Source organism: Oncorhynchus kisutch, linkage group LG3 (genome assembly GCF_002021735.2).
Source record: "Oncorhynchus kisutch isolate 150728-3 linkage group LG3, Okis_V2, whole genome shotgun sequence".
Lineage (NCBI taxonomy): Eukaryota > Metazoa > Chordata > Actinopteri > Salmoniformes > Salmonidae > Oncorhynchus > Oncorhynchus kisutch.
Window position 1 is genome coordinate 35,449,984 of NC_034176.2, and position 243,793 is coordinate 35,693,776.

At 43.3% G+C, this 243,793-nt stretch overlaps 7 protein-coding genes across 22 annotated transcripts in view; 5 read left to right on the plus strand and 2 right to left on the minus strand.

Moving 5' to 3' along the window:
- LOC109881677 (fibrosin-like 1) overlaps nucleotides 1-17,194 on the plus strand; it is a 395,301-nt gene extending 378,107 nt beyond the window's left edge. For 2 of the 10 annotated variants that reach the window (XM_031804982.1, XM_031804994.1), the window contains 12 exons: nucleotides 1-164; nucleotides 1,312-1,571; nucleotides 5,028-5,078; nucleotides 5,269-5,364; nucleotides 6,594-6,665; nucleotides 6,816-6,845; nucleotides 7,511-7,582; nucleotides 8,517-8,649; nucleotides 9,846-9,929; nucleotides 13,222-13,305; nucleotides 14,137-14,419; nucleotides 14,595-17,194. The exon at nucleotides 1-164 is cut by the window's left edge and continues 90 nt beyond it. In XM_031804982.1, the coding sequence (XP_031660842.1) occupies nucleotides 1-164; nucleotides 1,312-1,571; nucleotides 5,028-5,078; nucleotides 5,269-5,364; nucleotides 6,594-6,665; nucleotides 6,816-6,845; nucleotides 7,511-7,582; nucleotides 8,517-8,649; nucleotides 9,846-9,929; nucleotides 13,222-13,305; nucleotides 14,137-14,419; nucleotides 14,595-15,951 (2,686 nt within the window). In that variant the 3' untranslated portion in view covers nucleotides 15,952-17,194. Of the gene's footprint in view, nucleotides 165-1,046; nucleotides 1,208-1,311; nucleotides 1,572-5,027; nucleotides 5,079-5,268; nucleotides 5,365-6,593; nucleotides 6,666-6,815; nucleotides 6,846-7,510; nucleotides 7,583-8,516; nucleotides 8,650-9,845; nucleotides 9,930-13,221; nucleotides 13,306-14,136; nucleotides 14,420-14,594 lie in introns of all 10 variants that reach the window. The other 8 variants (XM_031805011.1, XM_031805016.1, XM_031805020.1 and 5 more) reach the window with 8 other exon arrangements.
- A 34,126-nt stretch (nucleotides 17,195-51,320) lies between these two features.
- On the plus strand, nucleotides 51,321-64,424 carry LOC109881699 (E3 ubiquitin-protein ligase CHFR). Of its 2 annotated transcripts, none has more exons than XM_020473811.2 (18): nucleotides 51,321-51,443; nucleotides 51,900-52,035; nucleotides 53,053-53,152; nucleotides 53,913-54,022; nucleotides 54,526-54,585; nucleotides 54,708-54,920; nucleotides 55,212-55,382; nucleotides 55,465-55,654; nucleotides 55,868-56,022; nucleotides 56,259-56,421; nucleotides 56,570-56,748; nucleotides 57,026-57,127; nucleotides 57,226-57,309; nucleotides 58,412-58,482; nucleotides 58,706-58,793; nucleotides 59,022-59,129; nucleotides 59,249-59,321; nucleotides 60,549-64,424. In XM_020473811.2, exons 2-18 carry the CDS (start codon nucleotides 51,930-51,932, stop codon nucleotides 60,589-60,591), a joined length of 2,016 nt encoding a protein of 671 aa, XP_020329400.1. In that variant the 5' UTR covers nucleotides 51,321-51,443; nucleotides 51,900-51,929; the 3' UTR covers nucleotides 60,592-64,424. The 2 variants fall into 2 exon arrangements, with proteins under 2 accessions (XP_020329400.1, XP_020329407.1); XM_020473818.2 differs by having other exon boundaries at nucleotides 55,248-55,382.
- A 5,196-nt stretch (nucleotides 64,425-69,620) lies between these two features.
- On the minus strand, nucleotides 69,621-101,799 carry LOC109881715 (uncharacterized). The gene is made up of 7 exons (XM_020473830.2): nucleotides 101,580-101,799; nucleotides 80,405-81,414; nucleotides 78,652-78,703; nucleotides 75,863-75,998; nucleotides 74,105-74,259; nucleotides 71,433-71,672; nucleotides 69,621-71,187 (listed from the first exon to the last, which is right to left on the minus strand). Exons 1-7 carry the CDS (start codon nucleotides 101,658-101,660, stop codon nucleotides 70,456-70,458), a joined length of 2,406 nt encoding a protein of 801 aa, XP_020329419.1. The 5' UTR covers nucleotides 101,661-101,799; the 3' UTR covers nucleotides 69,621-70,455.
- Nucleotides 101,800-103,560: 1,761 nt separating this feature from the next.
- Nucleotides 103,561-121,885, plus strand: LOC109881730 (golgin subfamily A member 3). 3 transcript variants are annotated; one of them, XM_020473850.2, is made up of 24 exons: nucleotides 103,561-103,809; nucleotides 104,632-104,956; nucleotides 105,856-106,149; nucleotides 107,218-107,330; nucleotides 107,668-108,425; nucleotides 108,716-108,824; nucleotides 108,989-109,295; nucleotides 109,465-109,667; nucleotides 109,798-109,935; nucleotides 110,096-110,257; nucleotides 110,475-110,843; nucleotides 110,963-111,040; nucleotides 111,129-111,392; nucleotides 111,554-111,648; nucleotides 113,302-113,518; nucleotides 113,694-113,837; nucleotides 114,091-114,288; nucleotides 114,443-114,559; nucleotides 114,738-114,877; nucleotides 115,115-115,247; nucleotides 115,454-115,576; nucleotides 117,623-117,787; nucleotides 119,193-119,341; nucleotides 119,541-121,885. In XM_020473850.2, the coding sequence occupies exons 2-24, from the start codon at nucleotides 104,782-104,784 to the stop codon at nucleotides 119,737-119,739; spliced, it is 4,650 nt and encodes a 1,549-aa protein (XP_020329439.1). In that variant the 5' UTR covers nucleotides 103,561-103,809; nucleotides 104,632-104,781; the 3' UTR covers nucleotides 119,740-121,885. The 3 variants fall into 3 exon arrangements, with proteins under 3 accessions (XP_020329439.1, XP_020329449.1, XP_020329443.1); XM_020473860.2 differs by having other exon boundaries at nucleotides 103,569-103,809; nucleotides 105,856-106,023; nucleotides 119,541-121,773; XM_020473854.2 differs by having other exon boundaries at nucleotides 103,569-103,809; nucleotides 104,755-104,956; nucleotides 119,541-121,773.
- A 689-nt stretch (nucleotides 121,886-122,574) lies between these two features.
- On the plus strand, nucleotides 122,575-134,369 carry LOC109881753 (ankyrin repeat and LEM domain-containing protein 2-like). Of its 3 annotated transcripts, none has more exons than XM_020473876.2 (13): nucleotides 122,575-122,723; nucleotides 124,358-124,896; nucleotides 127,379-127,573; nucleotides 127,786-127,979; nucleotides 128,178-128,366; nucleotides 130,048-130,170; nucleotides 130,274-130,337; nucleotides 130,427-130,608; nucleotides 130,751-130,857; nucleotides 131,031-131,221; nucleotides 131,423-132,299; nucleotides 132,413-132,544; nucleotides 132,728-134,369. In XM_020473876.2, the coding sequence occupies exons 2-13, from the start codon at nucleotides 124,374-124,376 to the stop codon at nucleotides 132,972-132,974; spliced, it is 3,024 nt and encodes a 1,007-aa protein (XP_020329465.1). In that variant the 5' UTR covers nucleotides 122,575-122,723; nucleotides 124,358-124,373; the 3' UTR covers nucleotides 132,975-134,369. The 3 variants fall into 3 exon arrangements, with proteins under 3 accessions (XP_020329465.1, XP_020329457.1, XP_031660946.1); XM_020473868.2 differs by lacking the exon at nucleotides 122,575-122,723 and adding an exon at nucleotides 123,494-123,648; XM_031805086.1 differs by lacking the exon at nucleotides 122,575-122,723 and adding an exon at nucleotides 123,904-124,027.
- A 221-nt stretch (nucleotides 134,370-134,590) lies between these two features.
- Nucleotides 134,591-140,883, minus strand: LOC109881769 (serine/threonine-protein phosphatase PGAM5, mitochondrial-like). 2 transcript variants are annotated; one of them, XM_020473885.2, is made up of 6 exons: nucleotides 140,288-140,883; nucleotides 139,912-140,087; nucleotides 139,592-139,717; nucleotides 135,770-135,858; nucleotides 135,465-135,661; nucleotides 134,591-135,227 (listed from the first exon to the last, which is right to left on the minus strand). In XM_020473885.2, the coding sequence occupies exons 1-6, from the start codon at nucleotides 140,518-140,520 to the stop codon at nucleotides 135,077-135,079; spliced, it is 972 nt and encodes a 323-aa protein (XP_020329474.1). In that variant the 5' UTR covers nucleotides 140,521-140,883; the 3' UTR covers nucleotides 134,591-135,076. The 2 variants fall into 2 exon arrangements, with proteins under 2 accessions (XP_020329474.1, XP_020329481.1); XM_020473892.2 differs by having other exon boundaries at nucleotides 135,465-135,598; nucleotides 140,288-140,874.
- An 8,590-nt stretch (nucleotides 140,884-149,473) lies between these two features.
- Nucleotides 149,474-238,351, plus strand: zdhhc8b (zinc finger DHHC-type palmitoyltransferase 8b). The gene is made up of 11 exons (XM_020473903.2): nucleotides 149,474-149,745; nucleotides 224,933-225,054; nucleotides 228,372-228,529; nucleotides 229,198-229,370; nucleotides 229,715-229,817; nucleotides 230,113-230,204; nucleotides 230,819-230,954; nucleotides 231,257-231,374; nucleotides 233,724-233,830; nucleotides 234,009-235,090; nucleotides 236,812-238,351. The coding sequence occupies exons 1-11, from the start codon at nucleotides 149,642-149,644 to the stop codon at nucleotides 236,966-236,968; spliced, it is 2,352 nt and encodes a 783-aa protein (XP_020329492.1). The 5' UTR covers nucleotides 149,474-149,641; the 3' UTR covers nucleotides 236,969-238,351.
- The last annotated feature ends 5,442 nt before the right edge of the window (nucleotides 238,352-243,793 follow it).

The following is a 243,793-nucleotide window of genomic DNA, read 5'->3' on the forward strand; positions in this document are numbered from 1 at the left end:
CCTGTCCATAGCCAACCTTTCTACCTCGCACTATTCCTCCCTGCGAAGCCCGGCCCATCGCCATCCGGCCATGTTCGCAACCCCCGCCACACTTCCGCCACCTCCGACCTTACCCACCAACAGCCTTGTGGTCCCTGGGCACCCCGCTGGCACCCCCTACCCAGGTAACACTGCCCTCCTGACCGCTCTGGCATCAAGGCTAGTCTGTCTCTAACATTAAGTAGCAATTCAGCCAATGTAACAATCTTATATTGTGATTTCCAAGTCAATTGTTGCAGAAATAAATGTAAACCCAACTGTACAGTACAAGCTTCCAAGTACAGAGGGAATAAATGAAGTGATTTATGTAACATTAAGTAGACGTTAACATGCCAGGTTACATGGTTCTGTAACAAGCGCTGTAACCATTCAATTCTAATTGGATGATGTGGTAAGTGAACTCATTTATTACAATTTCACATGCACCAACAGAGGGAATAATGGTTAGATAGAAGACTATTAAATAATCCCATTACAAATTATAAAGGCATCTGAAACATATTGATGCCCCTCCATGTTACTTCAACAGTGGTCGAGATTTCCAAACCCAAACAATATTAGCCTGCATTTGTCGACACGGCACCCCTTTGTTAGTTCTGTTTTAGTCGTCTGGGTTTGGAGGGAAATGCCAGAGGATCTTTTCACCCACCTCCACACTGCATGCTGTCAACTAACTGTTCTCTTATGCCAGGTCAGGGGGAGGTCACATTAGATAAGACTTTCATATTAAAGCTGCCCTTTTCTTCTTCTACTGTGTAAATGCTGTAATGTTTACATTGTGTTGAAATATGTCTTTATATGACTTTGTCTCTGTATAAGAGAAATGATTGTTTGTTGTCAATTATTCTTTCTTGATACTATTTCAATGTTTATTGTACTGTAATAGACGATTAAAGTAATAGCACTAGGAGTAGCTAGAATATGTAGCATTGACATCTAAGACAGAGTGGAGGGAGAGTCTGCTGTGTTTTCTGCTGAGGTGACTCTTGGTTCTCTCTTGTCTTTAGATACCAGCCTGTTGATATCATTCAACCAACCAATCATGTATTGCCAGCCTCATTCGGGGATTCTGATTGGCACATTGTCACAGGCAACTCTCTTACCGCCACCAATGAGTCCTCACGTAGAAAACCCTCACAGCATGAGCTGGAGAAACAGAGAATGCCAGGTGACTATTCTTTCTTCTCTTCTACCTGTTGTTAAAACTGACTGGCGTCCGTGCCTTTCTTGTGTCTCCCTTTCCCCCCCCTTTCTCGCTCTCCTTTTTTGCAGAGCATGATCTCCTGCGGCAGGAGCTGAATAACCGCTTCCTGGTTCAGAGTTCAGAGGGGCGGAGCCGGGGGCCGTCCTCCGCGGGGTCCCCGCTGGCCCCTGTGTCACTCCTGAGGGGAGCGTTTCACCAACACCAGCACATGCATCAGCACCAACACACCCACCAGCACACCTTCACGCCCTTCCCGCCCAGTCTGCCCCCGGCCGCCATCATTACTCCGCCCACCGCACCCCCCATGGTGCGAACCCCAGCCAGAAATGTGAGGATAAGTAAAGCTCCCATATACAGTACCTCAACCCCCCCCCCCCCCCAATTCCTTCCCCCAAATCTCCAAACGACTCCCCTGGTCGCCCTCCTCCAGTACCACCCCCCCCACCCCCCGACTGATAGGGCCAGAGCCTGCCCTCCTTCCCCACCCAACATGTTACAGTAACACTGTAACAGTGTGTTTTTACTGAGGGCTGAGAAATAGGAGGCAGGGGCATAATCCTCACTACAACCCCATAATGAGTAGTCTCCCCTCCAACAGTACACATGTTTGTAGTGGTTCATCCTCAATGCTGAAACCAGACCTAACTCACAGACTGCTGCTACATATAATACTAGACGTTATGCTTTGGGACCAGAGTTTTACATGTGGATTAGCCTGTATAGATGGCCCCAAGCTTCATTGCTTTACAATGCACAGAGGCTCACAATATGCCCCTTTTCCTTTCCACCACAAGGAAGCTTGCAGAAGCCATGCCGTTCAATGTACGTCAGTACAGTTGATTCAATTTATTCATCATTCTCTCTCTGAACATGACATACATTTTGCCTTTTCAATTTTTTTTGCCCTGGAACAAAGCAGACCGATTGAAGGGAGTGTTTTCATTGTTTTCATATGGATGTGTTTTAAATGTTTTTGAATGTTCTGATTTCCCTGCACCGCAACAGAAACAAAAAGGGCCTTCCAACAGATGTGTGGCGTGACTGCGGTATACTGGGGGCTTATGCTCAGCAATGACAAATTCAAAGCCTGTGGTTACACTCAATGACTTCATTCCAGATGAAAGGGAGTGACGTCATTCGGACTGTTTTGATAATGCATAATTGCTTCCGTGCCTTTTCAACCGCCATCAGGCAAGGCACCGGCATCGAGTCAGCCAAGGGCAAAACATTGGCAGCTCTAGATCGGAAAAATTTTCCCCGGAAAAGTTCTGAGTATTCATCCATCAATCATTTGGAATGCATATAGCAATCTGAGAAACCCATTCAGACAGGACTCGCATTTGTGCCCTTTCAACATTAGCCTAATAGATACAATCCATCATGTCATGACCCCTGATTAAGAGTCTAGGGCCCATTTAGAGCGCTGGGAGCTATTTGCTTTGTGGAATCTAACATGTCATAAACCCCAGGAAAAAGGCTTAGCTTATTTACAGTACATTACACAGCTATGTGATAAGCAGTCAGGGAGACTGTTTAGTTTAGATTGTGTCTCTTAGTCAAAAAGCATGTGTAGGCTGCTGTTATCCTCTTCTGTTTGCAGCTGAGCCCTCCATTCCTCTATATGTCAGCCGGACATTATCTATATGCATTGATATGCACTCTGTTTGAAGAGGAAAAGAACTGGAGTTATTTTGTCCGCTTGCTAATAGTGGTATTATGTGGTGTGTGTGTGTGGCTGTGTGCGTTCACATCTGTATGTTGTGGCCGATGCATTGTTGTCACAATGGAATTTAAGGCTGTTAATGTATTATGTTTCATTGAGACTGTTTTTACTTAACCCATGTTGTTCTCTCTCTCTCCCTTCCCTCCAGTAGCATCGCTATTTCACTTCCATTTGACTGTTTAGAGAGGCACGAGTCATGTTGATGTTGTGGTTGTGTTTAGTGTTGGTCATGAAGTGTGCAGTTGGATCGCATTGGCCCAGCTGTGCTCACTTTTGAGTGCTCCATGTCATTCCAGCTACGTAACAGCCCTTGGCTAATAGCTGTAATTAATGAAATTATGAATCCTCTGTATTTGTTTATTGTTCTACACCCTCAAGCAGGTGGCCTTGCCAAATGGCAACAGTGAGTGTCTATTTTCCCCTCTGTCTTCTTAGGGAAAAGGAACATCCTTAATTGTTTAAAGATGAATTATTGAGCTTTAATTATCCAAAGCTGTTTACAATAAACCTCTGACAGGGCCCCGTAAATTACAAAGAAGGAGTTTTATAGACAGCCATAAAGCCACCAGCGAGTGTTGCTCCCCCGGTGTAAAACATTAAACAGGCCCGTGCTTCAGAAGGGGGGGAGAAGGGGAGCTGACCGGTTGAATGTGCTCGGAAGCTGCATCAGCATTTCTACTCAATAGGGTGTCTGTGTTTGATTTGGGCCAATTATCGCCCGCAAACACAAACACGCTGCCCGCCGCTGTGTCCGTTCTCTGCGGCTGGATGTTGAATGGCCCCGCTTCACTGGGAGGCCCAGCCCAGTTAGAGAGAGGAGCTGTGCCGAGTGTGTTGAGCGAGAAAAAACCGCCTCCTTTCCCATTTGTGTCGCAGGAGGGAGGAACACACACACACACACACACATTTCACTGATTCATGTGCAACCCATTTTTATTTTTTATGTAAACCCAAACCAGCGGTGGCTTGCCAAGAAGGCTTTGTCAAAACACTTCCAAAAGTACATGCAAATGGTTTGTGTATTTACGGAATAGGAATAAGTTACTGTCCGTTGCAATTAGCCAGTTTCAAAAAAGAGGAGCAGTATTGGCTTACATGAAGGCATACATAATCTGATGCTGTATATGAGGCTATAGTCTTTCTGTTGAAATCCAAATGTCATTATTCTATTAGTCATAGGGTATGCTTCGGAAAAATGTTTCATTATATTCAACCATTTGAGGCTTCCAAAGTTATTTCAGTCTCATGCTGTACATGTCCAAAACGAGCTCTCTTGCATGGAAAACATAGTCTGCCCAATTCAATTTCCCCTACAAAAGACTTACTGTTCTTATACCCACAGTTATATGATCTTACGTGTAGAATATTGACATGTCTCTGCGATTTTCTTTCAAGTCTCTCTTTTGTCTCACACACTTAAATTGACAACCCCCCCCCCCCCCCCCCCCCCCCCACCCACCCATTAGTATATGTTTCTCTGTGTGCTCCGTTTCGATAACAGAGATCATTGTAAAAAAACCTACATCTGTCACAGCCAATTAGATTAACATTTCTCCAAATGTTCCACCCAATAAGAATCATTACTCAATCTTCTCGTTTTACACTGGGGCCTTTTTGTAAGGTAAGGAGAGCTCCCCCCACCCCAAGTATAGTACTGTATCTGCACCTAATTCGATGGCTATTTTTCTGTGGTGCAGATGAATTGGAAAATCATGTCTCCCTAATCGTGGTAGTCCAGTTGATTAGTCATATCGCTGATGATTTAACGCCATCTCCATCTGCCGTTCGCCCTGCTAAATGAATCAAACTCATTACCCCAGAATGCTCAGTGTTTTCTTTAAGCCAGCTGCTGTCAAACGTGGGCTTATGATCTGACTGCTGTTGTACTGAACTTCCTCTCTCCTGTGTTGTTGTATCACTGAATAGGTGTAATGAGTCCAAAATTGTGTTTCACTGTATTCCTTTGATGGTCTTTGGTTCATAGATGCAGAGTTCCTGTTATTGTCATTGGTCAGTTTGGCATCACTGACGTATTACTGTCTTTTCCTTCTTTTCTTGCAGTTCGACAAATACGCTCCAAAACTGGACAGTCCATTCATTAGACATTCAAATGTAAGTAACCCTATTTATTCCTCTCAACCTCCATCACCATGCCCTCAGTATGTTTTCTATCAAATATTTACTGTGGTTAGGTAGTTAGGTCATTTCTTCTTCTGCACGTGTTGAAGTATGTGTGGGGGTCGTCTCTATGTGTCTTGTTGTAATCTGTTTTAAGAGGTGGTTTTGTGTCTCCCCCATGTAGTTCTTCCCCTCCTACCCCCCCACAATGCCAGGCATGCCCCCGCTGCTCCCCCACTCAGGACCCTTCAGCTCACTGCAAGGAGCCTTCCAGCCCAAGGTTAGCCCCACAGACCTACACACACATGTATTGCAGACGCACACACATACAAAATACAGCACCTGCTTTTACTCATCCGCTCGCACAAAGCAAGTCCATTGTACGCACCCGGACATACACATGTATCCGAACTCGTTCCCTCACCCACACAGGACAAAAAACCCATACGCACAAATAAACGAGCACCCGGTTTTTCACAAACGCACCCGCACTGGCAACTTACCATTCTCTCGACGTCTCACCCAAGAAATGAGGATAGAATCAGGGGGTCTGAATAGCACCAAAGCCTTACTTTTCATTCTGTGTACAGGGCAGCAGACAGCTGCGTTTGAATTGAACCGGCCTGATAAATCTGCTCCTGCTTCTTTTTTTCCCAATAATGGACTATGCAAACAAGGCCTGTCTCTAAGCTGGCTGGGCCTGAGCCGCCAGCCACCGCGCCACGCTGCACTGTGCAGGGGGAGATAAGCAGCAGCCGTGTGGTGTGTGTGTGTGTGTGTGTGTGTGTGTGTGTGTGTGTGTGTGTGTGTGTCGATCAGGGCCTGGCAGGCGCCCAATAGGCTCTGACCCTGTTGTAAGCCACCAATCAAAGCTGGCCTAAATCCCCTGGTCTTATTCCCCACAGGCTCTATTATGGAGGCCTTTTGTTGGCTGCCTCCAGATGGTTAGAGTGCAATACAGTTAGCCCCCTCCATCCCTCCATTCACGACCTAAATCCCCCCCCCCCCCATCCGCTGGGCACCACTGAGCAGCAGGAGAGGGGTTGAAGGATAGAGGGGTTGGAGGGTGGTCTGGTGCTAGTGGTGGTCAGAGTACAGTACACCACCTTAATCCCCCCACTGAGGAGGTAGAAGGGTGACGGATGAAAGGTGTGGTGCTAGGGGTTACAGGGATCACCCAGTACTCTAGGATGGATTACGATGGCGGATCTAGGCATTCTGGTTCTTCTAGACCTCAAAGATATCCTTTGCAGTCTTTTTCTGACACTGCACCGGAGCCCTTAAAGGAGTGCTAGCCATTGACGTCACGTACAGTTTCTAGCTGCAGAGACTCTTTGCCGTGAATCAATGTAGAAGAGCCAATGTTTTTGAGTTGTGTACTGGTTTGCCTATGTTATGCTTCAGTCTGTGCAAAGTCCATATTTCCCACCATCTTTGTAACACTTTTGCTTTGCCTCTTTCTCTCCTCCATATCCCGCTCTCGTTCTATCTCTTTATCGTCTGTTTTAGTCCTCCAACCCCATAGACGTAGCCTCCCGCCCGGGGGCAGTACCTCACACACTCCTACAGAAGGACCCACGGGTTAGTAGACACAGACCCCGGTTGTCCCTCGAAAGCACCAAGCACACACTTTTCTGTCAACAATAGAGATTCTTTCAATTGATTTGGTTGTTGTTGATTGTTATGTCTGTGGGTTCATAATGGTTCAGTTTTTTTCTTATCTCGACGCAGGTATCAGATCCTTTCAGGACATCAGTCAGAGTAAGAGATGGTTTCATTTTCCTTTCATGCACTGTCAAATCAAGTACCATCGTGTCATAGCATTGAGTAAATTCTACAGTACCATCGTGTCATAGCATTGAGTAAATTCTACAGTACCATCGTGTCATAGCATTGAGTAAATTCTACAGTACCATCGTGTCATAGCATTGAGTAAATTCTACAGTACCATCGTGTCATAGCATTGAGTAAATTCTACAGTACCATCGTGTCATAGCATTGAGTAAATTCTACAGTACCATCGTGTTATAGCATTGAGTAAATTCTACAGTACCATCGTGTCATAACATTGAGTAAATTCTACAGTACCTTCGTGTCATAGCATTGACTAAATTCTACAGTACCTTCGTGTCATAACATTGAGTAAATTCTACAGTACCTTCGTGTCATAACATTGAGTAAATTCTACAGAACCATTGTGTCATAGCATTGAGTAAATTCTACAGTACCTTCGTGTCATAGCATTGAGTAAATTCTACAGTACCATCATGTCATAGCATTGAGTAAATTCTACAGTACCTTCGTGTCATAACATTGAGTAAATTCTACAGTACCTTCGTGTCATAACATTGAGTAAATTCTACAGTACCTTCGTGTCATAGTATTGAGGGTTTGGGTCTGACTTCGAGTCTTTTGCGTATTTTCAGAAACCTGGCAAGTGGTGTGCGGTGCACGTCCAGATCGCCTGGCAGATCTACCACCATCAGCAGAAGATGAAGGTGGGCCAGCTGTCTCTCTGTGTGTGTGTGTGTGTGTGTGTGTGTGTGTGTGTGTGTGTGTGTGTGTGTGTGTGTGTGTGTGTGTGTGTGTGTGTGTGTGTGTGTGTGTGTGTGCGTGTGCGTGTGCGTGTGCGAGTGTGTGGGTTTCTGTCTGCGTCTTGGGTGGCGTCGGGGGTGGGGGGGGGGGGGGGGGGGGGTGCTGTGTTTTCCTTTCCAGAGGATTCCTATTTTTCTGTATCTAGTTAAGCAGCGGACATTTTGGTTATGGCTTGGAAAACTCCTGTTGTCTCTGTCATGGTGTCACTGTCATAGGCACCCCGTCCTCATGGGGTTTAGTGGGCCTAATCAGCTTACCCTGATGTTGTTATGACACAGTATGTGTTGGGGATCTAGTGGCATTATATATGTTGTCACCCCTGTCTGATCTCACACAGTGATTATAGTACTGATTATAGCAGATTACAAGTCCCTCCTTGAGCTATGACAGTGCTGGCATCAATTATTGTTAATTACTTACACATGCAAACACTGACAGTTCCTCTGTTTCTTTTCTTCCTCCTCTTACCTTTTCTTTATCTTTTTTTATTTCACCTCCTTTGTGTTCTCTCTCTCTCGCTCTCTCTCTGCTCTCTCTCTCTCTCTCTCTCTCTCTCTCTCTCTCTCTCTCTCTCTCTCTCTCTCTCTCTCTCTCTCTCTCTCTCTCGCTCTCTCTCTCTTTCTCTTTCTCTTTCTCTCTCTCACTCTCTCGCTCTCTTTCTCTCTCTCGCTCTCTTTCTCTCTCTCGCTCTCTTTCTCTCTCTCGCTCTCTCTCTCTCTCTCTCTCTTTCTCTCTCTCGCTCTCTTTCTCTCTCTCGCTCTCTTTCTCTCTCTCGCTCCCTCTCTCTCTCTCTCTCTCTCCCCTCGGCCCCCCTACCCCCCTCCCTCTTGCTAACAGCAGATGCAGGTGGACCCTCACAAACTGGACATGAATGGAAAGCTGGACCTGTTCAGCCGTCCCCCCGCCCCGGGGGTGTTTCCTGGGTTCCCCTACACCCACGACCTGGCACGACCCATGTTCTCCTCCACAGGTCAGTATAGGGTTCATCGTCAGCCACCCAGCTCAGGGGTGCTGAGGATTTTTTTTGTGGACGGAGGGGGGACGGTACAGACCATTTTGTGGGGATCACGCTACAGACGTGCTGCGGCACCCTCAGCACCCCTACTTCCCGCGGCTATGGTTGTCTTCTATTCTCTTTTACCCACAGCTGACCCCTTGCTCTGGCCAAACGCTACACCACGCCCGCGACGTTCATTTTTTTCACATGGGTCAAGTGGCATTTTGAAACTTCGTCATTGGCTTGGTTACTCCGATTGGTTAGAGACGATCCGACCGCTGATGACTTTGTTTTGTGTTTTGTACAACACCCCTCATTTGAACGTCACCACAAACGACTTCAACGTCTCAGACTGAAGTATGTAGCGAGCATAGAGCAGCGGAATAACTTGCTTTGAGTCGTCAGGCAACAGCTGACTCTAGTTGAAGTGCTGTTGTTGTAAATGTTGTTCCAGACTGTGTCAGATGTGGACATGAATATGGATGTTTCTCTATGTGTGTCTCTCAAATAGCACCTTATTCCCTACATAGTGCACTGCTTTTGACCAGGGCTGGGTGCCATTTGGAACACAATCAGTGTGATAATTGACTGGTAGAACCTGCCTTGAAGGGCAACATGGAGGCGGGTGCCCTTTAGCTTGTAATTATGCAGTATTGTATCATCGTGTATGGGCTTGTAATTGGCTCGTTCATTAACCATTCATGATATATGGGTGAAGAGCGTTTTGTAAGAGAGGTCAACGTCTGTTCATAACAAAGCGCCCCCATCCACACACACACGCTCACGTGAAACTATTGAATGTTATGGTAATTTCTATCAAGCCTTTCTCAACCAGCCACAATGAAAAATCAGATATCCTTTACTGTATTTGTGGTGGTTTGAATGTTTATCTAATTAGCATTGCTACTGTAAAATATTGATTATTTTCCACATTTAAAAGATCAGTATTAGCCATTCTTCTTCAGTCTGGAGCATGTCAGAGGTCACAGGTTTAAAGGTCACCATAGAGCTGACTCAGGGTGGTTTGTTTGGGGGCGCTCTTCTCTCAGTCAGACCTACCTATGCAAGGATGCCTAGTTAGAGGTTGTGACAGATGGCTGCTGTCGCGCTACTAAATGAGTGGACACACTGAGGTAACATGGTCTCTCACCCTCTCTCTCCTCCCATAGGTTCTGGCCATCCGGCCGCCTCCCCGTACGGCCCCTCCCCCCACCACAGTGGCTTCCTGCCTCCCAGCCACTTGGCAGGTAAGTGTAAGTAGCACCACATTTTACAGTCACTTTTTTCCTATTTCCTCTCTCACATTGTTGCACTCGTTTTGAGAATACTTCTACAGTCACTAGGGCATAGGGTTGCGAAGGGAGGGTATATTACTGGTAACTTTCTAAGTTTACCATTAAACGACCAATGTTTTGGTTGCCTTTTTGGGTTCTGAAATTATCTCTGGCCCTTTGTGTGGCCTTATTGCATTTAGAAATATGTCAAATAATCAAATAAGATGAAAGAAAATGTATTAATAGAATGACAACGCTGTAAAACATTATCATAACTATAAATCATCAACTTACTACTGTTTAATATGAGACTCAGCATTTTTTAAACATTTTTTTTACACACTTTCATTTATTTTACTATGTCAATATGTCTTTGCTGTAAATCAGGGCTCAAAACTGCAACCAAAACACTTGTGTTTATGACCTAGTGCAACACCAATTTTCTATTGGTCTCTAAGGTGCAAGTCGCGTTAGATTTTGGTTCAAATTTCACCTTTATTTTTTTTAAAGATTTATTCAAATAGCAATGGGTATGCAACAATGGGTATGAATCTTTGTGATGTGCAATTCAGTCATCATACCCTGTTTGAATGAACTTTTCTAAAGGCTTTCCCAATTAAATGTTGACTGCAAAGTGAATGATATCCTGATGATTTTTATCAATCACGGGGCATTTGTTTTTGCAAACTCTGCCATCACATGTAGCCTACACTGTACGTTACAAAGACACTGTCTCTTGCTAGGCACGCAATTACATTTCAGTCATTTAGAAGAGACCCTTATCCAGAGCTAGTTTCAAGAGCAATTCGGGTTAAGTGCCTTGCTCAAGGGCACACTGACAGATTTTTCACCTAGTACGTTCTGGGACTCGAACCAGCGACCTTTCGGTTATTGGCCCAATGCTCTTAACTGCTAGGCTACCTGCCACCCTACAATTGATTTAAAGGGCAAGTACATTTTTTGGGGGTGCTGATCTCAAAAGTGATCTCCCTATATGGCCCTACAACTGTAGAGTGACTGTTCAAAATCACAAATAATAACAGCCTTTTTGAGATGTATTTTTCCCTCCAAACAAGCAATGTAAATATGATATTGTCAAGTTAAAATGTAATTATTTGTGTATGGACGGTAGGTCATTATAGGCTTTAGGCTATTTGCTCAGCCCCCAAATTAAAGATAACATTTAAATTATGCACGCATCATCCGCTTTCCAGTGCCAGTATTGTTTTCATTCGGGCCAGTAGCTTTCAGTTGGCACTGCAAGGGCATAATTTAAAAGATGGCCAGTTATTATTAGCCTGGTTCTGTATGAAATGCAGGTACATTACTGGACACAGGTCAGATCATTATCGCCGCTCAGTGGTAAAAAATGTATGCAACCAAATCCTGTGCTGGTGCCATCAACTGAAAAAGTTGGTGTAAAAAAAAGTGAGTCTAGAGCCCTGTAAATGTTTTGGCGCCAAACTGGTGCCAGTTGTAAAAAAAAAGTCAGTGGTTGGAAGTGTGCCATTGTTGATTAGATGCTTTTTTCATTAATTAGGCTATTTTCTCTTGAACCATATGGCCTATCCACTAGAGACTCTAGGGCAATATGGACACGGATAAAAAACAAATACTATATATTAATATATATATTTTTCAGTTATTGAAGTATAAATGACCAAAGTTACCATAGATTGCCATAGATTACCTGTTAATTACTAAAATTACTGAAAGTTCCAGTAACTTTGGTAAATAACCAGTAGTTTTGCAACCCTACTACGGCATCATTTGATAACATAGCCCTTTGTTGATTGGAAACGAAGTTCACTTGAAGGTTATAATCGGCATTTAGAGGTCCTTAGTTAGCTAGTGAGGTCATCCTGTTGCTCCATTTCTTGAATTTGACTTTAGGGCTGTGTATAGAGAGCCCTCCCCCTGTGATTCATTAAATACACCCTTGAATAACCCTCCTTCCTGTACTGATGTGGATGGAAGGCAACTCTGGGCTTGTTGAGGTAGTTTTTCTAATCCCCCAACTTTATTTTCCAGCCCCTTTGTTCAAGTGAAGGTTTTTCACTGCACAACACTGTCTTATTTCATACTGTCTTGGACAGAGGCAGATGGCCTCAGCAAATATGACATTTTACCTTGAGGCTTCTTTCTATAGCATCTTCAAGTTTTGCTCGTCTATTACACAGACAGAGTAATAGCGGTTTTTGTATTCTTCTGTTTCCTATCAAAGATGTTGTTTTGCTTCAGTGCAGCAAGGTGATTTCATGGGATAAGCTCTTGAGTCAATCCAATTTGAGTTTATAAACACCTGGTGCACAGGGGGGGGAAATGTTATTACACCCCTCAAAGATTTTGGGTGAAATTCCTGCCCAAAGAACGAACTCAAGTGTGACTCGGCAGGAATGATTTCCTAGCTGTTGTTTGCTGATAAATTGATAAACCGTTGCATTGCATTCACCACAGAGTGGAAGACTTTCAAAACTAGATTAAAGGATCATTCATCATTGATATATCCTCAGTAATTTTCCATTGTGTCTTCTTGACAGTCTTCCTCAATCTTGAAATCTTGATAATGTTGTCTCCTGATTCCTCCGGTAGGTATGCATACCTTTCCAATTTTAGTTCCATGTAAACTGGGTCCAGGTTTATCTAAGGCACTTAGTAAAAGAACATTTTTAAAAGCACTACGTAGAATGATGGAGGTTTATTCGGGTTGGAACCATTTTCTGAATCCAGGCGGAACCTTTTCATCCAACGAAGAACCCTTAAACAACCCTTGAACCGGGATTCAAAATGGGTTCTCCTACAGGTACAGCCGAAGATCCCCATCGTTTTAGGTAGAACATTTTTTTCTCAGAGTGTGCAGGTTAAAATGGAAGCATCAAACACTGAAGCCTCTGTGAAAACTAGTAGACAAATTTTCTCTTTTCAAGCAGCTATGTGCCTGACTGTCCAGACTCCAGACTAGCATGGCACATTGCACATATCAAATCCCCTTTCCATTTGTAGTCCAGCTCCAACCATAACCCCATCATACTCCCTAGCATCAGGATCAGAGATCAAAGGCTCTCCGCTCCATTACGGACAGTGTGGGAGTAAATCCAGTGTCCAGAGGCGTGAGTGGCCAGAGCAGGCAGCCAGCCTCGCTAGCTAGCTACATACAGTAGGATTAGAGGAAGTAGTACGACAGAGCTCCGCTTGTAAGAGAAAAGCCGAGTGGAACGAGTGGTCGGGCTCCTCCAGCCAGCTCAGCTAATCCCTGTTTGGCATTTTGCAGATCCTTTCAGTCGCTCCAGTACCTTTGGCGGCCTCGGCAACCTTTCAACCAGTGCCTTCGGAGGATTAGGCAACCCCTCGCTTGGTAAGCGCCGACCCCCCCCCCCCCCCCTCCCCCGCCCCCCACGGCCAGACACAGCGCAGCTCAGCTTTAGACCACAGGGAAGGGCCAGGAAGGAAAGAAATCAAGGCACTTAGCTCTGCATCAAATGCCAAAATAAAACTAGCACAGGGAGGAGCAAAAAGGCAGGCAGCACAGCAGCAGAACAGCACAGCTCTCTCTCTCTCTCTCTCCACCCCGCTCTCCCCAGTAGCTTGGCTTCAATCTGACAGCAACACTGCCAACGCACACAGCACTCACAGGCTTGCTGTTTGGTTGCTATTCATGTATTAATTATTCTACAAGCCCCCTCATCGCCACTGTGGAGGACTCTCTCCCTCTCACCCTCTCTCTCTCCCCCTTCCTCTCCATCTCTCTCATATTCTCCTCTGCCAAATCATTTCCCCTGTAGCGAAATGGATGTCAGTGAAATAGACACGCTATGGAATGCTAAGGTCTCCCTGGCTTTTCACAACCCTTACCCCCAGAGGGAAATTGATTACCCCCCCATCCACCCCCCTTTCCAGTAAAAAGGCCCTGAGAATGAGGAGTGAATTGGGGAGCAGAGCAGAGTAGGGCCCTTGGTCCAAGCAGCTAGAAGCGCAAAGGGGGAAGCCATTAACCCTGCCAGTCTTTGTAAAGCAGAGCTCTTTGCAGCAAGAGACCGCTCAGAACCCTCAGGACAAAGACAAAGTTGCTTTTGTGTAGATTTTCTTTATTTCCTCGTCTTCAGACTCTTCCTCTGATGTTCTGTGCCCAGGAGGGGTTTTAGTTTGTTCTGCTCACGCTCTTTTCTCCATGTCTCCTCTCCTTAAGGCGCCAACAGTATCTTTGGCCATAAAGAAGGCCCAGGGGGCCTGCCAGGCTTCGGCAGCCCCCACCACGATACCTGGAACAGGCTCCACCGGACACCACCCTCCTTCCCCACCCCGCCGCAGTGGCCCAAGTCTGCAGACGCGGAGCGCAGCAACTCAGTCAACAGCCACGAGCGAGAGAGAGAACGAGAACGAGAGAGGGAACGTGAGAGGGAGAGAGAACGAGAGAGGGAACGGGAGAAAAGGGATTCATCCATCAGCAAGGAGGAGAAGGATAAAGACAGGTGTGTATTCTATATGAGTACAACTCTGAATCATTTCCATTAGTTGTAAGTAACACAAATTGTTGTGTTATTTGAATACAAATTTTCATGCACACATATTTCCCCCCAAAAACTATTTCCAACCTTCTACCCTTCTGATAAACGCATATTTTTATTTTGTTTGTGTCCCTCACAGAGATTCGATTGACCGTAACCGTCACTCGAACCGTTCCTCCCCTGCGTCGGCCCAAACCAGCTACCAGATCAGCAGCCTGATCCGCTCTAACAGCCAGAACTCCAGTGACTCTGGTCGCCACCACAGCGCCAGTGTGGATCGGGTCCGAGAGGCCGAGAAGGAGCTCCTGGAGCGCCACCGAGAGGCAGCCATTCTGGGGGACGTCAAGGTGAAGGAGAGCCGCTCCCCTGGAGGAGGGAAGGAGGTGTCAGACAGAGACAGACGCTCGTCAGAGGACCCCATCAAACCAGCCCACCGCACGCCCTCTCCCTACCCCAAGGCTGTCCTATCTGAGACAGGAATGAAGATGGCTGGTGGTCCCCCACCCACTCTACTCAAGGACGGGGACAGGGACAGGAAGGAAGGTCCTCCGTCCTCTGGGGGGGACCTGCTGCTGCACAAGGTGAAGAACGACATGAAGATCAAGGAGGAGCGCAAAGAGGACCAGGAGGTGATGGTGGTGAGCTCCGAGCCTGCCACTCAGCCTGCTCCTCCTCCTCAGCCTCTACCTCCTCCACCTCCCCAGCCCGGTCACCACCACCACCACCACCACCACCCTCCTCTGTCCCAGCAGCCTCCTCCCCCCTCCCCACGCTGCAGTGACTTGCCCACCCACGGCTCCCTGCATGGGGTGCACATGGCTCACTCCCTGCCCCTCTCCATGAGCGCCATGCACCAGATGGGCAGTCTCAACGTGCTGGACCGGGCCCGCATGGCTCCCTTTATGGGGGTGAGCCCCCTGGCTGCTGCTGCAGGCAGGGACCGGATGCCCCACCAAGCCTTCCCTTGGGACCCACTGAGGGAGGCCTACCGCAACCTGGACCTGCAGCGCAGGATGGACTTTCAGCTGAGGGCTGAGCAGGCCCAGCGCTTCCCCAGCATGTACGAGCAGGAGCGGGCTTACCGGGAGAGAGAGGCCCACGACTACTCCCACCATGAGCACATGCTGGAGGTACGGCGGGAGCACGAGAGGATGAGGCAACAGGCAGAGGAAAGAGAGCGCCAGCACCTGAGGGAGGAGCTGGACCGAGCGCGGCTCCACCAGCTGCACCAGTCCCCCATGGAGGGACACCTGCCACACATGCCCCCCTTCATGCCCCACCTGGGCGGCATGCCCTACCCCAGACTCAGCCCCTCCACCGGACACAACGGCCTGCTAAACCGGACGCCCCCCACTGCTGCCCTTAGCGCTCCCCCCCCCCTAGTGCCCGCGGGCAGCACCAGAGCAGCCTCCCCCAGAAGGACTACCCCCCACACCACCCAGGACCCCCGAGATTACTCCCCCTCCCGCAACCCCAAAGAAGTGGAGGCACGGTAGCTTGACATAACAGACAAAGGACGCCTTAAAAAGGCGCACTCCCCAATTTAGAACCTTCTAGAGAGAACAAGATGCACTGCTTTTCAATGGAGAAAGGCATAAGTAAAAGAGAAAGCAGTATGATTGTACAAAGTAAAGATTTGTAAGGGTGAAGAAGCACATGCCATGCTTTTATTTTATATGGACAGGCTGATGAGAATGTTGGTTAGAAGAACACAAAAAGTATGTGTATGTTAGTTGCCGACTTAAAATTTGATATTAATATATTAATCCAATACCTTTTGTCGATTTTTCTGTGAAAAGTGAGATTCTGATTGAAAAGAGAGATTCTGATTGAAATTAGTTTGTACATTTCCTATCCTTGTTCCATGTATAGACATCATTTTTATGAATTTGTATTTTGTGCATTAGTCCATTTTTTTTCAATATTTATCCCAGTTCCATTGTGAGACATATCAAGGATGATGCTCCACAGTGGATGATGCTCCACAGTGGATGGGAGTGGATGATGCTCCACAGTGGATGATGCTCCACAGTTTTTACCCAGTAATTTAACCTCATGGTACCTGAAAATACTCATAAATGATCATGTACAAAGTTACATTAAAGATTTGTTGCATTTTATTTGTTTTGCCTTTGAGATATGCAGACAAATATATATTACGAGGTCTTTGTTCGGTCTCTGTAAAGATGAATTAGTGTAAAAAAAAATGACAATGTAAATTTATTAGGCTTTTTAAATGTTTCTAGAAAAACAAATGAAATCAAAACAGAACCACTTCCTGGTTGTAAACCATGGTAACAGACAAGCCTGTCCAGTGGGAGGGAAGGAGGGTGGGCATCAGAAGGGGGCCTGGAATGATCTTCTGCAATTTTTGCAAAGAGTCACTGAGCACCCCGATGGAGAGCCACCTGCAATGGAATGGACTGTTGGATAATGTTGATTCTGTGAGAGGAACTTGGATGAACTCAACATGTTTTTCTTTCCAATCATGGGACATGGAATTAAACCTACAGACTTCCTGGTTACAGATAAACTGTACCAGAAGCTTACATACAGCCCCAGTGACAGCAAAGGAAGACACGTTGGATTGGGCGGCAATAGGACTTTCTCTGTCGACCGTTGTGGTGTTGTGCAGTTGTTTTTCTTAGACTTGTATACAAAACAAGTAGAGTTTTAGGCGTGCAAAAAAATGAAAACGAACATTCATGTACGGAATAAAGTTTGGACCTAATACCTGCATTATATCGCTTTTTATTCACATTCAGGATCATTCTCTGAAACCAGGGATACTGGATGTTAACCCCTTCAAAATGTCAAATGGTGACATAACAATAATACACAAATCACTGAAGGAAATGTTTTTTCATAGATTTTCCAATACTGCCAGTATCTTAGCTTGCTCATTTCATTTAGCACTTTTCGAACATCCTACATGAAATACAGTGCAGTAGCCAAGTATCTAAAGCCAAGGGGGGGCTCTGTTCTTATGAACATTTGACAGTCATCTCACAGGGATTAGCTGCAGGGCTTTCACAGCTGTCCTGGGGGATCGATGGGTCTGGGGAGAGGAAAGGCAATAGAGGGTGTGACTAATAGAACATTGATTTTGTAAGAAAGCAGATTTTTAGTGTTTGTGTTGCAGCTAACCACTATTGACTGGAGGCCGAGCGGAGTATTGACCTGCGGCCTGGACTCATTAAGAGGAGCAATGCCAGGGAGGGTGGCAGTAGGCTATCGGATGTTAGAGGAGAGGAGGGCCGCTCTCCTCTGATAACTCTCCCCTTTCTCCCCCCTCCTTCTCTCACCTCCTATCCCCACACTCATCTGTTTCGCTAATGAAGCCGGAAGGTCCTCTGGAGTGGTCCGAGGAGAGGGACATACAGACGCCCCATCCCGTTATCGACGAAGGCCCTTCTCTCTCAATTCAATTAAATTCAAAGCAAGTGGAATAGATAATAATCAATAGTGAAATAAACAATACAAAATGAACAGTAAGCATTGCACACACAAACGTTTCAAAAGAATAGAGATTTAAAATGTTATATTAAGGCTATGTACAGTGTTGTAGCAATGTGCAAATAGTTGAAGTACGAAAGGGATAGATATAGATTGTTTTTATAATGGTGTTTGTGCTTCACTGGTTGCCCTTTTCTAGTGGCAACAGGTCACAAATCTTACTGTTGTGAAAGCACACTGGAATTTCACCTAATAGATATGGGAGTGTATAAAAAAATAAAAAAATTGTGGGTCTGTGTAATCTGAGGGAAAACCGTGTCTCTAATATGGTCATACGTTTGGTAGGAGGTTAGGAAGTGCAACTCACTTTCCACCTCATTTTGTGGGCAGATGGCACGTAGCCAGTCTTCTCTCGAGAGCCAGGTCTGCCTATGGCGTCCTCTCAATAGTAGCAGTACCCCCTGTATATAGTCTGGCTACTGTTATTTTATTGTTGTCTTTAATCATTTTTTAAAAATATATATGTTTGATTTATTTTTTCCTTTCTTCTTATAGACACCAAGGAACTTGGTGCTCTCAACCTGCTCCACTACAGCTCCGTGGATGAGAATGGGAAGTGCTCCGCCCTCCTTTTCCTGTAGTCCATGATCAACTCATTTGTCACGATCACGTTGAGGAAGAGGTTGTTATCCTGGCACCACACTACCAGCTCTCTGACCTCCTCCCTATAGTCTCATTGTTGTCAGTGATCAGGCCTACCACTGTTGTGTCGTCGGCAAACTTAATGATGGTGTTGCAGTCATGCTTGGCCACGCAGTCATGGATGAACAGGGAGTACAGGAGGGGACTGAGCACGCACCCTTGAGGGGCCCCCATGTTGAGGATCAGCGTGGCAGATGTGTCGTTACCTACCCTTACCACCTGGGGGCGGCCCGTCATGAAGTCCAGGATCCAATTGCAGATTTAGGTGTTTAGTCCCAGGGTCCTTAGCTTATTGATGAGCTTTGAGGGCACTATGGTGTTGAATGCTGAGCTGTAGTCAGTGAATCGCGTTCTCACGTAGGTGTTCCTTTTGTCCGAGTGGGACAGGGCAGTGTGGAGTGCAATAGAGATTATGTCATCTGTGGATCTATTGGGGCAGTATGCAACTTGGAGTGGGTCTAGGGTTTCTGGGATAATGGTGTTGATGTGAGCCATGACGAGCATTTCAAAGCACTTCATGGCTACAGACATGAGTGCTATGGGTCGGTAGTCATTTATGCAGGTTACCTTGGTGTTCTTGGGCACAGGAACTATGGTGGTCTGCTTGAAACATGCTAGTATTACAGACTCAGTCAGGGACAGTCAGGACCAACTTGCCAGTTGGTCAGCGCATGCTCGGAGTACACATCCTGGTAATCTGTCTGTGAATGCCTTGTGAATGTTGACCTGTTTAAAGGTCTTACTCACATCGGCTACGGAGAGCGTGATCACACAGTCGTCCGGAACAGCTGGTGTGCTCATACATTCTTCAGTGTTGCTTGCCTCGAAGTGAGCATAGAAGACATTTAGCTATTCTGGTAGGCTTGTGTCACTGGGCAGCTCACGGCTATGCTTCCCTTTGTAGTTCGTAATAGTTTGCAAGCCCTGCCACATCCAACGAGTGTCAGAGCCGGTGTAGTATGATTCAATCTTAGTCCTGTATTGACGCTTTGCCTGTTTGATGGTTCGTCCTAGGTCATAGTGGGATTTCTTATATGCGTCCGTGTTAGAGTCCCGCTCCTTGAAAGCGGCAGCTCTACCCTTTAGCTCAGTGCGAATGTTGCATGTAATCCATGGCTTCTGGTTGGGGTATGTACATACGGTCACTGTGGGGATAACGTCATCGATGCACTTATTGATGAAGCCAGTGACTGATGTGGTGTACTCCTCAATGTCATCGGAAGAATCCCAAAACATATTCCAGTCTGTGCTAGCAAAACAGTCCCTTAGCTTAGCTTAGCATCTGCATCATCTGACCACTTCCGTATTATCAAGTCACTGGTACTTTCTGCTTTTGTTTTTTCTTGTAAGCAGGAATCAGGAGGGTAGAGTTATGGTCAGATTTGCCAAAAGGAGGGCGAGGGAGAGCGTTCTGTGTGTGGAGTAAAGGTGGTCTAGAGTTTTTTTCCCTCTGGTTGCACATGTAACATGCTGGTAGAAATTAGGTCAAACGGATGTAACTTTCCCTGCATTGAAGTCTCCGGAGACTAAGAGCGCCGCCTCTGGATGAGCATTTTCTTGTTTGTTTATTGGCTTATACAGCTTATTGAATGTGGTCTTAGTGCCAGCATCGGTTTGTGGTAAATAAACAGCTATGAAAAATATAGATGAAAACACTCTTGGTAAATAGTGTGGTCTACAGCTTATCATGTGATACTCTACCTCAGGCGAGCCAAACTTTGAGTCTTCCTTAACATTAGATTTCCTGCACCAGCTGTCATTTACAAATAGACACAGACCGCACCCCTTATCGTACCGGAGGCAGCTGTTCTATCTTGCCGATGCACAGAAAACCCAGCCAGCTGTATGTTATCTATGTCGTCGTTCAACTCTGTGAAACATAAGATATTACAGTTTTTAATGTCCCGTTGGTAGGTTAGTCTTGATCGGAGCTCATCCATTTTATTATCCAATGATTGCATGTTGGTTAATAGGACTGATGGTAGAGGCGCCCCGTCTCTGATATCTCCATCTCTTCTTCATGTGAATGATGAGGATTTGGGCCTTGACCGGTGTCTGAAGTAAATCCTTCGAGTCTGACTCATTAAAGAAAAAATCTTCGTCCAGTACGAGGTGAGTAATCGCTGTCCTGATATCCAAAAGCTCTTTTTTTCGGTCATAAGAGATGGTGGTAGAAACATTATGTACAAAATGAATTACAAATAAAGCGAGAAAACACAATAGCACAATTGGTTCGGAGCCCGTAAAAATGCAGCCATCTCCTCCGGCGCCATTCAAACACTATTTAGGCTTTCTACTGCCAAGTTTAAACCTTCACTATTGCAGTAAAACGTTTTGTCCAGGAAGTCACCTGAAAGGGATTGAATTTGTTGTTGCCCAGTTAAACTAGTGTAGCCCACAGCTATATGGCATAGCCAGATCAGGGTCTAACATAAGGACGACTCCGAATTCTGTTCTGTCCTTAAATAGGCTACATTTTCTTCATATCATAATGTTTCTTTAGACCTGCTTGAAATAAACAATGCATTTATTGTGAAGGTGTAGGCTATATTAAATGGATTTATTAGACTTTTTAAAATGTAGATGTTCCAAAGGTCTGCATCAGTGACTTGTTAGACTATGCGTGGAAGCCCGGAGATGCTAAACGTGTTTATGTTAATTAACGGTTAATTACGGTTAGACCGGCAGTTACCGGCTGACAGAATTTCATGACAGCCACAGCCAAGCCCGGATCAAACCGTGGTGAGGTCATTAAGGGATGTTATTGAAAATCAATGCAGCTCTTTGTCTCACACACTCACCAGCAGGCAGGCCACTTTAAAAGGTCTCCTGGAAAAAAATGGGGCTTGCCAGAATGGGGCATGGTGTATTGGGAAGACTTAAATCACTATCACTTTCAATTTAGGCCGGCTGTATTCCACAATGGCCCGACGGGGAGCATCTGTTGGCTGTGTATTTCACTTTACTGCCATGTGCTTTTATTCCTAATCAGACAGTCAACAGCAGGTACTTAACCCCCCTACCTGTTAGGCTACAGCACAATGATTTTGGGAAAGGGGGGGGCTTTTATTTACTAGCTTTTGTGAAAAAACATCTTCCATTTTCTCTGCTTCCATCCGTCCCTTACTCCCTCCATCCCTTATCCAGCTTAGTTCAATTCATTTTGTGGTTGAGTGTTAAGGGGTTCTATGGGAGATGAAAGCCTCCATACATTTTACTCATTGTCTAGCAAGGTTCATTTATTTGGGAATCAATTGACACATTGCCTCACGGAATATCTAATGCAGCCAGGAGGATTATTTACAAGGTCTGCCATTTTACAGCAGTTCAGTTGAGCAATTCAGCGTTCCTGTTGGATGAAATCATGTTTCTTCATTGGTTAGTATTGCACATGATTTTCTCAATATTTCATGTTTAGAATGTAAAATAGAATTTCTTCCCTGAGGAACAATATCAGTTTTATGAAGAAAAATACCAGAACGTGTTTCTGATGTTTCAGCCTACAATATAAGCTACTTTCTAAGGCTCTGAAGAGTATACATATCTTTTTTTAAAGATTTTCCTCCACCGTTCCAATTAATAGGATAGAAGGAATGGTATATACGAGGCAGGACATTGTATTTTGTTCTGATAATCCCCTGCGTTTATCAGGGAGAAACCTGAATGCTGAAGGTTGGGATTGAATTTTCATGGTGTTCAAATACCTCCAAAAAGCTCCTGGCACAGAGTTCACCCCTGAGCCAGCGTACAGACGAGCAGGCCTGGGGGCTTTCTTCACTCACAATGGCAGCTAATAACGCTGTGCCAAACTAATAAGATGGGCAGCGAATGAATGGATCGGTCCAAGCCTCTTTTCTCCCTCTCTCTTCCCCCTGATAAAACATGTATGAAAACGTTTTGAGCAGCTATGCAGTGCTCTCCACAGCCTTCCCCCTAGCGAGGGCTAATGCATTAGTTCCCATTTGGAGGGTGTTTTGAAATGGAGATTGGTATTGAGACTTGGAGGCCCCATGATCGTGTTTGAATTGATGTGGGCCGGCCGGCTCCCAGACTCCGCTGAGCTTGGTGATTTGGTAGAGTTCAGGGTTAGGGTTTTGATAGTGTTCACAGCTAGACTATATCTGCATCCAAAATGGCACCTTATTCCCTACATAGCCCAGGTTCTGGTCAAAAGCAGGAAACAGCAGAGGGAACACCCCCCTATCCACATCGATGGAACAGTAGTGGAGAGGGTAGTAAGTTTTAAGTTCCTCGGCGTACACATCACAGACAAACTGAATTGGTCCACCCACACAGACAGCATCGTGAAGAAGGCGCAGCAACGCCTCTTCAACCTCAGGAGGCTGAAGAAATTTGGCTTGTCACCAAAAGCACTCACAAACTTCTACAGATGCACAATCGAGAGCATCCTGTCGGGCTGTATCACCACCTGGTACGGCAAATGCTCCGCCAACAACCGTAAGGCTCTCCAGAGGGTAGTGAGGTCTGCACAACGCATCACCGGGGGCAAACTACCTGCCCTCCAGGACACCTACACCACCCGATGTCACAGGAAGGCCATAAAGATCATCAAGGACAACAACCACCCTAGCCACTGCCTGTTCACCCCGCTGTCATCCAGAAGGCGAGGTCAGTACAGGTGCATCAAAGCTGGGACCGAGAGACTGAAAAACAGCTTCTATCTCAAGGCCATCAGACTGTTAAACAGCCACCACTAACATTGAGTGGCTGCTGCCAACACACTGACTCAACTCCAGCCACTTTAATAATGGGAATTGATGGGAAATGATGTAAAATATATCACTAGCCACTTTAAACAATGCTACCTAATATAATGTTTACATACCCTACATTATTCATCTCATATGTACACGTATATACTGTACTCTATATCATCTACTGCATCTTTATGTAATACATGTATCACTAGCCACTTTAACTATGCCACTTTGTTTACATACTCATCTCATATGTATATACTGTACTCAATACCATCTACAGTATCTTGCCTATGCCATTCTGTACCATCACTCATTCATATATCTTTATGTACATATTCTTTATCCCCTTACACTTGTGTCTATAAGGTAGTAGTTTTGGAATTGTTAGCTAGATTACTTGTTGGTTATTACTGCATTGTCGGAACTAGAAGCACAAGCATTTCGCTACACTCGCATTAACATCTGCTAACCATGTGTATGTGACAAATAAAATTAGATTTGATATAGGCAATAGGGTGCCATTTTGGAAGTACCCGTATCTGACCCAGGAAGAGGGGAAATGGAAGGTTGGCTTTACAGTGTACCATTAACACTAGTCACAGGGTGTCTGTGATGTTTTAGAACTGTAGATGTTTTTCACAACCTAAAAAGGCTACCTGCATGCATACATCATTCCATTTCATCTTTTTATAGCTCTAAGCATCAACAGATAGCCTGCTGACAGTATCCAGGACAGTCAGCACTGCAGTTGAGGACTCGACGGAGTCAGACTGAGCCAGACAGTGTTAATTCCAGGCCCCAGTGACAAAGTGCTGTCTAATGTCTTTGCACCTCTGGCCCAATGGCAAATATGCCTGCTATCTCACAGCGCTGTAAGGCTGTGCAAAGACCAGAACGGCCAAAGAGAGAGATGGAATATAAATCAGCACATTTCAAAACAGTAGAGGCTCAGAGAGTTGAGGTGTGGATGGAGACAGGGAAGAGGAGGAGGAAGGAGGGAGGCAGAGGGGGCTGTAGACAGGTCCAGCCACAAGGCAGCCAAAATAATTTTTCCACTTTCATTCATTTTTTAAGGATTTCTTCCACGGTTTAGTGGAACCTCATTCTCCCACACTGGCGGTATTATGTACACAAGCCGTAAAAACGAATAACATTTATGCAGCTGGGTGCATCTGGCTGGTTGGAGGTGGTCCTCTCTGGTTTGAGGGCCTGCAGGCTGGCATGGAGCCGCCACCCTGTTCTTTGTGTGGGCAGGAGAGGACCAGGGGAGGGAGCCTCTCTAAATACTTATGGATGAAATGAGGGTTCTTTAAAAAAAAAAGGAGGGGAATTCAAGACAGATCGTACTCATACAGGGCTCATGGCTGGTCCAATTTGGCATGCTGAACGCACATGATTAGCCGCTGAGACGTTCATCAAAAGTGGCTCAGTGTTTGAAGGGGGTAGCGAGAGAGAGAACTGCTGCCAGCTGGTGACAACAAGGCTTGTGTTCACAGGCCAAGAGCAAAGTTTATTTGAATGTGGATCTTGCCATGTTTTTCCAAGCTGCGGAATGAGAATTATGATTTACCCTCCATCCGTATCCCCCCTCGGGTGATGTTTGATATTCATAAGCATTTATTCTGTTTGACGTGCCTCACAGATACATTATATGTACAAAAGTATGTGGACACTTCTTCAAATGATTGGATTTGTCAATTTCAGCCACACCCGTTGCTGACAGGTGTATAAAATCAAGCACACAGCCATGCAATCCTCATAGATAAACATTGTATGGCCTTACTGAAGAGCTCAGTAACTTTCAACATGGCAACGTCATAGAATGCCACATTTCTAACAAGTTCATTTTCAAATGTTCTTCTGTCCTCCGTTGCAACACTCACCGCTGAGTTGCAAAATTCCTCTGGAAGCAATGTCAGCACAATAACTGTTAGTCTGGAGCTTCGTGAAATGGGTTTCCATGGCCTATGATCACCATGCGCAAGCTTTGGCTTGAATGGTGTAAAGCTCTCCACCATTGGACTCTGGAGCAGTGGAAACGCGTTCTCTGGAGTGATGAATCACCCTTCACCATCTGGCAGTCCGGTGGACAAATCAGGGTTTGGCGGATGCCAGGAGAACGCAACCTGCCCCAATGCATAGTGCCAACTGTAAAGTTTGGTGGAGGAGGAATAATGGTCTGGGCCTGTTTTTCATGGTTTGGGCTAGGCCCCTTAGTTCCAGTGAAGGGAAATCTTAACGTGTCCACATACTTCTGGTCATGTAGTGTATATGCCATACACCTCATGTTTTGGCTCCCATGTATGAGGGCTTCCATTCTAATAAGAAATTATTAAATCAACATGTTCATTTCACTCAATCTCAATCAATGCCCTTTAGATTGTGCTTTTGTTGCCTGAGAGAGCGATAACAAGCTATGGCATGTTAAAGACACACAAAAGGGAATGGTATCAATTGAACATTTCCCAGAGACCAGAGAGGAATGATTCAACCTGAAACCATACCAAGCTGAGACCATAGGCCCATTCGAATGACAACCTCCACAATCCACCCCAATGGAGATGTTAAATTGATACCATTCCACAATAGTCTTAGCTTAGTATGGTTTCAGGTTAGATCATTCCTCTCTGGTCTCAGCTTGGTATGGTTGGAGGTCGGACCATTCCAGTACAACCTGTATTTTAATTACAGTCAGCAAGCTGCATAGAAGATGCCAGCATTGTGACATGGTGGCAATGTGCATGCAGAGAGCATTGATTACATTTTGTCCCTCGTGTACAATGTGGTGTTTGAATTCCTCTTGCAGCCAGGCAACACATACCTCATAGGCCTACTATATAAACAGTCTCTAGAAGTAGAGTCCCCTTGCGTGTGAGTTATTATAGGTAAAAAAAGAAAATCTAATACTGTATGTTTACTGTGTACTCTGTCTATATAAATAATGTCATTAGAATATTGCTTTAGAATATACATGGATATATCAGGAATGGCTTTATTGTGCAATGACTATGTTATAAAACATAGTGTAAGATAATAATGTTTATTTGTCCGTACTTATATTAAATCGTGTTCACTATTATCATAGTCCAATGCATTTTCATTATTGTTGTTTTGTTATTCAATATTCAGTCCATTATATTGATTATGCTCAAACACATTGACACACAGTTGATCTGAATGTTCCAAATGGCTAATATCCTAGATCTATCCTGGTAATAGTTGACTTTGCTTTGTACAATCTGCTCTCGGTGTACAATCTGTGTGCATACAGCAACATAGAGATCCAGGGCAGATCCTTTACGAATCTGGCTTTAGCAAGAAGATGGGACATTCCACCCCTGGCCCTGAGAAACAAGCCTGTCTGGCTTCTGTAGAGGGCTAGCTGTCTCTGTCTGGCAGGCAATACACTTTGAAAAGTGCTTATCTGGTATCTGTGCGGGAGTTGCATGCACATGATAACAATCCCTATCTTATCGCTCTCTGTTCGTTAATGTCACAGCTTAAGGGCTGCTCTTCCCCTTGCAATGGGGCTTGCAGAGCGGATTGTTTGCAGATTAGCCAACACAGGCCTTTGTGGGCTTGGAGTGGGAAAAAAATGCTTGCCTTGTCCTGCAGACGTTCTTATGTGCACACGTAACCACATGCAATGGGTCTCTTCGCTTGCCTCCTATGTGCTTGTGTCAAATGACTGAAAAACAGCACTTTGGCTGGTGGGCTTAACAGAGACTATCATTGTTCTCGATGATACAGTACAATGCTTTTTATCTTCAGACTATTTTTGGGATACCAAAACTACTATAAAAATGATTGGAGATATAGAGTACTCATTCCAGGCATGAACCAAAGACTCATTTGTAAATAATGTTTTATCTGATGTTTATTAAACTAGGGATATATTCATCCTGAACTATTTAATGTGTGGTCCATGGCCAGCGACTCCAGCCTGCGTGGCCAAGTCCATAATTATCGCGGTGTGACACAAAGGGGCCCAGGCAAAGCTCCATTGACTTCAGCCATCTGGCTATCTCACACAACCCTTGGCTACACAGTGCCTCACTCAGCGATTTACTGTGGTGTTGAAGGCCAGCTATTTAACACATCGGAACAACAAGTACTGCTATCAAGCAGGCGCTCTCCAGGCCTCGTTTCTGTGCCACCCAAGAATGTCTCTTATCTCTTTCTCCGCTTGTTGGTTTAAACCAGGCAGCATATGCCCAGATTCTCCCTAGAAGACTGCATTGTGGGGGTAGAGCATGGGGGAGAGCCGTGCAGCCATGACAGAAACACGGCATGACCAAAAGTATATGTTCACCTGCTCGTCGAACATCTCATTCCAAAATCATGGGTATTAATATAGGAGTTGGTCCTTTCTTTGCTGCTATAGCCTCCACTCTTCTGGGAAGTCTTTCCACTTGATGTTGGAAAGCTGCTGCAGGGACTTGCTTCCATGCAGCCACAAGAGAATTAGGGAGGTCAGGCACTGATGTTAGGCGATTAGGCCTGGCTTGCAGTCTGAATTCCAATTCATCCCAAAGATGTTCGATGGGGTTGAGGTCAGGGCTCTGTCCAGGCCACTCAAATTATTTCACACTAATCTCGACAAACCATTCCTTTATCGACCTTGTTTTGTTCACGGAGTCATTCTCATGCTGAAACTGGAAAGGGCTTCCCCAAACTGTTGACACAAAGTTGGAAGCACAGAATCGTCTAGAATGTAATTGTATGCTGTAACGTTAAGATTTCCCTTCACTGGAACTAAGGGGCCTAGCCCAAACCATGAAAAACAGGCCCAGAACATTATTCCTCCTCCACCAAACTTTACAGTTGGCACTATGCATTGGGACCGGTAGTCTTCTCCAGGCATCCTCCAAACCCAGATTTGTTCGTCGGACTGCCAGATGGTGAAGCATTATTCATCACTCCAGAGAACACGTTTCCACTGCTCCAGAGCCCAATGGCAGTGAGCTTTACACCAGTCCAGCCGACACTTGGCATTGCACATGGTGATCTTAGGTTTGTGTACGGCTACTCAGCCATGGAAACCCATTTCATGAAGCTCCCAACGAACAGTTCTTGTGCTGAAGTTGCTTCCAGAGGCAACTTCAGCTCGGTAACACTCGGTAGTGAGTGTTGCAACCGAGGACAGATGATTTTTGCGTGCTTTGCGCTTCAGCACACGGCGGTCCTATTCTGTGAGCTTGTGTGGCCTACCACTTCATGGCATCTTATGATAGTGCCACGTTGAAGGTCACTGAGCTCTTCAGTATGGCCATTCTACTGTCAATGTTTGTCTATGGAGATTGCATGGCTGTGGGCTCAATTTTATACACCTGCCAGCAAGGGGTGTGGCTGAAATAGCTGTATCCACTAATTTGAAGGGGTATCCACATACTTTTCTATGTATAGTGTGTGTTGCATGTGAGAGATGTAGGGGAGAAATGAACCTTTACATGTGGCAGGCTATACAGGAGTCCTGAGATGTAGGGGGGAATGAACCCTTACATGTGGCAGGCTATACAGGAGTCCTGAGATGCAGGGGGAAATGAACCTTTACATGTGGCAGGCTATACAGGAGTCCTGAGATGTAGGGGGGAATGAACCCTTACATGTGGCAGGCTATACAGGAGTCCTGAGATGTAGGGGGGAATGAACCTTTACATGTGGCAGGCTATACAGGAGTCCTGAGATGTAGGGGGAAATGAACCTTTACATGTGGCAGGCTATACAGGAGTCCTGAGATGTAGGGGGGAATGAACCTTTACATGTGGCAGGCTATACAGGAGTCCTGAGATGTAGGGGGAATGAACCTTTACATGTGGCAGGCTATACAGGAGTCCTGAGATGTAGGGGGGAATGAACCTTTACATGTGGCAGGCTATACAGGAGTCCTGAGATGTAGGGGGAAATTAACCTTTACATGTGGCAGGCTATACAGGAGTCCTGAGATGGATGTTGGCCAGAAAATGGCTGCTGGAAAACAACATCTATTTATTAACTTTTTGCATTACATGACTATTGAATTTGATGCATTCATACTAATATCATTTCTGCACTACCCATGCAGCATAGGTAATAGATGGGTTAGCTGACAACGTCACCATAACGATGTGCACGCTTCAATAGGGCAGAAGTCTATGAGTTGCTGTGATTCTGGATGGCCAGATAGCTATCAGCCAATAGTGTGCAACTGCAACCCACAATTCAGGGCGTTCCTGCCTTAATGTCAATGCTAATATGGCTCAAATTCGATAGCTAGCCAACAATTGTAACAATGAATTTGAGAGACAACACGTGCTCATTATGGAAATGTATTTCTGTTTTCAATAAACAATGGAGACAAAATCTAGTGTACATGTTGTCAGCAATCTAAGCCAACACAGTTTGTTTGCCCCATAGTTGCACACACATCTGTTATGTTGCTAAACAACCAAACCGTCTATACAATACCTTTTTGTTTCTTTTCTAGTGTGATCTAAGCTACAATAGGAGAGACTGATCAAAATAGTAGGCCTACCTCCCATTTCACATTAATAAACCACACTCTCTCACCTGATTAGATTTTTGATTAGTACCTTCATTCTTGTCTCATTATTGTTATTTCTTTTTTTTTAAACAGGCCCCCATTCGTGCTCACCGAATAGAATGACTAACCTTCTCATTTCCCTTCCCTGATATTTCTTTGTTGTGGCAGAATGGTTTTAAATGAAAAGTATAAGTGCGGTGTAATTACAATTCTGGGGGTATTATGAAATCCAATATCACAATGAATGTAATTTTATTTGCTTGTAATCTTTCCCACCCAGACTAATAGGCATTATCAAAGGGCATGCTCTGGGCTTTAAATGGCGCGGCAGCATCTCTAAATGGAATGGCTGAGACTTCTCTCTGCTCTCTCTGTTCTTTTGTCTTTGATTTGCAGGCAGAGGGCTTGACAGTCGGAGAGGCACAGGAGATTTGTCAGCCTGTGATCTTCCAGGCTCTTTGACAAACGAGTGACTTTGGCAGAACCAATGGAGGTGGAGGTGCTATGGCTCTTCTTCTGCTGTGCTTCATGTCGAATCCTGATGAGTCTTGGGAGACATTCATTCATGATGAATGCAGAACCAAACAAAAACAAATGTAAAGCCGTCCCTTCCATTGAGTTAATATAATATAACATGGACCCGTTATACACATGATGACAATGCATTCAGGTATCACATGTGGTATTTCTGTACTCCACAAATTCTCTCATTGTTTATTATAACACATTTGGATAACATTTTAACAATTCATACCAAATGGTTCCTGCATGAGTAACAACATTGCAATGCATTTCACTGAAAATGTACTCTGATAAAATACTATCTGTCTGCAATTGCAAAGAACCCATGCTGTCTTGTTTTAGATACATTCCACTCACTTGTGGAATGATCGGGCTGCAATCAACATCTAGTCAATCTTTATTACAGTGGAGTCAACTGCTCCACCAAGCACACAATTGCTTGGCATTGATTGTGTGGATCATTTAAGACAGACAGTGTAATGCTGGAAGCAGACTATGATAGAAAAAAAGATCTATGTTAATGCCCTTGATATTAAAATACTTAAACCGAAAATTAGAAGCAGATCAATACATTTTAATGCCCATATGAATTCATGTTATTTTTATCCTTTCCGTGCACTACTAGCAATAGGAAATGGCTTGCTTGCATTGATTTGGGATGTTTCCTTTTTAATCAGGCATCTGAAATCACTGCATATACAGAACTCTACAGCCTGCTCCTTCTTGGTTCAGCTTTGTCTGTAGGATCAGGTACAATGATTCATGCATAGAACAAACACTACCCCTTGTGGCAGTGTTGGCCCAGTGCACAGTGTGTGTGATGGCTGCCACCTCCGGCTGCCTCTGTCTGTCTCCTACTGATAAGTTAACCTTGTGATAACATGCTAATGCCTGAATAACACTGCACTAATTAGAACAGCTTTTCACAGTTAGTTAAGAGGACATCCTCAGCAATTAGCCCGAGTCAGGGAGATAATTTCAGAGGGCAGAAAATAACAGTTTTTCCTGGGCTCCAGTCGGCTCCTCTCGGTCCCATTTGGCAACATTGAGAGTCTATTTCCCATTTATTCATTTAATTTGTTTAAAAAAAATGTTTTCTACAGCTGCCATGCGTAATGTTTGATCCAATTAGGAGATATTGATTATAATTGTGGGTGTTTTAAAGCTTTTTTATAATCACGCCCCCTGCTATCTGAAAACTTGCCAAAGATTCACAATCGTGTTAAGTGATTTCTTAATTGAAAAGACCATTTAGAAAAATGATGGTTTGCGTGCGTGTGCGCGCATGCGTGTGTGTGCGCGCATGCGTGTGTGTGCGCGCATGCGTGTGTGTGCATGGGCATGCGTGTGTGTGCATGGGCATGCCTGCACGAGTGCCCACGCACATGTAATATTCTACATTTGTGTTTGAGTGTGTGTCTCGTATGTGTTTCTCATGTGAATGTGTTTGTGTGTGAGTGACCTCCGCGCACCTTGCCATCCTCTCCAGACAGACAGCTAATAATGAGAAATGAATGCATTAGTGAGGAGAGGCCCCTGCACTCATCAGCCACTCTGCCCATTAATAATGCACTGCCTGCCAGGGAAGAGAAAAGGGGGAATTGCAGAGATTAGCCCTGTATTAAGGACTCATTTGCTATTTCTATTACACAGAGGCTTTGGTGTTTCTTAAACAGGAAAGATTAGTGCAATTGTAATTGAAGTTGATAAACATGCTATATCAAAGTATATATTTAGTAGTCCCCCCTGGACCAAGGGATCTGAGAGCTCTGTGACAGCACGGTTTCTGTTCACACTGAGTCAGTGAGTCACAAACACATATAATCAGAGCATGAGAGGGATGCTGTGGTGTTGTAGACTAGAGAGAGGCTAAAACTGAGGTCAGTTTTAGCAATGATTATAGAGTCAATTCAATACAGCTCCAAACACCACCATTTTAATTATAAATACAGTTCCTTTATAATAGAAGATAATAACCATATGTTAACCTTATGTGATGACAGGACTACATGTCATGTGTGTATTGACGCAGTAACTAACGTACCTATATAGTCTATGGTAGGAACATATTACTGTGAAGAAAGGTTCCCAAGGATTCCCACATATCTTTCTCATGCAATAATTCCTGGTGTTGATTGGTTGATTTGTGAGGGAATCAAAGAGACATCAGGTTGAAAGGGAATACTATCAGGCCCAAATATGAAACAAATGCAGATGCAATTTTAGTCACCTATCATCCGAGAATACCATTCTGCCTGCAGATGAATATGTCAGAGCAAACAGATATCCTCTGCCCATCTTTAGAATAACTATTTAACCTCAAGGTACTGTAAGGTGAATTTCAGTTCCAAGTCCATAAATCACATTTTAGAGGGATGCATTTGATTTGACAAGGTCTGCTATTCCACCAAACCACCAACACACACACACACCCTCCCACCTCTTTCTATAACCTGGTGTTTATCACTCAGCCTCATCCAAAGTGATGACACCCAGCCTTAGCAGCAGATAAACAAGAGAGCCAGGATAGGAGAGCAGCACAAACAGACAGGCAATAAGATTAAAGAGGTTGTCACTCTGTTATCAGGGCCAGACAGAGAACAGACATCCGTTGACCTGGCCCGGGACCCTCAGGGACCCTCCATCCAATCTTAGGGCCATCACAGTGAGGTGAGCTGGCTGCTGCTTTTTCAGCCTGGCCCGCTAACGCACGTCACTGCTGTCTGTAGGCCGAACGACAGGTTCCCCTAGTGACTGACTTGACCACCTGTCACGACTTCTGCCAAAGTTGGTGCCTCTCCTTGTTCGGGCGGCGTTCGGCGGTCGTCGTCACCTGCTTTCTAGCTGCCATGTTTCTTTTTCCATTTGTTATGTCTTGAGTGTACACAAGGTAAGGGTTACATTATGTTTTGTGCGTGATTATTCCTGGTTTGTGTTAGGGTTTGTTATCCCTGCGTGGATTATTTTGGCAGATTTATTTTTCAGAGTAAAGTACGTTATTTTACTCAGTTCTGTGTCCTGCGCTTGACCCCGTCCTCACCTCTGCACAACTGACATATGACACCACCTGACCCCAGTGAGGAGAAGATCTTTCTCTGTTGGGGTTGCAATACAGTTGGTGCAGTTGGTGTATGGAATGATTTGGGAAATAATAAATGGGCAATCTACTGTATGTTATTCAGGCTTGGTAAAGCTGTCATCAAGTCAAAGGGTGACTACTTTGAAGAAACTCAAATCTAAAATATATTTTGATTTGTTCAACACTTTCTTGGTTACTACATGATTAAAAAATGTGTTATTTCATAGTTTTGATGTCTTCACTATTATTCTATAATGTAGAAAATATTCCAAATAAAGAAAAACCTTTGAATGACTAGCTGTATATATATATATATATATATATATATATATATATATATATATATTTGTAATTGTTACTTTGATTGTACTTTCCTTCTGGGTCAAAGTGAGAGCCAGGTGGAGCCAAGCTCCAGTGTTGCACAAGAAAGAGCTCCAGTACTGTACAAGAAAGTAGGATACAAGCTGAGATAAGGTAAGGGTTGGGGTTGTGGTTGAGGCTAGGGTTAGAGATAAGGTAAGGGTTAGGGTTGAACTGGGATGTGGACCTGAAGCTAGGGAAAGGGTTAGGGTTGTGGTTGAGGGTTGAACTGGGATGTGGACATGAAGCAAAGGTTAGGTTTGAGGGTTAGGGTTGAACCGGGATGTGGACATGAAGCTAGGGTAAGGGTTAGGGTTGTGGTTGAGGCTAGGGTTAAACTGGGATGTGGACATGAAGCTAGGGTAAGGGTTAGGGTTGGAGTTGAGGCTAGGGTTAAACCGGGATGTGGACATGAAGCTAGGGTAGGGTTGAGGGTTAGGGTTCAACCGGGATGTGGACTTGAAGCTAGGGTAAGGGTTGAGGGTTAGGGTTCAACCGGGATGTGGACTTGAAGCTAGGGTAAGGGTTGAGGGTTAGGGTTCAACCGGGATGTGGACTTAAAGCTAGGGTTAGGGTTGAGGGCTAGGGTTGAACTGGGATGTGGACATGAAGCTATGTTTAGGATTACGATTGAGGCTTGAGTTGGGTTGGGTTGGGTGTGAACTGGGATGTGGACATGGAGCTAAGGTTATAGGGTTATGGAAAATATTTGTTTGCTCATTGTTTTATCTGTGGTTGTGATAGAGGGTTAGGGTTATTTATCTGTTTTTGTGATAGAGGCTCGGGTTAGGGTTTAATCGGGATGTGGAAATGAAGTTAGGGTTAGGTTTAGGAGTGGTACAATTTGTGATAGTATCAAATGGCAGAAATAAAATGTTTACTATTTTACCCTCCACTAAATGGTCTTTCACAACCAAACAACAACTGGGCTAAATTAAACACCTGAACGGTGTGTGTGTGTGTGTGTGTGCACGCCTGTGACTGAGTGTTGGACATGTTCACTTAAATCAGAGTCACAGTCGTGACAGTAGTATGGCTGTCCTGAGGTACAGGCTTGGTGGGTCCATCATTTATATTCTCAGCATTGCACCCGGACCTCCTTGGACTCCATGCACACTATGCAGAAGTTTTCCTCGTTGGAGGAGTATGAACCTTCTGGCTCAATGTGCTTTGTTTGGACTTTTTTCTTAGGCTGGACAGTTTTTTGTTGTTGTTCAGTATGGTTTGTCTTGGCTTGCATCTTTCCAGCAGTTTTTTTTTGACAGGGCAATTTGTCTTTTTTCCTTCTGAGTGCTTGACTTTTTATGCTCTTCAGTGGTCACAGTGGCATGAGTGGTGGCTGAAGAGGTGACCTGGGAGGCAGCTGGCAAGGCCAGTGTATCAGCTGGAGCAGGGCAATCAGTGACAAGGGAGGGTGCAAAGTCATATTTCTGAAGTATATTAGGGTTGTATGGCCAAATACCCGTGCACCTGAACCCAGCCTGTACACTGGTGGGTGTTGTGGCACCCGGAAGTGTTGTTTTGACAAGGCCTGGAATGTCATATATGGTCATGGTCTTTCTGGGGTTCATCCTCATCCAGGCATCAATGGCAGAGTTCACCATTTTCTTCAATGGCCCGTACACACTCCTGTCCAGGGGCTGGAGCTTGTGTGAACAGTGTGGGGGGAAAGAAAGCAAGACTATGCCAGACCGCCTACAGAAATCAATTGCCTTGATAGACAGGTGTGGTTGACAAGGAGAAGGACCACCTTCCTTTCCAGGCTGACCGTGGCATGTTTGGCGAAGTGTTCAAGGAAAATGAGGAAGTCATCCTCCTGCATCCAGCCAGGATCCATTTCCACTTCCAAAATTGGTCCATCCCGTACAAAGTGGTTGCGGTATATTTTGCGGTGGACAACAAAAGTTGGTGGGGGATAGAGTTTCCTACTGCATTTATAGCACATGCCATTGACACTAGTGTACCCCTTTCTGCTGAGGTGATCACTCCAACCTGTTTGGTGCCACGTTTCGCAACCACTCTATCAGGTGTTTGTACTGTGGTTATTCTCGTCAACATTCCATATGTCATTGCCATCAAAGCTGTATTTATTTATCATCACCTGTCCTAGTTTGCTGAACAACTCTGCCACATTTGTTCTGTTGAAACTTGTAGCCCGCGACAGACTAGTTGCTTCAGCACTCCTAATGGAGAGAGTAGGGTGCCGCTTTAGGTAAGACGAGAACCAGTCTGCTCCCACCATAGAGGTCTCATCCTATGACTTAGTATGCTTGCAACCATATTGTACAGCGAGTTGGCAGGCAATTTCCTGACTTGTAACAATATAATAAAATATGTTCAATACCTCTCCCAATTAAAACTTTACATTAATCATTTACATTAGTACTACCTCCCTTGACCTTAATTGCCACCAACATTAACTGCTGACTTTTCCCTGAATTACTCCTCACTAATTCCTATCAAGTGCTTACCTCATGGGGAGACAATCCATAATATAAATCAGCTGCCCTCAAGAGACGGACAACTTCTGCCCCTGTTCATCCATGAAGACCCTGTTTCCACTATGGTAGCCTGCATGGGGAAGCTCTCTCCAACCCCTTCTCCAGTAGCTTCTTTCTCTCTTTGCAGAATCTGTACAGCGTCACATGACATATGCCCTACAACTTTGCAACTGATCTGATTGACTTCCCCTGCTCTGCTACACCATTCTCTTTTCAAAACTGTGGAGAGGTACTCCCCTGTCTTTCTTTTTCATGATCTAGACATGCTGGAAGTAAAAGAAAACATTCAGTTTTACTCAAGGTTAGTTGTAACATTTTCTCACATGTTGTTACAACTAACCCTGACCCTTTCAGCCATCAGCTAGCTTCCATTTTAGCTAAATGTTAAAGCTTTAGCATTGCTAACTTGCATAAAATATCTTTACAAAGACTGGTTATAAACCTGATATAAGTTTGGTGAATGGAACTACAAAGCAGTTTGATGCCATCACAAAAACAAATTTGATCAAAACAATTACTTTCTTGCCTCAAAATCCAATTTCTCTCAATAGAATCTGCAGTTTATCACAGGGACTTGCTTTTTTATTGAGGGTTCAGGACTAAACTGAGCATGTGCACAGTGAAAGAAAGATGGCGCTGAAGAACATGGCTGACGTTTTATATTCTCCCAACCAATTGTGCTATCTTGTTCTTTTTTTGCGTTTTGTGTAACTTATTTTTTTACTTATTGAGTACATAATGTTGCTGCTACCGTCTCTTATGACCGAAAATAACTTCTGGACATCAGAAAAGCGATTATTCACAGCGGACTGGAAGGAACTTTTACCTTTAACGAGTCCAACGAGAAGGATATCCTGCTTTCACTGGAACAGGCCCAGATCCACACCTTTATATGAAGAAAAGATGCCGGAAAAGGGGCCTCAGATAGGGCACCCTTCTGAAAATCTGGAGGCGAGTGAGTAAACTCCCACTGCCTACCATTCTTCTCGCTAACGTGCAATCATTGGACAACAAAATGGACGACCTACAATTAAGATTATCCTACCAATGGGACATTAAAAACTGTAACATCTTATGTTTCACCGAGACGTGGCTGAACGAAGATAAGGACAATGTTTTTAATTTTTAATTTTACCTTTATTTATACAGGTTTTTCTCATTGAGATAACATCTCTTTTCCAAGAGAGACCTGGTCCAATAGCAGCAGGGGGAACAAGGTTTCAGACAAAACAACTTACATACTGTACACTAACACAACATTAAAGAAAACTATAAACACACATACAGTACAACAAAAACATTTTGCGTAAAAACACGACTAAAAACAGCTGTCCTAAAGACAATTACACTCTTCTATGATATATACATCGATCAAGTGTTTAAACTCCACCCACGAAACTTGATCATCATTTTTTAAATATATAGATAGAGCTAGCAGGATTTTTCATGCACCGGCAGAACAGAGACTCTGGTAAGACAAGGGGTGGGGGTGTGTGTCTTTTTGTCAATAACAGCTCGTGCGTGATCTAATATTAAAGAAGTCTCGAGGTATTGCTTGTACCTTATAATAAGCTGTAGAGCGCACAATCTACCAAGAGAGTTCTCAACTGTATTATTCGTAGCCGTCTATTTACAACCACAAAATGAAGCTGGCACTAAGACTGCTCTCAACCAACTCTATAAGGCCATAAGCGAAGAAGAAAATGCTCACCCAGAAGCGGTGCTCCTAGTGGCCTTGGACTTTAATGCACTTTAATGCAGGCAATCTTAAATCAGTTTTACCACATTTTTAACAGCATGTCACATGTGCAACCAGGGGGAAAAGAATCCTAGACCACATTTACTCCACACACAGAGATGCATACAAAGCTCTCCCCCGCCCTCCATTTGGCAAATCTGACCATAATTCTATCCTCCTGATTCCTGCTTACAAGCAAAAAATAAAGCAGGAATAACCAGTGAGCTGCCCAGTGACACGAGCCTACCAGACGAGCTAAATGCCTTTCATGCTCGCTTCGACGCAAGCAACACTGAAGCATGCACGAGAGCACCAGCTGTTCTGGATGACTGTGTGATAACTCTCTCGGTAACCTTTAAACAGGTCAACATTCACGAAGCTGCTGGACCAGAGGGATTACCAGGACGTGTACTCAAAGCATGCACGGACAAACTGTCAAGTGTTTTCACTGACATTTTCAACTTCTCCCTGACCGAGTCTGTAATACCTACAAGTTTCAAGCAGACCACCATAATTCCTGTGCCCTAAGAAGCGAAGGTAAACTGCTTAACTGATTACCGCCCCTTGGCACTCACATCATGAAGTGCTTTGAAAGGCTGGTCATGGCTCACATCAACAGCATCCTCCCGGACACCCTAGACCCAATTTGCATAACCCCCCAACAGATCCACAGATGACGCAATCTCAATCGCACTTCACACTGCCTTTTCTCACCTGGACAAAAGGAACACCTATGTGAGAATGCTGTTCATTGACTACAGCTCAGCATTCAATGCCATAGTTCCCACGAAGCTAATTACTAAGCTAAGGACTCTGGGACTAAACACCTCCCTCTGTAATTGGATCCTGGACTTCCTGATGGGCCGCCCCCCAGGTGGTAAGAGTAGACAACAACACATCTGCCACGCTGATCCTTAACACTGGGGCCCCTCAGGGGTGTGTACTTAGTCCCCTCCTGTATTCCCTGTTCACCCACGACTGCGTGGCCAAACACGACTCCAACACCATTATTAAGTTTGCTGACGCCACAACAGGCGTCAGCAAACTTAGTAGGCCTGATCACCGACAACGATGAGGAGGTCAGAGGACTAGCAGTGTGGTGCCAGGACAACAACCTCTCCCTCAATGTGAGCAAGAAAAAGGAGCTGATCGTGGACTACAGGAAAAGGTGGGCCGAACAGGCCCCCATTAACATCGACGGGGCTGTAGTGGAGCGGGTCGAGAGTTACAAGTTCCTTGGTATCCACATCACCAACAAACTATCATGGTCCAAACATACCAAGACAGTCATGAAGAGGGCACGACAAAACCTTTTCAGATCCTCGAAAGGTTCTACAGCTGCACCATCGAGAGCATCCTGACCTGTTGTATCACCGCCTGGTATGCAACTGCTCGTCATCTGACCGTAAGCGCTACAGAGGGTAATGCGTATGGCCCAATATATCACTGCCCCCCCCCCCCTTCCCTTTTGTACACTCGCTGTTTGTTTGTTACCTATGCATAGTCACTTCACCCCACCTACATGTACAGATTACCTCAATTAGCTTGTACCCACGCACACTGACTTGGTACATGTGCCCCCTGTATATAGCCTCGTTATTGTTATTCTTATTGTGTTACTTTTATTATTGCTTTTTATTTTAGTCTCCTTTGTAAATATTTTCTTCTTCTTGAACTGCAAGCCTGTTAAGGGCTTGTAAGTAAGTATTTCATGATAAAGTCTACACTTGTTGTATTCGGCACATGTGAAAAAAATAAGATTTGATTTGATTTGAATCACTTGATTCTACCTCGCTCATGATTGGAGGAATTGCAAGTGTTACAACTATCAGGTGTTCCAACAATTCTCGTTCTCCCCTTTGCAATAAAAAATGACAAAATCACAGATTTGGCACATCATTGTGCACATGTTAGGCTACATACACATCATTAAATATATTGAGACAAATTACAGACAGTAGCCTTCCTACAAGAAGCAAAATAAAACTCTATTGACTGAACATGAAATGTACAATATTTCAATAAGATTGAAAACAGCTATAGCATACTGTTAATATTTTAATGCAGTCATCTCAGTTTTCATTTGAAGAATCTTTTTTTACCTCATTTGTTTGTATTAATTGCAAATACATTGGCAACTTCGTATTAGTAGTCAACTTTTGTTCTACCAAAACCATCATTATTAACATTGCACTGGTAAACGCTCATAATGGAACTCCTGCCTCAGACCACTTGTAGAACAGCCCTCCTGCGTCACTTAATACACAGAAGAGCCCCGCTAAACATAGAATCACATGGTTGATCCATCTCTCTGATTCCACAAATAATGGGAAAGCTTGGATATTTAACGACGCTCATAACAATGAACTTATCCTTAAAATGCTTTTATAAAAACTGAACCCTGGTCTAGAGAAGCATCAGGCTGGGCCAAAAAATGGTTGAATCAACCTGTTTCCACCTCATTTCAACAAAAACAATTAAATGTGATGCCGTTGAATCAATTTGGAAAACTGATTGAATTTGCAAAAATTCATCAAAGTAATGGAATTCCATCTTTTTTTTTAACCCAACGTTGATCCATAATCCAATGTCACGGTGACATTTTTTGTTGATTAAACATTGAACTGATGTCTGTGCCCAGTGGGATGGGATGGTTGTTTGCCTGCAGGATCAATGGAGGAGAGAGCTCAGAGGGGTCACCTTTGATGGTTCAAGGAAGAAGACAAGGGCTAATGAGGTGCTGAGGGTAAGCAAAAAGAATAAATGTAATAACGCATGCAAAATGGGTCAATAAATGAATAAATAAGTACATAAGTAAATAATGAAAAACAACACCAACTGATCAAAAGGGATTAAGGTCGGCAAAAATAAGTGCTTAGTAAGGTGCGGAATATAAGAAGTCAAATAGATTAAAGACAAAAGACAAAACTAGAGACAAAACTAGAAACTAACTTCCTCCTCATGTTGGTGGCAAAGGCTGTATTTTTCCATTCAAACTATAACCCTAGCTCCATGTCCACATCCCGGTTCAAACCCACATCCCAGTTCAAAAGTACCTGGAGGAAAATGGGAGAGGGTCATGCCTTTTCAATTTCAGTCAAGGGGAGGGTTTAGTATTTTTTAAATCTAGTCCAGGGGAGGGTCATGTAATTTGTAATTGATGAAATGTAAATATTTCTCAATGTTTTAGAATTAGTTGCTTATTAGTCCATATATCGATGTGTGCCCGATGCCGCCCCTCATCTCTGACTCCATGCTGGGCGCACAATATCAAGTGTGCCTATAGGCTATTTAGTGTGGTCTCAATCAAATAATCCATAGGCTATAGGCTACGAAGTGCATGCTCTGAGAAGCACAGAGCAAAGTTATTATATTTCTAAGATGGTTGTTAGGGTGGTGTAAATAAAACTAAGCTGCATTACACACTGCAATGGATGTTCCAACCCTGAGCCCTGGCCTGCTCTGCTCTTTTTTGTGTGCTACTTAACCAATTGCTGTGCTGTGTAGGCCTATGGTGGCAGTTCAGGAGGATAGTCAAAGGCTTCTTCCGAAAATAATTTTGGATTCGGCCTAGTCCAAAAAATGCTTGCGGATTAGCATAGGTTCTATTCAGTTTGAAAAAATTAGATGGAGGACCAGAGGTCAATTTTGATAGCTTGCTACTGCTGTAATAGATTTGATTAAAAACAGCATGTCTCTTTCCCATGATGTATTTGTTGAACTATGAGTTATCGAACTCACAATAAACCAGATTTGAGTAATTTACATTGTGGTGCTGAAACTTTAAGCACCAGCCGCTGCACAATTATTCAGAAATGGACAGCTCATGGTGCTGAAAGTAGGCAAATTCGAGTAGGTATAATTCATTTCAACCATCTTCATTTTAATTTGACTTTACCAGTGGCGACCGTCATTCAGGGCAGGTGGGGCAGAGGCCTACCTGTTTTGAGGCCTACGTTTTTAGCAGTAGGGGGGGCTTGCCTGTTTTGCATGCTATTTTGGCATTAATACGTGTCTCATATCAGTTTGCAAACAATGTAAAAAATAATATATATCATTGAGTTAATAAAGTCGCATACAAACATGGTCTGTTTTTTGTTTTCTTGAGTAAGGCAGTTCCAAAATGCAGCTGTTTCATCCCAGCTCAGTGATTCTGTGGTGGTGGTGGTGGGGCAGCCAAAAGAAGATACGGACCGTTGCGCCGTGATTGGCTCAGTGTACTGTCACTCATGGGGACACTACGTTACCTCCAAGTCTAGACGTCGAAAGTTCTAGCCCCTTGGGTGCTGCCATAGAGTTACATTAGAAGTGCCCATCCAAGAAGGCTCAAGGTCATTGGCCACAGATAATATGATGTCAAATCATGTTATATGTACAGCAGCTTTGATTGGACTGATCATGTCAACATTATACTTTCAAAATCTTAGCTAGCAGTCATCATCATGAATCAAGTCGACAATCTACTGGCAAATCCCTTTTAATCCTTGTCATATGAAGAGAAATAATGAAAATAAATTATAGATGAAACGAATTGGTGCTCATCGGCCATTGGACATAAGCATTACACAACAAGTTGGAAATCAGAAATTCAACAATGAGTGGTTTGGAAGGAATCAGTGACAGTGGCCATGTGGCCGCAAATCTGGGATTAAAGGGCTCTTTTCCAAGTTTAAAATGATAAACATTCAACATTGGCCATGCTGTAGATGAAGCATTATTTGTGCCACACTCAAAACAATTGTTAACTCGGAACTGAGAAAACTTGACTTCAGTGAGTTCAAGACAACTGGAAAGTCGGGAATAAACGAGCTCCGACAGGGAGAATACATTTTGAATGATCATCCGTTCAAACTCAGAATTGTAAATCCGGACTCTTTCTAGAGCTACGACCTGAAGATCAATGACGTCATCATGATTCAACCTTGTTTTTTTCCAAGTTCCTAGTTGTTTTGAAAGCACCATAAATCCAGAGAATGACAGACTTTGCAGACAACATTTGCCCACGAAGGACCGGCGCGCCACCTTCCTGTTAAAGTGAGCACAGCACAACAAGGTGAGTCCAAAAATGTATTGTATGTTGCTGCATAAATGATGTAATATGCCAGGGAGATAAGTAAACTGTAGCTAAGAAAGTAATACTAAGTGTATGTTATGTAGTAAGATGTTAGTTTAGTTTAGTTTATTAATTCGACCATTTAAAAAACAAGCACACATAAAACTTAAAAGCCAAACATGCACATTAATCAAATCATCGAGGATAACACACAAAGTCTGGGACTTATTTCCATTGTGGTCCTCTTGAGACAAGATGGCTAGACAAGATCGAACACAGTATGGCAGTGAAATAATAAAACAACAACATAAAAGAAGAACCTCTATCTCATCATTCCAGTTACATCATAGGGGTTATTCATATGGGCACAGAGGACATCAAACATATTTTTACTTTATGTTTAAAGCTGTCCAAAGAGGACGTTGTTTTTATAGGCAGAGGCAACTCATTCCATTCTGAGGCTCCAGTGAAGAAGAAAGTACCTTTCCCAGCATTACTCCTGAACCTGTATAAGCACACATCAGCAACACCTGATCTGGTGCTGTGATTGTGTGCATCCCTAACACTTAAATATCTGAGCGCAGGACCATAAATACTCCTCTAAACCAAGCCTAGTCTAATCTGGGACACCCTAGCCTCAACAGGCAGACAGTTTAGTTCCTGAAAGCAGCTCCTGCCTATGTGAGTATGTGGACTCACCTTCAATACTACCCTGATCAACTTATTATGGGCTATCTGGAGCTTCCCCTTCATAAGTTTAGATAAGCCCCCAAACCAGGAAGTACTAGAATAGTCCAAATGGCATTGAATGAGGGCAGTAGCTAGCACTTTCATGGAGTCCTTATCAAGCAGCTTTGACTTTCTAGACAAAAACTAGGAAAAAAATTTGCCTTCCCAAGCACCTTATTGGCCTTGCTCACACCTCTCAAGCTTCCATCAAGGATACATCCCAAGTAGCTAACAGATGTTTTAGGAGTCAGAACCTCACCCCCTAACTTCACTCTGATTTCAGACAACCTACACAATTTAGGTCTGGATCCAAAAAATAATCAGTTTTCCCTAAGTGCAGAGATAGCTTATTATCTCCAAGCCATTTGCTAATGTTAGTAAGCTCTGTGCTAAGTATGCTCTCCAACATAGTTTTACTTTTGTGAGACACCAGAAGTGTAGAGTCATCTGCATAAAGAAAAATACGGCAAGAACAATCATCTTTCATATCATTAATAACAGCAGATGCCCAAGCACGCTCCCCTGCGGAATGCCACAGCTCATTGGTTTTGCCTGAGACAGTGAACCATTAACCTCTACTACTTGCTCCCTCCCTGATAAATAGGACTTTACCCAGCCTAGAGGGATACTGCTTAACCCCAGTGCCTCCAGTTTGGAGATTAGGAGACAGTGGTTAACTGTATCAAAGGCCTTCTGTAGATCAATCAGTACCATGTGCCTCACCCTAATCATTTGGTCTATTTAATTTTGCTTACTGTTCTGACTTGGTGGTGCACACGTAGCCTATAACCTGTTTTAGAGAAATGTAATCATCGAATATTGTAAGAGCTTTCATTGTCTGCTTATATGCCCCCTTTATTTATCAGACGATTCTGACTTGGTGTACAGGGAGAACACTGTAAGAACGGCCTATGTTCTGAATGATGTCGCTGTACATTTCAAAAATGCTAAACAAATAGTTATATTGACTACGTTTGTCCTAGCTCGCTCATTACGGATTGCCTATTATCCGCTTGTCGTCTCAATTGTCATTAGAAACCACATTTGTTTAAGCAAGTCAGCAATATCAGCTATGTTTTTTAAAAGACAGTAAATGAGGCTGAATTAAATGTTTCGCTCCGCTGATAGCCAGGTGTAGCAGTGGTAAAATGTTGGGACTGCTGTTGTGTAGGCCCTAACTGTATGTGAGCACTGTTTGTCAACGTTATAGTGCAATTAATGTATTGTTTAGTGTTGTGTAGTGGCTTTGCTGGCTTGCATCTGATAAAGGAATGTATATGTTTAAAGTAATGATTGAAGTATTCCACCCTGAAATCATATAATTGTATGAAATGTGTTAGAGTCATAATTTAATAATCTGTGTGACTAGACCATTGTGTTACTATTTCGCAATATGAGCTGGATAGAGTTGAGACATTCAAGGCCAACTGAACTGTCGACTTGTGATAACTTGTGAAAACTGACAACAGGAAAGAGGCCACATCCAAGGCCCCTCTAATCTAGGGAGGAGAGGAACGGCTAGAAATGGCTAGGCTTGCAGAAGAGAGAGAGTGTGTGTGTGTGCGTGTGCGTGTGCGTGTGCGCGTGTGCGTGTGTGTGCGTGTGCGTGTGCGTGTGTGTGTGTATGTGTGTATGTGTGTGTGTGTGTCTGTGTGGGTGTGGGAATTATAAAATGACTGTGTTCTCATTTTTGACTTCAGAGTACTCTCTGACTAAAGGATTGATCTATTGCAGACTGGGGGCTTTGTCTAATTCTTCATTAACCAGGGTCTTACAAACTTCTGGGAATTGGTCAAGGCTATAGTGACAGTTGAGTTCAACCATTGGGATTAAAATTCTCGTGACAGCATCCCACTTCTTTTATTTTTTTGCCCCACCAAGATTTACATGCTAAAATCGACACTGGACTTTACTAACATCAAGAGGGCTTTGTGTTGGAGCCTATTTCTCCTATTTAAGAAATAAGAGGTAGGCCTACCTATTTGACAGATGAAATGAGGCTATAGGCTGCTACTTTATGTCTATAGATTTGTCTGTCAATCCTTCCACCCACCATGCACTCGTTATAGGCTACCTCCGTGTCAGTGAAGGGCTGTGACGTTAAAACAAAGATTTGAATTGAGAGGGTATGCTATTGGCCTAAATTTCACTAAAGAAAATGGCAAAAAGCACAGGCCTACCCCTTGTTAGCTGAAAATGTTAAAGAAAAGAAAACGGTTCCGATTATATTAAGTGTGATATAATTTGTGTGGGCCGTTGGCCTGGCAGGCTGGAGCCCCTTCTCTCAAAACCCCCTGTAGTTCTTCTGCATTACAATCTCTGATACCCAAAAACTTCTCTGCTACTGCTACTACCAATTCAATCTTCTGGGATTCCCTTTCAATCTGTGCGGTACAATTAATGACCATAGCAATAAACGCCAAGAAGCCAACCTTACCAAAGCACATACTGTTCGGGTCACTCTGTACTGGCCTACTACTCACAGGGATCCTCTCAGGCTCACTCACCCTTTGCCTATCATTCTCTACTTTCTTCCCTGCCTCAGCATATGACACTTTCTGCACTGCTCTCACCCTGGCATCTTCAACCTGTCTCACTTGCACAATACATTTCTGATCCCCAGCAACATGGCCTCCCCCACAATTGAAACACATAACTTATTCCACCTAATCTATACACTTTTTGTCCCATGCCCTCCTGCACACTTCTCACACCTCGGAATCTCCCGCCTACATACTGCTGCAACATGACCATGAACTTGCCACCTAAAACATTGTAGTGGGTTCGGAACAAAAACTCTCACGGGATAACTTATATACCCTAGCATAACTTTATCCTGCAAACACTCTGCATCAAAACTCAGGACAGACAGGGTCTCCTCAGTCTCGCAATCCCCACCGGGTCTGTGTTGCACCAATCGACATGCATCACAGACACTGGGGATCTCCAACTTCAGTCAATCTACCTTAACACTTAACCCCACCCCAGTTTCTCGAAAAATTGCAGCGCCCCTCTCCCTCTGAGCAGCAGACACACAAAAAATCTATGCAAGTCCACCTCTGGATACTTTGACAGGATTGACAAAACCCAACTCCTTCTTCACCCAGCCTGATACCACAGACGGATCGGCCAAAAGGTATGGGTCCACTTTCTCCACCAATTGTACTCCCACTGGGCCAGAGTCATGTCTGGCATTTTCCTGATCATTGGGGAGAGGCTCTGAAGCCTTCACCTCACCTGACGACGCAGAATTTTCCTCCTCACTTTTGTCAGGATCAATTTCAAGTTCACTATCCGTCGATTGCTCAGGGTTTTCAATTGCGTAACATGCATTTTTCGCTCCTGTACTTGACTCAAAGGAGAAAATGGCACACCTGGCACCAATCATTATGCGCACCTGCACTTCATCATGAGGCAAACCTGGACTCCATTACCTCACTTATTACCTTCCCTATATCTGGTACTCCCTTTAGGTCCTTTCCCAAGTCAGTATTGTTTCTGTGTTTAAGTGAAGACGCCACTGCTATGTTATCTCATTCCATGTTTGTTGTTTTATTAAAGGTAGCACCTGCTTCTCGACTCTCAGCGTCTTCGTTACAGGCTTGTATTTCACAGTCGGTTTGGGTTTGCTCCTCGCGCCATTCTCACCATCTGTCCTCTTCCTCGCCCGGGCCTCCGACATGAATTCCATCTCGTGAGGGAATTCAGGAAACTCAGTATCAAGCCATCCGCTGCTGCCATACTCCCTCCACAGATCTACTCATGCCATCCTCCATGAACATCACTCCAATCCTTTCTTTTTTTTGCTAAAGTCCATACTTTTTAAAGGTGCAATATGCAGAAATCTGTCAACCATTTACTGGTTGCTAAAATTATAATAGTTTGCCTAATTTCAGTTTGTGACAAAACAAGCAATGTATAATGTACAGAATCATTGTACCATCTAAACCGCTGTGAAATATATTTTTCAATAACAAAAAATATTATGTTTTCAGCTTGCTTGAAGCTGGTGTACAAAACCGAAAGTAAAAGACGCAAAAATGGTTAGATGTAGTTATGTATTTCAAAAACGTACTTTTACTTTAATGTAGCTGTAAGCTAGGCATTAATAGCAACTGGCTCACTCATGAATTGCTAAGGTAATGTTAGCAGGCTTTTAAGGCTAATGTTAGCAGGCTGGTAGGGCTAACGTTAGCAGACTAGTAGGGCTAACGTTAGCAGACTAGTAGGGCTAACGTTATCAGGCTAGTTGGCTAGCAACCTTGTAAGCTGATTTGTAACAATAAATTTATAAAGTATTTGCTTGTAAGTTGGCTGAAAATTACATTGAAACCAGTAGTCATGAGTGCAAATTATGTGGTTTAATTTGAAGTTATAGATTTGAAGTTATTTCTGTTGGAGTTAACGTTATGGAATAGGCTGGCTTTCCGGTTCCTCCATATTACGTCACACCTCTCAAATGGTTTTTCCAGCATGACTTCAGCATTTTTCTGAATACTGATCAGTTTTATGTGATAACTTGAAAAATAGAAAGTGAGGCGTAACTTTGCATTGGGTCTTTTTGATGCGTATTCTAATGCAAATCCATTTGTTACATATGGTTAAATTTATGCTACCTACCCTTTAAGAAAACGAAGCATAGAAATAGCGCACATAGAACAGATCTACCACTTCTTAGACTTGCTTTCAATGAGACTGACATATCTATAACTCACATTTCTATGTGAATTTGGTCGGGTCGCCCAAAATGTTACTTATTTTATCTTTAATAAAACATTAATCAAATACAACCACTAACGGTTATCCTCATTGCTTTTGCTCTAAGATACATATGGTTAAATGTATGCTACCTACCCTTTAAGAAAACGAAGCATAGAAATAGCGCACATAGAACAGATCTACCACTTCTTAGACTTGCTTTCAATGGCAAACGCGCATGTGCCAATTGAATCTCAACATGGAATGTTGAACACAGACAGCGTTTAGCGTTCAACATGGAAACAGTCTGTGGTTCTATTTATTTAACGTTTTATTAAAAGTATGGATTTCAGCAAACAAAGAAAGGCAGAGGACAAACATAGGTACATGGTACCCTAACCCTAACTCTAGCTGCATGGAGTGATGTAAGTGATGTGAGTGATGTAAAGTACTGAAGTAAAAATACTTTAAACTACCACTTACGTAGTTTTTGTTGGGGTATCTGTACTTTACTTGAACATTTATATTTTTAACAACTTTTACTTTACTACATTATCTACATTCCTAAAGAAAATGAATAACTTTTTACTCCATACATTATCCCTGACACCCAAAACGACTCATTACATTTTGAATGCTAAGCAGCACAGGAAAATGGTCAAATTAATGCACTTATCAAGAGAACATAGATCCACAGAAGATGCAGAAGATGCAATCACCATCTGCCCTATCCCATCTGGACAAGAGGAATACCTATGTAAGAATGCTGTTTATTGATTATAGCTCAGCTTTCAACACCATAGTACCATCCAAGCTCATCATTAAGCTTGAGGCCCTGTGCAACTGGGTCCTGGACTTCCTGACAGGCCACCCCCAGGTGGTGAAGGTAGGAAACATCACCTCCACTCCGCTGATCCTCAACCCTGGGGCCCCACAAGGGTGCATGCTCAGCCCCCTCCTGTACTCCCTGTTCACCCATGACTGCGTGGCCAAGCATGCCTCCAACTCAAGTTTGCAGATGACACAACAGTAGTAGGCTTGATTACCAATGATGACGAGACAGCCTACAGGGAGGAGGTGAGGGCTCTGGGAGTGTGGTGCCTGGAAAATAACCTCTCACTTAATGTCAACAAAACAAAGGAGATGATCGTGGACTTCAGGAAACAGCAGAGATGCCCCCCCCCCCCATCTACATTGACAGGACCACAGAGAAGAAGGTGGAAAGCTTCAAGTTCCTTGGCGTACACATCACTGACAAACTGAAATGGACCACCCACACAGACAGGGTGGTGAAGAAGGCGCAACATAGCCTCTTCAACCTCAGGAGGCTAAAGAAATTTGTCTTGTCACCTAAAACCCTCACAATTCTTTACAGATGCACAATTGAAAGCATCCTGTCGGGCTGTATCACTGCCTGGAACGGCAACTGCACCGCCCGCAACTGCAAGGCTCTCCAGGGGGTGGTGCAGTCTGCCCAACGCATTACCAGGGGCAAACTACCCGCTCTCCAGGAAGCCTACAGCACCTGATGTCACAGGAAGGCCAAAAAGATTATCAAGGACATCAACCACCCGAGCCACTGCCTGTTCACCCCGCTATCATCCAGAAGGTGAGGTCAGTACAGGTGCATCAAAGTTGGGACCAAGAGGCTGAAAAACTTCTATCTCAAGGCCATCAGACTGTTAAACAGCCATCACTAGTACATTAGAGGCTGCTGCCTATAGGCATAGACTAGAAATCACTGGCCACTTTAAGAAATGGAACACTAGTCACTTTAATAATGTTTACATATCTGGCATTACTCATCTCATATGTACTGTATATACTGTATTCTATACTATTCTACGGTATCTTAGTCACTTAATATTTACATACCTGGCATTACTCATCTCATGTGTATATACTGTTTTCTATACTTTTTTACTGCATCTTAGTCCGTTCTGCTCTGACATTGCTTGTCCATATGTTTATAGTTTTAATTAATTCCTGCTTAGATTTGTGTGTATTGGGTATACTGTATGTTGTGTAATTTGGTAGATATGACTTGTTAGATATTACTGCACTGTCGGAGCTAGAAGCACAAGCATTTCGCTTCACCCGCAATAACATCTGCTAATCACGAGTATGTGACGAATAAAATTTGATTTGAACATTCCTCGTCATTCCTACTGCCTCTGATCTGACGGACTCACTAAACACACGTCTGAGTGTCCCTCTGACTATCCTTAAAATATATATGTATAATAAAGTCATGTCGTCTGGTTTGCATACTAAAAGGAACTTGAAATGATTTATACTTTTACTTTTGCTTTTGTTACTTAAGTATATTTGAGCAATTACATTTACTTTTGATACTTAAGTACATTTAAAACCAAATACTTTTAGACTTTCACTCAAGTAGTATTTTACTGTATGACTTTCACTTTTTCCTGAGTAATTTTCTATTAAGGTATCTTTACTTTTACTCAAGTATGACAATTGGGTACTTTTTCCACCACTGGCTGCATGTCAACATCCTAGTGCAACCCTAGCAGCTGCCTCAACCACAACCCTATCCCCCGCCCAAAAAAATGTTTTTGACCTCCCCTTTTCCAAATTCCCAATGAACCCCTGGTTGTATATGCAGAGTTTTGACATTAGCCTTACAGTATAATTCCACGCAGATGCGTTAGAAAATAAATAAATTAAAGCATTTTTGCAAAGAGTTATGTGATATTAATCTTGTTTTAACAGCTTTTTCCCCCCAGACTACTTTCTCCGCCCCTCCTCCATCAGCTGATGCTTGTAAATACGTTTAGTTGCCAGGAAGTAAACTAGTGTGCGTGCCAAGATGGAAAATGAAGGGACAAAACATCTTCAAGCTAAAATAATCGCGCTTTTGAGAGTATAGTAAATCTATTTTCAAGGTAGCTAAATCGTATTATTTCTAGTTTATAGCACCTGTTAAGCAGTTTGAAAGTTGTTAGCTAGCTAGCTACTAGTAGCCAGCTTTAGCAATGTTTATTTTGAACACGAAGTTTATTGTTGATGTATGTCCACCGTTAACTTGTTTTGATGTTTGATTGACTAGCTTCAAGGATGAAATACCCTGCTAATCAAACGTTTTAGCTACATTAGCTACTGTAGTTAGCTTAGCAAGCTAGGTACAGTAACATCTTTATGTTTCTTGTTCCAAACAGGGTGGTTAATTCATTGTATATCCTTCTAAGCTAAGCTAGTAGCTAATGTTAGCTACTTAGCTAGCAAGTGCTCCACATTTCTCAACTAGAATAGGGTTCGCTTCTTAGATGACATATTTGCTGCCACCGATTTAAGAAGTGTGTTTGCATTTCTATTGTTCATGATTTGATCTAAAAATATAGCTAGAAGACTGGAACGTATCAGCTTTGAACATGGATATTCATGAAAGAAGTCAACCATGGGGGAAGTTAGTAAAAGTGGACACTGAATCGGAAGTATTGCTTGTCAACAGGGAATGCACTGTCGGGCGAAGAAAAGGTACAATTAACATTCCACACTGACATTAACTCACTTAACCATATTGTAGGCTACTTTCTGAAATATATAGAAAGTTCTGTGGTAGGACACTAACTGTTATCTATAAATTATATAAATATTTAATGAGATACTAAAATACCTGTTCTAAATATGAATGATTATTGCTCCCACAATAATAGTAATGTGTCAAATATATATTCTATAAGGCATGACACTTTTTAAAAACGAAATATAATCTGTTTTGAGGATCTGGTTTATAAATGTCTTGATGTTTGTGACAAAAGACAACATGTCATAGACATGAGAGCCAGGCAGTGTCTGGGCTCTTTAATAAAATCAGTTAATTCAAGGCACAATGCCCAAGGTCACTAAACTTAGACGCCCCCCTCTGATGATATCAAATGTGTCTATTGAGGACATGTGTGCAGAATGGTATGTTTTCTTTGTATGGATTTTGCTCAAGGAAAGGTTTAGTCTCTATTATATTGAATTCCAGGAGTCTGCTTTCCAATACAAGTGGTCTGAGTTTAATGAGCTAGTATGCTATGCACCATCCAAAATATGGTATAAAGGAAGGGTGTAAATATATCGACAATAAATCATCATAATCGTACAATCTCAGTCTAGTAATTTGAGCCGCCTCGTGAAAATATCAACTGCCCATTGCCTAAAGACATGTTTTCCTGGTATTTTAAAATTGATCATGAATAAGTCTTAATTGGCCTTGTTTACAGTAACGTGACGTAAACAAAGTCATGCTTTTTACACACGGTATAGCACAACAGCTCCATAAGGGAAGGGGGGATACCTAGTCAGTTGTACAACTGAATACCTTCCACGGAAATGTCTTCCGCATTTAACCCAACCCCTCTGAATAGGAGATGTACCTTAATCGACATCATAAGTAGCCTACCATACGAGAACATCTAGCTTATTCAAATCATGCTTAAAATAGTCATCTTAGACAATGTTGTGATTTTCTGTGCATTTTTATGAACCATCATTTTCTTTCACCAGGCTGTGATCTTTCCTTTCCTGCTAGCAAACTGGTCTCGGGGGATCACTGTAAGATAGTCCAGGATGAGAGATCAGGGTTGGTGTGGCTAGAGGACATGAGGTATGAGGGGGGTCTCGTAACAATATTTTTGTTGTGTTTTTTTATTTTTTTCTCTTCGGTCCTGTATAGCTTATAGGCTCAATGTAGGCCCATTTTCAAGGCTCGTCTGATCAATTCTGTATGTTTAACAATGCGATAACACGGTAATGTGAAGCATTTTACCTGTTAGCCTAATCAGGCTAAATAGATTTTAACCTGCGTTTTATGTTAGGTTTTATTAGAGAAAAATATGTTATGCAGATTGTCCTGTTTGTTGTGACTGGTCAGTGTATTTAATGGTAGATTGAACAGATCTAGGCCTGCACATCACAGTGTAGTCTAATTGTCAGTGTAAAGCCACCAGCTTGGAGGTAATGAGGCAAATGACACTAACCAGTAATTAGAGGTTGTGTTTTACCATGCTCTGAGTCAGCAAAGTATTCTCTACACACATCACTCTAGTGTCTGCGCACACACCCACTGCATTAGGCTATGCATCATTGAGCACAGTGGTAACTCTGTTTTGCTTCTGAATATTGTGGAAACCTCTGCAATGGAAAGACGGAATGCGACAGTGTAGTTACTCAATAGTGTAGGATACAATTCCATCCCTTTACATCCCATGAAGAGAAGCTACTATTTAATCAATGCCCTGTTCATTGCTACTATAATAATAACTGCATCCCTAGTCTGGGATTTCTTCCAAGGCTGCTGATAAATCTACGACAGAAATGACTGACCAGTGTTGTTTTTTGTGTGTGTTTTTTCCCCACCCCTCTAGCACCAATGGTACAGTGATTAACATGTCAAAGCTGGTGAAAAAGCAGGTTCATATGCTGCAGAATGGAGACGTCATCTACTTTGTGTACAGGAAAAACGAGCCAGAGCTAAGTATGTTTTTTTTCTTCCCTTTATTGATTGGGGTGTTTCACTCTGTGGTCTCTTTGTTGCTAAACCATAATGTTGGTTTCGCTGTTTTACATCGGTTATATCTCCTTAAGATAATAACTTCAATTAATTAGTTAAACAAACAGGGAGCACAGTTTAAAAAAATGTTGCCGTGTGGTAGGCTGTATAAAGAATATAACGTTTTTCTTAAGTTTCTTCAGAAAGTGTATATAAATCAGTAGTTCATAGTGCATAAATGTCTTTTAGCCACTTGTTTTCCTGTGTATCTTCCGCTGCTGACACCTTGGTTATATAATACATACACAATTAACTTACATAATGTGTGTAAACTGAGTTGGACAAGTAGGTCAGCTAAACTCATTCTTGACCGATCAAAATAAGAGTAATATGTTCCCTTTTTGGGATATTTAATGAATTGTTCATGAAAGTTTGCCTCAACAACTGAGTAAAGTATAAGTATGGTGTGCAATCTTTTGCTCGTACAGATATTGCCTACATATATCAGTCCATAAAACCAGAGAGGACATTCTCACAAGACTCAATTTGTAAGTAGGTAATACCCAAATAAATGTGATGTTTGACTGCGACCTCTGCATCCTTTTCATGAAAAACATTTGTAGGCTCATTAGCTTGTTTGTTGCTTACCACCCTTTTCTCATCCTGTCAGGCGACGCCACCAAATGCTCAGATATGCAGCAGAAAGCCCAACCCTGCACTGTTCCAGCAGCAGTGTCTGTGGAGCCATTCCTGGTTGGACCTCCATGGGAACAGCAGGCCTTAGAGGAGCCCCAGCCCTCCACCTCCTCCCACCTCTTCCACACATTCTCCCCCTCCACAGCATGTTCCTCTGCAGCCTCCCTCCTGCACTCCTCTGCCTCAGGTAGGCTTTCCATCTGGCCTGTGCTTGCTCTATATTTTGGTTAATTGTGAAGTCAAATTTTTTAACCTATATAGCATGTCTCCCTTGAATTGTGCCAGCTTTGTTCACTGTCCTTTACCTCTTTCAAAATCCCCAAATTCAAGGGCGGCTCTGGACAACTGATAATATGATAGACTTTATCCGATTTGATCAGACTTATATGGCCACTACTACTCCTGCTATTCAAGGATAGGCACAGGTAACTGAATGTGCACCAATCTCATGGGCTTTTGATAATTCTTCATCTCTCAGGTTCCGAGGGTCCTAAATGTGCTGCATCCTCTGTAGGCAAGGCTGAGGAGCCCAACTCCAACCTCCTCTGCTCAACAGATGTGCAACAGACTGAAGCCCAGAGCAGAGTCCCAATGCTGGAAGAGGGGGACATGGAGCCAGAGAGAAAGAGGAGGAAAACTGACAGTGCTGGTCAGTGTCATTACCTTGTGGGGTCTTGATACTTGGTTGGTGACGCTTGATTGTAACAGTTTTCCCCCTTTTCCTTCCCTAGATAAGAACTATGATTTTGGACTGCCACATACTTCCAGTATTGAGGTGTTGGGCCCGGGCCCAGCTAAGGGAACTCTTATCACGGATCTATTGGGAAAAGCTGCCGTGACTGTGGAAGGAGCCACGACTGACAAAATGGAGGAGTCCCTCACCTGTATCATCTGTCAGGACCTACTTCATGACTGTGTCAGGTACAGCAAGACTCTACCTACTACTACTAAATTAGAAAATAGGCCCACTCCACATTTTCATTGCTTGTGGCTCCTCGCAGCAGATGAAAATAACTGTTTCAATAAATATAATATATAGTCATATAAACAACACACAACATTGTGTAATTCCATTCTGTAAGACAGAAAGCTGCATTGTTCATGTTATCATCTCCCCGTGCGTCTCCCAACTAGCCTGCAGCCCTGTATGCACACCTTCTGTGCTGCGTGTTACTCTGGCTGGATGGAGCGCTCGTCTCTCTGCCCCACCTGTCGCTGCCCCGTAGAGAGGATCCGCAAGAACCACATCCTCAACAACCTGGTGGAGGCCTACCTTATCCAGAACCCAGGTTTGTATCCAATCTGCCCTACTCTACCCTTGGACCCTCATTAACACTACTGGGGATGGTCCCCAGCTCTTCCCCCTGTTAAACACGGCATTTGTGCATCTTGTCTTATGTGTTTCTCCTTGTCCTGAATATCTGTACAGGGCTAGCCTAAAAAAAACATACGTGGGCCTTTTGTTTGTACCATCTCTTTTTGTGTTTGGAAAAAGCATTGCAATATTGACCCTGTGTGTCCACAGAGAAGTGTCGCAGTGAGGAGGACCTGAAGAGCATGGACGGCCACAACAAGATAACTCGGGACATGCTGCAGCCAAAGATTGAGCGTTCCTTCTCTGATGAAGAGGGCAGCTCTGATTATCTCTTTGAGCTCTCGGACAATGACAGCGACGCCTCCGATATCAGGTCAGACAAAGGAGTAGCTGTGTGTATGCGTGAGAGTGTTTGTGGTCTTGTGTGTACAGTATGTGATCGAGTGTGTGTTGTGTGACTGTGTTGTGTTTTTCTCCCACTGAAACCTTTTCTCCTTGTTCCTGTTGTTGTGTGTCCATAGCCAGCCCTTTGTGATGTGCAGACAGTGTCCAGGCTACAGGAAGGAGGTTAGCCAGGTTCTATGGGCCATAGGGCCAGCTCCTCTAGGACCAGCCCCACCAACTCCTGAGGACAGGGCTGGGAAACCCCTTGGAGAGAGGCCATCAACATCATCAACATGCTCTGACTTCCCCACTACAGGTTACTGAACTGTGCCGAACTGTTGATCACAATAATGGGTGACCTTTTTGTATAGTGATTTTATATCTGATATGTAATCGTTCTAAATTGTGTGATCAAATTGGCTATCAAAATGTTGCACTCGCCTGAACACAGAAATGTGTTGGTCAGATGCGCTACGAGCATTCCATCTGCAGATTCTACAACAGTACAGAGTGCACCTTTCAGGGCCTTGACCCAGATTATATGCGTATGTGTCCCACTGAAATGTTTCCCTCTGTGTCCTGTCCTCCTGCAGCTCCTCGAGAGTACACGTGTCCTCCTCAGGGCAGCCATGTCATCTGCACCTGCTGCCTGCAGCCCATGCCAGACCGCCGCACCGAACTCTCCTCTCAGCAATGTGAGTGACCCACAGGCCTGTCAGTCAATGTTAATGGACCAACGGCACGGTTGCCTTTGCTGAATGTGCTGATGGGTGTGGTTCTTTGTGTTGGGCAGGTGTGGCGTGCCAACGGCCCTTCTGCCACATGTACTGGGGTTGCCAGAGGATCGGCTGTCAAGGCTGCCTAGCACGTTTCAATGGTTTGTCTCTGCTCTAGTACTCCTAAGGGCTAGATTTACTAGGCACTGGTTCAGTTTGTCCCTGCTATTTTCCAAGGGTAAATAAAGAATACAAGGTTGAACAAAATGTTCATTTAAGGTTATAGTTCGTGATTTTGGCATTCCAATTAACTCATGGATACAATTTGTATGTCTCTGCGTCCAGTATGAAGGAAGTTAGAGGTAGTTTCGTTAGCCAATGCTAACTAGCGCTAGGTTAACACCAAGACTGGAAGTCTTCGGGCATAGAGCTGTACCTGAAGACTTCCAGTCTTTGCGCTAAGCTAGTTAGCATTGGCTCACGAAATTACCTCTAACTTCCTTCATACCTGATGAAAATACATAACATTTTTATCCACAAGTTCATTGCCAAAATCCCAAACTAAGTTGTAGTACTTAATCGCAAATAAGCTTGGAGATTTGTTTAATTGACCTTAGAAAATAACCGGTACAAACTTCACACTGTGCTATTAAACAGCCATCATTAACATTGAGTGGCTGCTGCCAACATACTGACTCAAATCTCTAGCCACTTTCATAATAAAAAATAGGATGTAATAAATGTATCACTAGTCACTTTAAACAATGCCACTTTATATGTTTACACACCCTACATTACTCATCTCATATGTATATACTGTACTCTATACCATCTACTGCATCTTGCCTATGCTGCACGGCCATCGCTCATCCATATATTTATATGTACATATTCTTATTCATTCCTTTACACGTGTGTGTGTGTGTGTATAAGGTAGTTGTTGTGAAATTGTTAGATTACACGTTAGATATTACTGCATGGTCGGAACTAGAAGCACAAGCATTTCGCTACACTCGTATTAACATCTGCCAACTGTGTATGTGACCAATAAAATGTGATTTGATGCTTAGTTAACCAGGCCTTTTGGGTGATTTCCAAGGTAACACTATCATTTTGGAAAGTTTGACAATAGTGGTTGCAAATAGAAATTTACCAAGATAGATTTCCTATATTGTCCCTATGTCTTACTCATCATTTGTTACTGTATCACATTGCAGTAGCATGTTTACCAATATGAGAAATATAATATGTCTTCTTCCACAGAACTCAACCTTACAGACAAATGTCTGGACGGTGTTCTGAACAGCAATAACTATGAATCAGAGATCCTCCAGGTACATCCTTTTTATACTCCTTGGCTCTAACCATTGGTCTGTCTGGACACCCAGAAACCGTATCTGCACTATTTGGGGTGGTTTCCCAGACACAGATTCATCTTAGTCCTGGAGTAAAACACTATTTCAATGACGATTCTCCATTGAACATTCGGACCCTTTACTCAGTACTTTGTTGATGCACGTTTGGCAGCAATTACAGCCTCAAGTCTTCTGCTTACAGAATTACTTGTCAGCCAGAGGGATGTCGTGGAGGGACATGCTACAGGAGGGTCTTCGGGGCCTGCAACAGGGAACCTTCTACCTCTCTGGTCAGTCTTGACACTATCCTCTTCACCTCACATAACTTGAGATTGGAAGCGTTCCAGGTTGCCTTTTTTGCAGTTGCACAACACTACTGCAAAAATGATAAGCTGGAACGCCACCATTAAGTTTCCCATCTTGAACATGGTTCTAAGTCCTACTGACAGTGCAGAGCATCCTTCCACCTCCCTTTGGAACACACTAGTAACCCTCGCTCTCCAATTTTTCTACCCCAGATTATCGCATCAACAGTAATGCCATAATGTGTTTCTGCTGTGGCCTGCGTGCCTTCAAGGAGCTGGCCTACAAATATAGACAGAACATTCCTGGCTCGGAGCTCCCAGGTGAGAGAGCACTGCCCACAATGACACAGCCTCTAACGACTGTAGACTGCGAGATGGCAATGAACTAGCATATCCAAATTATGAATGAAGCTTTATTTGTTTGATATTCTTTCCCACAGTTGCTGTGACGTCTCGGCCTGACTGTTATTGGGGACGCAACTGCCGGACTCAAGTAAAGGCCCACCACGCCACGTAAGTTACATGTGGCCATTATCTTCTGAATAGGTCTCCACAGTCCAAGCTTATATGTGTACCAGTCAATAGTTTGGACACACCTACTTTTTTTTTTTGTGACTATTTAAAAAAAAACTTTTTTCTACATTGTAGAATAATAGTGAAGACACAAACTATGAAATAACACACATGGAATCATGTAATAACCAAAAGTTTTAAACAAATCAAAATATATTTGAGATTCTTCAAAGTAGTACCCTTTGCCTTCATGACAGCTTTGCACATGCTTGGCATTCTCTCAACTAGCTCATGAGGCAGTCACCTGGAATGCCTTTAAATGAACAGGTGTGCCTTGTTAATTTGAGGAATTTCTTTCCTTAATGTGTTTTGAGCCAATCAGTTGTGTTGTGACAAGGTAAGGGTGGTATACAGAAGCCCTATTTGGTAAAATACCAAGTCCATATTATGGCAAGAACAGCTCAAATAAGCAAAGAGGAGCGACAATCCATCATTATTTTAAGACATGAAGGTCAGTCAATCCGGAACATTTCAAGAACTTTGAAAGTTTCTTCAAGTGCCGTCGCAAAAACCTTCAAGCGCTATGATAAACTGGCTCTCATGAGGACCACCACAGGAAAGGAAGACCCAGAGTTACCTCTGCTGCAGAGGATAAGTTTGTTAGAGTTACCAGCCTTTCACCCCAAATAAATGGAGTGCATCCTCAGATGACCTGGCCTCCACAATCACCCTAACTCAACCCAATTGAGATGGTTTGGGATGAGTTGGACCATGGAGTGAAGGAAAAGCAGCCAACAAGTGCTCTGCAAATATGGGAACTTCTTCAAGAGTGTTGGAAATGCATTCCTCATGAAACTGGTTGAGAGAATGCCATGAGTGTGCAAAGCTGTCAAGGCAAAGGGTGGCTACTTTAAAGAATCTCAAATATATTTTGATTTAACACTTTTGGGGGGGGTTACTACATTTTTCCATATGTTATTTCATAGTTTTGATGTCTTCACTATTATTCTACAATGTAGAAAATAGTACAAATTAAAACCCTTGGAATGAGTAGGTGTGTCAACAGGCTTCAATGTGGCTGTACATGTATTTTACCAGCAGGGGGCACTCTTGTATCAGCTTGGCCAATAACACCTGCTAGTAGAGGAAAGCTGCAATCACTACTTCACTGCAGCTCTGGTTCATGATGTGACACATTTGTATTGTTTCCTTTTCACCTTGTTGCAGGAAATTCAACCACATATGTGAGCAGACGCGTTTCAAGAGCTGAAGAGCCTTGTGGGTGACCTGCTATGCAAGGCTCCTCTCCAATCACTGGAGCAAAGACTGACTTCCAAGGATCTCCTGTATTACTCTCTGTCTCTATACAAAGTGGTCCTTTTTTTCCCTCCCTCCCTTATTAAGCAGCTCTTTGCCCCGAGGTAAAGTGTCTCTCTCTTAGGTAATAACTTGTAGTTCCCTAACAGGTTCTATAGACTTTGTATTTAATTATATGCAGGAATTACAATCAAACTCTTTTGGTAAGACTGGCTAGGTAATGATTAGCCCAGTCTTATAGGCATAGTAGGGTGGGATAGCACTATGCACTCCACACAGTAGGACCGGATTCCCCTATATGATGATGGACTAATATCTTATGAGGAATATGATCAGCACCCTTCATTGCAGTATCATGTTCTTTTGGGTACATGATCATATGACTAGTTTGAGGGATATATATATATTTTTTAAATACACTGAGAACAATTGAAAATAAGAATTTGTTCTTAACTGACTTGCCTAGTTAAATAAAGGTAAATAAAAAATACGTGTACTGTTACACACAGGATGAAATGGCATCTTTTGTGACCGTAGCTTAGAAGGCATAAATATATTGATATTAGTAAGCCGTTGACACTTTTTCTATTTCCGTGTGCCTGAGTAGTTGGCACAAAAAAAAAGGTGATTTTGTTTTTCTCTCTCAACTTGTGGTGTAGTGCTTTAGATATCTTGGAGAATTCTGTATTTGAAAGCTTCCTACTTTTGTGAAAATACAGCAGCAAATGGTGTTCTAAATAGTATTCATATGTTGGAACCTTCCCCCAAACCTACTAGGTAGAATCACAGCTATGTTGTCTAAAGACTTCATATGCATATATAGACATTGAGGCTTCTTGTGGTTTCTATATATATCTCACACACACAAGAAAAAGTATGTGAACCCTTGTAAATACCTCAGTTTCTGCATAAATTGGTCTTAACATTTGATCTGATCTTCATCTAGGTCACAACAATAGACAAACACAGTCTGCTTAAACTAACACACAAGCAATTATACATGTTGTCTTTATTGAACACACCGTGTAAACATTCACAGTGCAGGGTGGGAAAAGTATGTGAACCCTTTGATTTAATAACTGGTTGACCCTCCTTTGTCAGCAATAACCTCAACCAAACATTTTCTGTAGTTGCAGATCAAACCTGCACAACAGTCAGGAGAAATTTGGACCATTCCTCTTTGCAAAACTGTTTCTGTTCAGCAATATTCTTGGGATGCCTGGTGTGAACTGCTCTCGAGGTCATGCCGCAGCATCTCAATCGGGTTGAGGTCAGGGCTCTGACTGGGCCACTCCAGAAGGTGTATTTTCTTCTGTTGAAGCTATTGTTGTTGATTTTACTTCTGTGTTTTGGGTCGTTGTCCTGTTGCATCACCCAATAGCATAACATTCTCCAGCAAAATATCCTGATAAACTTGGGAATTCATTTTTTCATCAATGATCGCAAGCTGTCCAGGCCTCGAGGCAGCAAAGCAGCCCCAAACCATGATGCTCCCTCCACCATACCTTACAGTTGGGATGAGGTTTTGATGTTGGTGGCTGTGCCTTTTTTTTTTCTTCTCACATAGTGTTGTGTGTTCCAAACAACTGAACTTTAATTTCACCTGTCCACAGAATATTTTGCCAGTAGCGCTGTGGAACATCCAGGTGCACTTTTGCAAACTTCAGATGTGCAGCAATGTTTTTTTGGTTTTTTTTGACAGCAGTGGCTTCTTCCGTGGTGTCCTCCCATGAACACTATTCTTATTTAGTGTTTTGTAGACAACAGAGAAGTTAGCATGTTCCAGAGATTTCTGTAAGTCTTTAGCTGACACTAGGATTCTTAACCTCATTGCAAGAGCACAGCGCAGAATGCTCAATCATCTTTGCAGGATGGCCACTCCTAGGGAGATTAGCAACAGTGCTGAACTTTCTCCATTTTATAGATAATTTGTCTTACTGTGGACTGATGAACATCAAGGCTTTTAGAGATACTTTTGTAACCCTTTCCAGCTTTATGCAAGTCAACAATTCTTAATCTTAGGTCTTCTGAGATCTCTTTTGTTCAAGGCATGGTTCACATCAGGCAATTCTTCTTGTGAATAACAAACTCACATGTTGTGAGTGTTCTATAGGGCAAGGCAGCTCCAACCAACATCTCCAATCTCGTCTCGTTGATTGGACTCCAGGTTAGCTGACTCCAATTAGCTTTTGGAGAAGTCATTAGCCTTGGGATTCACATACTTTTCCCAGCCTACACTGAATGTTTAAATGATGTATTCAATATAGACAAGAAAAATACAATGTTAATGTTATTAGTTTAAGCACACTGTCTATTGTTGTGACTTAGATGAAGATCAGATCAAATTTGATGACCAATTTATGCAGAAATCCAGGTAATTCCAAAGGGTTCACATACTTTTTCTTGCCACTGTATGGATGACAAAGATATTCAGTGGCACCATTTTGAATTCCGACAGCTTCCACATATTAATAAGACGATGCATTTTGTGTTTATTGGAAAAGGGAGGTTATACTTAGTTTTGGGAAAAGGGGATTTCTGCTGAGTTTCTTTGGATTTCCCGACAAGGGCAAAAAGCCATGTACAAGCTAAGCATAATAGGGCTGAGTGAGAATCCATGGGATAGTTAGTTGTATAGGATTTCAGTTTGTCAGGCGGGGATAATGAGGGTTATGTGTTGAAATGTTGTTTTATCTGAGGCTGGGAAAGGCAGGGGTGTTCAGTTATATGCTTTGCTCGGGATAATCAACGTAAAGCAGATTTATTTCTTTTAAGTAGTTTATTAGAGAAGCTTTCTCAGCTCTGAACTAGTAGTAACGGCCAATGCAGTTTGTTGTTGTTAGAATGCCCAATGGTTTGTTAGACTTGGGTTCAGGGGGGTAGAATTGTTCCTCCTTTTTTGCATTGTTAGGTTAGTGGTGTTGGCTAAACATGTTGATTTAAGCCAACAACTTGATCATACTGTGTGTATCATACTTGTTAGTAAGGATGACTATTCTGTATTGTTTTGCAAGCCCAATTTTGCAGAACCCCCCCCCCCCCCAGGTAATAATATGTTAAACTTGACACCTCTGCTTTGTATTCCAGTTCATACGATGAGTACATGTTTTTGGACATATGTCGCCGTATTGAAGTGTAACCTTGGAGCATTTTGTATCGATCTTTATAACAAAGTTTGTTTTTATCTGAGTTATTTTTTTTTTTTTTTGTGCGGTGTTTATTGTTTTGGAGAAACAGAGGAACAAATGCCATGGTTTGGTTAAACCTAAATTGGTGCAAATGTCCTGTATTAAGTTTTGAGGAAATACTACATTGCCGTTAGGATTCAAACTTGTTTAGGGTGTTTTCACTGTCAGACAAAGTGTTGTATTTACACAGTACTCACTTGTCTCTTACCATTATCTTTAAATTAGTGACCATTATCTTTTAAATTAGTGACCATTATCTTTAAATTAGTGACCAATCATATGAAAGTCTAATCGGCCCAGTCTCTGCAGACCTTTTAGGCTAGCAAGAATGCCCTGATATACTATTTTCTTATGTGCCCTTTTGTATATTAAAAATAACTTGCGTTGTTAGTAGTGAAGGAAAGTACAGCATTTTGGGGGGAGGGTTGGGGGTATACAGTCATTAAAGTGAAAAAAATTACTTTGCAAGAAATGAAATGAAGAGGTTATTCACTTTGATCCAATATCTTGTGTATTCTGTGTAATTAAAAAAAAATGTTTTGTTGATTTTTGTAAATTGTGACATTAAATTACAACATTGATTTAATATGGGAAAAAGTAGAATGTCCAAACTGTTAGATCTGTTTACAAGCAAGACTAGCTTTGAGGGTATTTGCTTTAATTCAGCTCGCACACATTGCCAAATTTGAATCACTCATTTGAACATTTAGGCTGGGATTCAATCTGATTGTGGGTTATAGGCATTGCGAGTTTTAAAAGCAATGTTCGCGGAGATCCCATTAACGGTAAACGCTGCATATGTCGGCTCAATTGGAAATTGCCTTTAAAAGCTGCAATGCCCATAACCTGCGATCGGCACACAACTGTTCGTTTGATGACACACAAGATTACAATTAGGTGGGGATTCAAACAAACACCGATTTTAATGACCTGTGCACAGCGATAGATTGAAGGTAATTGCCCAAACATTCATGGAGATTAAATTAGCTGTAAAGGCCACAGATGTCTGTCTGCTCAAGCAGATATTACCTTAGTCTATCACAGTTTACTGGTCCTTTGTGTTTGATTCCCAGCCCCAAGCTGAACTGTAATAAGCACTGAGGAAAAGGTGGAGAATATGACTTCTTTTATTCTCGATTACGGCATCTGTTGAGAAACGTCCTTGTGCAATCAATGTGTGTGAAACTCGTGATTGGTGCTGTAACTCGACCTAGAGTGCATTTGGAAAGTATTCAGACCCCTTGACTTTCCACATTTTGTTATGTTACGGCCTTATTCTCAACTGGATAAAAAAAAAAAAATCACTCTCAATCTACACACTACCTCAATGACAAAGCGAAAACTGGCATTTTTACAAATGTATTAAAAATAAATAAAAACTGACTCGATTTAAGCTCCGGTGCATCCTGTTTCCCATTCGTCATCCAAGAGATGTTTCTACAACTTGGAGTCCACCTGCGGTAAATTCAATTGAATGGATGTGATTTGGAAAGGCTCCACAGTTGACGGTGCATGTCAGAGAAAAAAACCAAGCCATGAGTTTGAATGAAATGTCTGTAGAGTTCTGAGGCACAGATCTGGGGAAGGATGCCAAAGAATGTCTGCAGCATTGAAGGTCCACAAGAACACAGTGGCCTCCATCGTTCTTAAATGGAATAAGTTTGGAACCACCAAGACTCTTCCTAGAGCTGGCTGCCTGGCCAAACTGAGCAATCGGGGGAGGAGAGCCTTGGTCAGGGAGGCAGGTGACCCAGAACCAGATGGTCACTCTGTGGAGATGGTTGCCCTTCTGGAAGATTCTTGCAGCACTCCACCAATCAGGCCTTTATGGTAGATGGAAGCCACTCGGTAAAAGGCACATGACAGCCCACTTGGAGTTTGCCAAAAGGCACCTGAAGGACTTTCAGACCATGAGAAATTAGATTCTCTGGTCTGAGGAAACCAAGATTGAACTCTTTGGCCTGAATGCCAAGTGCCACGTCTGGAGGAAACCTGGCACCATCCCTACGGTGAAGCATGGGGATGTTTTTGCGCAGCAGCGACTGGGAGACAAGTCAGGCTCGAGGGAAATAATGAACGGAGCACCTTCCAACAGGACAGCGACCATAAGCACACAGCCAAGACAACGCAGGGGCAAGTCTCAATGTCCTTGAGTGGCCCGGACTTGAACCCGATCGAGCATCTGAAAATAGCGATGCTCCCTATCCAACCTGACAGAGCTTGAGAGGATCTGCAGAGAAGATTGGGAGAAACTCCCCAAATGAGGTGTGCCAAGCTTGTAGAGTCATACCCAAGAAGACTCAAGAATGTAAACACTGCCAAAAGTACTGAAAAGAGTCTAAATACTTATGTAATTGGAATTTCAGTTTATTTGTAATAAATTTGCTATGTCATTATTGGGTATTATGTGTAGGTTGAAGGGGGGGAAAAAAACAATTTTATAATAAGCCTGTAATGTTACAATGTGAAAATTCAAGGGGTCTGAATACTTTCCGAATGCACTGTATGTAACCTAACGATATACCCTCATTGTGATGACTGTTTAGTGGCAATATTTCCACCCCCGCACCCATGTTTTTTTGCGTGGAGATAAAGGGGGACAAATAATGGGCCCGCTTTCTGCCCGAGGCCCTTAGCTCATGTCTTAAGTCGTGGTTTCCCTGTTGTGGGTTCACACTGTGGCATTCCTGAGAGGCTCAGGCCCTAGCTCAGCACAACCTTCCCCAGCCAGCCGATCCCTCCCCACAGCAGAGCTGAACCTTAATTATTTCTAACAGGAGGATCTGGGCACCCTAAGCCAACAACAGTGCAAACCGCCGATCCGGAATTGGTGTTAAGGAGGCTTTGGGGGGGTGCTTTGCATTCTCTCCGAGAGAAACTATGTATTCTAGGGCAAATATTTACTCACTTTGTGATGGTGTCTGGACCAAGCTGATCTGTACTAACAGTATGACCAGTTAGTAAGTAGAAAAGGGCTGGCTGAGGTAAGTTTCATTCTACCTCATGAAATCCCCCCCCCAAAGACATTCAGAACATCTCCATCTGTACTTCATTTAATAGATTCTAAGAAGTGGAGGACTGACTGAATGGGCATGTAGAGCAACACTCAAGGCTTGATTCAATCTGTATCGCAGAAGTGCAGTGCTATAACACGATTGAAATATAAAGGTAATTTCCTATTGCGTCAACATATGCCGTGTTTACCATGAATGCAGTCTCCACAAACATTGCCTTTCAATTTCTATCACAATATAGCGCTGAACGGATTGAATAGTTACGTTTAATGCAGGGGAACACAACTCTTGCCCTCAGGCGTGAAAGTTGCTTTTAAAACATATATCTGAGGTACCTATACTACATACGTCCATAGACCTGAGCCCTATATGACATATGTCCAGAGCCACGGGAAGTAGGGGTGATGCAGCACTTTTCTAAAATGAAAACTTTATGAAATAATATATTTTTATTACCAAATTAGTACACTTGCCCTTTATTACCCCTGCCAGCAAGGCGCAGCGGGTTGAGGACCAATGAAATCTGATTCCTCTGATTGTGTCATCATACCGCCGTTTGAGGAAGATGGCTGATAAAATGTTTGTTAGTCATGTTAAATTAAAATACCTATTTATCACAGTTAGAATGACAGTTGAAGTCATTTGTACATGTAGGTAGGGGTGAAGTGTCAATGCATAGAAAACAGTGAATAGCAGCAGTGTAAAAAAATAAATAAATGGGGGGGTCAATGTAAATAGTCTGGTGGCCATTTGATTAATTGTTAAGCAGGTTTATGGCTTGGGAGTAGAAGCTGTTAAGGAGCCTTTTGGTCTTAGACTTGGTACTCCGGTACCGCTTGCTGTGCGGTAGCAGAGAAAAGTGTCTATGACTTGGGTGACTGGAGTCTGACAATTTCATGGACTTTCCTCTGACACCGCTTATTATATAGGTCCTGGATTGCAGGAAGCCTGGCCCCAGTGATGTACTGGGCCGTACGCACTACCCTCTGTAGCGCCTTATGATTAGATGCTGAGCAGTTACCATACCAGGCGCTGATGCAACCGGTCAGGATGCTCTAGATGCTGACAGGAGCTGTAGAACCTATTGAGGATCTGGGGACCCATGCGAGATCTTTTCAGTCTCCTGAAAGGGAAAAGGTGTTGTCGTGCCCTCTTCACAACTGTCTTGGTGTGGTTGGACCATGATAATTCGTTGGTGATGTGGACACCAAGGAACTTAACCCTCGACCTGCTCCACTACAGCCCCGTCTGTTAATGGGGGCCTGTTCGGCCCGCCTTTTCCTGTAGTCCACGATCATCTCCTTTGTCTTGCTCACATTGAGGGAGAGGCTGTCGTCCTGGCACCACACTGCCAGATCTCTGACCACCTCCCTATAGACTGTCTCATCGTTGTCGGTGATCAGGCCCACCACTGTGTCGTCAGCAAACTTAATAATGGTGTTGGAGTCGTCGTTTGGCCACGAAGTCGTGGGTGAACAGGGGGTTCAGGAGGGGACCCCGTGTTGAGCATCAGCATGGCATACGTTGTTGCCTACCCTTACCACCTGGGGGCGGCCCATCAGGAAGTCCAGGATCCAATTGCAGAGGGTGTTCAGTCCCAGGGTCCTTAGCTTAGTGATGAGCTTCGTGGGTACTATGGTGTTGAATGCTGAGCTGTAGTCAATGAACAGCATTCTCATGTAGGTGTTCCTTTTGTCCAGGTGGGAAAGGGCAATGTGGAGTGCTATTGAGATTGCGTCATCTGTGGATCTGTTGGTAGTATGCGAATTGGAGTGGGTCTAGGGTATCTGGGAGGATGCTGTTGATGTGAGCCATGACCAGCCTTTCAAAGCACTTCATGGCTACTGACTAATCATTTAGGCAGGTTACCTTCACTTCTTTGGGCACAGGGACTATGATGGTCTGCTTGAAACATGTAGGTATTACAGACTCAGTCAGGGAGAGGTTGAAAATTTCAGTTTCAGTTGGTCCACGCATGCTTTGAGTATACATCCTGGTAATCCGTCTGGCCCCTCGGTTTTGTGAATGTTGACCTGCTTAAAGGTCTTGCTCACATCAGCTACAGAGAGCGTTATCACACAGTTGTCCAGAACAGCTGGTGCTCTCATGCATGTTTTAGTGTTGCTTGCCTCGAAGCGAGCATAAAAGGCATTGGGTCATCTGGTAGGCTCACGTCACTGGGCAGCTCACGTTTGGATTTCCCTTTGTAGTCCGTAATAGTTTTCAAGCCCTGCCACATCCGACAAGCGTCAGAGCTGGTGTAGTAGGATTCAATCTTAATCCTGTATTGATGCTTTGCTTGTTTGATGGTTCGTCTGAGGGCATAGTGGGATTTCTTATAAGCGTTAGTGTCCTGCTACTTGAAAGCAGCAGCTCTAGCCTTTAGCTCGATGCGGATGTTGCCTGTAATCCATGGCATCTGGTTGTACATACAGTCCCTGTGTGGAATGTCCCTGTGTGCACTTATTGATGAAGCCCATGACTGAGGTGGTATACTCCTCAATGACATTTGATGAATCCCGGAACACATTCCAGTCTGTGCTAGCAAAACAGTCCTGTAGCATATGCGTCATCCGACCACTTCCGTATTGATCGAGTCACTGGCACGGGGAGAGCTTTGTATGCATCTGTGTGTGAAGTAAAGGTGTACAAGTTTTTTTTTCGCCCCGTCAGGTTGCACGTGACATGCTGGTAGAAATGAGGTGAAACGGATTTAAGATGCATGACTTGCTACTTACTACTTTCTGCTGACATCAAATGATCAAGAACTGAAGCAGAAATGTATGTAGATAACCTTTATTAAATGTTCTTTGCACAAACTCCCACCAACCCTCTTTATTTTCTAGGTTACAAATTGCAACATTTATCTTTATAGCTAGTCATATGCTTACTTCTATTGAATGTTAGTTATGGTGGTTGTCACATTTTTTATAATGATCAATTCCCTTTTATATCCCAGCATCAGCCTATGGAATACATGTTGTAGCATTGAGGTTAATATAATGTGTGATCTATATCCTTTGAACACTAGAGGGCACAGAGCAGTAGTATACAGTCCCCATGGAGCTTTGTGGCGCTATTATAATTCAATGCTTCAAGGCCCATGGTTGTCGGACAAAAGGCAGAAGTTGGCACAATACAGCACAAGATCCACAAGCATGAGTGAGCTATTGCGTTGAAAGTGCTTATGTTTAATAATTTGATTTAAAGTATCAAAACGATTAACTGGTACAAAAGTGCTCAGATGAGTTGGGAAATGAAGTGCTCTTGGAAAATACTAGCAGGTTTTCTGTTAACATCCATATTCAATATGATTTCAAGTTTCATTTTTTAAACAAATTATCCCGAAGCTGAAAAAGCCTTGGTGTGGTATACAGCATATATTGATGAAGCGGTTTTAACTTGATAAAAAAATATATTGTGGTTACTAGTATGAAAGAATGTAGAATGTAGAAATGTCATATAAAAAGTTGATTTCAGTAATCAAAAAGGTAAGTTTTGCATTTGACAAAAGTGGAACTAAAAATAGTTAATTATTTTTTTGCTCGGCCAACCCAGGATTCCATGCTCTGTCCACTCTCCTGTCACATGGGCTGGATGCTGGACTGTCACTGGTCACATCTCCTTGCCCGTCACACTGCATGGCACTGTTGATTGGCTGAGGGAAGGCATCTGGATATGATTGGCTGTACTTTGCACGAAGGCAGACTTTAACTCGGTGGTGTAGGCGGCAGTGGGTGTGTCAGAGGAGTGAGGGAGAGGGTAAGGACTGGTCCCTCCTGAGGCCTGACTCCCCCATGGCCTCCACTCTGACCTCCCCCTCTGGAGGAGGGGGCCGTTGGCTGGGCTCTGGGGGCCAGGGTTGGGGCCTCCACTGGCAGGCTCCTTCCCCTCGTATGGCCCCCGGCTCAGTCCGTTCAGCATGGGGGACTGGCCCAGGTGCTCAGCCAGGACCAGGGGCTGCCGGTCCTCCTCCTCACAGATGGCAAACACAGGGACACTGACGTGGTCGCTCTCCGCTGGGAAATCGCGGGAAATCACACAATGCCCAGTGGGGTTGTTAATGGGCTCGGATGGAGAAGCCTGGAGGTGTTTTCCCCCGGGGGCCTTGGTGCTGTTTGAGGGACTGGACCCAGAGAGAAGGCCAAAGCAGGGCCCGGTGAAGCGGGAGCGCCGAAGGTTGCTCGTGGAGTTGAGGCGGCGCTGGGCTAGCTGAGTGAAGGGGTACGAGGCGTTACTCATGGAGGAGTCACCGGCGTTACTGTCGTTCTGGGCCTCCAACTGGGGGTCGGAAAACACCTTCCTGCTGTTCTCCCCACGGCAGTCCGACACAAAGCTGGAGGGTAACTGGGGGAACAACATTAGTCAATAATATCCCTCTGCAGTGCAACCCAAAATTCATGGTTTATTTATTATGCATCGGAGTATAAAAAATGTGCTAAACAATAATCCACTTACAAACATACAGTAATGTAAGTCGCTCTGGGTAAGAATAAATAACCAAGATGTAAACGTAAAGAAATACAGCATATGATGGTTGAACTATTATTCAACAGCACTGCTGAATAACCAATAACATAATAGCTACTAACGCTGTCCACCAGCTTAGTGAAGGGACTGGTGGAGTTCCAACTGCACCACTTCTTGTGTAACTGGGGCAGTGGAGGGAGGAAGTCCTGGAAGGTACGAACGCTCCAGGCCCGGGGCCGGGCACAGCTGGCACTGCCATCCTGAGCAGCCCGGGTGTCTGTGGGGGAGGCAGCCGGGTCTGGAGAGGGCCAGTCAGTCACAGGGCCAGGGCCGGTGTCACTGTGTCTCAGGAACCTCTCCCGCTACCGAGGGGAGAGAGACAACAACCAAATCATAAGGAATTCAAGCAAACCCGGCATGCAGTGTATTTGTGTGCATGTGGAGTAGGCCTACAGTAGTTTGTAAACAGACCGACTTCTTAGTTGGAAAACTGGAAGCATCTGAAAGAGCAGAACCTCTCAAACCCACTGTAGCAATGTTTACACAGTGTCTTAGTTTACAATTTAGTGCCATGGAACACACACACTTCTTATTCTGGAGACTGAAAGCATCTACCTGTGACTATTCTATCATTTATTTGACCACGGGAAAAACACTGCTTAAATACAATGGGTGTTTAGCTGACTTAAGCCCTCAGTCAATGGATTTTTCTCCACCAGTGGCATCAGAGTGTGAATGAGACTCATTCACAAGAAATGATCACTAATAAAAATAGCTTGCTTGTATCAGAGGTCGCATTATATTCAAGTGCTGGACGGCTCCTCCAATCGCCGTTGATCTAAAAGGGCAGCAAGCGAACCATGTAATCCGACATGTACCCAAAACAAGTCTTGCCTGGTAGTGGATGCAGTCAGTGATTCCTGGAACCATATTCACAAACATTCTCAGATAGGACTGCTGATTATAGGATCAGTTTTTCCTTTTTAGATCATAATGAATACGATTATATGAACAGGTAGGACCTACTCTACTATTCTGAGAATCTTTGTGAACGCGGGCCTAGGGCTATACAGTAGGTGTCTCACTAATAGGAATGGCAGGTCAGGGGTGAAGGGCACATTAGTCACATATCCCCCCATCATTATTCAGCTAGTTAATCAGGATAGGGGGAAGGTTTGTGGTAAGGTTTTGGGGGGGGGTTAGCGGTTGCTCCTCTCAGAAAGAACCAGATAATCCTTATACAGAATCACTCACAGCTCGCTTAGTCTAGACAAGAATTAGGAAGGTTTTAAATGAAGTACCCTGCTCACCACAAAAGCCCCCCACACAATGGCAACTTGTTGCAGTTTGGGCAAAAAGGTGGAGGATAAGCCCCCCAGATGTGAAACAGAGCCCCTTATTACCCCCCACACCTAGTCTCAGAAATCCTAGACCTAGGGCACCAGCACTAGGTCTGGGGATCATGTCGGATTTTCTTGGCCATTTCGGGGAGGGTGCTCTTCAGACATACAACTCTCCCAACAAATCACGAGTTTGTGTAGGCGGGGCTTAATAAAATGCGGCGGGAATTGAGCGTGAAAAATAATCTCCTCGGAAACATGACAGAGTTAGACACAGTGCAAACACAGATAGCTGGGCTCATTTTTGCCACAGTCAGTCAGTGGGTGTTAGCTTGTATTGCTAACATTAACTGTCATGGCGCATGCAAACTACTCACCTGAAAAATACACTAAAATAAAATATTTTACATAAGCGTAATATTGGTTAACCCAGAACTAAAGTCCTGTTTAATTGCTCGATTAAGTTCTGGGTCCATACGCGTTATAAGGAGAGGGAACGAGGATCGGAACAGAAGGAAGAGCTCCACCATCTCTCTTTGCCAGTTTATAGGACAAATGTCCCCTCTCCTTCTTAAATTCTAAAGATGATAAAATGTGTGAAATTGTGATTTGTCCAAATAACCAGGGACGAAAAACACAAGCACTGGAACTAATGCTGCTCGTGATCTCACACATCCCGTTGTATCATGACTGATCTAAGGTACCATTTATGTTCATGTCGTTTTTCCACGAGAAATTAACGCGAGTTCCATCTCGCTAGGTACATAAACGGATAAGGCTCTGGACAGATTTCCTGTGCGAGTCCTTTCAACCATCAGTCTGAACAAATATGTACATACACACAATCTGCACAAAAAGGCAAATTAACATGTACACATACAGACCACACACACAGCAATGCACCACAGCGCGCATGAACACACACACTCACACAGAGAGAGAGAGAATTGGAGCTGGGAAACTGGCTTCTCAGATAATACATCCATTAGGCTAGGCTGCAGGAAAGCAAGCCAGCTTCCTAATAGCTGCCAGGCCTGCTTTATGCCAACTCTTATTCCAATAGAGCACAAGCAAAAATGCTGTGTCAAACCGTATCCTACCGCCAATCTCCTGCCACTGTGTTTCTATACCCTGACACCTCGACCACCAGGCGGTGAGGTTCATAGCTATTACCAGCAGAGGGTTGTGATTCAAGGAAAAAAATACTTGGCAGGATGTAGCCTTCTGCCTTGGTGTCACCCAACCCTAGAGCGGGTCCTAGCCTGGGTTCTCTCTACTGCCTGGGTGTCACCCCTAGAAGAGGGCACCACCATGGGTCTTAGCCTGGGTTCCCTGCTACTGCCTGGGTGTCACCCTTTAGAAAAGCACCACCATGGGTCCTAGCCTGGGTTCCCTCTACTGCCTTGGCACCACTGAGTCCTCAACTGGGTTACCTGCCATGCCTCGCTCCTTACCGTGTGGGCTGAGAACGGCATTCTGCTGCTTGGACTAGGCACAGACGAAATGATAAACACCTCATCTGTCCCCAAGTCCAATTCCGTGAGACCATTGGATGAGAGGTCCACTTCAGCATGCTGGGACATATCACCACCAACACTGCCTGGTGAACCTAGGAAAGAAACGGGAAAGTGGTTTCATTAATCACTTACTTGTATGGTGATAGCCTACAATTAAAACATTGAAGGCACAACAGTCAGATGTATTGCAGCAGCTTATGATAATTTCCACTGCTTGTCCCTAAAAGAGCACTAGAAATGGAATGTTACAGATTGGTCTCCATAGGCTACTGTAAATTACTGCACTGTGCACCCAGTACACTGTGAAGCCACTGTACTTGTCCACTCATATTCCTGTTAACTCATAGTGACATGGTTGGACTCAGCGAGAGGAAAAACATGATGTTCCCAATGCTCCCACGCTGTTATATAGGTTAAATGTCACGACCTGTAAATCTCTCTGTGGGATCAGCTACAATGAGTGAGAATTTGGATCGTTCTGGGATAAACCCAGTGTTACGCCAAAATGAAAGCAATTTTCCATTGAGACTTCGAAATGCTGCATCTCCCATTCACTTAGCTCATCCACTACAAGCTGGCCTTGCATATTCCCACACAATCTGATCAACTTTTATAAGAGAAGAAATACACTCAAATGACTCCAGGAAGATACTATGTGGACAGTGCAATGTTGTAGCCAACTTCCTTCCATATAGGTTATTGATTAAATACTGTATATGCAGCTACTGAGCACACAGAATACCTTAATGATTTCACATATTATGAGCTGTATTGGTGAATTTTACTACACAACATTTCTTCTATGCACCTATATTAGATATGACTTCAGATGTGAAACAGTTTTTGTTTGACATATTTTGAGCTATCATTCAGGTGTCAAAATAATTTTGCCCCGGGGTCCGCATTCAGTATTCAACAAGGTTTGGAGGGACGCACTGACATTAAAAAAAAATATTTCCTCGCTGTCAAAATTTGTAAAAAAAATGTCCTCTATCCATAGATTTTGGAATTTTCAATGCTCCCCGACTGTCTAGCTTTCATTTAGGTGATTATTAGCAAGCTGGAAACAGTCAAGAAACTATATGAATGTAGGTCCATTATAATTTCTCCATTTTAATTTGGTTTTAGTAATTTTTAAGTATATCGAGTTTATTTTCCCCCCCACCTCAATTTTGTATTTTTTAAAAAAATAATAATTTAAAACCACCCACGGGCCAGATTGGACCCCCTCACGGGATGTATGTTTTACACCCAATTAGAGCCATTCTATGGCCATAACACCATGAGATAATTCAGTATGTGGTAGAATCCTGGCAGCTCTATTACTGTGTGTTGGAGATCTGATAGTTAGACCCGGTGTACCATTTTTCTGTCATAGTTACAGAGCGTAATGAAATAAGTGTCCCATTTACGCTGAACATGTAAATTCAGTTTAGGGGCAGATAAAGTCATTGTCAGCCAGGTTGGAACCAGACCAAACACCCCAGCGGTACCCCTCGATCATGGAGAGAGAAAGAGAGGGGGCGCAGGGCAGGGGGAGCGAGGGGGATTGACTAGACTAGGCTAGGCGGCTGGAGCACAAGCAGAGAGGGAAAAACAGGGGAGTGTTAGAGGGAGAGAGAAAGTAGATGGCGTGTGTGTGTGTGTGTGTGTGCGCACGTGTGCATGTGAGCCCGCCCACTTGCAAATACCCACCTCTGTGTGTGAGGCTGAGAGAGTGGTTGTTGTTGTCGTTCTCTGCAGGGCAAGGGACCTCCAGGCCGGGCTGATTAGGAGCCACCAGCTGCAGCTCACGGACATCAGCTCCAGAGTTCTGCACTCCCTCCTGCACCTACAGCAGCCAGTACAGTTTAGTGTCAGCTAGTACTACTACACATGCCTGCCACCTCACCTACACCAACGGAGTAGGGCTGCACAGCACTATGAAAAACAGCCATATGAACTGAAGTTGTTCTTGTCAATTAATAAAATGTTACGATACCCAGTCAGTATAATGATCTAGTGGCAATAAGATACTTAGTGGCCAGAACTTGTGTAGGACTGTTTTGCTTCTTTCTAAAATTCAATCCCAGATGGACACATTTTGACAACTTAATTACAAATTCATCTCATGACTAGAAAATAGGGAAGTGTAACTTGTCCAGTTCTGCTTTATAGGGGAGTCAGTTAGTCTGACCTTTAGTGAACCTGTCTACCTCTGGGGCTGCTTGCCCTGCATAGGAGAATTTGGACAACAAGTTCACCAGGCCAGTGTAGGGTATTTGTATTTGCTCCAGTGTCTGTAGTCTAGAGAAGGGATTGGAAAGTGGCGGGCTGCATGGCCCCCTTTTGTAGGCCTGTGGATCAATTTCCCTCCCGCCCCTATCCCAGAATTATATTTTTTGAGGGGGTTGGGGATTTTTATTTTTTTAAACTCAAATTTGGGGCTTAACTTACAATTGAGAGTTAGAATAGAAGAATGCAAGGTGCATGTGCAGTTACATTTTTTTAAATTATATATATATATATATAAAAAACACACAACAAAAATATAAACGCAACATGTAAAGTGCTGGTCCCATGTTTCATGAGCTGAAATAAAAGATCCCAGAAATGTTCCATACGCACAAAAACCTTACTTCTCTCAAATGTTGTGCAGAAATTTGTTTACATCCCTGTTAGTCCACCTGACAGGTGAACATATTTTTGTTAAGTTACAGCCTTATTCTATAACTGATTAAATTATTTGTTTCCCTCATCAATCTACACACAATACCCCATAATAAGAAAGCAAAAACAGGTTTATAGAAATGTTTGACGATTTGAAAAATAAAAAACAAATACCATATTTACATAAGTATTCAGACCCTTTGCTATGAGACTCTAAATTGAGCTCAGGTGCATCCTGTTTCCATTGATCCTCAATGTTTTGACAACTTGATTGGAGTCCACCTGTTGTAAATTGAATTGATTGGACATGATTTGGAAAAGGCACACACCTGTCTATATAAGGTCCCACAGTTGACAGTGCATGTCAGAGAAAAAACAAGCCATGAGGTCAAAGGAATTGCCCGTAGAGCTCCGAGACAGGATTTTGTCAAGGCACAGATCTGGGGAAGGTAACCAAAACATTTCTGCAGCATTGAAGGTCCCCAAGAACATAGTGGCCGAGATCATTCTTACATGGAAGAAGTTTGGAACCACCAAGACTCTTCCTAGAGCTGGCCGCCCGGGCAAACTGAGAAATCGGGGGAGAAGGGCCTTGGTCAGGGAGGTGACCAAGAACCCGATGGTCACTGACAGAGCTCCAGAGTTTTTCTGTGGAGATGGGAGAACTTTCCAGAATGACAACCATCTCTGCAGCACTCCACCAATCAAGTCTTTATGGTAGAGTGGCCAGATGGAAGCCACTCCTCTGTAAAAGGCACATACATGACAGCCCATTTGGAGTGTGCCAAAAGGCACATAAAGGAGACTGGGAGACTAGTCAGGATGGAGGAAAAGATTAACAGAGCAAAGCACAGAAAGATCCTTGAGGAAAACCTGCTCCAGAGTGCTCAGGACCTCAGACTGGGCAAAGGTTCACCTTCCAACAGGACAAAAACCCTAAGCACACAGTCAAGACAACACAGGAGTGGCTTTGGGACAAGTCTCTGAATGTCCTCGAGTGGATCAGCCAAAGCCCGTACTTGAACTCGAACGAACATCTCTGGAGAGACCTGAAAATAGCTGTGCAGCGACGCTCCCCATCCAACCCGACAGAGCTTGAGAGGATCAGCAGAGAAGAATGGGAGAAACTCCCCAAATACAAGTGTACCAAGCTTGCAGCGTCATACCCAAGAAGACTCGAGGCTGTAATCGCTGGCAAAGGTGCTTCAACAATGTACTGAGTAAAGGGTCTGAAGACTTATGTTAATGTGATATTTCAGTATATTTATTTTTTTACATTTAGAGAAATGTTTAAAAACCTGTTTTTGCTTTGTCATTATGGGATATTGTGATGAGAAAATAAATGTTTAATACATTTTAGAATAAGGCTGTAATGTAACAAATGTGGAAAAAGTCAAGGGGTCTGAATACTTTCCGAATGCACTGTTTATCGCTCAGCCCATGTCAGCTAACATTTTTTAGATTTTATATCTAGCTAGCCACCTAAACTTTAATCATGGTCGAATTACCGACCAAGGAGGCCCCCATTGAATTTGTTAGTGACTCTCACTCAGATATAATATTAAAAACTGCAAACTTTTCTCCACACCCTATGGATTTTTCCTTAATTGTAGGAAATTAGCTGTACAACTGCACATTTTTCTCTTTGCCCCATGGCAAAATGTGTAGAATTGCAGGACATTTTTTCTCAGTTTTTTTTGTGGCACCAACCCCCATCAAAGTTGCCCATCCCTGGTCTAGAGGATATGAAGGAAATGTTCCCTGATCCCAGTCAGAAGCTAGTTCACAAAGGAATGTCTGGACAGTCAGACAGACAGGGGTCTTTATCCGTTTACCTCAGAGTTGTTGGATGAGCAGGAGCTGGCTCTTTTCGGACATAGTTTAGGTCTGGAAAACAAAAAAGAGATCCACAACATTTCAGTTGTGTTTGACTGTTTAACATATCTTTGAAACCCATTAGCATACTTTCTTTTATGTATGTTGTTTGCTTTATTGACTTTTGGCAACATTCTCTTCCATGCTATTTGTGAAAGCTTGACTTATTTAGAGCAACTGCTCTCCAAATTTGACCAGAAATGTACAAAATGAACATTCTCCCACAATTAGAAACTGGAACAGATTAGATTGCCTCCACTGAAGATTTTCTTCCAAACATAATCAACGTCTAGCTAGCTGACTCACTACATACAAACAGCCTAAACTTGCCCTCGGTTGTTCCTCTCAAGGATGGCTCTAGTAGCTAAACCCATGTAATGCCATAAACTACACTATCTGGGGTGGTCTCACTATAAAGGCATCAGTATAAAGACATACCAATAAGGACATTTTCACTGGATAATATCAACATAACAGTGAAAGTGTTGACTTAAAGTGATTCTGTTCAATAACAGATCTAAATGCTTTTGTATGTCAATTTTTGGCACAATTAAAAACATGGCCCCAGGACGAGACCGATACAGCTTTAACTTCTCTCCAACATGCATGGGGGTTGCAAGGGGGTTTATCTTTATGGGAATTTGAACCTTCCTGGAGGGAACTAGATGAGAATCATGACAGTAGATTAAACAGTGATGCTCATTTAGTTACCTGGCATAAATGATATTACACCCTGCAAAAACTGATACATGTACTAATGTTGTCTCCTCATGGGATTTGCCGAGGGAACAACCTGTAAATGACACCTTTTGATATGTTGTTCTTGTTCTATTAAACTACAATGGCACCTCGACGGGACAGAGGCTCATAGCACAGCAGTATGAGGTTCTCCGCTCTCCACGTTTTCCCTCCGCTCGCTTTTGTATGGCTGCGTTTCTCTTTGTCCGTTGGAAGTGATGCCAGCTGCTGCACCTTGAACGGCCCTCTCTTGCTCATGCGCTCTCTCTGTAATGGTGACAATGCAGCACATAAGGGCAGCTACAGTCGAACCCTGCCTTTCACTGGATCAAATCAGGGACCGACCAAGGCCTCCAGCTGAGTCAACAACCAGCCCATCCACTGCAGCAGCACCACACTCTGTGCTGGAGGAGGACTGACTGGCAGACTATCCCATTCATGGCTACCATCTCATTCATGGGAGGAAACTTTGTCACATTGGCCAACATCAAAGACCCAACAGTTGCGCTCTCACAAAGGAAAAGCACTGTGCCAGTTTCCTTGGATGACAAAGAAATAAAAGGACAATTTTTCCCCATTGTGCAGAATGTGCACGGTCTTGTTTATGTTAGGTTGTCAGGGAAATGTATTTATAGCACAAAACATGTCTGACAAAGGTATCTTTATGACTCCATTCTTTCTGCATGCCTTGCTTTACTGTACCTGAAGATGTTACACAGGTGACCCACAAGGCTCATAAAGGGACAATCATTTCCATTTTGCACTATCTTGTTTGTTTGTGTTTGACAACAGTATGCCTCTGGGAGTAAATAGGGAAAGCCATCACAAGGTGTGTAGGACAAAAGGATGTTTTGGCACAATTCTCTCAAGTGCTGGTTTGATCTCAGGGAGTCAGGGAAACCTTTTTATAGCACAACACGTGTGTGACAAAGGGCTATCATATCACAATAACTTTCTCTGCATGCTTTTACATACCTGAATATAATACACAGAGCGCTGGTGAGCACCATGGCAAAGAAGGCTGCTCCACTCATGGCGGCCAGCAGAGTGTCTATTTTGCTGGCCCCGGCAGGGGCGTAGGCATGCCGGGGGTCATCTCCACCCGGTTCTGTCCGGTTGTGGTAGTAAAAGAGCAGGGCGAAGCCACGGCCCCAGTGGGTGGTGGTGATCAACTCCATGATGACCTCTACCATCTCCTGGCTGGAGCCAAACACCAGCTGGCTGCTGGAGGGCCGGTTGGAGCCACAGAAGCGCGAGGAAAAGGTGAGGAGGTCCGAGATGTAAAGGACGTCGTGGGGGCATGTGTCCACCACAGACTGCTGCGTCTCAGGGCTCACTGACTCTGTGTCCGTGTCTTTGAGGAGCAGAGGGGTCCGAGTGGTGGCCTCGTCTACAACCACAGCCAGGACTTGGTCTGGGGCTGATGCTCTGGGGATAGGGTTAAGGTCAGGGTTGCCTCTGAGGAGAGGAGAGGTTATTGAGTTCATTGCCTTCTCTCCTGGTACATGGGCCCCTGGTAGGAGGTCTGAGAGGGGCTGTGGGGAGGCATGGTCAGAGGTGGCATCAAAAGTGGACCTTTTAGCAGAGTTGGAGACTTTGGCTATCTCCATCTTGGTGGACTGCTCTTGCACCACCACCTGCATGACTTTGTCGTTTTGGGAGGAGGACCGGGGGGCTTTCGCTGTGACACTCTGAGCCTGAGATACAGTGGAATCTTTATCAGTGATGGGACCCCCAGTTGGGATAGTCGCACCATCGTTAGCATCGACCTCTTCCAAGTCAGAGATGGCAGCATACTGGGCGGCGGAGTCGTGACTCTCGAACACGTCAAAGTCAAATATCTCCAGTATGAGCTGGTGGCCGACGGGCACAAAGAACTGCCAGACACAATGGGTCCCGGAGGAGTAGTTATAGGGGAAACCAGGAGACAGGATGAGGCCTTGGACATCCACCACATCCATCTTCGCTCCACAGTCAAAGTAGACCTGCAATCACAATATACAGGGGCTTGGTGAGGGGGACGTGAGTGTACGTTAAAATGCTAGCCTCTCTAATGATCGACACATACTAGCACTTGTCAAACTTATAGAAAATCTGTCTTATTTTGTGTAGAACTTGGAAATACAAATTACGTCTGTCTTTTAAACAAATAACCCAGTTGAGCAGAATTCAGAATGCCTCAAAACAACAAAAAGCATCCAGAACTGAACTACTCAACCCTCCTACTCTGCCAGCCAGTATATCAAAGTGGTGGCGGTGCCTTGCATGCCTGTGCTTGGGTAACTCTGGGGAGGGTATTTCTTCAAACACGCCGAGCTGGCTGTAATGCTTCCCAGGTGTGAGGGGTGGACGATTGAGGGGAACCTCAGCCTAGCTAAGCAGAGGCAGATGTGTTTGCTGGGGAGAGCTCAGGTCCAGACCTTTGTGGGGGGGATGGTGTGTTTATGAGATTTCCTCTCGGTTCAGGTTCTGGACTGTGGGAACCGAGCGAAGACCCACCTGGGGCTCAACCAGCACCACCAGACAGGTAACAAATTAAACTACCTCCAGGCAACACTAGTACTGGCTGGGAACACATTTAAAATGCACTCAAGACATGGTGTGTGTGTGTGTGTGTGTGTGTGTGTGTGTGTGTGTGTGTGTGTGTGTGTGTGTGTGTGTGTGTGTGTGTGTGTGTGTGTGTGTGTGTGTGTGTGTGTGTGTGTGTAAAAAGGAGCACCAGCACCACTGCGGTCGACCAACGCCAGACAGGCACTTTGATTGCTGCTATATGGACCATCTCATCTCTCTCCATATGAGTGCATTAATCAAAAGCATTCCCTCAGACAGTTTATTTTAACAAGCCAAATCTAGATGTACTTTGCAATCATGACTGTATAAAAGGGGCTGTTGCTAGGTCTGGCCCCAGTACCCCCCCAACCTTCTTCTGACTGCAACTCAAAGGCCTCTCTATTGCTGATACAGCTGGCATCCTCACAGCCAGGTCAGAGAGAAGAAGGGCAGTATGGGCATACATATCTGTGTGTGTTCTGTACAGTGATGAAACAGGTGTTTTCAAAGCACATGAATGCAATGAAAATATTGAATAAATGTAATTACTGACATCACCCCAGCGGTGTGACAGTCCTGATCACTTGGCCATCATAGCCCATGTATTCTGTGTCATCCATTTCAGACCTCCTGCCATTGACACAATTGATAATGAGCATAAATTACTGAATAAAATAAATTAAAATACTGAGCTACATTGTATGCAAAAAAAAGAGAAATTATATTATTTTTTCTAATACAATTGCGTAGAGGAAGAGATTTTGTTTAACAATCAATATTTGTTTTCCCCAAAAAGGTAGGGATCAGGATTATTGACACCCCTGTTTTCAATACCTCACCCTGCAAGGATAACGGCCCTGAGCATTTTTCTAAAATGAGTTGGAGAGCACATTGGGAGGGATCTTAGACCATTCCACCATACAGAAATCTTCCTTGATAGCCTTCGTCTGCGCTTATGGACTGCCCTCTTCAATTCAAACCGACTGTGAAAAGACCGCTGGTGGCATGTCTGCTGGGGTAAGTGTGTGTGTCAGTGCTGTGTGTAAGTTGACAATGCAAACGGTTTAGAATTTACAACACATTCATGTTTCTTATAAAAACAAGAAGTGACGCAGTCAGTCTTTCCTCAACTCTTAGCCAAGAGAGAATGGCATGCATAGTTTTAATAACCCCTGTGATTACAATGAAGAGCAAGATGTGCCACTCTGTTATAGACAAGCTACAGCTTAACTGGGTCTTTATTTGCAGCACTTGACCATATGACTGGACAATAATCAAGATAAGATAAAACTAGAGCCTGCAGGACTTGCTTTGTGGAGTGTAGAGTCAAAAAAGCAGAGCATCTCTTTATTACGGACAAACCCATCTTTACAACCATTGAATGTTTTTAACATGACAGTTTACAATCTAAGGTAACACCAAGGTCTAGAACTTAGGGAATGATTTGTATGAAATATAATGCTGTTAGTTTTAAAGATGTTCAGGACCAGTTTATTACTGGCCACCCATTCCAAAACAGAATGCAACTCTTTGTTAAGGGTTTCAGTGACTTCCTAACTGTGGTTGCTGATGCGTATATGGTTGAATCATCTGCATACATGCTTTGTTTAATGGCAGTGACAGGGCATTGGTAAATAGTAGAGGGCCTAGAGAGCTGCCCTGCGGTACACCACACTTTACATGTTTGACATTAGAGAAGCTTCCATTAAAGAAAACCTTCTGATTTATATTAGATAGATTGCCATATTGTGGATTCAGTCCCGGGGTTGAAAAGTCATAACACATAAGTTCTCAACAACAGGTTAGGGTAAATAATATCTTCTTATTATCAAGTTCTTTCAACCAATCATCAGTCATTTGTGTCATTGCAGTACATGTTGAGCGCCCTTCTCCATCAGCATGCTGAAAGTCTGTTGTTAATTTGTTTACAGAGAAGTAGCATTGTATTTGGTCAAACACAGTTTGCTAAGAGCTGGCAGCAAGCTGATAGGCCTGCTGTTAGAACCAGTAAAGGCCGCCTTACTACTCTTGGGTAGCGGAATGACTTTGGCTTCCCTCCAGACCTGAAAACAAAAACTTTCCTCTAGGCTCAGATTAAAGATATGACCGATAGGAGTGGCTATAGAGTCAGCTACCATCCTCAGTAGATTTCCATCTAAGTTGTCAATGCCAGGAGGTTGGTCATTATTGATCGACAACTATTTTCCCATCACTCCCACAATAACTTTACAACATTCTAACTTGCAATGCATTTCTTTCATTATTAGTTTGTTTATACATGAGTATGATGGATTACTGTTCATTGTTGGCATTTCCTGTCTAAATCTGCCAACTTTTCCAATTAAGTAATCATTAAAATAATTGGCAACATCAAATATTTTTTGGTGATAAATAAGCCATTTGATTTGATGAAAGATGGGAGTTGAATTAGTCTTTCTGCCCATAATATCATTTGAAGTACTCCAATGTTTTTTCCATCACTCTTTATATCATTGATCTTGGCTTCAGAATACAGTTTTCTTTTGTTGAGTTGATTCACATAATTTCTCAATTTCCAGTAATTCAGCCAGTCAGATGTGCAGACAGACTTATTAGCCACTCCTTTTGCCCCATCTCTTTCAACCATACAGTTTTTCAATTCCTCATCAATCCATGGAGCCTTAACAGTTCTAACAGTCAGTTTCTTAACAGGTGCATGTTTACCAACAATTGGAAGAAGCAATTTCATAAATTCATCAAGTGCAGTGCCTGGATGCTCCTTATTAAATCACACCAGAGCAAAAAAATTTTTTTTAACATCATTCACATAAGAGTCACAGCAAAATATTTTGTATGATCTCTTACACACTATTTTAGGCCCAGCTTTTGGAACTTTGGCTTTCCTGGATATAACCACTATATTGTGATCACTGCATCCAATGTGTACAGATATATCTTAAGAACAAAGTTCCACAGTATTAGTAAACGTGATCAATACGTGTGGATGATCTTGTTCCTGTAGTGTTTGTAAACACCCGGGTAGGTTGATTAATACATCAGAACCAGATTACAGGCACTGGTTACAGTGAGAAGCTTCCTCTTGAGCGGACAGTTGATGAAAACTAGTCAATATTCAGGTTCCCAAGAAAGTGGAAAGTAGACATTATCAAGCATTTCACACATTATTTAGATACTGACTGGTAGCACTTGGTGACTTATAGCCACACCCCAAAATAAAATGCTTTAGATGTGCCAGGTGAACCAGGAACCACAACACTTCAATAACACTTGACATAAGATCTTCTCTAAGCATTACAGGGATATGGGTAGGCCGTCATTGTAAATAATAACTTGTTCTTAACTGACTTGCTAAATAAAGGTAAAAAAAATATATATATATGGCTCTGAATATATACAGCAACACCTCCCCCATAAGCATTCCTGTTTCTTCTATAGATATTATATCCTTGTACGCGCTCCACCTCAATCTTCCTGTGGTTCATCTTCAGTTTCTCTGAGATCATTTCCCTCACTTTATCATCAGACTCCTTCCAGGTCTCGTGGAGATTCTTCAAATCTGTCCACAACCATGTTGTTCTGCCTTGATTGTCCCTCAAGATAATCTGATTTATCCGTCATTGATATCATGGATTCACATACAGAACTGATGTACTCTCTCAATGACTTACAGATTGCTGTCATCTTGATATTCTCCTGTTTAAACTCGTCAAGCTGACCCTGGGAGAACTGCAAACTGTTCTTCAGGTCCTCAACCTCTGGTCAGGTTGTTGATTCTTCTATTAGTTGACTCCACCAGAATTTGGACAAAACACTGGAAGCTATTGTCTTGTTGTAACAACTGCTTGTAGAACAATTTTTGTTTGTTTAAAAAAATCTTTCACCTGTGATAGAGAGACACCACTGTCCTCAACGGTACTCCCGTTGGCTTTGGTCTTTATAACGGTAAGAACAATAGATTACGCTGTTACTCCTCGCCGTTCCAGACAGGGAAGGACGCAGGGAAGATTGAAAATCCAACAACAAACAGCTGGGGTCTAGACAGCCACAAGCCCGGGACAATCCTGCAAAGGCTGGGATGGGTTACAGGACAATAGGCAAGCAGCCTGGTGAGAAGGCAACAACTGTTGGCGCAATTATTAGAAAATGGAAGAAGTTCAAGATGACGGTCAATCACCCTCAGTCTGGGACTCCATGCAAGATCTCACCTTGTGGGGCATCAATGATCATGAGGAAGGTGAGGGATCAGCCCAGAACTACACGGCAGGACCTGGTCAATGACCTGAAGAGAGCTGGGACCACAGTCTCAAAGAAAACCATTAGTAACACGCTACGCCGTCATGGATTAAAATCCTGCAGCGCACGCAAGGTCCCCCTGCTCAAGCCAGCGCATGTCCAGGCCCATCTGAAGTTTGCCAATGACCAGCTGAATGATCCAGAGGAGGAATGGGAGAAGGTCATGTGGTCTGATGAGACAAAAATAGAGCTTTTTGGTCTAAACTCCACTCGCCGTGTTTGGAGGAAGAAGAAGGATGAGTACAACCCCAAGAACACCATCCCAACCGTGAAGCATGGAAGTGGAAACATCATTCTTTGGGGATGCTTTTCTGCAAAGGGGACAGGACGACTGAACCGTATTGAGGGGAGGATGGATGGGGCCATGTATCGCGAGAGCTTGGCCAACAACCTCCTTCCCTCAGTAAGAGTATTGAAGATGGGTCGTGGCTGTGTCTTCCAGCATGACAACGACCTGAAACACACAGCCAGGGCAACTAAGGAGTGGCTCCGTAAGAAGCATCTCAAGGTCCTGGTGTGGCCTGTCCAGTCTCCAGACCTGAACCCAATAGAAAATCTTTGGAGGGTGCTGAAAGTCCGTATTGCCCAGCGACAGCCCCGAAACCTGAAGGATCTGGAGAAGGTCTGTATGGAGGAGTGGGCCAAAATCCCTGCTGCAGTGTGTGCAAACCTGGTCAAAAACTACAGGAAACGTATGATCTCTGTAATTGCAAACAAAGGTTTCTGTACCAAATATTAAAGTTCTCCTTTTCTGATGTATCAAATAGTTATGTCATGCAATAAAATGCAAATTAATTACTTAAAAATCATACAATGTGATTTTCGTTTTAGATTCCATCTCTCACAGACCTCTACATGCTTTGTAAGTAGGAAAACCTGCAAAATTGGCAGTGTATCAAATACTTGTTCTCCCCACTGTATGTATGTATGTATATATGTATGTATATATGTATATATATATGTATGTATGTATGTATGTATGTATATATCCGTTCTGAAAGGCCCCAAAGTCTGCAACACCATTAAGCAAGGGGGGCCACCACCAAGCAAGCGGCTTGGTATGGAAAGAATATGGCACCACAACAAAACTGCCAAGAGAGGGCTGCCCACCAATACTTACGGACCAGGCAAGGAGGGCATTAATCAGAGGCAACAAAGAAGCCAAAGATAACCCTGAAGGAGCTGCAAAGCTCCATAGCGGAGATTGTAATATCTGCCCATAGGACCACTTTAAGCCGTACACTCCACAGAGCTGGGCTTTACGGAAGAGTGGCCAGAAAAAAAGCCATTGCTTAAAGAACAAAATAAGCAAACACGTTTGGTGTTCGCCAAAAGGCATGTAAGAGACTCCCCAAACATATGGAAGATGGTACTCTGGTCAGATGAGACTAAAATTGAGATTTTTGGCCATCAAGGAAACCCAACACCTCTCATCACCCCGAGAATACCATCCCCACAGTGAAGCATGGTGGTGGCAGCATCATGCTGTGGGGATGTTTTCCCATCGGCAGGGACTGGGAAACTGGTCAGAATGTAAGAAATGATGGATGGCGCTAAATACAAGGAAATCCTTGAGGGAAACCTGTTTGAGTCTTCCAGAGATTTGAGACTGGGACGGGGGTTCACCTTCCAGCATGACAATGACCCTAATCATACTGCTAAAGCAACACTCGAGTGGTTTAAGGGGAAACATTTACATGTATTGGAATGGCCTAGTCAAAACTCAGACCTCTGAAGTCAAACTCAGAAGTCAAACCTCAGACCATCATTGAAGTCGTTTGTGGTGTTGTACAAAACAAAGTCCCAATCAGAGTATCAAAACCAATGACAAATTTTCAAACGTCGCTTTACCCATGTGTGTTCCGACTCTGGCCCAACCCGTCGGGTTCTGGGATCAAACAGACGGTCTAGAATGGATTTCAATTCTAGAAATCGTTGAGGAGGTAGTCCGATCCAGACTCATTATGCGTAGCTTAGCATTTGGCTGGAGCAAAGAGTTTGTGTAGCCAGGCAAGAAGTTTGGAAGTTTGGAACCAGTGCCTTGGTCAGATGACATGAAAATAGAGCTCTTTGGTCACACACACACACACAAAAGTAGTGGGTTTGGCATTAACATGAGAATGCATAAGCAGAAAGAACCCCATACCTACTGTAAAATATGGTGTTGGATATTTGATGTTATGGGGCTATTTTGATTCCATTGGTCAGCTTCTGTTAAAAAACTTAAGATGAACTTAGGTTGTCAACAAATGTTATTGCTGTGGACACAGTACACCGATTGTCAAGTTTGGGCAACAAATAACATAAATTAAATTATAATGTATGCATTGGGGAATTTCCATGTAAAAAGCCCCATGAGCATGAACTTGAAGTTTGTAGGAGCACATCAAATGTGGTGTCAAATGAAAGCTAAGAGTCTGTAGTTCTTAATTAAGGCATATATATACAGAATCTGTCAAATTTTGGACATACTAATTCCAGGGTTTTTCTTTCTTTAAAAAAAAAACAATTGTCTATGTTGTAGAATAATACTGAAGACATCAAAACTACGAAAAAAACACATATGGAATCATGCCGTAACTAAAAAATTGTTTTGAGATTCTTCAAAGTAGCCACCCTTTGCCTTGATGACAGGTTTGCGCACCCTTGGCATTCTCTTAACCAGCTTCACCTGTAATGCTTTTCCATCAGTCTTGAAGGAGTTCCCATATATGCTGAGCACTTAGTGCCTTCGGAAAGTATTCAGATCCCTTGACTTTTTCCACATTTTGTTACGTTACAGCCTTGTTCTAAAATGGATTAAATACATTTTTTTCTCAGCAACACACACACACACACACACACACACACACACACACACACAAAGCAAAAACTGGTTTTTAGAAATGTTTGCAAATGTATAAAAAATAGAAATACCTAATTTACATGAGCTTTCAGACCCTTTGAGACTCAAAATTGAGCTCAGGTACATCGTGTTTCCATTGATAATCCTTAAGATGTTTCGACAACATGATTGGAATCCACCTGTTGTAAATTCAATTGAATGGACATGATTTGGAAAAGGCACACACCTGTCTATATAAGGTCCCACAGTTGACAGTGCATGTCAGAGCAAAAACCAAGCCAAGAGGTTGAAGGAATTGTTCTTAGAGCTCCGCGACAGGATTGTGTCGATGCACAGATCTGGGGAAGGGTACAAAAACATTTCTGCATCATTGAAGGTCCCCAAGAACACAGTAGCCTCCATCATTAAATGGAGAAAAAACATTCTCTGTTTCAGATTGAACTCTTTGGTCTGAATGCCAAGCGTCACATCTGGAGGAAACCTAGCACCATCCCTAAGGTGAAGCACGGTGGTGGCAGCAACATGCTGTGGGGATGTTTTCAGCGGCAGGGACTGGGAGACTAGTCAGGATCGAGGCAAAGATGAACGGAGCAAAGTACAGAGAGATCCTTGATGAAAACCTGCTCCAGAGCGCTCAGAACCTCAGACTGGGGCGAAGGTTCACCTTCCAACAGGGCAAAGACCCAAAGCACAGTGCCAAGACAATGCAGGAGTAGCTTCGGGACAAGTGTTTGAATGTCCTTAACTGGCCCAATCAGAGCCCGTGCTTGAACCCGATCTAACATCTCTGGAGAGACCTGAAAATAGCTGTGCAGCAACACTCCCCATCCAACCTGACAGATTTTGAGAGGATCAGCAGAGGCAAGTTCAAACCCCCGAGCTGACAAGGTACAAATCTGTCGTTCTGCCCCTGAACAGGCAGTTAACCCACTGTTCCTAGGCTGTCATTGAAAATAAGAATTTGTTCTTAACTGACTTGCCTAGTAAAATAAAGGTAAAATGTTAAAAAAATTAAAAGGGTCTGAATACTTATGTAAATGTCGTATTTCAGTTGATTTTTAATAAATGAGCAAACATTTTACTTTGTCATTATGGGGTATTGTGTGTAGATTGATGAGAAAAAATAATATTTAATCAATTGTAGGATAAGGCTGTAACGTAATAAAATGTGGAAAAATCAAAGGGTACTTTCCCAATTATACTGTATAATAATAATACTTTTTTAAAGTCAAGAACTTCCCATTGTTCACCCCTCATTTTGTTTGTCTCCCTTCTCCCTCTCCAGTTAATGTCTCCTCTCCAGGCTCTTACTGCCACCTTCCCATGAGCCCCCTCTTTCCATTTACTATTACCAGCCCTCTCACCCACTGAGCACCGACTGACACCGGATGTCCATGAACGTTGAAAAGTAGTTGAAGTTTAGTCAGTCCAAATCTGAACCAAACATATCCTTTTTCACAAGTTTGGATAGCACAGTACAGTAAATGAAAGCACAGTACAATACAGTAAAGAAACAGAGTATAGGTCAGTACAATATAGTAGAGTTTAGTACAACACAGTACAATACAGAAGAGCACATTAAAGTAGAGTACAGTATAATTTACTGCTCTAATACACTGAACTCTACTGTGCTGTACTGTTCAAACTGGTACAGATTTGGTTAGGTCCTGACCAAACAAATGTGGTCTTATTTGGGGGAGGAGCACATTAGAATAATAGCAGTGTATAGATTAATACCTAAACATGCAAAGGAGGATATAAAAAATGTCTACCTTTGTGTATCTATTCAGGATACATCACCATGAAGAGAATGGCATTTCTGTATAGTACAGATCAGGGACCCATGATGTCATTCTGTTACCATCATTCTGTTACCGGGTGTTAATCCACTTCACTTGCTGTAGTTCAATAACCAAATAGATTTTTTTCAATCTCAAGGTTTCATATCATAGCTGACACCCCATTCTTTCTGCAGACATCTTTGAATTTGAATTCGGAGTAGATATTTAACCGTTTTTGGAAAACGTGGTCACAGACATTTTCGCATAGTTACCAAACTTTACACCTGCACTGTTCGAGTAAATGTGTTTTTGTAATATGTTCAGTCGCAATTGTTAAAAGTAGTCCTTGTGCATAGATCTGTATGGTTTGTTAAACTGCAATCAATAGTTTCTCTTTGGCACATGTTTAAAGTGAAAAATCTGCATCTCGGCGTCCTTCTGTTAATGTGTAATTGCCCATTGGTAAATACAATCTGATAGTGATGGACGCTGATGTAACAGTGATAAATTACAAACGTCATGGTACAGTCAGTACTTTGATGCCCAACTAGTTCTAAGAGTGTTGTATGATGGCTTTTCCTTTCTCAGAATGCAGTTTAGCATGAAAGCATTACATCATAGTAAGGTACAACCAAGAAAATGGCCTTAGACCTACTAGGAACTCATGTCGTGAATGCCACAACCACAACACATAATTACACAGATGACATTTGAACTGGTCAAATGCCATTCCCGAGAGGTTGCAGAGAGTAAGCCAATTTTCGGTTTTGCTCAACGGTGTTGTGCAATACACTATAGAATGAAGGGAGCAGCTTGACAACATGGGGGGGAGGGAGGGGTGTGTGTGTGTGTGTGTGTGTGTGTGTGTATCTCTGTGACCAAAAAAAGTGACCAAATCCAATTTTCTTTATGCATGCTCTTTCTATTCACAGTTTGTGGGCTACATATCCATCCCCCATCAGAGAGAGAGAACTGTGTCAAGAAGGGAGAGAGGGTCAGAGACTGTGTCATCTCCATGGACCTGACTACAGTAGGACTGGGCTGGCTATCTGGAGGTCTGCCACCCTCACTGTGATGTGATGCACAAGGTAGACTACGCATGAATGGTCTCCAAAGTGCCACAGTGTTTAATGGAAATGGGACATTCTTATAATGCCAAACATCCCAGTTCTGTTACATCACAGACGCAGGCCTCTCCTCTCCACTGGCAGCCAAGGCGGTCATTATTCGAGGAAACCTTTTCTCATGGGGCACAATGGGCCACAGTGCCATTTGGTTGCACCACTTCATGGTGGGATGGGAGATAACATTTTAATGAAGTGAAGCTAATAAGTAGGAGCAGGCAGAAAGTTTACATAAGACCCTGCTCGTCGGTCATCGCGCCCCAGTTGTGCTATATGGAGATGACTAGACTATCCTTGTACAAAAGTAAAGTACCCAAGCAAATAATTGATTGAAATTACTTGTGCAGTGGAATGTCAAATTAAGCACAGTCATTATTTTGAGGTTTACCATAATTATATTGTTAAGGAACTTGAATCCTATGCCGGAACTAAAATGTTAATTACCAAAAATGTAGTTTGAACTTAATACAAAAGCCTTCTAAAAGACACATACTGTATACTGTTTTGCTGCTTGAAACACAATTCAAATGTCTTAAAAACTAAATAAAACTCCCGAACTGCTGCCTGAAAAAGGGCTGAAAAATTGCCAAAGACTCTGGCCAACCGAAACATTTAAAAAAATATATTTCACCTTTATTTAACCAGGTAGGCTAGTTGAGAACAAGTACTCATTTACTGTGACCTGGGCAAGATAAAGCAAAGCAGTGCGACACAAACAACAACACAAAGTTACACATGGAATAAACAAACAGACAGTTAATAACACAATAATAAAAAAATATCTATATACAGTGTGTGCAAATTAGGTAAGATAAGGGAGGTAAGGCAATAAATAGGCCATAGTGGCAAATTCATTACAATTTAGCAATTAAACACTGGAGTGATAGATGTGCAGAAGATGAATGTGCAAGTAGAGATACTGGGGAGCAACAACAACAAAAAAGAGTATGGGGATGAGGTAGTTGGATGGGCTATTTATAGATGGGCTATGTACAGGTGCAGTGATCTGTGAGCTGCTCTGACAGCTGGTGCTTAAAGTTAGTGAGGGAGATATGAGTCTCCAGCTTCAGGGATTTTTGCAATTCGTTCCAGTCATTGGCAGCAGAGAACTGGAAGGAAAGGCGGCCAAGGGAGGAATTGGCTTTGGGGATGACCAGTGAAATATACCTTCTGGAGAGCGTGCTACGGGTGGGTGCTGCTATGGTGACCAGTGAGCTGAGATAAGGCGGGGCTTTACCTAGCAAAGACTTATAGATGACCTGGAGCCAGTGGGTTTGGCGACGAATATGAAGGGAGGGCCAGACAATGAGAGCATACAGGTCGCAGTGGTGGGTAGTATATGGGGCTTTGGTGACAAAACGGATGGCACTGTGATAGACTGCATCCAATTTGCTGAGTAGTGTTGGAGGCTATTTTGGAAATTGCATCGCCGAAGTCAAGGATCAGTAGGATAGTCAGTTTTACGAGGGTATGTTTGGCAGCATGAGTGAAGGATGCTTTGTTGTGAAATAGGAAGCCGATTCTAGATTTCATTTTGGATTGGAGATGCTTAATGGGAGTCTGGAAGGAGAGTTTACAGTCTAACCAGACACCTAGATATTTGTAGATGTCCACAGATTCTGAGTCAGAACCGTCCAGAGTAGTGATGCTGGACGGGCGGGCAGGTGCTGGTAGCGATCGGTTGAAGAGCATTTAGTTTTACTTTCATTTAAGAGCAGTTGGAGGCCACTGAAGGAGAGTATGGCATTGAAGCTCGTCTGGAGGTTAGTTAACACAGTGTCCAAAGAAGGGCCAGAAGTATACAGAATGGTATCGTCTGCGTAGAGGTGGATCAGAGAATCATGGACTATCCTCCATGCTCCCATCCGGCAGGTGGTACCAGTGCATCCAGGCTTAGACCAACAGACTCCTAAACAGCTTCTAGCCCCTGGCCATAAGACTGTTAAATGGCTAACAACTACTGCTCCCCCTCACCCCTACGCTGCTGCTAAAATGATTATTCATTAGATTTATTACTACCACTGCGCTTCTGTTCATTGATTACCAATAGTATCTACTGTATCTATTTATCCCGCTACTGGTCACTATCACTCCTGTTTACATGTATTTCCATTAGTATATTAACATAAGTATTTATATATTCCCACCACCAGTCACTTTTCAGCCAGTCACTTTTCACGCCTACACTGGTACTCTTACACACACACACGCACACTGAAGGCGTTCACATGCTTCCCAAAGGGTTTTTTCAAAGTGTGCAACTGCAACCCGCAATTTGGGGCATTCCAGCATCTGCAGGAACTCCTCCCCTCAAGCATCCCATTTGTTCCTTCATGAATTTGGTACTGACACAGACCCTGTATATAGTCTCTTTTTTTTGTGTTTAATTTGATATTGAATAATGCACTGTTGGGAAGGGCTTGCAAGTTTTTTGGGGGGGGTTTTTGGTTGTGAATTTTACCCCTTTTTCTCCCCAATTTCGTGGTCTCCCATTGTTAGTAGCTACTATCTTGTCTCATCGCTACAACTCCCGTACGGGCTGGGGAGAGACAAAGGTTGAAAGTCATGCGTCCTCCGATACACAACCCAACCAAGCCGCACTGCTTCTTAACACAGCGCGCATCCAACCCGGAAGCTAGCCGCACCAATGTGTCGGAGGAAACACCGTGCACCTGGCAACCTTGGGTTAGCGTGCAGTGCACCACAGGAGTCGCTGGTGCGCGATGAGACAAGGATATCCCTACCGGCCAAGCCCTCCCTAACCCGGACGACGCTAGGCCAATTGCCCCACGGACCTCCCGGTCGCGGCCGGTTACGACAGAGCCTGGGCGCGAACCCAGAGTCTCTGGTGGCACAGCTGGCGCCGCAGTACTGGGCCACCCGGGAGTCTAGGGCTTGCAAGTTAAAGGGCAATTCCGCCACTTTTCAACCTCATATTCATTATCTCCAGCGCCAAACCAGTCTCTACATATGTGAAAACAAAACGCTTATGATCTGCTGTTAAAATATTTGAATTAAAGTCAACCCCCCAAAAAACTGATTTTCAAAACCTGCAACTAGTTTCTAGCCAAGGTAAATCTGTCTTTGAAAATATTTTGATGACGTCATCGGGTAAAACTTTGTTTTCACATATGTAGACACTGGTATTGTGCTGGAAAAGTGGTGGAGTTGCCCTTTAAGCATTTCACATGCACTGTGTGCATGTGACAAATAAAACTTAACTGAAGAGCTTAGAGAAATCTACTATTGCCTAATTGAACGTTAGCAACAGGTTAGTGAGTATACAACTAGTATGATGAAACCCCCAGCTAAAACCTTGCAAAACACTGACGCCCAACTTCCCATAGCGCTTGCTGTCACACACACACACTCACTCATTCCCTTCCCTCACTCCTTCACATGCACAAACAACTCCTGACTGGCTCATAAACAGCCAGACGGGCTCTCAAAAGGGGCAGGGACTCCCACATGCGCTATTTACTGGGAGTAGAAAAGTGACACTGCCCCAAAAGGCTAATGCTTCAGCTGTGTCAACCCCCAGATGATGTGTATAACCCAGAACTCAGCAGCTCTGTCTCGGTCCAATAATTTAGCCACTGTTGCTGGTCAGGTCAGACACTGACAGAAATCTAGATCATAGACTGTAGGGTCATTTCTCCAATGGCGCATACTAGATCCGTGTGTCATAGAAGCTAGAAGAGCTACACTACATGACCAAAATTATGTGGACACCTGCTCGTCAAACAGCTCATTACTAATTCATGGGCATTAATAATGGAGTTTGTCCCCCCTTTCCCGCTATATTGGGCGGCAGGGTAGCCTAGTGGTTAGAGTGTTGGACTAGTAACCGGAAGGTTGAAAGTTCAAACCCCCGAGCTGACAAGGTACAAATCTGTCGTTCTGCACCTGAACAGGCAGTTAACCCACTGTTCCTAGGCCGTCATTGAAAATAAGAATTTGTTCTTAACTGACTTGCCTCGTTAAATAAAGGTAAAAAATAAATAACAGCCTCCACTCTTCTTGGAAGGCTTTCTACTAGATCCCCAAACTGTTTCCACAAAGTTGGAAGCATAGAAGTGTCTCGAAGATCATTGTATGCTGTAGCGTTAAGATTTCCCCTCACTGGAACTAAGGGGCCTAGCCTAACCATGAAAAACCGCCCCAGACTATTATTTCACCTCCACCAAAGTTTACTGTTGGCACTATACATTGTGGCAGGTAGCGTTCTCCAGGCATCCGACAAACCCAGAGAACATGCTTCCACTGCTCCAGAGTCCAATGGCAGCAAGCTTTACACCACTCCAGCCAACGTTTGGCATTGCGCATGGTGATCTTAGGCTTGTGTGCGGCTGCTCAGCCATGGAAACCCATTCCATGAAGCTCCCGACAAACAGATCTTGTGTTTACGTTGCTTGCAGAGAAAGTTTGGAACTAAGGTAGTGAGTGTTGCAACCGAGGACAGACAATTCTTACATACTCGGCGGTCCCTTTCTGTGATCTTGTGTGGCCTACCACTTTGTGGCTGAGCCTTTGTTGAGCACTTACACTTACAACAGCACTTACAGTTGACCGAGGCAGCTCTAGCAGGGCAGAAATTTGACGAACTGACTTGTTGGACGGTGCCATGTTGAAAGTGACTGAGCTCTTCAGTAAGTCCATTCTACTGCCAATGTTTGTCTATGGAGATTGCATGGCGGTGTGCTCGATTTTACACACCTGTCAGCAACGGGTGTGGCTGAAATAGCTGAATCCAATCATTTGAATGGGTGTCCGCAAACTTTTGTATATATAGTGTATTTTTTAAGAGAAGAAAGGAGGTCCTTGCACCCGGTGCTGTTTGTCCACAGCTGTGAAAAGGCACTGATACACAAGCCGACGACTTAAACAATAAGTATGGTGTGTGTGCATGCAGTTATTCCGTGCCATCATATTCACTCAGGGTGAATTTACAAAACAACCGGTTAGCTTCCTGATTGGGCTCTAACTGAAGCTGCCCCCAGTAACCTCTGAGAGCATAGTCTTCACCTCACAAAATATGGACCTTTACAAACCTCCATCAAGACCATAATGTTCTTTGGTCATCAATGTTGGTGCCACAAATGATCTCTGCATGAGACAGTGGAATGCTCAGCATTGTGGTGGCGGTGGACCCTCCAACTCCACATAGATATGTGGCTGGGTGGGCGGGCTGTTGGATGGAGGGGTTCCAGATTTGCGGTGCACACACCAATTAACAGTTTCCCTGGATTTTTCTTCCTCTCTGGATGGAAGGAGGTTGCAGTAACCGTCATTAACTAAGTATGCCTAGCCTAGAAAGTAAAGCATGTGGGTGAAATGCAGTCAGTCAGTGTTATCTGTCACCATGGTGGTTTGGACCAATTAGGAGAAATCATTTCCAGATTTGGAATGTGACCCAGGCAGCGAATGGATGCATCCTAAGTAATTAATCTCTCAGCAGCTGAGCGAGTAGCCCCACCATGCAGGATGACAACAACACACACAGCCAGACCAGCCAGACCAGCTAGCAGGGCAGGGCAGCTCTCTCCGCCTGGCCCATTCATCTCATTTAAAGTAACAGTATAGGTTATTTACCACCATGCCAACCTCACTGTCTGACCAATATGTGTTTACAGTATGATCTAGTCTCTTTGCGGAATTTAAACATTTAACTAGGCAATGAATTCCTCAGTGGTTCTATTTTTAGGTTGTTCCCTCTTTTAATCAACATGACAATAGCCAATGAAATGATTGCAGTATATTCTAATGTCAAACATGCACTCATTTTTTGTAGCTGTTAGGGTGGTGGATTTATCAGAGTTGAACCCTTCATTTTGGGGTTGGATGAAATGAATACCAAGCTTGTTTACGCTATTCCAAAAATCAACTTAATACAAAAGAGGACAAGAGGACAAAGACATCATTTAGAGTGCCCCCTCAGGCAGATAATTGCAAAGATAGTGAGCACCCTATGCACACAGAAACTAAAGCTAGGGACGCTGACAATTCAATATACTAAGGGCTTTCGTTGTTCAGTTCTAAGAATTCTGCTGCTCACCCTCACTCAGTCACAGTGGCTGGAGACGAGTCTTGACAGCTCGTAGCCTTATCGATTCTCCTTCCTAGTGTTATAGTAGTGTGTGGTCATAGATAATATTTCTTCTGACATGGAGAGGAGAAAGGAGAACTCTGCAATGAGACAGGTAAGCCTTTTATGTAAATGACTCCAGACATTGCCATAGACATACGATGACCGTGTGACATTCAACTCATAGTGTAGACAGTAGGCTACAGCACCAGAATACACAGGAAGTGGGAGAATTATTTTATAGTACTGCAATCTGACTCTGCTGCCAAAGTTGTCAGGAAGGATTTGGTCATTAAAAAGAACGCCTTCTGCCAGACTCTGTTAATCACCTGTAAGCACTGAACAGATTAGGGGGGGGGGGGGGGGGGGTATTTTCCAAATGCTAACAACTGAACATAATTAAATACCACATAAACATGGCCCATAGACACTACTGATAGCATGGTCGTGTTATGGATTCACTAGGTCATGTCTGCCTTCTATTTTATTTACAGTACAGTGGCAGATCAATAGCTTCCTTTTCCCCAGATAAATAGCAGTAGTACATGTGCAGTAAATCAATACTGTAGTGTCCGTTGTTCACATACAGAACACTCAGAAGAGGAGAGCAGATATGACTAAGAATGCCTACAGCATGGATAATCCATGAGATTCAGCCATGGGACCATTTTTTATTGAGCGGATGGTGAGGGGGCAGGAACAAAATTATAAATCATTTGTAGACTGCAAATTGACAACAAGAAGCTCAAACAGATATATTATTTGACTAAAAAGATCACATATCTCTCTATTATGTGTTGTAATACTTTGGAAGAGATTTACTAAATTAAAATCACCTGGGAGTTGATTTGCTGGTGTTTTTTTGTTTTTTGTTTGTCTTTTATGTCCAACAATTTGGACATAAAAGGGGGGCCAAATAGATAGAGTGGATCAGTGTAGCGAATAATTTATGTAATCTTGCGAGATCAGTCTGGTTGTACGAGGCTAGCAGGTTTCTTCCTAGTTTGGAAATTATACCGAATTGAGAATAAACCCTAACTAGAGTGTCACCATCATCTCTGTTGCACAACCAGCTGAACACGTTTCAGGTGAGTTACACCTCCAAACCCCACCATAGTGTGGATGTGGAAACCCAACACCATGCAATCCAGTGCCATGTAACACTCTGACCATGAATTGTAAGGGCCGGTTGGGTTACACTTAAATACTACTATACTAAGAACCCCCTCTCTCAGACAAACTGCTGTGTGTTGTGTAGCTACTTAGAGAGAGCAGGGGTAAGGTGTCACTATTCTACAGTATGTACAGGGTGATTCATGAGAGCTATGGTTCAAGAATGAAGACATGAAGTCCATGTCAGTGTCGGGCAGGCAAGCAGGTTGGGTTGTTTTCACCACAAAGTGAGAGAGTGAGCCTAACGCACCATTGGGCAAACACTACCCGCCCTACAGGACACCTACAACACCAGGTGTCGCAGGAAGGCCAAGAAGATCATCAGGGACCCCAGCCATGCCCTGTTCGCCCCGTTTCAAATCACTCAGACGCGGGGAGTAAAGGAGCATCATGGCAAAAACTGAGAGCCAATAGTTTCTACCTTCAGACCATCAGGCTGCTGATTACCCCCCCCCCCCCCACGGACATTCCCTCGCTACTCTCCCTCATGGACATCCTCAATCAACTCTCACTTATCTTGCCTGCTACTCCCCCTATGGACATTCTTTCTTCTGTTGCTCCACCCACCCCTTCTACTCCCCTTATCGACATGCTCTCCCCTGCTGCCCCACCCCTTCTATGGGCATTTCACCCCCCAACAGACTTTACTCTGCCCCCACCCCAATGGCATTCATCACTATTGCAGTTGTTAATATGTATATTATTACTGTTTTGATTTCTATTTCACTCAATGATCAGCCTGCTGCTCACCCTATGGTTATTCTAACCCACCTCCCCCAACAGTCTTTACTCTGCATACATCCCAATGGACATTTATTTATTCATAATAAATATCCATCAGCTGTTATTGTGTATATAGTGCTGTCTATTTATATTGTTTTTACCATTTTATTTCCCTAGTCCAGTATGTTGGAGCTCAAAACCTAAGATTTTCACTGTACCCTGCAATCACACCTGCAACAATCTGAATCTCTGAACCCGCCCAGATTTTTATTTATCAACTCCCTTTCCGTGCTTATTAAATATTGCGCATATTTATCACTTTTAAAACCCTTTTTAGAGTGGATAATTTATGCATTTTATTGTGATTTTATCCACTTTTACTCCCGCTGATATCTCAACATTTTAAAGCCTGGGTTTTACCCGATCTATTTAAATAATTATACGCTTTTAAACTCATCTGTCCAGGATGGTGGGCCACTGCAATAGAAGCTGACATTTTAACAACCTAAACGGACGGTTTTATTTCGCTGTAAGTAGATTTTTTCAATTTTTTCACACAACTCAATGGAGACACAAACAACATAAAAAAATAACCATTCATCCCACTATTCAAATATTACAAACCATTACTCCCCTCCCAGTATCCTGAAGAATCCCCTACGTCCTATTTTTATTTACCCTTTCCCCCAACCCAAATCCTTTTACCCTAAACCGGGTTCGTATCCTTTTCCAAACCCCTCCTCTATTTTATTATTATAATTGTTTTACTTTACTTCTTTATATGTTTAAATCCATTAAAGTTTGTTTTAACCAAATCAAGTTGAGGGGAAAAAAAGAAGGAATTCCACAACCTCCTCCCTCTTGTATCTTGACAAACCTGACCTTCACCAGACAGATACATGGACAAGAGGGATAGAAGAGGGCATTAAGCCCTGAGATGTCCCAAAGTTCGTCATTACTCAATATGTTCCGTTCACACACGTGGCTATAACCTAATATTGATGTATATTTGCAATGTCTTACAGTTGTGATATCTGCAATTATGCATTCATTGACAACACGAGCAATGGAAAATCGCATAAACTAATGGTTTATTTTCCATAGTTACCAACACAGCATGACTTTGAATTTGGGATTATTAGAATTGGAAGCTTCCTACTGAAATGCATGTCAATAAACTTTTTTGTAGCTTTCGATAAGATTATAGATTATTTAAAAGTATAATGGTATTAGATTAAAAATAACAACAATACAATAAAGATGATGTAAAACTATACACAAACTTCTGTACGTGAGCCCTGTATGCACGGGTGCTGTATTCGCTGGACTATTCTACTAAAACACGTTTACAGTGCATTGCATCATGTACGTTCACCATAATGACGAATTACCCTGGAAAGGCTATATTATGTCTTTCCCAGTGTGGGTACCAACTACACAACAAGAAAACGTGTTTCATTCTTGCTTACAAGTTTTCTGCCAGTCACTAGAAGCCCGCTGCCGGGTAAAACGATTGATTGCGCTTTTCCATGAGGCAAATGAGACTGTAAACAAAGAGCAGCCATGTATTACTTACTTTCTGTGCAACACATCCCGTGACCCATAGTAGATACGCTGTCAAGAACACATGTGCCCAGAACGAGCTGTTGCAGTTCATTTTCCTTATTTCGTCCTTTTCTCTTACTCACACTGAACCGTGACCCGCTCTCGCTCCCACTCTCCATTCACCTGAACTCTCGGGAGCGCGCTTTCATCCTTCGTGGACCCGCATACAGAAATCACAGGGGGTTGTAACTGAAGCGCCCACAATTTGGCAGTCAGTCTTATTTGTCAACAATCATTTCGACGAACATAGCTTCCAATGCACCAGCTGTGGGATTAGAAACAGTAACCTACATTTCCTTGTAGTTGGTCAGCTGCAGACCATTGATAATGGAGTAACTTTATGGTTATGTAGTGATTTAAGAGGAGCAGAGCTCTGCCACCTGTGCCTGCAAACCCAACGTGAACATGTGAAGGGGGGGGGGGGGCATCGAAACACAGGGCGAAGAGTGAGCTTGAGCAGTGTAGGTGTGGGTATAGTGACTTTATGAATGAATTTCCAGCAAGTTGAGAGGGGAAAGCTGGAGTGGAGCAGGGCTGAACCAGGGACCTCTGGTTACAGGGAAAATGCACTACCACCTGTCCCATAAAAGCCCATGCCTCTTGGCAGAGGCAATATACCATCATATAGGAAGGCTATGTAGCATATATAGCATACATTACTTGACTTATGCAGAGTTGAGAATCCTTTTGTGTAAACTCTGTATGGAGTTACTAAGATTAGCTGGTATTCATAAGCATGCTGATTAACAGTGCTGTAGACCTATAGAACAAAATGCTCACTAAACCGTTAAGCATATTGTTTGTCTGACTTTAACAGCGTTAAGGGCAAATCAGGAGGAAATAGCGTCTGTTGTCTGCCCTGTCAATGTTAAATAATCATTCCTTGACAGTGGCGATTTTAGCATGTCAATCTTGGTGGGGAAAAACTCAACAACAACAAAAATGTAGATGCATGCCAGACTATGTTTGTATGCGGCTTTATTAACTTAATGATTTTTTTTTTAAATGTACATTGTTTGCGATCGGATATGTGACACACGTATGTTAATGCAAAAATAACATGCAAAACAGGCATCAACAAAAAAAACATATATTTTCTTTAGCTAAACCGGTGGAGCTCGCCCTGAATGACGGGACACCACTGTTCCATGAGCATGCTCACTCGTAAGCATGTCAGCGAGTATATGGGACAGTCTTGTGGTGAAACAAGATTCGGCACATTTCTTGTTGACTACATGTGCAGGCCAGAGAAATCCTTATGTAGCCTTCCTATTCAGAGTATTGCTACCTCTGCCAAGAGGTCTGGACCTTTATGGCACAGGTGAAAATGTGCTTGTACTACACTGAAGGGTTGTTGGTTCAAGCCCCTCTCTGACTGTTCCTTCTCAATTGCCACATTTATCTCCTATCTGAGATCATTAGACAGTCAGTAATCAAATTCAGTAATCAGTACCTATTCAACACTGAAAAGGTGTTGTAGACTGTATTCTTAACCACACTAAAATAGACTTCTATTCATGTCACTGGAGAGATATTTTTGCAAATGGATATAATAATAGGCTATGTGTATTTGTCACTAGCTGTGTAATTATTGATATTCATGAAACCTTAAATCTGTGCTGAATAGGTAGAAACAATCCTCATCATTAATGACAAGGCATTATCTAATCACACCCTATTTTGCATAGAGAGACATCATAATGACAGTAAAACATCCGCATGGTAATACACACTGTAACCTTTATATTTTATGGGGATACAGAATTAAATAAACATTTTGTTACAGTTTTGACAAAACTAGAAAAAAATGTCTGATAAAAAGACCGCAGTTTTACTCCACGACCGCCAGAGGGAGTACATGTTTTTTCTATTCATTACAAAGGGGCGGGCTCTAACACCCACAACGCCCCGCGCGAGACAAAACGTCATTGGTGTCCGTTCATTATTACTGTTCGGCCAGCAACTGGTTTGGCATTTTTACCTTTAAATCTAGCTCATTTCCAAGCATAGGCTTATAATGTATACATTATTAGGTAGAGAAAAATAACAATAATTAATATATAATTCTCAAAGAGATAATTATTTAATAAGTGTTTACTAGACATCAAGTCACAAAACGATGTTAAGTATCCTGATGTCAAATATCCTAAATGGCATCCATTTAGCCACGTAGAAGCAGAACGAAAAGTCGTCTGAAAAAGGTTGGCTTGTAAACATTTTCCGTGCATTTTAACTATTGTCATGTCAATTTTTATGTATATATATATATATATATATATATTATGGTTATTTATTAAACCTTTTCACGTTGTGCGTTGATATATAAATTACACAACTTGTACCGGTGTGAAAATCGGGACATACTAGAATAATTCTAGCCCCATAAACCTCGCAGGATCACAACACACAGTTAATGCAAATATTTGTATAACTAAAGTAACGTTATGGGACTGATGTGTTAACTAGCTAACTTGCAAACGTAGGCTGTCTTTTGCTTGACAGGTTGGTAAAGCCAACTAGCTACCTTGCTTGTTACTGAATCCAATCAAATGTATTGGTCGTATACACGTTTAGCAGATGTTATTGCGGGTGTAGTGAAATGCATGTCGTTTGTAAAGCCCAGCCATCTTAATAACAGACACATTTGTTACTTACAATATTCAAAGGCCTAACGTTAGCTAGGCAATGAAGTTAGCTATATTTAGTAACTCAATCCACTTAACGTTAGTTAGCTAGACGGCTTTAGCTGGAGTTGTTCCTCCCAACCACATTCTCCCAGTTGGTCAGAACATTTGACCAAATTTATTGCAAATAATGTATTTTATCAATACATTTGCAATGTTATTATTGCAGACCACGCCCACTTAAAAAAAATGCGCTACATCCACACTACGCCATCACCGTGGCAAATCCTTTCAGATGACGGCTAATTTGCATTTAGATGACTCTTTCTTTGATCAGACTAAATACGTTATGATGCTCATACTACTTAAATATTAACTAACTAAACCTTACATTTTCAGGGGAGACCATTGTTTTGGGTTGTCCTTCCTTGGACGCATGAATTGTATTCAACCTTTTCAACTGGACAAACGGGAAGAAAATGTTTTGAAAAGATTATCGCTACTCTCTTCCATGGGCTCTAGTGCAACATCATTTGATTCTGTATGTAAATGGAAAACCACAAAGCAGCCGTTGCTGAGATGGAGACAGCCAATGGAGAAAACCATCAACTAGACCTGATACCGCAGTCCAAAGAGGATGGTGCTGATCCTGTGGAGAATGATGCTCAGCTACTGAAGAAAGGAGGGCAGGAGAAGCCGACAACATCGAGGGATGTTGTTAATGGTAAGTGTTAGTTAATTAGTTAATACCATAGCCTGCCCCTCAAATGATAGGATTTGATTAGCTTTATTTTTTTATATATATATTTAGGCATTCTAGGCAACCTGACTCTGACCTAATTCTGACTGATTTAATGATTCCATCCACTCTCATCATCAAACAATGGAGTGTGTTCTTCCTCAACCAGTTAATTGTAGGAGAACAATTCATTTCAAAAGTTAATAGGAAAGCATAACTGAATGCTTGTATTATTTTCACAGGACATCATTGTGAAAACATTGTTGTTGAAGGGAATCTGCTATAATAGGAGTTCCTTATATGGAGGCAATTCCACTGTCTTCTACCAGTATTTTTTCCCAACTATGCACGACATGCTTGTGTGCGACCTGCCATTACTTTGCCGCCTCAGGCCATCTGCCCCTCCCTGCTACATCTCTCTTTGTACTTGTATGGGGAATTGCAGTACTGTCTGGACAGAGATCTGAGCCTTATAACTAATCTACAATCGACTGTCACTTCGCAGTCACCAGTGCACTGGCATATTTGCAGGCATATTTGCATGCTGTCGTTATTCCTACACATCTCACCTTCAATAAAAAATAGTTTGGCTATCTTGACACATGTAAAATGAATAATATCAAACTGCCACTTTCAGTTCCTAAAGCACTAGTCTGTCTTGACAACAATACTTGTTTGACTGGTTTCCTGTGAAAGCCACAATAGACTTTGTCATGCAAAGGAGCCTTACCTCCAAGTCCTTTCCTTTTTTAAATTTAAAGTATGTCACAATCTTCTCTCATTGTGTGGTGAAATACAAACTGGATGGATGGATGCTCTAAATGACCTACTATACTGACACACTCCACTGTCAACCCCCAACTCACCCCACTCCCTTGTTGCAGGATCGTTCAAAGCAGACGTGGTGCCTAATGGAGAACGAGTGGCACGGGGCCCGGGGCCAGGTGCTGGAGGGGACGGCTATCCAAATGGCCCCCTGCCTCCTCCATCGCCCCCTGCTGCTCAGGGCACCAGCCCCACCGTCAGCCCCCATTCCAAAGAGCCATCCCAAGGTGTGGCCGCTTTCCCACCACCCATGCTAGAGAAGTCTGAGGGAACTAGTGCTGAGGGCCCTGTTCACAAGGGCGACGCATTGCAGTCGCTCAGACTGAGTATGCCTATGCAGGAGACTGAATTGTGTAAGCATACTGTAACTGTAACCTGTTCTTGCAGTGAGTGCCCCCACCCCCCTTTTGCTCTGGGATGTTGCTTCAGAGGCTGACTTGTTGATTAGGTCTACCTCCATATCCTAATTTAATTCCCTTGCCTGTACTTACTACACTCCCATTAAAGAGTTAGATCGAGAGACTATCTGTTTGGTGGTTTGAGCCTGCTTACTTTGTGCAATGCCAGTGGTCATTTAATTGCTTGATTTGGGTCTTGGTGCTTCTCTTGGTAGTGGCTGTATTTAAACTACTCCTTTACATGTGGTGTATGTTGTTTTGGATGACGGCCGAGGCTTACAGGTACCGTGATATGCAAACTATTTAAAGTTTATTAGTTATATTACAGAATATGTCTCATTTTGCCTGAAGAGCTTTTTGTTTACTGTGAGCCACTAGGCTAACCACTCCCACATAGAATGTTTACAGTGTCACATACATAAACTCGTTTAGAGTATCACATTCTTGGTTTCGTTCCGTTCATGGTGCACTCTGCTCTAAGTGATGCTGCAATCAGGAAGTCCTCATGCTAACTTCTAAGTTGCACTGATTTGACACCTGTTGGTTGGTCTTCAGCACACCTGGCCAATTGCAGTCAGAGCATCATCAATCAGGCATATCACCAACTGTCTGCTAACTAACTAACTAACTAACCAAAAAAGCTAAAAACAGAATACGTTTGGATACTAAACTACTTTGTGTGTCAAATTTTTATTAACGTTACTGTAATAACTAAGCGACTGGCTAATATATGGGATTGATTTGAGTCTTAGTCATTTGGCTTTGTAAGTCCTGGGTTACGTGCAGTTTCACATGGTGGTAACTAACCATGGTGGATGGAAAACCGTGTCATACAAGCACTCTCATTTCTTACATAAAAAGGGCTCTAAACTGAGTGACAAAGTAGTTGTAGCACACATAGTTGTGGTTTCCTTCTAAAATGTATTGTATGACAATGTCTAAGTTATTGTTAGCATATTCTGTGTTGTATGGTGGTGCAGTTAGGCCCTTCTATTTCTTGTGTTAAACTTGCTCTTCCTGTAGCTGTCAAAGAGCAATCACTGGAGATGGAGAATGAGGAGAAGATTCGCCATGATGCTCGGCGACGCCTGGAGGAGCAGCTCAAACAGTACAGGGTGCAGAGGCACAAGGAGACGGTGAGTGTGTGTGTGAACCGCGTCAGTCACCAGGCATTCATCCGGATAAAGCTGTCAGTTGCAAGCTTTACAGAGTTGAATTGAAGCAGAAGTGTTTCCCCTAGCATTATTTTGGCATAGCAGGCCTTCTTGCCTAGTTTTGTTGCTATCCACTACCTACAGTATAGTATAAAAATGATCCTCTGTTAGTTTCAGTTGAAGGGTCTGATGTTTGCAGCACTGAATGTTGCTTCTTTGTGCCCATACAAGAAAACAAGCTAGGGAAAACAAGCTAGGGGAAACATCGGTCTGAAGTAGACTACATCCTCTGCTCATGCTACTCTCTCTCCTCATCCAGTCCCACCGCTCTACCTTAAAGAGCCGCACTGGATTCAGCACTCTGGACCCAGACCTCATGATGCACCCAGAGGCTCTCCCCCGGGCCAACACCACCTCCATGACCACAGAGTACTCCTTCCTGCGGACCAGCGTCCCCCGGGGCCCAAAGCTGGGCAGCCTGGGCATCCCCCCAGCCAAGGAGAGGAAGTCACGGTCAGCCCGCCCCAGCAAGATCCACTCCCTGGCCGACTACAAGACTCCCGAGCCAGCAGGGGGCAGTAGTGGTGGAGGTGGGGTCAGAACTTCTGCAGACTCCTCCATGGGCTCCTTGGGGTCCAACTTGAGCTCTGTGTCCACCCTGTCAGAGAGCAGCATGAGGTCAGAGGTCAGCTCCATGGAGACGACCTCTTCGGAGGCCCCGCTGAGGTCGTCAATGTCTTTCCAGGACATCTCGGAGGTGGACGCCAGCAGCGAGTCAGGGATGGGGTCGAGGCCCGGTGGAGACGGGAACGACAGCGACAGCTCGACCTACAGCAGCGTGTCCACCTCCACCAGGGGCACTGGGACCTACGGCATGCTGGCCGCAGCAGTGGGCAGGCAGAGGGGCGGGAACTACACAGTGGAGGGTAGGGAGATTGCCCCAGAGGCTATGGGAAACTTCCCCTCACTGCAAGAGGTTCTGCGGGCTGCCAGTGATGAGCAGCACCTGCTGGAGTTGGAGCAGGACAGAGAGGGCACCGGAGAACCACGCAGCCGCAGGGACAGCTTCTCCAGCAGGTAGGCCATACCATCATCAGCACAGCACTTCTGTAATGACACATAGCAACACAAACTGACTGGTGTAGTACTAGTGAATAACATAAGCACATTGCGGTTGCAGATAGCAAATAAGCAGGAACACTAGTCTACTTTAGACCATTGCTGTTATAATATCGAATCCACATGTACACTGGTTTATGTTTGCTTATTTTTCCAATCATAATTTACCATGGATTGTTCTAGAATGCCCCAGTCAATTGCACTTGCAAGATGTATGCTTATATTGTTTAATTGCTTGTTTCCTGCAGTGTGTCATTAGAGAGCTCTGTGATGGGACATGATGAAATGCTCCAGGTTCTGAAGGAGAAGATGAGACTGGAGGGTCAGCTAGAGTCTCTGTCTTCTGAGGCCAACCAGGTATAATAAACATACAGACAAGGTAGTAAGGACTTCACTGTCTTCAATGGCTAACACTTTAAACATAGTTGATCCTAAGGTAATTAACACTCCTTACATGTTCAGACTTACCGTCACTAGAATAGCTAGGTTAGCACCCTACAATTCCTCCCTCTCCTCTCCAGGCTCTGAAAGAGAAGACTGAGCTCCAGGCCCAGCTGGCTACAGTCAACGCCCAGCTGCGGGACCAGGTGGAGCAGGCCCAGGCCAGCCAGGAGAAACAGAGCTCCCTCAACAAGGAGGTCTCCACCCTGCGCCAGAGCTGCTCCCAGCTGGAGAGGGCCATGGTGGAGCTGCAGGGCAACCTAGAGCGCAAGAACGCCGGCCTTTCCTCACTGGGCAATGACCTGCAGGTGGCCGAGGAGCAGTACCAGAGGCTCATGGGGAAAGTGGAGGAGATGCAGCAGAACGTGACCTCCAGGGACAACGCTGGTAAATTGGATGGATGGAGAGCCCAGATTTGGCATCATGCTTTTAAAACTATCATCTCCTCACAACATGCGCCACACAATAATACTAATGAAATTCGATGCCTCACTTATTACTGTGCTAAAAACAAAACGCTTTGTGAATGATTTGTTTTGGTGTTGTCCTTCTGCAGTCCAACAGTTGCGTCAGCAGATGGGTGGACTCCAGACTCAGCTCCAGCAGGTCCAACTAGAGCGCAGCACCCTGCAGAGCCGGCTGAAGACCTCCCAGGCCGAGATTGACTCACTGCAGCAGGTCCGCCAATGGTACCAGCAGCAGCTAGCGCTGGCACAGGAGGCTCGAGTACGGCTCCAGGGTGAAGTGTCCAACATGCAGGTAAGGCTATCTGTGACAAGGGCTCCTCCTTCTACTGAATTGATGTGTTGCAGAGTTGACGTGTTATGAAATTGATGTGGTACGGAGTTGATATGCTGTTTGACTGAGTTTACATGTTTTTTCCCCCCAGGCTTTGCAGATGACCCAGATTGGTGTCATGGAGCACCTAAAGCTGGAGAATGTGACTCTGTCCCACCAGCTGACAGAAACCCAGCATCGCTCCATCAAAGAGAAGGAGCGCATCGCCGTACAGCTGCAGAGTATTGAGGTCTGTCCCCTTGAAAATGAGGAAATATGACATGTTATGTGATTGGTGATAGTTAAAAATATATATCTATAAGATTTACTGGCAAAATAAAATATGAGGAATTAGATTTGAGGTTATTAAGGAGCGTGTGATCTGACCTCTGTCCTTCCTTTGGCCGTAGACTGACATGATGACCCAGGAGGCTGCCTACCAGCAGATCCAGGATGCCAAGAACATGGTGGAGGACGACCTCCAGCACAAGCTAGACGAGTTTGAGGAGGAGCGAGAGCACTTACACAAACTGGCCAACACAGCCAGCTCTCTGGAGAGGGAACTAGAGCAGGTAAGGAACTAATTGTGGGTTTATGAAAACACTTATGAGAACCTTTGTATTGTTCAAATGAATGTTATTTGATAGTCTGGGGCAGTGGTCTAATATCAATGAAAGTGGGGTCCAATAACAAGGTCCAATACTTTGAGAAAAACTGAATGTCTGCTCACTGGTTTGCTATTTTGCAACAACAATTGCCTAATGTAACCCCTCTCTGCGTCCCCCACAGATGAAGTTGACCCTATCGCAGAAGGACCTGCAGCTGGAGGCCCTCCAGAAAGACCACCTAGAGCTGATGAGACAGCTGACAGCCACTCAGGAGAGCCTACACACCAAAGAGCAGTCCATCAACCAGCTAGAGGCCCGCTACCTAGAGCTAGAGGCCACTCTGGCAGAGTTGCAGACAGAGACCAACACCAAAGACGAGAACATCCAGTATCTACAGAATGAGAAGATTGTGCTGGAGGTGGCCCTCCAGGCTGCCAGGGCTGACAAAAGTCAGCTGGACGAGGGGGCCGAGAGGCTGGGGGAGGAGGTGCTGGTGTCCTCGTACCTCCTGGATCAGCTCAGGCAGGAGGTCCAGGTCAAAGCCTCACAGGTGAGAAACAAACCGCCGTCGAGCCAATGGGTCCCATCACACACTACCCTACTATGGCTGTTGAGCAACCAGGTTTGAGCTTACGTAGAATGTAAACCCCTTCTCCTCTTTGTTTTTAGATTGAAACTCTGCAGCAGGAAAATGGCACCCTAAAGAAACAAGCTCAGAAATTGAAAGAGCAGTTCACGCAGCAAAAGGTGCTTGTCACTTTTTTGGCTTTGGGAGGATTGTTGACACACACACACACACACATTCACACACCCCTTCCTGTTCCCCACCCATCAGGTGATGGTGGAGGCCTATCGGCGGGACGCCGGCTCCAAGGAGCAGCTGATCAGCGAGCTGAAGTCGACTAAGAAGCGTCTGGTGTCAGAGGTGAGGGGGCTGAAGCAGGAGCTGCTGGAGGCCCAGGGGCAGAAGCAGAAGGCTGAGCTGGAGCAGAGCCGGCTGCAGAAGGAGGTGGTCCGGGTCTCGCAGCAGATGAACAGCCTGGAGAACCACCTGCAGTCCGTGCAGACCGAGAGGGATCAGCTGGAGACACAGATCCAGGTACACAATGCCTCCCTAGAAGCTTTAGGTTATTTCTAGGATTTCCTAAGGGTTTTCTTTGCATTACTTCCATGACAGTACTTGCATTACATATTGCCTTATCCGGCTATCTTTGATAGGCATTTGATAATAATCAGTGTGCGTTTGATGTTCCTCCACAGTCCCTGCAGTTTGACCAGAGTCAGCTAGCAACAGTGACAGAGGAGAATGAGGGCCTGAAGAAACAGGTGGAGCAGATGCAGTCGGAAGCCAAGAAGTGAGTCAAAACATTTCTAAAGGCAGACTGACTTCTGGAACTAGCCTGGTTACCATAGTAATGGCCCAACAAGATTCATTATGAATCTCTATAAATGGTATAAGTAAACTTGGCTAAAAAAGAAACGTCCTCTCACTGTCAACTGCGTTTATTTTCAATAAATATTTGTATGAACATAACAAGATTCAACAACTGAGACATAAACTGAACAAGTGCCACAGACATGTGACTAACAGAAATTTAATAATGTGTCCCTGAACAAATGAGGGGTCAAAATCAAAAGTAACAGTCAATGCAGCTGGTGGCCACACCAGATACTAAGTACTGCAGTGCATGTCCTCCTCATGGACTGCACCATATCTGCCAGTTCTTGCTGTGAGATGTTACCCCACTCTTCCACCAAGGCACCTGTAAGTTGCTGGACATTTCTGAGGGGAATGGCCCGAGCCATCACCCTCCAATCCAACAGGTCCCAGACGTGCTCAATGGGATTGAGATCCAGGCACTTCGCTGGCAATGGCAGAACACTGACATTCCTGTCTTGCAGGAAATCACGCACAGAACGAGCAGTATGGCTGGTGGCATTGTCATGCTGGAGGGCTGGAGCCTGCAGGAAGGGTACCACATGAGGGAGGAGGATGTCACACAGCATTGAGATTTCCTGCAATGATGACAAACTCAGTCCGATGATGCTGTTGCACACCGCCCCAGACCATGACGGACCCTCCCTCCAAATCGATTCCGCTCCAGAGTACAGGCATCGGTGTAACGCTCATTCCTTCAATGATAAATGCGAATCCGACCATCACCCCTGGTGAGACAAATCCGCGACTCGTCAGTGAAGAGCACTTTTTTCCAGTACTGTCTGGTCCAGCAACGGTGGGTTTGTGCCCATAGGAGACGTTGTTGCCGGTGATGTCTGGTGAGGACCTGCCTTACAATAGGCCTACAAGCCCTCAGTCCAGCCTCTCTCAGCCTATTGCGGACAGTCTGAGCACTGATGGAGGGATTGTGCGTTCCTGGTGTAACTCGGCAGTTGTTGTTGCCATCCTGTACCTGTCCCACAGGTGTGATGTTCGGATATGCTGATCCTGTGCAGGTGTTGTTACACGTGGTCTGCCACTGTGAGGACGATCAGCTATCCTTCCTGTCTCCCTGTAGCCTTGTCTTAGGAGTCTCACAGTACGGACATTGCAATTTATTGCCCTGGCCACATCTGCAGTCCTCATACCTCCTTGCATCATGCCTAAGGAACGAGCAGGGACCATGGGCATCTTTCTTTTGGTGTTTTTCAGAGTCAGTAGAAAGGCCTCTTCAGTGTCCTACGTTTTCAGAACTGTGACCTTAATTGCCTACCGTCTGTAAGCTGTTAGTGTCTTAACGACCGTTCCACAGGTGCATGTTCATTAATTGTTTATGGTTCATTGAACAAACGTGGGAAACAGTGTTTAAACCCTTTACAATGAGGATCTGTGAAGTTATTTGGATTTTTACGAATTATGATCTTTGGAAGACAGGGTCCTGAATAAGGGACGTTTTTTTTTTGCTGAGTTTATATGAACAGAATAAGTTTCTCTCTCAATCTCTTTTAGTCAGTTTGCTTAGATGTGCACTACTGTTGATGTGTGTAATTGTCTTGTTTTCCTCTCTCAGGGCCATCTCAGAGCAGAAGGTGAGAATGAAGCGGCTGGGGACTGATTTGACCAGCGCGCAGAAGGAGATGAAGGCCAAGCACAAGGCCTATGAGAACGCAGTGGGCATCCTGAGTCGCAGGCTCCAGGAAGCCCTGGCAGACAAGGAGACCACAGAGGCAGAGCTGGTCAAAGTCAAGGCCCAGGTCTCAGACGGAGGCAACAACCAGGCCCTGCAGGTACATATAGAACTACCTAAGGGCCCAGTGTTTTTCCTGATCAAATGACTTAACTAGGAACTAGGGTCCAGAGTTTGTTTCTGGTCACATCATGTGGCAATACTCATAACATAAGATTTCAGCACACCTTTAGCTGTGGTGATATTTCTATAGCCTAAACCTATACTTGTTCCAGGATAAAATTGAGGTTCTGCAGAGTGAGCTCCAGGCTGTGAGCCACAGCAAGGCCATGTTGGAGAAAGAGCTTCAGGAGGTAATTTCCCTCACCAGCACTGAGCTGGAGGAGTACCAGGAGAAAGTAATGGAGCTTGAGGATGAGGTGAGTGGTTGTCTTACCTCCAATGCAGGATCTTAATTTGATCACCATTTTGCAGGAGAACTTTCCTGCAATGCAGGACATTTAAAAGTTGTAATGTATTTTTTTAGGTAAAATATTTTCTCGTAGCGATTACTTTTTGCCCATGTGTGTTTTGCTATGCTATCCCAACCCCTTTTGAAAATTACTCGCAGCCAATGGTATAAGTGCTTCTCAAAGGTTTGATTGTAAAATCGTATATCTTTGTCATCCACAGCTGCAGGAGGCACGATGCTTCAAAAGGCGGATTAGGAGGCTGGAAGACACCAACAAGAAGCTATCCTTGGAGCTGGAACATGAGAAAGGGAAGTTGACAGGACTAGGGCAGTCCCACAATGCACTGCGGGAGCATTCCAATATTCTGGAGACCGCCCTAGCCAAGAGAGAGGCAGACCTGGTCCAGCTCAACCTCCAGGTAAAAGGCTTCAATGTTACATTCAGTTACTACTATCAATTATCAATTACATGACTAAACCCATACGATAACACCATTAATGGTTGCCCTTTTTCATTAAAAAGCTAACAGAAGAGATTGTTTTTTCTATTCTCTTCCTTGCCCTTATCCACAGGTGCAAGCCGTACTAAAACGCAAAGAGGAGGAAGACCAGCAGATGAAACAGCTGGTCCAGACACTACAGGTCGCCTTGGAGAAGGAAAAGACCAAAGTCAAGGACCTGAAAGAGCAGGTAAAGACTCTCAACCCAACAGTCATAATCTGTTGTCATTAACACATTATATACACATACCACCCCCCCTGAAGGAGACAAACTGGCCCAGCCACAACATAGTCTTGTGTTGTCATTAACACATTGTAACATACTGTAATGGACTGGAGACAGACTGTAAGTGTGTGTTGTGCACTAGGTGGCAGCAGCCAAGGCGGAGGCTGCCCACAACAGGCGGCACTACCGGGCAGCCATGCTGGAGCTGTGTGAGATCAAGAAGGACCTACAGGCCAAGGAGGAGCTGGTCAAAGCCCTGCACAGCGAGGCACACAAACTACAGTGAGTCTAAATGTGCACTTTATAGTTTAGTGAATAAGACCTGCAATGATGCTGTGTTTAATAGATAGAGAAGATTTTGATTACCCTATGAGTTGATGGAATCGTTAGGGAATGCTCTGTCCTTGTATTTTAGGGAATAACCCCATCTAACTCAACATAATATTTTTCTTTTGATCTAATGTCTCCCCTTTATTTTAACATTGTCTTACCCTAATATAATTTCCTTCCCCTCCATAGGGCTCAGGATGAGAAACACTCTCAGGAGGTCTCCAGGTTCCAGGAGGAGCTGTCAGAGGCCCACTCCCAACTCCAGATCCTTCAGAAACAGCTGGATGAGCAGTTCAGCAAGCAGCCTCTCACCAACCAGGAGGTAACTAGCTATGCCACACCACGCTATACAAAAGGCACAACCATGGTCGTGTTCAGTAGGGAGAAATAATTCAGAACTTTTCCAATAAGAACACACTTTTATTTTGCTATGGTGTGCCCTACTGAACACAACCCAGGACTAAATGGGGAAGTAGTTTGTTGAAAGTGACATCGGTCAATGACTCTTGAATGTGTTCTCTCCCCCAGGTGGAGGATTTGAAGTGGGAGGTGGAGCAGAGGCAGAGGGAAATCGAGGCCCAGAGACAGCAGCTGGAGATGGTGGAGCAGTGCAGCCAGAGGGAGCTGGACAGCCTGCAGACAGCTCTACAGGTACACACACACAGATCAAATCAAATTGTATTGGTCTCATACACATATTTAGCAGATGTTATTGCAGGTGTAGAGAAATGCTTGTGTTCCTGGATCCAACAGTGCAGTAGTATCTAACAATTCACAACAATACACACAAATCTAAAAGTAAAAGAATGGAATTAAGCTCCCGAGTGGTGCAGTGCTGCCGAGTGGCGCAGTGGACTAATGCACTGCATCACAGTGCTAGAGGCGTCACTACAGATATACCAATTGAATATCACAAAATTGTGGAGAAAAAAATGTAAATATATCAATATTAGGATGAGCAATGTCTCCTTGGCATTGACTAAAATACAGTATAAACATATGAAAGGTGTAAAGCAGTATGTAAACATTAAAGTGACTAGTGTTCCATTTAAAGTGACCAGTGAGTCCATGTCTATGTACATAGGTCAGCAGCCTCTTAAGGTGCAGGGTTGAGTAACCGGCTAGATGGGAACATGCACGCACACCCAACAGGGTAGTGAGGACATACAGTTGAAGTCGGAAGTTTACATGCACTTAGGTTGGAGTCATTAAAACTAGTTTTTCAACCACTCCACAAATGTCTTGTTAACAAACTATAGTTTTGACAAGTCGGTTAGGACATTTACTAAGTGCATGACGCAAGTCATTTTTCCAACAATTGTTTACAGGCAGATTATTTCACGTATAATTCACTGTATCACAATTCCAGTGGGTCAGAAATCTACATACACTAAGTTGACTGTGCCTTTAAACAGATTGGAAAATTCCAGAAAATGATGTCATGGCTTTAGAAGCTTCTGATAGGCTAATTGACATCATTTGAGTCCAGTCCAAACAATAGTACGCAAGTATAAACATCATGGGACCACGCAGCCGTCATACATCTCTCCTAGAGATGAACGTACTTATGTGCGAAAAGTGCAAATCAATCCCAGAACAACAGCAAATGATCTTGTGAAGATGCTGGAGGAAACAAGTACAAAAGTATATATATCAACAGTAAAAAAAAGTCCTATAACCTGAAAGGCCGCTCAGCAAGGAAGAAGCCACTGCTCCAAAACCGCCATAAAAAAAGCCAGACTATGGTTTGCAACTGCACATGGGGACAAAGATCGGACTTTTTGGAGAAATGTCCTCTGGTCTGATGAAACAAAAATATAACTGTTTGGCCATAATGACCATCGTTATGTTTGGAGGGAAAAGGGGGAGGCTTGCAAGCCAAAGAACACCATCCCAACCGGGAAGCACGGGGGTGGCAGCATCATGTTGTGAGGGTGCTTTGCTGCAGGAGGGACTGGTGCACTTCACAAAATAGATGGCATCATGAGGACGGACAATTATGTGGATTATATTGAAGCAACATCTCAAGACATCAGTCAGGAAGTTAAAGCTTGGTCGCAAATGGGTCTTCTATATGGACAATGACCCCAAGCATACTTCTAAAGTTGTGGCACAACAAAGTCAAGGTATTGGAGTGGCCATCACAAAGCCCTGACCTCAATCCCATAGAAAATTTGTGGGCAGAACTGAAAAAGAATGTGCGAGCAAGGAGGCCTACAAACCTGACTCAGTTACACCAGCTCTGTCAGGAGGAATGGGCCAAAATTCACCCAACTTATTGTTGGAAGCTTGTGGAAGGCTACCCAAAACATTTGACCCAAGTTAAACTATTTAAAGGCAATGCTACCAAATTCTAATTGAATGTATGTAAACTTCTGACCCACTGGGAATGTGATGAAATAAATAAAAGCTGAAATAAATCACTCTACTATTATTCTGATGTTTCACATTCTTAGAATAAAGTGGTGATCCTAACTGACCTAAGACAGATACGTTTTTACTAGGATTAAAGGAATGGTAAAAAAAATGAGTTTAAATGTATTTGGTTAAGGTGTTTGTAAACTTCCGACTTCAATTGTAGCTGGCTAGTTCCACTACACAGTCTATCATCCAGACTCTAAACCACAGATGCATCACTCTATCATTGTCCATTGTGTTGCCATTTTGTGACTGACTTAGCCTTGCTCTGCATTCTAGGGGATTAAGGTAGAGCTGGAGTCTGTGCAGGAGGAGCTCAGCAGCACCAGGAAAGATAAGTTCATGCTGCAGGCCAAGGTGGGGGAGCTGAGGAACAGCATGAAGACTGTCCTGCTGCAGAACCAGCAGCTCAAACTGGACCTCAAACAAAACCGCCTCCGGAAGGTAAGCTACCTGAGGAAGAAGAGGACATTTTTTAATTTTGTCAGATGTTATGGTTTTTTAATATTGGTGTTGTGTCAAATTGAGACCTACCTGGCTGAGACTGAGGTGCACTTTTTTATTTACATGTTTTTATCAGTAGGGATGGTATTTCATATTGGTGTGTTTGGTAGAATATACAGTTCATCCAATGGTTTTGAGAAGGTGGTGGATATCCAAGTGTAACATGGTATACAGTGCATTCGGAAGTATGCAGACCCCTTGACAAATGAACAGGTTTTTATTTTATTTTAGCAAATGTAAAAAATAAAAAACAGAAAGTAGCTCATTTACGTAAGTATTCAGACCCAATGCTATGAGACTCAAAATTGAGCTCAGGTGCATCCTGTTTCCATTGATCATCCTTAAGATGTTTCTACAACTTGAAGTCCATCTGTGGTAAATTCAATTGATTGGACATGATTTGGAAAGGCACACCTGTCTATAAGGTCCCACAGTTGACAGTGCGCATATCAGATCAGGGAGGTGACCAAGAACCCAATGGTCCCTCTGACAAAGCTCCAGAGTTCCTCTGTGGAGATGGGAGAACCTTCCAGATGGACAACCATCTTTGCAGCACCCCACAAATCAGATTTACATATTTGGCCTGAATGCCAAGTCTGGCGGAAACCTGGCACCATCCCTACAGTGAAGCATGGTGTGGCAGCATCATGGTGGGGTGATGTTTTTCAGTCTGAAGGACTAGGAGACTAGTCAGGATCGAGGGAAAGATGAACAGTGCAAAGTACAAAGAGATCCTTGATCCAGAGTGCTCAGGACCTCAGACTGGAGCGAAGGTTCACCTTCCAACAGGACAACGACCCTAAGCACACAGCCAAGACAACGCAGGAGTGGCTTCGGGACAAGTCTCTGAATGTCCTTGAGTGGCCCAGCCAGAGCTCGGACTTGAACCCGATCGAACATCTCTGGAGAGACCAGAAAATAGTGCAGAGACACTCCGCATCCAACCTGACAGAGCTTGAGAGGATCTGCAGAGAAGGGGAAAAACTCCCAAATACAGGTGTGCCAAGCTTGTAGTGTCATACCCAAGAAGACTCGAGGCTGTAATCGCTGCCAAAGGTGCTTCAACAAAGTACTAAGTAAAGGGTGTCATTATGGGCTATTGTGTCTATATGGGGGGGGGGGGGGGGGGGGTGGACTAGTTAATACATTTTAGAATAAGGCTGTAACGTAACAAAATATGGAAAAAGTCAAGGGGTCTGAATACTTCCCGAATGCACTGTTTTGTTCTAGTTTGATGAAGGGGTATAAAAAGTTGTTTTTTCCTAATAAACACACTTGAGAGCATATATCACACAGAATGCAGTCTTCCTTTATGTGCTGATGTGTTCCTTTCCTGATTGAGCAGCAGAGGATGGAGCCATCGAACCCAGTGACCCCGGTGAAGATCCCAGACTGCCCTGTGCCTGCCTCCCTGCTGGATGAGCTGCTCAAGCCCTCTGCCTCCGTCAGCAAGGAGCCCCTCAATAACCTGCACAACTGTCTGCGCCAGCTCAAGTAAGAAAATACCACCATGTCTTCCTTACCTTCTGGGAGTGGAAAACCTGCGGGGAAAATATGCTATTGTACCTCACGATAGCCAGAATGAAATCCTTTACTCTCAAAAACGTAATTGTCTCACATGTGGATGGTGTATTAAAATGATGTAATAGGAATCTGATGCCAGTACACTAAAGTGATTGTGTGTTTCCTGCAGGCATGAGATGGACAGCCTTCAGAAGCAGATGGAGGAGCACACAGTCACTGTGCACGAGTCCATGACGTCATGGACTAACGCAGAGGAAGAACTTGCTCGACTGGGGGTGCCGCTGGACAATGACTCCGCAACATCCACCCATCTAAACCATGTGGACAGTAACAGAGGAGGAGGAGCGGAGGAGACACAGCCATTGTAATGCAGCACCTTCTCAGGCAGACAGAGTGGAGTTTTATCCACAAGGCCACTTATTTTTTACCTCCCTACCTAACCATTTCCCACCTATTTCTTATCAATTGCTGCCAACATTTGGCATTATTATCCCATTAGCACAGACAATGCTTGGGTAAAGTAATTTGTACTTATACCATAGCTTTACTCTTTATTTGGGCTTTCCCTGTCTATATTTCTGTTATGGCTGTCATATTTATTTATTTAAAATTCAGGAATTACAAGATTGAATCTTAAATAACATTGACAACTCTGTTAGGGGATTCCTCCGGTCTTCTGCTTTGAAGTCATAGACCCCATGTAAGACCTATTCTCTTCTGTCTCTCAAACAATCCAAATTTGCCATGGCAACTGACCCTTACCCCAGTTTAATTATGGTAGAGATTTGTTTGCGCATACTGGTACTTTCTCATGCTCTAGTTAGATAAGTGAGACAGTTTAAAGCCTGCATAAAGTGTCTGCCATTGTTGTTATAAGCTATATTGTTAGTAACGCATACTACAGACCCCTCTGAACTGTTTTCCTGTGCCTGTGAATGAGAGCCGGTTCGTAAACATGAATTCCAAATCAATCCCTTATCTCCCCACGTAGACACTCCTGAAGATCTGAAATGATTGGATGAATGCTTTTTAAAATTATTGAACCTTTATTTAACTAGGCAAGTCAGTTAAGAACAACTTCTTATTTACAATGACAGCCTACACCGTCCAAACCCGGATGACACTGAGCCAATTGTGCGCGCCCTATGGGACTCCCAATCGCGGCTGGTTGTGATGCAGCCTGGATGGTTACTGTGAACCATACTACACACATTCAATCCTCTCAGGTCTACACAAGTGTGTAGGCTAGGGGTTGATTTGGGATGTAGAGAGTCATCTGGTCAAATGCCCCTATGGCTTTTGGACTGATTGATGAATCCCCATCATTCTCCTTTTAGTACGCCTCACATTTTAATGTCATTAACATCAATCTATTTGTTTTTTTAATTGGTTCTTGTTGAAAAAGCAGTGTTCTTTAAAAAAAATGTTTTATAAAGCTTTCTATGGACATATCACTGTGGGCTCTGCAACTGTGTGGAATCCTTAACTGTGTATTAATTAAGTTGTTTGTTGTCTGATTTGGACTGTAGTAATGTGTTTTGCAAAGCCTTAATAAGGAATATTTTTTGAAGGACTAAATGTTATGAATGAAATTATCATTATTCCTATTGAAAGTTTGTGTTTGCAAATCCAAACTGAATTGTTTATTGTTAAATACTTGGGTAGTCTCAACCGATGTTGCACAATTAATGAGGGCTTCCTGTAACTGACTGAGGGGAAGGTGTAAGATAACTTTTACGCAAAATGTTACTACTGCTTTGAGTGAGATGTATTCATTTTTGTTGTTACTATGGTTTCATATTTACAGAAAAAGTCCACCCCTTAATTGCTTGTTTAATTCCTTTGAGGTTGGTTTTCTGTCAAGGGAAACTGATTATTCTTTGCAGAGATTAATATAAGAATATACTTTTTTCTCTACTTATTCCTATAATTTAATGACTTGATCATTATGTAATCGTGTGATGAGCAAAAAAAAACATTTGATTTTTTTTTTTTTTTTTATGATATGCAACCTGTAAATCAAAGTATTTCTTTTTTTTAAACTGACAATTGTTTAAAGTCCAAATGAAGACACCGCAATGGGCACCATAACCTACAGCACATGCAGTTGTGATGTGACGGATGTTTTATATGCCAGTATACTCAATTCCAGACAACCTGTATCATACCAGTCAAAGTAAATAGAATATTTTTAACCACACTGTAATAACATGGGTATTTTCAAAGGGACATCCTATAGTTGAAGGGAAAGCTATGTTCAGTTGACTGGTCATTAATAACTGATAACATTGACTATATTCTAAGCAACCTTTTACTGTTATCTTTATATTTGAATACATAACATCTGTTGGTACATGGAGCTGGGATACTAGTTCTTTAAATAAACCTTGCTTTATTTGGTGTTCAATCTTTTAATTTGCAAAGATTTGCATAGAACTGCTAAACAGATTCATTCCAATATATAAAATGTTAAAAATACAATTGTATTTCTCATAAAGTTGAACTATTCGTCAATGCTCATCCATTTTCTTATTTCATACACTGCCATTTGATAGTTAGGTTGGCTGTAGGACTTATAATTGATTAGATTACCTTTAATTAGTTAATGAATTGATCCCATGCTTTTATCATTTTTTCCAAACTGGCTTTTCCATAGCTATCTTTTATATTTGGAAATACATATCCAATTTGTTAATAGGATATAGTTTATGATAGATTACAGTGGTGGCAAAAGTACCCAACTGTCATACTTGAGTAAAAGACAACTTAATAGAAAATGACTCAAGTAAAAGTCAAAGTTCTAGGTTTAAAATATATTTAAGTATCAAAAGTAAAAATCATTTCAAATTCCTTATATTAGGCAAACCAGATGCCACAATTGTTTTTACGGAAGCCATGGGCACCCTCCAACATTGAGAAATCATTTACAAACGAAGCCTGTGTGTTTTGTGCGTCCGCCAGATCAGAGGCAATAGGGATGACCAGGGATGTTCGGTTGATGGGTGTATGAATTTTCCTGTCCTGTTAAGCATTCGAAATGTAACAAGTACTTTTGGGAGTCAAGGAAAATGTGTGTAGTAAGAAGTACAATGTTTTCTTAAGGAATGTATTGAAGTAAAAGTAGTCAAAAAATATAAATAGTAAAGTAGAGATACCCCCAAGAAACTACTTAAGTAACGTTAGTACTTTAAAGTATTTACCTTACACCAGTGATTATGACTGTCTGACTGGCTAGCATGGCTCACTTCAGAGTACAGGCTCAATTTCGAGCAAGCATTGTGTTAGTCAAAACCTGGGTCCTTTATCATCACATTTTAAACCGTCGTGGTGAGGACAGGAGGAGATCAAGGAGGTGTGCATGCTAACGTTGATTATGTTGTCATTTCAAATACTGTGAAATAAGTGACGTTTCCAAGTCAAAATTGACCAGTCGTTGCGTTAACAAAATATCATTGTGTATTCCAACTTGTTTATTCAATCTACAGTTGTCACAGCTAACGAGCTTGCTAATTGTTGGTTGTACAGTAACTAGCGTATGTCTGCCTATACACGGGTAGCTAGCTACCTGGTCGCGTTTTTCTGAAGGATCGAATTGATTTTAATGTTGTGGGGGTATACTTTTCTTCGACTAGCCAAAAATTACCAATGTTATATGAGAATTGTGTTGCTGGCTAGCTAGTTTTTAAGCTAAACTTCCGGTTTAAGTAGCCAGCAATTAATTGTGTTTTGCACCGGCTGAAAGTTTATTCCATTAAATTTAGATCCGCACTGCCACCCGGGCTTGAGCCAGATGCCCGGCTCTGTGCGACGGCCAAGTCCGCTCAAAACAAAATAGACTTAACTAAGCACGTGTAGTAATGTGAATAGGAATGTTTTTTCACATGAACATTTGCTTTGGATTAAAACGCTTTATCTGCCTTCCCAATGAAAACTATTTGAAAATCCTAACATTTATTTTATGAAAAAGAGATCTATGTTCTATGTTTTTGAATGATGACCGAGCTGCCCATATTACTGTTCTATTTGAGAAGGGCTCTCCTCCCTCCCCGTTTTTGCCCGATGAAGTGACGGGCCATAGCCGGTGTACCCCGGGACACAATAATCGAACCCCCTCACTGGCATGATCCCTGCCTTGGAAGTGAGCATGCGTACAATGTCTTGTAAACAATGAGACGATTCCAGACCGTCTTGAGCTTTGTCTATTTCAACAGTTTATCTTTGCTGAATATTAAAATACATTTCAGATCATGAACGAAAATACATTAAGGTGATGTCTGGTAAGTAGAGATGTACATGTGTCGTCTGATGTAATCAAGTCTGAGTTAAAATATATTTGTATCGGTAAAATTACCATGAAGACATGATATCAAATTGTTAATGCACGAAAGTAGACAACAGGAATGTCACTTGGGCGTGACACCATGGGATTGAATCGATTAAGATTTGAAATCTTCCCACGCCTCCTCTGAAATCGGTGATGTTAAAAAATAACGAACGTAAAAGGCTTTAAAATGTGCTTTAGTCCTAGATTTTGATCAGAGCTTCCCCCCCCCTGTGCAAATATTTCGAATCGCTCGTTCCGTTCATTATGGCTTGCATGTTTGTGAAGCTGCTTAAAAACCAAGTGTCACGTAGGCGGGCTGCAGTGGGGTTAAGGTTTGTTTGAGGGTTTTTTCATATCCAAGAGAAATAATTTGTTCTAGGCTTTGAAACAGTTACAGCTATACCTCTTTGTCCTTTAATGGCAGAGCTGTACTTGAGGGCTGTCTAGTATGGATCAGGGTGAATGGGGTGGACTTGTTATCAATAAGCTCAAAAGGGTGTTTTGTGTTTTTAATTCTTCCTAAATATGTTAAATCTATTTCCTAACCATGCAAAGATTAAGAAGTAGCCATAGGCACATTAATCATTGTATTGTATTATACTGTCAGTGTCACTATCATTACACAGCAGTTTGACTATCAAATCCCTCCCTCCCCAATGCAGGTAGCCTAGCTGAAGCATGGAGGCGGTTCTGAGAGGGCTGAGAGGGCTGAGTGCAGATGAGCTGCGAGAGGAGTTCACCAGGGCCGACCTCAAGTGCGGCCCAATCACGGCCACCACTCGCGCCATCTTCGAGAGGAAGTTGGCCCGCGTCTTGACAGAAGCCGAGGGCAGCAGCAGCGCCACAGACACGGACAGTAGCAGTAATGCCACCACCACAGGCCCAGGCAGCAGTGCAAAGGCCGCCAGTGCCGCAGGGCAGGCCAAACCGGTGCCATCATGTGCCACAACATCAACACCCACTGGCACTGACTCTCTCAATGTTGTCAGTGATGAGGTGGATTTTGGTTACGGAATGGGGCTCAATCCCCCAGAGGAAGAGGAACTTGGCCTGACAGTAAAGTCAAAGACCCCTTGTAATATCGGTGTGGAAGACCCTGGTTCTCAGTCTAAAGCAGAGACTCCTTCAAAGACAGCACAAATGTCACCAACGTTCTTCTATGGAGTGTGTCCGTTGTGGGATGATGTCTTGGCTACAAATGGTAAGACACAAATTGTTGACTTATCTTTTACATTTTATATTTTAAAGCATAATTGAGAAATAATTAATTTCAATTAGAATATTTGACATTTTGGCCTCCTTTTAGACGCCATATTATTTCATCTGTATGTGCTACAAAGCAAACTGTCATACAGTACATTCTGAAAGTATTCAGACCCCTTGACTTTTCCCACATTTTGTTATGTTAGTCTTCTAAAATGGAATACATTGTTTCCCCCCCCCTCAATCTACTCACCTTTGGCAGTGATTACAGCTTCAAGTCTTCTTGAGTATGATGCTACAAGCTTGGCACACCTGTATTTGGGGAATTTCTCTCCTTCTTCTCTGCAGATTATCTCAAGCTCTGTCAGGTTGGATGGGGAGAGTCGCTGCACAGCTATTTTCAGGTCTCTCCAGAGATGTTAGATCGGGTTCAAGTATGCTCTGGTTGGGCCACTCAAGGACATTGAGACTTGTCCTGAAGCCACTCCTGCGTTGTCTTAGCTTTGTGCGTAGGTTCGTTGTCCTGTTGGAAGGTGAACCTTCTCCCCAGTCTGAGGTCCTGAGCGCTCTGGAGCAGGCTTTCATCAATGCTCTCTCTGTACTTTGCTCCGTTCATCTTTCCCTCGATCCTGACCAGTCTCCCAGTCCATACCACTGAAAAACATCCCCACAGCATGATGCTGCCACCACCGTGCTTCACCATAGGGATGGTGCCAGGTTTCCTCCAGACGTGATGCTTGGCATTCAGGCCAAAGAGTTTAATCTTGGTTTCATCAGATCAGAGAATCTTGTTTCTCATGGTCAGTCCTTTCAGGTGCCTTTTTGGCAAACTCCAAGTGGGCTGTCATATGCCTTTTTACTGAGGAGTAGCTACTCTACTCTACTGATTGGTGTAGTGCTGCAGAGATCGCGGTCTGCCTGGAAGGTTCTCCCATCTCCACAGAATAAGACTAACGTAATAAAATGTGGAAAAAGTCAAGGGGTCTGAATACTTTCACAATGCACTATATGAAGCTGTACCACTTGCTCTGCTATGAGTAGTACTTTGATTTCAATAAAAAAAATCTGCCATTAATTGATCAATATTGAAAAATTATAAACATGCATATTTAAAATATAACATTTGATTTGCTTAATTTTTGTATATATTGTTTAACATAATATACTCTACAGAAATTCTGGTCCTGGAGAGCAGAACACTTTTGTTTTTGTTTCTACCTGGTAGTTAATTGTGCTCACCTGGTGTCCCAGGTCTGAATTATTCCCTGATTAGGAGAGAATGAAACCCAGAAGTGTTTCAGCCCACCAGGATGGGAATTGGGCAGCCCTGCTACAGAATCCAATGGCGGCAAGCTTTACACCACTCCAGCCAACGCTTGGCATTGTGCATGGTGTTTTTAGGCTTGTATGTGGCACCTCGGTCATGGAAACCCATTTCAGGAAGCTCCCGGCGAACAGTTCTTGTGCTGATGTTGCTTCCAGAGGCAGTTTAGAACTCTGTAGTGAGTGTTGCCACCGAGGATAGACTATTTTTACACGTTTCAGCACTTGGTGGTCCCGTTCTGTGAGCTTGTGTTGCCTACCACTTTGCGGCTGAGTCGTTATTGCTCCTAGACGTTTCCACTTCATAATAACAGTACTTACAGTTGACCGGGGCAGCTCTAGCAGGGCAGACATTTGACGAAACTGACTAGTTGGAAAGGTGGTATCCTATGACAGTGCTACGTTGAAAGTCACTGAGCACTTCAGTAAGGCCAATGTTTGTCTATGGAGATTGCATGGTTGTGTGCTCTATTTTCTACACCTGTCAGCAACAGGTGTGGCTGAAATAGCCAAATCCACTCATTTGAAGGGGCGCCCACATACTTTTGTATATATAGGGTATATGTCATATATTTGTAAGCATAATTATTATGCTTTAAGATTCAAATGTATGTTAACAATCCTTCCTCCAAAGGACCTATGAATACAATTTTGTGGGGGGGAAAATATGTATATTTTTGTTCAAATTTTTGGGGAGGAATCACCCAAACCTGCAATTTACTTTGGCCTGTTAATCATTCAAAAGTTTATGTAATTATTTATTTTCACACAGAAATGCAAAAGTAGAGAACTGTTGGCAGGCTAGCTATGTTGATCCAAGAATGAAGTTGACCCCGCATGCTGTCACCACAGTCAATGTCCAATTCAAACATTTTATGTTGTCCATGACATCATGCTGTTCAGGAGTTATTTTTGTTTTGACTTGAAGTCAGTGGTTGAGACGCATAGAACATCTGTCAACGTATATGGCATTCTGGATCAGCATGGCGACTACAATTTTTAGCAGTAGTAAGACTTTGAGCTGCTTTGCTTGTGATGGCATAATATCTGACCATGATCTGTTCTATATCCAATTCTGGAATGTTTCTATTTGTAGGTAGACATCCAGAGCGATCTAAACATACAATTCAATGTTTATTTGTTTTTTTCTGGTTCAGAGAGGTCCCATGTGTATGGAGATAAGAAGGAGGCTCTTCAGGCTGTGAAGATGATGAAAGGAGCTCGCTTTAAAGCCTTCTCCAATCGAGAGGATGCTGAGAAATTTGCCAAAGGGATCAGTGACTACTACCCCTCTCCCAGTAAATTTGCCCCCTGTGTCTCCCCTGTCGTACCAGGCCTGGTCTTCTGCAAGGGTGAGTGTTGGGCTGAGGACAATTATTCTCTCCTCACAAAAAAGACATTAGCTCAGTACTTATTTGTACATTCCTAGACAGATACACAAAGTCAGTGCTTTTCAAGGGTATTTGGATAGTGTTTCATTTCTTGGACACACGTCCATGTTTGAAACAAGAGTAAGCTGTTTATCGCATTCCGCTTTCTCCATGTCTCGGGTCTATCGCACTAGACAACGTCCCTGTCGTGGAGGTAGACGCCATCAACAGGGAGAGGGCCAACAGCTTCAAAAGCCCTCGCTGCCAGGACCTGACAGCCAAACTGAGGAAAGCTGTGGAGAAGGGGGATGTGGTGGCCTTCAGTGAGCTGGTCTGGAGCAACCCACGCTATCTCATCGGCTCTGGAGACAACCCCACCGTAGTGCAGGCGAGTCAGGGTGGAACAATAATCTTTAGTGGATGTGCGCCACCTTTAATACAGCCTATACTACTGCACCAGATTAATATACTGTAATGATATATGTGATATATATATGAAATCAATTTATTTATTTTTTTTAGTTAGCAGAATAATTCATCCTAAAAGTTCTCCACACACTAAGTTCATTCCTCCGTCTGTTCCCAGGAGGGATGCAGGTACAACGTGATGCACGTGGCAGCCAAGGAGAACGAGCCAGGGATCGCCCAGCTCCTGCTGGAGACCCTGGAGAACCCGGACTTCATGAGGCTCATGTACCCTGATGACCTGGAGGCCATGATGCAGAAACGCATCCGCTACATCGTGGACCTTTACCTCAACACTCCAGACAAAGCTGTGAGTCTCCTTACGATACCGCTCTCTCCAGCGGTGTAGTGGTTGTCATGGAGAAGTGGGTATACTGAAATTGTGTCTATAAAAAAAAGACGTTATAAATGGCCCTGTGTGAAAATGTTATTGACTGTGACATATCCACTGAATCCCATATTGGTCTTTCACAGTCAGGCCAATCCAAGCTGTACTGTGCAAGTAGGGTAATAGTATGCCTACTATTGAAACAGATAAATGAGGCTGTCAACCGGGTCAGAAATTCACAGGTTTCTGATATTCCCCCTTTTTTCCCAGATTTCCGCTCTCAATGTCATACTTTTTTAAATAGTCCAGAACGATGCTTAAACCACATCAGGAGACTACTTTTGAGGTCTGCGAAAAATCTAAGAGAGATTTTTTTGTGTGTGTGTGTGTGTGTGTAGTAAGGCCTACCCTTTAATTCAGCTGTGTAGGCAACTGGCACTGTTTTCTTTGGTTAGCAGTGTTTCTGTTGCGGATATGCGATGGAGTTTGTGAAAACAAATGGCCACTGGATTGATTAAAATAATCATATCATTCTGCCAGGTAGGCATAGGTTACTTTGTAGCTAGTTAACATTTAATAGAGAAGGTTTTTGGGAAAGCCTTTCCATCTACCAGAAGATAGTTAGGTCTATCATTAGCATCAATATATTTGTCCTGTTCCTGATTTCTTTGAAACCTGGACGTTTTACTTCATATTATGGGGCATGTCTTCCCTTGCTTCAAAGTAGCCAAACCAAAATTCCACCATAGAAATAATTATTTTATAAAGACTTTCATATGTGCCCTTCTGTTCTATTGGTTTTCAAATTAACTTTCTTTCATTGTTTAGCAGCCAAAGGCATTATCCTAGTCAAATTAGCAACCTGTGAGACAGTAGTTTCATTTCTTTCATTGTCTAGCAGCCAAAGGCATTATCCTAGTCAAATTAGCAACCCGTGACACAGTAGTTTCATTTCTTTCATTGTCTAGCAGCCAAAGGCATTATCCTAGTCAAATTAGCAACCTGTGAGACAGGTTTCATTGTTTAGCAGCCAAAGGCATTATCCTAGTCAAATTAGCTACCCGAGAGACAGTAGTTTCATCTTTTAGATCTCCCCTCTTTCTAAATCTCTTAACCGATATATCCGTCTCTGTCCATGAAACCGCTAGAATGTGCGGTGTCGCGTTTTAGACCGGTGTTTTCTCGCAAATTGCAGGTTGGAACATTTGCTCGTAGGCCTACCGTCATGTGCACATTGCTACGCTTAAAATGTGAAGAAATAATAGTTTGCTAACATTTTTAAGCGAAACATTCTGATCTGTTCCATCAGCCTTATTAATTAGTACGGCGTATACACAGCGTTGGGAAAAATAAGTTAGTATATGCAAAGGCCACTTAAAGAAAGTGGGTATACCTGTGTATACCATCCACTACACCTTTGGCTCTCTCCATATGTATATCGCCTGCTGCCTTGTAGGTCTAACTGTAGGTTTAACACTGAATAAGCCGGCCATTTGTGCAGATAAAATAATTGTAAAAAATCGACAAATGATGTAAACTCTATGAAACTACTTTTTGAGTGCATGGCTATTGCCTGCTGTATGTTTAGGTTGAACTGTAACCGACTTGTGTGTTTTGGATTGAAGTGCCTCTGTATGTGTGTAACTTTGGTTGTCTGTCCCAGGGGTTTGAGACACCACTCCACTTTGCCTGTAAGTTCGGGTGTCCAGAAGTGGTGAATGTCCTGTGTTCACATCCTGATACAGATAAAAACTGCAAAAACAAGTATGACCAGAAGCCATCTGATGTGAGTTGTTCCAGAAATATAGATTTTTAACAACTAGCTACTGACTGCTGATTGGTCCACATGACTACTTAATTTTCATGAAATTCTTCTGTTTCCCTGACAGGTTATTTGTGAAAGAAAAAACAAAACCCAAGAGGTGAAACAGAAGATATGTGACTATTTGGAAGGTAAGTTCACTGCCTCCCAATCACACGACTTACGTTTTGTTTTCCTATACTTCACTATTTACCCAATAACACCTTCTCTTCTGTCACAGATCGCTGTTATATACGCCTACTGAGGGCCATAGACAACTCATCCCAGCCTGTCATTGATGCTCCCTGGTCACCTGAGCCATCAGAAACTCTTCCTCGTTCGCTGGCTCCCAGGCTCACACGAAGTCCCATGGATCCGGTGATGGCAGTCAGGGCATTCGCTGGCCCACTCAGCCCATCTAAGGTCATTATCGCATTATCTCCTTTCACCTCACACTCTTTTTCTCTTATTTTCACACGTAATTTCTTTCTTTTCTATTTTCATGTGGGAAGCTGTTGTCGAAACACAGGACGTATGTGACTTCTAATTGGTGTCTTCCTTGCAGGCAGATGAGTTCCGTCGGGTGTGGAAGACGCCCCCCCGAGACAGGGCAGGGTACTTCCAGCACATCCTGAAGTCTGACCCTGACCGTGGAGCAGAGAGAGTGGGCAGGTACGTCTGGAAGTCCAAAAGTTCAACAACGATGTTCTGCTGTGTCTCTGTTACTTTACCAGTGCAGTCACTTTGACATTTGAATGTCTTAGAAAAAGGAAGAATACATTTTTACACCCACTACAATGTACGCACGCTTCTCCAACAGTAGTGTGTTATGTTTTCCCTCACAGAGACCTTGCCAGAGAGTTGGGCCACCCCTGGGCTGAGTACTGGGACTTCCTGGATAGTTTCACAGACCTGTCGTCTGCAGACGGCCTCCGTAAGCTGGAGGAGTACCTCAACAAGAAGGACTTCAGTCAGCGTGCACACGAAGAGGCAGGGGAGAATGTCACCAGCAACCGCTTCAGAACCCCTTCCCCAGGTAATGTTACCCTCACCAGTTGCTCTTGATAAACTCTATAGTTGTGGCATTGAATTCCAATGATCAAGTTTGAGAATGGAGAGAGATGAGATGCTGCCATCAGTCTTGAATTGGTGTTCCTGTACTATTTTAGACTGGCCAGTAAATGTATTTCTTGTAGCTTAACATAAACATTTTGTCCCTCCTCTCTGCCATTCACAGCGAAGCCCAAGAAGTTCTGCAACTCCATCTCGGTGGGGGCCTTCCTGGACGAGGGTGATGACGTCAGCCTGGAGGAGATAAAGAACCGTCAGAATGCGGCGCTCACCAGCTTCTCCTCAGCGTGTTCTAAGGACAGTCTGGCGGGCGCTGTGGGTGGGCTGGCCCTCCATGAGTTCCACATCCTGCCCGTGTCCCACCACGGCGCCGATGACCTCATCGAGACAGCTGCCGAGCGAGACCTTCTGTGCTCCTCCGTGTCAGAGAGCCTCCTCTCGCCCGTCTGCAACAACGGCCTTTGTCCCTCCACGGGGGCAGAGAGGACTCACAACGGGGACAAGGGGTCCCCCCGCACCTCCTCGTCCCCCTCCCACCTGCTGTCGCCCATCTCCAACCTGATGGTGGAGTTTGAGAGGATGTCCCTGCAGGACGGGCTGGACAGCCTTACCAGGGAGCGGAGGAGTAGCGGGGGACACAGGGAGGGACTCTCCCGGGGCGAACTGGCAGCTGGGGTGGGCCTCCTCACGCTGGGGGGTAACAGCAACGAGGACTATTTGTTTGAGAGGGGCTGTAGCTTGGAGCCTGGGGACAGGGAGAGGCGTGTGAGGGAGGGAGAGGTGGAAGACCGGGCCAGTGGTGGAAGCGGCAGCTCTGAGGAGTACTTTACGGCTGAGGAGAGCTTGGAGGCTCTGGGCCAGAGGACTAGCGGGCCAGGGACGGTGTCGGGGCGCACGCTCTGCTCCAGATCTAAGTCGTGGGATCACGGGGGGAGGGATCTGAGCAGCTCCGGATCATCCAGCTCCTATACATCCCTGGACAACTCCCATGAGTTCCTAGCACGGACCCCACCTCGCTTCAGAAGGGGACTTTTCATTGAAGGGCAAGTGATGGGGATTACAGTGACGGTTCTGAGGTTTTTAGTTAAGGACATTAGCAAGCAACAGAAATGACATTTGTCAACACTTTCAACTTGTCTCTCGTTTTGTCTTTCAGGGATTCGCCAACTAAGTTGGACAGAGAGGTCCTGTCCGCAATAGAAGTCATAGACATTGACCCCTCAAAGTTCCCCAGCATTCAGAAATGGAAAAGTACAATGCAAACATACACCTCTTCAGACATGCAAAGGTTGGTTTGATGATTCTTCACAGCAACAAACAAAAAAAATGCCCCCATGAACAGTTGTCATTGCCTGCAAGTTGTCTTGTAAATATGGAAACACATTGACAAGTGCTTAAAATGTCAGTTGCTATCGTATGGAAGTAATAAACGCAGACTGTAATTATGTCTTTGTTTCTGTTTGTCTTTCAGCTGGCCCAGCCCTGTGGTGGTAAAAAACAGTGCCAGGGTACATCGGGCCTCTCCCCTCACACATGGCTCTCCTGTCAGCAGCCTTTTGTCCCCTGCCGGTGGCCGCTTCAGTCCAGCCCGGCACACAGGCTCTCCAGACTTCACCAGCACCAGCCGCTACAGCCCTGCACACGCCAGCTACACCCAGCGCATCCGTCTCAGGCACATCAACGACACCCCCCCCCTCCCTCCAGGCCAGAAACGATAGGCTACAACTCTGCCACCACGGTGGTTAAATATGCCAGAGCTGAAAATCACATACCTAACAAAATATGCACAAGTGTCTTGAAGATTTGTATTAGTGATGTATGGTAATACTATATATAGCATACATGAGATTCTCAGTATGTTGGGTTGTGACATCCTCACTTTTTAAAAAAGAAACAGGTTTCCTTCAGTTTGTACTACATACTGTATGAGTGTTGAATAGACATTAATTTTATTCATAGTGTGAAACACCTGTATCATAGCTCAGTCTACTTTGAATACAGCTGCACTCCCCAAAAGATTGAGTAGATGTTTGTTAAACCTCAGAATATAATCCTCGATAGGATTCACTAACTGAAAATGTGTTTTTAAAAAGTAAAAAAACAAACAATTGTAGAGTTATTTTTGGTATGTCAGTAAGTAGCACAAAACCAACTTTTTAGTGTGTGTATTAAACCAACTGCCAGTGATTTTTGTTTCTTCTCAGTTCGGGAATTGCCTTAATTGTCAGAAACGGTGGACCAGTCAGTCCCCAATCAGATTTAGGCACATCCTGTCCAGTTTGATAAAAATGTATGCATCCTGACACACAACAGCATAGCAACCGCCATCCTACTGGAGGTGGCACAACAAATGGCTGCAATGCAAACATGGCGAAAATGATCATACGAGTTTTTCCATGCTTTTATTTTGTTAATAAATTGAAATGTTTTCATTTTCCAGGTACCAATGTTTCTTTGCATCCTGGTCATTTCTGTGTTGTCTTGATATTTTACTTCTCTAACGACTGTCAGCCTTACACAAAACCTGAAAGCTTAACTTCTTGAAAGCTTGGCTTTTCTAAATGTGTCCGAACAAAATACCAAGTTGTACATAACAGATTACTGTAGAGTGCAACAAAGACATGTTTACTAATGTATAATCAATGGCTGACTGAATATGTATGTGCAAGAACCTGCAATAGCCAAACTCTAGGAAGATTGCTATCACCGTTAAAATAAGCGATGTACAAACTGCTGTAAAATGTATGGTTTTCCAGCAAAGCTAATCTAGAAGTCAACAGCTGTCAATTCAATAGAAATCACCCTTACTATATTGTCAGTCTGGGTAGGTATGAGAGACGTGAGCAATATTGAATGTGAATTTAAATCTTGATCAAAGGCACAAACTTTCATGGAGAGGATTGTATTATCTGTTGTACTTACAGGTGAAAGATTGTTTTATGAATGTGGTGTTGTGTAAATTGCACCTAAATACTTAAACATGCTTATTGTGCTTTGGCATTCTGTGCTTTATTTGAAAGGCATAAAGTTTACCTTTATTGCAAATTTTCCCCACTTCTGTATGTCCAGATCTTCTCATTTGCGTTCGACTAATAAATACAAGTTTCCTCACCTTTGAATTGTCATTTGAGCACTTTCTAACATTGTTACTGCCTGAAATGGTGGTGGCACTCTTGTCCTCTAACAAATGACATTGTGTTTTTTTCAAGCTTTGTAGTGCCAACACTAAGGTGCATTGGATTTGCTGTTAAGTCTTGAGACAATATCTCAGCTTGAGCTAACCCTATTTTAAGACTGTACGAGTACTTATTTGTCATTCTACTGAGGAACACAAAACATTTACATGTCTCCTTTATTGCATGTTTCTACTGAATACAACATCTAAACCTCAGAGGAAGCCTTGATACAAATACAAAAGTACTGAGCATAAACATTTACAGCATTACAGTAAATAAGCCATACAAATTTAGAATGGTTTTGGTTTTAAAATCCTTCAGTCCCTCAACCTTTATACCCTTTACATTCATAATGAGTGGGCACTGGCAGTCATCCCATCAGCTTTCGGAGTTCAGTGATTGGCTACAGCAACAGTTCATACTGTATACTCCCCTTTTGCACTGTAGTTTGCAAACGATGGCACAGGAGTTGATCACAAAACACCACATAAAAGTATATTGTTGCATGTCGAAGTTACAAAAATAACACCAAAAGTAACTTTCAAGACACTTATGGAGAAATCAAGAGCCATTCAGTTCACCCTGTGACCGAGATCTAAAGCTCTCCGGGAGAGAACGAGTGAATACTGTAGGTGGAACATTTCTCAGGTCCGTGTGAGTTTGTCTGGGGGCATGAACCCTGAGTCTCCCAGTGTCCTCAGTGCCACTCTGCCGCTGGGGCGCACAGTGAGCCAGGTGATGCTGCCGTTGTTCAGGCCCATCCTCAGCCAGCCCTCTGGGGGAAACTGCAGAGCCCTGAGACACATAGGGAGGGATAGAGCCTGTAAGATCCACCAAAACACCCAAATGAGAGCTGGTCTATTTTTCAAAACAAATATTCACATATATCATGTGATGTTGAAACGCACATCATCATAGTCATGAAATACAAAAAGACATCAGCAAGACAGTGAAATTGCTAGACAAAGTAATGTAGATTGGCATCTTGTTGAATGAGGCTTTGATCCAGCTTGCCTGGGGAGACCAACACACCTGCACACGAAATAGCGGATGACATTGGCATGACAGACGATGATCTCGTAGCTGTCCTCCTTCTGCTTGGGGTCAGCGCGGTGGATGTAGCGACGGAAGGCAGCCTCGATCCGGGCCCCGTCCTCGTGGTACTGCTGTAGAGCGGTAGAGGTCCACAGTGGTGGTGTCAGGCGAGGGTTTGAGATGACCTCTGACCTCTCATTGGAATACATTGCATTGAATTATGTATTGAATGATGCAGACAGCAGTAACTAATAAGTGAAACTAAACAGGAAGTAAGTAGGACAGAGAATTGGGCGTCTCACCACAGCGTCAGGCTTCCAGTGATTAACAGGAGGCACAGGTTCGATGGGTGCTCCTTCTCTCAGCAAATCACAGCTCACCAGCTCTACCCCTAAATCAAAAACAGATCAGAAGATGAGTTAGTTAGTGTAGTGAAATGCTTATCTATGATGCTTAATGACAATTTTTACATCTGAAAATCTTAGATCAAAGCTTCTGAAGCTGTTATCAGAGGTATAACCTTGGTATCAGGTGACGAACAGTGTCTTCAGGAAGTATTCACACACCGTGACTTTTTCCACATTTTGATGTGTTACAAAGTGGGATTCAAATGGTTTTAAGTCAATTTGTCAACGATCTACACAAAATACTCTAAATGTCAGTGGTAGAAAAATGATAACATTTGAAGAAAAAAAAAGTTGAAAAATAAAACACTAATATACAGTATCATGATTAGATAAGGTTTCAACCCCCTGAGTCAATACATGTAAGAATCACCTTTGGATGCGATTACAGCTGTGTCTTTCGGCCCCCTTGAACTTTGCGACCTTTTGCCACATTTCAGGCTTCAAACATAAAGATATAAAAATGTATTTATTTGTGAAGAATCAACAACAAGTGGGACACAATCATGAAGTGGAACGACATTTATTGGATATTTCAAACATTTTTAACAAATCAAAAACTGAAAAATTGGACGTGCAAAATTATTCAGCCCCCTTAAGTTAATACTTTGTAGCGCCACCTTTTGCTGCGATTACAGCTGTAAGTCGCTTGGGGTATGTCTCTATCAGTTTTGCACATCGAGAGACTGACTGATTTTTTCCCATTCCTCCTTGCAAAACAGCTCGAGCTCAGTGATGTTGGATGGAGAGCATTTGTGAACAGCAGTTTTCAGTTCTTTCCACAGATTCTCGATTGGATTCAGGTCTGGACTTTGACTTGGCCATTCTAACACCTGGATATGTTTATTTTTGAACCATTCCATTGTAGATTTTGCTTTATGTTTTGGATCATTGTCTTGTTGGAAGACAAATCTCCGTCCCAGTCTCAGGTCTTTTGCAGACTCCATCAGGTTTTCTTCCAGAATGGTCCTGTATTTGGCTCCATCCATCTTCCCATCAATTTGAACCATCTTCCCTGTCCCTGCTGAAGAAAAGCAGGCCCAAACCATGATGCTGCCACCACCATGTTTGACAGTGGGGATGGTAGGTTCAGGGTGATGAGCTGTGTTGCTTTTACGCCAAACATGACGTTTTGCATTGTTGCCAAAGAGTTACATTTTGCTTTCATTTGACCAGAGCACCTTCTTCCACATATTTGGTGTGTCTCCCAGGTGGCTTGTGGCAAACTTTAAACAACACTTTTTATGGATATCTTTAAGAAATGGCTTTCTTCTTGCCACTCTTCCATAAAGGCCAGATTTGTGCAATATACGACTGATTGTTGTCCTATGGACAGGGTCTCCCACCTCAGCTGTAGATCTCTGCAGTTCATCCAGAGTGATCATGGGCCTCTTGGCTGCATCTCTGATCAGTCTTCTCCTTGTATGAGCTGAAAGTTTAGAGGGATGGCCAGGTCTTGGTAGATTTGCAGTGGTCTGATACTCCTTCCATTTCAATATTATCGCTTGCACAGTGCTCCTTGGGATGTTTAAAGCTTGGGAAATCTTTTTGTATCCAAATCCGGCTTTAAACTTCTTCACAACAGTATCTCGGACCTGCCTGGTGTGTTCCTTGTTCTTCATGATGCTCTCTGCGCTTTTCACGGACCTCTGAGACTATCACAGTGCAGGTGCATTTATACGGAGACTTAAATACAATCCACCTGTGTGATATCATCATCATTAGTCATTTAGGTCAACATTGGATCATTCAGAGATCCTCACCGAACTTCTGGAGAGAGTTTGCTGCACTGAAAGTAAAGGGGCTGAATAATTTTGCACGCCCAATTCTTCAGTTTTGATTTGTTAAAAAAGTTTGAAATATCCAATAAATGTCGTTCCACTTCATGATTGTGTCCCACTTGTTGTTGATTCTTCACAAAAAAATACAGTTTTATATCTTTATGTTTGAAGCCTGAAATGTGGCAAAAGGTCGCAAAGTTCAAGGGGGCCGAATACTTTCGCAAGGCACTGTAGGTCTCTCTCCACACTTGGATTGTGAAACATTTGCCGATTATTATTTTCTAAATTATTCAAACGCTGTCAGATTGGTTGTGGATCATTGCTAGACAACCATTTTCAGGTCTTGACATATATTTTCAAGCAGATTTAAGTCAAAAATGTAACTCAGCCTTATTCACCGTCTTCTTGGTAAGCAACTCCAATGTAGATTTGGCCTTGGGTTCTAGGTTATTGTTCTGCTGAAAGGTTAATTAATCCCCCAGTGTTTGCTGGAAAGCAGACTGAGCCAGGTTTTCCTTTAGGATTTTGCCTATGTTTAACTCCATTCCGTTTCTTTTTCATCCTGAAAAACTTCCCAGTCCTTAATGATTACAATCATACCCATAACATGATGCCGCCACCCCTATGCTTGAGAATATGGAGAGTGGTACTCTGCAATATGTTGTATTGGATGTGCCCCAAACATAACACTAAGTTAATTGCGTTGCCACATTTTTTTGCAGTATTACTTTAGTGCCTTGTTTGCAAACAGGATGCATGTTTAGGAATAGTTTTATTACTTTAGTACCTTGTTGCAAACAGGATGCATGTTTAGGAATAGTTTTATTCTGCACAGGGTTCATTCTTTTTACTCTGTCAATTAGGTTAGTATACAATGTCATCCTCAGCTTTCTCCTATCACAGCCATTAAACTCTAACTCTCTTAGTCACCATTGGGATCATGGTGAAATCCCTGAGCGGTTTCCTTCCTGTCAGGCAACTGAGTGAAGAAGGATTCCTGTATCTTTCTTGTGACTGGGTGTATTGATACACCATCCAAAGTGTAATTAAATACCTTCAACATGTTCAAATGGATATTCAATGTCTGCCAGGTGCGCTTCTTTGCGAGGCATTGGAAACCTCCCTGGTCTTTGTGGTTGAATCTGTGTTTGAAATTCACTGCTTTGGTATTTTATTAGGATCCCCATTAGCTGTTGCGAAAGCCACAGCTACTCTTCCCGGGGTCCGCACCAAACACGACATAATACAGAACATTAATAGACAAGAACAGCTCAAGGACAGAACTACATACATTTAAAAGCTTGATTGAGGGACATTACAGATAACTGTATGTGTGGGGTACAGAGATGAGACAGTCATCCAAAAATAATGTTAGACACTATTATTGCACAGAGTCCATGCAATTTATTATGTGACTTGTTAAGCACATTTTTTACTTGTGAACGTATTCAGCCTTGCCATAACAAAGGGGTTGAATACTTACTGACTCAAGGCATTTCAGCTCTTTATTCATTTGTAAAAATGTCCAAAAACATAATTCCACTTTGGCATTATGGGGTATTTATTGTGTGTAAGTAAGTGACACAAAATCTCAATTGAATCCATTTTCATTTCAGCCTGTAACAACAAATGTGGAAAAGGTCAAGGGGTGTGAATACTTTCTGAAGGAACTGTAAATATCTGCACCATGAATAGCATCAGAGTGCAGGCTTGAGCTCCAGCTCTACACAAAAACACACCTGATTTAACCAAATGGTCTATCGATACAACCAATCCATGTTCTGAAGTCAAAACGTGATTCTAAAGTTGAATCAGGAGAGTTAGATTAAGGCTGTACAGCACTGGTTAGTCTTGTGGAACCAGACAAACGTGTCTCTGAATATTGTATAGACTCTGGCATATACCTCAGCTGTAAAGTCTACCTGTCTAGGGTTCTGACCTGGGAGGTACTTGCTGATGATGTTGGCCGTCTCGGTGGCCCTGGCCATAGTGGAGTAGACCATGATGTCATACTTCAGCCCCAGGGCAGCCAACCGCTGGCCAGTAAACTCAGCCTGCTCCCGACCTGCAGAACACCAACACATAGTCCCATAAATGAGCAGGTTGTACTTGTATACCACTTTCACCACCTCTAATGAGTGCTGCTGAATATGCTCTTGTTATCCACTAAAACACAACTGTTGAGCTGTAGAGTGGAGAACTAGGTCTATGTGTCACGCTTTCAGCAACATGAATACATAGCAGAACAGGGTACAGAACCTAAAGGGGTGAGGATTCTCTCATGGTCTCCATTCCCACTCAGGTTGTACTGGGAGTGCCTGATGAAAAGGATGTTGCGTGTGGCTTTGGGTTTGCCATTCTCCTGCTCTGAGCTTGGGTCTTCACTGCTGTTCTCCTTCTTCTTCCCATTTGTAAACAGTGGGGACGGGTCCCGCCTAGTACAGTACAGAGGGAACAAATCAGTTGCGTGTGTTGTGCCCAGAGAAGTCATCTGTCAGTCTGTCAACATGTTGCTAGCTGCAAATATGAATCAATCACACTCAGCGTAGACTAAACTACTTGACCCACATCCCATCAGACCCCTCTTATGTTTTACAGTAGTCTGCATCGGATTTAGCTAATAAAGCAGGCATACTTATCCCAGTTGAAGTCCCAGGCATGTCCAGTAGATGCAACCGTGTGGTTCCCCGTTGACCATGTCGCTGGCTGTGCAGCTTGGAGAATATTGAACCGACTCCACTGACCTGATCGCTCTCCTTGCGTATCACCGAAATAGCCACGGGATTCGGCTGCGGCAGCCGCCACAACCAGCACCGCTGATCCGCCAGCGAATCCACACACGAGTTTGATTGTCCTCCGATATGACATGTTGTAAAAACCTAGCGATGATATGCAATTTGTGTTCGCTAGGTAGCGGGCTAAATTGCTAATGACGCACAATGTGTAGAGCGATTTAGGAATGTAGCATCCAGCGGTCTCGAAGAGCGGCTAATCCAGACCTAGCTAGGTCCGCCTCTCTGGTCAGTGGATTTACACACTTTCTAGGTACAGGGACACAGCAAATACCCTCCAACGACACTTTAATCGCCAGCTAAAAATAACTCCAGTCCAGATTATGAAGCTATTTCGAATCACTTATCTAGCAGGCTTGAAGATAAACCAAAAGGAAAACACACAGGGCTTGGACCTACGGTGTCTCGCTAGAGCCAAAAAAAACAGCTAGCGAAGATATTACGATACGCGAATGTCGCGGAACAAAACGAACAAATCCAATAATGCATCACTAGAGGGCGCTCACAGTTTTAAAAAGGATGAAAACTTCAGAAGACTGGGGAAATCGGACAAAGATGGTGGAGATTATTATTGTAATGGTAATGCATTTCACTAATTGATATTTTGACCAATCAGATCAGGTCTGACACAGTAAAGACCAATTAGTGGGTGTGCAGGTGTGTAGTGTATAAATGTATGTGCATATTATGTGTGAGTGAGAAAATGATAGACAAATGATGAGTGACTCAAAACAAATGATGAGTGAATTTTTTTCAATGTGCAAACGTAACAAAATAAAATATAGGCTATAAATCCATTTATTCAAGCATTTTTTTATTAAATGTAAATAATGCCTAAAAATATAGTTTGAGATAAACGTGTGGTCCCTGTCTGTAACCTAAGCATCACAACCTCTGTTTATGGCGGCGTTTACACAGGCAGCCCAATTCTGATCTTTTTCCCCACTATATTCAGGGTTCTTCAACGTTTTATTGCCAAGCGAACCCCCCCAGGGAACCCCTCTCAGGCAAAACAGAACCCAACGGGACGTTAGGTAAAATATTTTTTTCACATGTCTTGTCTTATTAGGTGAATGATAATGCCAAGGAAAAGTAATCAACATTTTAAAATGAATAGATTTGGGAGAGGTTTTCATTATTTTGACCTCCCCACATTATAATTGGAAGAGGAAGTGTAAACTATAACATAGCCTATTAGCTAGAAAGGTAACTCTAAACACATTTTCGCTAAGAGCAGCTGTTTAGCTGGTTAGCCATGTGTTGTCATAAAATAATGTCCTGGTTGAGAAAGCTTACCAGAAGCCAGCAGCATTTGCCACACTGGTAGCCTATTCACTGGTGCTTTTTCCAAGCCTATGTCAGACACTCCGGTGAGTGTAATTGGCTTTAATGAGTTTAATTTGCTTAATATTAGAGTTGAGAAATACACTTGACATCGTTCGAAAGAAAATATTATTATAGATATGTAATTCAAAATGTGTTTATTCTGTTGTTGCTAGCGACATGCATAATTAAAAAATAACATTTTGTGCACCCCCTGCAGTACCTCGGTGGACCGCCGGTTTGAATACCCCTGCACTTTTGACCAGTCACATCAGATCTTTTCACAAAATATCAGGCGAATTGGACTGCCTATTTTAACGCAGGCTATAGGCTCCACCTTTCATGTGGTTCTCTGTCCTCACTCGCAGGCTAGATCGCTAGTGGGATTTCCAATTACCGTTCTCCTGGCAGCAGGATATTATGCTGGTACATCGCGATTCGGATTTGTTTTCTTCAAAATAAGAGTTCCCCTACAAAGACATGCTAAACTTTTGAAATATCGATTTTGTTTTTGCATATCAGTACACTACAACTGTTTTTCACAGCATTGCAACCACCTTTATAAAAATGCATGGATCATTTTACGTACTTTTATTTTTAATATTGTATTGTTTATACCAGCATTTCTTTAGAAAGTTTACACCAATACTGGTATATTGAAAGCTATTGGGCTTGTTCAACATTGCAGCTGACAGTGCAGGCAACTGCCGACTGACTGATCTACAAATCACCTTCCATCATAAACAACGCCTCATTGTTATTTGTAGATCAGTCAGTCAGTCACAATTTACCCATGATAAATGGCGATTTTGATCCTCTCGAACACGGACAATGTGTAGGCTAAGTGAAAATAAATACACCTTTAATAAAATATAAGTGATTGGAATTACTCAATAGAGTCTATAAAACTTAAATTGGTCTATTATGCTGGGCAACAGGTTTAATAAAGAATGCTGGAGACTCCTTACTCCACCCATCCCATTCACTGCACTGCAATACACTGCATAATAATTACATATTGGCTTATAGAGAAAAAAAATGACCATGTGCCTATGTAAACGTGGATTGGGAGTACTCAGTAGGGTCTGTAGAATCTATATACACTCAGTGGCCAGTTTATTGTACAAACCCATCTAGTACCAGGTCGGACCCCCCTTTGCCTCCAGAACAGCCTGAATGCTTCAGGGCATGGAAACATTGCTCAATTGGTATCAAGGGACCTAATGTGTGCCAAGAAAACACCATTACACCACCAGCCTGTACCATTGACACCAGGCAGGATGGGGCCATGGACTTATACTGCTTATGCCTTATCCTGACTCTGCCATCAGCATGGCGCAACAGGAACCGAGATTCGTCGCACCAGGCAATGTTTTTCCACTCCTCAATTGTCCAGTGTTGGTGATCGTGTGCCCACTGGAGCCGCTTCGTCTTGTTTTTAGCTGATAGGAGTGGAACCCAGTGTAGTCGTCTGCTGCAATAGCCCATCTGTGACAATCTGCAATGTTATTTACCTGTTTGGGGCTCGCCTATTAAATTGCACGATTCTTGCCATTCTCCTTCGAATTCTCATCAACGAGCTGTTTTCGCCCACAGGACTGCTGCTGCCTGGATGTTTTTTGTTTGTCGCACCACTGTTGGCAAACTCTAGACACTGTCGTGCGTGAAAAGCCAAGGATGCCGTCCGTTTCTAAGATACTGGAACTGGCATGCCTCGCACCGATGATCATACCACGCTCAAAGTTGCTTAGGTCACTCGCTTTGCCTATTCTAACATTCAATCGAACAGTAACTGAATGCCTCGATGCCTGTCTGCTTGCTTTATATAGCAAGCCATGGCCAAGTGACTCACTGTCTGTAGGAGTGAACCATTTTCGTGAGCGGGTGGTGTGCCTAATAAACAAACTGGCTACTTAGTGTATGGTGTTATTTCATGTGGGACTGAGTTCTAAATACCCAGCAGCACTATACATACTCGAACACATGAGGCAAACCTTTTAGTCCAAATGAAAATGTAATGCTTTCAGAACGAAAATTAAGAAAATTATTTAGAGGTAATATCTAACAGGTTAGCAGTATACAGTGAAGGCATTTTACATTTGAGTCATTTAGCAGATGCTCTTATCCAGAGCAATCGGGGTTAAGTGCCTTGCTCAAGGGCACATTGGCAGATTTCTCACCTAGTCGGTGCAGGGATTCAAACCAGAAACCTTTCAGTTACTGCCCCAATGCTCTTAACCGCTAGGCTACCTGCTGTCCAAGTACAGTAGGCATAGGCCTATTAACTCGTTTTCAAAAAACAATAACAGAGACAAGATTATTTACAAGTTATATTGTGATTATTATCTCTCAATGTCAGCAAAGACATTTTCTGTACAGTTTCAAATGCATTACAAGAAACACTCTTCTTTATTCTTCAAGCTTAAAAGCTTAACTTCTTTCAAGTAAGTAATATCCCCTCTGATAACTAATGTAAAACATAGTTTCGCTTGCCATTGTAACAAAGCGTATTCACATTGCGCTCTAATAAAACTGCGTTAGAGAACACAAACACCACTACTATTACCGTCTGACTGTTTTCTAAAATGGGGGCACCGATAAGAAAATTCATTGTTTAGTGTTACATCCACCACAACCCCACGCATTGCTAGATACTGTCATGCCAGATATTTTCTGAATTGGAAGTAGTGTATCCTCAAATTCTTTTTCATACTGGCTTAAGGAATCAATCATTTTAAGATTTAAATTAAAGCAATTACTACTACTAACTTTATGTCGCATATCTAAGCCTATTACTGTCCAACGTGACTTTAAGTTCACAGGCACTATCACATGCTTATGCTGCATTCAAAACAACTGGGAACTTGGAACTGGGAACTTGGAAATCTCAGACTTCCGACTTCAGCGGATTCAAAACTACTGGGAACTCGGAAAACACAAACTCTGACTGGGAAAAATCTATTTGAACAGTCATCCAAGATCACTGTCGTCATGATTTGACCTCGTATTTTTCCTAATTCCCAGTTGTTTTGAACGTGGCATTAAAATCCCACCAGATGTGGGCCGTTCTAGGCTCATTTGGCATAACCTCTTTGTTGACAATAAACAGACTGTATTCGCTGACTCTGAAAATACGCAGGGCATATTAACACAATTTGTTGCTTCAGATGTAACTTCACCAGATCATTGTACCCGTCAATTATTCTATCATTAAATCACTTGTTGTCACTGCTTAATATGTTATAGACTTTTGATCTCACGCAAGAAACATAAAGTACAATAATATCTGGAGTGCTGGTCCAAATTGTTTGTGTACTGAGTAGGCTACTGTTACACATGTGCTTTTCTTGAAAAGAATGTCAAGTGCCCCTTTTATGTCTGGAAGTGGAAAGCTAAACATTGAAGTGAAGTTTGGGTCATTGTGGATTATGTTTCACAGCTATCTTCATGCTTAGCAATAGCCAAAGATTTTATCACTAACATATCTAAGCAAGAAAGAAGTGGGTCGACGAAATCTAGAGGATCATTTTGTTTATTTGGATACGAAGGCAAAAATAATTTGTGTATCTCAGCTAAAACAGGATTCAACTCTTCAGGCAGGAACGTGCTACCTGGATACAGCACTGCTGTCTGTAATAAATTAGCAAAGTTATTTATTTTGCGAGTACACTTTGTGATGAGTGTGGGTCTATATTTCCAAAATATTTTTTTTACAACGTGAAGATGCAGCAAAGATTGTTCGGATTTCGATTAGAGTTCTGATTTCGATTAGATCATTTACATATGGTTGAGATCATGTTACCATGGTAATGTTGCTCAAGGTCTGGTATCAAGAATGAGAGGTTCATTAAACCCTTGTGTCACATTACTCTTCTTTATCCTATTATTCAGAGAAAACATTTTAGAATTTATATCAGGAGGGATGTGAAGTTTTTTTAGAGACCCTCCTAAAACCCCACTTGTTTCGTTTTGGTTGTTGGTCAGTGATTCTGCTAATTCCTCCTTCTGCTTGAGTGGCATTGTTGGTTTTCTTGTTGAGGAACGTGACATCTACTACACGCTACTTCATAACGACAAAGGGAAAACATGTTTTTAGACATTTTTACAAATGTATTGAAAATGAAATACAGAAATATCTGATTTACATAAGTATTCGCATCCTTGAGTTAACACGTTAGAATTACCTTCGGCAGCAATTACAGCTGTGAGTCTTTCTGGGTAAGTCTCTAGGCACTTTGCACACCTGACTTGTACAATATTTGCACATTATTCTTTTGAAAATTCTTCAAGCTCTGTCAAATTGGTTGTTGATCATTGCTAGACAGCCATTGTCAAGTCTTGTCATAGATTTGAATGCCGATTCAAAACTATAACTAGGCCACTCAGGAACATTCAATGTTGTCTTGGCAAGCAACTCCGGTGTATATTTGGCCTTGTGTTTTAGGTTATTGTCCTGCTGAAAGGTGAATTTGTCTCCCCATGTCTGTTAGATTGAACCAGGTTTTCCTCTACGATTTTGCCTGTGCTTAGCGCTAATCCATGTATTATTATCCCCCCCAAAATTCTGTGGTCCTTTGCGATTACAAGCATACCCATAACATGATGCAGCCCTGACTCTTTTAAAGTCACCATTGGCCTCATGGTGAAATCCACGAGCGGTTTCCTTCCTCTCCGCAACTGAGTTAGGAAGGACGATATATATTTGTAGTGCCTGGGTGTCTTGATTCACCATCCAAAGTGTAATTAATAACTTAATCATGCTCAAAGGGATATTCAATGTTTTTACCCATCTACCAATAGGTGCCCTTTGCGAGGCATTGGAAAAGCTTGTTTTTGAGGGACGTTACAGATAATTGTATGTGTGAGGTACAGAGATAAGTTAGTCTTTCAAAATCATGTTAAACACTATTATTGCACACGTAGTGAGTCCATACAACTTATTATGTGACTTGTTAAGTACATTTTTACTCATTGACCTATTTAGGCTTGCCATATTAAAGAGGTCGGATACTTATTGACTCAAGACATTTCAGATTTTAATTCTTAATTCATTTCTAAACATTTCTAAAAACATGTTGTTGTTTTTTTCTTTGACATTATGGGGTATTGTGTGTGTAGGCCAGTGACACAAAACCTCAATCCATTTTAAATTCAGGCTGTAAGACAACAAAATGTGGGGAAAAGTCAAGGGGTATGAATACTTTCTGAAGGCACTGTACAGTATGTCTCTTTGGTAGGCTATGTACAACGTATGTATGTTTACAATACATTCATCAACCTGTTATTTATCCCCGAAATACAAATGTTTTGTATTTTTGAAGGTTTCCTCACTGATATCTGTGCTTTTCTTGTTTAGCAGTACTTTTAAATACGTTGATGAAATTCTCTTTAAATCTCGGGTGAGAAAGTCAGACCAAATAGGAATTAGACCAAAATAGACCAAATAGGAATTACCAGAAGAACGTTTTTCAAAAGCAGTTTCACAGTTTTTATGAACAGTACTGGTTTCTCTCAGTGCATTGTGCTCTATCAATGCCTTCAAAGGTTTGTTTCTGTATTTTGTCAAAGCATTCAAAGAAAGGAGATTTCACTTGTTCACTATATACTGTACAGTGAACTCCAAAAGTATTGGGACAGTGACATTTTTTGTTTTGGCTCTGTACTCCAGCACATTAAAATTATATGATGACTGTGGTTAAAGTGCAGACTGTTAGCTTTAATTTGAGGGTATTTTCATCTATATCGGGTGAACCGTTACGAAATTACAGCACTTTTTGTACATAGTCCCCCTGTTTTAGGGGACCAAACGTATTGGGACAAATTCACTTGTGTATTAAAGTAGTAAAAAGTGTAGTATTGGGTCCCATATTCATAGCACGCCACAACTACATCAAGCTTGTGACTACAAATTTGTTGGATGCATTTGCTTTGTGTTTTGGTTGTGTTTCAGATTATTTTGTGCCCAATTGAAATTAATGGTAAATAATGTATTGTTTCATTTTGGAGTCACTTTTATTGTAAATAAGAATAGGATATGTTTCTAGACACTTCTACATTAATGTGTTAATGTGGATGCTACCATGATTAGAGATCATCCTGAATGAATCATGAATATGTGAGAAAGTTAGACATGCAAACGTCTTACCCCTCACCATTACAATAACAGGGGAGGTTAGCATTTTTCTGTTGTTGAGGGGGTGTATTATATTAATTATTCACGATTAATTCAGGATGTCATGGTAGCATCCACAATAATGTAGAAGTATCTAGAAACATTATAACCAAATACTTAACTTTTTACTTCAGAAATAAGTGAATTTGTCCCAATACTTTTGGTCCCCTAAAATGCGGGGACTATGCACAAGTACGGTTCACCTGATATGGATGAAAATACCCTCAAAATAAGTCTGCACTTTAAACCTCTTAGTCATTGTATCATTTCAATGTGCTGGAGGAGTACAGAGCCAAAACAGTAACAAATGTGTCACTGTCCCAATACTTTTGGCGTTCCCTGTATATCACTTTCAAATTGGCAGGGTAGCCTAGTGGTTAGAGCGTTGTACTAGTAACCGCTAGTTCAAGTTCAAACCCCCGAGCTGACAAGGTACAAATCTGTCGTTCTGCCCCTGAACAGGCAGTTAACCCACTGTTCCTAGGCCGTCATTGAAAATAAGAATTTGTTCTTAACTGACTTGCCTGGTTAAATAAAGGTAAAATAAATAAAAATAAAATTCATCAGCAAATGGTGTTCATCAAAGGATTTACAATCTGGATTTTCTGGGTCAGTTTTTAGGTCTAATGTTTGTGTTGGTTTCTTGATTTAGTTAATAGAGCTGCTTACTAATGTGGAATTATGTCTGCTACCAAGACCTATGCAAACATCAACAATGTCACAAATGTCAGCAAGATTTGTGGAATTCATGCCCATCCGGTATCTGTATTCCTTCTTGCTGCACTCTTGTCTACAGAGTTGACCAGCTTGTTGCATTAAATTACTTTTACATGCTGGTATGAGACAGAAATCTCGATCTTATGGAATTGCCTCTCCTTTCACTAATTTACAACTTTGTCTCAAATACTCGCCTACCCACTGAAGACAAGATAGAAGTGGGTCGATGAAATCCAGTGGATGATTATTTTATTTTTTTGCATACAGAGGTTAAAAGGATTTCTGTATCTGTCAGCTAAAACACGATTAAACTCTTCAGGCAGGAAAATGCTCCCTGAATGCAGCACAGTGCAATGGACCTATCACTATTCATTTGCACAGGTACTATGTTGCTGCCACACATATCCCTTTCTTTATTCTAGACTGCATTTGGTAACTCCTCACTAATCATAAATGCAACTGGAACGGAACCATTGGACTATGTTACTACAATCTCATTGTATAATAGCCTTTTATTTTAAATTGATTTTAGACTTGGGTGGCATCCAGGGGCATCCCAAGTGTTTTGTCAAATCATGTCAGTCAATCAAATAATGTTTTTTTTAAACAAATGTAAACGTTTTTCTATACATTTCTTCTTGCATTTGCTTATAAGCACAATACAAATCGACATTGATTAAAATATATTATCTTTTGATTGAGTTATCCACCTTGCAATATGTTGAAATGCGGACTTTTATTTTTGAAGGTTTCCTCATTACCATAGTAAAGTGACATCGTTAGTGCTGCTAGCAGAAAAGTAGTGGATTTCCCAAGCTTTTGGAGCGCTGTATTTTCTGCCTGTCTATATTTGGATCTGTGTGCGTTTAACGGCAGTAAATACGGATTGGCTGAATCGTTAATTATAGATATTGCAGACTGGATCTTTACATATGTATACTATCTCCAATTGGAATAAATAATTGAGGAATGTGGAAATTACAGAATGCCCAACAGCGTTGGAAAGAGATTTAAACCCACCAAATACATCCCGGTATCTACTGCTGCCACTCTTCTTGTGGGATCCACCACCTTATTCTTCGTTTTTACGTAAGTTTGATTTGTTTAGTAAGTCTTATAGTTTATCCTTCTGTCAATGCCTTACATACAATAAAGAGTTTCATATTCGGATCAGTAGCATAGGTCCGACGATATGATGGTAACCAATGACTATTGCTGTTAGAAGTTTTTGTTGCAGGATTTTAGACCGTTTTTCCGGGACGGACCTTTATGCTATTATGAATGGTTTTATAAATGTGGACTGTGCACTGCATAGCCTACAGTTATTATTGATCTTCGACTCGTTTTGGTAGTCTTGTTAGGCTGGGTGTGTCGAATCATTATGGCAGAAACTTCTATATGTGTTTTCCAAATGCATTTTCTTCTAGAATAAACTTCATAGTTGGACAGCCAACTCAAGCTTGAAGTATTCTAGGAGGTAGGCACATAGCGGCAATAGGTTACTGTGTAGCCGTAGGCCGCCATACTTGCCAGTTAGTTGCCCCGTCTTTAGTTCTTCGGGCACAGCAAACAAGTAACACAGCGGTGAATTGTTATATTGTTGCAACTGGTAGGCTACTTTGAATATGGGTGTGTCCAATATTGATTAGAAATGCTGATTCGCCCTCGGTACCTACATCAAAGTGCTTCATGTATAACGGGCAAGTGCATATGTGCGCTCTGAAGATTTTAGTGGTTAGAACTCTACCACTGCACCTTCATTATGGAAATGTGTGTGGTTTACAGCGAGTGACGTTTTTCTGAAGGTTATTTTTTCCACCCAGATTTGTTTAGTTTTTTTTACATATCCATTTTCCCATGGTTATCATGGCATTCCTGATTGACTCCGTGATCTACTTTCAAGTGCATCATTTATTGACATATAGACTAACAATCTGATTGTACACTTTTAAGTACAGCCTAGGCCTGCTGTACATTTGAATCTGCACTTAAGAGTCTATTTGCTTATGGAGACTAGTGGTTTGACTGAACTGGTATGATCTCATGGTTCAGCTGTCAGAGATTTGAGCACTAAATGCATTAGGGCATTGCATGAATGAAGAGACCTATAGGCTTAGGCCACTGTATGATATTCATATATAAACACATGTGAAGGAAGAGAAGCTGTAGGCGTAGCCCCAGAGAGAGATATGCCGGTGGCATGCTACGTCCCCGACGTCTATTTCTTTACTCTTGTCAGATAGGCTACTGCATCTACTATATAGATATACAGTGTAGGTGTACAGGAGGCTAATTTGTTATTTTTTCGATCATAATATTTTTGATAAAGATAAACATTATATTGTTAGATCATAGGAGTAGGCTACCTGGGGCGGCAGGTGTTGGGCTAGTAACCGAAAGGTTGCAAGATCGAATCCCCAAGCTGACAAGTTAGAAAATCTGTTGTTCTGTCCCTGAACAAGGCAATTAACCCACTGTTCTTAGGCCTTTATTGAAAGTAAGAATTTGTTCTTAACTGACTTGCCTAGTTAAATAAAGGTTTTAAAAAATCATTTCTGGTAGGCCTTAAACACAACTGTTAGAGCGGCGGTTGCACACTGCCTTCATACCATAGGGCAGCAGAATAATAGGCTAATAGCCACACCAAAAGTTTCTAAACTTTATTAGGGTAATATCAAAAATAACTCAAGCCACTGTTTATATGGAAAATATGAGCAGGATATTATATCGCTGCAAACATAACATTACAGTACTTCATTTAGCCAAAGAAAATGTCTCAACAGAATGAAACAAAACCATTGCGAACTGGTTTAAACCTTCAAAAAGTTAACAGGCCATATTGCAGCAATTACCAATAAAGGCCTACCAAACCCAAGAAATGAAAGAAATAGGCTAGGCACTTTCTCAAATAAATATCATTAACTGATCTTAAACTAAATATGGAGCACACAATTTAAAAAAAGATTGAACTTAATTTAGCCAATGAAAATGTCTCAACAGAATGAAACAAAACACAGTTTGCATATTTAAAGAACTGGTTTAGATTAATAAATTTATTTATTTATTTATTTATTTACCTTTATTTAACCAGGTAGGCAAGTTGAGAACAAGTTCTCATTTACAATTGCGACCTGGCCAAGATAAAGCAAAGCAGTTCGACAGATAAAACTACACAGAGTTACACATGGAGTAAAAACAAACATACAGTCAATAATGCAGTATAAACAAGTCTATATACAATGTGAGCAAATGAGGTGAGAAGGGAGGTAAAGGCAAAAAAGGCCATGATGGCAAAGTAAATACAATATAGCAAGTAAAATACTGGAATGGTAGTTTTGCAATGGAAGAATGTGCAAAGTAGAAATAAAAAATTAATGGGGTGCAAAGGAGCAAAATAAATAAATAAATTAAAATTAAATACAGTTGGGAAAGAGGTAGTTGTTTGGGCTAAATTATAGGTGGGCTATGTACAGGTGCAGTAATCTGTGAGCTGCTCTGACAGTTGGTGCTTAAAGCTAGTGAGGGAGATAAGTGTTTCCAGTTTCAGAGATTTTTGTAGTTCGTTCCAGTCATTGGCAGCAGAGAACTGGAAGGAGAGGCGGCCAAAGAAAGAATTGGTTTTGGGGGTGACTAGAGAGATATACCTGCTGGAGCGTGTGCTACAGGTGGGAGATGCTATGGTGACCAGCGAGCTGAGATAAGGGGGGACTTTACCTAGCAGGGTCTTGTAGATGACATGGAGCCAGTGGGTTTGGCGACGAGTATGAAGCGAGGGCCAGCCAACGAGAGCGTACAGGTCGCAATGGTGGGTAGTATATGGGGCTTTGGTGATAAAACGGATTGCACTGTGATAGACTGCATCCAATTTGTTGAGTAGGGTATTGGAGGCTATTTTGTAAATGACATCGCCAAAGTCGAGGATTGGTAGGATGGTCAGTTTTACAAGGGTATGTTTGGCAGCATGAGTGAAGGATGCTTTGTTGCGAAATAGGAAGCCAATTCTAGATTTAACTTTGGATTGGAGATGTTTAATATGGGTCTGGAAGGAGAGTTTACAGTCTAACCAGACACCTAAGTATTTGTAGTTGTCCACGTATTCTAAGTCAGAGCCGTCCAGAGTAGTGATGTTGGACAGGCGGGTAGGTGCAGGTAGCGATCGGTTGAAGAGCATGCATTTAGTTTTACTTGTATTTAAGAGCAATTGGAGGCCACGGAAGGAGAGTTGTATGGCATTGAAGCTTGCCTGGAGGGTTGTTAACACAGTGTCCAAAGAAGGGCCGGAAGTATACAGAATGGTGTCGTCTGCGTAGAGGTGGATCAGGGACTCACCAGCAGCAAGAGCGACCTCATTGATGTATACAGAGAAGAGAGTCGGTCCAAGAATTGAACCCTGTGGCACCCCCATAGAGACTGCCAGAGGTCCGGACAGCAGACCCTCCGATTTGACACACTGAACTCTATCAGAGAAGTAGTTGGTGAACCAGGCGAGGCAATCATTTGAGAAACCAAGGCTGTCGAGTCTGCCGATGAGGATATGGTGATTGACAGAGTCGAAAGCCTTGGCCAGATCAATGAATACGGCTGCACAGTAATGTTTCTTATCGATGGCGGTTAAGATATCGTTTAGGACCTTGAGCGTGGCTGAGGTGCACCCATGACCAGCTCTGAAACCGGATTGCATAGCAGAGAAGGTATGGTGAGATTCGAAATGGTCGGTAATCTGTTGGTTGACTTGGCTTTCGAAGACCTTAGAAAGGCACGGTAGGATAGATATAGGTCTGTAGCAGTTTGGGTCAAGAGTGTCCCCCCCTTTGAAGAGGGGGATGACCGCAGCTGCTTTCCAATCTTTGGGAATCTCAGACGACACGAAAGAGAGGTTGAACAGGCTAGTGATAGGGGTGGCAACAATTTCGGCAGATAATTTTAGAAAGAACGGGTCCAGATTGTCTAGCCCGGCTGATTTGTAGGGGTCCAGATTTTGCAGCTCTTTCAGAACATCAGCTGAATGGATTTGGGAGAAGGAGAAATGGGGAAGGCTTGGGCGAGTTGCTGTTGGGGGTGCAGTGCTGTTGTCCGGGGTAGGAGTAGCCAGGTGGAAAGCATGGCCAGCCGTAGAAAAATGCTTATTGAAATTCTCAATTATGGTGGATTTATCAGTGGTGACAGTGTTTCCTATCTTCAGTGCAGTGGGCAGCTGGGAGGAGGTGTTCTTATTCTCCATGGACTTTACAGTGTCCCAGAACTTTTTTGAGTTAGTGTTGCAGGAAGCAAATTTCTGCTTGAAAAAGCTAGCCTTGGCTTTTCTAACTGCCTGTGTATAATGATTTCTAGCTTCCCTGAACAGCTGCATATCACAGGGGCTGTTCGATGCTAATGCAGAACGCCATAGGATGTTTTTGTGTTGGTTAAGGGCAGTCAGGTCTGGGGAGAACCAAGGGCTATATCTGTTCCTGGTTCTAAATTTCTTAAATGGGGCATGTTTATTTAAGATGGTTAGGAAGGCATTTAAAAAAAATATCCAGGCATCCTCTACTGACGGGATGAGATCAATATCCTTCCAGGATACCCCGGCCAGGTCGATTAGAAAGGCCTGCTCGCAGAAGTGTTTCAGGGAGCGTTTTACAGTGATGAGTGGAGGTCGTTTGACCGCTGACCCATTACGGATGCAGGCAATGAGGCAGTGATCGCTGAGATCTTGGTTGAAGACAGCAGAGGTGTATTTAGAGGGGAAGTTGGTTAGGATGATATCTATGAGGGTGCCCGTGTTTAAGGTTTTGGGGAGGTACCTGGTAGGTTCATTGATTATTTGTGTGAGATTGAGGGCATCAAGTTTAGATTGTAGGATGGCTGGGGTGTTAAGCATGTTCCAGTTTAGGTCGCCTAGCAGCACGAACTCTGAAGATAGATGGGGGGCAATCAGTTCACATATGGTGTCCAGAGCACAGCTGGGGGCAGAGGGTGGTCTATAGCAGGCGGCAACGGTGAGAGACTTGTTTTTAGAGAGGTGGATTTTTAAAAGTAGAAGTTCAAATTGTTTGGGTACAGACCTGGATAGTAGGACAGAACTCTGCAGGCTATCTTTGCAGTAGATTGCAACACCGCCCCCTTTGGCAGTTCTATCTTGTCTGAAAATGTTGTAGTTTGGAATTAAAATGTCTGAGTTTTTGGTGGTCTTCCTAAGCCAGGATTCAGACACAGCTAGAACATCCGGGTTGGCAGAGTGTGCTAAAGCAGTGAATAGAACAAACTTAGGGAGGAGGCTTCTAATGTTAACATGCATGAAACCAAGGCTATTACGGTTACAGAAGTCGTCAAAAGAGAGCGCCTGGGGAATAGGAGTGGAGCTAGGCACTGCAGGGCCTGGATTCACCTCTACATCGCCAGAGGAACATAGGAGGAGTAGAATAAGGGTACGGCTAAAAGCTATGAGAATTGGTCGTCTAGAACGTCTGGAACATAGAGTAAAAGGAGGTTTCTGGGGGCGATAAAATAGCATCAAGGTATAATGTACAGACAAATGTATGGTAGGATGTGAATACAGTGGAGGTAAACCTAGGTATTGAGTGATGAAGAGAGAGATATTGTCTCTAGAAACATCGTTGAAACCAGGAGATGTCATTGCATGTGTGGGTGGTGGAACTAATAGGTTGGATAAGGTATAGTGAGCAGGACTAGAGGCTCTACAGTGAAATAAGCCAATAAACACTAACCATACAATAATAATGATATACAATAATAATGATAAAACAAATGATTATGAATAGAAATGTCATCCTACCTGAAAAGCAAGTTGCGCAGTAGCCTGCATTTGGCCACTTGTATTGGTATTAAAAAATATTCTGCTGATGTCTTCTAACATGTAAGTGATGTAGAATTGCATGAAATGCCTTTATAGAACGCCCATTTCTTTCCCCCCCAAAAATCCCCCAAATGCCCCTCCCTAAGAAGCACCCCAGCTCAAAACATCATGTGTGACTCGTGTTTTGCTAAACGATAAATGAATCAGAAGTTGCAACATTATCTCATGTTATGATTATAACAGCCTTTATTCCATAACACTGTGTTCTTCTCAACACAGTTGAAAAAGCAGCTATTTAAAAGTGAAACTTGTGCATGTAATTATTAGCAGACAACAAATCAAATATCATCTATCCTAAAAACAACAGCAACACAAAGTGTATATGTGTCACGTATACTCCCTCTCCGGCCTCTAGGTCACCAGGCTACTGATTATTATGCACACCTGTCACCATCGTCAAGCACACCAGCGCCTCATGACACTCACCTGGACTCCATCACCTCCTTGATTACCTTCCCTATATCTGTCACTCCCCTTGGTTCTTTCCTCTGGTGTTATTGACTCTGGTCCATGTCAGTGTGTTGTTCGTGTTCCTTGTTTTCTGTGCCCTTTATTTATTAAACACTCACTTCCTGTACTTGCTTCCTGACTCTCAGTGCACATTGTTTCAAAATGTTTGCAAACTTTGCCCAGACTGAGCTATTCAGGACAGTATAGGCGAGAGGAAGGCTGAGTGAGTAGCATGGCTTTGTACTGGGGGTTAATGGTTTAGATCAAAGGAAACATATGAAGTTGGCTTGCCCTGTTGCCCAGCTATCTAGATTGTAGCATCAACAACCACTCCAGTTCTAAATGGGTTCCTCCCTGGCTGTAAGAGGTTTTGCATAGACACATGGTCAGACAAAGTGGTAGTCTAATGCTGTAGTCCTGATGTGCTTGTGTGCTTTGGTACCGCAATAGCTGATACAGGGCAGCAGGAAGCTAGTCTCAGGTCCCTCTCCAATCTTCCAGACCTCTGTTGGTTTTACTGCCCAGCTTCTCTATTGCAGCAGGGGTTCCAGTCAAGCTGTGGTCAGGGCTAGATGGATGAGCCAACCATTGACCCCCAACCGATGGGTAGAGAGGGTAAGGATTAGGAATATACCCTGTTCCTCTGCTCTTTGATTCCCCATGCAGCTAAATGTCCATAGGATTGGGTTGTGTATAATGGAACCCCCTGGGGTAGAATTACTGTGCACATCCACTTTGATGGGGGGCATTGATGGGGGGCACATATGCTACACAATACACCACAATGCTCCTCAATGCACCACAACATTCCACAATGCACCACAGCATTCCACAATGCACCTCAACACCACAAAACACACCACAGTAGACCCAATAGATGAAGCCACACATGTGCTGTGTTTAGAGACATGTGAGACAGCAACCTCCTCCAAGACATAGAGTCAGTGAGTCATTGTGGACCAAGTGATTGCCAGGTCTCCACACTAGTGTCATATCAGGCATGGAGGAAGAGGCACTGTGTGAATAGTAGGAGTGCCAGCTAAGTGCTGGCACAGTGTTACTGTTACTGCTGTGCCTGGCATCTCTGTCAGTGGGTTTACAGTATGTCTGTCCTTCACGACCACAATATCATTCACTCATTCACATAAGGCTCATAATGCCATGTGACCAAGGTACCCTGATTCCTCTACACAGGTCCAGCTTCTGGTGTTTCTACAGAAACAAGAGGTGGTATAACATTGGACTGTTTGCTGATGTAAACAAACAAACACGTTGTAAAGGCTTTCCACATGCTCTACACATTTGCTACCTGCCACTGAGAAAAATGCAGAGGCTTACTGTTATCATTTCCTGTCAATACCGATATCCCACATTTAAGAAGGGGTGAGATGAATTTCTGGAAACTCTCAATTGACTATGCGGCAGTTGTTATGGCAATAAATTATGGAAGAGGTTGCTGTTTGTGTTTAGAGCCAAACTATCTCCCAGAGATTCATGTAAGTACAGCTTGGCATGGGAGCCGGAGCAAAGTGGACAGAAAGAAATCTCATCTTTTACTTCCACATCTGTTTCCTCATTTACAACATATTCATTTAAATGAGACGCTCAGTGCAGAGGCTTTTCCACTTAAACCACCATTGTTAGTAGGTGCAATCAGAGGCTACGTTCGTTCCAATGTCCATACTAGCATACCACGTATAATGCACAATTCATTGCTTCATTCTAACCAGTATGCCAGTTTGGACATTGCAGCAAAGAGTGGCTAATGTCTCACAGTTCTTTTCGTGTGTATAACAATGTATTAGGATATCATAGAGTGGGACTGGGGGTATCATTAATCTCGTATTTACTCACCCCAACATGATGGTGTGGTAGTGGTGAGGGATGGATGAATGCCTAACATCCAGGGCTAAGTGCTTGATGTGCCCTCTGGCTGTGGTGTTTTAAAACATTGTGGTAATCTCTTCTCTACCACATGAATTGAACTTTTAGGAGAGTAATTAAATGTGCATCCCCCATTGATCTTAATCCACATCCGGACTCTGGCGCCGTCCCAAATGGCCCTCTTTTTTTCATACATAGTGCACTACTTTCGACTAGAACTCTATAGGCTCTGGTCAAAAGTAGTGCACTGGGCAATAGGGTGCCATTTGGCACACACGATGGGTGTGATTATGCAGCTGCTGCTGTCCTCTCTTTAGTTGGTGGTTCTGAATCAGTGATGCTATCTTATTCATTGGTGCCTTTCAGTACTGTGTATTAGATACCATTAGAGACTAGTCATCCTCCAATCCCCACTTCCCTTTGCTAATGTGTTTGATTGTAGGGCTATGTGAATTTGTTAGTTTAATAACTTGTTTAATAGCTACATTGATTGTTTTGATAGGTGATATGGTATTGATATAGTGATATTTGATACAGTGATATCAGAAGTGTTTGTTTCACATGGTGCATATACATCTGATTAGGTTATGTTATTAAGGTTGTCTGTCTGGTTTGCTAAATCCCTATGATCATGTTGTTTGTGTCGATTCCAATGTTTCATCCTCTATATTAGGATATCAGTAGTTCAGATTCTCTCTTTCTCCCCCTCTTCTGCCAGCATTGTGAAAAGAGGGGTATTATTGATGATTCAGATCTCTCCTTCTTCATGCAGAGATAAAGATAATGAGATGAAGATATGGGCCTCCGGGTGGTGCAGTGGTTAAGGCGCTGTACTGCAGCGCCAGCTGTGCCATCAGAGTCCCACGGACCTCCCGCCCCACGGAGAGGTCCGTGGGGCGACGCACAATTGGCCTAGCGTCGTCCGGGTTAGGGAGGGCTTGGTTGGTAGGGATGTCCTTGTCTCATCGCGCACCAGCGACTCCTGTGGCGGGCCGGGCGCAGTGCACGCTAACCAAGGTTGCCAGGTGCACGGTGTACCCTCCGATACATTGGTGCGGCTGGCTTCCGGGTTGGATGCGCGCTGTGTTAAGAAGCAGTACGGCTGGTTGGGTTGTGTATTGGAGGACGCATGACTTTCAACCTTCGTCTCTCCCGAGCCCGTACGGGAGTTGTAGCGATGAGACAAGATAGTAGCTACTACAACAATTGGATACCACGAAATTGGGGAGAAAAGGGGGTAAAATAAAATAAAATTTAAAAAAATGAGATGAAGATAACAGGTTTGGTATATTTCTGCCGATGACACCTGGACCCTTGTCTGACTGGTAGTGCTGAGCAATTAGTACTTTTTAATAAAAAAATAATCTGTTTTCGATGTTGGTTTTGATCATTTTTGTAACATTAAATGCACTATGCATTATGTGGGTTGAATAAAACAATTAATACAAGACCATGATGGTAGTGTACGCTCTCGTTGGTTGACCCTTGCTTCATACTCGTCGCCAAACCCACTGGCTACAGGTTATCTACAAGTCTCTGCTAGGTAAAGCCCCGCCTTATCTCAGCTTACTGGTCTCCATAGCAGCACCCACCCGTAGCACGCGCTCCAGCAGGTATATCTCACTGGTCACCCCCAAAGCCAATTCCTCCTTTGGTCATATATCCTTCCAGTTCTCTGCTGCCAATGACTGGAATGAACTGCAAAAATCTCTGAAGCTGGAGACTCATATCTCCCTCACTAGCTTTAAGCACCAGCTGTCAGAGCAGCTCACAGATCACTGCACCTGTACATAGCCCATCTGTAAACAGCCCATCTATCTACCTACCTCATCCCCATATGGTATTTATTTATTTATCTTGCTCCTTTGCACCCCAGTATCTCTACTTGCACATTCATCTTCTGCACATCTACAATTCCAGTGTTTATTTAGCTATATTGTAATTACTTCACCACCATGGCCTATTTAGTGCCTTAACTTACCTCATTTGCACTCACTGTATGTAGACTTTTGTTCTACTGTATTATTGACTGTTTGTTTTGTTTATTCCATGTGTAACTCTGTTGTATGTGTCGAATTGCTATGCTTTATCTTGGCCAGGTCACAGTTGCAAATGAGAACTTGTTTTCAACTAGCCTACCTGGTTAAATAAAGGCTAAATAAATACAAATGACTGCTTATCACTTATTAACCATAATTTATTCACATTACTTTACTTTAATAACATATTTCAGTTGTGTGTATTGCATTAGTTTTATTTGATTACTTTATTATTTCATTCCAGGTCATCATCGCATCTCTATTGAGCTGCTGCCTATGTTGTCTGACAAAATCACAATAAATAAACTTAAAACTTAAATAAGGCATACTTTTATGACTGCTGAATACCAACTATCAATCACTTAGATCGTGTATTTTCAGGTAGAGATACCTAGCGAAGCTCACGATTGCTCATTCTTGTCTCTTCAAGAGCAGGCATAAAATAAACACAGACCGGACAAGTAGATGCGCGGTGGATTATGGTCATTGTAGTTAATTGCCATGTTTTATGCGCTAAACTATATAGAATATTGGCCTGTTGGAAACTACAAATCCCTACTACATCGCACATTTCTGTCTGGATCTGATTTATCTCCAGAGAAACTGTGCGATGTGTGCATTGAGTTCACAGAAGAAGGAAAAACGAACGAAATGGAATTCAAATGATTGAACCAACGTCAAGGATAGGATAGGGAACGCTTTAGTTTTCGGTGTCATATAGAGAGGATAGATGCTGATTATCTCACTGAAAACAACAAGACCAAAATAAGCATTCACAGCTTGAAGTGATTCATAAAAATCGCTGCACAACTGTCTGTTCGCTGGTTTTCAGGGGAGATAAATGGAGCTTTTGGTAATACTGTGGATAAGGCCTTTAGCAGGACTGGGAATGCTATGTTATTTTTTTTTTTTTTTATGAGCAGCTACTTTAGGTCAAGGAGAGATCTTGTAGATTAATTAATTTGGTTGTGCTCACTCTCAAAGGGCTACTTGCAGTTATGTACTGTATTACATCAAAAACAAGGAAGGAATGACCCACAGGTTGATATATGAAAGGAATGTTGGTTTTATTCTGCATGTATTTCTACTCCCTTTCAATAAAATTGAAAATAATTGTTTTAATTGTGTTGTACTGCATTATTTATCATGAGTGTAGGCTCCCTTCTGGATCTTATGACTGCATGGTAATTTATTTGAGACTTCAATCCTAGTCTTTTGCACTACACTATTTATTTCTATTACAGTAAGAAAAAATGTACCAGGAACTTGTAAACATGTCTGTAGGCTACAACATGTCTGTACTTTGAAAGGAAAAGTCTCTAGTTGCTTGATGGCTTAGGGACCAAACCCAAATCTTGAAATTGAATATTAATCATGAAACCAAAAGATATAATGTTGAACATAATGTAGCCTCTCGTAAGATAGGATGAACTGTAATTCCTCATTATCAAATGTCTTGGGGCTGAATACACTCATCCCATTTGGGAGCATACACAGAAACCATAGAGTAACATTCTTGGTAAAGGTTTACATAACCCCTGTAACACTGACCGTTCCCCACCGCAATCTATCTATTCTAGGTCTGTTCTGTTTCCATTTTCCCATGTTCTGTATGGGTAATGTATGGTTTAATATTATGTATGGTTACTGACATACACTTGCTATGTATCGTTAATATATGGTTTAATGCTATGCATGAGTAATGTATGGTTTAATGCTATGTATGGGTTACACTGACATACATTTGCTATGTATGGGTTGTGTATGGACTCCACTGACCATAATTGAGGGATTAAATTAAACACAAAAGGATGACGGTGGTATCTTGAGTCTCAGATTCAACTGCTGACATTTTTTTTTTATTGTTTTAAACAAAGTTACAATGAGGTAGGCCTGTAACTTAAAGTATTCATACCCCTTGACGCATTTGGAACAACGTTACAATGAGGTAGGCCTGTAACTTAAAGTATTCATACCCCTTGACGCATTTGGAACAACGTTACAATGAGGTAGGCCTGTAACTTAAAGTATTCATACCCCTTGACGCATTTGGAACAACGTTACAATGAGGTAGGCCTGTAACTTAAAGTATTCATACCCCTTGACGCATTTGGTTGTGTTACAGCCTGAATTTAGAATTGATTACATTTAGGTTTTTTGGTCACTGGCCTACAGAGAACACCCCATAATGTCAAAGTGGAATCATGTTTTTCGGAATGTTTACAAATGAATAAAACATGAAAAATGTCTTGAGTGAATAAATATTCAACCCCTTTGTTATGGCAAGCATAAATACATTCAGGAGTAAAAAATGTGCTTAACAATTCACATAAGTTGCATGAACTCAATCTGCGTGCAATAATAGTGTTTTTTGAATGACTCCAGGTACCCCACACATAAAATTATCTGTAAGGTCCCTCAGTCGAGCAGTGAATTTCAAACACAGATTCAACCACAAAGACCAGGGAGGTTTTCCAATGCCTTGCAAAGGAAGGCACCTATTGGTAGAAAAACAGACATTGAATGTCTCTTTGGGCATAGTGAGGTTATTAATTACCATTTTAAAGGGTGCATCTATACACTCAGTCACTACAAAGTACAGGCGTCCTTCCTAACTCGGTTGCTGGGGTGGAAGGAAACCGCTCAGGGATTTCACCATGAGGCCAATGGTGACTTTAAAACAGTTACTGGCTGTGATGAAACAGTTTAATGGCTGTGATAGGAGAAATCAACTGAGGATGGATCAACAGCATTGTAGTTACTCCACAATAATAACCTAATTAACAGAGTGAAAAGGAAGCCTGTACAGAATCAAAAATATTCCAATCATGCATTCTGTTTGCAACAAGGCACTAAAGTAATACTGCCAAAATGGTCCTGAATACAAAGTGTTATGTTTGGGGCAAATACAACACATTACTGAGTACAATTCTCCTTATTTCCAAGCATAGTGGTGGCTGTGTCATGTTATGGGTATGCTTGTAATTGTTAAGTACTGGGGGAGTTTTTCAGGTTCAGTCTGCTTTCCACCAGAGATGAATTCTCCTTTCAGCAGGACAGTAACCTAAAATACAAGGCCAAATGTACACTGAAGTTGCTTACCAAGAAGATAGTGAATGTGACCGAGTTAGTTTTGACTTAAATCTGCTTGAAAATACTTATCTAATCAGGATACTGTATATTAGTGTTTAATTTTTCATGATTTTCTTTACAAATGTTATAATTTTTCTTCCACTTTGACATGACACATTATTGTGTGTAGATCGCTGACCTAAAATTACAATTAAATCCATTTGAATCCCACTTTGTAACACAACAAATTGTGAAAAAAGTCCAGGGCTGTGAATACTTTCTGAAGGCACTGTATATTTGATTTGATACCATCTAGGGTAGATTGTGTACTGTTTTGTTTTTGTTTGTAGTGAAACTGACAAACACGAAGAGAACTGAAAGCCTGTTGAAGGTAGAGAAATGGCACCAGTACAACAAAACGCCAAATACTTATTTCAAACAAGAGACAGTGTGGTGACTCACTCTCTGTCTCTCCGATGGGGGTTTACACATTCACACTCCACGACGGATACGTTTAAATCTGGCTTTCATTGCTCCTATATTTTTTTGCCGCAGGCTAAGTGACAGTAATGAGATCAAATGTATAATTCAGGCCCGAAGTTTTGATATAATAAAAAGGCACGCTCACCAAGGGAATCCCAAATGACTCTGTTAACATTTTTATTAACCCATAATGGAGTTATCCCCCAGCCTCCCCTGTCTTCCTGCCTCACCTTCTCTTAAGGCATCAGCATGCTTCAGTTCGGCCGGCAGCTAGCCAATGTCGGCTAGTCGAACCGAATGTGCTCGCATACTCCCTTATATTACATTAGCTTGAAAAATGAGAAAAAAAACGCAATAATACTGTTTGTCAATTTAGAGATATTGATCTGAATTAATCTAAGAACTCAAGAAACATGTTGTTGATTTTGCCGTTTTTGCCGTGGAGATCTTAGTCAAGCAATTTGACATCTAAGATGTTTGGTGCAGTATTTCTAAATGAAAAAATGTGCATGAAAACGAGTCGTCTCTCAGTGAATGACAACAAAGGCTTTACTGAAGAATCCCCACTGTTGACCAATCACAGACGAAGGGGCGTAGACTTCGGCTACAGACTTCAGCTTGCCTCAAGAAAAAAGGTTGTGTGCCTGAACAACCGAAAAAAAGACTTACCAAAGTCCAAAACCAACAATAAAAAAAACATCACAAAATGCCCTCATGATATATGCATAAACTCTTCCAAGCTGTTTAGTCTGGGAAGCATGTGGACGCCTTTACACTCTTTTACAATGAGGATAATATTCCAGTCATTATCTGCCATGGCAGGGTACAGCTATAAATCAGATCCCTTTCCTCTCCTTCATAACCATGGCTTGTCCAGCTCTTGATTCCCCTCAGATAAATGTGTTGGACCAGCCACTTCTTCATACCGCATCACTGGACCCTACCAGCCACACGGACAAGCATGCCTTCCGTCTTCACCCTACGTTGGTATTGACAAGTGAATGAGGCGGGCAAATAAAAGCCTGGGTCATCTAATTTGATTCCATCCTAGCCTCCTGTCACTCCCTCACAACTAGGTTAAGATCATGCTTCCCTGGTCGTGTCTGGCATCCTGAGTGAACAAAGCAGCCTCTTCCTGCCTGGAAAACCACAGCCTCATAGCAACGCACAGCCTGCCCTCCGCAACAATAACCACGGCCATGCACAGGTTGTTATTAAAATGAATGCAATTTTTGATTCATATTAGCTGTGGCAGGCAGGCCTTTGAAATGGACCGTGTATGTGGTTGGCTGTGTGTAAGGGGGTGTAATGAGGGAAAAGGTTCTGTAATCCTGTGTCTGACAAAGTGCTTTGCTTTGACAGCACTGGGATGTATAATTGTTGTTGATTGGATAGCAGCAGAGCTTTGCGTGTATCATTTTAGATGTTCATTTTATCTGAATTATTATTGTTTTGAACTGTTAAATAGGTTTTGATCTGAGCCTTATTGGACTTTGAAATTATTTGATGGCTCACTGATTTGCTTCTGTTCCATTTCTAGGGGGGTTCTTTTATTTTGTCATAATCCTTTATGTGTCTCGAGTCTAGGGAGAGAGATTTTCTGCCTTCGAACTTTGAAACTCATTGCTACCTCAGAACTTTTCTTCAATGTCTTTCAATTTGCCGTCAAATGTTTTCTGAGCTTGGCTTGCCAAAAATAAATTGTACCCTGTGATGCCATGGCTTGGCTAAATGAAACCATCTGTACGTGGTCAGAGCAACTCAATGTAGCAATGTTTGCAGAAAGGGAAGTGAGGTGCTTGGGACTGGTAGTACAGGGTGTCTGCTTCCCCCGTCCCCCACCTTCCACCCCAGTGAGGCTGGTGGTGGAAACTACTCCTCCTGAGAACATGTGGGAATGATTTAGACGTTCAGCCGCTCTCTCCCTGGGCGTCTCCACCCTGTTCCCCCCCTCTCTTCTCCATTTTGGCAGGGGGGAGGCCATCACCGACCGGGAATAAGTTGAAACAGAGCTCTGCCTCTGACACCTCGTGCTAGAGGGGCCGTTTGACAGAGACAGAAAGAAGACCTGGAGTCCAGCTGTGTCTGTCTTCGAGTTCGAAAAGGAGATGTGTGTAGTTAGAGGAGTGTAGCCTACATCTCTAGACTACTCCAGAGAGCCATAGACACACACACACAGGGAGAAAGAGATGGATAGGACGATCGGGTGTGGTGTTATGAGCGTGTTGCCTTTTCATATCTTTGTCCATTTTCATGGAAGTCCATCGTTAGAAGACCAGAGATGGTCACATCAAAAAGAGTTGCGGTGCTCACTCATCTGTAACGAGCAGTGTGACATAAATGTGAGTGGTCATGAGGCTTTGAAGCCAGAGATCCAAGGGCCAGCCTCTCCACTCCAGGCTTTCTGTTTAGCTTTGGACTTGGGCTTTGTAGTAGTACTGAGGAGCTCTTATACTTTCCCATAGCTTTAGCCAGACAGACCTTAGACGGTTTACGAATGGAAAGATCAAATATCGAGTGTACATTCTGTATTAAAATGCACAATAAATGACTTGCCTAATATTACCTACACTGAGATTGAGATGCTGTCTGTCTGTCCACTCCATACACCCTCACAGAATAGATATATTACCGCCGTTGATGTTTGATTGTTTAAAGGACCTGTTATTATTTTGAAGCTTTTTTTTTAGCAGAGTGAAAGATGCCCTTGCACTGTGCAAACCTGCTTGGAGGATTTTGTTTTAAAGTGCTCCTGTGGAAGGAATTCTCATTCTCTCCCTGTTTTGTCTCTCTGCCTAGTTGCCGAACAGGGGTCGAACATTATTATTACCAGGAGATTATGATGAACCTGTGGGTCATGCTAATGGGATAGAGAATCCATGTGATCAAATGTTTATGATATTGGATCTTTGTTTAATATATTCTTTAAAGACTTCTCATTGGCACGCTGGTTCTCTGTGCCCTTAATGCGGCTTCCGTAGTCTCCTCGTGAGATAAGTAAGACGTGTAGCTCTCTCTGTGTGACTCGTCAGTATTCATCATTCTCTGTGTGACTCGTCAGTATTCACCACTCTCTGTGTGACTCGTCAGTATTCACCACTCTGTGTGACTCGTCAGTATTCACCACTCTGTGTGACTCGTCAGTATTCACCACTCTCTGTGTGACTCGTCAGTATTCACCACTCTGTGTGACTCGTCAGTATTCACCACTCTCCGTGTGACTCGTCAGTATTTACCACTCTCTGTGTGACTCGTCAGTATTTACCACTCTCTGTGTGACTCGTCAGTATTCACCACTCTGTGTGACTCGTTAGTATTTACCACTCTCTGTGTGACTCGTCAGTATTTACCACTCTCCGTGTGACTCGTCAGTATTTACCACTCTCCGTGTGACTCGTCAGTATTTACCACTCTCCGTGTGACTCGTCAGTATTTACCACTCTCCGTGTGACTCGTCAGTATTTACCGCTCTCTGTGTGACTCGTCAGTATTTACCACTCTCTGTGTGACTCGTCAGTATTTACCACTCTCTGTGTGACTGGTCAGTATTTACCACTCTCCGTGTGACTCGTCAGTATTTACCACTCTCCGTGTGACTCGTCAGTATTTACCACTCTCTGTGTGACTCGTCAGTATTTACCACTCTCTGTGTGACTGGTCAGTATTTACCACTCTCCGTGTGACTCGTCAGTATTTACCACTCTCTGTGTGACTGGTCAGTATTTACCACTCTCCGTGTGACTCGTCAGTATTTGCCACTCTCCGTGTGACTCGTCAGTATTTACCACTCTCTGTGTGACTCGTCAGTATTTACCACTCTCCGTGTGACTCGTCAGTATTTACCACTCTCCGTGTGACTCGTCAGTATTTACCACTCTCTGTGTGACTCGTCAGTATTCACCACTCTCTGTGTGACTCGTCAGTATTTACCACTCTCTGTGTGACTCGTCAGTATTTACCACTCTCTGTGTGACTGGTCAGTATTTACCACTCTCTGTGTGACTCATCAGTATTTACCACTCTCTGTGTGACTCGTCAATATTTACCACTCTCCGTGTGACTCATCAGTATTTACCACTCTCTGTGTGACTTGTCAGTATTCACCACTCTCTGTGCCCGGCTTTAGAACTGAAGCACACCCAGCTGACAGCAGAAGACACTGGAAAAGATTACACTACGACTGTGTCCCAAATTACATCCCATTCCCTATAGTAGGCCCTACGTGCCCTGGTCAAAAGTATTGCAGTACATAGGGAATAGTGTTTCATTTGGCCTGCAATAGTCTGCAGTGAATGCGTGCTGAAACAGCAGTCTGCATTCGTCTATTTGTTTCCTACCTGACTTAGTTTGAATAGAATGGGTGCAATGAGAAAGCCCCATGCAAATGCATGATTTGACTGTGAAGACCTGAGTTGAAGGAGCACTCATTATTCTTACCTGAAAATACCTTGTGGTTTTTTACTGAGTTTATTTATTATCTAACCCTATGATAACAGGAATATTATTTTCATTGAATTCAGTAACAGTTTACTATAATCTGGACTCAATTTACAGTAGTTGATTCTTATGCAAAGTCTTTGGTGACCAGACAATGCCTATTATACTGCAGTACATTGTAATTGGTGACCAAATTGATTCTCCTCAGTTTAAAGTGAAAACGGCTAGTGGGCTGCATGTTGAGTGGTGCCGCCCGCCAAGCGGGACTATAATCTCTATCTAATTTGACAGCAGTTCTAATGGTTTTTAGAGCCTGAATGATACTGTATTAACCCCCAATTACAGCACACAAAATGTTATTTTTATTTCAACTCCAGTGTCCGTCATGATTAATAGAAATACTAAAGTTGTGTTTTTAATAGAGGAAGTTTTGTGAGAGGTTGGTGGCCAGACGATTTGACAGAAACTTTAGTCTAAAACTTTTTTTAAATTAAACTCCCCTCGTGGTAAGATGTCCATACAATGCTTAGCCATGGATTTCCTTCTGGGGGAAATGTTTTCCTTAGCTGGGTGAAGCTGTGCAGAATTCTCTAGAATCTGAATTGTATCCCAGCACAACCCGTGGCCGGGGAGCCGTTATTCCAAAACGGTGCCACTTCTCAACAGCAAGAACAGGAAATGATGTTCTGAGCTAGTATTTTTAATTTTTTTACTGCATTTGTGTCAGTTCTTGTATGAAATGATAATACTCATACTCCATCGCATCTCATCTACCATTGACTCACTGACAACATGCCTACTTGGTTAGTAACAACTATTTACTTATTAATGTGTTAGGGCTCGGTTTATTCCAGCCATTAATTATTATCTAGTTTGATGCAGGGGATTTCTGATAGTGTGTGTTTGGAAGTGTGCAGATATCTGCCCTGCTTTGTGTTTTCAGGATGGGCGGAATGGTCTAGAGAGGAGTCTATCAGATCTGTTTTATCTCATCTAGACCAAGGATGTTTTCTGTTTGTCCTGCTACTTCTCTCTCTGTGTGACCTCACTAAAATAACACATCTGGCCAGGGCATGGGGATGGGCTGTGCTGTGCTGGAACTTGTCTGTCAGTTTTGCAAGTGGCAGAGACTGCCTCCACTTCCTATTTTGTCAGCCCTGTGGTGCAGGGGCTGTGAATGGTGTCTGTCAGTCTGTATCCTGACACACCAGCTGCACTACAAAGTCCAGACTGTAGGCTACCATACTGAGGGATGGGAGGTAAATGAGCCACTGAATTAATAGAATGCTTGTATCGCTGTCTTGATCATCATGGTTGGTTTCGATGCTAATTCTGTGACTGTGATCATTTTGTAGGCAAACAGAAAAGGAGCCACGGGGCCACAGCCAGCAAGTGTTATTTGTCCCTGCCCATCTGTGGCTTGTTCACCATGTGCATTCTCAGCAGTAGGATAATTTTCGAAAGTCCTGATTTAAATGCTGTGTCCATTAGTGAGTCTGCCAAAGCCAGCTGGTCTCATAGAACAGTTTTAAACAGAATGATTTTAGTGTAGAATGGTTTTAGAATAGAATTACCATCCAAAGGAACCATCATCCACACCCCCACTAGCCCCCTAACACAGCACTGGGTCTCAGGGTAAATAGCCCACAATGAGAGGGGAGGGTGTGGCATGCCAGTGTATCCAGTATGGATCACAACTGTATTCACTGGGGCTGAGGGTGCTATGGATCTGACTCATCTTCTCTCAATGCCCCTTGCAACCATACATCTCAGAGAGTTGTGCAGGATTTAAAAGGAAGATGAAATGTAGATGAAGATCAAGATACCTTGGGAATGCCTGCATTCATGTGTTTCATTGAGTGCAGCTGCAGTGCTGTGCTGTGTTAATCCACTGCCATGGCTGTGAGTTTGTACCGAAAGCAGCGCTTACCCATGGACTGTAGATGTCCAATATTTGTTCAGTGTCTGTCTCATAGCCTTTCATCCTCTATATTTGTATTTCAGGCTCGCTCTCCTGCTCTCTTTCACACACGCCTAAAAAAAATCTGCTTTACCCTGTCCCTTTACATTATACATAGTACACTTAAAGCATTTACACAGTATGCGCAGCATAATTACAGTGTAGTTGCAGTGTAGTACTTCTGATACCTGTGGTTTGTGTGATTGCACAATAATACATACATGTCATACCACTTAGTAGAAAGAGAGACCACACCACATGCGTGTGTCAAATAGGTTATTGTCGTAAACATTCTGCAAGCATGCAAAACTAGCCCTGTCTTCATCTCATACCGTGTCGGTGCTTTGTGTGTTGTTTAAATGTCGGTTAGTGTCAGCTCGCATTCCTCACAGTGAGCAGAGCCTCTCCTGGAATTGACTTGTAATCTCCATGAGATATCCAGCTAGCATGGTCTGAATGAATCAGAGGGACGCTACAGTCATGTTGAGTTTATCTTAGCTGGGACGAGAGGCTGCGGGTAGTGTAGGTCGCATCCCGAATGGCACCATATTCCCTATATAGTGCGCTACTTTTTTACCAGAGCTCTATGGAACCTGGTCAAAAGTAGTGTGTACAAAATAGGGAATAGGTTTCTATTTTGGACACAGCCCTACTGTCATTGTGCTGCCTGCTGGAGCACTTCAGAGAGGATGAGTAGTAAGTACGACTCTCTCTCCTCTCAAATGGATTCTCCATCTAAATAGAAGCGTTGTACATTGTGTTTGAGAGGGAAGAAACCATTTGTTCCCTCTGGCTTTCCCTGACGCTTCGCTGTAAAAGAAAGAGGTCAGGTCTTAGCGGTGCCTTTTTTCAGGACGGGAATCATTGTGTGGTTTCTTCTTTAATGCCTTTGTAACTTTATGTTAAAACACCTCCTGCATTTGAAGTACTGTATTCCGTTTCATGACAGGGCAATTCTTCTCAGAGACTGGATTCATCTGGTAAGTGTTCAGCAGTTCAAAGCTTCTCAGATAGTTACCTCTGGGTTTATCCTCACCTTGACAATCTCTCTCTTCCTCCTCTGTAATGAAATCATCTAGGCTTGTGCTGCTTATCTCCGACTAGGCTTTTCTGCTGTCCCCCATCCCTCAGCATATTTCAGCGCTGTTCGCTAATACCCACGTTATCACAGATTTGAGAATGCGCAGCTGAGAATGTGTGCAGAAGGTGTTAAAATGAGGCCTAGGTTAGGCCTTCTTTAGCGTTTCATCGTACTTTTGTATTCAGGGCAGAGTTGCCTAGCTAGCTGTCGTGTTTGATGGTCTGGTGTTTTTACGGATGGCTTGGCAGTTTTTAAGGTTTCTGTGTGTCTCAGGAGGTCAGGAGTTACTGCTACTGCATTGCGGCTGCCTCTGATGAAAATAAAACACTTCCTGAACCAGCCCTAACTCCTCCACGTGGGGACCTGATGGAAAGACACTTGCTGCGTCTGAAATAACACCTTATTCCCTATTTCCTAGTGTGCTTTTTTTGACCAGGTCCCATAGATCTCTGGTCAAAAGTAGTGCACTATATAGGAAATAAGGTGCCATTCTGGACGTAGCCACTGGCTTTGCTGATTTATGTACTAGTTTCATGCTAGCTGCTAGACGAAGAAGCTGAGCAATTAGCTTAAGCTTAACTTGGGCTTAAGTGATTGACAGAGGTAATGATGTGGTGTGTTGGAGAGACTTCAGTCAGCACAGTAGTCCTCCAGAGACGTTAACCAATAAGGAACTAAATGATTCCTAGAACCCACCAGGTACTGTTATAAATCCTTAAATGTACGGTGCATTCGGAAAGTATTCAGACCCCTTGACTTTTTCCACATTTTGTTACGTTACAGCGTTATTCTAAAATTGATGAAATACATTTTTCCCTCATCAATCTACACACAATATCCCATAATGACAAAGCAAAAATTGATTTTTAGAAATCTTTGCAAATGTATAACAAATTTAAAAAACATACCTTATTTACATAAGGGGTTGTGTTGATGTGTCTAGTGGGCAGGTGGTACTCCATCTAAGCAGGTCTCCCTTTCCCGGTATGGGGGACCGGGAGATGTGGGTACAGGAGACCGCTGGCATGACAGGACCCCCAGCTGAGTTGTCTGCTGGCAGCTGGGGACAGTAGACGAGGCAAGGCCCCTTAACCTGGCTCTGTGGATTAGCACTCTCTCTCAACCTGCTAGTTTTATCTAAGTGGTCCTCCAAGAAGAAAGGACAATAGCTTGTCAGTCCTTGGAACAGGAGTGACATTAGCTTCCCAGGTATAAAGAAGGGGTAACATTTAATTCAAAGAGTACCTACATAAGGACTTTATAACGCATTCATAAATCATACATAACATATTCATAAGCAGGACATGAGCATTTCATGAAAGGTTGAGTTACACTGGATTAGAGGCACTGTGATCCCTCAGAGTGGTGGAGTGATTCAGCTAACTGGAGTTTGCTTACTTGTCTAGGTAGCTGACCTGCTCCACTGGGCCCTGTGTCCCCTCCGTCCTGACCTCGCATCCACCTCCTTGCTTGGCACGGCATTACAACACCTTGGCACAGTTCTCAAGGTGGTGTGCTGTGCGGTTGTGAGAGGAGGCAAAAAGACTCACACAATGACATAGATAAATAACATTTCCATACCCATAGCTGTAACTACGTCTTTTTTGTTTTATAATATTGAACATTGAATCATACATGAGTGGCATTTTAAGTGACACAGGTATGATAAGTGTCTTAATTTTATTTGTATTTTTTAAGTCTCTAATGAGATTTAAATGCCTTTAATGAAACGATTAAACAGATGCAGGAGTAATATCAGCCGTGGCTGTGGGGGAAAGTACAATACTTCCTCTGTGACCTTTTTCAGCACGATTAAACTGTTGTCATTAGTGCTATAATGGCTGTTGCTTTGCTCGCAGGGTGGGAACACAGTGTGAGTTAGCCTACGGGTTAGACAGAGCAGTCACACACCAGCAGTGTTATGAATCCACTCTGCCTCCCAGGCAGCTCGGTGTTAAAATGGAGGGCCTTTCTTCCCTGCTTTATGGTGTTTGCAGCCTTGAGGGGATAGCTAGCCTGCATGAGAGGAATGTCATGACGGGAATCTGCCTTTCGCTGCTGAAATTCTTCATGCCCCTGTCTGTCTGTCTGGGGAGGATGCCTTGTGGTGCGCCTAAAGAAGCTCAGTCAGAATGAATGCAGATATTGATCGGCCGCCTCATAAATTATACACGAGGCGTGAGCTAATTGCGTTTTGATTAGACAGTTGGGGACATAACTGTGAAAACTGCATCGTCATCCGCTCCTTAATACTCACTGGATCAGCCTCTAACATCTCTTATAATAGTACCATCTGTTCTGTTCACATACAAGTAAGGCAGGAGGCTGAGAAATTGAATTGACTCAGTTGGGGAACTTCCTGTTATAGTGTCTGGTGTTCTGAATAAATTAATAACCTGTTGACTATCTCTTGTCCATTTTGTATGGACAAGATATTTCAGACTCGGTGTAATGCTCCCATCCAGATATCCAGCTGCCTTTGAGTTGTCTGTTGGTGGTTTCGAAGGAGGGAGGGACGGAGTGAGGGAGGGAAGAACGAAAGAGGAATGTCGGCGGGCCCAGAGATGGGCAGGCCGCACTTGTCCGTGACATTCCCCTTGGCCCCGAGGAGCCACTTCACCCCTCCAAGCTAGAGCCTTAGCCATTTGTCTTCATGCTGATCAGGGACCCCACATGAGCTCATCTTATCGAGTTAAATGTGAGAGAGCGGTCTCTGGTTGCTCTCCTAATCCAACAACAGCTAACCTCCCTGCCTCAACACACACGTCCTCCCTTATGCCATGTCAGAATGTTTAGTTAGACTAGAGAGTAAAGCAGCAGTTAACAAGGCAGGTCTGTAAACGGCCCCCAGACCAACACAGGTATGTTAATGTGGAACATAGGAGCTGCTATGTTATGTCTTTTATCTACCCTATATCCAGACCCCTGATCCAGCAGATAAGCATGTTTACCTTCTCAATAGTCCCCAGTCTTCTGTGGAAAACAAGCCTGGGTTCAAATACTCGTTCAAATCTTTCAAAGGATTTAAGTGTTTGCTTTAGTCTGCTTGGGGTGCCATATGGGTGACATTTTGTAACTATTCTATTGGTTCTATTTCGCCAGACAAGCTCAATCAAGCCAAGCTATAGTTTTGAACCCAGGTCTTACGGAAACCCAGTCTGTGACGGCCATTAGGGCTCAGTGAGCCAGTGACAAGGGCTGCCATTCAAACACCTCCCCGGTTCATTCATAAGCTGCCCTCCAGATTGCCGGGCTAAGTGGTGACTGCGGGAAGCCTATTTTTACTCCCCTCATAACTTGTGCGTGGCCGCTCTCTCATTGAAACGTTTAATAGAGCTAAAAGGCAGCCTGGCAGATGTCAATCGGCCACTCAGTCAGGTCCGACCAACCTCTTCAAGCCGTGCCCAACTTTCCATCCCTCTCTCTGTTTCTCTCACTCTCATTCTCTACATTTCTCTCTCACTCTCACTCTCACTCACACACACCTACACTTACACACCAGAGTTATTGTTTCCCACTGACAATGCAGTTTCTACCCTCCCCTGAGTCCCCTCACTGCCCTAGAAGATTCTTGTACCGGTCTTAAAACATGTGTAGCATTATGCAAATGCATGGCTTTTTCTAATACTGTCTGTCCCTATGCATGGGCTTTGCTACTGTAGCTTAAAGCCACAATCTGCAATATTTGCTAAGGTTTTAAGGTCATTTCCATGAATGGTGTGGCAGGGTCAGACTGTTGAAATGTCAGATTGTGGCTTTAACACACTGCAAGGTTACGAGAGGCAGGCTGGCTGGCTAGCAGTACCAGTAGCAGTAATTGCTCACTAAGCTGGCTGGTAGCCAGAATTTATTTCCACACCACATCCAGAGGATATTTTTATCATCTCTCTGTTTACTAGTGACGTATGGTGAGGTTGGTGGCTGAGTAGGCACTGGCTATTATGAAAGCCAGATTTACTTACAAATATTCCTTGATAAAGCCCAAGTTCACCATACAACAGATGGCTCCAACAACTATTAACTGAAAATGGACACGATTTTTTTAAACCAAATGTAAATACCAATATAGCAAAGATACAGAAGCAATGGCCTCCAATGGCGGCATATTTCATATCATTTCACAAAATTATACACTGCTCAACTCAGCTTAGACATAGACCGATGTAGCATCCACAGTTGCAACCAATAGTTGGCACTAAAAGACCAATATATAGACACATTTCATCCGAATAGTTTGCAACCCTGATATATATATTTTGGGGCGGGGGGGCTTTTCATAACAGCTTTTTTATTTGATTATCACAGGGTCAACATTGCCTATCTTGTCTATCCGGACTGCACGCCACTGCTGTGTACAAACTCAAGAGCTCGCCTCACTGAGCCTGGCCAGATCTGTGTAAACAGTTCTGATTCTCTCTCGCTCTCGCTCTCTGTGTGTGTTCAGATGACAAGTGAATGTTCACTTCGCCTATAAGAGGTCTGCAAACACGTGTAACTCTCAGCTGTTGTCTCAATGTTTTGTGACACTTTACTTCACCCCTTTGTCATGACTTATAACAGAGTCGTGAAAATTACAACGGGAGCCATTCACATTCATGACAGCTGACACCACCTTATTGCATAAACATTATCATGACATAAACCATTGTTTAGGTCCGCTAACTGGCTAGCTACATTGTTAACCAACTAGCTTACCCAACCAGTTTAAGTAGTGAAGACAGTGTGTAAAGCCAGTTAACCCCAATGACCTTAACTGTCATGAATGTAAACAACTTATGTCATATAGACTTTATGGCAGATTGGGTTCAAGGAAAGTATCAATTGAGTATGAATGACAGTGGGTAGCCGACCCCTACAGTACCGTATCTACCACCAGGTGAGGTCAGGAACTGTTGCCATGCTCTCATTAAATACTCCCACTGTGTTGTCAGTGCATACGGTGTGAACACCTGGTGTTCCAAAACAGACTGACTCCTAGGCTGTATCCCAAATTGCTCCCTATGGGACCTGGTCAAAAGTAGTGCACTACATAAGGAACAGGGTGCCATTTGGGGCTCCCCCCTAGCCTCAACCTGCTCCTACAGCCCTGCTCCCAGCTCCACTGGCAATGAATGAGACAGATGGAGCAGGGCTTAGAGTGGGAAAGGGACTCGTCGGATGACACCTGTGCATGGCGGGTGTGCTGCTGCTATCTCTCACTGCAGACGGAGCACAACACAACACTCGTCTCTCTGACTCAGCTCTTGCTCTGACAGGCGTGCTGGGAAGGGGCTAGTGGTGCTCTGTCTGTCCCAGCCAGATGGATCACTTTGATATTAGGGGACTGAAGCAAAATTAATCCCTGAGTTTAGATGAAGTCATGTGCATCAGTGAATTAATATTTTGTTATGAGTTAATAAGTAACACGAGTACTTTGTAAATGCTACAAATGACAGTATGCTCAGGTTTACTACAGAATGCTTAGACATTTGACTGGAAAATGCATGCTTGACACGGCATGCTTACAGGCTTGACTCAAATCTTACTGACATAGCTAAGCTGTGTCATATTGCAGCTACTTTACAATATGTTAGTGGCCATTGAAACTGATGTACTGCGTGTGAATCTCTTAGGATTTAGGATTGTATTTGCTTCCCCCATTAGCTTTTGCAAAAGTGGCAGCTACTCTTCCTGCGGTCTAGTTACCTTCAGCTGATGGGTCTCTGGATCTCTTGAGAAGCCGTGAGATCGCAGGGAGTTACAGTACCATGGAGATTTCCAGGCTGTATCACAATCCTGTTTCTTCGTTAGAGCTGTACATCTTCTTTTTTCCTCTAATTATTTGAGTATGAGAGGGAGTGGAGAGTCTTAGTGCTGCTCTGCTGTTGTGATTGTGCCAGTCCCCACGTAATGAAGCCTGTATACTGCAGCTGCTGGCAGGATGGATGGCAGGGCCTGGGTTGGTCCCTGTGTTACAATACAGAGAAGAGAAGAGGAGCCACCTGAGCTCTGGCTGCTTTGGTAGGGCTCGTCATATGTTTCTGTGGTGCTGCCAGTTTAACACACACGTATGAGCATATACACACACACACACACACACACACACACACACACACACACACACACACACACACACACACACACACACACACACACACACACACACACACACACACACACACACAGCACTTTCTATGAATACATGCACAGTCCTGGCTATGAATACACACAGTCCTGGCTATGAATACATGCATAGTCCTGGCTATGAATAGACACAGTCCTGGATCGGCACAAACACACAGCTCTGGTTATGCCTCTATTCATTCTGATCTCTCGCTGGAATAACAGTGACAGCAGGAGGAACCGGAGACTGGTAAGGGCATACCTATGCTGAGAACTGAGAGGCAGTGGTTTGCTGAAACCTTACATTCTGTCTCACAGCCCACGAAATAAGTCAGCTAGATTTGACTCTGTTGCTTTCCGTTTCGGTTTCCTTTCCTGCACCCTCCATCAGGCTGAAGTGGTTTCTTCAAAAGCACAATCCGAGTTAAACCTATCACTTATAAAATGAAGCATCTTGTAGTGAAATGATTTGAACATTCTTTCGGGAAGGGTGGTCTACAGCCATTTAACATGTAATGGCTCCCTTAACGCCCTGAGCCTGGAACGAGGTGTTAAAGCAAGGGAGGTCACTAATCAACCAATCAAGGTCTTTAGTAAGGCTGATCCAAAGCCAGGGATGTCATTGTGTGTGCTGGCATGTAAAATTGGTCTCTGAGTGACTTTCTGTCCCTGCTCTGTTCCCCAGACAGCTGCCCGTCTGTCTGGGACCGAAATAGGTGATGTGTTGCAGTGTGTTGCAGCAAACTTCTCTGAAATAAATAACATTTTTATTTATCACATCATTCGTAAACAACAGGTGTAGACTAACAGTGACATGCTTACGTATGGGCACTTCTCAACACAGCAGAGAGAAAAACAGAGAAAATAATAGAAAAATAATAACACAAGGAATAAATACACAATGAGTAATGATAACTTGGCTATATACACGGGGTACCAGTACCGAGTCGATGTGCAGTGGTACGAGGTAGATACAGTGTGTAGGCAGGGATAGGCAGGGATAAAGTGATTAGGCAATGGGGTAGATAATAAACAGTAACTGCAGCATATGTGATTAGTCAAAAGAGTTATTGTTAAAATGGTCAATGCAGATAGTTAAATAGTTAACCAATAGCTACCCGGACTAACTATTTACCAGTCTTATGGCTTGGCGGTAGAAGCTGTTCAGGGTGTCCTGTTGGTTCCAGACTTGGTGCATCGGTACCGCTTGATGTGCGGTAGCAGAGAGAGCAGTCTATGACTTGGATGTCTGGAGTCTTTGACAATTTTTAGGGCCTTACTGGGCCGTACGCACTACCCTCTGTAGCGACTTGCGATGGGATGCCAAGCAGTTGCATACCAAGCGGTGATGCAGCCAGTCAAGATGCTCTTAATGGTGCAGCTGTAGAACTTTTTGAGGATCTGAGGGCCCATGCCAAATCTTTTCAGCTCTCTGAGGGGGAAAATGTGTTGCCGTGCCCTCTTCACGACTGTGTTGGTGTGTGGAGCATGTTAATTCCTTAGTGATGTGGACACCAAGGAGCTCTCAACCTGCTCCACTACAGCCCTGTCGATGTGGATGGAGGCGTGCTGGGCCCTCCATTTCTGTAGTCCACGATCAGCTCCTTAGTCTTGCTGACGTTCTGGGACCTGACACTGCCAGGTCTCTGACCTCCTCCCTGTAGGTTGTCTCATCGTCGTCGGGCATCAGGCCTACCACAGTCGTGTCGCCGGCAAACTTAATGATGGGGTTGGAGTTGTGCGCGACCACGCAGTCGTGGGTGAACAAGGAGTACAGGAGGGGACTAAGCACGCAGCCCTGAGGGGCCCCCATATTGAGGGTCAGCGTGGACGGATGTGCTGTTGCCTACCCCCGCCACCTGGTGGCGGCCTGTCAGGAAGTCCAGTATCCAGTTACAGAGGCAGGTGTTTATTCCTAGGGTCCTTAGATTAGTGATGATCATGGAGGGCACAATGGTGTTGAACGCTGAGCTGTAGTCAATGAACAGCATTCTTACGTAGTTGTTCCTTTTGTCCAGATGGGAAAGGGGAGTGTGGAAAGGGTTTGGGGTGTTGTGTGACACAGACTTCACTCAAATACGTGGTGTTGTGTTGCAGAAGACTTGGTGATACCACAACAGAAGACTCTAACATTCACTCCCCACCTGGGAGTTGTGTTGTTTTCAAAAAGTAACTGTCTGCCTGTGATTTGATTTTCAGATTGAAATACTTGACCAACAAAAGAACAAAAACTAAAGCCCTCCTCTTAAACTCCTAACTTTAAAAGTCAATATCATCCACAGAAGACATGATGGGTCTCTTCGGTTTGTGAAGGCAAAGTTGTGTACTTTTTAACAAGCTTGTAGAATTGTATGAACATACTGAAGAGTTGCTCTTCCGATCTTGCCTGGGGCTGTATTCTCCTGGAGTGTGTAATGTGTGCATGACAGCACCTAAGATACAGGTTGTATTTCCCATCAGGGACCATTGTAGAACACCACCACATCACATCTGATAGTGTTGGATTTTAGCCACATGGCTTTTATCCATTATATTGCAAACATTTGTGAAGTAACGCTGGAAAAAAATGCACTACAAGCAATTATCTTACTTGTCACCGGTTTAGAAATAGAGTAATCCCTTGAATGGTGGTGCTGGTTGAAGGTCATGTCAGGTCTATTTTACTAGGTAGGCCCTGAGGGACCGAGGTGAGCGTTGAGACAGAGCGAAAGCTTGTGTCAGCAGTGTGAAGACAAGACACACACCGCCATCGGTCCATTCAGCTGCAGTGTGCAAACGCAGAGTCCAAACGCAGCCGTTTCAACACAAAGGTTTAGGGTACCTTTCTTTCTCTCTCTGTGAGATGCAAGAACAAACAGCCCAAACAGACAAATGCCCAGCAGGTTTACAAAACAAAACAAACTGAACTCCACAGTCCACACACACAATGATGGGTTAGGCCAGGACCAAGGTAAAGGTTTAATATTGTCGTCATTGTTGTTGGGTGAATGTGTGACTGAATGTGTGTGTAGATGAGTATTACTGTGACCTCTCGGTGCTATAAATGGGAGTGAACAATGAAGTCATTGCAAGGTGACAGTGAACTAAAGGCCTAGTTTTCTCTGGGTAATCCCTGGGTGTTGGGGCTGTGCAGCTACACCTCAATTCAAACTGTAGAGCGAGAGCTCCACATACACTACATAACCATAAGTATGCGGACACCGGCTCGTCAAACGTCTCATTCCATAATCATGGGCATTAATATGGAGTTGGTCCCCCCTTTGCTGCTATAACAGCCTCTATATGTTGGAACATTGCTGCGGGGACTTGCTTCCGTTCAGCCTCGAGCATTAGTGAGGTCGGGCACTGAAGCTGGGCGATTAGGCCTGGCTCGCAGTCGGCGTTCCAATTCATCCCAAAGGTGTTCAATGGGGTTGAGGTCAGGGCTCTGTGCAGGCCAGTCAAGTGCTTCCACACTGATCTCGACAAACCATTTTCTTTATGGATCTTGCTTTGTGGGGCACAATGTGGGGCATTGTAATGCTGAAACAGGAAAGGGCCTTCCCCAAACTGTTGCCACAAAGTATAAAGCACAGAATCGTCTAGAATGTAATTTTGTGCTGTAGCGTTAAGATTTCCCTTCACTGGAACTAAGGGGCCCGAACCATGAAAAACAGCCCCAGACCATTATTCCTCCTCCACCAAACTTTGCAGTTGGCAATATGCATTCGGGCAGGTAGCGTTCTTCTGGCATCCGCCAAACTCAGATTTGTCTGTCAGACGTCCAGATGGTGAGGCGTAATTCATCACTCCAGAGAACACTCCATTTTCCACTGCTTCGCAGTCCAATGGTGGTGAGCTTTACACCACTCCAACATACGCTTGGCATTGCGAATGGTGATCTTAGGCTTGTGTGGCGTTGCTTCCAGAGGCAGTTTATTAAGTGTTGCAAATGAGGATATACAATTTTTATGTTATACGCGCTTCAGCACTTGCCGGTCCCATTCTGTGAGCTTATGGAACCCATTTAAATGGAACCCATTCCAATTCACAATAATAGCACTTGCACTTGACCGGGGCAGCTCTAGCAGGGCAGAAATTTGACGAACTGACTTGTTGGAAAGGTGGCATCTTATGACGGTGCCACGTTGAAAGTCACTGACCTTTTCGGTAAGGCCATTCTACTGCCAATGTTTGTCTATGGGGATTGCATGGCTGTGTGCTCGATTTTTCTACACCTGTCAGCAACGGATGTGGCTGAAGTAGTAATTTGAATGGGTGTCCACATACTTTTGTATATATAGTGTATTATTGAGCCCAGCGATTGTGCTGCTCTCTCCCTCCATTTTGTGTTGTCTCTCCACTGATTGGCTGGCCAGGCAGCAGGTTCATAGGGTGACCCCCTTAACTGAGAATTGGATTATTATGGAGGAAGCAGAGTGGAAGCCTATGGGACTGTATATTAAAGGTCTACAAACTAAAACCATGGAAAACTCTGCAATGTTGTGTGTGTGTGTGCGTGGGTGCGTGTGTGTGTGTGCTCGTACATGTGCTTGAGTGTTTGTGTGTATCTCTTTTTATAACTGACCACAGGAACAGTCCATTCTTATCCGTGTGCTCTTTTGTTCCTCTCTTCTTCTGTCTTTCTTCATGATTAACGGACTCCATTTTGACATATTACAAGCTGAAGTCACCGGTTAATTGTAGCCCTCTGGCTGGCTTGGTGCCAAGGCCAGCATGATGCTCTAGTAGCACAGTTTATTATGCACTTCACTGTCTGAGAATGGCATTTACTACATCTATGCCTGCAGTTTGGCTTTGCCAACATAGATCATACATCACTCACTAGTTGGAAGCATTTAAGAAACATAGGAATTTTGTCAGTGATAAGGATCTTGTCTGGTTTTGTCAGTAATGCTGAGTTTCAGAAATGAAAAAAAAAAGAACAGTACAGTGATTGATGATTCATACCCAGAATGGTACAACGCGCCGTGTCGAGACCATATTTGAGCCACCCAGGTTTCAATTATGGTCCCCGGTGTTCAATTGTATCAGAGTGCGATTATTATAAATGATCAGACAATAGGAATGAATTGATTAATTGTTTGCTGTTTGGCTGAATTGATGTTTGAAGTTGAATGACAAGAGAAGTTTGTATGAAATTGAAGATGACATTTAAATGGGTTCCATAAATAGTTGTTGCCAGGCGACAGAGCAGCTTTTGAATTCCAGGAGAAACAGCTGACTAGGTGGCTGGGGACTGCAGTTGGTGTCTCTGCCTATCCTCATTGGCCCTTCTATTTCCATCATTCCTTTTTATTGTTTATTTCACTTATCTACTTCACTTGCTTTGGCAATGTTAACATATGTGTCCCATGCCAATAAAGCCCCTTGAATTCAATTGGAGAGGGAGAGATAGAGAGAGAGAAATGGTTCCCTGGTGCCTTGGGAGGACATTACAGGGCCAAAGGGACAGGAGAGAGATAGAGAGAGAGAAATGGTTCCCTGGTGCCCTGGGAGGACATTACAGGGCCAAAGGGACAGGAGAGACAGATGGAGGAAGAAACACACCACACTAAAGACAAGCCAAATGGGAGGGCATAGAGGGGCTTGGCTGAGATGTGAGTTGCATGTTGTTTAATGGCCCTGTCAGGGAGTCTAAAATAGAACATGCTCTCTCTCTGAGACCTGCTTTTCTGAGCTGCCCTGGAATCATCTGGCAGATTCTGTTAAAAGCATTTTGCCCCTTTCTCTACACGAACAGGAGGGACAGCACTAAATATTTAAAGAGCGACTAAGGTATCGATATGAGTCAGAAACATTTATTCTTGTGTCAAAATGTATTGTAAATAGGATAATTTTGGTCAGAAAGTCAGACTCATCCAAAACGGAATGCAGGGTACATTAACAGTTTTCCTTGGGTTTATTTCAATCCTGCCCACAGCTGGCATTATCATGCCCATGCTCAATTTGGTTTGACATTCGATATCTCTGTGGGGCTAGTTGGGGACCATCAGTAAATTACACAATGTACATGGGACAATATTAAAAACATAAAAAAATAATTGACATAAAAACCTCAAATCTAACCTAAAATGTTTATCAATTCATATACACATATTAAAAGCATTGAAAGAGATAAAAGATGTGCAACATGAAAATATTGTCCCATTTACATTTTAGAATTTATTGACGGTCCTTAACCTAGCCCCAGAGATAGGCTATCCAATGTCAAATTTTCCACAGTCGCACACCAGCCATTATCTAGCACTATCTAGCCTAGGCAGCTTCTAGACACAAGACTTGTGTGAGAGACTAACTGTGCACTGTTTTGGCAGAGTGAATGTACAAACACTTGCCATATTGGAACACACACACAAGAGACACCCACATTAAACCACCACCCCAAGACAACTCTCGTTTGGCTTCAGTCATGGCCGCTGCATTTCTTAATGACCAAGCCAAAAACGGGGCCAAATCAGGAAGTACACTTAACTACACAGCTCATTTTGTATTTCTTCTGCACAATTACAAAAATATACCATTTTGGAACATGGCACTGGATAGATTTGAGGGTGGCATTGGACAGGCAATAGAGTAGCTGTCCTCTGTGGCTCATACCAGATTCCGAGGCCAACAATTGTCGGCTACACACACAATGACAAGGTTGCAATAGAAATATTTTCTAATGTGAGTGTTTTGTGGGTTTAAATAAAGAACAAGTCTCGCATCCCCAGTCAGTCGTCTCTGTACATCTACTTTGTACTCTCTTGTCAGAAAGTTATGACTCATGAACATCTAATATACAGTACCATTCAAAAGTTTGGACACACCTACTCACTCCAAGGTTTTTCTTTATTTTTACTATTTTCTACATTGTGGAATAAAAGCGAAGACATCAACTATAATATAACACATATGGAATCATGTAGTAACCAAAAAAGTTTATATTTTATATTTGAGATTCTTCAAAGTAGCTCCCCTTTGTCTTGATGACAGCTTTGCACACTCTTGGCATTCTCTCAACCAGCTTCATTAGGTAGTCACCTGGAATGCATTTCAATTAACAGGTGTGCCTTGTTAAAAGTTCATTTGTGGAAAACCATCAAGAGCTATGATAAAACTGGCTTTCATAAGGACTGCCACAGGAAAGGAATACCCAGAGTTATCTCTGCTGCAGAGGATAAGTTCATTAGTTACCAGCATCAGAAATTACAGCCCAAATAAATGCTTCAGAGTTCAAGTAACAGACACATCTCAACATCCGTTCATAGGAGACTGTGTGAATTAGGCCTTCATGGTTGAATTGCTGCAAAGAAACCACTACTAAAGGACACCAATAAGAAGAGACTTGCTTGGGCCAAGAAACACAAGCAATGAACGTTAGACCGGTGGAAATATGTCCTTTGGTCTGATGAGTTCAAATTTGAGATTTTTGGTTCCATCCGCCTTGTCTTTGTGAGACGCAGAGAAGGTGAATGGATGATCTTCGCATGTGTGGTACCCACCATGAAGCATGGAGGAGGTGGTGCGATGGTGTTGGGGTGCGTCGTGAAAAATAACAGCTCCCCTGGATAGATTTTTATTACCAAAGAGAAACGTCTCTATGAACATCCTTCCCTTTCCTGAAATGTAGCTCACAGCACATCTGGTTGCATAGAGAATGAGAGGCTGAAGACAAGAGATGGAGAAATTGTTATCCACTAGCCTCCAGAGTGTCCTTCAATAAACTTAAATTAAATATTTTTTTACCTCTATAACTGAATTATACTTTTGCAAAAAGTCAGAGATATTTAATTCAAGAACAGTCAGACATTTCACATGAAATTATATACTCCTACGGTAAAGTGGCTGTCCTAAGCCCTGACAGGCGGAGCATGTTTTCGTCTGCTCTGCCAAAACCCTCGGTGAAAACCCTAGCTGCCTGTTCTGCTCTTACTAAAATGATATCACTGGAGCCATGTAGCTATTCATTACCTGCACAGCTCATGTTGTCATAAGCACTGTGCTAATACTGCTAATACCATAAATTGATTCCCTGCACCTTAATAACACTGGATTCATTATACTGTGTGAGAAATGCAGATGGCTGTATGTTTGAAGGGCTGCCACTGGTGCTGGTGATGGTGATACAGGCCTGGCCTCCCATGCTGGTGCTAACCCAGCCCAACGGCTGCTCTCTCTGTCTCTCTTACCTACTGGTGGCCGGTAATAGTTTCCACTGTGGGCTGAGGAGGGCAGCAAACAGATGGCCCTGTCCCTCGTTCAATAGAGCTTCATTCACTTACGACTGAAATCCAAACCTGGAGGGAGGGGCGAGGCTCAACCGAAATGGCTACAGGCTCTGATGTGACTGTGTGATGAAAAGGTGCAGATGTACCAAAAAACAGCCTAGATACTCTCTGACTCATGAACTGTTAGCATCCGTTTTTATGTATCACTCAAAGAGAGTTGTATTTTAATACGCAGGTCATATGCTGGCCTCTGGAGGATCTTGGTGGGCTGCCTGAAAGAGGGATGCCACTGTGGCTTATGAAAATACCCAGTCTGTCTCAGAGTGGTTTAATGAGAACTCTCGTTAACTGTAAACCCTCCTTCCTAGTTAGTCCAGCTTTCTGACACGGACTGGTGAGCAAGTTACATCCCTCCAGGGGGATCCCCAAAACAACGCCCTGAGGATATGCTGCATAGTTTCCCAAACTACTCATCCAATATCCAAGCCTCTTGTTTGAAGCTTTAGGCCCTGGTCGAAAATAGTGCACTAAATTGGGAAATAAGATGCCATTTGGGACGAAACCTTGCTTATCTGTATCAGTTTTACAGAGTAACAAATTGCCCTCATGCATATTTTATAGTGATGAGGGATGAATTGTATCATTTTGGCAATATCACAACATTATTTTTCGCTAATTGTCTGTAGCTGCACAAAAACTCTTTTTTTTCTTACGTCTTAAAACAAGGAGACAATTTGTTTTCAACACTTTTCTTTCCGTGACTGACAAACTTGTTTTCTCATGGCTTTCTCTTGACCCTCTGCAGAATGGATATGGTGAGCAATATGTTTGGAACATCGAAATCACAGTATTGAATCGCAATACATATAGTATCGGCACCTAAGCACAGTGATAATATCGTATCGTGAGGTCCCTGGCAAATCCCAGCCCTAATATTCGATGTTGGGCACCTGCATGTTGTTCTCCCCCTTGTTTTATGATTAATGTTTAGGAGTGGAGAGGGCGTATTACAGTGGAACAATTAACACTCTCCATTTCCCCAGCGGTGTAGATGTACAGAATGAGCCTTCTGGTACACTCCTAGGCACTGTCAACAAACAACAGAACATCACAGGGACGATAAACAAGAAAAACGAATGCACTAATTGCACCTGGGCTGAAAGGGGGACATGACATGTTAGTTATTTAGCTGATGCTCTTACCCTGAGCGACATTCAATCAGTTTAGTTATCTGCCAATGTGCCTGAAGTTATTTCCAGTCAGGCTGGGCCAGGTTGAGGCACGGCCAGCTTGCGGAAGCAGATTTATTTCCAAGCTGGGCCTTAATCACGAAGCTCTGCCTCTTTCAGACAGAATGACTGGGAAATCTGACTGCCTGCCTAGCACCCACCTCTCCTTCCATGCTCTAGCTGGCAGGCAGCCATCATCTTAAATGAGAATGAAAATTGAATCTCTTAGTCATTTCTCTATCCAATAAACAGCAGCATTACTTTGGCGAAAGCCATATTTTGTGTGATGTTGTCAAGTCATAACTAAGAGTTAAGCTTTCCAGCTCCATCCTCCCCTTCGGCCGGCTGTCCGTGCAGAAATCTGTGTGCCTGAGCTGCACACAGGGGAAGCAATATTTCAAATTCAGGAATATTGATCCATTTAACATCTTTTAACCAGCACAGAGACTTTTCAGATGGTCTGCCATCCAGCAGGATGGTGGTAGTAGTCCGATTAAACATGCATGGAGGAGGAAAAGGGAAAAAAAACATAATTCCTCCTATCTGCCTCCCTTTGCTGTAACCTGCGTTAGCTGCCAAGTCCAGTGGGGAGTGGAGGTTTTGGCTGGCTGATTTATTTGGAGGATCAGTAACTTGCCCTCTGTGTCCTGTTGCGTCCAGCTGTGTTCATGGGGAGGACAGACAGACTCATGTGTTTCAGCTTCAACAAGTCACTATGAGTAGATTCAGCTTTGTTCATGTTTAGCCTACATTTTAAGAGAACAAAAGACACACTGAACAGTTCCAGTTCTCCTTATTTCCATTTTTGTTCCTGCTAATTGTGAATGCTTAGAATACATGCTATTGGTGTTGGATTCTCAGAAGCGGGGTGTGGTGAGTCCGGGCCAATCCCACGGCCAGTTCAGTTCCTCCCTTCATGCCCCTGTGAGAGGTAAGGATGCCTGGAGGGGCCATTCTCTGTATATACAAATAATACCACTGTTCCGTAACTCGGAGACTCATTGTGTTGGCTCATCTGAGGGTGAACTTCCACTGGGCTTCTGCCACACAGTATGTGGTGAAACACAGACCAGCCTAACAATTCTCTAGATCCCCTATGCTCAACTGGCGGGGAAATCTGTCGGGCTTCGACCCCTGGTATCATATAAACACACATAAGACATTGAAAATGTTGTACAATTGTAGGAAATTAGCTTTAAAACAGCAAAAAAAATCTGCCACACATGCAAAATTAGCTTTAAAACTGCTACATTTTCTATCCACCAACAAGAGGGGTGTGAACAGTTTGAGGTCGCGAGGTGGAGGTTTGTTACTACGCTGATAAATTACCATCTATCTGGACCTTTGCCACCGAGGAAATTTGTGTGACCGGACCTTCTCAAATAGTACTTGAGTATCCCTGCTCTAAACGGTTTTTAATATTTCGACATACATGTTTCACCATTGCTGTACAATACTTTTTGTTATGGGATATGAGATGGTGTTAAATGTAAATGTTGCATCCCTCTACTCCCACTGTCAGAGATTATTTCCTCAATTCATGCAGCCTTGGGAGAGTTCATTCATGCTTTAGCTAACTGACAATACTGAATGAGGAGGGTGGTCAATAACATGTTGATAGAAATATGCTTGTTTGATTGCTATTGTGAGTTCTTGAACAGTGTCTTGATCTACAGTATGTGCTATTGAAGCCCAATGTGTGTGTGTCATTGTCACGGCCCTCGTCGAAAGGAGTGGACCAAAGCGCAGCGTGGGAAGTGTTCATGATATTTTATTTTCAAAAAATACTCAAACAAAATAACCAAAGTGAAATGAAAGCGCACAGGTCTGTCAGGTACAGACTCTAAACAGAAAACAAGATCCCACAAAACCCAAAAGGAAAATGACAACATATATGTGATCCCCAATCAGAGACAACGATAGACAGCTGCCTCTGATTGGGAACCACAAACAGCCAAAACCAAGAAATAGAAAACATAGACTTTCCCACCCGAGTTACACCCTGACCTAACCAAACATCGAAAATAAAAAGCATCTCTAAGGTCAGGGCGTGACAGTCATTGTACTGTTAGATGGGGGAATTTAATTTGATATAACCAGACAGAAAAATCGTGTATTTTGTCTGAGCAGATTTATTTATAGTCCAAAGCCTGGTCAGCATGGGAAATCTCTGCCACTACAATGTTATGTGTTACAGTAGGTGCCTTCTTCTATTATTTGTCAGACTTTTTCTGTTTTACTCTGCTTTTTTTACCTTGGTGTGTGTGTGTGTGCATGTGCATCTGTGTGTGTGCATTTGTAGTAGTATCTAACGCTCAATCAGAGCATCTCTGTCTCAGTATTTACCCAGAGTACTTCATGAGCACTCTGCAACAGGAAACCTCTCACCCAGAGCCAGTCTGTAATCCCAACATGTTTCAAGCTGAACACCATTGTCCTTGTTCCCAAGAACTCCAAGGTAACCTGCCAAAATGACTCGCCATGTTGCACTTACATCTGTAATTATGAAGTGCTTTGAAAGGCTGGTCATGACACACATCAACACCATCATCCCAGAAACCCTGGTCCCACTCCAATTCGCCTACCACCCCAACAGGTCCACAGATGACGCAATCTCAATTGCACTTAAAACTGCCCTCTCCCACCTGGACAAGAGGGAAATAACTATGTGAGAATGCTGTTCATGTACAGCTCAATGTTCAATACCATAATCCCCTCCAAGCTCATCACCAAACTGGCGAACCTGGGACTGAACACCTCCCTTTGTAACTGGATACTGGACTTCCTGACAGGACAGCCCCAGGTGGTGAGGGTAAGCAATAACACCTCCACCACACCTTGACATGGGGGCCCCTCAAGGGTATGTGCTTAGTCCCCTCCTGTACTCCCTGTTCACCCAAGACTGTGTGGCCACGCACGACTCCAACATCCTCATCCAGTTTGCAGACGACACGACGGTGGTAGGCCTGATTACCGGTGGCGATGAGACAGCCTACAGGGAGGAAGTCAGAGACTTGGCAGTGTGGTGCCATGACAACAACCTCTCCCTCAATGACCAAGGAGCTGATTGTGGACTTTAGGAGAAAGAGGGGAGAGAACGCCCCCATCCACATTGACAGGGCTGTTTTACAGCTTCATCATCGAGAGCATCTTGATTGGCTGCATCACCGCTTGGTATGGCAAATGCACCACCCTCGACCACAAAGCGTTATTTTTCTGTTGGATTGGAATCCTGTAAGATCCTATAGAATGTTATTCTATAGTTTAAAATCTCATAAGAGTTTCAAAATCTGCTAGGATCTTTCTGTTGGATTTTTGAATTGGAATCCTGTAGGTTCCTATAGGACAAAATCCCATAGGAGTCCAATAGGACTGGTTCCAAAATCTGATAGGATATTTCTATTGGGTTCTTGTATTGGAATCCAAAGGATCATATAAAATACAATTCTATAGGATAGAATCCCATAGGAGTCCAAAGGACTGGGACCAAAATCTAATAGGATTTAATCACTTCCATATTGTAGTGGTGTGTTGAAGAGGTTGAGAACCTCAGGGAATTATCACTGGTGTGAGTAGGCAAAGAGATGGAGATTGTGCTCCGGAGAGACACGGGAGAGAGACTGTTCCTCAGTTTACTGGTCTTGATTAGTCTTGATTGCAGTTTAACATAAATGTGCAGGTTTCTGTGCCATATTTAGCTGTCCAATAAAGCTACATATTAGATTTCCTCTATGTGGGCAGTATACTGTATGTTACCACATCACACAGCATCATGTTTTGACCACATCAAATTGAGGGTAATTACACATACCTTTTTACCTCAGATTAGTGATATTAGTGTAAACGTTTATTTTAATAACAATGACACAAAATCGATTTCTTAAAACAGATCAATATTATTGGTTTTAGGACTATCATTTTCAAACTCAAATGTCAGGGAAAATTCAGGGCACTGTCTATAAAAGTCACTAGCCTCACACCAAGATATAAATTTGAGAGTCAAACTATAACTCAAATAACAGCCAACCCTAATCCAACACCAATAGCATGTATTCTAAACAGTCACAATGCGCAGGAACAAAAAGGGAAATAAGGAAACCTGGAACTTGTTTAAAAAAAATACAAGTCATATTATTACAATTGTGGCACATGTATGTCTAGGTAGTACATGTTATGTTTATGTTTTCAATATATCACAAACTGTTAATTGAATAATTATTGATTTGGACACTTCAAAATGGTGTTTTGACATTGGGCTATTTATCAAAAGTTATTGTCAACAAGAAGCGGCGACAGCATAATTGTCAACTTATGTTTTAGGAAAATAAATGGAACTTTCAACATTAATTTCCAGTAGTATTTTACTTAATTAGGTTATAACAGCTGAATTGAATGAATCCATGATCTACCAGAAATCATGAAAACGGGTTTGACTTGCTATAAGGCACTTATAGTATATTTAGCAATAACAAACAAGATAAACATTTCTTATCTGTATAACAATAGTGACAAAAAAGGAGATTAAAAAATGGCTACAATTTAGCTAGCTAGCTAGTCAGCTGACAGTCAAAATGTGGCTAGCTAGCGTAAAAACGAGGGCATAAAATTCTGCACAATTATGAAAATATGACAAAATCATTGACAACTTTGTCAGGAAACAAAGAAACAAATACTGTATTCACAGTTCTTGCATTCACGCACAGTGAAGGATAAAAACAGTTAGAATAATAATGTTAGGAAACCAAAGATTCTCTGCACAGCCACAGGTGGCGAGCTGAATCCTGCCCTCGCTGTGATGTCATCAATCGCTGTTAAAGGGATAGGTTGACTAAAACAGAAATTTGATATAGAACTGTTGTTCCCGATCAATGAACATTTTGTAAATAATGTTATATTGTACTGGAACAAAATATCATTTATTGGGTTCAATTAAGAAAAAAAATGAATAGGTTTCTGATTGGGGTGACAAAATCCTACAAGACTAATCATATTACTTTTGATTTCAAATAGGAAAAAAAAATCCAATAGGATTTTGATTTGGGTGACAAAATCCTACAAGACTAAAAATTGCTAATCCTATAGGATATTTTGACTAAGGCAGTACACAATGGGGCCGAGCTCTCTGCCATCCAGGACTTTTATATCAGTTGGTATCAGAAAAATTGCAGAAGACTCCAGCCACCCAAGCTATAGACTGTTCACTCTGCTAATGTCGGGCAAACGGTACCGGAATAACGGCTCTTGGACCAACAGGCTCCGAGACAGCATCTACCCCCAAGTCGGGACTGCTAAATATCCATAAGACTGCTAAATAGTTCATTAATGGTTACCCGGACTATCTGCACTGACCCTACCTTGCACTGACTCCATGCACACTCACAATACTATACTAATAAAATACTACACACACACACACACATAACACACATAACACACACACGCATACCAACAATACAAGCACACATACTATACAGTATATACATGCATACCAGCACACACACACGCACACACTGTAACACTCAGCATATGCTGCTGCTACTCTGTTCTTTATTCTTACTCTTATTATTATATATCCTGAAGCCAAGGCACTTTACCCTGCCTTCATGTACATATCTACCTCACATACCTCATACCCCTGCACATTGATCTGGTAATGGTACTCCATGTATATAGGTCCATTCTTGTGTATTTTATTCCTCTTGTGTTACGATTTTCCTTCATTGATTTGTGTGTGGTTATGAGACCATCACTCTGTGCATGGCATTGATACTGCCCATCTGATGGCCGATGTGAAATCCACTCACTTCTCCTCATATTAAATGACAGACCCTCCTGTGTCTTCCTCCCTCGGTAGACGAACACTTCACTGATGTCGCCAGACATCTCTGTTCCATCAGCATTGCCCATCTGTCTGTCTGTGTCTCAGTAGAGACACTCATTTACAGAGTTTGTGTCACAGTGATTCAGGACTGAGTATTGGGTGTTTGTTTGCCAGCTGTGCTCTAAGAGGGTACAGTAGCATTACAGCCTGAATCTCACTCTCATCAACAGTCTTTTTGGCTCACTGGGTAAGTCATAAGAACCCAGACCCATAAAATGTCTGTATGGGCTCAAAGGGATCCCCTCAGGGACATCAATGCCAACCTGCTGTTGATTGTAAACTCATTGTTTTCTTCCAAAATGTTATTTATTGAAAGGTGTCTGCTTTCCGCACTATTTCAGTCAAAATGGGAAACCTTCAACTAGCTTAAAGAATCACGGACAAGGTTGTTTATCCACTGGCTACGATTTGTACTTATACTACACAATGTACTACACTTTGAGTATCCTGATGTTAATGTCGGAGCAGACTGAGTTGAAAGAAGGAGGACATGCACAGCATTTAAGAAAGCCAGATGGAGCTCTTTACTATGGGCTCCTCTCACCTTTTGTGAGAGATGTTGAGCTGATGTAACCCATGCCTGAGCTGATGTGACCCATGCCTGAGCTGATGTGACCCATGCCTGAGCTGATGTGACCCATGCCTGAGCTGATGTGACCCATGCCTGAGCTGATGTGACCCATGCCTGAGCTGATGTGACCCATGCCTGAGCTGATGTGACCCGTGCCTGAGCTGATGTGACCCGTGCCTGAGCTGATGTGACCCGTGCCTGAGCTGATGTGACCCGTGCCTGAGCTGATGTGACCCGTGCCTGAGCTGATGTGACCCGTGCCTGAGCTGATGTGACCCGTGCCTGAGCTGATGTGACCCATGCCTGAGCTGATGTGACCCATGCCTGAGCTGATGTGACCCATGCCTGAGCTGATGTGACCCATGCCTGAGCTGATGTGACCCATGCCTGTCTCATTGTGCTCGTGACAAAAGACAAGACCACACAGGCAGTATGTAAGAAATTCATATTTTGAAAGGTCGTCGTTCTGCTTGTAAAAATGGCTAATTCTCCAGACTAGCCCTGAGGAAGCCGTTAACCTTATTCTCAATGGTAATGACATAACCAATTGAGACTGTTGAAATATAATTTATCGCCGTGTGTCCTCCCTGCAGTCTGACACTGAGGAGAGAAAAGGGATTACACCAAGCACATTTATTTTCTAGGTCGCACCAGGACCACACTCTCATTCTTGTAAGAAATTGTTTTCAGCAGTTTCGTTTTTTTAAATTGCACCCAGAGCCGTTCTATCCATTCCCCTAACATGATGGAGTGGAGAAACATGGTGGTGTTGAAATGGAGACAAATTGGATTGTGGCCTGGGGAAAAATAGTAATTAGTGAAGCGCTGAAACTCTCCCTGGCTGACACCCAGTAAAGTTTCCCTTTACTATAATATTACCATGACTACCCTAACCCTCCACTTGAAGGGTAGGATAATTAATCCTTCATGTGGTTGTCAAAGCCGAAAGCCCCAACCTACACTCCATATTGTCCTGTCACTCAGTGGCTGTGCTGCCAGGTGCTGGTGCGTTCTGTTGGTGTCGGTAGCTCTCTGTTTTTCATCATGAGCCCTAAAGGCAAAATAAAACAGAGGAACACCCAAAGTAAACGTTGTCTCTATCTTTCTCCCTCCCCTCTCTCCGTCTCTCTCTTACCTTAGCACTCTGAGTGAACCTGCCTGAGACGTTTCCTCATCCTCAAACGAGAATGAGAGGAAATCTCTCCACTAGCAGCCCGATTTTTAATGAATCCCCAGCAGTGCAGAAAATAACTTTTCTTTCTCATAATGTCCATCACAAAGGGCATCCTATTCCCTAAATAGCACACTACGTTTGACCAGAGCTTTGGTCAAAAGTAGTGCACTATAAAGGGAACAGGATGCCATTTGGGACACTTCCCTGGTTTCTTTCTTACAAAGTACAGTAGAAGTACAGACAGTGCTGATAAGGCTGATAAAGCCTCCCTTTGAGTTCAGGTAATCCTGACAAAGCTGTCTCTCTCCTGTTAACTCCACTGCATGGTACTGTACTGTACAGTAGTTGCAATCAGCACACTTGATGAGCTTATGTAGTATTGCAATTAATATGCAAATTGCATGTTTTCCCTCATAATGTAGCAAAAGTGTTTTACATCATAACATTCACATATACATTGAGACATTTCTTCACAATATGTGACACAAATAAGAAATTCCATTTTCACAAAACCTATAATGGAGCTATAGCAAGATGACTGTTCATTTGTCTCAAAAGTCCAATGACCCATGACAATCTTGATTGTCCACACTCACAGTGTAAGGATCAGTGAAAAGCTGAATGGAGGGTGACACAGATGGGAAAAGACCAGCCTTGCCACCATAATGCAGGATGAACATTTTTCATGGTTAAGATGTTAATGGTAGGGAGTGGGAGAAATGCTGAATACTGACCTGCTGTTCTGTACTTCTACCTTTGATGAATGTCAGTGTCAACACTCAGCCATTCTTGCCTTTGGATATCCACAGTACATACTTGACCTGGTGCTGTGCACTCTAAGTCGATTCAGGCATGTCCACTTAAACCAGAGATCACTCGAAGTGCTAAGACTAATCACCATTGTATTTTAACGTGACTCGTGCTGAAAGGCCTCGCTTTTGTTTTGTATGGTGGTGGTGAGAGAGCAGCAACAGTTTCCTAAGTGATTTTCCCTACTGGGTCGGTGGGGGGCTTGTGTGGTGTTTTCCACTAACCCTAAATCAACCCTGGAATATCAAGGGCATTGTTTCTCTGGCCAGGCTGCAACATGTATTGCATGTAGTGAGTGATACAGGTAGGTTTGGGATTCCAGGAGTGAATTGGAGAGGATTTCATCCTTTAAATAGAAGCGCCTGTTAATGTTGGATCAACAGGAAGCTGTTGGGTTATTTTGGCAGTTTTCTCTCTGTCCATTCTACAGGTATCGCTCGAGTCACAACAAAAGGGAATATAACATTGCGGATAATGTTCGGAATGACACAATTTCATGTGTACAACATCTAAAGACCTGCATCACTACACTGAGAGCTTTGCCGTTTCTAAAAGGACGTATTTGGGTGTTTTTGGAGCCTTTGTTCATGTTTAGTCAGGGCCCCCATACGACACAATTGAGGATGAGGAAGTGATTTGCTGTTTGGAGTAAGTTTCTCAAAGACAAGTGAAATCACAGAAAAAAGGTGTCTGGACCCTTCTATAACATGCCATTTACATCAGAAATAGTGATTTGCTTGTAAAAAGAAAACATATCATTTAAATAGTCTTTGTCCTTGGCTTAACACACCCCTCTACTAGCCATATTGTTGTCAGAGTGTTTCAGACTACACCCTGCTGCTTTGGGGAATTTTTGGAGGCTCTGTAACAATAATCAAATCACCGCTGTCTTTACCAGACCATAATTGGGTCAGTGTGTATATTTATAGCTTGTCTTTTTCAACACACACACACTGCTTTCATGCTAAGTGGTCCTCCAGCTAAATGGCAACAATTGCTGTTTACTCTCATTAACCTTCAGTTAATGGCCACGTAGTACATCTTAGTGCATCAACCATGGCAAATAAATACATGGACTCTCACAAGGCCAAATAGCCACTGTAACCCTCTGCTGTGAAGGGGAAATGATATATGCCAGCGGTTCACAAACTATGGGTTGAGACCTACTTGTGGGATGATATTGCCCAAAAAAATGTAATAAAGCAATATATACAGTACCAGTCCAAAGTATGGACACACCTACTACTCATTCAAGGGTTTTTCTTTATTTAAAAAAAGTGAAGACATCAAAACTATGAAATAACACATGGAATCATGTAGTAACCAAAAAAGTGTTAAACAAATATATTATATATTTTATATTTGAGGTTCTTCAAAGTAGCCACCCTTTGCCTTGACAGCTTTGCACACTCTCGGCATTCTCTCAACCAGCTTGACCTGGAAATCTTTCCCAACAGTCTTGAAGGAGTTCCCACATACAGTATGCTGAGCATTTGTTGGCTGCTTTTCCTTCACTCTACAGTCCAACTCATCCCAAACCATCTCAATTGGGGTTGAGGTCAGGTGATTGTGGAGGACAGATCATCTGATGCAGCACTTCATCAATCTCCGTCTTGGTCAAATAGCCCTTACATAGAATGGAGGTGTGTTGAGTCATTGTCCTGTTGAAAAACAAACCATAGTGCCACTAAGCGCAAACCAGATGGGATGACTTATTGCTGCAGAATGCTGTGCTAGCCATGCTGGTTAAGTGTGCCTTGAAATCTAAATAAATCACTGACAGTGTCACCAGCACAGCACCCCCACACCATCACATCTCCTCCTCCATGCTTCACTGTGGGAACCACACATGTGTAGATCTGTCACGTTCTGACCTTTATTTTCCTTTGTTTTGTCTTTATTTAGTATGGTCAGGGCGTGAGTTGGGGTGGGCAGTCTATGTTTTGTGTTTCTATGTTTAGGTTTCTGTTTCGGCCTAGTATGCTTCTCAATCAGAGGCAGGTGTCGTTAGTTGTCTCTGATTGAGAATCATACTTAGGTAGCCTGGGTTTCACTGTTGGTTGGTGGGTGTTTGTTTCCGTGTCTGTGTTTGTCACCACACGGGACTGTTTCGGTTTGGTTTTCGTTATTGTTCACATTTATTGTTTTGTATTTCTTAGTGTTCAGTTTATGTTTTACAATAAACGATATGGACACTTACCACGCTGCGTTTTGGTCCGATCCCTCCCTCTTCAGACGAAGAGGAGGAAATCTGCCGTTACAAGATCATCCGTTCACACAGACACGGCGGAGTCCAAAAATCTCCAATTTGGACTCATCAGACCAAAGGACAGATTTCCACCGGTCTAATGTCCATTGCTTGTGTTTCTTGGCCCTAGCAAGTCTCTTCTTCTTTTTGGTGTCCTTGAGTAGTGGTTTCTTTGCAGCAATTTCTGAGGCTGGTAACTCTAATGAACTTATCATCTGCAGCAGACGTAACTCTGGGTCTTCCTTTCCTGTGGCGGTACTCATGAGAGCCAATTTCATCATAGTGATTGATGGTTTTTCAAATCAAATTTTATTAGTCACACGTGACAAATACAACAGGTGTAGACCTTACAGTGAAATGCTTACTTACGAGTCCCTAACCAACAATGCAGTGCCAAAAAAATACAGATAAGAATAAGAGATAAAAGTAACAAGTAATTAAAGAGCAGAAATAAAATAACAATAGCGAGACTACAGTTGAAGTTGGAACTTAGCCAAATACATTCAAACTCAGTTTTAAACAATTCCTGACATTTAATCCTACTAAAATTCTCTGTCTTAGGTCAGTTAGGATCACCACTTTATTTTAAGAATGTGAAATGTCAGAATAATAGTAGAGAGAATAATTTATTTCAGCTTTTATTTATTTCCTCACATTCTCAGTGGGTCAGAAGTTTACATACATTCAATTAGTATTTGGTAGCATTGCGTTTAAACTATTTAACTTGGGTTAAACGTTTTGGGTAGCCTTCCACAAGCTTCCCACAATAAGTTGGGTAAATTTTGGGCCATTCCTCCTGACAGAGCTGGTGTAACTGAGTCAGGTTTGTAGGCCTCCTTGCTCGCACACGCTTTTTCAGTTCTGCCCACACATTTTCTATGGGATTGAGGTCAGGGCTTTGTGATGGCCACTCCAATACCTTGACTTTGTTGTCCTTAAGCCATTTTGCCACAACTTTGGAAATATGGTTGGGGTCATTGTCCATTTGGAAGACCCATTTGCAAACAAGCTTTAATTTCCTGGCTGATGTCTTGAGATGTTGCTTCAATATAACCACATAATTTTCCTTCCTCATGACGCCATTTAGTTTGTGAAGTGCACAAGTCCCTCCTGCAGCAAAGCAACCCCACAACATGATGCTGCCACCCACGGGCTTCACGGTTGGGATGGTGTTCTTTGGCTTGCAAGCCTCCCCCTATTTCCTCCAAACATAACGATTGTGACCAAACAGTTCTATTTTTGTTTCATCAGACCAGAGGACATTTCTCCAAAAACTACAATCTTTGTCCCCATGTACAGTTGTAAACCGTGTCTGGCTTTTTTATGGTGGTTTTGGAGCAGTGGCTTCTTCCTTGCTGAGCGGCCTTTCAGGTTATGTCGATATAGGACTTGTTTTACAGTGGATATAGATACCTTTGTACCTGTTTCCTCCAGCATCTTCACAAGGTCCTTTGCTGTTGTTCTGGGATGGATTAGTGCTTTTCGCACCAAGGTACGTTCATCTCTAGGAGACAGAACGTGTCTCCTTCCTGAGAGGTATGATGGCTGCGTGGTCCCATGGTGTTTATACTTGCGTACTATTGTTTGTACAGATGAACGTGGTACTTTCAGGCGTTTGGAAATTGGTCCCAAAGATGAACCAGACTTGTGGGAGTCTACACATTTTTTTTCAGAGATCTTGGCTGATTTCTTTTGATTTTCCCATATATCAAGCAAATAGGCATTACGTTTGAAGGTAGGCCTTGAAATACATCCACAGGTACACCTCCAATTGACTCAAATTATGTCAATTAGCCTATCAAAAGCTTCTGAAGCAATGACATAATTTTCTGGAATTTTCCAAGCTGTTTAAAGGCACAGGCAACTTAGTGTATGTAAACTTCTGACCCACTGGAATTTTGATACAGTGAATTATAAGTGAAGTTGTCTGTAAACAATTGTTGGAAAAATGAATTGTGTCATGCACAAAGTAGATGTCCTAACCGACTTGCCAAAACTATATTTTGTTAACAAGACATTTGTGGAGTGGTTGAAAAACTAGTTTTAATGACTCCAACCTAAGTGTATGTAAACTTCCGACTTCAATTGTGTATACAGGAGGGTACCGATACAAGGTCAATGTGCTGGGGTACAGGTTAGTTGAGGTAGTATGTACATGTAGGTAGAGTTATTAAAGTGACTATGCATTGATGACAACAGAGAGTAGCAGTGTTGTAAAGAGGGGGGGGCAATGCAAATATTCTGGGTAGCTATTTTACTAAATGTTCAGGAGTCTTATGTCTTGGGGGAGAAGCTGTTTAGAAGCCTCTTGGACCGCTTGCCGTGCGGTAGCAGAAAGAACAGTCTATGAGCAGGGTGGCTGGAGTCTTTGATAGTTTTTAGGGCCTTCCTCTGACACCGCCTGATATAGAGGTCCTGGAAGGCAGGAAGCATGCCCCCCGTTCGCACTACCCTCTGTAGTGCCTTGCGGTTGGAAGCCGAGCAGTTGCCATACCAGGCAGTGATGCAACCAGTCAGGATGCTCTCGATGGTGCAGCTGTAGAACCTTTTGAGGATCTGAGGACCCATGCCAAATCTTCTCAGTCTCTTGAAGGGAAATAGGTTTTGTTGTGCCCTCTTCACGACTGTCTTGGTGTGTTTGGACCATAATAGTTTGGTGCTGTGGACACCAAGGAACTTGAAGAACTCAACCTACTCCACTACAGCCCGTCGCTGAGAATGGGGGCATGCTCGGCCCTCTTTTTTCTGTATTCCACAATCATCTCCTTTGTCTTGATCACGTTGAGGGAGAGCTGGTTGTCCTGGCACCACAAGGCCAGGTCTCTGACCTCCTCCCTATAGGCTGTCTCGTAGTTGTAGGTGATCAGGCCTACCACTGTTGTGTCATCGGCAAATTTAATGATGGTGTTGCAGTCGCGCTTGGCCGTGCAGTCATGAGTGAACTGGTAGTACAGGAGGGAACTGAACACGCACCCCTGAGGGGCCCCCATGTTGAGGATCAGCATGGCGGATGTGTTGTTACCTACCCTTACCACTCGGGCGGTCCGTCAAGAAGTCCAGGATCCAGTTGCAGAGGGAGGTGTTTAGTCCCAGGATCCTTAGCTTATTGATGAGCTTTGAGGGCACTATGGTCTTGAAGGCTGAGCTGTAGTCAATGAATAGCATTCTCACATAGGTGTTCCTTTTGTCCAGGTGGGAAGGGCAGTGTGGAGTGTAATAGAGATTGCATCATCTGTGGATCTGTTGGGGCGGTATGCAACTTGGAGTGGGTCTAGGGTTTCTGGGATGATGGTGTTGATGTGAGCCATGACCATCCTTTCAAAGCTCTTCATGGCTACAGACATGGGTGCTACGGGTCGGTAGTCATTTAGGCAGGTTACCTTAGTGTTCTTGGGCACAGGCCTTATGGTGGTCTGCTTAAAACATGTTGGTAATACAGACTCAGACAGGGAGAGGTTGAAAATGTCAGTTAACCTCTCTGATCTACCCATCCCGGATCCGGGAGCGTAATCATTGCCTCAAATTAATTAGCATAACGCAGCGGACATAAATCTTCCTACAAAATCTTCCTATTCATGAAAATCACAAATGAAATATATTGAGACACAGCTTAGCCTTTTGTTAATCACACTGTCATCTCAGATTTTCAAAATATGCTTTACAGCGAACGCTAGACATTTGTGTAAGTTTATCATGCTATGCCAAGTTTATCATGCTATGCAGAGTCTATCATGCTATGCTAGGCCCTGCTGGCAGCAGGCAACATTTTCACGAAAATAAGAAAAGCAATCAAATTAAATCATTTACCTTTGTAGAACTTCGGATGTTTTCACTCAGGAGACTCGCAGTTAGATAGCAAATGTTCCTTTTTTCAAAAAATATTATTTTTGTAGGCGAAATAGCTCCCGTTTGTTCGTCACGTTTGGCTGAGAAATCGACCGGAAAATGGTCACTACAACGCCAAACTTTTTTCCAAATTAGCTCCATAATATCGACAGAAACATGGCAAACGTTGTTTAGAATCAATCCTCAAGGTGTTTTTCACATATCTATTCGATAATATATCCACCGGGACAATTGGTTTCTCATAAGAAGCGATTGGAGAAATGGCCACCTCAGTCCTTTACGCAAGATTTTCTGCGGGAGCCACCATGTGACCACTTGCTCAATGTGGTCCCTTACGGCTATTCTTCAACATAAATGCGTAAAAAGACGCCACAATGCTGTAGACACCTTGGGGAATACGTAGAAAACGTAAGCTCATTGGTAGCTCATTCACAGTCATATAAGGAGTCATTGGCATGAAGCGGTTTCAAAAAATGCGGCACTTCCTGATTGGATTTTTATCTGGGTTTCGCCTGTAACATCAGTTCTGTTGCACTCACAGACAATATCTTTGCAGTTTTGGAAACGTCAGAGTGTTTTCTATCCAAAGCTGTCAATTATATGCATAGTCAAGCATCTTTTCGTGACAGAATATCTTGTTTAAAACGGGAACGCTTTTTTCCCCAAAACTAAAATACTGCCCCCTAGTCGCAATAAATTAAGACACTTGTCCGTTGGTCAGCACATGCTCGCAGTACACGTCCTGGTAATACGTCTGGCCCTGCGGCCTTGTGAATGTTGACCTTTTTAAAGGTCTTACTCACATCGACTGCGGAGAGATTGATCTCATAGGAGAGATTGATCTCACAGTTTCTCCGCATCGACTGCGGAGAGATTGATCTCATGCATGTTGCAGTGTTATTTGCCTCAAAGTGAGCATAGAAGTAGTTTAGATCGTCTGGTCGGCTCGTGTCACTGAGCAGCTCATGGCTGTGCTTCCCTTTGCAGTCTGTGATGGTTTGCAAGCCCTGCCACATGCGACTATTCGATCTTAGTCCTGTATTGATGCTTTGCCTGTTTGATGGTTCATCGGAGGGCATAGCGGGATTTCTTCCGGATTAGAGTTCTGGTCCTTGAATGCAGCAGCTCTAACTTTCATGCCTTAAAGTAATGAATGCGGCAGCTCTAACCTTATGCTGCCTGTAATCCATGGCTTCTGGTTGGTATGTACGTACGGTCTCTGTGAGGACGACGTCATCAATGCACATTGATGAAGCCAATGCCTGATGTGGTGTACTCCTCAAAGCCATCAGAGGAATCGCGGAACATATTCCAGTCTGTGCTAGCAAAACAGTCCTGTAGCTTAGCATGTGCTTCATCTGACCACTTCTTTTATTTATCTAATCACTGGAGTTTCCAGCTTTGATTTTTGCTTGTAAGCAGGAATCAGGAGGACGGAATTATGCTCAGATTTGCCAAATGGAATGTGAAGGAGAGCTTTGTATGCATCTCTGTGTGTGGAGTATAGGTGGTCCAGAGTTATTTTTCTGGATGAGTTTTTTCTTGTTTGCTTATGGCGGACTACAGCTCATTCAATGCTGTGTTAATGCCAGCCTCTGACTGTGGTGGTATGTAAACCGCTACGAAGAATACAGATGAAAACTCTCTTGGTAGGTAGTGTGGTCTACAGCTTATCATGAGATACTCTACCTCAGGAGAGCAATAGCTCGAGACTTCCTTAGATATCGTGCACCAGCTGTCATTTACAAAAATACATAGTCCGCCGCCCCTTGTCTTACCAGACACCGCTGTCCCGTTGGTAGTTTAATCTTCTGCGTAACTCTGCGATTATATTCTCCAAGGATTGCACGTTTGCTAGCAGAATGGAGGGAAGTGGGGGTTATTCGATCGCCTACGAATTCTCAGATGGCAGCCCGCCCTTTGGCCCCTCTTTCTCCACCTCTTCTTCATGCAGATCACGGGGATCGGGGCATGTTCCTGAGGAAGCAGTATATCCTTCGCGTCGGGCTCGTCAAAGTTGTGACTACACTTAAAGAAACTTTAAAAGTTACGGAAATTTTCTGGATTGACTGACCTTCATGCCTTAAAGTAATGATGGACTCTCATTTCTCTTTGCTTATTTGAGCTGTTCTTGCCGTAATATGGACTTGGTCTTTTACCAAATAGGACTATCTTCTGTATACCAAACCTACCTTGTCACAACACAACTGATTGGCTCAAACGTATTAAGAAGGAAAGAAATTCCACTATTTAACTTAACAAGGCACACCTGTTAATTGAAATGCATTCCAGGTGACTACCTATTGAATTTGGTTGAGAGAATGCCAAGAGTGTGCAATGCCGTCATCAAGGCAAAGGGTGGCTACTTATAAGAATCTCAAATATAAAAAATACATTTTGCTTACTATGATTCCATTTGTGTTATTTGATCGTTTTGATGTCTTCAGTATTATTCTACAATGTAGAAAATAGTAAAAATAAAGAAAAACCCTTGAATGAGTAGGTGTGTCCAAGCTTTTGACTGGTACAGTATTTATTTTTTGTTAATCCCATTTTGGGATATAAAAAGTTTTCAGTGTAAACTTAAACGACTAAAACCAAATAGAACGTATGTAGGAAAGATAATGGACGTAAAAATCGTCTGTCCTCGGTTCCAACTCTCACTACAGAGTTCCAAACTGCCTCTGGAAGCAACATCAGCACAATAACTGTTCTTCGGGAGCTTCATGAAATGGCTTTCCATGGCTGAGCAGCCGCACACAAGCCTAAGATCTCTATGCGCAATGCCAAGCGTCGACTGGATTGGTGTAAAGCTCGCCGCCATGGAGTGATGAATCGCATTTCACCATCTGGCGGTCCGAGGGACGAATCTGGTTTTGGAGGATGCCAGGAGAACGCTACCTGCCCGAATGCATAGTGTAAACTGTGAAGTTTGGTGGAGGAGGAATAATGGGCTTCACTAATGCTCTTGTGGCTGAATGGAAGCAAGTCCCCACAGCAATGTTCCAGCATCTAGTGGAAAGCCTTCCCAGAAGAGTGAAGGCTATTACAGCAGCAAAGGGGGGACCAACTCCATATTAATGGCCATGATTTTGGAATGAGATGTTCGACGAGCAGGTGTCCACATACACTACCGTTCGAAAGTTTGGGGTCACTTAGAAATGTCCTTGTTTTTGAAAGAAAAGCACATTTTTGATCCATTAAAATAACATCACATTGATCAGAAATACAGTGTAGACATTAATGTTGTAAATGAGTATTGTAGCTGGACACGGCAGATTTTTTTTAATGGAATATCTACATAGGCGTACAGAGGCCCATTATCAGCAACCATCACTCCTGTGTTCCAATGGCACGTTGTGTTAGCTAATTCAAGTTTATAATTTAAAAGGCTAAGTGATCATTAGAAAACTCTTTTGTAATTATGTTAGCACAGCTGAAAACTGTTGTTCTGATTAAAGTAGCAATAAAACAGACCTTCTTTAGACTAGTTGAGTATCTGGAGCATCAACATTTGTGGGTTCGATTACAGGCTCAAAGTGGCCAGAAACAAAGAACTTTCTTCTGAAACTTGTCAGTCTGTTCTTGTTCTGAGAAATGAAGGCTATTCCATGTGAGAAATTGCCAAGAAACTGAAGATCTCCAGAATGCTGGCCTTCTAGGCAGAGTTCCTCTGTCCAGTGTCTGTGTTCTTTTGCCCTTCTTAATCTTTTCTTTTTTTTAGCCAGTCTGAGATATGGCTTTTTCTTTGCAACTCTACTAGAAGGTCAGCATTCCGGAGTCGCCTCTTCACTGTTGACGTTGAGACTGGTGTTTTGCGAGTACTATTTAATGAAGCTGCCAGGACATTTCTAAGAGCCCAAACTTTTGAACGGTAGTGTACTTTTGCCTTGTGGTGTATATGCCATAGTGCTGGGCAATGGAATGAAACTGTGCATTTGCCATATTCCTGACTTGTTTATTCATTCATTTATGCATTCTCCTCTCATGTGAATATGACAGGGAACTTGGCTCTCTAAGGAGAAGCACACAGCCATCTTGATGAAGATCATCAGTCTTCATTCTGATGCACTGTCACATACTCAAGCGCATTCATTTGAATTACATTCAGACATTCAGCAGTATTCATGCCCAGGCATCACTCAACGGTTTAATAAAGGGATCTGGTTCCTAAAGGCATAGATTTTGTTGTAGTAAAAAGCTTGGTTGAGCGGCGCAGTGGCCCTCTGATTGAATTAGCTGTTAACTGACGTCACTGTTTATCCTGCAGCACAGCTGGGCTTTCCCCTCAGAGCTCCTGGGGTGCATCCTAAATGGCACTCTATTCCCTATACAGTGAACTAGTCTCTGGCCTGTCTGAGGAATAATAAAGTCCCCTCGCAGGCCAAATGGTAAAACCCAAGTGTTTATCAAACCCAAGCATGTCTTTCATCTAGAGGCATCCACAGTAATCATTTTAATCAGGAACCAGACTTTTAGAGGCAAGCATGGCCAGTCCATTCTCCGACTCCCATACTAAACAGCCAGTAATTCCCAATTCCCTCCCTACCACTTCCCCTTGGCCCTAACCCTTCACTGTTTGCAGTCTGTAAGTTGGAAGCAATATGGTTGAAGATCCACAATTACCCTGCTTTTACCTTTCCAGAATGTTCAGATCTGCAAACCTTAACGGGTTAGAGCCAATGAGTAGAGGTAGGGACTGACTGCTAACGCTGTATCATGTATTCTCCTCTTGCCACCACCACCGCCATGTATTTATGCTCCTCTGTGCAATCCATTCCTCTTACGTTTCAACAGACAGACACGGCAGGTGTCACACCCTGACCTTAGATCCTTTTAATTCTCTATCTTGGTTAGGTCAGGGTGTGACTAGGGTGGGCAATCTAGTTTTCCTATTTCTTTGTTTGGCCTGGTATGGTTCCCAATCAGAGGCAGCTATTGAACTATTGTTGTCTCTGATTGGGGATCATACTTAGGCAGCCCTTTTCCCACCTTAGTTTGTGGGATCTTAATTTTGTATAGTTGCTGTGTAGCCTGCAGAACTTTACGTTAGTTTTGTATTTTGTTGTTTTTCGGTGTTCATTTTAATAAAAGTAAGATGTTTGCCTACCACGCTGCACCTTGGTCTCCTCATTCCGACGATGAACGTAACAGCGGGTTTATAAAAACGTTTATACAAAAGTCAAAGGTTTGGACACCTTTTATTTTTTACTATTTTCTACATTGTAGAATAATAGTGAATACATCAAAACTATGAGAACACATATGGAGTAATGTAGTAACCAAAAAAGTGTTTAAAAAAATCAAAATATATTTAAAATGTTAGAATCTTGAAAGTAGCCACCCTTTGCCTTGATGACAGCTTTGCACACTTTTGACTGGTACTGTATATGTGGCCTTGCAGATATATGCCCTATTAACAGAGCTATAGTGGATGGGCTCTTTTTTAGGGCCTTGGTCAGGAACTTGACCCAGGCCAGGCAGGAGAGATGAGTGTCAACTCCAGCCATCCATCTCTGTCCTGTTGGTACCCTGGATGGCAAGGGGTTCAGATCAGACTAAGCAACTTTTCAATGCCCCCCCCCCCCCCCCCCCAGTACTTAACGTATTGACACTTACAAAATGTCACATATTGAAGCACTTCACTATCAAACGTGTTTATGATGACTGTGATGTTAGTGATGTTCTAATGTAATTTACTTGTTATTGTATCTAGTTATATGTGTTTATATTTTACTTCATGGTCTCAGGGCGCCATTGAAAATGAGACCCTGGTTTCAATTGGGCTCCCTTGATAAAAAAATAAAAGTTTGTTTTGCTAGGAATAGGCACAGACATATCTGTGTTGTCATTTCATTTCTCAGTGTAACTGACTGTGGTTCTGGACTACAGAGAGAGAATATCCTGTGCCAGCTCTGTTTATTGACACACCCCTTTTGTTTCCAACCAAACAAACCCCTTCTCCTATCCTCTGCATTTCCATTGAGGAAACAGGGAACATTGCAGTCCTGGAGCTCTCCCATACCAACACTGCCAGGCTTAATTGCTAAATGGAGTCATTGATGGGTCTTGTTGCAGCTCGCTCTGTTAAAGGACTGCTTTGTTCCCCAATGTGGCCCTTACTTCAATGGCATGTAACACGTACTCAGCAAAATAAGGCCTGTATATGTGTGGAGAGGAAAGAGAGTGGAGGAAAATTATATCAGAGAGCTGCTATCCCCAATCTCTTTTGATACCTCCCATCCTTCTCGCTGTGTGTCTGTGTGCAATCCTCCCCAGGGCTGGATGTGTGTGTGTCTTGAGAGAGAGAGAGAGAGAGAGACTGTCTGTCTCTCTTGGGGAGGGTTAGGGAATGCACCTGCCTTAGCTCAGGACTCATGATGGATGAAGAGCCAACACGGATTGGCCTGATGTTGGTGGAGGGAGGTTCTAGCAGTAATTTCTTCCTTCCGAGTGACTGTTTCCGCCTTTTTATGAGTGAAGCTCCTGCGACTGTGCGTATCCCGTTCTGCGCGTTCTCCACGAGTAGAGAACAGGCTACTCAGGATAATGGTGCACATTTAATAAAGTTAGATCAAAACTGAATCAATGTCTACAAGGTCACATAATGACGGTGAACTACATAACATACTTGAATATAATAGCATAGTATAATGTTACTGTAAGACAAAAACACCACCATGGATGGAGGAAGAGGCTCTTTTGCCTCTCGCCAACACCCAGGCTCCCTCCAGCCCAACCCAGGCATGTGGACAGGGGGCTAGGGCTTGGTTTGGTTATGGGGCCAGCGCTACAGGGCTGTAGTGGGCCTGCCAGAGACCGTCAGAACATCATCTAGTGTTTCATTGTGGGAGTGTGGGTCGAGCAATGAGGATATTAGTGGTTTAACACAGTGTTGTATCCTTGAGAGTGAATTAAATCTGTTTTCCACATTTTATATATATTTTTAAATTGAACCTTTATTTAACTAGGCACAGGGTGGGTGTTTAGAGCGAGGTCTGGAACTGATGGTGTTATTAGCTTCATATGGTTAAACACTTATATTATAAGTGTTTAATTATACCATAGGCTGTATTCCATAATCCAGGGCAAAATCTGCATCTCTCATTTAACGTCTTTTGAAATATGATAATCCTCGCTGTTATATCAAACCATGATAAATCCACTATAAAGGAATAAAGATCTAACAAAGATCTAATAAAGATAAATCGCCTCTCTAAAAAATATATACATCCTGTAGAGTAGGCCTATATTAAACCAGTATTGAGCGCTTGGCTTGGCTTAAGGTGTTACTCAATGTGGATGTGTAGTCCTCCCTCTCTCTCTCTCTCTCTCTCTCACTCTGCAGCTACATTGCATTGAGCTGTCTCCCGTGTCCTAAAGCTTGGCCCTCCATCGCAACGTTCACTCCTTCGTCTAGCCAAAGAATCAGCCATCAGTTACCTCGTATCACCCGCAGACCAGGGTTCTGCTTTCTCTGAGTGGAGCTCTTTTCCGAGTGAGCGATTAAGTCTGTCTGTCTTGAGAAACGAGAGAGATGAAGGGTGAACGTCAGTGATTTTTAGTAGACTCTTCACTCATCTGTCTGACAGTGTCAACCCCCACCCTGTGTTTTCTTTAGTCTGCTGCTGCTCCTGCTAGCAGGCCATGGCCTCTTTTGTATACATTAAGCTGATTGATGAACAGTTCATTATATCAAATGAAATGTTATTCCTCACACTCACATACAAAGAATCAACAGGTGTAGACTTCCATTGAAATGCTTACTAATGGAGCCTTTCCAACAATGCAGAGAGAAAGAAAATAGAGAAATAATAGAAAAGTAAAACACATAATAATAAGTACTCAATGAGTAACGATAACTTGGCTATGTACACGGGGTACCAGCACTGAGTGGATGTGCAGGGGTACGAGGTCATTTAGGTAGATATGTACATATAACTAGGAATAAAATGGCAGAAAATAACAGTAGCAGCAGCGTACACTATCGTTGAAAAGTTTGAGGTCATTTAGAAATGTCCTTGTTTTTGAAAGAAAAGCTCATTTGTTTGTCCATTAAAATAACACATTGATCAGAAATACAGTGTAGACTTTGTTAATGTTGTAAATGATTATTGTAGCTGGAATCGGCAGATTTTCCGATGGAATATCTACATAGGCGTACAGAGGCCCATTATCAGCAACCATCACTCCTGTGTTCCAATGGCGTGTTGTGTTAGCTAATCCAAGTTTATAATTTTAAAAGGCTAATTGATGTTCCAATATCTAGTGGAAAGCCTTCCCAGAAGAGTGGAGGCTGTTATAGCATCGAAGGGGGGACCAAATCCACATGAATGCCCATGATTTTGAATGAGATGTTCGACAGGTGTCCACATACTTTTGGTCATGTAATGTATATACGTATATTCCAGACTCTGACATTGCTCATTCTGAGAATTCTTTATTTCTTTCTTTTTACTTTTTAGATTATGTGTGTATTGTTTGGAATTGCTAGGTATTGCTGCACTGTTGTAGCTAGAAAGCATTTCGCTGCAGGTGCGATTAAAGTCGACCAATTAAAGTCGACCAATAAATTTTGATTTGATTTCATCATGACTGTGGTTTGTTTGTGCATGAAAGGCACTGATTAACATCTCCATCATGCTGTCCCTATCATAGAGAGACAGTTCATTCTGATCTCCTCTGTTCTACAGTTGTACTACATAAACACAGTATTTAAGTATGCTACAGACTGCTAGGGACCAGTATGAGCGATTGGAGAGTGTATACTGCAGGGGCAGTCCTGTCCTGCTCAATCTCAGCTTCCTGCAGGATGTGACTGGAGAATTGGTCTGACCTTGTTCGCTTGCACGGAATGGCTCGCAGATGTCACTGGGAGATAAAATCCATAACAGTCATGATTGTGTCAGAGGAGGCGGGAAGTTGGAGGGATAAGAGTGGCGGGAGGAGGGGGGCCGGTGCATTGGGCCAAAGGTCACAGCATCACAGAGTAGCAGTCAATCGTTTCACTTTCACTGAAATATAATTTCTTGTTGCTTCCCTGCTTCTGCTACTAGGTTGGAGAACTCAGCATTGCACAGCACACTGCTGAGTCCTCCAACCAGCACACTGCTGAGTCCTCCAACCCAGTAGCAGGACACTGCTGAGTCCTCCAACCAGCACACTGCTGAGTCCTCCAACCCAGTAGCAGGACACTGCTGAGTCCTCCAACCAGCACACTGCTGAGTCCTCCAACCCAGTAGTAGGACACTGCTGAGTCCTCCAACCCAGTAGCAGGACACTGCTGAGTCCTCCAACCCAGTAGCAGGACACTGCTGAGTCCTCCAACCAGCACACTGCTGAGTCCTCCAACCCAGTAGTAGGAGCAGGGAAGCAGCAGAAAATTATATTTGAATGAAAGTGAAACTATTTTTGAACTTTGTTGAACACCGGACGACTAGATAAGAGAACTTTGACGTGGAAAATACCCAGTACACATGGCAGCCTTAGGACAGGTTCAACTTGAATTCTGCCATTCGTTTTCATTTGTTCCACTTTTTGTTATTTAAATGATGGCCTCGGAGTAACGTGAAGAGATAAGATTGATGGAATCTGAACATTGGTTTAGTCAGATATAGCTCTCAGGGGTCTGACAGTGGCCCATACATGCAGCAGGCCCAACAACTGCCTGCAGTCTGGGTTTAGAATAAGAGTGGTGAGGAATGTGAAGCTAGGTAAGCCAACTTCTGCCATGCAAATATGTACAACAGGCATGGCTCACACCCTATTTGTCAGTCAGGCAATTTGAGAGAGAGAGAGAGAGAGAGGACAAAATTGTGTGGCTGGTGGTCTCTATATTTGCAGAATCCCCCATAGTGCATTCTGCCCATATGGGGTTACAGCACACTTGTGGCAGGGAGGGCAGTGAGACTATTTGACCTTGCTACTGTGGTCTACATACTTCCACATATTTACCAGCCAGAGCTAAGCCACAGGGACTTCTGCTTAAGCTCTCACTTTATTCCAATTGACCTCTGGGTTTTCTTTGGGTTCGTCCCAACTGGCCCCTATTCCCTAGACAGTGCACTACTTTTGACTGGGGCCCATGCACCCTATTCCCTATATCGTACACTACTTTTGACCAGGACACATGGGGTGCCATTTGGGACACAGCCTGTGGTCATGGTCAAAATACAGGACATGCCTCAGATGCCCTCATTGGTCATTCCCTCTAAGGTAGATTAGACCAGATGCAGTCTAACATGGTCATCATGTGTGTTGGCTTCAGGGCAACGGAATATGGTTTTCATCAAGAGAAGGGACATTGATTGTCATGTTTATAACATACAGCTGGATGTGTATTTCGTTTCATCAAGGAAACAGGTGTCTTATAGAGGAAGATCAGTGGAATGTCTCTCTACATGAAGGGTGTGTGTGTACGTGCGTGTCAAAAGCAAATCAAATCAAACTTTATTTGTCACATGCGTGAAATGCTTACTTACAAGCCCTTAACCAACAGTGCAGTTCAAGAAGAAGAAAATATTTACCAAGTAGACTAAAATAAAAAGTAATCCTTAAAAGTAACACAATAAGAATAACAATAACGAGACTATATACAGGGAGCACCGGTACCGAGTCAGTGTGCGGGGTACAGGCTAGTTCATGTAATCTGTACATGTAGGTGGCTATGCATAGGTAACAAACAAAAAAAGGGATGGGAGGGGATCAATGTAAATTGTCCGGTGACGAATTTATGAATTGTTTAGCAGTCTTATGGCTTGGGGTTAGAAGCTGTTGAGGAGCCTTTTGGTCCTAGACTTGGCGCTCCGGTACTGCTTGCCGTGCGGTAGCAGAGAAAATAGTCTATGTGACCCTAGTCTGACTGGAGTCTTATGGGCTTTTCTCTGACATTGCCTATTATATAGGTCCTGGATGGCAGGAAGCTTGGCCCCAGTGATGTACTGGGCCGTTCGCACTACCCTCTGTAGCGCCTTAGGCTCAGATGTCGAGCAGTTGCCATACCAGGCGGTGATGCAACCAGTCAGAATGCTCACAATGGTGCAGCTGTAGAAACTTTTGAGGATCTGGGGACCGATGCCAAATCCTTTCAGTCTCCTGAGGGGGAAAAGATTTTGTCGTGCCCTCTTCACAACTGTCTTGGTGTGTTTTGGACCATGATAGTTCGTTGGTGATGTGGACACTAAGGAACTTGAAACTCTCGACCTGCTCCATTACAGCCCCGTCGATGTTAATGGGGGCCTGTTCGGCCCGACTTTTCCTGTAGTCCACGATCAGCTCTTTCATTTTTCTCACATTGAGTAAGAGGTTGTTGTCTTGCCACCACACTGCCAGTTCTCTGACCTCCCTATAGGCCGTCTCATTGTTGTCGGTGATCAGGCCTACCACTATTGTGTCGTCAGCAAATGTAATGATGGTGTTGGAGTCGTGTTTGGCCATTCTGTCGTGGGTGAACAGGGAATACAGGAGGACTGAGTAGACACCCCTGAGGGGCCCCAGTGTTATTGATCAGCGTGTCAGACGTGTTGTTGCCTACTCTTACCACCTGGGGCGGCCCGTCAGGAAGTCCAGGATCCAGTTGCAGATTAGTCCCAGTGTTTTAGTCCCAGTGTTTAGTCCCAGAGTCCTTAGCTTAGTGTCTGTCTGTGTGTGTGCACGCGGGGTGAGTAACTCCTAGGCTGGTTGTTATTGGGCAGTGGGCTGGCTGGGGGAAGCTGAGAAGATTAAGGGAAGTAGGTAGGGGGCTCAGAGGTAAGGTGCTGTCTTCACCCTCCTCATCCTCCCCCATACTGCTGCTGCTTTACAACCTACTCATCCTGACTGACTCAGTCTTTATAGATGTGGAGACCAATTGGACCACTGTGCCACGGTGTGTGTGGCCCTAGCACCCACCTCTGAGTGTTAGCATAATACTCATCATGCCCAGCAGGCCTACACAAATGCAGGCACAAACACACAGTTGAGGAGCTCATCCACTGTGCAAAAGACAAACACCCTATAAACTGCATCAAGCTGAAGTGCCAACAATGACACCCCATGTGCATGTTACAGTGCCTTGCAAAAGTATTCATCTCCATTGGTGTTTTTCATATTTTGTTGCATTACAACCTGTAATTTAAATAGATTTTCATTTGGATTTCATGTAATGGACATACACAAAACAGTCCAAATTGGTGAAGTGAAATTAAAAAAATTACTTGTTAATTTTTTATATTTTTTATTAATAACTGAAAAGTGGTGCATGCATATGTATTCACCCCCTTTGCTATGAAGCCCCTAAATAAGATCTGGTGCAACCAATTACCTTCAGAAGTCACATAATTAGTTAGATAACACACAGGTGTACTTTATTTAAGTGCCACGTGATCTCAGTACATATACACCTGTTCTGAAAGGCCCCAGAGTCTGCAACAACACTAAGCAAGGGGCACCATAAAGACCAAGGAGCTCTCTAAACAGGTCAGGGACAAAGTTGTGGAAAAGTACAGATCAGGGTTGAGTTATAAAAAAATATCTGAAACTTTGAACATCCCACGGAGCACCATTAAATCCATTATTAAAAAATTGAAAGAATATGGCACCACAACAAAGCTGCCAAGAGAGGGCCACCCGCCAAAACTCACGGACCAGGCAAGGAGGGCATTAATCAGAGAGGCAACAAAGATACCAAAGATAACCCTGAAGGAGCTGCAAAGCTCCACAGTGGAGATTGGAGTATCTGTCCATAGGACCACTTTAAGCCGTACACTCCACAGAGCTAGGCTTTACAGAAGAGTGGCCAGAAAAAAAGCCATTGCTTAAAAAAAAATAAGCAAACACGTTTGGTGTTCGCCAAAAGGCATGTGGGAGACTCCCCAAACATACGGAAGAAGGTACTTTGGTCAGATGAGACTAAAATGTAGCTTTTTGGCCATTAAGGAAAACGCTATGTCTGACGCAACCCCAACACCTCTCATCACCCCGAGAACACCATCCCCACAGTGAAGCATGGTGGTGGCAGCATCATGCTGTGGGGATGTTTTTCATCGGCAGGGACTAGGAAACTGGTCAGAATTGAAGGAATGGTGGATGGTGCTAAATACAGGGAAATCCTTGAGGGAAACCTGTTTGTCTTTCAGAGATTTGAGACTGGGACCGAGGTTCACCTTCCAGCAGGACAATGACCCTAAGCATACTGCTAAAGCAACACTCGAGTGGTTTTAGGGGAAACATTTAAATGTCTTGGAATGGCCTAATCAAAGCCCAGACCTCAATCCAATTGAGAATCTGTGGAATGACTTAAAGATTGCTGTACACCAGCGGGACCCATTCAACTTGAAGGAGCTGGAGCAGTTTTGCCTTGAAGAATGAGCAAAAATCCCAGTGGCAAGATGTGCCAAGCTTATAGAGACATACCCCAAGAGACATGCAGCTGTAATTGCTGCAAAAGGTGGCTCTACAAAGTATTACATTGGGGGGGGGGGTGAATAGTTATGCACGCTCAAGTTTTCAGTTTTTTTGTCTCGTTTCTTGTTTGTTTCACAATAAAAAATATTTAGCATCTTCAAAGCGGTAGGCATGTTGTGTAAATCAAATGATACAACCCCCCAAAAAAAATCATTTTAATTCCAGGTTGTAAGGCAACAAATAGGAAAAATACGAGCGGGGGAGAATACTCAAATCAAATCAAATCAAATGTTATTTGTCACATACACAAGGTTAGCAGATGTTAATGCGAGTGTAGCGAAATGCTTGTGCTTCTAGTTCCGACAATGCAGTAATAACCAACAAGTAATCTAACTAACAATTCCAAAACTACTGTCTTATACACAGTGTAAGGGGATAAAGAATATGTACATAAGGATATATGAATGAGTGATGGTACAGAGCAGCATAGGCAAGATACAGTAGATGGTATCGAGTACAGTATATACATATGAGATGAGTATGTAAACAAAGTGGCATAGTTAAAGTGGCTAGTGATACATGTATTACATAAGGATACAGTCGATGATATAGAGTACAGAATATACGTATGCATATGAGATGAATAATGTAGGGTAAGTAACATTATATAAGGTAGCATTGTTTAAAGTGGCTAGTGATATATTTACATCATTTCCCATCAATTCCCATTATTAAAGTGGCTGGAGTTGAGTCAGTGTCAGTGTGTTGGCAGCAGCCACTCAATGTTAGTGGTGGCTGTTTAACAGTCTGATGGCCTTGAGATAGAAGCTGCTTTTCAGTCTCTCGGTCCCAGCTTTGATGCACCTGTACTGACCTCGCCTTCTGGATGACAGCGGGGTGAACAGGCAGTGGCTCGGGTGGTTGATGTCCTTGATGATCTTTATGGCCTTCCTGTAACATCGGGTGGTGTAGGTGTCCTGGAGGGCGATGCGTTGTGCAGACCTCACTACCCTCTGGAGAGCTTTACGGTTGAGGGCGGAGCAGTTGCCGTACCAGGCGGTGATACAGCCCGCCAGGATGCTCTCGATTGTGCATCTGTAGAAGTTTGTGAGTGCTTTTGGTGACAAGCCGAATTTCTTCAGCCTCCTGAGGTTGAAGAGGCGCAACTGCGCCTTCTTCACGATGCTGTCTGTGTGAGTGGACCAATTCAGTTTGTCTGTGATGTGTATGCCGAGGAACTTAAAACTTGCTACCCTCTCCACTACTGTTCCATCGATGTGGATAGGGGGGTGTTCCCTCTGCTGTTTCCTGAAGTCCACAATCATCTCCTTAGTTTTGTTGACGTTGAGTGTGAGGTTATTTTCCTGACACCACACTCCGAGGGCCCTCACCTCCTCCCTGTAGGCCGTCTCGTCGTTGTTGGTAATCAAGCCTACCACTGTTGTGTCGTCCGCAAACTTGATGATTGAGTTGGAGGCGTGCGTGGCCACGCAGTCGTGGGTGAACAGGGAGTACAGGAGAGGGTTCAGAACGCACCCTTGTGGGGCCCCAGTGTTGAGGATCAGCGGGGAGGAGATGTTGTTGCCTACCCTTACCACCTGGGGGCGGCCCGTCAGGAAGTCCAGTACCCAGTTGCACAGGGCGGGGTCGAGACCCAGGGTCTCGAGCTTGATGACGAGCTTGGAGGGTACTATGGTGTTGAATGCCGAGCTGTAGTCAATGAACAGCATTCTCACATAGGTATTCCTCTTGTCCAGATGGGTTAGGGCAGTGTGCAGTGTGGTTGAGATTGCATCGTCTGTGGACCTATTTGGGCGGTAAGCAAATTGGAGTGGGTCTAGGGTGTCAGGTAGGGTGGAGGTGATATGGTCCTTGACTAGTCTCTCAAAGCACTTCATGATGACGGAAGTGAGTGCTACGGGGCGGTAGTCGTTTAGCTCAGTTACCTTAGCTTTCTTGGGAACAGGAACAATGGTGGCCCTCTTGAAGCATGTGGGAACAGCAGACTGGTATAGGGATTGATTGAATATGTCCGTAAACACACCGGCCAGCTGGTCTGCGCATGCTCTGAGGGCGCGGCTGGGGATGCCGTCTGGGCCTGCAGCCTTGCGAGGGTTAACACGTTTAAATGTCTTACTCACCTCGGCTGCAGTGAATGAGAGACCGCATGTTTTCGTTGCAGGCCGTGTCAGTGGCACTGTATTGTCCTCAAAGCGGGCAAAAAAGTTATTTAGTCTGCCTGGGAGTAAGACATCCTGGTCCGTGACTGGGCTGGATTTCTTCCTGTAGTCCGTGATTGACTGTAGACCCTGCCACATGCCTCTTGTGTCTGAGCCGTTGAATTGAGATTCTACTTTGTCTCTGTACTGACGCTTAGCTTGTTTGATACCCTTGCGGAGGGAATAGCTGCACTGTTTGTATTCGGTCATGTTACCAGACACCTTGCCCTGATTAAAAGCAGTGGTTTGCGCTTTCAGTTTCACGGGAATGCTGCCATCAATCTACGGTTTCTGGTTAGGGAATGTTTTAATCGTTGCTATGGGAACGACATCTTCAACGCACGTTCTAATGAACTCGCACACCGAATCAGCGTATTCATCAATATTGTTATCTGACGCAATACGAAACATATCCCAGTCCACGTGATGGAAGCAGTCTTGGAGTGTGGAGTCAGCTTGGTCGGACCAGCGTTGGACAGACCTCAGCGTGGGAGCCTCTTGTTTTAGTTTCTGTCTGTAGGCAGGGATCAACAAAATGGAGTCGTGGTCAGCTTTTCCGAAAGGGGGGCGGGGCAGGGCCTTATATGCGTCGCGGAAGTTAGAGTAACAATGATCCAAGGTCTTTCCACCCCTGGTTTGCGCAATCGATATGCTGATAAAATTTAGGGAGTCTTGTTTTCAGATTAGCCTTGTTAAAATCCCCAGCTACAATGAATGCAGCCTCCGGATAAATGGTTTCCAGTTTGCAAAGAGTTAAATAAAGTTTGTTCAGAGCCATCGATGTGTCTCTGCTTGGGGGGGGGATTATAATCGAAGAGAATTCTCTTGGTAGATAATGCGGTCTACATTTGATTGTGAGGAATTCTAAATCAGGTGAACAGAAGGACTTGAGTTCCTGTATGTTTCTTTCATCACACCATGTCACGTTAGCCATAAGGCATACGCCCCCACCCCTCTTCTTACCAGAAAGATGTTTGTTTCTGTCGGCGCGATGCGTGGAGAAACCTGTTGGCTGCACCGCCTCGGATAGCGTCTCTCCAGTGAGCCATGTTTCCGTGAAGCAAAGAACGTTACAGTCTCTGATGTCCCTCTGGAATGCTACCCTTGCTCGGATTTCATCAACCTTGTTGTCAAGAGACTGGACATTGGCAAGAAGAATGCTAGGGAGTGGTGCACGGTGTGCCCGTCTCCGGAGTCTGACCAGAAGACCGCCTCGTTTCCCTCTTTTTCTGAGTCGTTTTTTTGGGTCGCTGCATGGGATCCACTCCGTTGTCCTGTTTGTAAGGCAGAACACAGGATCCGCGTCGCGAAAAACATATTCTTGGTCGTACTGATGGTGAGTTGACGCTGATCTTATATTCAGTAGTTCTTCTCGACTGTATGTAATGAAACCTAAGATGACCTGGGGTACTAATGTAAGAAATAACACGTAAAAAAACAAAAAACTGCATAGTTTCCTAGGAACGCGAAGCGAGGTGGCCATCTCTGTCGGCGCCGCAATCCACTGTATCTAGGGATACCCATCCCTAGTGTTATCCCTAGTGTTATCACATAACAGTTTACCACACAAATGCTTATTAAGATTCGATTACTGAATCCCTTGAGTTTGAATATCCTCAAGTCACAGTATTACATTTTATTTTCTTAATTCTTATTCCTTAATAGTTTTTCTTTAGAGTTGATGAAAAGTTGCTGATGAATATTCAAGTATAGGGCATAAAAAGCAACAGTGCAAAGCATTTTATTTAGTCTCAATGCAAATGTGATATATTTTTATTTTACACTGGAATACAATGTGCTCTCTGCGGCAGCAGCACAGGTTTTCTCATTTTAGCTTCTTAGTCATAGAGCGACAGCAACCTTTATCCAAGGCTCTCTTTCTCACTCGTTTGCTCTCTTTATCGCTCTCTCTCTCTCACTCTCTCTCCTCTCACTCTTTCTTTTTATCTCTACCTTTCTCTCTTTCTTTCTCTTTCTCCCGCTCCCGTCATTAGTATTACATGGCTGAAGTGGAAGTTTAATCGGCCAGAGGATCTCAAATGGCTCCGTTTCCATTCATTTATATTCATCTGAAAGCCATTTCAAGCATAATAATGAGCTTCAAATATCTACCTAACTTACAAGTAAACAAACTCCGCTCCTGGCCTCATCTCCTCGCCTCCCCATCAGCAGAATTGCTTCTTGTCTGACCCGTTGTCACCCATTTATATTAAAGGCTATTTTAACATCTATGCGGTCTCCATTGACAGCCAAGCCGCTGGTGTAGGTGGGGAATGCTAATGAAGTGTGTGAGCCCAGACTGGTGTGTCTCAGAAGTGTGCATCCATTATAGACGCAGAGTTGAGCTCTCAGGGGGCCACAGTTAATGGGGCCAATACAAACTTCAGTTATCTAAGCACTAAGAGTTAGTGGGAGTTTGATTACTAGTAAAAAAAAATACTTCAAGAAGGTGAATGCTCTCGCTCTCTGTCTCTGACTCTCTCTCCCTCTCTCTGGATGGGAAAGATCTGTTGGTAGAGACCAGAAATTAAAAGATGATGAAAAAGAGAGATTTGATGATTTGAAAGAGCTGGGATTGAGATTGCAGGAGGTTATGGTAGCCGGGGTATTCAGGGGTCTTTTTTTTATTGGCCTGAGAGTCAGTCCAATCATCTGATCGCTCAGGTCTGAATCCGTTCCTGATTAGAGGAGAAAGATTAAAATATGAAAATCAGTGCTGTGCTGCAGACCTTGAAATTGAACAACCCCACGCTCAGGTCGTACCGCGCCGTTTCAAATACAGTAGTTTTATCCCCACTGGACATGGCCCTGGTCTATATCAATGTTATTGATGAATGGCACTGGCACTTTCAGAGCAGGCACTAACCCTGTGGGTTGGAAGGGTGGCTATGGCTTAGCTGGGCTATCCCTGTGGGTTGATAGGGTGGCTCGGCCTGAGCCAGGCTATCCCTCTGGGTTGGCATTGTAGGGTGGTGAGGCCTGAGCCTGGCCATCCCAGGACATAAGTGGTCAGTGGGCAGTCTGGAGGAACACATGGTGTCCATCTGCAGCCCACTGGGACGACCCTACCTAACACTTTAATTAATGAGAGAACAATCCCACAAAAATCCCACAGACAGACAGACATCTCTGTGTCCTCAATGGACCAGCATACTCTGCAAATGATGAATTAGTGAACTGGAGAGTGGAGCCCTGCAATAACCCCACCAGCGCTTCTCTCTCTGCCCAACACAAGAGTGGAGCCACCCTCAAATGCCTTCACTAACAATGGGCAGGGGATGTAGCTAGATTTACATTTTCAAAGGATTCTTTTGTGATTTGATTATAGTTTTCTTATAAATCTAGTCGCAATAGAGCCAGTCATGTAGTTAAGATGTCTAACATTTCCTCCTCAGTGTTTGGTTGGGATGAGGAAGCAAGTCATACCTGGCTGTTTCTGTTTCTATTTCAGGTGAAAGGATGCAGAAAGCACTCCAGGTTGACACGCTGTTGCCTTTTGATGGTTTTTCAGACGTTGCACTTATACATTTCCCCCTCCCAGAACCACTCCAGCAGATAAGAGCAGCTTCAAAACCGGCAGCTTTCCGCTCAAATCTAAAGCATGGAAATTAACTGACGACCAGATTTTTGTAGTCAAATGGTTGTGGGATGTGGGGGATAGATGTCTTGCTAGAATACGATCTATATCGTAGTGCCTGAACAGAACATTAGAGAGTTAGACTAGCATACAACAAACTAATCACATCAGGCATCATGCCAACACCCATCAATGTGAATAAATAAATGAGAATTTGTGTTGTTTGTGTAATTACTACTCTAAGATCTCAGAACTTTTCACTTTCAGGTTTTCTATTGCTGTTAGAAAGATTTCAGTTAGATTGTTTGGAAATGTTCTTTCAGATTCTGTGTAATCAACTGACTGTCAAAGCAGGGATTGTTCTGTGCTTTGGGTGACATTGCAGTTTGCAGTAGACAGAATTTTCTAATTGTAAAGTCTCCATCTTAATAGGCAAGAACGATACTAACAAACACCAACTGGAGTCTGCCAGTGAAATTAGGTTATATTATGTGATATCTATGTCCCTGAGCTGAGGTAGGGGGGATTCTATAATGTGAATATCTATATTGACCCTAAACTGACACTGGGTGAGGTTTATGATGATGTCACTGTGTCCTTTGGTAAACCTCAATAGGGGCATTGTTCCCCTCCTGGAGCAAGGTGAGGCTTAAGAGGGGATTTGGGAGGTACATTAACACTCACAATGGGCAGGTCTCTGAGGAATCAGGCTTTTCTTTGGATGTAGCAATGGCTTGCTGTCAGAATTCCCACATTTAAACCAATATGTGCAGATGGAATCTAGAGTGTGTGTATGTGTGGTGTGGTGTTCATCCCTTGGGTATTTTTTGTATACTTCATATACAGATGGCCTAAACTAGATGTTGAAATTACGTCTGTGCCCACTGATCAGGTTCTAGAGCCAGACTCATTACATTAGAACACTTTTGGCACCAGCAGTGGGCCTCTAGCCTGACTAATGATTTAATGCTATAAGAGTTAATCTAACCATATTAGAGTAAACCTCTAGGTTGACTGTAAATGACTAATGATTTACGCATATGTACCTTGGATGGTACCCACATTAATCATGTCCCTGCTTACAAAGATCTGGGCATTTGGATAGACGATAAGCTGTCTTTTAAATAGTTAACTAAGAAGTTGAGAATAAAAATGGGCTTCTATAGAAATAAGTCATGTCGTTCACTAAATAGTAGAAAGCAGATCATTTAGTTCACGTTCCTTCCGGTCAGTGTTGGGGAATAGTGAAATACACGTAGTTCAAGTAATAATTTAACTACATTTTGCAGTAGTTTGGTGGTAATTGAACTAAATTATAATCTAGGTAGTCTTTTCACTTGTTGTTTTTTCAATGTAGTGGTGTATCTAACTACTGGAACTAAACACTAGTCATTCCCATTCTTTTTTCGAGCATCAGACCTGCATAATGTTCACTTGAAACAGCTCTTGTGTTTAATAGGCAAAAGAACACATTCTGTAAAAGTAGGACTACATAGTTATCTGACCTGGCAATGTGTTGTCTGACATTTCAAATTTACTAAATGATAACTTATTAACTTCTTCTAGTATGATGTAATTGGTCACTTTTTGAAACTATATTTTCAGAGTAGCTTCCCCAACAGTGCTTTCGGTACTAGACTATGGCAACATCATCTACATGAATGCAGCTGCCACTTCATTAACGTCCTTGGATGCAGTTTACCATAGTGCACTTGGTTTTATCATAGGTGACAGGTTTTGCAACCCATGTACGGAACAATCTTCAGAGTTCCCCACAATTAGATGCATTGGTGCCTTTCGGGCAGTTCAGTGTTGATTTGAAGACCTCTTTGAGGAATGGGATTGTTTTTCATGAGTGTGTTTAGTATTTTTGTATTCTCTTTGTATTGCTTTCTGGTGTATTTCCTATGTGTAATTTGTTGTGTAATTGTAAGATGCAGGGCTCCCTAGCAAAAGAGACCTTGGTGTCAGTGGGACTCCCTGTTATAGGTAAAATAGGTTCAGTTAGTCGCCAAAGCAGGGAAAACTTAATTTAAACATTTGACAACTTGTGTAATTTGTTACTTTATTTTTAGCATTGTGCCTACGTTTACTGTAAAACAGACTTGTGATTGGCGTTGTTGCCACTTAATTAACAAATGTCTCTGAATCACATTTTCCGCCCATTGTGTGGTCTGCTCCTGGGCTCTTAAAATGCTCTTTCAGCTGAAATGGTTGTGCTTTGTTTGGCTCTCTCCTTGTTCTTATCACTGTGGGCAAAACACATCATTCGTAGTCCAGGGATTTTATTGGTGGGGGAACAGCTGCTGAAATGTGTTACTTGTCCCTGATCATTTATTTGAAGCTGAACTAACGTCTCCCAGGCTATGTCTCCCAAGTTCATTTGGTAGAACTTAGTCAATCTATGTTCTGTTACCCCCCAACTGAACCCATGTTGTTAGAAGTGAGTAGGCTAAGGACTGTATGGTGTTGTTATGTGAGAGGAGAGATCATTAGTATTGGTGGGGCTGACTAACCTAACTTTTCCCCTGCATCCATGGCTGCTGTTTGTGTTCTATCCTCACGCAGTTCACTGACAGACAAAGCTCTGGATTGTTTCACTCTGGTTTGCATCTGCATAGGCCATCCAGCCAGCTAGCCAGCCGGCCACAGCGTACTGTCTCACCTTGTGACAGTGTTTGACTCGGACCGCCACGGTTAGTTTCACTATAGCAGACGGGGGGGTTAAATGTCGAGCTGGGTCACTCTCTCACACACACAGGTGCTTATACACACACACACACACCCACACACACACACACATACACACATACCCACATACACACACCATTGCCAATGGGTTATGTCAAAGGCCAAACTGGGTCACACACATTAAACCACTGTAAAGCTTTAGGCTGTATGTTTAATCATTATTATTATTATATTATTATTAAGTTAAAGCAAGGCAGGGGTCGACCAGTGGACTGTACTCCTATACGACTCTTTCTCCCTCTCTCCCTATACTGCCCTCCTTGGTGTTCCCCACATGATATAGCTTTGCTTTACCACACTCGCAGCACTTGTGGGAAGAGATTACCTACATATGGGCACTGATACAGGTGGTAATTCTGGTCCATGTTGCTGGCTGACTGGCCCTCCCCCAGAGCTGAGGCTGGGTGCTGGGGGCTGGAGCTCACTGTGACTGTGGCCATGCTCACCCAGGCCTGCTAGCACAGCAGCCCGTTCTCCAACCTACAGTACAGCCTCCACTCTGAATAACTGAACAGAGCATAGGGGGGAGGGAGAGGCAGGGAAGGAAAGAGGATCATCACCATGAGCAGATACCAGGAATTCGTTGCTGTGTGTGTGTGTGTGTGTGTGTGTGTGTGTGTGTGTGTGTGTGTGTGTGTGTGTGTGTGTGTGTGTGTGTGTGTGTGTGTGTGTGTGTGTGTGTGTGTGTGTGTGTGTGTGTGTGTGTGTGTGCATACAGTATGTGTGCACTGTGTGTGTAAAGCAGTAACGCTGATCGAGCGGGCATGATCGAAGAGGCGCTTCCTCGAAACCGCTGCCTCCCCCAGGAGACATTTAATTTATTCATGTTGTGTACACTAACACCACTCACTCATTTACAGCCACATAAAACCCAGTCATTCTTTCTTACTTTCTGTCTATGGCTGACTACAGTTAACCGGCTCTGCATTGTGGCTCAGGTGGGCCTCTAGAGGGAGACCCTGCAGAAACGATGAGGCATAGAGACCTTTCCTGGGTCAATACAATGTCTTGACATTTCAGCCCACATATCCATTGAAAATGAGAGCAGTGCTAAACAATTGGAATTGTTATTCTTGAAAGCAGCATTGTTGCAGGTATCTGTGCATATTTCCCAGTACGTGATGATGAATAAGCCTGTGGATAAAGTCAAGCTTGACACACAAAATGTCTAAGTGATTCGGTTTTAGTCCTGGACTAGGTTTTCCATAAATCCCAGTTTGGGGATTCAGAGATTTTCTGTTAATTCCCTCCTGATTCCAGCAATCTTTCAAACAGGATTTCTGGAAAACCTTGGAGCCTTATGTAGTGAGGTAGCATGTTAGGTTGTGTGTACCATCCACAACAGCAACACACTACCTCTGCCAACTGTCTGTCTGTCTCCCTGTCCAGTCTATTTGTCTTGCAACTTCCTCTGTAATTCCAGGAAATGTTAGACATTGTAGTATAGCGCAGCTCTGGACTCCAGTACAGTCCTGTCCTCATGTGTAATCATCTCTCATTGACATATCTGAGGCTGAGAGGAGATCTGATCTGTCCCATAGCTGATGATGCCATTGCTATTATTTCTGAATCTCGAGAGGTGAAGAAGCAATTCCAGCTTTACACCATGTCCGCCTTTTTGCAAGGCTTGCTGTTTTCCTATTTGCGTGGGATTAAAGATGCTGAAAATCTTGTTTGCACTGCTGACTGTGTGTGGGTGAGGCTCTGTGAGGTGGTGTGTGTGGTTGAGGTGATGGTGTGGGGGAGGGGCGTGCACCAGTCACCTATTTGCATCCCCTCCCTCCCTAATTTCAAAGGCTGATTACATGCCTCTATCAATATGTATCGGTATTCGACAATGCGTGTGTGTGTGTGTGTGTGCGTGTGTGCGTGCGTGCGTGCGTGTGTGTGTGTCTGTGTGCGTGCGTGCGTGCGCATCCAAGTGTGCACATATGTTTGGTACATCAATAATGAATGAACTATGAGTGGAGGATCCTAACGGCTGTCCTCTCGCTCTTTCCTCTGCAGGTGCCCCTGGTTGACCAAAGCGATCTCCCCCGGTGTGCCTCTCTACAATGGCGTCGTCTTCCTCTTTGTGCTGGCCAACTTCAGCATGGCTACCTTCATGGACCCTGGAGTCTTCCCCAGAGGTCAGTGCCCCTTACCACTGACAGTATTGGTCTGTATGAGATAAATGGGTCTCTCTCTCTTTCTCTTTCTCCCTCTCTTTCTCTCGCTCTCTCTCGCTCTCTCTCGCTCTCTCTCGCTCTCTCATCTCTGTTTTCTCAGTACCCATTAGCTCAAAAAGACAACCTTTTGGAGAAAATAACTGTGCCCTCTCTGCACCAGGCTGTGCATTACATACAGGCCTGTGACTGAGCGACCAAGCCCTGGTCGAGGCTGTGTGTGTTTGTGTGTGTGTTTGTGTGTGTGTGTGTGTGTGTGTGTGTGTGTGTGTGTGTGTGTGTGTGTGTGTGTGTGTGTGTGTGTGTGTGTGTGTGTGTGTGTGTGTGTGTGTGTGTGTGTGTGTGTGTGTGTGTGTGTGTGTGTGTGTGTGTGTGTGTCGTCCACTGTATAATCTGCGCTGTGGCACATCATATGTCCCCAATGCATTCTCCTGGTGGACAGCCCGGCCCCTATGTTTAGTAATGATCGTTGTAACGTGCTTGTAAAATGATAAGCACATGTCTTTAAGAAATGATCTTCCCCCCATAAACAGGTAACAATTACTAGGGCTCATATGGCACAGCCAGGTCACTGTTTATGTCCCTGAAATGACAGTGTCCTTCTGGTCTCTCCTCACTGTGGTTGCTATGGAGATCGAGGGGAGAGCAGCAGTAGTTTTATAGAGAGAGGCCAAGTGTTACAGAGAGAAACGTATGCCCACTATAGTGAGATGCCTGTGGCCACATGGATAATCGTACAACTTCTGCCTCCACAAACTGCAGTTAAATCCCTGCTTCTAGGAGTGTTGTGACCTTCTCTGTAATTGGTGTGAATCATGTATGACGTACAGTACCCGTCCAAAGTTTGGACACACCTACTCATTCCTGGGCTTTTCTTTATTTGTACTATTTTCTACATTGTAGATTAATATGGAAGACATCAACACTATGAAATAACACATATGGAATCATGTAGTAACCAAAAAAGTGTTCAACCAATCTACATATATTTTATATTTGACATTGTTCAAAGTAGACGCCCTTTGCCTTGATGACAGCTTTGCACACTCTTGGCATTCTCTCAACCAGCTTCATGAGGTAGTCACCTGGAATGCATTTCAATTAACAGGTCTGTCTTGTTAAAAGTTCATTTGTGTAATTTCATTCCTTCTTAATGCGTTTGAGGCAATCAGTTGTGTTGTGACACGGTAAGGGTGGTACACAGAAGATAGCCCTATTTGGTGAAAGACCAATCCATATTGTGTCAAGGACCGCTCAAATAAGCAAAGAGAAACGACAGTCCATCATTACTTCAAGACATGAAGGTCAGTCAATCCGGAACATTTCAACTACTTTGAAAGTTTCTTCAAATGCAGCCGCAAAAACCATCAAGTGCTATGATGAAACTGGCTCCCATGAGGACTGCCAAAGGAAAGGAAGAGTTACCTCTACTGCAGGGGATAAGTTCATTAGAGTTAACTGCAACCAAATAAATGCTTCACAGAGTTCAAGTAACAGACACTCAACATCAATTGTACAGAGGAGACGTGCGTGAATCAGGCCTTCATGTTTGAATTTCTGCAAAGAAACCACTACTAAAGGACACCAATAAGAAGAAGATACTTGCTTGGGCCAAGAAACAGGAGCAATGGACATTTAGAGTCCAAATTGGAGATTTTTGGTTTCAACCGTCGTGTCTTTGTGAGACGCAGAATAAGTGAACAGATGATCTACGCATGTGTGGTTCCCAAAGTGAAGCATGGAGGAAGAGGTGTGATGGTGTGGGGGTGCTTGACTGGTGACACTGTCAGTGATTTAGAATTAAAATTCAAGGCACACTTAACCAGCATGGCTACCACAGCATTCTGCAGCGATACACCATTCCATCTGGTTTGCGCTTAGTGGGACTATCATTTGTTTTTCAACAGGACAATGACCCAACACACCTCCAGGCTGTGTAAGTTCTACTTGAGTGATGGAGTGCAGCATCAGATGACCTGGTCTCCATAATCACCCGACCTCAACCCCAATTGAGATGGTTTGGGATGAGTTGGACCGCAGAGTGAAGGAAAAGCAGCCAACACGTGCTCATCATATGTGGGAACTCCTTCAAGACTGTTGGAAAGGCATTACAGGTGAAGCTGGTTGAAAGAATGCCAAGAGTGTGCAAAGCTGTCATCAAGGCAAAGGGTGACTACTTTGAAGAATCTCAAATTTAAAATATATTTAGATTTGTTTAACACTTTTTTCGTTACTACATAATTCCACATGTGTTATTTCATAGTTTTGATGTCTTCACTATCATTATACAATGTAGAAAAATAGTTCAAACAAAGAAAAACCCTTGAATGAGTCGGTGTGTCCAAACTTTTGACCGGTACAGTGAATGTGGCTACCAAGTATTATTCTGTAATATAAGGCCTTTAAATATAAAGCCTTCTATTGTTTATTGGATGATAAAGCCTCTCATTAATATGTCTGCTGAGGATTGTTTTGAAAGAGCAGGCTGCAGGGGAGATGTTTTCATTCAGTTTCTCAGTCCGTTACCTTTTTAAATCTAAGACTCAGAACAACAGATATGTCTCCCAGTAGGATGTGTGTGCGTGTTCAGAGTGTATTTGTTCTTACTCGTCTCCCTCCAGGTATTGAACAGGTGTAATATGTGTATTTAGATGGAGCCCCGTGATGATCCTCCTTCAGGTTGAATGGGCTCTTTGATGAACGGAAAGACATCACGTGTTCCGTTCCATCTCTCTCCGGAGCAATAGACTCTGCATAGAAATAGAAATATTTCACTAAGCCTAAAGTGGCTAGTTGTGCAAAGTTCCACTAAACCTGTGGAAATGTACTTTTTCTGAACGACCGCAGCGGTGCAATGACCAGCGGTGTGGCTGGAATGGGATTTTGAGTCATTCTCTGAATGCCAGCCTCCTGGGCTTTAAACATTACTGTTCACTACCTTGTTTAAATGCCAAATGTGTGGGCTACAGAGTGCATTGTGTCTATAAAATGTACATTTGTACAGACAGCTAACCATGGGAGCTAGCTTATTTAAGTCTACCTCCTGTTGCCCCTGTCAAATGGAATCATATAAATCAGATTTGTGTGTGTGTGTGTGTGTGTGTGTGTGTGTGTGTGTGTGTGTGTGTGTGTGTGTGTGTGTGTGTGTGTGTGTGTGTGTGTGTGTGTGTGTGTGTGTGTGTGTGTGTGTGTGTGTGTGTGTGTGTGTGTGTGTGTGTGTGTGTGTGTGTGTGAGTGTACTTTCCTGCTAATGATGTGTGTGTTCTCACCCTGCGGCACAGCGGAGGAGGACGAGGACAAGGACGATGATTTCCGGGCGCCTCTCTACAAGAACGTGGAGATCAAGGGAATTCAGGTCCGGATGAAGTGGTGTGCCACCTGTCACTTCTACAGACCGCCCCGCTGCTCCCACTGCAGCGTGTGTGACAACTGCGTGGAGGTAAGCCACACGCACTCAAACGCCCAGTAATCAGCTGTTCACAGTACAATGTGGTGTTAGCCTTGTTGCTATTTGTGTCCACTTCAACTGACTGGTATGTTTTCACAGATAAGACCTTTAAATCAACTGTCTGTGAACAATATTATTCATTATTGGATTTCCATCATGTTTTACACCATATCCAAGCAGTATTCGGTAATATAGAATATTGGTTTCATAACTTTTTTTCCCATTTGAAGTGGCATTCTCCAGCTGTGTGGCTTCCCCCAGTAACCTACTGATGTGGCTCTGCCTCGCTCTTTCATGTACAGTCTAACACTCCATGAAAGAGGTCAAATCTGACTTTGAACTGAAGGTTGTGAGGTAGCCTACTATATGTCAGCCAAACAACTTCCACTTCCAATGATGCAGTGTTCTTCAGTAGATACTCAACTGCAACCAAAAGCGACATCAAAGACAGCTAAATTAGATTTTCATGAAAAAAATCCCTGACTGACCTCAGAAATCTGACTTGCAATCAGAGGTTATGGAATTGATCGAACCATCTCTGTTGAGTGTTTGAATGCACCGAAGAGCTTCATCATGTAGTATAGAGTCTGATCTTGCTCATCTCCACTCGGCCCTATGACCATCGTCTAACACCCATCCATCTCTCTGTCCCTCCCCAGGACTTTGACCACCACTGCCCCTGGGTGAACAACTGCATCGGACGCAGGAACTACCGTTACTTCTTCCTGTTCCTGCTGTCGCTAAGCATCCACATGGTCGGCGTGTTCTCCTTCGGCCTACTGTTCGTGCTGCACCACATGGAGCGGCTGGGCACGCTGCACACTACCATCACGTATCCTTCCACACTGCCGCCAGCCGGGTCTTATTTCACCCATAACAAAACTAGTGCCTTTTGTGTTCTGTTCTGAAGGGCCTGGTGGAAAAGTGTGTCTAAGCATTAAGATAGACCACTAGACTGGAACCCCTCATTTTGTATGGTTTGTCAGATGAACCACATCCCTGCTGGTGAAGTATGAACATGTTTGATGGTTGTGTACAGAAATGCCTGTTCCTCTAAAAGGGTTGTCTGAATGGCTCAGTTGCAGCCATACGGTCATTGTTGGCAGTTCTGGTTGGTTTGCAGCTGCTAAAATGGATCCAGAAAATGTTGTGCATGCCTTGACTGTGTGTGCCCAGTCTGGTGGTGATGTGTATAGCAGGGCTCTTCTTCATTCCAGTCATGGGCCTGACAGGCTTCCATATGGTCCTTGTCGCCAGAGGTCGCACCACTAACGAACAGGTGAGACGGGGCCCGCCCAAGAGCAACTTACGAGGACACAGACACACACTCACATACAGTACATTATATCATGTATCGTACAGGACAAAATATCAGCATTGCATCTTCACTTGCCAACTCAAATCCGCTAGCTAGTTCTAGGTGTGTGTGTGTGTGTGTGTGTGTGTGTGTGTGTGTGTGTGTGTGTGTGTGTGTGTGTGTGTGTGTGTGTGTGTGTGTGTGTGTGTGTGTGTGTGTGTGTTCTGGCCTCGGGTCTCCTCTTCCTCCCACTTTAACAACGCATTCTGTTCCTCAGGTGACGGGCAAGTTCCGTGGAGGAGTAAATCCCTTCACGCAGGGTTGCTGTGGCAACATCAAGTATGTCCTATGTGCTCCCTTGGTGCCCAGGTAAGGAGGACATGGATTCCTACGTGAAGGGTGTGTGGGTGGTGGTGGGAGCTGGACAGACTGACCATTAAAAAGTCGACCAGGGGGATGCTACGGTACCAATTCTGCTGTAATCATTCTGAGTGGACAGCTGAGACAGAACTGCGACAATGTCCAAAGTGAGACGCTTGTACGTGCTTTTGTACGTATGCGTATGTGTGGGTATGTGTGTGTATGTGTGTGGTGTATCCTGTTCTGCCTGGATGAAGCCAGCTACCCCTGGGGGAAGGCAGATGGCTTGGAGAATTGAATCACTTTGTAGAACAACAGTGAAGGGGAAATCAAGCACAGCACAAACACACTTTCGCATATTCGCATATTCAGCAGCCAGATTAAAAATACCTTTTGGGAGATATTACACTGCTAAAATGAACAGCGTAGATAGCCGCAGAGAGACGATACCCGGGTGGGGATGAAACAGTTTTGTTCTAATCGTTATCAGCCATCGAAGCCGCCCCCAATACCCCCGTATAGCCTGAGTCCCAGATCTGTTTGTGCTGTCTTGCCATATTCTGTCATTGTCACATAACTCTCATATGATAAGTCAACTCTTGTCTCTCCTCTCCTCTATACAGGTACACAGGTGTGGACCCCAGGAAGAAGCCCCCTGTCTCCATCCAGCCCCCCTTCATCAGACCAGACCTCTCTGACAGACAGATCAGCATCAAGGTCAGCGACAACGGGATCCACACCAGTATCCTCCGGTCTAAAGTAAGATTCAGTACATTCAGTAGACACAACAGTCTTCGTTGTCTAGTCTTATGCCCTGTTCTATCCACAGTTTTATTCCCAGTCCTATTCTCCATCTTTCCCCTAGTCATCTTTCCAGTCCTCTTCAACTGAACTATTCCTAATCAGTGCCTTTACTTAATTCCTAGCCTTATTCCCTGTCCTGTACCCTGCCCTGTCCCCAGTCCTATCCCTAGACCTATTCCCCATTCTGTTCCTCCACCTGCTGTTGACTTTCAAGACCACATTAAACCCCTCGTCCCTTCGTCCTCCCCCCTCTCCAGTCCAAGATCAGTCTGGATGGCCTGGCCTTGGATGATAAAGGCCTAGACACCCAGCCCCCGCTGCCCCCCAAAGCAGACCGCTACAACCAGCTGAAGAGCCAGCTGACATCCAGCAAAGGCAAGTAGCACGTAATGAGCACTCTATGCAAAATCATCACATTCCTCTCTCTCTCTTTCTCTCTCTCGTTCTCTCTCTCTCTCTCTCTCTCTCTCTCTCTCTCTCTCTATCCCCCTCTATCTCTCGCCCTCTTTCTTTCCCCTTCTTTCCTTTCTCTCTCTGGTGTTTTGAACCAAACTGCTCTCTCTGGCCCCTTAAAAGTGCTCCATCTCATTTGAGTGCTAGAGTCATGACTTATATAGATAGTTGGGCTTGATGAATGAACTCCAGTGTGGCAGGACTCTTCATCAGCGAGGAGAAATTAGGTGTAATTTGTCGTGAGCGGGCCTGGTTCAGTGAATCTGCTCCAGACTGTGAGTGTGGGGGGTGAGATGTGTTCAGGGGAATGTGAGGAGATAATTACAGCATGAATCACTCCCTCTCTATGTTACTGTATTCTAGGTGGAATTCTGCCGTAGAAGAAGGTGAAAAGAATATGAATATTTATCTGAAGGACCCTGTCCATATGAATGACTGCCTTTTTGTGCTAAATCAACCTTTTAAGTGAACAAGCTATTGAGAGTGGGCTATAGTAAAGGTTTGACAGTTTTGCCTCTTGCTTCTGTTACCATTGTATAAGGATTTGTTCTTAACCGACTTGACTAGTTAAATAAAGGTTAAATAAAAAAGGAGATGGGACACCACAGTGTTAGCTTTAGGAACAACAACCTCTCCCTCAATGTGAGAAATACAAAGGAGATGATTGTGGACTACAGGAAAAGGCAGGCCAAACAGGCCCCCATTCACATCGACGGGGCTGTAGTGGAGCAGGTTGAGAGTTTCAAGTTCCTTGGTGTCCACACCTAATCATGGTCCAAGTACACCAAGACAGTCGTGAAGAGGGCATGACAACACCTTTTCCCCCTCAGAAGACTGAAAAGATTTGGCATGGGTCCTCAGATCCTCAAAAGGTCCTACAGCTGCACCATCGAGAACATCCTGACCGGTTGCATCACCGCCTGGTATGGCAACTGCTCAGTATCTGACCGTAAGGTGCTATAGAGGGTAGTCCGTACGGCCCAATACATCACTGGGGCCAGGCTTCCTGCCATCCAGGACCTATATACTAGGCGGTGTCAGAGGAAAGCCCAAAAATGGTCAAAGACTCCAGTCACCCATGTCATAGACTTTTCTCTCTGCTACCACACGGCAAGCAGTGCCGAAGCGCCAAGTCTAGGTCCAAAAGGCTCCTTAACAGCTTCTACCACCAAGCCATAAGACTGCTGAACAATTAATCAAATGGCCACCTGGACTATTTACATTGACCCCCCGCCCCCCCACCCCTTTGTTTTTACACTGCTGCTACTCGCTTTTTATTATCTTTTTATTTATTTATTTTATTTTTTACTTTATTTTATTTAGAAAATATTTTCTTAACTCTATTTCTTGAACTGCAATGTTGGTTAAGGGCTTGTAAGTAGTAAGCATTTCAGGTTGTATTCAGCGCATGTGACAAGTAACATTTTATTTTATTTTATTTGAACACGTCTAGTAAGATAAACCGGATATAGTTGCAGAGCATTATGGGTACTGTAGTACAACATGCTACAAAACATGACATACACTGCAGGTTTCTTTCCCCATGCACTGCAATGGTATGTATAAGGCTACATCAGCACTGAGTGTCCAAAAGATTAGGAACACCTGCTCTTTCCATGACATAGACTGACCAGGTGAATCCAAGTGAAAGCTATGATCTCCTTATTTATGTCACTTGTTAAATCCACCTCAATCAATGTAGATGAAGGGGAGGCGACGGGTTAAAGAAGGATTTTTAAGCTTTGAGAAATGGATTGTGTATGCGTGCCATTCAGCAACCCAATATTAGGATTTTGTACACTCAGTGAATGTCATGTTTCATTGTATGGACCTTCCTGTTTCTTTTTTTCCCCCCACTGTAACTCTAATGCCACCTGGTGGTGTTTTATGTTACTGAATTATTTGCAATGACAAAATCACTGCCAGAGCCATAAGATATACCTGAAAACATTGGTGGGACATATCAACTGTCTGTTGTGCTAAAAAAATAAAAGCAAGGATTTCAATTATTTTTGTCTGTATATTGTTAGTTGCTGAATGTCTATTCTTTCCTGTTTGCCTTTCCAAGATCCTAGCTTGAACTGAGGGAAAGAGTTTCACAGCATAATGAGCCGTGAAAGGCTCTGATGACAACACTATCAATTCTAACACCATAAATTTGGATGCTTACATCATTTGAACTGACAACAGGCTGATTGTTGTGCTGGGATCTGATGACTGTTTGGCTCTCTCTCACACAGTAACATTGTCCTCTCTGTCCTCCCCTTCCAGATAGTTCCCTAACTGGCAAGACCCACCCCTCAACCCCGGCCATGTACAAGTACCGGCCCTCGTTCGGCACCATCCCTAAAGTCCACTACAACGCGGCAGGGGAGAAGGTCAGACTAAATGACTGAATTTGATAGTAATCGCAAACAGGCTTTCCCAGTGTTTTACTGTATTCCTGCACAGATGTGAATGTGAAATATAATAAAACCCTTTTTATTATAAAATGGCTAGTCAAAATAATAATCCAGTCATATTTCTCACTACTTCTGTGTTGTTTTGTCTTGTCAGATTGTAATGCCAGATGACCACCATAAGGCGTCAGCCATCTTGGAGGAGGGCCGTTGCCACGTTGACTACCGCTCAGAGCCCAACCTGGACCTGCCTGACTACCACAATGCCCCTCTCCACCGTACCTTCCAGTCCTCCCCAATGCAGCTGGACTCCTACCTCATCAACTCCCGCTCCCTCAGCCTGAAGCAGGCCCACCAGCGCAGGGACAAGGGCCAGCTGCCTACCCTGCAGCTCGAGACCGCCACCTCCACCCCCTACAAGAGCGTCTTCTCCCCCAACACACTGTCCAACCGTAACGGCAGCCTCTCCTATGACAGCCTGCTCAACCCCAGCATTTCCCCAGCCACAGAGGCAGAGTGCATGGCCCACCCCGGTATGCCCTTTATGGGCTTCCACACACCCTACCTGCCAACCAAAATGTGCCATGTGCGGGGGCCTGAACTGCAGAGCCAGAGGCAGCAGGTCCCCCCTAGCTTCAGCCCCATGTTGGGCTCCAGGGGGATAGGGATGAGCATGAGCAGGCAGTCCCCCCGGGACCGGGACCCGTCCCCGGTGCGCTACGACAACCTCTCCAAAACCATCATGGCATCCATCCAGGAGCGTAAGGAGATGGAGGAGAAGGAGAAGCTGCTGCTGCACCACGGGGGACACTCTCAGGCTCAGGCCTATAATCAGGCTCAGGACTCAGGCATGTTTGACAGCCCTGGAGGGTACGGCCTGCCTCCTAGCGCCTGCTACCCAGACGGGCCCCGGGGCCCGAGCTCCAAAGGCCCCACACCCCCAGCCTATGGAGGCTCTAGGGACAACCTGATGGGGGTGGTGAGCTACGGGCCGCGGACCCCCGTGCTGCGCTCCTCTGGTGGCTCCTCTCTGGTACGTGCCCCCAGGACTTCCTCCAGCTCCTTGCACACTGACAGCAGCATGCAGGGAGGAAGGGCCTCCGAGCCCTCCTACCGCTCCCCAGCCCATCAGCCCCACCACTCCCCCGCCATGCCCCAATCCCCCTCCTACACCCACCATAAACTCTCCTTTATCCATGCCCTGGAGAGGACAGACTCACCCCGCCTGGGTGGCCCAAGGTATGAATCCTAACGTCCTCCTAACGTCTCCTGGGGTGCATGAAATGGGGCTGGGTACAGACCTCAGTCTCCACAGGAAGCCCTGCTGGCTGACTGGGAAGAAACTAGCAGTGTATGGGCTCTAGCCCCCCCCCCCACACACACACAGGATGAGTAATTAGCCTCAGAGAGCTTAGGCTAGGTGTTAACATGTCTATTCTGTAAACCACAGGAGGTTGGTGGCACATTAATTGGGGAGAACGGGCTCGTGGTAATGACTGGAGCGGAGTTGGTGGAATCAAACACATCAAACACATGGTTTCCAGGTGTTTGATGTCATTCTATTTGCACCGCTCACATTATTATGAGCCGTTCTCCCCAGTTAAATTGTTATTATTATTATTGTTATTATTGTTATTATCATCCCCTCAGAAGCCTCCTGTGCTGTGTACATACAGTATATTTGAGATATTATACCCTTTTATCCAGATGAAGTACTGTGTCTGTTACTGGATTTAAATGTTTTGCCTTCATAGGAGTCCACTTTTGTATTTTTCTAAATGATCTGTCTTTCGGATGAATAAAGTTCCATTACCCCACTATCATTTCCTTCTGTTTGCATGCTTATTTCCCTCCTGTCCCATCCCTTCCATCTGGGAGGGCAACATTAACATTTACGTCTCTCTATGCATGTTTTCACCACCTACAGAAACTCCATACAAACCCACAACATCACTAACAACACACTATTGGCTTACCCCTTATGTCTTCTTTATCATATTTTACCCCTTATGTCTTCTTTATCATATTTTACCCCTTATGTCTTCTTTATCATATTTTACCCCTTATGTCTTCTTTATCATATTTTACCCCTTATGTCTTCTTTATCATATTTTACCCCTTATGTCTTCTTTATCATTTTTACCCCTTATGTCTTCTTTATCATATTTGACCCCTTATGTCTTCTTTATCATATTTGACCCCTTATGTCTTCTTTATCATATTTGACCCCTTATGTCTTCTTTATCATATTTTACCCCTTATGTCTTCTTTATCATATTTGACCCCTTATGTCTTCTTTATCATATTTGACCCCTTATGTCTTCTTTATCATATTTTACCCCTTATGTCTTGTTTATCATATTTTACCCCTTATGTCTTCTTTATCATATTTTATTTAACAGGAAAAGACATCACAATTCACACACAGTCGATTTCCTTCCCACTTCCTTTTTACAACTCATTTCCAAAGGGAAACGTTTGGTAACGGAGTAAAACCGAAACAAAAGACACACGGAAACAGCACAGCTTCCATAGAATTCATTTCAGAATAATAATGTAGAACTCTCTTTCTGCCACACAAATATAGCTGTGTCGCCGCTCCATGCCCCACGAGGCCCACCGCACCATGCAACCGCGCTCTAACCCAACCTACCTTAGCCCTTATTTCAGAACATTTCATACAGATTTTGGGGTCATGAATACAACACTCATGGTAATTTACGCCCGTACCAGCAGGGACACTGGCATGTGTTTCATTACTCTAACTAGTGTCATGGTCATTTCCATCCTGCATGCTCCTGGGACATAACACCAACTACTAACATCACCAGAACATGCATGCAAGAACAATACACACTTTCTGTGTTTTATAATCCATGTGCATGGGGGGGTTCTATCTAAAGCAAAGTTAGTTCTCACTTCAAATAACTATGCCCTCTTGTTTTTCTCTACCCATTCAGAGAGGCCATGATGCAAAGTAAAGTGAATGGGCAAACGGACTGCCATCTAGGGCCCAACAGCTCCAGTGCCCAGGGCAACCTTCTCAGCCCTAGCCGCCACAGTAATGTCAAAAAGGTGACCGGGGTGGGTGGCACCACCTATGAGATATCTGTGTGAGAGGGCTGGGGCCCGGGGCACCAAACCTTAAAGGAGAAGGCAGCATTGTCATGGCAACCACCTCCAATGGCAACAACATCCACGACCGCGCTAGAGAGGATTCTCTTCTTCCTTTTACCGTTTTTAATTCGATATTAACCAATCAGGGGCGCAGAGCACTTCCTCATTGGGAATTATTGTCCAATCAGAGGACTTCAGCTCATTCCGGGCCAGCCCCGGTCTCTGTGTGTCTGTACTGGAGGAGTGGATATTGATCAGTGTGTGTTGTGGGAAAAGTGCAACTTCAACCTAAAGAGGGCTGATGTTTGTACAGAGTGTTGTGTTGTTGAATTCTGTGGCTTGTTGTGTTGGTTATCACTGAACAGTCTGAATCAGACAGACAGATCTTAAATGTATTGTTTACGGCGTCTCTCAGTTGCGGTCTATCTGCTGTTATAAATTGGGCGGATCGAGCCCTGAATGCTGATTGGCTGAAAGCCGTGGTATATCAGACCATATACCACGGGTATGACAAAACATTTATTTTTACTGTTCTAATTACGTTGATAACCAGCTTATAATAGCAATAAGGCACCTTGGGGGTTTGTGGTATATGGCCAATATACCACAGCTGAGGGTTGTATCCTAGCACTCTGCGTTGCGTTGTGCATACAAACAGCCCTTAGCCGTACCTCCCTTAGCCGTGGTATATTGGCCTTATACCACACCCCACACGGGCCTTATTGCTTAATTATGTGTCATCATCACACTCACTACACACTCACTACACACCCACAGACCACAAGATTTTAACAGCCAGACACACAAACTCATACAATTGATGTCACACATCTTTGTTCAGTCACATTCTTTAAAATAGCAGTGGTATGGATAGCCATCTCCAAACCAATAAGTTATGCGTATAGCAGCACCCCATTGGATTCAAGCATACAGCATCCCTCTTAGGTATTCAAAGTGCTTCACATATCCTGTCCAAATGACCATGTCTGTCTGGTCCATCACATGTTGGTCATTACTGAGTGGAACAGAGGGAAGATTACATTAAACCAGTGAGTTTTAGATCAATACAATCTTTAATAGGCTGACTGATCTGAGTCAAAGACAACACAACGGTGCTGTGTGGCACTCAGAGACACAGGTCTTGAATGTCTTCTAATCTACATTTATCCTCTGAGTTTTGAGGAGGTGTTTTAGGGCTTACAGTACAGGAGCATATTAATCCAAACTCTAGCTGAGATCCAGTATTTACCTATACAGTATACCATAAGCTACAGTCTGTACGTTATCAGCAACATACAGTGCCTTCGGAAAGTATTCAGACACCTTGACCTTTTCCACATTTTGTTACGTTACAGCCTTATTCTAAAATTGATTCAAATAAATGTTTTCCTTCATCAGTCTACACACAACACCCCATAATGACAAAGCGAAAAGAGGTTTATAGAAATGTTAACACATTTATAAAAAATGAAAACAGAAATACCTTATTTACATAAGTATTCAGACCCTTTGCTATGAGACTCGAAATTGAGCTCAAGTGCATCCTGTGTCCATTGATCATCCTTGAAATGTTTCTACAACTTGATTGGAATCCACCTGTGGTAAATTCAATTGATTGGACATGATTTGGAAAGACACACACCTGTCTATATAAGGTCCCACAGTTGACGGTGCAAACCAAAGCAAAAACCAAGCCATGAGGTCAAAGGAATTATCCGTAGAGCTGCAAGACAGGATTGTGTCAAGGCACAGATCTGGGGAAGGGTACCAAAACATTTCAGCTGAATTGAAGGTCCCCAAGAGCACAATGGCCTCCATCATTCTTAAGTGGAAGAAGTTTGGAACCACCTAGGCTCTTCATAGTGCTGGCTGCCTGGCCAAACTGAGCAATCGGGGGAGAAGGCCCTTGGTCAGATAGGTGGCTAAAAAAACAATGGTCACTCTGACAGAGCTCCAGAGTTCCTATGTGGAATTGGGAGAACCTTCCAGAAGGACAACCATCTCTGCAGCACTCCACCAATCAGAACTTTATGGTAGAGTGGCCAAACAGAAGCCAATCCTCAGTAAAAGGCACATGGCAGTCCACTTGAAGTTTGCCAAAAGGCACCTAAAGACTCTCAGACCATGAGAAACAAGATTATCTGGTCTGATGAAACCAAAATTGAACTCTTTGGCCTAAATGCCAAGCGTCACATCTGGAGGAAACCTGGTACCATTACTACGGTGAAGCATAGTGGTGGCAGCATCATGCTGTGGGGACGTTTTTCAGCAGCAGGGACTGGGAGACCAGTCAGGATCGAGGGAAAGATGAACGGAGCAAAGTACAGCGAGATCCTTGATGAAAACCTGCTCCAGAGCGCACAGGATCTCAGACCGGGGTGAAGGTTCGTCTTCCAACAGGACAACGACCCTAAGTACACAACCAAGACAACGCAGCTTGAGAGGATATGCAGAGAAGAATGGGAGAAACACGCCAAATACAGGTGTTCCAAGCTTGTTCCATCATACCCAAGAAGACTGTCAAGAAGACTGTCTAGGCTGTCTTCACTGCCAAAGGTGCTTCAACAAAGTACTGAGTAAAGGGTCTGAATACTTATGGAAATGTAATATTTCAGTTTTTTATGTATTTTTTATAAATTAGCAAAAAATTATAAAAACCTGTTTTTGCTTTGTCGTTATGGGGTGTTGTGTGTAGATTGATGAGGGAAAAATACTTTCCCAATGCACTGTATATGTAGTCCAACACTCTATCTATTAGTTTAAATGTTATGTTAGAGTGACCCCCGACACAGACCAGTGCTAAGCACATACACAAAAGCCTGTGCTACTGAGTGTTAGTGGTGGCTGTTGTCTGTGATCAGTTCTGAATACCCAGTCAAAACAGTCCTCTCCATATTCAGTACAAATCCCACCAGGTTGGCAGTCAGCCATGCACAGCCAAAACATCTGACAGGCAATTTATAACTTTTGTGACTTAGTAGTTTTTTTGTAAAAATAGGTCTACCCATAATAAGTTATGTTAATGTCATGTATAATTGTGTTTTGTTATGATTCAAATCAAGTGTGAAAAAAGTCTTCAGCTGTGTTATAAAATAAAGAAAACTCACCATTGTTTTTAAAAATTATTATTATTTTATTTTTTATATACATACCCAACCTTTTGAAAATGTTTGCAACATCTTGCTTTTTATACAGATGCTCAAGCTTGGAATGGATGTTTGTATTTGAGTGGATTTTTGTGTTGATAATTTATAACGTAAGTGAATCATAAATAACATAAGGCAAACAGAGAAGGGGGTAAACTAGTTTGTTGTATTTTGCAGTGTAAAAAAAGTTATTGATGAAACTGTATGATGAAGCAATGAAAGTCATAGGAAGCAGATGTTGTTAAAAAAAGTGGCTACTTTCCCTGACTCTGTTAACGCTCAGAGTCATCCTGACTGTCAGTCTGTCTGTCCAGAACATCAACAGGTTTCAGACTGAAGACAAGAAATCCATCTTTCAGCAGCTGTTTGGTACAGCAAACCAATTGTATTACGTAAGGCGTATGGAAAGTCATACATAAAACTATGGGACTGTTTTTTTTTTGGTTCACTGAAGAAAATAAGGTATATTTGGTCTATAATTTTTGTTCATAAAAAAATCACTGTACACTGAACAAAAAGATAAACGTAAACATGTAAAGTGTTGGTCCAATGTTTCATGAGCTGAAATAAAAGATCTCCGAAATTTTTCATACACAAATTTGTTTACAGCCCTGTTAGCAAGCATTTCCACATTGCATAGATTTTTTTAATCCTTTAGGTTTAAAGGCAAGTGAGTTAAGAACTAATTCTTATTTACAATGACGGCCTACCCCGGACGACACTGGGCCTATTGTGCACCACTGTTACGGACTCCCAATCACAGCTGGATGTGATACAGACTGGATTTGAACCAGGGACTGTAGTGATGCCTATTGCACTGAGATGCATAGCCTTAGACCGTTGTGGCACTCGGGAGCCCAAGATAATCCATCCACCTGACAGGTTTGGCATATCAAGACGCTGATTAAACCACATGATCATTACACAGGTGCACCTTGTGATGGGGACAATAAAAGGCCATTCTAAAATGTGCAGTTTTGTCACACAACACAATGCCACAGATATCTCAAGTTTTGAGGGAGCGTGCAATCGGCATGCTGACAGCAGGAATGTCCACCAGACCTGTTGCCAGATAATTTTATGTTAATTTGTCTACCGTAAGCCACCTCCAACGTCTTTTTAAAGAATTTGGCAGTACGTCCAACCAGCCTCACAACTGGACAGGCATGAGCTACGGACAACGAACACAATTGCATTTTATCGATGGCAATTTGAATGCACAGAGACTGTGACAAGATCCTGAGGCCCATTGTTGTGCCATTCATCCGCCACCGTCACCTCATGTTTCAGCATGATAATGCACAGCGCCATGTCACAAGGATCTGTACACAATTCCTGTAAGCTGAAAATGTCCCAGTTATTCCATGGCGTGCATACTCACCAGACATGTCACCCATTGAGCATGTGTGGGATGCTCTGGATTGACGTGTACGACAACATGTTCCAATTCCCGCCAATATAGAGCAACTTCGCACAGCCATTGAAGAGGAGTGGGACAACATTCCACAGGCCACAATCAACAGTCTGATCAACTCTATGTGAAGCAGATGTTTTGCGCTGCATGAAGCAAATGGTGATCACACCAGATACTGACCGGTTTTCTGATCCATGCCCCTACCTTTTTTAAAGGTATCTGTGACCAACAGATGCATATCCGTATTCCCAGTCATGTGAAATCCGTAGATTTGGGCCTCATTTATTTATTTCAATTGACTGATTTCCTTATATGAACTGTAACTAAGGTAAATCTTTGAAATTGTTGCATGTTGCGTTGATATTTTTGTTCAGTGTAGTGTTTTGCATCTTTCTTTTCTTGTTTGTAAAAGGCTGTCTGAACATGAGGTGAAAAATGGCACCGTTCTGTGTTAATGACAGACTCCTTGAATTTTGTGACAGCCTTACTCTAAATTGGATTCAATTGTTTTGTTTCCTCATCAAACTACACACACTACGCCATAATGACATAGCATAAACTGTTTTTTAGAAAAACTGAAATATTACATTTACATAAGTATTTAGACCCTTTACTCAGTACTTTGTTGAAGCACCTTTGGCAGCGATTACAGCCTCAACTTGAGTATATCGCTACAAGCTTGGCACACCTGTATTTGGGGAGTCTGTCAGGTTGGATGGGGAGATTGCATAGCTATTTTCAGGTCTCTCCAGAGATGTTCGATTGGGTTCAAGTCCGGGCTCTGGCTGGGCCACTCAAGGACATTCAGAGACTTGTCCTGAACCCACTCCTGCATTGTCTTGGCTATGTCAGCGGCAGGGTAGCCTAGTGGTTAGAGCGTTGGACTAGTAACTGAAAGGTTGCAAGTTCAAATCCTGAGCTGACAAGGTACAAATCTGTCGTTCAGTTAACCCACATCCGTCATTGAAAATAAGAATTTGTTCTTAACTGACTTGCCTAGTTAAATAAAGGTTAAAAAAAATGAGCTTAGGTTTGTTGTCATATTGTAAGGTGAACCTTCACCCCAGTCTGAGGTCCTGAGCGCTCCGGAGCAGGTTTTCATCAAGAATCTCCCTGTACTTTGCTCCCTTCATCTTTGCGTCAAACCTGACTAGCCTCCCAGTCCCTGCTGCTGAAAAACATCCAAACAACAGGAGACTGCCACTGCCATGCTTGACCGTAGGGATGGTGCCAGGTTTCCTCCAGATGTGATGCTTGGCATTCAGGCCAAAGATTGAATGCCAATCAATCTTGGTTTCATCAGACCAGAGAATTGTCTGATTGTCTTTAGGTGCCTTTTGGTAAACTCCAAGCGGGCTGTCATGTGCCTTTTACAGAGGAGTGGCTTGCCGCTCTACCATAAAGGCCTGATTGGTGGAGTCCTGAAGAGATTGTTGTCCTTCTGGAAGGTTGTCCCATCTCCACAGAGAAACTGTAGAGCTCTGTCAGAGTGATCATCGGATTCTTAGTCACCTCCCTGACCAAGGTCCTTCTCCCCCGATTGCTCAGTTTGGCCGGGCAGCCAGCTCTAGGAAGAGTCTTGGTGGTTCCAAACTTTTTCCATTTAAGAATGATGGAGGCCCCTGTGTTCTTGGGGACCTTCAATGCTTTTTGGTACCCTTCCCTTGATCTGTGCCTCGACACAATCCTGTCTCATACATCTATGGACAATTCCTTCGGCCTCGTGGCTTGGTTTTTGCTATGGCATGCATTGTCAACTGTGGGACATTATATAAACAGCTGTGAACTCCAATGAAGTTGTAGAAACACCTCAAGGATGACTAATGGAAACAGGATGCACCTGAGCTCAATTTTGAGTCTCATAGCGAAGGGTCTGAAAACTTGTCTAAATAAGCTATTTCTGTTTTTAATTTTTAATACATTTGTAAAAATGCCTAAAAACCTGTTTCTGTTTTGTCATTATGGGGTATTGTGTGTAGATTGCTGTGGATTTGTTATTTATGTAATCAATTTTAGAAGAAGGCTGTCACGTAACATAATTTTGAAAAAGTCAAGGTGTCTGAATACTTTCTGAAGGCACTGTACATGGATGAAAAGTATTCTATTTGCTTGCAGCTACACAACTAATCAATTATATTGCCATTAAGGCCTTTCAAGAGGACAATGATGTTTACTGCACAAATACATCTGATGGAATTGATTGAGATTGAATAGAACAGAGAGCCAGATTGCAGGTTGCCATTAAAAAGTCCAAACATGCTTGTG

Coding starts and splice junctions, on each gene's coding strand:
- LOC109881699 (XM_020473811.2), top strand. CDS start 51,930: ATGGATATTCATGAAAGAAGTCAACCATGGGGGAAGTTAGTAAAAGTG. Junction 54,586..54,707: donor ATTCTCACAAGACTCAATTT/GTAAGTAGGTAA, acceptor TCATCCTGTCAG/GCGACGCCACCAAATGCTCA. Junction 59,322..60,548: donor GTAAAGGCCCACCACGCCAC/GTAAGTTACATG, acceptor ACCTTGTTGCAG/GAAATTCAACCACATATGTG.
- LOC109881715 (XM_020473830.2), bottom strand. CDS start 101,660: ATGAACTGCAACAGCTCGTTCTGGGCACATGTGTTCTTGACAGCGTAT. Junction 81,415..101,579: donor CGGGATGTGTTGCACAGAAA/GTAAGTAATACA, acceptor TTGTGATTGCAG/GTCTACTTTGACTGTGGAGC. Junction 71,673..74,104: donor TGCCGTTCTCAGCCCACACG/GTAAGGAGCGAG, acceptor TCCCCTCGGTAG/CGGGAGAGGTTCCTGAGACA.
- LOC109881730 (XM_020473850.2), top strand. CDS start 104,782: ATGGAAAACCACAAAGCAGCCGTTGCTGAGATGGAGACAGCCAATGGA. Junction 111,649..113,301: donor ATGCAGTCGGAAGCCAAGAA/GTGAGTCAAAAC, acceptor TTCCTCTCTCAG/GGCCATCTCAGAGCAGAAGG. Junction 114,560..114,737: donor TCAAGGACCTGAAAGAGCAG/GTAAAGACTCTC, acceptor GTTGTGCACTAG/GTGGCAGCAGCCAAGGCGGA.
- LOC109881753 (XM_020473876.2), top strand. CDS start 124,374: ATGGAGGCGGTTCTGAGAGGGCTGAGAGGGCTGAGTGCAGATGAGCTG. Junction 130,338..130,426: donor GATATGTGACTATTTGGAAG/GTAAGTTCACTG, acceptor CTTCTGTCACAG/ATCGCTGTTATATACGCCTA. Junction 132,300..132,412: donor AGGGGACTTTTCATTGAAGG/GCAAGTGATGGG, acceptor TTTGTCTTTCAG/GGATTCGCCAACTAAGTTGG.
- LOC109881769 (XM_020473885.2), bottom strand. CDS start 140,520: ATGTCATATCGGAGGACAATCAAACTCGTGTGTGGATTCGCTGGCGGA. Junction 140,088..140,287: donor TGGGACTTCAACTGGGATAA/GTATGCCTGCTT, acceptor GTACTGTACTAG/GCGGGACCCGTCCCCACTGT. Junction 135,859..139,591: donor CATCAGCAAGTACCTCCCAG/GTCAGAACCCTA, acceptor TTTTTGATTTAG/GGGTAGAGCTGGTGAGCTGT.
- zdhhc8b (XM_020473903.2), top strand. CDS start 149,642: ATGCCCAACAGCGTTGGAAAGAGATTTAAACCCACCAAATACATCCCG. Junction 229,818..230,112: donor GTCGCACCACTAACGAACAG/GTGAGACGGGGC, acceptor TCTGTTCCTCAG/GTGACGGGCAAGTTCCGTGG. Junction 231,375..233,723: donor CCAGCTGACATCCAGCAAAG/GCAAGTAGCACG, acceptor CTCCCCTTCCAG/ATAGTTCCCTAACTGGCAAG.